Source organism: Poecilia mexicana, unplaced genomic scaffold, assembly GCF_051168715.1.
Source record: "Poecilia mexicana isolate PSO_F unplaced genomic scaffold, ASM5116871v1 scaffold_7, whole genome shotgun sequence".
In the NCBI taxonomy this organism is placed as follows: Eukaryota; Metazoa; Chordata; class Actinopteri; order Cyprinodontiformes; family Poeciliidae; genus Poecilia; species Poecilia mexicana.
In genome coordinates, this window is record NW_028263376.1 from 25550219 (window position 1) to 25837216 (window position 286998).

General features: G+C 39.0%; 16 protein-coding genes, 1 non-coding gene and 1 pseudogene across 23 annotated transcripts; 3 read left to right on the plus strand and 15 right to left on the minus strand.

The window, feature by feature from the left end:
- Nucleotides 1–17364: 17364 nt before the first annotated feature.
- Nucleotides 17365–33253, minus strand: atp6ap1lb (ATPase H+ transporting accessory protein 1 like b). The gene is made up of 7 exons (XM_015009965.2): nt 31059–33253; nt 23093–23130; nt 22432–22514; nt 20385–20623; nt 20158–20208; nt 19800–20043; nt 17365–19464 (listed from the first exon to the last, which is right to left on the minus strand). Exons 1-7 carry the CDS (start codon nt 31190–31192, stop codon nt 19228–19230), a joined length of 1026 nt encoding a protein of 341 aa, XP_014865451.1. The 5' UTR covers nt 31193–33253; the 3' UTR covers nt 17365–19227.
- A 1967-nt stretch (nt 33254–35220) lies between these two features.
- Nucleotides 35221–48151, minus strand: b4galt3 (beta-1,4-galactosyltransferase 3). Its single transcript, XM_015009966.2, has 7 exons — nt 47887–48151; nt 42435–42994; nt 42098–42333; nt 40963–41153; nt 40759–40881; nt 40214–40318; nt 35221–39538 (listed from the first exon to the last, which is right to left on the minus strand). The coding sequence occupies exons 2-7, from the start codon at nt 42715–42717 to the stop codon at nt 39190–39192; spliced, it is 1287 nt and encodes a 428-aa protein (XP_014865452.2). The 5' UTR covers nt 42718–42994; nt 47887–48151; the 3' UTR covers nt 35221–39189.
- A 407-nt stretch (nt 48152–48558) lies between these two features.
- bgnb (biglycan b) lies at nt 48559–66526 on the minus strand. Its single transcript, XM_015009967.2, has 8 exons — nt 66282–66526; nt 60198–60462; nt 54848–54960; nt 54090–54303; nt 53840–53950; nt 53517–53610; nt 51112–51250; nt 48559–51031 (listed from the first exon to the last, which is right to left on the minus strand). The coding sequence occupies exons 2-8, from the start codon at nt 60445–60447 to the stop codon at nt 50834–50836; spliced, it is 1119 nt and encodes a 372-aa protein (XP_014865453.1). The 5' UTR covers nt 60448–60462; nt 66282–66526; the 3' UTR covers nt 48559–50833.
- Nucleotides 66527–71555: 5029 nt separating this feature from the next.
- Nucleotides 71556–86523, minus strand: LOC106931693 (extracellular matrix protein 2). The gene is made up of 10 exons (XM_015009958.2): nt 85311–86523; nt 84095–84243; nt 83732–83965; nt 83437–83647; nt 81972–82087; nt 80202–80334; nt 79943–80100; nt 79447–79586; nt 72008–72334; nt 71556–71915 (listed from the first exon to the last, which is right to left on the minus strand). The coding sequence occupies exons 1-10, from the start codon at nt 85519–85521 to the stop codon at nt 71744–71746; spliced, it is 1851 nt and encodes a 616-aa protein (XP_014865444.2). The 5' UTR covers nt 85522–86523; the 3' UTR covers nt 71556–71743.
- A 1548-nt stretch (nt 86524–88071) lies between these two features.
- On the minus strand, nt 88072–95969 carry tktb (transketolase b). Its single transcript, XM_015009950.2, has 14 exons — nt 95720–95969; nt 92847–92964; nt 92638–92751; nt 92426–92523; nt 91630–91821; nt 91267–91394; nt 90978–91174; nt 90624–90788; nt 90270–90426; nt 89764–89894; nt 89603–89686; nt 89411–89507; nt 89210–89329; nt 88072–88789 (listed from the first exon to the last, which is right to left on the minus strand). Exons 1-14 carry the CDS (start codon nt 95824–95826, stop codon nt 88617–88619), a joined length of 1881 nt encoding a protein of 626 aa, XP_014865436.2. The 5' UTR covers nt 95827–95969; the 3' UTR covers nt 88072–88616.
- A 701-nt stretch (nt 95970–96670) lies between these two features.
- Nucleotides 96671–99932, minus strand: lrrc23 (leucine rich repeat containing 23). The gene is made up of 8 exons (XM_015009959.2): nt 99759–99932; nt 98431–98540; nt 98145–98265; nt 97915–98056; nt 97618–97748; nt 97361–97497; nt 97055–97259; nt 96671–96964 (listed from the first exon to the last, which is right to left on the minus strand). The coding sequence occupies exons 1-8, from the start codon at nt 99852–99854 to the stop codon at nt 96923–96925; spliced, it is 984 nt and encodes a 327-aa protein (XP_014865445.2). The 5' UTR covers nt 99855–99932; the 3' UTR covers nt 96671–96922.
- A 148-nt stretch (nt 99933–100080) lies between these two features.
- On the minus strand, nt 100081–111469 carry rbm10 (RNA binding motif protein 10). Of its 3 annotated transcripts, none has more exons than XM_088007325.1 (23): nt 111158–111469; nt 110695–110792; nt 110096–110603; nt 109839–110009; nt 109568–109637; nt 107173–107246; nt 105179–105265; nt 105022–105082; nt 104776–104934; nt 104493–104653; nt 103931–104028; nt 103650–103737; nt 103359–103548; nt 103177–103262; nt 103013–103094; nt 102827–102918; nt 102536–102715; nt 101910–102083; nt 101750–101806; nt 101428–101625; nt 101220–101264; nt 101078–101133; nt 100081–100948 (listed from the first exon to the last, which is right to left on the minus strand). In XM_088007325.1, exons 2-23 carry the CDS (start codon nt 110709–110711, stop codon nt 100861–100863), a joined length of 2742 nt encoding a protein of 913 aa, XP_087863451.1. In that variant the 5' UTR covers nt 110712–110792; nt 111158–111469; the 3' UTR covers nt 100081–100860. The 3 variants fall into 3 exon arrangements, with proteins under 3 accessions (XP_087863451.1, XP_014865430.2, XP_014865432.2); XM_015009944.2 differs by having other exon boundaries at nt 110695–110758; nt 111158–111468; XM_015009946.2 differs by having other exon boundaries at nt 101428–101622; nt 110695–110758; nt 111158–111463.
- A 1134-nt stretch (nt 111470–112603) lies between these two features.
- LOC106931696 (rho-related GTP-binding protein RhoA-A-like) lies at nt 112604–116320 on the minus strand. The gene is made up of 5 exons (XM_015009964.2): nt 115992–116320; nt 115729–115886; nt 114610–114730; nt 113468–113598; nt 112604–113362 (listed from the first exon to the last, which is right to left on the minus strand). The coding sequence occupies exons 2-5, from the start codon at nt 115882–115884 to the stop codon at nt 113189–113191; spliced, it is 582 nt and encodes a 193-aa protein (XP_014865450.1). The 5' UTR covers nt 115885–115886; nt 115992–116320; the 3' UTR covers nt 112604–113188.
- A 1688-nt stretch (nt 116321–118008) lies between these two features.
- Nucleotides 118009–123654, minus strand: usp21 (ubiquitin specific peptidase 21). Of its 2 annotated transcripts, XM_088007327.1 has the most exons (11): nt 122737–123654; nt 122311–122367; nt 122107–122224; nt 121904–122018; nt 120704–120823; nt 120547–120611; nt 120278–120465; nt 120066–120144; nt 119855–119962; nt 118751–118865; nt 118009–118635 (listed from the first exon to the last, which is right to left on the minus strand). In XM_088007327.1, exons 1-11 carry the CDS (start codon nt 122890–122892, stop codon nt 118542–118544), a joined length of 1215 nt encoding a protein of 404 aa, XP_087863453.1. In that variant the 5' UTR covers nt 122893–123654; the 3' UTR covers nt 118009–118541. The 2 variants fall into 2 exon arrangements, with proteins under 2 accessions (XP_087863453.1, XP_087863452.1); XM_088007326.1 differs by having other exon boundaries at nt 120278–120611.
- Nucleotides 123655–123754: 100 nt separating this feature from the next.
- Nucleotides 123755–129587, minus strand: arhgef3l (Rho guanine nucleotide exchange factor (GEF) 3, like). 2 transcript variants are annotated; one of them, XM_015009953.2, is made up of 13 exons: nt 129363–129587; nt 128995–129040; nt 128850–128897; nt 128272–128328; nt 128047–128154; nt 127807–127965; nt 127373–127435; nt 127181–127277; nt 126794–126870; nt 126402–126659; nt 125312–125482; nt 125010–125205; nt 123755–124298 (listed from the first exon to the last, which is right to left on the minus strand). In XM_015009953.2, exons 1-13 carry the CDS (start codon nt 129398–129400, stop codon nt 124051–124053), a joined length of 1566 nt encoding a protein of 521 aa, XP_014865439.2. In that variant the 5' UTR covers nt 129401–129587; the 3' UTR covers nt 123755–124050. The 2 variants fall into 2 exon arrangements, with proteins under 2 accessions (XP_014865439.2, XP_014865437.2); XM_015009951.2 differs by having other exon boundaries at nt 128850–128900.
- A 510-nt stretch (nt 129588–130097) lies between these two features.
- On the minus strand, nt 130098–146223 carry uba1 (ubiquitin-like modifier activating enzyme 1). 2 transcript variants are annotated; one of them, XM_015009942.2, is made up of 26 exons: nt 146017–146223; nt 142884–143000; nt 142745–142803; nt 142471–142639; nt 140662–140796; nt 140472–140578; nt 140273–140363; nt 140058–140190; nt 139882–139979; nt 139533–139679; nt 139004–139180; nt 138792–138899; nt 138623–138703; nt 138083–138235; nt 137667–137832; nt 137355–137551; nt 135483–135547; nt 135189–135384; nt 133958–134032; nt 133669–133858; nt 133412–133497; nt 132499–132591; nt 132080–132271; nt 131683–131784; nt 131496–131596; nt 130098–131151 (listed from the first exon to the last, which is right to left on the minus strand). In XM_015009942.2, exons 2-26 carry the CDS (start codon nt 142998–143000, stop codon nt 131016–131018), a joined length of 3174 nt encoding a protein of 1057 aa, XP_014865428.1. In that variant the 5' UTR covers nt 146017–146223; the 3' UTR covers nt 130098–131015. The 2 variants fall into 2 exon arrangements, with proteins under 2 accessions (XP_014865428.1, XP_014865429.1); XM_015009943.2 differs by lacking the exon at nt 146017–146223 and adding an exon at nt 144423–144658.
- On the minus strand, nt 131903–131994 carry LOC148158448 (small nucleolar RNA U6-53/MBII-28). The gene has a single exon (XR_015763889.1). It is a non-coding gene; the product is annotated as a small nucleolar RNA U6-53/MBII-28 (small nucleolar RNA).
- Nucleotides 146224–146627: 404 nt separating the features above from the next.
- camkvl (CaM kinase-like vesicle-associated, like) lies at nt 146628–191006 on the minus strand. The gene is made up of 11 exons (XM_088007329.1): nt 190925–191006; nt 160094–160200; nt 158091–158222; nt 156517–156591; nt 155634–155772; nt 154191–154311; nt 153339–153414; nt 151865–152001; nt 151363–151441; nt 151183–151270; nt 146628–149097 (listed from the first exon to the last, which is right to left on the minus strand). Exons 2-11 carry the CDS (start codon nt 160186–160188, stop codon nt 147610–147612), a joined length of 2430 nt encoding a protein of 809 aa, XP_087863455.1. The 5' UTR covers nt 160189–160200; nt 190925–191006; the 3' UTR covers nt 146628–147609.
- A 26728-nt stretch (nt 191007–217734) lies between these two features.
- Nucleotides 217735–218795, plus strand: LOC106925136 (follitropin subunit beta-like). The gene is made up of 2 exons (XM_014999252.2): nt 217735–217920; nt 218511–218795. Exons 1-2 carry the CDS (start codon nt 217735–217737, stop codon nt 218793–218795), a joined length of 471 nt encoding a protein of 156 aa, XP_014854738.1.
- Nucleotides 218796–220338: 1543 nt separating this feature from the next.
- On the plus strand, nt 220339–223588 carry LOC106925588 (mitochondrial glutamate carrier 1-like). The gene is made up of 9 exons (XM_015000035.2): nt 220339–220513; nt 220881–221006; nt 221114–221169; nt 221305–221395; nt 221486–221604; nt 221711–221906; nt 222002–222159; nt 222283–222358; nt 222451–223588. Exons 1-9 carry the CDS (start codon nt 220491–220493, stop codon nt 222608–222610), a joined length of 1005 nt encoding a protein of 334 aa, XP_014855521.1. The 5' UTR covers nt 220339–220490; the 3' UTR covers nt 222611–223588.
- Nucleotides 223589–224086: 498 nt separating this feature from the next.
- Nucleotides 224087–240683, minus strand: LOC106925576 (tetraspanin-2-like). Its single transcript, XM_015000028.2, has 8 exons — nt 240394–240683; nt 231198–231300; nt 228162–228259; nt 228003–228077; nt 227846–227929; nt 227689–227748; nt 227514–227597; nt 224087–227433 (listed from the first exon to the last, which is right to left on the minus strand). The coding sequence occupies exons 1-8, from the start codon at nt 240460–240462 to the stop codon at nt 227368–227370; spliced, it is 639 nt and encodes a 212-aa protein (XP_014855514.1). The 5' UTR covers nt 240463–240683; the 3' UTR covers nt 224087–227367.
- A 4520-nt stretch (nt 240684–245203) lies between these two features.
- On the minus strand, nt 245204–268745 carry ngfa (nerve growth factor a (beta polypeptide)). Of its 2 annotated transcripts, XM_015000010.2 has the most exons (3): nt 268298–268745; nt 248192–248296; nt 245204–246471 (listed from the first exon to the last, which is right to left on the minus strand). In XM_015000010.2, the coding sequence occupies exon 3, from the start codon at nt 246458–246460 to the stop codon at nt 245600–245602; it is 861 nt and encodes a 286-aa protein (XP_014855496.1). In that variant the 5' UTR covers nt 246461–246471; nt 248192–248296; nt 268298–268745; the 3' UTR covers nt 245204–245599. The 2 variants fall into 2 exon arrangements, with proteins under 2 accessions (XP_014855496.1, XP_014855501.1); XM_015000015.2 differs by lacking the exon at nt 248192–248296.
- A 7279-nt stretch (nt 268746–276024) lies between these two features.
- Nucleotides 276025–277138, plus strand: LOC106925134 (sodium/myo-inositol cotransporter-like; annotated as a pseudogene).
- The last annotated feature ends 9860 nt before the right edge of the window (nt 277139–286998 follow it).

Below are 286998 nucleotides of genomic sequence, written 5' to 3' on the forward strand. Positions count from 1 at the left end.
GACAACCCTGTAGTTATTTACAAGGTTGTACAGTCCTTTCGCAGAACTCTAGCAAGACCGAGGAAAATCCATTTCAAAGAAAACTTTCTTCAAAAGGCATGGAGGTGCATCAAACAGGCTGCCTGTTGTGGAGACGATTCGGATGTAGTGGAGAGGAAAGAACCCACTAAGAGTGGACTAAATGTTGTGTCTAGTCCACGCTTAGATAGGCCTCTAAGCTTCGTCTGCTCAGAGATCAGTACTGACTCGGAGGAGTCAGGGCCGGTCTCCGAATCAGGACCGGTCTCCAATTCAGGACAGACCTCTGAGACAGGACCTGCCTCCGAGTCTGGACAGACATCTGAGACAGGACCTGCCTCCGAGTCTGGACAGACATCTGAGGCAGGACCTGCCTCCAAGTCAGGGCCTGCTTGTGAGTCAGGACCTACCTCCGAGACAGGACCTGCATCAGAGTCTGGAGAGATCTCTGAGTCAGGACCTGTCTCCGAGACAGCACCTGCCTCCGAGTCAGGGCCTGCTTGTGAGTCAGGACCTACCTCCGAGACAGGACCTGCATCAGAGTCTGGAGAGATCTCTGAGTCAGGACCTGTCTCCGAGACAGCACCTGCCTCCGAGTCAGGGCCTGCTTGTGAGTCAGGACCTACCTCCGAGACAGGACCTACATCAGAGTCTGGAGAGATCTCTGAGTCAGGACCTGTCTCCGAGACAGCACCTGCCTCCGAGTCAGGGCCTACTTGTGAGTCAGGACCTGCCTCCGAGACAGGACCTGCCTCCGAGTCTGGACAGACATCTGAGACAGGACCTGCCTCCGAGTCTGGACAGACATCTGAGACAGGACCTGCCTCCGAGCCAGGACAGACATCTGAGACAGGACCTGCCTCCGAGTCAGGGCCTGCTTGTGAGTCAGGACCTACCTCCGAGACAGGACCTGCATCAGAGTCTGGAGAGATCTCTGAGTTAGGACCTGTCTCCGAGACAGCACCTGCCTCCGAGTCAGTACCTGCCTCAGAGTTAGGACCTGTCTCTGAGTCAGGACAGACATCTGAGACAGGACCTGTCTCCGAGTCAGGACAGACATCTGAGGCAGGACCTGTCTCTGAGTCAGGACAGACATCTGAGGCAGGACCTGTCTCCGAGTCAAGACAGACATCTGAGACAGGACCTGCCTCCAAGTCAGGACAGACATCTGAGACAGGACCTGCCTCCGAGTCTGGACAGACATCTGAGTCAGGACCTGCCTCCGAGTCTGGACAGATCTCTGAGTCAGGACCTGCCTCCGAGACAGGACCTGCCTCCGAGTCAGGACCTACCTCAGAGTCAGGGCCTGCCTGCGAGTCAGGACCTACCTCCGAGACAGGACCTGCCTCAGAGTGAGGACAGATCTCTGAGACAGGACCTGCCTCAGAGTGAGGACAGATCTCTGAGACAGGACCTGTCTCCGAGTCAGGACTTGCCTACGAGACAGGACCTGCCTCAGAGTTAGGACCTCCCTCCGAGTCAGGACCTGCCTCCGAGACAAGACCTGCCTCAGAGGTAGGACCTGTCTCCGAGTCAGGACCTGCCTCAGAGACAGGACCTGCCTCAGAGGTAGGACCTGCCTCCGAGTCAGGACCTGCCTCAGAGACAGGACCTGCCTCAGAGGTAGGACCTGCCTCCGAGTCAGGACCTGCCTCAGAGACAGGACCTGCCTCAGAGGTAGGACCTGCCTCCGAGTCAGGACCTGCCTCAGAGGTAGAACCTGCCTCAGAGACAGGACCTGCCTCACAGTTAGGACCTGTCCGCGAGTCAGGACAGATCTCTGAGTTAGGACCTGTCTCCGAGTCAGGACCTGCCTCAGAGTTAAGACCTGCCTCCGAGTCAGGACCTGCCTCACAGTTAGGACCTGTCTGCGAGTCAGGACAGATGTCTGAGTTAGGACCTCTCTCCGAGTCAGGACCTGCCTCCGAGTCAGGACAGATCTGTGAGTTAGGACCTGCCTCCGAGACAGGACCTGTCTCCGAGTCAGGACCTAGCTCCTAGTCTGGACAGACCTTTGAGTCCTCATGCCTAACAGTGTTAAAAGGATTTTTTCTTACCAACGGAGTGACACGTTGTCAGAAGCGTCAAAACTGGATGCGTTCTTCACCAGAACTTCAAAACTTACGGGTGTGGATGATTATGGCCTTAAGAGTGCTGACAAGTTTTGGATCCGAGAATACTGGAAACCTTTAGTCATCCGCTGTTAGTCAGAGCAAAGTGGGTAGAGCGTACCGAAGAGTCAGAATGGGGGGCCGAGGGAACGGTGGCGGACTGGGGGGGCTAGAGTATAATTAGAAGGGGTTCGAAGAAGAAGGAGAGAAGGTGGGGGGCTGACTCATCGTTAGAGGGGTGGAGGGTGGGGGGTTAGGGGAACAAAGGAGGGAGCGAAGGAGAGACATTTAGTAAAATGTCACCTGGAGTGGGTGTGGTGGTGGTGGTGGTGGGACATAATTTAACAGTTTGTATATGTTAAATTACAGGGGAAAAAACTTTTAAATTACGGAAAAATTCTGACGGAAATTCTGTAAAAAAAAAAAAAAACTGAAAATATCCTGGCAGAAAGTTAGGACATTTTCTGTATTTTTTCTTTTTTTTCCAGAATTTCCATCAAAATATTTTCCATAATTTAACAGTTTTTTATGTCAAATTTACCAATATTTTGTTAACCCAAAACTAAAGTCTGTACTCTATACCATATATTAATTATAGTGTAAAATATATTAAAGTTAATGTATTTAATATATTCTTCACATAATTTTGAAACAAAACTAAATTCTAAGTCCACAGGAAATGTGGTTGTAGAACACAAAACACTTAGTTTGAAATTAGCTCATCCAAAGTGATATAAAAATTAAAGCATTCGACAAACAATTTGCAGACTTTATTTAGCAATTTAAGACCATAAATTGACATATCATTTAGTCTTTATAACTAACCTTTGCTATTATATATTAAGAGCTAAACATATTCTTGAGCTTGCTAATGTTTATCTTCTGTACATCACAACTAATTTATTGCATTTTACTATACAAATTTTCAACGTATAAATCAAATGTAAAGCAGTCTTGACTCTAGTCTTTGAAGTCAAAAACAATTTTGTTAAGTTATTAATATAAGATGGAACATAAAAAAATTGCTTTTGAACATGAAAATCATAGTTGTAAACAGGACCAACATACTTCAAAATAAATGCCGAAAGTCAACCACTATTTTTTATAAAATACAGGTATAAATATTTTGTTAAAAATCAAATGTTACATAAACCCAGCCGGTAACACTTTATTTGAAGGTTGGTGAATAACACCTGTCATGAACATGAATAAGTCTTCACGAATATTTATGACTGTTGTCATAAAGCGTCATTTGGTAAATCATGACACTTTTAATACAAAGTTGACATTATTGAAAATGTCTTTGTTATGACATCTTGACATTAATCTAGACAAAAATTATTAAGAGAAAGACTTGACGGCACATGGTGTGCGTGCACGCGCGCGTGTGTGTAAAACTTATGCAGATGAAGTGCTACTTCCATGGGAGTTTAGTTACGCCAGGGTCAGAAAAATAACTGAAGAGAGACCGAGTCCATCTGTCCTGTGCCCAGGGGAAACCTGCACACACTCTCAGAAATACACACGCACACAAGTCGTTTCTCTCTTCGAGACCAGCCTCCTCTCCAAGTACAACAGATCATGTCTCTCAGCCTGTCCGCCTGTTTAAAAGCATTTGTAGCCTTAGGTCAGCTGTAGCTCCTCCTCATGCACTACACTAGACTAACATCAACGCAGAGGAAGCCGGGAAGCGTTTTCTAATCTACGCACAGATTTATGCAACTTGCACACGTTAAGAACTGCACATTTGCACCACAACAATTTTGCTGCCAAAGATGCACTTTATTAACAAAGTGGCCCTCTGCCTTTCTTCACTCATTAACCCCCTGGTCCTCATTTGCATTTCATAAGAAGGTCGTCTATCTGTGGGAGGGTTATCTCCTTTTGGGAGCCAGGGAAAGATGAGAGGGGTGAACTGACGTTTTTTTTTTTTTTTTTTCTCTTGTCAAAAAGATAACACCACTCATCTGCTTATCACTTCCTGATGCTCATGCATGTGGGTGACTGTGCTTATGAATATACACTGTATCCACAAGACCATAAAAAGAAAAGTGGGATCTTGAGCCTGTGTGCAGGGCAAATGAAAGTGACAGATGCAGGTTCAGTCGATGCATCAAGTTAAACCTCTTGAGCTGCTCCTTGCCGTCACCAGCACTCTGAACCTTTGACCCTGCGTCTTTGCATGCCCACTTAAAGGTTGGTTTCATTTTGCCCTTTCATCCATTAGCCAGTTTTAACTCAAGCTTCATCAACTGACCCTCCATTAGGCAAATTTGCATTTCATCACACTCAAATCCTGCTTTAATGCCACCAAACAAAGTGGAAAAGCAATGATAAAAGACTGCAAAGAGGTATAAAAAGGTAGATAAGAGGAATGGGGATGGAAACGAAGGAAACACTCTGCTGGATAGCAATAAAATTTGCTCTTTTCCTAAACTAATTTTTGAATGTGCACGAATATGCGTGTGTGTGTGTGTGTGTGTGTGTGTGTGTGTGTGTGTGTGTGTGTGTATTTGAATGGATCAGCCAGAGTGCTTTAGAGCTGACATCTATTTAAATGGCACATGTTTTGAATAAGCTTTTAAATCTGCGCCTACAATGCTGACATGCATTACCCATTCTCAAGTGGCTAAAAAAGGACAGGTCCTTAAATATGAGGTGAAAATCTCAGAAATTGTACAACTCAGATGATTTCTGCTCATAGGTTGGTTGATCATGCTGACATAAGTGAGTTAATAATCCTTTCAAAAATATTGTTACTGAAAGAGTGCTACATAGTCTTACCTTCGCATAGAATAAATGATGAAAATTATAAATACTTTGTGAAATATATGTCACTCAACTCTATTGAACTAGCTGACCTTCCATATCTTTTTTTTTTTTTACAGAAAATGCAGTTTAGAAAAATTAGAGATCCTTTGTATGTGTTTTTGGAACAAGATCTCTTGCTCCCTTCTGAAGACCTTTTTTTCTCTCTGCATTGTCTTTTTTTGTACACCTGGACAGCTAACGTAGGAGGTAAATCAGCTCACCTTTTGCAGAAGCTGGGACCCAGAGTACTTTGCAGAGATGGACTTCATCTCCCCACCAAATGCAGAGGCCCAGAGCTTAACCCTACAGGTGTGCACACACGCAAGAAAGGTTCAGAAATAAAAATAAAAACCAAGATACTGCTGCGAAATATGAACAAAAGAAGCAGTGTCTTAAAAGCACAAGAAACTCCATTTGTTCCTCTCTTTGTCTCATATTGCCGCCTTCTCATAAAATGACACTTCGTACAATTTCTTGTTTTATTTTTATTTTTTTGTATTGATTATAGTTTAAATCCATGTAGCAAATAAACCAAATGAGGCAGCAGCTTTACAGAACTGCAATCCACAATGAAACAAAGCAAAAAACAACAACCCGGAATTAAGTATATTTTGGCAATTCTTTTAAAAGTACAACGGACTACTTACACGGACGGGGGGATGCCCTGGTGGGTGCCTCCAACTCCAGTTGCCCCGATGTTTTGAGTTGAGAAAAGTAAGAGCAGCCACATAGACCAAACGCTGGAAGCCACACGGCACCGACCCACCTGCATCTTTGACACCGACACCCGCCTCCTGCGCGCACAATGCTAGTTTCTGTCTTTTCCTGCCACTCTCAAAGACTTCAGTAACGAGTAGAAATAAAAAATAAAATAAAAAAAGAGGGACACTGGAGTCACCTGTATTGACTGACTGAATAATTCATGACAGTGGGGCAGCTTTATGAGCCGGTGCGGGACGCAGATAAGCGACGCGTCTTTGGCGAACGGCGGGGCTCCCGCTGAGTGACTTATCCACAGCGAAGTGACCGGCGAGGCTTCGCTGACCGGTGTGCCGCACACTGTTAGGATTCCAGACACTAAGTCGACCTCGACTCCTCCCGCAAAACGAGAGTCCTCTTAGTCGCTTTGATTTGCCCACCCCGGTTTCTGGAAAAGCTACTCTGGAGGTTCGGGATGGAGGGGGGGAGAGAAACCGGGGAGAACATCAAACGATGCAGCGTACAAATGCACGCCTTCTCCTCTTGACTGATGGGACTAACCTCCCCTCCCTCACTTTCTCCCACCCTCACAAAACCCCACTTTCTCTCCGTCCTCTCAGAACCTCAGGATATGGGGCTGGTGACGGCTCCGGCATTGTTGTTGAATTACGCCATACTTGGGATTGCCTGACTCATTCTGTCCCCCCCCTCCCCGCCCGCCTGCCTATCTCCATTTCCTCACTCTTGGTCTCTAATATTGCAATAATAGCTGTAGCCTGTAGCTTTCAGGTCAGATCAAGTCATGTACTGTATGGTCAGTTCACCGAAGCAGGAACTGCCTCTAAAGTGCAGGAATAATAGGAGGAGAGAAGCAGGAAAAAGTAACAGACAAAAAAAAAAAAAAAAAAAAGTGGGGGTGTTTAGCTTCTTGGTTGAAGAAGAAGGGAAGGACAAGATAAGTCAGTTCTGCTGCATTAAAGCATGCCAAATGCACTTTGCAGTAGTGATGTGGCACTGGTAGTGTGTGTAGGCATATGGGTTGGGAAAGACGATGAGAGCCCCCAGGCGACGGACCCTATGTGATGGATTGCATTTCACAAAGAAGCAGGGATTCTGACAAAGCACTGGGAGGGGATCAAGTTTGCCTCAATAGCCCAGCATGTGGCTTTGTCTAATGCTTGGATATCCAAATGGACAAATGTGGCTCAAACATCTGCGTAAAACAGCTGGTGTACAGTGTTTCACAAAAGCATTCTTTGCCGTTGCTAAGTTTTTCTTTTCATTTTGTCTCAGTACGGTAAAGAACTTCATTTCTGCGGATTTTTAATTGTTTTTATTTTTTTGCAGTAAAGCAACATGAAGTAGTGCACAAATGTGAAGATTGTACAAATAAAAATCTGAAAAGTGTGGCATGTCTTTTTGGTGTGTGCCCGTCATATCCCGTCTGGTTGTAGACTTCAGCTTGTGTTGTTGTTCCCCCTCCAGCCTATTTATTCTTTCAGTTCATTCAGTACTTGAGTTTTGGATTTGTTTTTCACTTAGTATATCTTCCCAATCGGTTTACTCCTTTTTGTGATTTGCTCAGCCTTGTTCAGTTCAGTCTTATTTTAAATGTCCTATTTAGATCCTTGTGATAGTTATTTGCTTCAGTTTCACTTTCCTAGTTCCTCTGTTCTCCCTCGTCCCCCTTTGCCATTCTCTCTCTCTCCCTCTCTCTCTCTTTCTTTCTCTCTCTAGTCTCATCTCTCAGCTGCAACTCATTACTAATGAGCCACTGGTTCTCCATCCAGTAATCAACTCACCAGTATTTGAGTGCGTAAGCTCCTCATTGGCTGTCAGTCGGTGCTGGATTGCATACCTTCTGCTCTCCACTTTTTAACCTGTGCTCTTGCCTCATTAAACTTACTACCATCACCTCTCGACTGGGTGTCTGCATTTAGGTTGCCACCTTATGCCAAACATGATCTTCAAGAAGTGTTTTGTTCTCTCCAAACCTCAGAGGCTTTCAGAAATTTTATTAAGACAGGGCTTTACTATTTAGTCTGATTTACTGGAAGACTAAATTTGCCATATTTAATGTAGGAGATTAACTCAGTACCGTCAACTTTAACTGCTATAAAAGACATAGCTGCAATTTTTATTAGGGTTTCTGTGATCTGTGTATCTGTAACAATTGCATTCAGAAAATACATCTCAATTTATTCAATTTAGTTCTGTTTACTTGTACTGCACCATTTCACAGCAAAAGTGACACATTAAATTTATATAGAGAAATGTTTTATGAGTCTGATTTTCATTCAGATTTGTATTAAATTGCATTCATTCTAACTTGATTCTACAGATTGCAAAGCACTTAAGTACAGTCTTTTATTCAAACTGATAAAAAAATGTGTTCTATCTTAGGAAACCCGTTTGATTACATCAAGTTACTGACTTTGCAGCAGTCTCTCCTCCTGAACCAGCATGTAGCAACAGTGGACAACTGATTGCAATGAGTTGATAACAAGCAGCAATCTGTCATACTGAGTGTTCATGCAGCGAGGCCCTGCACAAAACTTTAGGTAAGAATAAGAAAAGTCATTTTAAACAGACATTAGTCAACTGTAGGAGTCCAGTCTCACATCATTTCAATTTGCCCGACAGAGCCCTTATTTTCTGTTCTTCGTTTTCTAAAAGCTGTAATCACAGACAATTTTTGGTGAGCAGGCTGTACCAAAAACGCTGTTACCTATTGTGTTCCCAATATCATAGCAAACGAAAGAAAATAAAAAAAATCAATCAATCTATCTAATCTCTACAATGGTACCATTCTTTTATCGACTAGGCTTTATTGATTTCATCTTTGCTGTGTGGAAGGCATGGTAATGCAACAGGAAGATGTCATTATATTTTATTGTGTCAATGCACAACAGCAGGTTTTTTTCTTAACTTTGTAGACACTGTCAACCAATATCTCCAGCAGCTGCAGGGTGAGAACAACAAGATCTGTTTGTCTGTCTGCCTCAACGTTTTGTAGCCACATTAATTAAGTTTACAGCATTGCACTTAAGGCTACATGATAATTTTCAGTGCAGATTTAGTGAAAACAAATATTCAAACATGGAGAAAAAAGGGAAAAATCATTCTTTGAAAAAAGCAGAGGGATTCCTTTGGTGTCAATGTTTTCCTTCAGGCCTTCTTAAAAGACACCAAAGATGAATGAATTTGCCTCGAATAAAATCTCAAGAATCGGAAGAAACAGTGAATGGAATTGTGCTTAAGACCAATTATGAACCAGTTATTTCCATTTCTAACAGATAAGAATCAGGAGATTGGTCCATTTATGAAATGGAAATTAGTTGATGGGCGAGAAGGACTCACAATGATACTGACCCATAACACGGAAGAACCATGCAATAAAGACGTGTTGGCTTTACTGCTTTGTTAAATGTTAATCTAACGGTATATATCTTCATATAAATCATTCAAGCTGCTGATACACATGTGAAAAAGGATCAGATTTAATTTCTACAAGTTAACTGCAAATTTTAAAAATTATTCACCAAATGTCTTGACCATAGACATTCTGTCTAAATGAACGACACAGACAGCCTACACTCAAGAAATGAGGACATGTCTGAAGTCGTTGGAAGCGTGGTGAATTTCTGACTAGTAAGAAGAAAAAAACACTATATAAAACTGTGTGGATAGTGTGACTTGTTATTGAGTCGGCTTGTCAATTTTGTTTTCAATCTTCAAAGAAACTCTGAAATGCCTCGAGCAGCTACCTGATTGCATAGAAAAATGCTTGATTGGATAGGTAGTTTCATTATGTGGAATAACAGGCAGCCAGTCGAGATGTAGTATTTGCATTGTTTTGCACAGCAGACTAAAAATCATACCTGTGTGTTGCATTGCATTCAGAGCATGCTACCGACCGATTTGCCCAGAGCATCCAATTTCATTTTACATTTTCTGGTGACTTCAATTAAAAATGAATAAATAAAATGTAACTTGCTGTTACAAGTCCTTTCTTCCTTCAATTATTCTTCGTCCTCTCTTTATTATTCTCCCTCCTCTTGTCCTCAGCCTTTTTCAGATGTACAATCTCCTTTTTATCTTTTTCCTCTGGTCTCATTGGCCAATTCTAAGCACACCTTATTAAAATGTATGTTTTTAATTTATTCTTCAAAAAGAAAATGTTTTCCTAAAGAACCAAGGCAATGCCCCATGTAACAGGAAATTACAGCACAAGGGAGCATAACTAGATAGGGTCTTCCTGTCAGCTTTCTTTGTTACAAATTGAATATGTTACCCTGAACCACCTGAAAAATAAACTGACCAAGCACTGCTAAAGAAACCTTTTTTATATACGTTTCTATATTGTGAAAATAAGACTCCACAGTCTTCAAGTAAATATATAAAAAATGTTACATCTAAGCAAAAATAACTCTCTGTACAGCAACAAAGTGCTTACATCCAACTAGGACTGTTTATTAGTCTGAGCTCCATAGACTTTGCTGTTTTGTTGATAACCAACTCATTTGCAATGATAACACGCCCAAGAGGCTAAAATGAGGCCATTCACTGAAGCTGTGTAGATACGGGATGAGGAGCTTGGAGGCTATGATTGGCTCTAATGTTATGTTCAATTAATAGTCAACTCACTAAGCTCTTATGTACATCAAAGTACTCCTGTTGGGATGAGTCAGTGATTGACACACCGGGATAATCCCAAGTAGGAAGTGCTGAGTCAGAGCATATTATCTATATTCATTATCTATATTTCAAAGGGGGGAATGCGGGTGTTATGTAACTGTGAACTTTCATGTCAACTTTTTTGAGCTTTATATCATGTTATAATGTTATTGCCTCTTCAAAAATATACCTGGAGTCTACATATGCTTGAAGAATCCTTAAATCTCTTGTGACAGCTTAAAATATTTGCTGTCGCTTAAAATGCTTGCTCTCACCTTTTCCACACAGCTCCACCTCGATGTTGCAGTCTCCCAGCTGATCTTCTGCCTCTCAGAGCACCCTTCCCCCTGCCTCACCACTCAGTTCCTTCAGACTAGCAGGAGCAGCAGCAGCAGCAATTAGCAAACACCAGGTGGAACTGCTTATCTCCTGAGCTCATCATACAGATTACTTCTCAGTGCAATGCTTCTAAGAACAGTTGTAACTGGTTTAATGGAGGAGCATTGTTGTGATGACATGCTGAAGGAGGACTGTTAGAAAGAGCAGGAGCTTCTTAAAAACATAGAGACCAATTTCAAAGCGTCAAATTGCAAAGTCAAATTTATTTACTTATGTTTGATATATGCAACATTTTATAACAACTGAAGGTAACATAGTTACTTAACTGGGTTATAAAGTGGCACCATGTGACTGGAAGCTACATAATACTGAGCCTTTATTAGCAGTAATAGCAGCAAATGATGCAAGTTAAAAGGTGGTAATTTTGTCTGCCATTGCTTGGCATAAGCCTATATAGGAGCTAAAAACACAGAGCCATTTTTTTTTTTTTTCAAAACTTTTATTTTTTAATCAGGTTCAACCTAATGATATTTAAGTTTATGTCTAATGTCGAAAAATATTTATAAAGATAAAAAGCACCTGACAATACAGCAGAAACTGACCAAACGCTTAATATGTTATGTTTGGAGTACTGAGCAATACATAACACACAGTTCACCAAAGATAAAAGCGTCCATATCAAAGTCTCCAGCTCGAATCTGAGGTCATAAAGTTAAGATTTAGATGATGAGGTGGAGGAAGTCAAGAAAAATGTCTTCTGAGAGCAGAAGCTTGGAAACCTCACAAACTCGTAACCTAGAGGTGAGCAGCCCATTGTGGGTTAGGGTTAGGGGTTAGGGTTAGGCAAATTAGTCTGCTTTTAATTTGCCACATTGTAGAAAAAACTGCAATTTGAGACGCTCGAGTTTTGGTCGACGTTAGATGGAGATAATTCTGCTCCAGTTTCCATAAGTATTTTGAAACTGACATGCATAGATCTGTCAGCATGTTCCTCCCAACAACTGAGTCCCCAGTGTAGTCAGGCCGTGGTTGTATAGATCTCACGTTTTCTGACACTATCTGTTCTTGTTCTTCTCATTGATGTTTTTGACTAAATGGCAATGTATTTGTGAAAACACAGCCAACCGCACCACCAAAACTAATTACTAGCTCAAACTAGTTATTGTGGCTATACACATTCAGAAGAATCATTTCACATGATCAATTAACATAATCTGCAGACATCATCTACATGAACTGCAAACTATTGTAGAAGGCCATTATATTGTATCATAATAAACTTTATGCTCACAAACAATAGCTGCAACAATCTCGGTGGATTGACTTTTAGCTCACTGCTATTGATTTTGACTCAAAATATTTTTCTAAGCTTTTAACTATGTGGAGTCATTTTTCCTGCTTCCATTCATTAGTTTTAGCATTCCAATTATCTCAGAGGCAGCGACTGTTTTCAGTTTCTCTTGAATCTTATCCTTGTAAATCCTTCTAAAAATTCCTTCTCTATCCTCTTTCTGTTGCCACTAAGCAGCCACATATCCATTCAACATGGAACTATTACAAAGGTCTTTTAAAATTGCTTATTGGCTTTTGAAATATATCTTTTTTGATTATATATGCTTTGATAACGGTACTGAAAAAGGCAGAAAAAAAAGTGTTTAAAAACAAAAGAAAAAGAGGTCGGTCAAATAGCTGTGCCTGATGCCCTCCGAGTTGCAGCTTTGTAATGAACATATATTTAGTGAATCAGAAAAAGGTCAAACCCAACCCACCCAGTGCCCGTGCACTGCCTTGTGCAGCCTCCGTCAAAAGCCGCCTAGACGATTGGGCCAAGCTGCAAAAGTTTTTTTCTTCAACAAAGGAGTTGTGTGAGGACCCTATGGGCTGTGCTTTCTGACTGGAAGCTTTACATATAAAACAGGCGGGCCTATCTGTCGCTGCACAGGCTGCATCCACAAAGTCTGAATTCCCAGCTTTGAGGACTCTGAGGATCCGAGCTGTAGAGTTCTGCACAGGAAAGAGATTAACAACAAACACGAAACACCACCCCTTCTGTTCTGCCTGAAATGTGACGGTAAAGAAGAAGTATGAATCACTGAAATGTTTGATCCAGTGATGGTTCCAGCTAAACTGAAAATGCAACTTAAAATTGGGTTATATATGAAGGCTATATATGAACATTGCTTAATCTGTGTACCATAGTTTGTACATTGTTTGCTCTTTTTATTAGGATGTTTATGCACTGCCACGGTGTAATATGCACAGATAATTGAAATCATTTAAGCTTTTACTGAACTTACAAGCTGTAGTTACAAACCATCTCAACAGCAAATAAAAGTAATTAAATTCACTAGCTTTTCCACAACAAGATGAGCATGTAACGTAGAATTAATAAATAGGTTGCATCATGTAGAAAGCTGTAAGTTTGGACACATGTGTATACTGACATCTAGAGGATGGAGTATAACATTACATTTCCCAAAAATATTATAAAATGATTCAATGTGTGCATTTCAATGAATTTGACTATTATTGGAAATGTATTTATTTAATCAACTCAGTTTTCAATTTCTCACTAAAGCTAATGAAAACACTACATATAATTGCTTCAAATATTGAACTATTAAATCAAAACAATAAAAACAATAGATTTAATACAGATGAATGGGCAGTGTTGTGTTCAAGACCACCTAACCCGAGACCAAGACAAGACCAAGACCAGAGTGTATCGAGACTGAGACAAGACCAAGACTTTTGGGGTCCAAGACCAAGTCAAGACCAAGACCGAGGGGAGTCGAGACCGAGTCAAGACCAAGACCAGCGGCCCGCGCTACATGACACAATAAAATGTAAAATATGATCGAAATTGCTTCTCAAAATAATCTGAAAGATCCATATTACCATAAAACACCTAGATATTAAATACTTAATACATTTTACCAATATTAAATATTCCATTTATGTGCTAAAAAGTGTGATGATCTCGTGCCAGCCCTAAAAATATAACGCCCTGGGCATTTGCCCATATTGCTCATATAAGAATCCACCACTGTTGCACCATTAAACATAGCAATTGAGGCAATGCCCTGACGGTAAATAACGCTCAACCATGAACACTGACCAAGGAGCAAGAAGCAAGAAGTAACCAAACAGAAGGCGCTCATCGTGACTGTTTTCACTCTCTATCCCAGTACATGAAGCCAGGTAGTCTGACACCATGGCAGACATTACAGCTGCCACTTTGAACAAAAACAATCAAAGAGCAATGTGCATGCTCTGCGTGCTCTTTCGTTCTTGTGTTTTAGTTATTTGTTAATTTAAATATTAACGTACATAATAAAAGAAAATAATGATGCAGTGTACACAGAGCATTATAAGAACAAAGAACGGGTGTTCTGTCAGGTCAGATCACGGTATTCTGTCAGATCAGCATACGTTGTCAGATAGTCGTACGCTTAGCTCAGATATGCATACGCTGTCATTACCATATGATTTTATTTAATCAGCAACATAGAATCATGACGTAGATCATCATACACTTGGTTATTAACAGTTGTATGGCATCCAGCTGCAGCCAGACCTGCTTTAAACACACTTTGAAACCACGACAACGCATGTATATCCATCTAGTTATCACATTATGTCATATTAGAAACAATTTAATTACTTATTTTCGTCATAACTTGTTGCGTATACTGACAACTACACTGACGGTCGGACTTAATGCGCATGCACTGGCATGGTACTCACTGCATGTATGCTATTCTGACAGCGTATGGCTATGTGATAGAACACCGGCTATATCTGTCAGACACGTCATTACCATAAGATTTTATTTAATCAACAACATAGAATCATGACGTAGATCGTCATACACTTTGTTATTAACAGTTGTATGGCATCCTGACTTAGCGGTTAAGTGAGTTTTACACGGGCGTGTGTTGTAGCTGACTCCAGCTGCAGCCAGACCTGCTTTAAATACACTTTGAAACCATGACAACACATGTATATCTATATAGTTATCATTGAAAACAATTTAATGACTTATGTTCATCATAACTTGCTGCGTATGGTGAACTGACAACTCCTCTGACGGTCGGATTTCTTAATGCATGTGTGCTATCTTGACAGCGTATGGCTATCTGATAGAACAACGGCTCTCAGTGAGTGACACTCCAGTCCTATCTAATAAGTAACGAGCCGTGGAGAAGAATCGACTGTTTCTGAATGTCACCTCACTATATTGCAGACTTTTGGACATAGCGTTGTCCCATATATGCGACAAGTCAGTCAACACCTCCGCACAATAATTCAGCACAGTGAGTGATAACATTTTTCATCACAATGCTTATGTGTCTCTATACAGCTAGCTTTGCTAACATCACGTCAACGGAGCTTACCTTCTTTGAGCTACTTTTCTAAGTGACGAAAAAAGTTAAACGTTGTTCCCACCGTCTGTGAAAGCGAAGCGCTGCTGAGTTAGCTGTGGCCATCGGATTTCTTACTATTTATGCAGCGCTATTATATTACTGACGATTGGACAAACATTTTCTGCCGCTGAGAGGAAACCACTGCGCGTCCTGGAGCGCCGCGCGCTAGTGAAAGGTGGGGGGGGGAGGGGGAGTAAAAGGTGGGGAGGGGAGGGGGGAGTAACAGAAACACGTGGTTGCTTGGATTTTAATCGGTGCGTTTTGCATCCACTGAAAACAAAGATGTTAACAAAGTGGACAGAATGCTGTACGTTTAGTGATATTTTCACAGTTGCGGTCTTGACTGGTCTTGAAATAAAATGCCGAGTCCTCAGCGCCCGAGACCGAGACAAGACCGAGGCCAAATGCGGTCGAGTCCGAGACGAGACCGAGACCATCAAAAAATGGTCTTAAGACCGGTCTTAAGACCAAGACCAACTTCGAGTACCACAACACTGTGAATGGGATTAGTGAGAAATATGTTTACTACCTGCTTATAAGTAGTTATTTTCAAAAGATCGTTTTAAACTGATGAATGAAACTCATTGTTATTCCAATTCAATGAGATGTACAACTTATTCAGCCTATGACATTTTCTGCTATTTAATTACTTTCACATAGTAAAATTAGAAAAACAGCGTAATCTTTTATGGTTTTATTAATTAATCTGCTTCAGTCTGCTTGTTTGAAGTTCTTTCTCAGTACCCATCCATCCATACATCCTGAGCTAATTCATAACTTTAAATTATGTTTTCTTCTTCTGTCCTCAATGGAAGCATACACTTAGTATACACCAAAGGATTGAACAGTTTTATTGCTGATCCAAGTTTGATCAACATGGATTTTTCTTTCCTCTGTTTTGCTGCATATCTTTTAACCACCAAGCTAACATTTCTGTTGCTTCTCAAACTGTCTTGACCCGTCAGAATAATAACATAGCTCTTAAAGTGCTTTATTTTCCTGTCTGTCTGTGAAATGTTTGTAGTTCATTCCTTGGATCTCTTGAGTTTCCAGGAGAGGGGTCACTATTGCAGCAGTTTGTTTTTATTTTTGCATTTTTTTTGTGGTGCTTGACCTGCTCCTATTAATAGGTTATTGTATTGACATGGTTACATATGATCATTGGTCACTTTGAGGAGGGCTGTTTCTGTGCTGCGACATGAGTGGAAATTATTCATGCAAATCATTGGAAGTGAGGTGGGATTAGCCAGCTTGAAAGTTTGGGAGACTGAACCAGATCTGAAGGAGGAGTTGATGATGTTCAGTGAGTGGGAGAATAGCTGGGACACAGACAACCATTTACAAGTTTTGGTGGCATGTGATGCAGAAAACAGGTGGAGCTTCTTCCGCGTGCCATGAGTTTGGAAATGTCATCAAATATTTATATGAAATAGGTGAATAAAATGGATATTAACTAGATTGCTCACAAACAATCAGTCACAATATGACTCACCAAAGACATTTTTTTTTCTTAAATGAGCAAAAAACAAACAACAACAACAAAATAGTTTCAAGTTTCACCTTTTCAGACAATGTCATTGGCAGTGATAGTGAACAAATATCACTGCAAGAAGTGAAGTCTGGTGATGGTCTTATTATTTCTACTGGTGCTCCGGTAGAGAATGGATTTTTATACTGATTCCAGTATTACTCCACACCATTAGGTGTCACTATTTTTCAACAAGAAGGATGAGTTTGTTTTGTTAGGGTGTATGCAGAAACAATTTGAAATGTTTTCATTGGTGTAACTGTAGGGCCATTACAACTTTAGTTTTTAGTGTTTATACATTGACAGTTCACTTCCTTTATTCAAGGTTTTTTTTTTTTTTGCCTTGCATATATTTTGACCATAGATTTAAGAGACAAATGCTATTATCACTATACTGTTTAAATTAGTTGAAAATTTCAACCATTTAGAAGCTGATGCTCTGTAAATCTAGCCGTTATTCCATAAGAAATGTACATTTCTTATTGTTCTGTTGTTTTATAACTTGCACTGACAAATTATGTGTATATATTCATATATTTTTTACAATATGAATTTTCTTTGGAAAAGCCCTACTCTTCCCATGCATACATAGTATTACTCTCTTCACTTTTGTGGCATTCATTGAAGTCAAATCCCCTTTATATAGTTTTTCTCACTGAGAAACAAAGCTCTAATAAAATTACATTTACATGGAAACCATTAAGAATAAACAAATAAAGAAAAAAAACTTAAAAATAAACATATGGTCCAGAGAAGCACAGCAGATATATCCCTCAGAATATCATTTTATTGTTCATTTACACCAGTTAGTCCTTGGACAAACTGCCTCCAATCAGTCAGTCGATTGTAGGATACATTTATGACCAAAGAACACATTTCACACCGCTACAAACCGACAGAACTGCCATATCGAATGTTAAGATATCTATTTACTGTCATGCTGAGTGTTTTTTTTTGTCAGTAATAATGACTCACTGATTCTGTAACTGTTGCTAATGAGGCTTCTGGCGTAATAATGGCATCTATAGGTCCCAGTGACTAAACGGCATTCAGTAGTGATGTCCGTCTATGATAGGAATCTTGCTTTATAATTTACAGATAGGTAAAACTGAACCTTATTTTGGCCCAGCTTAAAACAAACACACAGGAAATGTAACATGTTCACCCTTGTAGAAAAAAAATCATATGCATTGATATGTTTACCAATCTCAGTAGAACAATTTTACAATTGTATCGTCTATCAGTTGTGCATTATTTGAAGATAGTAAACAGCTATGATCCTAGAGAGATGTTATATTTACAGCTCTGGATATCCTTTTGGTTATGAGTTTTAGCATAGTCAACCTGTACCTAATAGCTTTTATGATTACACAGAATATAAAAAAAAGACCTCCGCAGAGTGACATTTCTGTACATGAATGCATTTTCTTCTTCTTTTTTTTTCTTTTTTTTTTACATAGCTGTAATGGTTCACTTTCATTTTCACATTGTCTCACTCTTTTTCAGACCATATATTATGGCAACACATTTGTGGCTTCACTTTGGCAGTCAGTTTGAGCAGTCTCAGTTGAGGACCCACAGCCTCCTTTGTTCAAACAAGTGACTCGGATGAGCCATTGCATCCCAAGAACCTGCATTTCTGCTATGCCCAAGGATGGGCCGTCTTTTTGCAGCATAGTTCTTTGTGTAGTCTCTTAAAAGTCTGTTGTTAGTGCTTCTGCTACTAACAAATGTTGTACTAGTTTGTTAAATCCCCTTTGTCTTGTCTGGTCTGTAGAAGGCCATTTCACAGTTAAGTCCCAAGCAGCAGTCTCGTTCAGGGGTGGGTTGAGAGAGGCCAGAGGCTCCGACGGGCCAGTAAAGTTAGTTCATCCATTCCAGCCAGATGTTAGACCAGTGGTTCCTAATAATTCTGTTGTGTTTCCACCAAAAGACTTCCCAATATCATTTTACATTGTGCCATATCCCATTATATGATAAATCTCAAGCAGGAGAACCATCTGGGTCGGTCTTATTAGGAAACACTGTGCTAGCCCGAGAACACCAGCCTATTAGGTCATGCAGCTAATAAGGCTATCTCAGCTAGAAAAGTGGCTGTTCTAAGTTTACCATTTTTGCAGCGGTGTTAGACAAAGTTTACAGCAATGAAAGCTGGAAGGACAATGTTGGTGATGGTTGCTTGCAGTATGACACTTTGGAGCCATGTAATACATACACTTAAGCTGGAGCATTTGAGTTAGCTGTATTGGCTGCAACTGTGAGCCTTTTGTTTTAAGGGCCGGCTGGGACAAAGACCTGTACAAGTCGTTGCCCTTCAGCATCCTGTGACAGACACCGAACCTTGGATTTTAAACCAACAAGCCATCTCTAGGAGAGGCCTGGACTTTCCCAGGAGATGCCAGTCAGTGAGGAGAGAAGGGAAAGTATCCAGCCACACTTTGCATTTACCTAATAAAGTTAAGACTTAGCTTTTGACAAGGACAGGCAAAGTTGTAATTAAGTTGATGAAATTTCAGTTGAAGATACTTTTTCACTCTTGTAGTCACTGCAGCCTTGATTCTTAGCTTCCTCTTCCCCAGTCTCTCCCCACAATCATCCTCAGTCTCATCGTCCTCCTTCACAGGCTGTTTTTGTCCGGTAGCTCTGCCTCAGGACTGCGGGGGAAGTAGACAGTGGCTTTGTGCTCCTCATAGCGGTCAATGTGCTTGAGGTGTACCACCATATGCAGGGCATAGGCTAAGACTAGGAGCAGGATCAACGACGTCACCAGACCCATCAGAATAGCTGGCGTTAAGAAAGTAGCACAGTCACTGGCAGACGCAAACTTCTCTGACTGCACGTTGAAGGCCTGAATCTGGAAGAACAAAGAGTAAGGCGGATAGATAAGATTAGGCTGAAGCAAATAGGACAACTGGCTCTTACTGGGCTTACCAAGCACAGACACACTACACAGATGGACAGGTTGAGACAGTTGAGCAGATGGCTAAATAAATAAAACAGACTGACAAACAGCCAACTGACAGATTGACAGCCAACACACTACACATTAAAAGGATACCAGCTCGCTAACGTACAGACACGTGCACCTCTGTAGCTAAAATGGAAAAACAATGAAACCAAAACGGACCATGCAAACACTATTAAACAAGTTGAGACAACAGAGGTTGTGCCCCTTGTGCAACTGTGTACCTGGAAATCAGTGAAAGTTATGTGCCAGTTAGCGGATGTGTCAGTGTGGGAGCTGGGCACTAGCAGGGTGTCATATTTGTGCAGGCTGCTGACGTGCTGGCAATGGTAGGATGAAGTGGCAGGAGCGTAGACCTCACTGGCGTTGAATGTAGCCTCCTGGGTCCAGTTGTACTGGATGTGAACGCTGTCTAGAGTGAACCAGTTTTGACCAGCTGCCTCATAAAAAGTGTTGGACATCTGAAGCCTTTTGAAGGAGAAAGTGTAGTTAGTTATACTTATGTACTTGCAAGCATTCTAATGTGGTTTCAGGAGATTCATAAAAAATCAAACGTGTTTGAATTAAGCGTTGCCTTTTTACCTGATAACTAGACCTCGTAAGTCCTCAACGTCACCAAATCTTAAAGAAAGTCTGTGGGAGATAAAACCAATAGCAGAATATTTAACTCAACTGACACAAAGCATTATATATTTAAAGACATGTCTGCACTGTAGATATTTGAACACAATAAATATTGATCTTGTTTTGCGATGCACCTTTAAATAGAAATTCTTTTGGCACAGTTGTTGCTTTGGGATGGGACTTACGTTGCTTTGTCCTTGGTGCAGATCGAGCCCTTAGTGTCCACAGGTAAGCTGGGGTTGAAGACCCTCTCAGTCAGATCAATGAACGTGTGGTTCCTGTAGCGGATTGCCAACCGTTTTGCCTTAAACAGAATGCAAGGCTTCCCATTGTAAGACACACTAAGCGGCCCATAAGGCCCCATCAGAGACTGCAGCAACTTCCTTTTACTGAGAGACATCCCAGACTGATGCCATTTAAAAGGCTGCAAAGATACAAACAAACAGTATTAATCAATGACAATAAAACCTGTATCCAGCTTAACAACTGTTTGCCATTAGCTTACTATCTTATTGAAGGCAACCCACTATTCTTTTAATTACTTACAGAGACCTGCACATACAGTCCCTTGCAAATGTGTTCCGGTCCCTTGAACTCTTTCATTTTTTCTCATGTTGCAATCACAAATTTCAGTGCATTTAATGGCTATTTTAGGCGACAGATCAACAGATTCACATATTTTTGAAGTGAAAGCCAAAGGATATTTGTTTTTTGGAATAATTAATTGGAACAGATGGTAAAAGTATTACATGTTTATATTCAACCCCATTTATTCTGATACCTCCAAACAATCTCAAGTACAACAAACTCGATTCAGATGTGCCTAGTTAGAAATCTACGTTTAACTAGTGTAAATACTGTTCTGTGAATATCTCAGGTTTTTTTTTTTCTTTTTTTTTTTTTAGAGAATATTAGTAAAAAGCAACCAACATTTTGAAGTCTGACAGTGTTTCCTAAGATGACAGGCCAATGGGCAAACATGGAGGGCTTTAATCCGAGACCCAGACAAGAAGCTCATGGTAACTCTGGAGGAACTGCAACAGTCCTATAAGACTAAAAGCGCAGGAAACTTTGTTGGTTAAAACCAAAATGCCAAGCTGGCAAATTCATCACATTGAATACACCATACCCACAGTAAAGAAGCCTCATGTATTATGCTGTGGAGACTCTTTTCTTCAACAGAGACAGGAAATATGATGGGAGTTGATAGGAAAATACTAGATCTAGCTAAATACTGGGCAATCTCAGTAGAAAACCTAAAGAAGCCTGCAAACGACCAACAATGGAGGAATAAGTCCACCTTCCAGCAGGGCAGTGACGTTACAGCATTATCTAGAACTATTAATGAATAGGTCTAATCCCACATAGTGTGAACCAGATTGGAACATTCCAGGTGCGACGGAGTCCTTTTTGTGTAAATGGTCCAGTCAAAGTCCAGAACCTAAACAATTCTGTAGCAGGACTGTTCACAGGCGTTCTCCGTCCAATCTAGATAAGCATGAGATGTCTTGAACTGCTTAAATCAGGGCATTCTACATCACACATCCTACAATCCTACAACTCCCAACCAGCACTGCCTTAGTTTTATTCATGCTGTGATATTTAATTTGAATGGCCATTTTCAAAGTTTGCCAGCTTGTCTGATCATAAAATGTGAGCCATGTGTAAAGTTCAGTATTCACCCCACCACCTGAATCTTAAATGGAGAAAGAGCAGCATGTGGAAAGCAGGAGTTCTCTAAATTTGCATATGATGGTGTGGCAGAGAAAGCACTGACATTAGTTGGCAGAGACAAACTGCCCCCTTTAGATATTTTTAATCTGTTTGCACAAAGAGTGCATAAGATAGTTACAGAAAATGTAAGGCGAAGTCAAAATGTTTGTGTTGGGATAAAACTGGGTTTTTATGGCTGAAATCACAAGCACAAGCAAACCGAGTTTAAAAAAAACATTGGTGCTTTGAGCAGGACTCACCAATCTATGACATATTTGCCTGCATGCACAAGCAGACGAGGCATACTGTGGAATATTATTGAATTTTTCAGTCACAGGAGTCCTGTGTGTGGGTGGCAAAGATGTTTTACCTCTGGTGAATATGAGACAAACATTATTCCTTCATCCAAGGTCATTCAGTGTGGCTGAGTGAGCATGCTCAGTTTTGCTTGTGTGTTCCAGTGCGTGTGCATGTGTTTGAACAGCAGACGGGGGAGAGGAGAACGCTGAACACTGTTACCTGCAGTATTCTCCTGAGTGGGTTTTCATCTTCAGGCGTCAAAAACACCTCTTCGCTTTCCAGGCCATACTCTCCATCTGTACCTGAAAGTGAAAACAAACAAACGCATGATTGGAGTTAAGATCGCTGGGCAGGTTAAGCTGATTCGAAGTGCTTTATTGGAGAAAGCTGTATGCTTATAAAAGTTGCGATGACTTCATATAGGCAGTGCACACATAAGCACATGCAAGCAAAGAACAAAGAGACCTTCATGCACCTCACTACTCTGGTTCGTATCTATTTCTAGTAGTTTACGTCATCCCTCTGACTCATCACCGGTTTACTTCAGAATAAGTTCAGTGTTTACAAACACCGTTCATTTTGTTCCAGATACATCTTTACCCGTCATGCCTTTCAAGAAGTGTAAAAAAAAAAAAAAAAGATTCTTCGTGCCTTTGTGTCACAATGCGTAAATATAGCTACACACAAGCCAGCATCGCACTGAGGTGTTCGAGTTGCACACAGGCCCCCACTTGAAAACCTGATCAAATTACAAAGTAGCAGAGATTTCTCGGGGTTTAAAAAGCAAATGCTTTCATCAGATCTGTGCAAGTCAGTGTCAAAAGAACCACAGCAGGTTAGACTGAATCAGGTCTTGTGTCAGAATGGATTAGTTACTTACGTGATGTGACTCTTGTTGCTTGATGGGGGTTCTCTTTGCTGTGGAAAAGACAGAAGATACAATGAAGATAAGATGGGGAGTGTTTTTATTTCATTGTTATTTTTGTTTTTCTGGTAAACACATTTTCTGTACGCAATTCTTCCCCACAGTAGGGTTTCCAAAGTGTGGCCCGGTGGCCGTTGGAGGCCTTTGCAATGATTTTGTCAGCTGCAAAGAATATGACAAACATGACCCACCAGCACATGTGATCAGCGCAACTTTAAAAAGCAAAGGTGATGCCAAGACTTTTTATGACAATCTTCTTAAGTGAAAATGTAAAACACAAAATGTTTCTTTTAATAGCCATGTTTTTATATATACTGCTCAAAAAAATAAAGGGAACATTTCACTTTAATTTTGTGTGTAGCTCCAAATCCAGGCCTCCATTGGTTAATAAATTTGATTTCCATTGATGATTTTTGTGTGATTTTGTTGTCAGCACATTCAACTTTGTACAGAACAAAGTATTCAATGAGAATATTTCATTCATTCAGATCTAGGATGTGTTATTTGAGTGTTCCCTTTATTTTTTTGAGCAGTGCACATTAATTTCACAGTAAATAAGACCATAAGCATCCAGTTCATATGTGACAAAACAAAAGATTTGGACACCGCTGGCTTGGTAACAGCCAGTAGTTTAAAAAAAACTAAATAATTATCTTTTATTAACAAAAAATTGTCCATTTATTATTTTGACATCAATTCAAAACTGATTACATATGGCTTTACATACTGATGCAGTGGCAGTAATTGTATTAATGTACGCATAAAGTGCCAGCAAAGTGAATTAAAAATATTTGTGCGCCTGTGTGCTACGTGCTTTATAAAAGGGATGTAGACTTAATGTTAAACCAAAAATAGTTATATAATCTTAAAATCTAATGTGTTCGATGCCGCGAGTCATGTAAAAAACTGCAGGATTACTTGTTCTTCGAAAGAAAATCTTTAAAGATCAGCCTATTTGTTTAGCTTTGTTCAGCCACTAGAGTAAAGAATGGCACATTTAAAATGTGAGGGGATTTGCACTTATAGAGAACTAAAGGATTAATAAACTTTTTAGAGTAAGACTTCTGAAGTGTTGTGACTGCAGACACTGGCTGTACTGACCTACATGCTGCACATGTGACAGAGGACCAGCCATTTCCTTGTTCTTCACATGTTCGCCCCAGCTGTCCAACTCTCTGTCTGAGACTAAACCCCACAAAGCACGGACCTCTTGAGGCTAAGCCTAATCCTTTTTTAAATGTCTAATCACAAACATATTGTGCCAATGGGCTTACTGGGCGGCTCCGACATGGCCAGTTGTGCTTGTTGTGATGGCCACTCTGATGATCTGACAAGGTGGTCTGTCCTGGCCTGGCCTTTGTGATCATCTGGGCTTGTTCTCTAATCGCCGTACAACAGCCAGTAATAATGAGCTTGTAGGAGGTAAACCTTAATACCTGTGGGACTGGGAATAACAATTACTTTGAGTCACCAGACATCACTTCCATCTGTTACTGTTGGTTTCTACCAAAATTGTAAGTGAAACTGCAGCAAAAAAAAAATAAAAAAGAAATGAATTCAAACATCTTGCATTTGCTGCCTTCAAGTAAATCTTGTTTGAAAGGCCTGAGTACACTAAACAGTCAAGAGCTGCTTATACTGTCACTAAAAGCTGTTCACATATTTCTCTCCCTCATGTACTAAGGCTTTGATTTAAATATTAAAATTAGCAAATTGTTTTGTAGATGTACCTGGAAGTCACAGCTTTACAGTGGTCTGCCAGGGATGTCAGATATCCTCCCACATGGTGCAATATCTACCTGGGCAATAATGTGCAGTTCGGTGCCAGGATTAGTCGTGAGGACACGCCTCGTCCATTGGATCCCAAAAGTGGAGAGACATTTGCCCTGACCAAGGTGAAGGGATTAAATCATGATGTCAGAAGCTACAGCAGTCTGGATAGTTCAAGTGCATCGGTCCTGACCTCTGAAAGTGCTAATGACTGTAGGAAGGTTCAGGAAATGTAGAGCTTGTCTGGGTTCAGCTTAAAGTTCTTTGACCGAAATGCGACATTAAATGTATTTATATATTACAATTTTATCCATTCTGAAAGTTTAGATCATTTAACGTCTTTGTGGTGCTTTGTGTAAAAACTAGAAGGATCAAATTCAAAAAGTAAAACAAGCTGATGGAATGCACCACATACAGTACGTTAAAACTATTTTTAAAAATTTTAATTTAAACTTCTGGAGTCAATAGTTTGTAGGCCCACCATCCAGCGCAATGAAGACTGCAAGTCTTTTGCAGCATCTATGCACATCTAAACCGTCGACTTATTCTTTGCAAAATTGCCTAAGCTCAATCAGCTCTGGACATCAATTTTTAGGTCTCGCACAACGCCTGGGTATGTATTGATTTAATCCATTCTTTTGCAGCTCTGTATGTGTTTAGTGTCAATGCCCTGCTAGAAAATGAACATCTGCCTCAGGCTCAGGTCTGGCAGACTCAGACAGATTTTATTCCAGATTCACTCCATATCTAGCTTCTCATAAACCTGTTCCTTGCTCCTGCTGAACAAAAGTATTTGCACAGCATGTTGCTCCCACCACCGTCTTCCAGCGTGGGGATGGTGTGTTTACGGTAAAGCCCACTGTTCATTTTCCAATACAGTAACCATTTTGCATGTGCGCCAGAAGTTTTATTTTGATACATATGAGAAGATGCTTGTTGTCCCACATGGCTTAAGTGAAACTTAAATTCAACTTTTTACGACTTCATGTAAGCATTGGCTTCATTCTTTGCTCTTTGTGCTTTTTTAAACAGGTTATATTTATCAAGCTGCGATGGCCCTCCTGGCTTCTTCTCTGAATAGCCCAGTTGTGCTGTTTTGATCTTAATTTGAAATGATGAACTGGACATTGTTATGTGAGATGTTCAACGCTTGTGAATGTTGTCTTAAAGGCTGAGCTTGATTGAAACATTTCCGCATCTTCTCCCTGAGCTTTCAGGACTTTACTGTATTGCTCTATCATATAAATGCTAATAAAATACACAGAAGTTTGTGCTTGCAATGTGGAATGATAAGACGTGAACAAGTTCAATTGGTATGAATACTAGTGCAAACTCAGAATTCTTCTCTATTGCATGCCACAAAGCTGTGGAACAATCAAGTTGCTCAGTGGAGGAAATCAAAGCGATCGGAATAAAGCCTAAGCCCATTGGAACAGGTAATGTTAGTCGCACGGTGACGTCTGAAGAATGAGAACCAGTCCGTGACCAAGTGGAAGATGCCGTGTTGTCAGTTGCCACGAATAAGCTCTTCAGCCTACATTCCAACGTGCATCTGCCAACTCCAGCGTCAGCATCATGATTGGCTAAATCCAGTGGGATGTGTGTGTGCGTGTGTGTGGGTGTGTATGCGTGTCTGCCTGTGTGCAGGTTTGGGGAAACATGCTATCCCGCCTGCGTGTTGGTACCTTTCTAAGGAATGTCTGCCGGTGCCATTCTCCGAGTAACAATATAACAGTTTATTTATGTAATAAATGCAAATATTTATATTTTCCACTGGTGAATGCTGGGTAAGCATGGGTCTTTAAAAGAGCTGCCAAGTCCATGAAACCTTTGGCAGCAGGCCCTTGTGTCTGAAACCTCAGCAGCATAGCGGCTAACTTGGACGCTGCGCACTTATTGCCTGCATTGATATTTGAGACGTCAATGATCTCAGGGCTGCAGAGAGGCTTGACACCCCCCACCTCCCCCACCACCACCACATTCACCCACCGTCCACACCGCTGACATGACTCCTAGATTTAATGTGATTGTTGAGCTAAAATAATCACTCCTGTGCACCTATGTGGTCTCAGCTGGTTGGCAGGAGCCTCAGGACTGTGAGAATGCAAGAGCTATGCGAAGCCCAGCCGTTTTGCTCTTGTTCCAGTTTTTGCAGGGTCAGCAACCACGGGCTGTTGTGGGCCCCCCATCATTGGTTCAGTTTGTCACACAGCGGCTGGGTGCTGAGCAGGCCCTTTACATAATCAAAGCCAAGCCAGAGCCACTCCTTGGCTCATCTCCCTGCTGCCACACACATCCATAAGTATGTGTGCACACAACTGAGGAGCAAACATGCCCCTCAGTTGCACGATATCCACAATACTAGCAGCAGAATGACTTTTAACTTGTATTATCACAAATTTTAGAAAAGTGCTGGGTTTTAAATATTAATGACAGGGCTTCTTTTGGCTTCACAATCAATACAATTTCACTGAATGTCCTTCTTCGAGCAGACGGATAGCTGATCTCTTGCTCTTTCTTCTTGTTGTGCACCGTTGAGCAGAAAAAAGGGCTCTTAAAACTTATAAACAACTGCTATCTACATCTGTAACAGTGCTTAGCCATTGAACTCGTCCCCCGTCCTGCATCTTACAGCTAGAGAATATTGCCGAGGACACTTATGGGTTTTGATAAGGGTAATAAGGCTCATCCTAGAGGTTAGTCTGAAAATACAACTTTTCTTAAAATCTGTCAGTTGCACTCTAAGCATGCTTTTGCATTAAAGTAGTGTTTCTCAGTTCTGGACCTGAGGGAGCAAAAGCCCCGCATATTTTTGATTTGTCTTTGTACCAGAACACCTGATTCAAATAATCGCATGACCTCCTCTGCAGCCATCAAGTGCTGAGGAAACCTGTTAATCAACCACTTATTCATCTCAGGTGTGTGGCAGAAGGGAAACACCTAGAACATGCAGGGCAGTGGTTGCTGAGGATACACACTTTATTTGATTCAGAACTTGAGTAAAAGGCTGTGTTACTTTTTTTATTTTATTTATTTTTTGTTGCTAGATTTAGACTGACTTTTGCATTTACCTTTTGTTTAAATCCAGTAATGTCACTATAATGTCCGCTGAATAAAATTAACTTGATTTGAGGTTTTTAATGTTGTTTCTATTGGTATTTGTACTGTTGTTCTCATATTTCCTTTTAGCTTCCCTTCATGAAATTTAAAACCCATCTTAAATATTTCATTTTTTGTGCCGTTGAAGAGCAGGGAGCTCATATTTAGCATCAGTTGTGAGTAATAAATGTGTAAATTAAATATCAGAAGAAATGTAGTTGGTCTAAAAAATGCCTTACAAAAACTCCTCTTAATCCCCCACTCTGCAGGTGCTGTTTTATAAATAGACTTGTTAGCGGAGATTAAGATTTAGGTGTTCGCTGAGATGCCAGTCAGACCTTTGCTGCCAGTTTCAGTGTAGCTTTGATTGCAGTTTCAAATTAGACCTAATGTTAAGCACTTGACTCGTAAATCTTTCTACACCTTGGATGTAAAGCAGATAAAGTTAAGGGACCTGCTCTTGCGGCTTTAATTTTTGACTGTATGCATATATGTTAAGAAGTAGAAATTTTTTTAAATGAGTAAGATTTACAAACCTGTCAGTGCGAGATATGCATGCTTCAGTAAGAATGTGATTAAATATGACTAGAAAAAGCTTGTTGTCTTTTAAACTTTAAATCCTTTTCAGATTAATGATTGCTGATCAATCGTCTCAACAAAACAATGACCTTTCTTCAGTACCTTTATAGAGGCCAGTCTGTCAGAGATCAGACTCTATACTTGTGATCACATCTGCATTGAATCATAGCATTTCCCAAGAGTATTTAGTCTTAAAAGATAGTATTTTTTTATCAGTTGACTGTACAAACAGAGCTAAAATTAACCGCTGGTTGTTTTACCCTTTAATCTTTCTTTAAATAGAGATCAATAAACAATCTGTCACCTTGAACTCCATAGGTTTCCCTTTAATCTGTGTCTATGTTTAAAAGGACTTAACAGTTTTAAGATGCATTTAAGCACTTGTTGACTATGCAATGTGTTGGTCAAAACAGTTGCCAGATATGCTTTGACACACATGCAGATTTATCGTAAAGAGCCGAGGTAGAGCAGGTGTGGCAGTAAGGTAGCCTCCTTGGTACAATTTTGATGAAGTGACACCAAAAAGGCCTTCCATTTAAAAAACATTTAAAATTAAACAGATGTCTTTATGACTGATGTCTATTGATGTCTTATGGTGGTTTAAGGTTGGTTGACAATTGTTCAAATATTTTATTCCTTAAATACGAGATGCCAAAAAGACCTTCTTCAACTGTGGCTCACATAGTCAACTCAGAGTGTTGCAGCAATCTCAATAAGTAGGTCACACTTAAGTGACATGAATGGTTTTTGAAGTGTAAGAGGACATATTGAATCAACTTTGTTACTGAAAATCAAGTTAGCAACATTAATGGCTGGTGTTGGCTTATTGTTTTTATGGGGTTTTTTGTTTCTTTTATTGCTCTCCTACTTTGTTTGTTGAGCCTGTGCATGGTCACTGCCTAAATGTGTGAACAAGTCGCTTACGATATTACAGCTTAGTATCCTTTAATCTGTAGCCACATTTTGACCTTGTTCGTCTTCTTTCAGAACATACTCAGATAAAGTTGTTTTATAACCATTGTGAATGTCACATGTTTGAAGTTGTTTTGTTTCCCTATTTCTTCAAACTTTCTAGAGTAAAATATTGCTTTTATCTCCCAGGTTTAGACAAGACTGAGCACTGCATTATCATCTTGAAAGCACGTCAACAATGCTGTTCATTTACATTGCTAACATTGCGACAACAGACCTTTATAATTCAGCTAATAAAGGTTGATGAATAACAACATTTTATAGTGAACATTTTCGAGAGTTTTAGGAAGCTAAAATATCGTCTATGATCAAATTCTAGTACCACAAGAAAAACTACTACAGGAAATTTGCCTGTTTCTTTCAGCTGCAATCCCTGGTGTCTTCTAAGCCTTTCATCAGTAAGCCTCTAACTCATGTTTTCCTAACACGTATTCAGCTCCCTCCAAGGCATCTCATATTTAAGGAATAAAATATTGCCATTATATAACACCGTCTTTGAGTGAGTCAGAGCTGATATTGGAGTGCTGACCTGTGACTGTTAGCTGTTATGTTAAAGAGTTACGCACAAAGTTTGATAACGGGACATAGGCTCCAAGTCCCAGGAGAAATTATCACATTTTTTTTCTCTCTCTCTCTCTCTTTCTGATAAACTGTGGTAAAAAGTTGTAAAAGCGGTCAGTCGGGATTTAATAAAACCTTAATTAACGTGGAATAAAACCATATCCATGATAGCATGGAAATTGATTGTCATTACTGGTGACCTGGAATTGCAAAAAAAAAAAAAAAAGTGTTGAAGATTTAATTGTGCAATAAATGAGAGCAGGGGAGGCAGCTTGTTTTGGGTTAGAAGCAGAGGACTGTGAGAGCTGTCATGCATGGCATGATTTCAAGAGCCTTTCATGGCTTTGGCACAGTTTGATGGCTCTTTGCTGCGTTGTCTATGTAAGCAAGCAGGAGAGCAGTGCTAAAGGCCCTGAATGTCTTGTGACAGTCCTGTGAGCCCTGCATTTTGGGTCTAGATCAGACTTCCAAGGCGACAAACCAGAATTCCTTCCCGATGGCTGCATTGTTAAGCACACCCCCAAAAGATGCATCGTCTCCGTTATCCTCCATCAGCCTCTTTCTTCACTGTTCCCATCTCTAGGTTTTAAGACCCGCTGCCCAAGCTGTCTTGCCAGACCAGCATTACTGTACAGAGACAACAGCCCCATCTGTGATTGATGAGCACCGTCTGATGCGGTCCCATACACTGAAACAAACAAAGCCTTGAAGCCTATAGCGTTCTCCGACACATACCAACACAGCTTGAATGATTGAATTCACAATCCGAGATGCGTAACTAAGGAAGGTGAGGGTGGCACAAAGCCCTCTTAGAGAAGACGCACACATCAGCATCCCAGCATCCCTGCGTGCATCTCCAGTACCCCTCCCCCCCATATCCCCCCTTCCCCCCCATACCCCTCCACTGCTTCACAGCCGTAGAGAGCGAGGATGGACTCACCTTCTGTCCAGGATCAGAGGCACTTCGTCATAGATGAGTCCCGGCTGGAATTCTTCCTCAGTGAAGGTTAGCCCAGGCCGGCTGAGGGCAGACAGCAAGGCGAGGGAGCAGATGAGGAGCGCGTGTGCAGCCATCGAGACAATGAGAGGAGACTGCTGCTGGACGAGCACCGCTTCATAATCTGCTCTCCTAGCAGAGCCTGAATCCCAGCTCCTCAGACAAGCAGCCGCCGCAGCCAATCAGTAGCCCTTGCACAAGCCGACGAGCGTGCGTCACAGCGCCCCTCACTGCATCCATCCCTCCTCCACCCCTCCGCTTCTTCTCCCTTTCTCACCCTGCTCCCTCCTGTGTTATCCTCTCAGTCTGCTCAACCTCCCACATCCTTTTCCAGTGCTGCTCTGCCCTCCTCTTTCATACACACATAGCTGCAGGCGAGCCCCAAGTGTGGACAGCGGATCGTTCGTTTTCATTAAAAACCCTCGTCATACCTGAGCTTCCAACAAACAAAAGCCCTGCTTGGGAAGGCTTACAGACATGCACCTCCAAGCAAAAAAAAAAAACAAACAAAAAACACAAACATTCGAACAGGCTCGTGCAAGCGCTTACTGGAAAAATCACCTGGTAATGTCAAGGTCAGGTTTAGTGAGAGCCGGATGAGATGAGTGGATGTTGACATGTCTTTAGGTGGCCGCAGGAGGAAAAAAGGAAGAAAGAAACCCAGAGCAATGACTGCATGACCTAGATCTCCCGTGCGCTGCCACCGTGGCAAAATAATTCACTTGATGTGTTGTTGTGAGCACTGAAGGGGCCTGCGGCTGAGGAAATTATCCACTGAGGCAAATATGGATGACAGAAGCAGCTGAGCAGCCGTAGGATAGGGAGACAAAAAGGGTCCAATCCTGATGGGTGATCCCATTTTCTGCTCATTATTCAGTCTGCCCCGAGATCTTGATGTTAACCTCTCATTTCTCTTGTTTCCAGATCCGATGACGTGTGGATTTTCAAAAGAGACAGTTCAGTGTGGTTATATAACTAAATGTTGCAGCCTACTGGCACGGTAGATTTATCAGAATGATCCGTTTCAGTGAAATCTGCTAAAATAGCAACACACAGCATAGCAGTATTATTTCTCCTGAGTTTTCTTTTTGTCAACATGACATTTATTTCAACGTTCAATACTATTTCTGACTTACTGAAACAAAGCAACATGTTTGCACTGAGAGGAAAAGGAATATTTGGTTTGGTTTTACTTACCAGTCATATCAAGCCTTTTTAGTTGTACTAGATTTTACTTGGGGATATTAGATTAAAGAGGATTGAAGTCAAAAGGCCATGTCACTGGATTTTTTTTATTTTATTTTATTTGAAAACGCTGCACCTGTTTCCTTCCCTTTGTGTTGTTGGTATTTCAGACAAATTCTCATAAAAATAATGTACATTTGTCAATGTCATATGAATACAAATCCATTGCTGCAGGGATTTTTAGAGTGTAATTTCTGAAAGAATCTGAATGGATTTGTAAAAATCACAATAAAACTATGACCTACAGAGACTTTCTATGACAGCAGTCTTTGGATTTGGATCTTTGAAGTTGGAGGCCATGATTACCAATAATAAAAAAAGAACTAAAACAGGTGAACTGCTTAAGTTGGCACAGTGAAACAAATCCTCTACCAACATGAACTAAAAGGCCACTCAGATGAGGAAGAAGTCATTCTTCTAAACCACAACATGAGCTACATTGCAGTTTGCAAATGCTCTCACAAAGACTTTTTTTTTATTTAATTTTTTTTTAGTCATGTGGTCTGATAAAACTAAAATAGTTTTGTGGGAACATTTTTTAAGGAAGCAAACAAGAAAACTGACAGATTGGTTTTACACTTTAGATATTTCATTTGAGTTCCTGAAGTAAAAAAGCACACACACACACACACGCACCTACACACACATGCACACACACACAAAAACACAGTTTATAGTAATTAAAACCACTGCAATGTTGTATATGTGGAATTTGGTTGAATTCTTGTGGGAGCCTGAATATGATTAAGGTTCATGTTTTGTTGAGGGAATGTTGTGTTTGTGCTGAGGCTAAACTATAGCCTATAGGAAAGAGGTCAGCCACATGTTTTAGGCCATATGGGTGACTAAAGGCTGCCTCAGCCCTCCACCATATGCTAGTCTACCCCAGTCACTTCAGCATACCAGTGTACCAGTCTATGGAGAAGTAAGTGCAAACTTGGCTGTCGCTGCTGTCATCACAGCCTCACAGAAAACACACAGATGCGATGACCTCAAAAGATATTTTGACTCTGTAAAGACTCATAACATCAGATTACGCAATCACTTTGAATAGTAAAGGTTTTACATAACAGGAACTGTTTTTTTTATTATTATTATTTCTTGTGCTGTATTTTTATCAGGCCAGTGATAATTGTGTATTGCAGCATACATACTGGTAAACAATTTTCTAATGTTTACGTTCCTTCTTCACCAGCGTGCTCAGAGAGTTTCTTTCAACAGAAAAAAAAAACAGCCTCATGATGTACATGATCTCTGAAAGACTGGTATTAGCAACATAATGATCTGCCATGGGTTTTTTTAAGAGTCGTCTACTTTCCTAATATTTTTATAGATATATGTATAGCAGCTTTCTGGATCTACTGCATCTCTCTGCTTGACTTAGCCAGACATGTGAAGCCACTGCTGCAATAATCAATTTGACTAAAGATAAACACATGGATGAGTTTCTCTAGATCTTGTTAGAACATTGGTCCTTGAATTGTAAAACTGTTTTCAGGTGCTAGAAGACTGACTCTGGATTTGTCTTCATGTGTCTCAGAAGGTTTAGGTCTAGGTCCATGATTACACCCAGATTTCAGGCCTGATCACTAGTTTTTAGCTGTAATAACTGAAGCTGAGTGACCATAGATAATTCCTATCTGGGTCCAGATAACTTTAGTTTGGTTTTTGTTCAGCTGGAGAAACTTAAGGCACATCCACACAATGATTTGGTCTCAGCATCTGTTCAGAGCGTGGCTGGTCTCGGAATCACCTGGTGGCATTATAATGCGGAGCTGTGTAATATCGGCATAGTTACTGTAACTAACATTAATACTTGCTTTAATCTGAGCTAGTGGAGCATATAGATATTAACTAGAAAATACGAGGCGCCATTCCATGCTCATATCCCCAGCTGCTGCTGGTCAAGTTCAGGATTCAGAAAAAAAAAATCATTTGGTCATAAAAACAATAGAAATGTTGACTTCATCTTACACTGCTGACCTGGTAATGTTCCCCACAGTCTTCTGACCCTGGTGCTCTTTGACCAAGACTGAAACCACGTGTGAGGTAAAACTTCAGGTCTAAAGTTATGGAACAATCTGACTGAAAAGTATGATAGTTGACAATGTAGAGTGTTTGAAAACACACATGAAAATTTGTTCAGGCATCTGCTTTGTTTTCTATTGTGCTAGATTAAAAGAGCTTTGAAACTTATATTTTTAAATACATCTTTATTGACTTAGAGTTTATCAGGAATTTCAAGTGATAATTTACCAAAGTCACATCCTGAATTGACTATTACTAAGTCAAGCAATGGATGCTGTGAATAAATTCTGTCATCCAAACTGCATCATACCAGCATCTTCTATGTGTCTGAGTACTTTGTTCATGTCTATGTTTGGATAGGATATAATATGCTGTATCGGTTTGCCCATTTCGTAAGTTTTGCCCTCTCTCGGTGAGTCATGCAGCATTTTAGATTATGAAACAGATCGAACGCACAGAGCTGGAGGGAGGGGGGAGCGGGGTAGTACTATCTATTTATAGGGAAGAGCTCATATCCAAGTTTTTAATCCAGCTCTTTATGCCCACATGGAACATCGAGGCCAGCGATACACAGTGTGATGTAACAGGTCTGTGCAGTCGAATCGCTCTGGAGCATGTGGTTCTCCTGCTGCATGATTGCTAATCTATCAGTCTGGTATGAACATCTGATCTCTGCAGCGTTTCAGCTGAATGCTAAGCCACATTCATTAAGATGCTCCGTGTGTTTCAGGAATTGGATCGGTCTAAAGCTGTCGTGCATTTTTGTTATGCCATTAATGTTTCACATTTAGGTTGGTCTGTGAATATTAATAAAGAGGAAATAAAGGGAGACTTGTCTTTTGATTGTGTTTTACTGGTTAATTTATTTGCTTTCTGTCACAATGAAGCCCACACATTTTTCTTTATCCTGTCGCCTTTTTTGCTATAATGTCGTACATACACACACAAAAAAAAGACATTTATCTTCTTCAAGATATGGTCAGTAAATAAGGCAACCTAAAAAAAAGAAAGACTAAATAATTTAAGACCATCTCCAGTGTTTATGTAATAAGTGTTCTTTTTTAATGAATGCATGTCATGAATAACTCAACTATATAGACAGCCGTTCTTTTTTCATCCTTCATAAAAACACATAAATTGAATGATTAAAAAGCATAATTAAACTAATAAAAAATTCCAATTCATCTTAATGATCATGCATTAATTTCTGAATTATATAAGTTCAATACTTTTGAAAAACTATTTATAAAAACTAATGTATTCAATAAATATATAACAATCTCACATGAAGCACACAGTTTGCTGATTAATTTGCTGAGATTATATTTCTTTAAAAGCTTTCACATGTATGTATAATAAAACATTTGTCCCAAGGTATTTAATTACTTAAAGATCACCCTTCATTTATTAAACAGTAGTATTGCATAAATTCTTTTTTTTTTTTTTTATTAATCCGATTTGTGTCTCGAATCTATATTTTATTATAATACTTCATATTTAGCATGGAGTGCTTCTTTAAAATAGTATCCATTCATAAAACTCTTTCCACCGTGTAGTTTATGATTCCACTGGCGAGTACAATTCTGAGCCGCTCTTCTCCTTTAAGCTGACGGGATAGTCATGTGATACTGCGTGAATTTAAAAAAAAAAAAAAAAAAAAATCCTGTCAGGGAAATGCAGTGATTTGATTGGCTCAAAGCCTGTGAATGGCAAACGTTAATGATTAACATTTTTGTCACAACACTGCAGTTTCATTCAGCATCTGGTATTTCTCGCCAGTCTGCGCCACATGGGGGTGCTCACGTCTCACTGTGCAGTGCACGTCCGGTCCCTCAGTCATTACGGGGCTTTTTAAATGATTTTATGAGGCACACAGTTAACAAAATAAATGCAGAGAAAGGTGACAGCTGTAAAAAGGGACATCTATGCAATCTAATGTAGAGAACACTTTCGAGGTTCACCTTAGAAGTCAACATATTTAGCGCTATCAGTGACAATAAATAGTTTAAAAAATGGAATACATTCAGTTCAGACTAACTCATTCATCACCTGTTAGTATATGATAACAAAATCCCACACCAGCCGTTACAGTACTTCATTTGATGCTAGATTCAGTTTTACAGTTTCAGATAGCAGCAAGAAATCATATTGCCAACGAGTGATAAGATTTAAGTCTATTAAGGTAAAGAGCCATGCAGGAGCACCCATACAAGTTGAACCGTTTCATATTTTGTCACATTTCAGTCAGAAACCTCAATTAATTTCATCTTGTAAACCAACACAACACAGTGCATAGTTGAGATATGGAAAGATTTTTTTTTTAAATAGCAATAAACATGTGAGAAGTGTGCCACCATTTGTCCAGCCATCCTTACATTAAGTGAATATGTCTATTTGAGTTTAATTCAGCTTTAGTATAAATGTAGCTAGTCTGTGAAGGTATCAGATGTTTGTTGGAGAATATGGCGTATAAACGTTATAAAACATTATCTACATAACCAAGGTGAATCTATTTTTTTATGGTTGTTCAATATTGCATTGAGGACATTGATTAATAAATATAAACTTGTTTTTTTTTCTTTTCTCTCCTTATACAAGTTTCCATAGCATTTTTGTGTGAGCGTTGGCATCTTACATACTAAACATATACTTAACCTGTCATTCACAGGTTGTCATTCACAATACAGGGGTGTCAAACTCCAGTCCTCAAGGGTCGCTGTCCTGCAGTGTTTAGATGTGCCACAGGTAAAAAACAGTGGAATGAAATGGCTTAATTACCTCCCCCCTGTGTAGATCGGTTCTCCTGAGCCTTGCTAATGACCTAATTATTCTTTTCAGGTGTGGTGCAGCAGAGGCACATCTAAAAGTTGCAGGACAGCGGCCCTTGAGGACTGGAGTTTGACACCCCTGTCACGAGAGGACCCAAATTTGGGTCCTCTCGTGAATAACAGGTTAAGATGTGCATCAAAGGAAGCTGGAGTACACTGAACCGGCTAACGTTAATAGTGGCAAGCAAGGTAGTGAAAGAATCTAAAATGTGCTAGGATGGACCAGTCAAAGTCCAGACTTAAATTCAATTAAGATTCTTACTGTCAAGACTTCAAATTCGATGTTCACAGACAACGTCCATCCAATCTGAAATACTGCAAAATACTGGGAGCTGAAATAGCAACAACAGGTTAGTCTATGAAGTTTTGACTAAAGGGGCTAAATACAAATACACTCCACATTTTTTAGATGTTCCTTTCATTTTGCAAAAATATAAAACAACTCTTCCCTTCGTCTTTACATCTATGCACTGCGATTGTATCTCTCTGAGACACAACTGTGTCTCTCTTTTATCCCAATAAAATGCCCTGAAGTTTATGGTCGCAACGTGCCAAAATGTGAAAAAAGGTTTAAAGTGTATCGATACTTCAGCAAGGCACTGGAAATAAACTCTCCTTACAAAACATAAACTAAGATGGACACTAAAAAGTACATTCAGAATGGCTGATATTTTACAACAACAAAATTAAGCTGCTGCTAGCTTTTACAAGTGGATGATAACCTACATGCATCTCCTGATCAGACAAACCTCCAGTTTTACATAAAGAAAAAAATTATTTTGGGTTAGAAACATCTTGCTTAAGTCACTAAAGCTTCACCGTAGCAAATAAAGACAGACAGAAAAAGGCAAACGTTTGTTCGTAGCTATATCTACGCACAGTGCTTTGTTGTCACCATAACCACTTTAGATACTAGAACACTAGCTTGACATTTTTCTTGATTTGTGCCTTATGTCACTGTCTGCGAGTTTTCTTCTTAATCTCACGCCTGACTAATCTAAAAGGAAACAATTTAAATAAAAAAACACAAGTAATATCAGAAGCACAAATCTATCCGTGTATCAAGAATATAGTCAAACTAGACACAACAGCTATCATGCCACGTCATTTTCGTTATGTGTTTGAATACAGCTTACACTCCCATATAATTTGATTGTCTCTAAACTAAACGTCATAGAGAGAGAGGCACCAGACTGTAATGAAGGACATTAAACTAAAGGAGTACACAAATAAAGATGTATCTCTATATATATAGATATATAAATATAAACTCTAGGATATTTCAAGAACTATGGAGTTGGTCAGTGATTGATCGATGCAAGCAAATATATAAAATCAGCAGTCCTGGAACACGGGGTTTGTTCTGGTCCAGAACCAGCTTTGTCCTCCCAGCTGGCAGGAGAAGCCAAATCTACGCTAGCTTAGCCCCTAAATGCATCCCTACCAGTCTATAAAATGCGCATAAAAGAGAGAAGGCACAGAAACACAAACCCCTCCGTGGAGCAAGGTGGACAGACAGCAGCAGCATATTTTTTTTTTTTTTTTTTTTTAGTAGGAGGGAATCAGAGGTGCAGACTGATTGAAGCCGCCGCTCTGCAGATGTGTTGCCTGCAACTTGCAGTTCCAGTCTGTAGAGATCTACAAATGTCGGCATCTCATTTTCAGCTAGCGTTTTGGATCTTTACAAAAATGCAATTGAGTTTTCTTCTTTGTTATATATTTTGTTTATCTTTCTACTTATGGTCTCTCTGCCAGTCAATACAGTCAGCACCACATTCAGCAGATCATAACCCAACAAAACGGGTTCAGTAGTCCTGAATCCACATCTGTAAACGAAACAGGCTGTGTGTTTGTGATCCAGTGCGTAACTACCCTTAATACAGCAAATCAATGCTGCTTTCCATCATTTTGTCAGATAGATCAAAAATGATGACCACTTTATGCTACAAGTGCAAGATTATTACGTTTCATATTTATTTCATCACTCCTGCCTTTTCCTGTGTAGTCTGATTTGCTGTCTTCGACAGGATGAGTCCTGTCTTTTCACCAGATGGCTTGACCAAAGTGCTATTTTTTGCCACTGCTTCTTCTAGACTTTTCACTTGTTTGGCCAGTCCTTTGTCTTTGCTGGAGCTATGTGGCTGGACAGGCGTTGCTTTCACAGCACTGTGAGCTTTACCCTGGGTCAACCGGGGGTCCTCTCCAATGTTGACGGTCAGGTTGGTGTAGAGCGGCTCCAGCTCCTTGGAAAGCAGCTCGTAAGTCAAAGAGTTGAGGCCGTCAGAGTGCCAGTTGAGTCTGGTCTTTTTCAGGAGGTCGAATCTAGAATGACACACAGCACCTCGGGTTTTTGCACTCTGTGGTTTCTGACTCTAGTTTTAACAACTCTTCCTGGCATTCACATTCATGTTTTCTTTAGCTAGACTTCCTCCTTTTTTTTGTTGTTTGAAATTTCATACTTCATATGTTTTCTGTTTTGACTGTTATAAAATGTAACCCTAACCCTGAACTTTCTTTGTTGCTTTTAAAAATACGCATAATGATCTGTTTAGCATTTTCAGCAACCACACTGTTTCCTCTCAGCCCACAATTTGTGTTTTCTCGGTCCAGTCAATATTCCAAAATGTAACACTCACAAAAAGTCATGGTTCTGAAATGATTACTGACAAAGTTTTTACTGCAGATCTGTCACACTTTTTTTTTTTTTTTTTGTAAAAAAATATCTTTTTAACTTGTCCTTTTCTCCAAAAAGGTCACCAAGCTTTGATGAGGATTTTTAATTGTGATTCAAATGAAATTATTGTGGCTACAACTATCATTTCGGTCTGTGGCTCTACTGCAATGTATTTCATCAGAATTTGTCAGTATTAAAGACAGTTTATTTCCACTTATATTAAATAAACAACAATTGCATTTATTATCACCTTCTTTGAAAATAAGATCCAATGTGTATAAACAGTGTGTATAAATTGTGTGCCAGTTTTATCTATTAAGTACCTGCGTGGATTTTGCTCATTGCCTTTGTCTCCTTTATGCTTGATCATCTTGTAATGGCCAATGGCCACTGGAGGGCGCACAATCTTCATACCAGACAACCGCACTCTGGATTGGCAGCAAGTAACAGGAGTCAACAGTGACAACAGATTCAAGAGTCATAAAATTGACAGAAAAAAAAACATTACAGCATAATTAATGTCTAAGAAAGAAACAGAACAAATAAATACTTATTGTAAACTCTAAATGACCCCAAGCATATCTAGTCCATGCAAACATACCCACTGAGATCACTCCAAGTGACACAAAGAAAAGTGGCAGCAATGGAAAGACATGAGGATGAAAAATGATGTCAGTACACACAAGTAAAAGCAAAAATATGCAGCAGTGAAATAAATGGTAAAAGTGGAAAAAAAATATGAATGAGTAGAGCAAAGCAAAAATGAAATGCAAAACAAGGAGAGAAATGCTTATGAGTTCTCTATCCTTAGCCTGAACTCACAACTCCTATGCAAGCATGCTCTGTTTGCCTCTACAGTGAGCTTCACCTGGCAGCGATGTCATCATCCTCTCCCCCCCAGCCCCAGTATTGGTTTGGGAAGCCATTCATCTTCATATACTGATCTGGGGTCACCGCAGACACACCACCGAAGTACTGTGGGTACGGCAGCCTAAGAGGGTCACATGCCACTGAGTCATTGCAATGCAACAACAATCAAATTCCACAAGCTCCATTCACTGTGCTCTTCTACCTATATCTGAACTTGTCCATGGCCACAGACAGGTGTGTGGGAAACTGCTTGTGGCAGGTGTAAGTGTTATGGTCGTTCTCTGGCAGCAGGTCGACATCGTGAAGGAAAATGCAGCTCCAGTCTTCATCTTTGAGAGCCTCCCGCACCCCTACGTTCAGCAGCTTGGCTCGGTTAAAGGTGCCGTTCCCCCACTGAAGCCAAAAACAAAATCAGAGTGAAATCTTAAAATTGAAGGAACAATCAATAATACTAATAAGAAGAAGAACTTTCTTTCAGCATGTTTAGGAACTCTTGATAAGATATGCTTTGTTGTGTTATGAATATTCATGACACAGTGGCTCATTTCTCTTAACTAATCTTTATAATGGGTAAGAGGCACATGTTGACCATCGTAATTGGTCAGGAAATGGTCAGTTAATCAGGAAATGGCTAAAATTACTGATCTCAGCCACAGAAGGCATCGAAGTGTATCAAAGATGACAATGGCAGAGCAAAAGGTTCAATGAGGCGCATCTTGAGTCTTCATAACAACCTTAAAAGCTGCAGTAAACAACTTTTGAAAAAAATATGTTTGTTCTCTTACATACTTGTCAATCCGTTACTATATACTGACAGTATAATGTGAGATGGATAATCTGCAGGAAAAAAAATCGGGTTCCTCTGTCTTCCCCCTGCGGTGCTGCCATCTGCAGAAATGAACCGCTATTGGTTAGAAATAATCAATAATTAGAGCCAGAAGGAGGGTCTTAGCACTGTCAATCATGCTCATGTACACATTGCACAGCTCATGCAGAGCCTGCTGTGAATGTACAGGCTAGTAAGCATGGCTACCAATGATGGTGGATAAACAGTTTCCTGCAATGTTAGCTTGTTTCTCTGCCATTAGCACAGCTGCAGCAAGCGCCATTATTTTATTTTGCCATTATATTGTAGAAATGATGGCAGTTTTTAATTGGACTTGAAAGAGACTTTTTGTATTTGTCGTTTTCTCAAAAAAGTCAAACTTTGCTGTTGATTTGAATGATTTGCATTGTGCATCTTTCATGCATGTTGGTTTTCCTCAAGGGGAGAGAAAATGTAAACGTTCCACAGCTACACACATATTACAAAAACAAATGAAAACACGTCACTTGACCTGCTGTACAATGTAGATGCTGTAGTGTATCTGCTGTCTTTGCAGGAAAGGGTGCAGGTGGTACAGAAGAGAACGTAGGTGGCTTATGCGATTTCGGAACGGCACCACTATTGCTGTGTGGTGGTGCGGTTCGCAGTCCGGAGGCCGGTACCGTCCACCAGGCAACACTAAAGGGTTCCTCTGTCGGATGTCCTCCAGAGACAGAGGGGAGGAAAGATGGACAGACACTGGTCCAACTGGGGAACAGAAAAAAGGGGGAAAAAAATTAAGTAACATCTTTCACTATGTCACGGTTTACTATGCCTACCAGATTATATTCAACACTTCTCTCTCTCACCCAACAGGGGGGAAGGAATCGGGCAGTCTTTCAGCGGTTGTCCTGAAGCAGGAAGCCCAGTGCCAGAGTTCCGAGGAGGGGGCGGTGGTACCCCAAGGAGACTGAGGTTGGTGTATACGTCATGAGGTCGAGAATAATCAAATTCTGGTTCTGTGGTGTGCACCAGAACAGACACCAGGCCTCTAAAGCCCCCGAGGGAGAAATAGAGCACAAATGCAAACTGAAAGCCTACCAGCAAGGCTAGTGTGCACGGTGAGTCCAGAGAGCGCCCAAAGCAAGCCATCACAAAGAAGAAGACTTTGCAGAGAAGTTCCAGGTTGAGGAGGTAGATGTTATGGCGAGAGGAGAGACCGAGGGAAAGGCAAAAAGCAGCTGGATGAAGAGGGTGGAGGGGGCGGTATGAAATGAGTGAGGAGAGACAGAAGGAGAGGAAGGGACGAAGGCAGTCCAGATTTCAAATGATGTCTTTGTGCAGGAAGCAGGCATCGATCAGGTGGAAGGGGTAGAAGTAGAGGTGAAGCTCTGCCAGCACTGCCATCACCTTCTGGCTACAGATAACACTGTGAGGAAGTAAAAAAAGACTATCAGATATTATGGATTGGTCTATTTTGCAAATTACATTTTCAAACTTCTCAATACTCTCTATATATTAAGCATATCTAGCTACATCTGGTACCAAAGGCAGAGAGGGATCAGGTGGATGTAAACATTAAGACGTCTGTGATCACTCGGTACAAGCTGTAGCCTTGCTACTTGAAGCCTATCCAAAAATGGTAGCACTTTTTGTTAATACTGTTGTGACATCCTTGTTAGTATGGAGGTTAACAATCCATAATCGCCAGCCCTACAAGATATCCCTCCTTGACACTATAGAAACTGGCTGTAGGGAAATTAGATTGTCAGACTGTCAGTTTTATCTCCAGTGGATTGCTATACTGATGATATCATGTATTATACCTGTGGCTTACCTAACCCTTAAAAACAAACCCAGAGATCAGAGTAATGCATTTTCCCATCCCTCTGCACTTTTATTGTTGTTTTTAAGTGTGCATTTGGAATACTCATACTCCTCAAATATATTAGTCAATGTCAGAAGTTCTGTCATTTCCTGTTTTTCACTATTGTATCTTTTGCTGTGTTGTAATTACACTAGAAAATCGATGCTGGAGTTGTAAGATCTGAACTGGATGTAAAGCATCAACAAATCAGAGTGACTATATGACGTAGTGGCCTGTCGGTGGAGCCCTGAAAAGACTGAAGTATTAGTGAAAATGAGTACGGCTGAATCAAAAGGCCTTGATTCAGAAAAATGATCGTTTTTATTAATTCATTAAACTTTTGTTTTAATCCTGTTTTCTGTGGTGTGAATGTGCCGCTGTTGGGTCCTTTTTTTAATCGGTGTAGACACCAGTTAGGGTGAGCAGCAGGTTGTCAAATTGGGCTTGGGTGAGACGAAGATAGCACCGATATCGACCCTAGTCGCTGCCCAGCTAGTTTGTGAGTTTGTGAAACTCACCAAACTCACAACACTTATTAATTATCTAGTGATTTCAAACAATGCTTTCAGTAAGTAAAGCAAAGACACTCCTCGATATTCCAACACGAGTTATTGGACACGTTTTTGACTCGTGAAAAACGTTCGGTCTGAATGTAGCATTACATGCCCATCAGCTGTGCATTTCCCCTACTCTCTGTAATGGCTTATATGCACTCCGTAAACAAGCTCAATTCAAACACAAAGTTTACCACTTTAAAACCTCTGAAGCTGCTATTTAAAGCATGTAGTGGTTTCTCTATAACTTCAACAAGAATATTTTAAAACAAAAGTCAAAGGAAAAATGTTTTTCAGGAATTGGTGTTTTTCATCTTCTGCTTCGGTGACTTGTGTTTTTGTAGGTGTGCTGCTGTGTCAAAAGTTTAACTAAAGTATTTGCGATTGCTCGTTAGAATTTGTCAAATTTCTGTAGCTAGTATTTCAAAACAGCTCAAAGTTCAACGTTGGAAATATGTCAATATGGTGTCCTTCCCTGTTGTAATTCAACAAATTAAAAGTGTCAAATTTATTATAAAAACACTTTCTTGGTTTCATATAGCAAACTTGTTTTGAAAGAAGAAAAATCACAGCTCAAAAAGGAGCTCTTGCTAACTTTCAGGGTTTTTAGGCACCTTAAAAAAAAAAAAAGAAGTGGAAAACAACCTGACAGGACCGTATTAACTTCAAAGGTAGCTGCCAAATAATTCTACGTCAGTGCTGCTCAGTAGTCTTCACTCAGTGTTACTATGTTGGCCACACTTTACCCTATCCTGCAGAAATAGGCCCAATTTTTCCTGCAAGGTCTTTTTTTTGTCAGGTCTGTGTGACAGATGCAAACTCTTCAGCTGGCAGCAAACGCTGTGAGCTCGTCCAACTGCAGAGTCTGGATCAACTGTCCAGAAACCGTTCCAAGTAGCTGGTTTACTTTAGAAAGACTCAAAAACCCTCTGATGCCCTCAAGATGCAAACAAGACACTGCCCTAGGCCAAGAACAATTTAATGTCTGATGAAGGTTCTATAAATCAGAGAAATGTCAGAAGGATGAGTCTAAATGTGATATTTCAATAAAAGGCTTATGTTTGTGTACACTGTCAGGGAGATTAAGGCGTGTTTCAACAATGACTCATAAAGCACAGAGGATAAGAAAAAGTCAGAGTACTTTTTAAGGACACCGTCAAAATTATTGGGAGAAACGAGTGGGAAATATTGCCCACGAACTGTGAAACCAGCAGTGCTGTCAATGAACAACAACCCAAATCATAAATATGAAGCTTGAAACCTGCTGATTCTTTATCTTCCCAGACAATCCATGTTGTCTCAGATGAGTGATTCATTGATTTCGGGCTCTGTTTCAGCTAGCATTGTGTTGTTTTCATTTCCGTTCTTTTTTTTTTTTTGTGGAAACACTTTCACTTTAGAAGCCTCTTTAACATTGAGAGCTGATTATCAACCAGTTCAGAAACAGGAAATTACAGGACTAGCTGTGTTTTCAGCAATGGAGCCAGTATTGGTAACTATCGGTAACCAGAAAGTGCAGAAGAAAGTGAACCTTGTCTGCACCACATCAGCTGGTTGCAGTGAAGTCTTTCTGGTTGCCCTGTCTTCAGTGAAACAATGGTTCATAACATACTAAAGTTTGATGTGCGTGCATGCATAGATCCTTGTGGCAGAGGACGTTTTGGGATTGACTTCACTCATCAGAAAGACGGGTGACAAAGATGACTGAGAGTAAGACAGCAGCAGTGAGCTGTCTGTGTTTTTTAATCTGTAGGGTGTTCTGTCTGGGTTAATTATGAGTGAACCTTCAAATAACATGACGGTAACAGGAAGTCTATTGTCAAAACATGCTTTCCCCTTACTGTTCTCTAATTTTAATATTAATTCACTGACCTTCTGCACCGTGCTTCACGCAGCAAGGCCAGCATGGTGCATTAAAGTGTGCAGTGTACATTACTTTAGCTAAACTGAAATAAATCAACAATAATATCACATTCGAAATCATTAACCACCCATCTCATTCAACACATGCTACAGATTGTTTACCATTGTTTTGTTGCTGTATATTTGTTTTAATAAACACACTGACCAAAACGCCAATCACCTCTAAACAACAAAGTCAAATTGTTAGAAATTTTAACACAGTCTTGATTAATAGCTGAAGTGCAAATGTGAGAAATTGTGAGCATCTTCAATAGCAGCATATCTTAAAATGACTCTTGTAACTAATAAAATGGTCACACTGATTGTCCAGTACCATGGACAGCTTCAACCAGGAAATTAGGTTCAAATTAGACTGGAATACTGCTGATGATCACAGTGGGCAGTAAAACTTAGGCCCACATACTCTGTGAGATCATTTAAAGACATTTTGAAGTCCAATTTACAAAGGAAAACAGTATATTGTGCATAACATAAGAACCAATTCAGCTCCTAACATGGAATATCCAGCCAGTCATGGATATTATTTAGGTAGCTTTGATTAAGAACAAATCTGTTTCACTACGTTGCTGTTTCAGAAGACCATCTTCAAAATTCATTTGCTCAAAGTTACCAATATCAATCAAATTGTAGATAGATAGATAGATAGATAGATAGATAGATAGATAGATAGATAGATAGATAGATAGATAGATAGATAGATAGATAGATAGATAGATAGATAGATAGATAGATAGTCAGTCAGTCATCTAATGAGAGGAGGCCTTGGATGTTTGTTAGAGAACTTCAGAGAAGACCAAGGATTAAAGCAGATTGGACAAAAGTTTTGCTAAAGTAGGATTAGGTAATAAAACAATATCCCAAGTCTTGACCATCTCACAGAGTATCATTCAAACAATCATCAAGGGCAAAAGTAGCACTAATTAGAGATACTGATAAGAGACTCATAAATTGGTAGAAGCCACAGAAACCCTTAGTTAGTTGGAAGAATTTCTAGACAGGCTATATTAATCATGCGCTCCATAAATCGACCCTTTAAAGATGACTGGCAATAAGAACGTCTCATTCGCAGTTTGCGTTTAATCATGCAGGGTGTACAGTAAACATATAGAAGAAGGTGATCTGGCCAAAGGTGACTAAAGCTAAACAGTTTTAGTCCTTTACTTCAGAGAGGAAAGGGAAGTTGCTCAGCGATAAGAAAGGAAACCTGTTTAGACGGTGCAAAAGTCTATGCCAGAGATTTACCTCCCAGCAGAAATGACTATAAACAGCCTCAATTTATTAATTAAAGGTGTTTTAATTGATACATTGTTTTAATTAAACAGCTTAGGTCGAAGCATATTCATGCGTGTGTGACCCAAACAACTTCCAGATTATTTGTAAATAAATAAATGAAATTAAAAAGCATAATTTCCCTTCCACCTCACAAACATGCTCCACTTTATAGGTTGTAAATAATGCTGAACATGTTGAACTTGTGGTAATCAGTAGGTATGAATACTTTTGGAGTAAGATACAGGTGGTGCGGCAGCTCTTTTCTGTCAGTGTGAAGTCAGCTAAAATAAGCTGGCCGATGACAAGCAGCTACAAATGAAAGCCATATTTGCTTCTTTATATAGAAAGGATTATTTTCAGCTGAAACATTTCCATGGCGTGTGTGTCCAGTTGATGCAGACAGTAACATGCCATGTCGTAGCTTGTTAAACTGGGTTTACATTGAAATCATTTCAGGATTTTTGCAAGTAAAATGGACATATAAGGCATCCAGGTGATCACCCCACTTAAATCCATCGCTTGGCCTTTGTGGACATTCGTATGTGCCTTACTTAATAAACCTGTGAAAACAAACTACGCCAGTGGGGATCATTCTCAGTCAGCAGCCCCATATTAGGTCAACAGTAGTAAACAATGACCCTCCCTGAAATTACTAGTTACACCGTTCCAGGCTTCATCCATGTTCCGCAGCTCCAGCGGACTCACCAGTACATCGCTGCGACATGTCAAATCCAGCCCCCGGCTTCCTCCGACTGTCCGCAGGCCGCCGCCATCGAGCACGCTGCCAGATGCCGATGTTATGCTCACAAGCGCTGCAGCCTCGTCTTCCCCCTTGTCTCCCCACCGAGGCGAAATCTCCCCGTTTGCTGTTCAGAGGCCGCTGCTGACGCTTTCATTCGCAAGGGCATCACCGCACATCCGTCCACTTGTCAGTGCAGGCGAGCGCCCCTCTCCTCTGCCTCAGCTAAACGCGTCTGATGGAGCTCAGGCGCACCACGGTGACGCACTGAGCGCCACATTTAAATGTGAAAGGGATTTCGCTCTGACGCTTCAATGAGATAGATAGATAGATAGATAGATAGATAGATAGATAGATAGATAGATAGATAGATAGATAGATAGATAGATAGATAGATAGATAGATAGATAGATCTAAAAAGATTAAAATGATCTTGAGCTCACTTATTTTCAATGATTTTCTGTTCCATAAAGACTGGATTAGTGCATTGAACATATATTACTTGTCATGTTAATAAATTGTGTCTAATGTTTGGATCCCTGCAGCTCCTCCAGAGTTACCATGGACCTCTTGGCTGATTTGAGTGTTGGTACTGTGATAATTTGTGGGTGAATGAAGGACCAAAGTGCAAGCCAGAGTCTGGGTGAGTATGATGAAAACTTTTTTCTTTAATAAAGAATCCAAAAAAATAAAACAAACTTACAAAAAAAAAAAAAAAAAAAAAAAAAAAAAACAGGGAGGCAGAGCAGAACAAAAATTCCTGGAACCAGGAACAAAAAGCCAGCAGACAGAAACGGGGAAGTAACAGGACTAAATGGGAGAAACCAGCGAAAAGGAACGAGAGAGAGGTGATTAGATACTGGGAGTGTGAATACTGGAGCAATGTTTCCAGACTAACTGAGTAACAAATTGCATGTCTGAGGGAACACAGAAAATGGGACAGGGGTCGAGGGAGAGTACACAACTGGAAGTACGAAAAAGGATCTAAGAGTACTATATGAGTAGACACAGGGAATAAATAAACATAATAAACTAGAATCACTAAGAACGGATTGAACTGAAGTGACATAGAAACAAGGCTGATCTACTCAAAATAAGAAATAAAAAACATTATAAACAAACCCCGAAACAACTCAACAACCCAGGACCCTGACAGATACAGCTCTGATCTGTCAGCGTAGGTTGATGTTTATGTCCTTCTAGGCTTTGTGGTTGTGCTGCAATATTGGATTATAGACAGTGAAATCATCAAAACTGTGGAAAATGCTTCGAATTCCCGTATACTCGCGGTACTGTTCACTCATCAATGTTCTCTCACAAACCTCTGAAGCCTTCACATAACAGGTTGATTCTAATTAGGTGACTTCTGAGAACATGGTTGCATGAGATTTTATTTCAGATATTATAGTAAAGAGGGGCAATCAACAATCTATAAAGTAAACCTTTTTTGTTCATTTTATTCTTCCGGTTCACAATTGTGCACGGTGGTGTGGTGAGAACGTTCAAAAAGCATGCAGCCCCCCTTTAAGTCAAGACTGTGTCCAATGAATATCCGGGGACCATAAAATGCAGCTATAAAACACATCAGTGTTCAACTGTGGAGCATTTTTCTTAATATTTATTTATTAACTTTGCAAGGTTTGATTTCATTCATGTTGTATTTTCCATCTCTTTTTTTTATTTTCTTCTTTATTCCAGACACACCATTCAACCCAGGGCCACCAGTTTGTTGGGGGGTTTTCTCGCTGAATGCAGCAGGCTAAAAATGTCTTTATTCACATGCAGCAGTAGGTTGTCAGATTACAGAATAGAGACAGGACATAATACTTATAGCTAAAGTAGTTGCACATAGGGGTACCATTGTAAACATGCTACCTCACCGCCCACCTTCCCCTAAAACCCTTCGCCTACTGCCCCAACTCCTGACTCCTCCATACTGTACCCTGAAGCAAATAAAGCATATAAGGAAATCTGTGCAAAACAATGCTTCATCACTACTACTGTTTCTTGCACTTTGTGAACACACTACCTTCATTGTCTTAAAGCAAGCGGGTGTATTTATTGAGTGTGGGATAGACCCTGACTATATTTAATAAAAGGCACAGAATGAACTCAGTAAGAAATCTGTATAAAATATTTCAGTAAGGTGCATTAAAAGGATTTCCCTTCTAATTATTATTATATATATATATTTTTTTTATCTCTGGTTCTTGGAGATGGAGTAAAACTACTCTGACTTTCTAACTTCATATGTCAGAATCACAGAGTTCATGACCAAAATACATTAAATCAGTGAATTAACTAAAATGGGGACAAACTTTGCTTTTGTTGTTTGTTTTTTAACAAATCAGCACACAGAGGACATAGAGCACCTTCATATATATATATATATATATATATATATATATATATATATATATATATATATATATATATGCACTGCTTATCATTGTTTTACTTATATTTCTTACCAAAGAAAACGACAATAGAACCTCAGTCACAATAACAACTATAGTAAAGATTGATGTGCTGAAATATTTCACAAGGTTTCAGCACTCTTCACACTGACTTAGATGGAAAATAGCTTCAAAACTGCAATCTGAAAATGCAAAGCTGGTTGCAGTTCTGCACAAATTCTGCTCTCCACCTACTTCAAGTTCTGGGATTATGTATTTCACTTTGCTGTCTACTCCATACGTTTATTACCCATCTCCTCCACTACTCGATTTCACCACAAAAGTTACAACTATAAACTCAATAATCTCAGACATAGATTCCTTTCGTGACATCTCAAGTTTTTTTTTTTGTTTTTTTTGTTTTTTTTAGACATTATTTAAATTATGGTTCTTCTATTCGTGTTTTTCCTCAACACTTTGACCTCATTCTTTGTGTTGCCGAGTATTTCCCTTGGTTTTATTTTTTGTAATTTCCGAACTGAATGGCAAACCGGTCGTTCACGCAGCGGAATGTTGCCGGCTGCACCTCCCAGTAGTTCACAGGGTTTTCAAACAGGCTGATGCCGTTATAGTACGTCCTCTTCATCCCGAACCCTCGGGGGCAGAAGTCGTCCACGCCCACCTGGCTGATGTTATTGGAGTGGAGATACACCACCTTAAAAACAAAGCAAGACGATAAGTTAGAACAAAAAAAATTTTTAAATCTGGTAAAAACAAAAAGTTATTCAGGCTAACCTGCAGGTACTTCATGTTCGGGAGGCCTTTGGGAACTCGTGTGAGCCGGTTGTTATCCAGATGCAGCTCCCTCAGCATGGGCAAAAATGACAGGCTGCCATTCTCTATGTTGAGGATATGGTTAAAGCCAAGACCCAATCTAGAAAATGAAAGAAGAGAAAAAAAGTTTTAAATTCAAAAACCAGTGACTTGCTCTTAGAACAAATTCCACTCTTCACTACTTGAGTGTTCATCAAAGCACCAAAGTGCTTCCCCTTAGTTGGGCATAGAAGTGGCCATCTATAAAACAGTAGTTCAATTCTTTTCTTCAGAAAAGAAATTAAAACAAAGGCAACCAATTTGAATTTGTGCATTTCGCATGGGACCTTCTGACATTTAACCACCATTAAGCACACGGGTTGATTATTAAAATAGAGACTTGACATTTTAGAGAAGCAGATCTATTACTAACATTTGTGTTTTTAAGTTTTGCAATATTTATGAGATGAAAAAAAGTTTCTAAAGGTAATTACTAGGAGCCTTTTTTTTAACATCGATTACGCAAAAAAACTGCCGAGACAAACTATTTAAATTGAGACATGCAAATAAGAAAGATTAAAATGACATACGGAACCATTTTGCATTATTAGATAGTTCATTGGAACATATTAAGAAATGCCTCTACTGTGGTTGAGGACACACAATACATTTCAAAGTCTAAAGTCTCCACTAATTCTTATAAAACAACTATTTAGTTATTCCCACGCCCTGAAATCCATCTCAACTCGGAGCTCCCAGTTGTAAAGATTACACCAACCACTAATGGCTTCCACACTGTGAGGAGAATCGCATACTGTTAGTTGTGTTGTTCGGTTTGTTTAGCTAAATGACTCCCGTCCCGTCATACTGGAAGCATTTCAGTCAAAGGGAGGAGCATCAAAGAAGCTGTAGATCATGGGTTAGATTTAATTATCATGTTGAGTTTCCCTTATCTTTATTAGTGCTCCTCTTTGAAGGTTAATGTGAGGCAATTGTGTTTGTTTTGAAGGCTTGGGATTTAATGAACACAGCCCCAGTCATGACCATAGTATTTTTTATTTTTTTTATTTTTATTTTTTATGATACTTGCTGTGAACTCTCTCTACAGTGATTTGCAATGCATACTTTGGGAATTGGAGGGAAAATAATCTGTGGTCTTAATTTTTTTTTCTTTTTTTTTTTTTTTAGAAAATAAAAATCTAAAAAGAGTTACATGCACCAGCCCCAGACTAATTGGTTTTATAACTTTGTGTTTACGCATTTGTCAGACAGTCAACAAATGAGGATATAAAAGTGCAGTTGACATCTAAGCTGACAATAAGCTACTGCTGCTTTGCAGAACCTCCTTCTGCTGCAATTACAAGTGGAAGCCTACCAGCTCTGCACATTTGGAGTCTGAAATTTCTGCCTGTTATTCTTTTCAAAATGTTTGTCATATTTGAAAAATACGCATTAGGTTTCGACCATTCAAAGACATAATTATGCTTGGTTTTAAATACAATAACTGTAGCTCTGGCGGTATGTGAAGGGTGGTTTCACATCAGTTTCAAGTTTCTGAAACTACAACTTTCCTTTCATGTATTTAGAGCCATCCATCTTTCCATGAATTATGATCAGCTTTCAACCCACCTGCAGCATCATATTACTGTAAAAATTAAAATGACAGACCTGCCCAAGAAAACCAATATGCTGTTTATGTGTAATATTTCCCCTCATTCCATCTAAGTTTGTCATAGATGACAAATTACTTTGTACTTTGTGTTGAGAAGAGCATGCTAAGTGACAATGGAAATTCCTGCTTGTTGTTATAACGTTTTTTTGAAAAAAGTACTTCTTTGAAAATATGGACTGTGGACACTGACGTTAGTGTAAGAAACATCTGTGGTAGCTGCAACATGTTGTGGTCTGAGATGGTATTTTAGACTTCTATAGTGTCTTCAATAGGATAATTCTTTTCCATACAGTTTGCACACAAAAATAATATTTTCCAGCGTCCCATTAGATTGCTTTTTGAAGCAAAAATTAACCAAATGTGTGCTAAGAGAAGCGGCTTTTGTTGTTCATCGCTGCTTTTTGTGGATATTGTTTGTGCGTCAAATTTATGGGCGTACTGGAAACATGCGAATGCAAAGGTTCCAGCCTTAACCTTTGTTTGTAAAAAAATAAAATGAGATAAATTGTGTTAAAATGTTTAGCGTGTTTAAAATCTGTGTAATTGATTAATCAAAATTAATGAAATTTGATTAGTTGCAATCAAACCATGCCCCAGTTATTTTAGTCAAGAACTCTTGCTAAGATTTGAAAAGTTAATATTGTGGTTTGTGGCTGGTTTTCAGATGGAGATCAAAAACAGTCAAAACAGTTTGATGTCTAGGTGTGAAAAATACCTGTGGAGGTTTTTGTAGCGGCTCAGGTCCTCCAGTTCCACAGCCTGGATCTGGTTGTGGTCCAGATGAAGCTCATGAAGACTGTCTGGAAGATCTAAAGGTCAAACCCCAAACATTTGAGTTACACGGCATGAAAGTCAAATAAAACTGTTTAATATCTGAAAGGTTAATGCATGCAAAAAGATAAGTAAAATTAAACAAGGCTGAAGGTTTTTGGAGAGCTTAAAATAGCTTCAGGGAAACCCAGAGCCAATCCTTTAAATAGTCCACGAACTTTTGTTTCTAAATTTCTTGGACTTCAATCGAAATATCTGGCTTCCTACCTTTAGGCACTCCAGTAAGCTTGGCCTCTGATATGCGCAGATAATTTAATTTCAGTCCTTTAAAGGCTCCAGGCTCAAAACCACTGTTCTGGATAGGGTTTGCTCCCATTTCTGCAAGATAAAGTCAATATTAAAGCCATGAAATAAACTTTTCTCCCTTTAATTTACCAAGTCCGTGGTGGTGCCACACATACTGTGGCGAGTACCACAGAGTATCGCTGGGATTGTTGAAGTCATCGGCATTTCTAACCTATGCAGTGCATGTTGCCCAGTCCTGAGAAGGATCCAGCTGCCACCTTCTTGATGCGGTTCTCATGAATCCTCAGCTCAACCAGAGAGGCAGGCAGGTTTTTGGGGATGGCGGCCAGCAGATTCTTTGAAAAGTAGAGCTTCTGCATGTGCTTCAAAGGGGCAAAAGTCTTGGGATGGACTTTGGAAATCTTGTTATTCCTCACAGAGAGTGCCTAAAAATAACAACAAATGAAAGCACAAAGACAAAAGCTCTGCATTTCATACGGATAAGATCTTCATTAGGATTCTTTTTTTAAAAAGTGAATGTAGAAAAACATAAAGTTGTATGCAGAGTGCACAAAAGCTCCTTTATTTAGTCTCTGCTTGTACTATAGTGATCTATGCAAGGTATAATCTGGTAAGGCTAAAGCAAATGCGCAAAGATAGTGAGCATTTGCTTTACTCAGGAAGTTCATAAACTGCCAGACTTAATATTTCTTTTGGTCAGGGATCTTGAATGAGGGTCAGTCTTGAGTAAAGCCTTTTTGCTTGGAAGTCCTCCACACTCCAAACTGGTCACGTTTTAACACAGTTAAGGTTTTCTGTGAACTGAGTGAGAAACAGAGGTGAAATAAACTTCTAAATCCCAAAGAAGATGAGGATCAAGCTGAACTTCCACAAAAATAAAGCCAATAAAAAGCTGCAGCTGCAAAAACTTCAAGAGGTCAGTAAGGAGCAGAGCATTATGAACAGATCCCGACTGTGTGTGTCTCTTACATATAAGTTAGTAAGGCCTTTGAAGTCATTTTCTTTTAGCTCAGTGATACGGTTGTTCTGCAAGTCCAGGAACTTGGTGTCTGGAGGAATATTCCTGGGCACCTCTGTCAAACCTGAAGACAAGACCAACAAAAACAGAGAAGAGAGTCATCCTCCATTAAACGCTTCCCATGGTGAGAGTCAACCAACACCCAAAAACCAGTTTGTTTTCAAAAGAAAACCTCAAAGGGTATTTCACGCAGACACACGGTTTTAAAAAATAAATAGGTGCACACATCACAGCCCCGTATAATCTTAAATGACTACTTTTGTGCTATTTTAATAAAAAGGTTGACATTGACGCATACTTGGAGGTCACACATAGACATCTACAGTAGCAAGGGGACAGACTCACAAACACAGTCTCACAGAAACATGAACTCCCCTAATGCCAGATGGGGAAACCAGATGTTTTCCATCTGGTTTCCATTTGACATAAGTCACAAAGGATGGGACCGAAATGCCATAATCTAAGGCACACATCAAATAAAAAGTACGGGTGTAAAATGAACACATAAAATGAAAACACAAGCTGCGTGTGTTAATGTGCAAGTGATGTTAAGAACAAGTGTCTTCATTTTGTCATTTTTGTCCCTGTCCCTGAAAACCAAAAGCAGTTGCACTTCCTGGGGACATATTACAGAGGGAGGTTGAGCTTCTTTTTCATAAAGCTTATAGTTAAGAGTGGCTCAGGTTATATCCTAAGCTATAGTTATATCCTAAAGCTGCTATTAGAGTTACAGACTGCTTTACTTTTCTACACTTCATTTTTGCATTAGTCACAGCTATTGTTGCAATTACTTTTATGTTCTGTCCCTATTTTTCTTTCTATATAAGACATACTTAGTTGCTAAGTGCTCCCTGTTTATCTTTTCCATAGAAAGTAGCCCTGGCCCAGCAATTCTAACTTTTGTCTTTGTCTCTGTTTTTTTTATTTTTATATATATCAGTCTAACCTGTAGTCAGTCACGCCAGAGAGCTACAGATACTGAAACTGGTTCTGTTTTGGGTTTTCAGCCTGTGATTGGAGAGTGGTTTCTCTCCACAGTTGCCACAAGTCGTTCAACTACTAACTAACACATCACCACATATAGTTTATTACTTTTGGCTTGAAGTGTGACTATTTAACTATCCCTAACTGAAATAAATTCATGGTGTTGTACTCCAGTAGCTCTTGTAGCATCTCCACCAATAGGCTGTCTGTTTTTCAGGTTGGAGCTTGCCATCAGATGCACCTGGGCTCTGCTCTTCATTGTGCCTCATCTGCTTATTGGGGAGGTCAAGCCAATTGCTGCTGATTGTTGACGTCCACAATAAAATATGTGGTTTCTCAGAATTCACTGACGCTCATGCGGCTCATGCCGCTCCAATACCTGTCGCTACCAGGTAAGGTGGGGCTCGACTCAGCTTGGCTCTCCTTTCCACGCAGACAGAAAAGATGGTCAAACATGGCGAAAATACTCACTGAAACACAGATGTTCTCCAAAAAAAAAAAAAAATGGGAAAAAAATCCAAAGCTTAGTTCAAGTTTCAGATCTAGCAGAAAAATTTTTCTTCATCGTTTGTCACCACACAATTGACTGGAGACTCAAGAATGTGGAAACGCTCTTTATTCTTCAACGTTTAAAAGAATAACATGGAATTTGGAAAGTAATAAAGCTGACATTCCAGGGTCCTACTAATGAGCTGCTGCTATCTCTTCTTTTTGATGTGCCGACTATTTTCGTTTTGTGTACATTTTCCTTCCATGATTTAGTGGCTGGCAAAAAAAAAAAAAAAAAAAACATGCAAGTTGGCACACCTCTACCTTTTTAAAACTTGTGAGATTGACTGCCCTGTGTCACTTTCTGTTGATGGACTATCAGCCCATCTAATGTGTATTTATCCTGGTCAACAGAATGAAGCTGGAAGAGAATCCGAGTGATTAAAGCTGAGTGCTCGCTAAAAATGGGTTCATTCAAGTGCATGTTTTTGCCATTTAAAACATCTCAGACTTAAGGCTGTAGCAATTTGAGAGAATGCAATATTAATATTTTATATCAATTTCTTTAATTTTTAACGGCTTGTAGTTGTTGACACCATGCTGCTCCCAGGGTCCTCAGAATGACTGAGACTCTGAAAGCAGACCCCATTGCAATGCAAAAGTGGTGAATAACTCCCACTAATATTCTGGGTTTGAACATTTTAAATGACTATAGTTAAATCATAATGTTGTGAGTTGAACTTGATTGCACATAGCTTCTTCAAGGTCCTCGTAACTGTCATCACCCTGACTACTCTCTATTGCAGGTATGATACTGAATGCTCTTAATTACATTGGGCAACCCGAATTCAAAATAATTAAAATAATAATAATAAAAAAAAAAACTAATACACCTGCTTTATTCCTGAAAAAAAAAAAAAGACTCATTGCACAGCATAACCAGTAATCATAGAGACGAGCCACAGAGCCACGTGGACACATGTATCAGATGTGGTCAGAGGACGTGTAAGCACATCTCAACCCTGTTGAAACCTCATCTGGACCAGACCATGATGCAACGAGACCGACTGGTGAGAGCGCGCCAGCTGTCCCGATGGGACTCAACCAGCCTCCAACCACATCTGACCCACAAGACTATGCCCAGAGTTGTCCAACTACAGTTAACTTTAGATATATGGCTTAGGCTGTACTGTGCCACACCCTGAATGACACCACACAGGAACAAACCCTCAGCAGCTTCCTCTGGTAATTACCACACCCACTCAAAGCTCGGAGACCTGCTGCAGTGGCTCCTTCCAGGAAATTATTCCGTTTTTGCCACTGGTGAACCTACAAAAAAGTAATGCAGTGCAGTCCCAAAAATATTTAATATTCTTGGGAAAAAGATATATTTTTTTTATTTATTTTATGTTTAATTATGGTATTAAAATGCATATTTAAGATTCATTCATTTGCTGTTTCAAATGAAGGATGATAGATTTTACTCTTGCACATATTAATTATTACAAAAGAAGAATTCAATAACCAACCTTGTTTAAGCCAACATCGACAACACACTGTAATTTAAACTTTAGAAGTAAATATTGTATGAACTTTCAAAAGTCAGACTGAAGTGTCAATCAGTAGTAATTTAGATAATGGTTCCACATTACCAGCAGAACTAAACCATTCATGAACAAGAATCTACCTACTAAGCAATCTTCAAAATTTTCATAGAGCATATCATTCTAAAGGTAGATTGCTCAAAAAATATGATTTTGTTGGATCTTCAAATAAAGCTCAGACTTTAAGGGTAAGATAAAAGTCTTCCTCTTTCATGGATTATTTTATAAATAAAGTTGGCTGATTATTCCTTTTGGTGTAAAAGACAAATGCCAGCCAACGGTTATAACCAAATTTATTCAAAGCCCTGGTCGATTTAGAGTTAGTTATTTTCATTCAAACAAGAAGTTTGTTTCCTGGGCAAAAAAAAAAAGACATCTCTCAAAAGACCATAAAACAACGTAATGAAATATCGATTTACATTAAAAAATGTTTTCATTTCTCAACAGTCTATAAAAAAGAAAAATCTTCATTGACATTCAAATGCTTTTTTATAAATGCTGGCAATCTTTTGCATGTTTCCTCTGGATTTTACCAATTTACGTTTGGTGATGAGCTACAATTCTCTAAGTCCAACTTCCCATCCCTGCAAAACATCTATATTATTTCCAAGTCAGAAGTAATGTTAGTCAAATTAAAAGATTAAACTTAAAAGCCGAACTTTGCCAGTGGTCTGATTCATTTTGGGCTCAACTGTTAGTTCTGTTAAACGCATCAATATTTTGAAGGCAAGGACTGAATCAGATGGCAGGAACCAATAACATTTCTTTTGTAACTTTTCTTGTTTATGAATTACTGTTTTAAACCAGTGACTTCCATAATGAAGATGCTGTGAACCATGAAAGAAAAGACCTGATATTTTTCTTTCGATAGCCAAGTCCAACTATACTTCCAACTTGTTTTTGTGTTGATAGTGTGTCTACTAACTTACTTGCATCAAGGTGTAAAAAAAATAAATAAATCTAGCATTTTACTCAGCTTTCTGCACGTAACCCTCCAAATTTATTTTGCATTTTGCAAAAAAAAAAAAAAAAAAAAAAAAAAACAACTCACCAAGACCATAATCAAGTGAATCCTTTAAACTTCAAAACCCCACACCGCAACTCTTCACCCATATCAGCCACAAATCCCAAAGCTTAAACACAAACTGACAACCCTTTCACCCGCTAAGCCCCCCAGTCCCTCACCAACCAACACAAATTCTCAACATCATGTTGGGATGCAGGCTGAGAGGAGACAGACGCCACCACCAAAATACATCTGTTCTAAATAAGCACTTGACATCTCGGAAATTATACGCTTCCACTTTTACCCGCTTCAGAAAAGACTGAGGACAGTAAATATACAGAGCTTTTAAAATGATGATTCAACAAAACCATCCCGTCTAAAGACGGATTTCTTATTGGAGCTTAATGGCAAGAATATCACAGAGACACTTTTTTATTTATAGGATAGGACGGCTAGAGGACTTTAACTGCTCCCACAAAGGGAGAACTGTTTGCACTTTGAATATCCACAGGATGCTGAAATATAAACAGAATCCCAAAAAGACTGGTGCGCATAATAAAGCTTTTTTGATGTAATTGAGTGTCATTTATTTGCATAAAAGTAGTATATACTGAGATTCCATCTTGTCTGATCAAGCAGTATTACCAGAAGGGAAATCACAACAGTACAAGATCCTTCATTTAGATCTGGAAAGCCTTCTCATGCTGAACTTTTCATCATTTTGTATCCTGCCCTTCATCTTTAAATCCGTGTTCCCTCCATCTTGGATTTAATCAAATAATTAGCATGTGGTCTGACACACAAAACAAAACAAAAACCCTTCTCCAAAGTCAGTAAGGAAATGACAGACATCCTGTTTTTAGTGCAAAAATAATTCATTTTTCTCCACCACCCCTGATGTTGTTGATCCAGCCTTTTGCTTTTAATTACATTTTTTCTCTTTACTGTCATCTCCCACATAAAAAATCAAAAAAAAAAAAAAAAAAAAAAAACTGGAACACATAATCCCTAAAGGAAATGTTTTTCCCAGTAAAAACATAACAGCATAACCAGGAGGGAGAAACTGCCTCTTTTAGACCCAATTTATGAGTTTGTAAAACTAGATTACTGTGTGCTCCTCAGCCATTAAAGTAGTGCCTTCATGTGTCTGACTTTCAACACTCTCGGGCTTCTTGTGCTGTTTGCCCACTGGGTGTCTTCACATGCACTCTCACTAACCGAGGTCCGAGCACTGGACGACCCGAAGCTGGCAGTGGCATCCGAACGGACACATGGGAACGTCGGGAGTGAGGATCTCCTCCGTGGCTGAGCCTTCGTTCTGATCCCTCATCATCGACATCATCCCGCCGTCCTCCAGACTGTCCAGGGCAAAGTCCCAAAAGCCCCTCTGTTCAAAGGGCAAAGCGGAGGAGCTAGAGAGCAGCTGGGCTGCACACAGCAATAACAAAAGGGAGCAATGTGGCAACATCTTAGACGAAGACACCTGGGAAAACATGGAGAAATGGGAGAGCAGCGTGAGTTTTACTGAATCTGAATGCAGCCACACGGAATGCCTTTTATTCTCAAAACTTCGATTGTGTCCCATAAAGACCCATTCATTAAACTGGAATAACACTAATTTTTAGGAATTGTATCACTAAATGAAACACATTATCCAGATGAATCACACACAGGTGGATGTTTGAAAACCTTTATTTCTGCTAATTATGATTATTTCCCACTTACAACAAATGAAGACATACATTTTTAATCTGACAAACTGACCTCATCTGAATGAGGTCAGTTTGATGAGGTCATCATCTAAGTCTTTTTATTTTATAATTCTGTAGAACAACAAATGTTCTGTAACCCTTGGATTCCTTTGCATGCAATGGAGGTGTTTCATCATTCACACTTTAAAACCAGTTATGAAAAATCTTAATCATGCTTGGAAAACCTTTGGTAAAAAAAAAAACAAAAAAACTGTTAAAATGGATTGAAAATGAGTCAAAGTGATGCATATTTTCTATCATGATGCATAGTTTTGGAAAAGGTTAAATTAACTGCTGCAAATGATCTCAAACTACTTTTTTTTTCTTGACCTCCGTCTGCAGGTGCAGAAGACTGCAAACTTATTGGAAATATACAGGTGATGCATTCAATGTAACATACAGACAGTGCCTCATTTCCAACGCTGTGACCCTCCCAACTGGGAAATCCTGTCACTGACGTGGAGTCAATGAAGTGGTCAAAGGATATTATGAAATGGTCTACTTATCCTTAATTACAAGGGCCCTACTGTTTACACCACACCTCACAAGCAGACTCGGGCTGGAGGCTAAAGAGGAGAAATGCACTCATTCCCCCTGTCCCACTTGCCAGAAAATGACCCAGCTAGGGAAAATGTCTCCTACTACCACACCAAATTTTCACTATCCGTCTGCTGCCCTCCAATGTTCCCGGCAAAGTGAGTCGCTTGCTCACTGTCCAATCAGATAGCAAAGAATGTATTACCTAAAATGATGGAAAGGTTTATTCCTTTAAATTGGGCTTTGCAACAAAGCAGGCCATTCACTTGCGAGGAAGTGTCTGGATATTGTGAAACGCAGTCTCCATGATGTCAGAGTTGTGTGCACACACACGCATACACACACACACACACACACTTGCCACACACTAATCAAGGTCCCCAGAACTTTTAACATGTTTGTGTCTGTTTGTTTGCGACTTGACAAACCAAAAGGTGAACTCAACCTGTAAATCCAGACGAAAAAATATATGTATTTCATGGATGAACCAATATTTTTACTTGGTCAATTGATTTGGACAGCAGGAACTGTGAGCCTTGGGGCTAATCCAATTTAAGTAAAACTGGCTCCCACACGACACACATGGACGACCTGAAAGCCTGTAATCGCCAACCTTGTCGTGCCAGTTCCTCCTCTGACCTTGTCTGTTGTTTATTGTGTGTAGGCTGGAAAGTCTTGTTGTTAATATGTAGGGCACAAACAGTACGTTTGTTGAGGAATCTTACTGTGATGTAACATGATATCTACGTCAAGCTACAGGGGTGTAAGATGGAGTTTATCTTATTGTCAGAGTCAAAAGTCATGGATAACAAAGAAGAATGAAGTAGGAGGAATTTGGGTCATTTACTTCCAGATGTCTAAATGCGCCTTTTTGTTGTTGTAACGGTTTACTGTGCCTCATTTTACTACAAATACATCTAAATGTTTAGTATCCCATTATAAACATGCTTAAACTTAATTCCCCCATATGTTTTATCCAAAGACGTTTATCCATTTACCGTACGTCTGATTGTAGTTTAAATCCGTTCGTGCAATCCTCTCTGCAACTGAAGGGGTTTTAACTCTATTCAAAGAAATACTCGCTACAATTCAAGGCAATGAAACAAAGAGCCCGTGCATGATGTGAACCTGGGCTGAAAGCATGAATAAATGGCTCACTGCAGACTGGTCTTTGTAATAAAAATAGCTGCCAAATTATACCATTTTGTAGAAAAGAAAGAAAACACCACTGGCCTTGGCTTAACCAGAAGAATGCAGCCAAGAGGACACGGGGAGAGCATATAGAGTCAACATCGCATAATCACATGCGACATACAAAGATGCACAAAAGAGCTCGGTTGTACACCAGACTTATTTATAGACCGACAACTTTAGCTGTTTATTCTTTGCATCGTGACTGCAACTACGAATTGTAAATCTCGAAATGTGACACCGGCACTCCAACTCGTGGGGCAGTTTTTGTCTCGGTTTACAGGGCAACAGTAGCAGACAAAGAGTTGCAGAAGGTCTGGGTGTGATTGAGGGAAACAGGCAGATGTGAGCCAGTACAGTCTCTCATCAGCACTTCTGACGTATAGAGTTGCTATAAACACAACATAACGATAAGACTAAACTACATCCCACAATCAAGCTGCCCTAATAACCACTTTTATCTGGCTCTGCTGTTTGTGCACATAAATTCCTCATCTCTCCCTTCAGTTAAGCTGCAAGCTGTCAAACATCCGGCACTGATGAAAACAAACCAAAGGCAGAGATTTTAATTGTTGTTGCTTCAGCTTTCCTTCCACCCAACGGCCGCGAATGGTTTAATGGATGGATGCATGCATAGGCGGCTATTTCTGCCTTGCTATAATGTGTGGGGCTGTGAAGAGTGTGTATGTGAGTTCAGAGGGATGGGCGTAGGGTTAGACGGGAGAATGAAAAATGACCCCCCAAAAAAAACATAAATAAAGTTGGGTTACGAAAGACACAAACAGAAAGTGGGAGTTATATGTCAACAGTCTTATTGCTGCTCTACATGGCCAAAGACAAAAGTTAGCGCTGCATAATACTGTCTGTTCTTTCCTGGACATTGAAAGTTACTTTCTGAAGCACTCAAGCACTTTCTAAGTACTTGAAGGCTACTTTCCAGAATGCACAAGGCACTATACTGAAAATTAGTGGATGAGAAGTATTCGAACTTCAGCATACATTTTAATATTGCCTCCTTCTAATAAATCTTATTTCCTTTAAGCATCCAGTATCTTCCAGGAAAAGTACCAAAATGGGTTTTAAGAAATACATAGCACTACTGGACACCTACTGGCTAAGTACCTTTTTAAGACCCACTTCATAATATAGCCTAGAACCCAGAAATTTATAGCAAGGTAACCACTAATGCCCAAGAAAGTAACCAGTAAGCTCCAGGAAAGTTCCAGTAAAATGACTGGTAAGCTCAAGAAAGGGACCTTGAAGTTGCAGAAAAGTACCTCATGAGTTTCAAGACTGTAATCATAAAGTTCCATGAACACTAAAGGAGAGTACCCATTAATTCCCTAAAGAAAGCCTGGAGAGCACATAGTACGATCCAGAAATGACCTTGGACGTTCTGGAAACATGTCAGGTAAACGTAAGCTCCTAGAAAGTTCAGGAATATACTCTTTCTAAATTCTAGAACATACATGTTAGATGTATTTTCACCTGAAAAGTACATAATACACCCTGTAACATGTAAATCTGTCTGGAACTATGTAGGCATGCACTGAAGCTGACAAGATTCTCCTGTTTCATATTGATATGAAGCTTCCCAAATCAACGATGAATCAGTTAATGGAAGGTGCATCTTTTCTCCTCCTGACTGAAACTCCTCGATGCAGACACGCCAGCCAAGAGAAACTGGAAACCTTTGGTTTTTCTGTACACAGCAGCTAAAACATAATTCACCAGTTAAGTCGTCTAAGTTTCTTTAGTGAGCTTACTCATTTAAACTTCAGGAAGGGTAACAACATTTCAGTAAGTTTGAGATTTTATAAAACCATCAATTCTATTAAAAGTGTTGTCTCTGTGTTCTGGACAGGTCCTAACTACTCATTGGCGCTGCTAGAAATCCCCAAGGGTGGACATGCCTCAATCCTCCACAGTTCTGGTCGACACATACAACACTCCTTTATTTCATCTTTCCCCCCAGTAAATGCTGTTTTTACAGACAAGTTAAGGTGAGCTTGCCAAGCGCCAGCTGGCACCTAATAGCTGCTGTATTGGCAGCTGCCACGTCAACACTGAGTGCTGATTAAAATCACATGGTTGCTTCAGCTGATCTTAGTGCTGACTGAACATGAAATATTAGACACGTATCGGTACACCAATGCAAGGTCTTAATCGGTGTTTTCATTTAGGACAGTGTTGCCGTTCTGAACTTGATCCAAGCTGCAATAAACTCCGGACAAATAAAACGCAAATAGCTAAATGTACACAAGCGCTTTTGCATGTGGTAAACCGGCAACTTTATGGAATATACATAAACACGTGTGGTTCACAAATAATCTGTGAAAAACAATCTGGCTACTTGACTCGACTTCCTTCACTTCATTGTGCCAAGCGCTCCTCTGTGCAATCCCTAATTCTTGTCCTCCTCTGACATGAAGGCAGTTACTGCTAGGCGGGTCCGGTAAGCACACTCGGGTGGAGTTAACGCCACCAGCGGCTGTAATTTGGTGAGTTCTGTGCCTAAAAAAAGGATCTGCTTGGCAGCTACTCTTGTGCCGCCAAGCTTCGATGTGGTGGCAAGTTGTCCGGCATTGCAGAGATGAGGCCCAAGTAAAGCTGAGCGGAGAAAAAGAGTAACACAGATACATGAAAGGAAGGCCAAATTTCTCAGCAGCAGAGAGATTTGGTGAGACCTGAAGGTTCGCACCTGTGGGCAGATGGTTTTTGCTCTAAGAGTACAGATTTTCTGAAGTAAGAATAATAAAGAGAGAGGCCCTCTAAAAGAATTGAAATAAAAAGCCACTGCTTGGATGCAGCGATTTTAAAATTCAGCCTTCAAAAGAATGAAGGAGAGAACTCGGAGAGAATATGACACAATTAAAACAGAGACATGGACATACAGGGAGTTAGAGAGAACACAGACTGGCAGGTACACAGTGGTCAACCCACAGACTGGCTAATAGGCAGGCAGGGAGGAAGGTCAGGAAATACACACATCACACCATCAATTTCCACTGTCTGACCAATTTTCAGAAAGTCTGACGTGGTGCTGTTTGGGCCCATACAGTCTAAGTATTTAGTTTCATGAATACAGGTTTTGTGAACATTAAAATATAAAAAATAAAAAAAAGACTAAGTACTTCATCTATGAGCTGTTTTTTTTCCAATTGGTGTTTGGTTTACTGTAACACACCACAATAAAGCATCAACTAACTATGAGTCCAGGACTGGGTTGTGAAATGAGTTGCACGTTGTACCTTGGAAATATCTTGAATTTGAGTCTTATTGAAAAGTAAAGGTGTATTGATTGAGGGATAAACGTCAGAAAGTGCAATGCAACTTAATTATCACATCCCTTGAGCTGAGTGGAGATTATTTGCGCCATCTAGTGTGCGTGTCGAGAACTGTACAACCAAACTGTAACAGGTTGAGTGGAATAACTGCATACGTTTTTTTCTTATGCAGATATTATTTTCTATCCTCTTCTTTTCTTTTAATTTCCCTTTCTTCTGTTTTCTTTTCTTTTCCTTTCTTTTATTCTATTCTCTTTTCCTCTCTTTTCTTATCTTTTCCTTTCCAACAATAGTTCCGAGTTCAGCACGTTTAAACGTAAAGATTTGTTAATGCAATTGCTTCCTCTCTGTAGCATGAATAGCAACATTAAGACGCAGCCTACATTGAAAATAAAGAAAAAAATATTAATAATTAAAAAAAAATCTTAATGTGAAGCAATAGATAGAATACCAAAACTAAAATAGCCAAAAATAAAATGTCAGGTCTGAATAAAATCAAACTACTTTAGAAAGTATAAAGTAATCAAACTCCCTACCTTTTTTGTGTGTGAAGAAATAAGATATTCACTCCGAAATAAACAGGGTAAAGGAGATTTTTTTCTCTCTCTCCTTGTCCCCCTTCTCCCTGTGAAGACTTAAAGACGAGCTGCTATATTTTCATCACATTTAGGGATAGTCGCGGTGTCTCCCTCTCACATCCAGTCGCAGCTCCTCTCCCGCACTGCGTTCCTCTGCGAAACGTGTCAGACCACCGCGTGTGCGTCGGGGAATGACTGCGTGTCTGGAGAGTCTAGCCCCATAAACTTAGCAAGCCAGCCTACTTTCTGGCTTTCGGGGTGGAGGGAAGAATGGGAAGTTGAAAGTTGAGGAAAATTATTTAGTCAAACGCATAATTAAATAAATCTTCACAATCACCCGTTTAAGGTGGGCATAAATAATGTTCACAGAAAATGTGTCTTCTCCTAGTTATCAGACATTAAAACAGTGGGGGCGGGATAAAAGTTACAACCCCCTTTACTCTGTCAACACCAAATAAAATACAGTGAACCCAATTTCCTTCAGAGCTCAGTCATGTGTAGTTCAGTCTCGGGAATAAATCCTGCTGCTTTGTGAAGACATCTAAGATTTGTTAGGCTGCACAGTGGTGCAGTGAGTTGTTGTTGTTGCCTTGCAACAAGCAGGTCCTGGGTTCGAATCCCAGTATTTTGGTGTTGAGTTTGCATGTTCATCCTGTGTATGTGTGGGTTCTCCCACAATTGGATATATTCGACCTTAGTTTGTCTTGTTAATCAAGAAACAGTTATTAAATTCTTTCTGTCCGTCAGCATTTAAAGTCCATAGCAGAATTTACATTGGGTCCCCATTCCCGCTTTGCACTATCATTTAAAATTATAGCACCTCAAATGATAAGAGACAGTAAATTTTCCATCTTACATGGCAGTTGTGTAAACAATACGGCTCTTTGTCAGTTCATTTGAATTGTAAAAAAAAAACCTTTAAATTTCAAATTTTATAAACAAATCAAGAATCTTTGCCATTCATAACTCTTTTAATCAGAGGCTTATGTTTGACAAGTGGAACCACAAATATGAAGTTTTAATATATAAAATCTGTTGGAGATATCAAGTCCTCTCCAGTGCCCCCTGCTGGCCCAGCCCCAACAGTTTGCTTATGAAGTTGTCTATCTCTAATTAATGAGAAAGAAGCAACCCATTTTAGTTTTTACACCTCAAGGCCACAATTTTATAAAAGTGTTCTTCACAGAGGTACTAACCCCCACCCCCCACCCCCCACCCCGTACTCTCATTATCATAGAAACCTGTTTTTTGCCAAGAATAACGTCTGATTGTATAAAGAGGTGTTTTTACACATATTTGTAAGATGATTACTGCTGTTATAAAACTGGCCTGCAGAAAGTCTTTCACAACATAGTCCCTGGACGATCTTCAAGGGTGATTGCAGAATAAAACTTTTTTCTGTAGGACTGATTCTCAATTTTGAAGTAACTGGTTTTTTTTTTTCTCTTTCACAGTTTGCTATTTAATCCTTTTTTTTCTTTTTTTTTTTTTTTTTTGCTGGATATCGGTCCATTTCTCTCTCACACACACACTCAGTTCCTCTCTCTGTGTACTCCCAATACCTAGAGTGAGAGAGAGGAAGAAATGCCAAGCCATTCCATCTGGGAACTTTTCCATCCTCACGTAAACACTGTCACACGTATGTTTTCTAGACATTTACACACACCACTTGAATCACTGCTACTTGTATACTATAGAGTGAAATCAGTTTGACATTCATTACTATTTATGCAATTAGACATAGGCACACATAGTTGCATTTTGATCTATATGTATGTATTTTCCTTTTCTGTAGATGTATGCAGACCAGATCAATGCCCCCCAGGGGGTTAATGGCAGTAAAAGTCAGATAAACCCTTTTTTGCAGATGATACTCCGTCTTCCTCTCATTCTCTCCTTTGGGAAGAGAATGTGGATGCAAGTCTTTCTCTGTGCTCGTGTGCATCCTGCTGTGGTTCACTTGATTATGGTGTTAGTCTATAGCTAGAGGGCTTGGCATTCAAATTAAACCCGTTTTGCCCTGTAACACTCGAGCAGCTAACGTGTCTTTAGAGATCAGTGCAACCACTCGCTTTGTCTTGAGTCGGCGCTGCCATTTTGTGTTTTCTATTTGAGGCGAGCAGAAGGAATTATCAAGATTTTCATCTTTGATTCATGGTGATTCATTGAGTGCTAATGAAAGAGTGGCTGCTGTTTAGCACTTTTCAGCAAGCAGTTAGCATGCGCTGCAGAAATAGACAAGTTACCCGTTTCTTCTGAATAAAATACATTTTCTCTCTTTTTCAGATATCAACAAAATGAAGGTCTGTGTCGATGAGGGCATTTGTTTCACACCAAAACTTGTTGATATCTGGAACGCAGCACACATGCATCTTCATGCATTTGAGTAGTGGATGCAACAGTTTTCTTCAGTTCACAATTTCTAATATGTTGGCCAAATTGTTTTATGTTTTTTCCCCAGGATGTCACACCAGAAAGTGATGGGGTTGGGGTGTCGCCTTTAAATAAATCCATAACCAACTCCATTCATGAACTACTAAAACCTCGCAAATGGATGCCATAATTATCTGGGCTTTTGCAAGTGGACATGATAATAATACCGGTGATTATTGTGGTGTTTAGCATATCGTGTCTTTGATACTAACTGACCTAAACCAGGAAAAGTAATTTAATGTCAGACTCAACAACAAAACCAAACAGCTATGCCACCTATATATTACATCTATCACTATTTAGTTACAATTGCACTTGAGTGTAGATTAGAATCAAATGCTGAATCTGTAAACTATCCTCCTTACCTTATCTCAAATTATTTGTTTATTCCTTGCAACCGTCCTCATCAGAGAGGGGATTCTTTTGCTGTTTGTTATCCATGTTTTCTCATACTTTTTTTTTTATTATTTTATCAGCTAGCACCCCCTCCAATCCAATAACAAACACAGGAAGCTGCTGTCATGGAGCAGAACAGACAGTATGCTGGAAAGGAGAAGCCTGACACCGCGCTTCGGTCAACCACTTACAAATGGGACCTGGCTTTAGCCCGACATGATGCGAAACAGCTGTTGTGTGCACTTAGCAGTTTGGTAATGTGCGCCACAATGGACAGCGTTCGACATGTCAAACATGTCAGAAATAAAAACTACACCCCGTGCCTGTAGCATCCACTTGAGCAGAAACACCAAAGAAAGTCTCATCTCAACAAGAAGTGTAAAGGAAATGCAGGGTAAGAGCAAATGTGCAATTTCTTAGACAGTAGTGTGCCATTTACAAAATGACTATACAATTATAGAGACTGGAGATTGCACCAAATATACAAGACTACAGCAGAGGCCTAACATGTGATTACATGCCCAAGCACAGAAAAAGACAACATGGCATGCGTTTGTCTGCTCATGTAAAATATTCTAAACATAACATAGTGCATTGTTTACGCCGTCATCTGCCTCCGTCATTGGCTTTTGTTTTGCAACTCAAACGTCTGTAAGAGACCTTCTGGTCTTTATTTAGAGCTCCAGAAACGAAGCTCTGTGATGAAACCTCCTACCTCAGTCGTCGTAGTTTATATTGTAAAAACACCATCTGTAAATCTTTACTTCACTCTCGGAACATGACTCAGTATGTCATTTTTTATTTTTTTTTTATTTATTACTCAAAGTGATATACTGTGCAATGTGTGACCAGAGATTAAACTAATGATTACCCTGGCAATGAGTTTAAGTGTCTCAAGCTTAAATAAGATGTCAAAAATGTTTGATTTACAGGGATTTTTTTGTTTGTTTGTTTTTTGTATTTTTCGGGGGGGTTGCTAAAATTTTTATGATTTTATGAAACACTTATGTAAATCATCCTAACACTCATTGGATGTCTATATGGCATATTTATCCCTGCCTGGCCCCACTGCAAAAATTTCTTATTTTCAAACAGACATATATACTCCATGTAGAAAGGAATAAGGAAAGTTTAAATTTAAAACACGTAAACTAAAAAGAAAAGAAGGAAAAAACAAAGGAGACAATAAGATCTGGAGGAGGGTAATTTAGGGGTTAGTCTGGTATAAGAGCACAGGTGGTTTCCATCTCTCAGTGGGTAAAGAGCTCTCATTGTGACCTAATTCCTGCTTGTTTTACCTTCTTTTAATTTCCTGCTCTTGTCCCATTGTGCTAAAAGTGACACTGTCTGTTACTCACATCTTTCCACTCACCAGGTTTAGAGACTTTCTTAGGACAGTGGTTGATTTGTGGTTTTTCAAACACAATTCAGTCCTTGTTCAAGTTTCCACTCAACTTATTTCAGTTTGTCATTTTGGTAACCATAGCAAGAGTAAATATAGGATGCTATTTTATACGATGATTTCATTTAGTAAGAGAAAAGCTTCCTAAACCAACCTGGCTGTACAGCGATGGGACAAAAGTGTTTGCACCTTTCCTCTTTTCCTTTTTTTTGTTGCGCATGATTGTCACACTTAAGTGTTTCAGAACATCAAACCAGTTTAAATGTTAGTCAAAGACAAAACAAGTAAATACAAAAACATTGTTTTAAATGGTAGTGTTCATTCTCGAGGGAGGAAAAAAATAATCCAAACCTTCATAACCCTGTGTGAAAAAGGGATTGCCCTCTAAACCTAATAACTGTTTGTGCCACTCTTGGCAGCAAAACCTGTTATGAAGTATTTGTTATACTTGACTTTGATCACTGTGGAGGAATTTTGGCACACTCATTTGTTCTAATTCAGCTGCTTTGGATAGGTTTTGAAGCATGACTGTCTTGTTTAAGCTGATGCCAGAGGATCTTCACTAGATTTCAGTCTGACATTTTGTCTGCACTTGAACATTATTGTTGTGTTTTCTTTTTGTTATGGTATTTTTTTTTTGCTTGCTTTCCTGGATGCTCTCACCTCATCTGGAGTTAGAAAACTGATATGATGTTCATATTTGTCCTCTAAGTGAGGCCCTTTAAGGTCACATTGGACTTTTTTTTTTTTTTTTTGGACACCCAAGGTCAGATTGCTTCAGGCTGGTCTGCATCCACACCACACCCCTAGTTTAATTCTACTCAATTAAAGACTCTCCTTGCAAGGACCTCAAAACTACTCTAGAGACATTTTAAACACTCTAAGTAGTAAAATTCCCAAAGAAGCTTGAGGCTAAAGACTTAGTTACCCTGTGATTTTGAGCAACTGTGAATTACAGTCAAATTTATTGTCCAAAAGAGTAAAGAAATCAAGCTACTGTGTGAGGTTCATATTTTCTTTATTGCGTGCCAAAATACTACAATATACTACTTAGAAATGGATTTACTGACTTGGCTAATTTAAGTTGTAAGTGTTTTCTGATACCACGGCGACTATAAAGATGTCAAAAAATGACAGAAGCTGGAGAGAACTGTATTGCTGTTTGTCGTGCTTACGCACAGCATATGTGTCAGTTCATGTACGTTTGCTGTGGGTACAGGACCAGTCCCTGTGTGTCCGTCACACAGGAGAAAGCTTTCGGGGGAATCGCCTCCTCCTCCAGGAGATTATATTCCAGGTGGACAGAAACCAAGGTGGAGACAGAATTAGCAGGGTGGCACACTGCCCACTGCCTCACCTGCCTAAAACCACAGAACACAGATTCAAATTAGATCTAGGTCACGGTTGTTCAGGGAAAACATGAAGATTTTAAACATTTCAAAAGCATCCCTACCTGATCTGATTGTTTTCCAGTCTCAGCACCTGCAGGTTCTTGAACTGCCTGACGCATCTGGGGACGTCCTGCAGCCTGTTGTTGTCAAGCAGGAGCTCGCGCATGGAGCGGTAGGTTCCAACGAAGGAGTGCCGCTCTACACCCTCGGTGCTCAGTTCGTTGTGGGACAGATGAAGGGACTGCAGGCCAGCACGCATGTGACGGAACGTGAAGGCAGGGATGTGACGAACGCTGTTGTGCCGCAGGATCAGTTTACGGAGGAAGCGAGGCAGATTGACAGGGATGGAGGTGAGGCGGTTGTGCGACAGGTCCAAGTCTTCCAGAGACCTGAGAAATAAACAATCAGGACAATGAAAAAAGGAATCCAAGCTGCAGTCGTGTGATTCTGTTTGCCGTATCAAGGAAAACAACACTGCCGTATGCTCAATTTGACACTCGCATCCAAAATGACCTTTCATAGCTATTTAATGAAAAAAAATATTTCCCTCATTCATTATGTTGTTGTACATTTTTAAAGTTTCACACTGAACCTATTGCACAATTTCTTGTAATAGGTTAATGTAAACAGATGATTAGAGATCTGAGGAAATAATCCTGTGTAAAAATAAACTGTAAAGATAAAGTCGATACTTGCTTATCTGGCTAAATCTTTGGTTACAAACCTTGGGATTAGCCTTCAATTCAGGTTGTTCTCTGCAAAATCATGTCAGATCTTTGTCTCATTCCTGAAATAGCCCTATTGGCTCTTGCCCAGAAAGGGCAATATCAGTTCATGCTTTTGTTTCATTTTGTCTAGATTTTTTGCAAAACCTCCCTAAACCGGTTGCAGTCTGTGTAGGATGCTGCAGCTAGACTTCTAACTGGATCATCAACGTCATTGGCTCCTGGCTCATTAAGATATGGTTGACATGGCGATCGCTGCATGGAAAAAGATCAATCTGCATCTCAGAGCTTTTACATGCCATTAGGGCTTTGAAGTCCTGTGACCATGCCTTGTTGACTGTTTCCCCATGCAATAAAAAATACTAAATGAGATTGAAGCTTTTCTTCTGTGGCTCTGGAACGTCCTTCCACCGACTCTCGGATGGGCAGACTCAGTGGCTTCCTTTAAAAGTCAGCTGAAAACATATGTTTTTAAACCTGCTTTTGCTTAAATTTGCTATTCTGTTATTTGAAGCGCTCTGTGATTTTTGTCTTGAAAGTTACAATATGAACGGTGTTTTATATGACAGTATGCAATCTTTTACAGGTCTCAGGACTGAACATTATAATGGATGCCCAACAATCCATCATTGTCCTCCTGTTTTGCATTTACTGGACTCTCATGAGCATTGCAGGGGAGGCCGAAAGCTAAGACTGCAGAGCAATATTGGAGAAGGCCAGGAAAGCTAATACTGCACTCTGGACAGAGGTAGGAGCTGGGGAGTATGGTAGCAGATACAAAGTGATATGGTATGGTGTGCAAATATTATAACAATATAAGTTTTAGTTTGCAGAAAGCAGAGTAGATGTCTGAAGGGACAGAGGGGGGGGATTCTTGGTTCCGAGGCAAAGATGTGTAGAACTGAGAGTTCCATGTTTTTGTTGCATGATCCCACACAGCTGTTGTGAGTTTGATGCAAGAATCACAGCAGGAGACGGACCTCGTTTTCTGTTCTTCCCCAACACGAATAGACAAAAGCACTTAGTTAGCCAGCTAATGCCCATGTGGTCAAGTGATTTGGGTATCATTGAGAAAAGAAAAACAAATAGGTGTGTCACCCCTTTTTAAGTCACAGAGATATGACAAAGAAGGGAGACACACCAAATTTTAAGGCAAATCATGAAAATGTTTATTAACTTAGCATGAGATTTAACCAAGATAAAAAGCTGCAGTGTGATAAGACGCCAACCCAAATCAAAACAGATGAAAACCAGGACACTGTGGTCCTCAATGCGCACTGCCCTGCATGTCATAGATGTCTCCCTGTTGTTTTTTTTTTGTTAATCCTGATTCAGGTGACTGTAGTTCAGCAAGTGACTGTTAATCATTAATCAATTGAAATCAGCTGGGCAGGGCAGTGTGCCTTGAGGACCAGGGTTGGGAAACACTGCACTAACCAACACAAGACCTAACTAAATCCAGCAAAACAACCCAATTAAATATAACCAAAACAACAAACTTAAACAAAATACCAGGACTAAATGCCAAGGGGAACGCATGAGCAGCCCGTTGATGTGAGGAGCTGCCAGGTTTAAATAGGATGGGAACATTGGCCCAGTTGCTCCCAGTCAGGGTCCAAATCCAAGCCACACCCAATTTCACCTGAGAAACAAAGATAGTTAATCAGGGGAAGACGGGAGTCATCGGAGTCTCACATCGATCCAGGCACTCGGTGGGGTCATTAGTTTGAGGAAGTCTCTGTTTACTCTCATCCATTGAACTTGCAAAACTCGGAGGCTTCACTGTTTATTGGGCTTCTTCCTTTGTATGACAGACCTCACAATTTCTGCTGATTTATGATGATTTGCAAGGTTCAGACTAAAATTTAGAGGAAGAATCAGGTCCTTGCAGGATGATTTAAAAACGTGTGCTGGCTCCCTTCAGAGAAACTTATGAATAATATGAGGAATTATCTCACGCCAGCATACAACAAAAAGGCTCTTTGTTTAACCTTCGCTCTGCTCTCTTACTTGTCTAACTATGTTGTTTCTGCTCTTGAAATCCTACGTATCTGTCCCTGCACCAGTTCAGACCAGTTGTGCGCTGCTGACTTGTGTTCGAAATCTTTGCCAGTAAGCACAGTGGCAGTCCGCCACTACTCAGAGCTCCACATGGGATTAATGAGCGGAGACATAGAGCTCTCTTCTCAGGAAGAACTGTAGAACCCTCCACCACCCACGCTCCCCACCCTCTCTCCACCCACAGGCATCTGCACACAAAAACACATACGCACATTCAAACAAATGACGTGAAGCAGATCGACTATCGCACACAGAAATCTCCTCTGCGCTGTTACTTTTGCGACCACAAAAAGGTACACAGCAACAGAAGAAAACTGAGTGTTTTTGTCTTTACAAGTCCGGGTGTCCATGCGTTTAGGCAAACCATGACCAAGTATAACCTCAAAAAGAAAAAAGAAAAAGCACGGTAAACAGTACTTAAAAATGCACACATCTCCATCTGTGTCAGCGTCACACATGGCAGTTGCAGAACACTGGCAGCCAAGCAGGGTAAAGTTAAATCATCCAGAGCGGCTGTGCCAGGTAAGAAAAAAAAAAAAAAAGACTAAGTGCGGACTTGAAAACACACTGATGGATGAAGAATTGCAAGGCAGGACTTTGGCTTTATTAAAGCAACATGTGCACGTCCGTGCAAATCCGAATGTATTAACCCGAACTGATTTCTGGAAGTGTTTTGAAAAATGTGTCAAATCTCTGCAGAACATGTCGACGAATATTTGGATTTGATTACAGCTGAAACTTAATTTGATTTACTGTAGCTGCACTTCTTTTGCTCCGAGCATTTTGTATTTGACAACGTTCGGTAAAAAAAAAAAAAAAAAAAAAAAAGCTACAGTTCAAAATGCAGATGAATCCCTTACGTGAACTGACGCTCATTTAATTAAATCCCTCTCATTTGATGTCAGTGTGGTTTTATCATAGGCGGGGTGTGCAGTGTGCAATGATGTGCACAATTCTGCTTGTGTTCCTGCTTACATAAGCTCATTATGAAACCAATTTGTGCGGGACCAAAGACAAAAAGAGATTTTGGGACGAGCGTATTCAGGCTAAGACTCAACATGGCACCACACACACACACACACACACGCACACACACACACACACGCATGCACACACTTCTGGTTTGATGATCGCTAACCCAATATTGCCATGTACTCACTGACTGTAGTGTTTGGAAATCAACACAGCTCTCCCACAGCTGTCTGCCTGCCAACACCACTATATTAATAAAAGTCAGAAATTCAAAACAGCCACATGTTCACGCACAAAACAAAACACAACAAAGCACTGTTTTGTAAGCGGCTTATCACAAAAAAACAAAAACAAAAACAAAAAAAAACACTAATAAATATGCTTTATGGGGGATCATTCAAAAATGCAACCATTTGAAGTGTTTGTGAGGAGGGGGCTTTATGTAAGAGCAATCAGCGAAAGTAGTGCTCCATTCTTTTTACATGTGAAGTGGTGAGTCAAATGTGTTGGCTGGAAGCAGCGATGCAAGCAAAGAGAAACGATGACTGACATCTTGATCAAGAACCAGGAGCAGATAAACAGGCGTTGTGTTTTTCTTTTTTTTTTTTTTTTTTTTTGCTTGTTTGCTTGTTTAACAGCTGGGAGAATGAGGAGGACGGCTTTTTGTTGCGCCGCTTCAGATTGCTACTGCTGCAGAATTAATGCTAAGCCACTGCACAACCAGTTACGTAACAAGAATACCAAGAATACAAAAGAGGGCACAGAGGTTAACGCGGCTGGAATGGTGTTAAGATGTCATATTTAAATAAACACACAGTATGAAAGCAATAACAAATTAATTCCTTGTAAATACGGGTTTGAAATGAAACAGCTTATTGAAATGAGGATAAATGAGGGGGGGAAGTTTCACTACAGCGTACGATAGGTTGCCAAAAACATGTTCGTTCTCGTTAGCACTTGTGCTGTAGCTTCACTTACCAGAATACAATTAAAATATTTTCATAGTAACAAAATATTAAAATGGAGTGTCGATACACGCTTTGCAGAAAATCATGATTGAGCCCAACCAGTGAAAAACTAGGAGCAAATTTTGTATTTCCATAGGAATTTAACGTAAATAGAAGTCGAGTTATGATGAGCTAATGATCTTTATCATCTGAGGTTTTATAATTTATTTGGTCTGAGAACAGTTTGCTTAAAAATATTTTTTTTTTTTAAATGGAAAATGGGAATAACCATCACTCCAAAAATATATGTAAAGGTTTTAATGTGAGCAAAAAAAAAGGAGTCAGGGTTGAGCAAACTCCTTTCCTCCACTATGCCAACAAGAAGAGCACCAGCAAAGATCTTAGAGAGGTTACATTTTCTGTCTATTAATCATAGAATAGCTATAATAATTTTGTTTATTCAATGTATAATTATATTACACCATAATTATGCAGCAAGGAAGATTATTCACAAGAAGAAACCCTTCAAAGCAGCTGCCAGTTTTCCTGGATTAAGAGCTTCCTGCAAGTTCAGGCCAAGGTCACGTTGTGCAACGCTCAATAAGCAATTTAAATAAACCAAAAGTTACAACGTAAAGTTCATTTTTAAATGTTAAAGTGATAAAAGACGGAGCGCAGTTACGGACCGTTTGGTCGGATTCCGGGGAAAACGCTTCATGTCTCTTAACGAGTGAGCAGCACAGCATACGTTTGTGAACAGACGCAGATCCATGACTTGTGTAGTGATGAACTTTAAAAGAACACAACAAAGATGTAAATGATTGGTCATTATGTAAAGCCCATTTTCTGAAAATCAACAAGATAATGAAAAATCAATAAGATATCAGCACAAGCAATACAAAGATGGTGGTAAAAAATGTGTTGACATAGTCATAAAGACTTCTGTATACCTGTACATCTGAGACCTGAAGATAAAGCCTGAAGCTAAAAATGGGGACTGGGAGGCTAAAAAACAGAAAATCCAGAGGAGGGCGGCTGAAAAACAAATGAATCAAGCCGTTGCAGTAGCCAAATTTCTCGAGTTCACAGAGATAGTGATGCTGTGGCAGCAACTAAAGAGACAACTAACTTCTACAACCTTCAATAACCTTCAATAATTCTCCACAGCCATTTGAGACAATTACTTTAGCTTATTCTGCTATGAATAACCTAAAGCTAAAGCTTTTGAACCATGAAGTACAATTATTATTATTATTGTTATTTTTGTTTGTTTTTTTTACAAACTCCTTGTGTAGCGTCTTATTTTCGGTTTTTTGCTGTTAATTACATTGAAAGATTTGATGTGTGGTTATTCACTTTGGGTTGTAGTGAACTGCTAAGATTCACTGATAATATCGACTTAAGTCAAGCTACCTTCATAGTTAAGAAGCAAATTGTTTTCTGCTTGCCAAAGTTGGACTTCAGTGTTTATATGTTGGTAAAAAAAAAATAAAAATACTTCTTCTCTTTTTCTGAATACTAAACAAATGTGTCCTCATTATGTTTATGACTTTGGGGATTTAAGTCATCTTTGCACTGCGTATTTATCCTAATATTTTCCAGCTACACAGTATTAGGGAGGCAGATAATGATGTAAGATTAAAGCATGGCCCCCAGTCTTCCAAAGACAGATCCCAGATTTTACTTCCAGTCCCAAACTCCCTGTAACTTCCTGTACACTCTAGTTTAAGCCCCAGCAGGATGTAATAAACACATTGACTGCTACACAGTGACCAGAGGCACTCCACTAACTAGAGCCAGCACATTGCATTAAAGTATTTATTTTTAATTTCTCCTGTTTTTTGTTTTTTTTTCCATCTGACTGTTTTGGACAACAACAAGAAAAAGAACCCCACAAGGAATGAGCTTTCTTGCAGACTCAGCATTATTGTCTTAAAATTAACTAGATCCTGGAGACGGTACGGTTAAATATTTCACAATCTGGTACCTATGCAAAGCTATAGAAAGTTGTAGAAGTCTTTTAAAATAGAGCATTTACAATTACCAATAGGACAGTTAACACATTTATCAACAGTGAGAGCAAATGTCAGGCATTATTAAATACACTAGTACTCGTATCTAAAATATTTATTATTTAGGGCATTAAGGGCATTTTATTTATATTGCCTTTGGATTTCACTGCTTTCGTTTTGATAAGAAAATCTCTAAGTCTTTGATTTCATCCCCCTCTCTACCACTTTGCTCTGTGCATAACTTGCGCAATCCCTTTTCAGCTGCCTCTCCTGCACTCCCTTCTTCATTCTCTGTTCCTCTGCGTTACTTGAACTTGCATTGTGGTTCACAAGGATCCAAGGGAGAAAAAGACTAACCCTCCGGAATTCACTATATTTAAACAAACGCACACACGCAGGCACACAGTTACCCTCGAGGCCTAAATCACACCCCTGCTCTTCTAAGTACACAAAGTCGGCTGCCATGACTTGTAGAATATGTAAATATGACTGCATGAGAGAAAGTGAGGGAAAGGAAAGAAAAAAGAACTTTGTGTGCTGAAAATAATTACTGTAATACCATTAAAAAAAAAAAGTTTGTAATTGAGAATAATACCAGCCTGAGGTATTGATTATGACAATAGTATACTATTGCTGGTAGGTAAAAATAAAAAAAAAAAAAAAACAACTTTACTTCTCTTGGGTTACTTCAGACCTTCTTATATTTAACTAAAACTGGTCAGAGCTTCCAAAGGGCAGTTCGCCCTCTTGTGGCAAATTAAGGAACTACACAAATGATACGTACCTAAGACGGGTCCAAGTGTTGCTATTGATGCTTTGATCGTGGATATAGTTGTGTCTCAGATCCAGCACTTTCAGATGAATGCAGTCCCTTAAGGCCTCAGCGGCCACCTCTTCAATCAGGTTTCCATTCATTTTCAGCACCTAGAGAGATGATGATCAACTTTGGGACATTGCTTTAGAACCTCGCTCTGCTTAAAGATTATATACCTGACCTAAACAAGTGAGCTTCTTTGTAAATTATAATTTTATTTATAATTTAGTGGTGTCAGTAGAAACTTGGCTGACTACAAATGCTATTCAGATCTTTATTTCTGAAAAACATTTGAAAACCATGGATCCTTTTCCTTCGACTTCCCAAATGTGCACGACTTTGTGTTGGTTTGTGAAATCATAGCATTATACTGAGAAGTTTGTGGTTGTAACTTAACAAAATGAACACTTGTCACCTCGCTTTAGGGAATATGCCCGTAGGTTCCGACAAATGCATAGGAGCACACCTGAAGAGACGAAGGAAGGCCCAGAGGGAGGGACCGGAAGCGGTTGTTGTCCAGCTGCAGCTCCAGAAGCTTCTGCAGAGGTCGAAAAGCTGCAGGCGACACACTGCCTTCATAAAGGGTGTTCATCCTTAGCTCCAGCTTCAACAAGTTTTTCACACCTAAAAAGAAATTGTAAAAATTTTGTTTTTTTTTTCTGTTTTTTTATTTTAATAAAGTTTTTGTCTTGTGTTTTTCCTTCTACAGCATATGCCGGTTGTACCTTGGAAGCAGTGATCCGTGAGAACAGTCAGTTTGTTCTTATTAATCTTGAGCTCCTCTAGAGATGCTGGCAGCGCTGGAATTCTGATGATCTGGTTGTCGTCCAGATTCAGTTTTCTCAAAAGGGTCAAGTTCTGCATGAGAACCCGATTTCAGAAAGAGATAAAATGGCCAGTGTGATTAAAAAAGACAAAATAGAAGCCTGCCTTAAAGTCCATAATTTTCTATTCCGCTTTGAGTTTACAGAAAAGAACCAAATGAAAGAATTGCTATTCTGTGAATCTCTTCCATGTCATTTTATCATGTTTTATTTTTAGTAAAAACCGCTGTGGGAGGTTTCTCGGTAGAAACGGCTCCGGTGGTTTATATGCGAGGGAAAGCAGAGGACAGGCTCTTTTACAGTGTCCCTCTAGCCAGTCCATCAGCCCTCTGTCATTATGGTGAGGTGAGGAGAAAAAGGAGAGAAAAAAAAAAAAGTACTCTTCCAAAAATAATTTCCTTTTGTTCCTCAACGCATTGGCTTCAGTGTATCAGTGGTGAAGAGTAATGATTGGTCAGAACACAGCGGTTGCCTCGGTGTGGTTGGGATCTGAGTATGGCATGGAATCAATCGAAGGTTTTACTTAGAAAGCATCTGTTAATGCAACTTCAATTATCCTGACTCCTAGCTGTAAAGTGACTCATACGATCTGCTCATTAGAAAAGTGCACATGTTCCACTAAAGACTTACAAACCAGATGAAAGTTGTAGATGAAGTTCAAAATTTGCAATAAAGATTTTCTGTTTGGCGTAAATTTTTATTTGATTCTTTTAGTTTTTGTGGATAAACAAGGCATTGTTGAAGTCAGAGGGAAGTCAGCTATGTTGTGCAGCAGCTACGTTTCCATTAACCGTAGAATTGCGCAAATTGAAATTACGAAAGTAAATTTCACAGCACAGAAAATTTTGGGGGGAAGAAAATACAAGTTTTCCATAAAAGGTTTTTTTTTTTTTTTTTTTTTGCGCTAGAAGGAGGTGGTTTTCATGTTGTATATCAGTGAAAAGCTAAGCGGAAGGAAAAAGTGCGGTAAGAAAAGGTTCAGAAGCATCAGCGACAATGGCAGCCTTGATAAGGTTTAGGAACAAAGCCCATTCAAGTGTTTGAGAGAGATCCAAAGGGCATGTAAATAGAGTAAAAAACCATCACAAATAGATCCAGGGCATAGTCAAAACCCATTTGCATTCTTTATTTTAAGCCTCAAGAGAAAGTGTTTCATTTGGACAAGGAAGAAAAAAGATTGGGTGAGTGGTCTAAAGTTTTTTTTTTTTCTTTTTTTTTTTTCCTTTAAGTTAGAAGTCAAGGTCGCAGAGTCTTGGGGAAGAGAGAAAAGTTATATGATCCAAGTTGGAAAGTTTCTGCAGTCAGAGATGATTTGGGGGAGCCATGTCATCCGCTGGTGTTGGTCCACTCCGTCTTATCAAGTTCAAATTCAGTGCAGACGTCTACCAGGAAACTTTGGAGCCCCTTATGGTTCCCTCTGCTGACAGGCTTTATGGCTTTATGGCTTTATTTAATGACAATGCTATCACAGTGATTGATAGGCCTCACATTCCTCCAACAATGCCGTTTATTAAGGCAGCCACTGAAATAACCTGGACTGCATTGATGCAATACTTTATGCAAGTGTTTGGAGCACTGACTTTTTTTATTTTAAAATATTTATAATTTTCTGGCTGCAGAAGGAGTTGATGGATCTTTCCCTGCCAGTTTCAAGAAAGCAGCCATACTCACCAGCAGGCAGTTCTGGCTAAACGACTCGTCGTCCAGTTGGTTCTGGCTCAGATCCAGTTCATGCAGGTTTCGCAACCCAAACAAACTTTGCGGAGTGATGATTCTGATGTTGTTTTCTTGGAACAGAAAATAATATGTAGTGCAATTAGCATTTCAAATATTGCTTCTGATAATAAAAAAATCATATAAGCAAAAAACTGGTTATTGTGACAATAGAAAAAAAATATTAATACACGTTTTAAGCTCTTAATTACATATTTTGGCATCTCGTCTTAATTTCTTGCCATCTACCTCTTGCATACATCATTCCTGGTTTTTCTTTATTTTTATTTTATTGTCCCACAGGGTTCATCCACTGTGGGACAATAAAGACAGTTGTGTCCTTAACCCTGTATGTGTAGTTGTGGTCAGAAGTTTCCAAACACATATCATGAACATGAATGTCATGTTTAAAGATGTGTGAATTTTGAAGGCTAAATTAATGTACAGTTTCAATGATTTTTTTAAAAACAGGAAATGGATTCAAAAGTTTAAATGTATTGCCTACTGCAATATACTTACATTCCAACTAATATTAGGTTAAAAGTCCCATAGTAAGTTGTACTTCTGATTGAAGACTTTTTGTGTGGCTAAGGCTTGAACATCCACGGTTCAAGCCTTTCATAAACTGGAAACTGTTGGCAGATCAGTGTCTCTGTCTGCAGTGAAGTAACTGTTACATAACCATGAACTTAAGAGGGTTTTGCGAAACTAAACATGTCTACAACAGAATTGTTTTGTTGTCCATGAAGGACAACAAAAAAAGGGGGAAGGACTTATGCCAAAAAGCATGTTTGGAGAGTCATGGAGAAGCTCGGAGAGGCTTTCACACTTAAGAATATGGCGCCAAATAATGGTGGGTTGTGCACGATTTTGATAGCAGCGTCACACTGAAGGGCTGTTTTTGCTCCGGGGGAACAACTGCTGCATCACACAAAGTGCTGGGATAAAATTTCCGCCATTTACAACCACATGGACATTTTTTGACATCATGCCGGGAGACCACCACTCCAAATACCCAGCTCAACTATGTCTGATCCTTGAAAACTGTTAAAAAAGAAACATCGCTTTCTAAGGAATGTTTATAAAGTATTAGTGAGGCTATGTATATATATTTAGGTCGTCATGTATAATTTTGAATCTATGTGGATTCACATAAATAATAAAAATCACTGAAGTTGTATTTTTCAACATCAGATCATTCCAGATAAAGAACGGTTACAGTCAAAGCCCTAATTTAATCTGACATTAATGTAAGTAATAAATGTATATATACTTCAGACTGGAATTTCAAAAAAGAAAAAAAATGTATGGATAACACCAACTTTTAATAAAATAGAATGGTCTTTTTTAAAATATTTTGTATTATTTCATTGGGCTTAAACAAGCTTGTTATTTGTTCTGTCAGTGGTCCTGTCACACACACCTCCCAAGTCAAGCTTTGTCACTTCCAGGTTCTGGAAAACTGGCAGGTGAGTCATCCCGACAGCCCTGCAGCTCATCTCTGCGTCTGCAGTCTGGCATTCAGCTGGAGGTCCAGTAGAGTTGTCCTGTGTTTCTGTTTGATTAGTAGGAGGTTCTGTAGCCTCCTCCTCTTCCTCTGCTTCCTCCTCCTCCTCCTCTTCTTCCTCTTCCTCCTGAAGTGAAATAGAAAAACTTCTTTACATACTGCAGACTAGAAAATAATGTGTACAACAGCAGGATTTTGAATAAAATTAAACCTCTTCTTCATCGTCGTCGTCATCATCATCGTCATCATCATCATCATCATCTTCCTCCTCCTCATCACTGTCCTCTTCTTCTTCCTCCTCCTCCTCTTCCTCGTGTGTTTTTCCATTATCCATCAGTCGTTTCTTTTCTGCATGAAGTTCCTTCAGTGTCGCCATAAGGAGGCTGGTTTCCATCTCTCCCTTGGCACTCTGTCTCCAGCCTTTCAGAGGTTGCCTTAATCCGGCCTGCAGAACGCAGCAGGAAACCAGTGACATCATTAACTCAAGAGTAAAGTAACAGAAATATTGACTTCAGATGACAGAACTGGCTTAATTAGTTGGAAACGATGCAGAAAAATGTGTGAATATATTTACTATTCGATACGCAGCGGCCTCTACCGTAGCAGCGTGTCTTCTCCTGCCCCAAGCACTTCTCCTCCCTCTGACAACCTCTAGCGTTTTACGATCAGCTTTCCTCTGATCCGTCTTTCTTTCCGATTCCAGCTGGGGCTGCACTTCTGTTCCTTCAGTCATTACAGTTCAGTTAAATAGTCAGTGAAACGCAAGTGAAATCAAATATTTACATCCACTGTATCAAAAAGACACAATCATTTCACCCCCTCCCTGCTTGACATCAAGTCTGACCAAATTGTTTCTGGTTTAGGTCAGTTAAGATTAACTTTTTTTCTCTTTGCTATATACTAGAATACTGAATGAGGTTGTTTTTTTCAGATTCATATGTTTATGTATATTTTGTTAGCTATAGATAGATTTTTTTGATTTTTTTTTTCTTTTTTGAAAGACTCGAATCAAACATTCTACTACTACTTGTGGAACTCTGTTCCACAAGCTTGTCAGAAGAGCTTGCAGGAATTTAGGCTTCTTCCTCCTGACAGAACTGGTTTAATTAGTCAGGTTTGGCGGCCATCTTGCTTAGTTACATCTCTTCAGCTCTGTGTGCAATTTCTGATAGGCATAAAGTCAGGACTTAGAGATAGTCAAGCCAGATAATTGTTTTTACTGTCTGGTAAGTCACGTGGTATCTTTAGGTTTATTGTTCATTTGTTAAACTTCCCGGTTCATGTTGAAATGATGCTTCTATAATCCACCTAATATTCTGTCTTATAATCATCACTACTCTCAACAAACTCAAACTCAATAAGTGGTTTACATTCCTGCTACTATTTGCGCATCTTTTATTATATGCAAAAATGTTATATACTCTTGTAGATCGCATTTTTGTTTTTCTCTTATGCACAAATATTCAGGGGTATTGTGTACCCTTTTTTACATTATGGAGACCATGTCTCCAATGTTGTCCTTTAACATCTCAGAATCTCACACAGCCATAACCAACTGACTTTTCCCGCATCGTTTAAAGAAACAGGACTGAATGTATGTACGTCTGAATTTGAAGAAAATTTTTTTAAAATTCTCAAAAATCCCTCTGCCATTTAATATTTGATTTCAAGTGCATACAAGAACATGCCTGTAGAAACAAACTTAGATATTAGCTCCAGATTTGTTAGGTTATTGAACATTTAATTGTGGAAAACAGGCAGATATAAACAGGAATGTTTAATTATCTTACCAGTGATAAGCTGATCCGAAACCCTCTCTCCTGAATCGGTCCCTGATGAACGACTGGTAGCCATTTCTATTTCAGGTGCGTCAGACTTTATTTCCAGGATTGCATTCAGGTCATGCGACAATTCTTGGGTTTCCCCTGAATAAATTGTGCTGCTCACACAAATGATCACAATGCATATTCTCAGAACTTGCATTATTGGATTTTTGCTCATTTACTCTTCAGTTTAGGTCCCAAGCTTCTACCAGCTTTGAGGCAATAAAAGAAAGAAAACAAAACAAAATATGATGTAATTCCAAAGGAAAAAAAAAAAAAAAGCTTTTGTCGAATAGATCCTTTTTCTAAAAATACATGTGCTTGGTATTAGAAGTTCATTGTGTGAATGAGGAGAAAGAAAGAGGACGGAAGGAAAATCTGGGAGGTGGACAGGTTGAAAAATAAACTCTCACTATGCTAATAAAGGTACTCCATCATTATACCAGAAAGCACAGACACGCCTCGCTCCTCCTTGTCTCCTCTCTTTCTCAAAACTGTCTGCAGACTCTGAGCAGAAAGAAGCAATTCTCATGTTTACTATACAGCCTAAAAAAGAAAGAAATCCTAGTATAGAAAGCTTAAAAAAATGAGGAAAAAGTCTCATCTTAAAACATTTTTAATTAACTGATTTAGAAGATGGTGAGGACGGTGTGCACGGGAAAAAGAGTTGATAGAGGGGTCAAGTCAGAGACAACCATGTTTGGCCAGGCTCCACTAGCAGCCACATATTAAAACAAATATGGACTCCGAGGAGAGAACAATACGGGAATCTTTACATTCTCTGCTTACATACTGTTCATGAACTGTGGAGTGTGCGAGTCGTCACACTTGCCCTTTGCACCCAGCTCAAAGTGGAACCAACACGGGATTTTCACTGCGAGGTGGAACATGCTGACGAACTCCCTTTTCTTTTCGAAGAAACCACACAGATGAGCAGTAAATCTACCCAGAGGTGCTTCGACATTGCTGGTTTAGGTCAGTCTACATGACAATGAGACTCATGGATTCATTTGTGCTAACGGAGAGCATGATGATTTTCACACATCGGGCGCAGCTGTTGGGACAGAGGCGATAGACACAGTCCAAATGGCACCGTGGACAACTTCACACTAAACACTGAAACACTCAGGTCCTGATGCGCTCCTCCAAGGTAAACAGCAAACTGTCCACAGATGATTCATTTTAGCCTCGACAGGAACACACAGTAATCCACTGACCACATTCAACACCCCTCTGTAACCTCAGTCTGACAGCACAGCTAAATTACCAGCTTTTACCAGCAGGCACGGTGCTGAGTCTAGATTTTCCTTCAACATACTAAAAGGTTTAGTTTACCAATATGAATTGTTTATATAATGGAGAAAGTACAGACAGAAGACCCATAGTGGAATTATTAATACCTTCAGCTGTTATGATGTTGTTCAGCTAAAAAAAAAAAGAAGACCCTCATGGGAAACAGTGTAGTTTACAAGAACCAAAACAGCTACAAAAAAATCCCCAATTTATCCTGCAAATTAAAAACACAAATCCTGTTAAAGACAATTTACAACTCCAGTTGGTACTGGTTCCACAATCTTCTCTGGTGAGAAATGTAGCGTTGATGCCAAAGGAATTTTAACATAGTAGTAGTAGAAGGCTTGTAAAGATTATTTTAGAATGCCAACGGATTTGCAGTTTCAAAAACAAGATAAAAAAAGTGTCCATTACAACAAAGATATAGTCTGTTGCGTAAGTTATATAGTTATTAAAGATATACACATTTAATGCAGTAAAACAAAAATGCAGTGCAAACATTGATTATGTTGTAACAAAAAAAAACTACCCTAGAGATGCATAGGCACTTGTTGCAATCTCATTGACAAACATTTCAATTTTATTGTACACATTCACAGCATTATATTTGGATTCCATGTAATAGACCACTATACTTTAATACACAATTATAAAGTGGAATAAAAAGTATATATACCAGTTTCAGACATCAAAAAAATAAAAGTGGGGCATTATTTGGATAAATTTTATTTGGTTGAAACCGAGGGGAAACATATTTCTTTAGAGTAAGATTTGTTGATGTCTGGTTTAGGATGAGGATGGCTTAATGGATGCAAGGAATTTTTTAACAGTGTGCTGAAAGATGTTCTACTAGGGTTGGATTATGCATTTTAGAGTACAGTGGAATCACGATTTTCACAAACGCACAAAGAAGCGCTGGTCCAGGAGTACAGGGCATCTCCTCCACCTCCAGCACACTTAGCTCCTTCAAACTAGCAGCAGCAATTAGCAAACACCTGGTGGATCTGCACATCTGCTGAGCTTATTATATAAATCACTTCTCAGTACAGTGCTCCCATGAATGTAAACGCTTAGAGTAATGAGATGACGTGCGCAAGGCAGAATGTAAGAAAGAAAAGTTTCTTAGAGACAGAGGCCAATTTCAAGGCGTTAAATTTTGAAGTCAAATTTCTTTTAAGTCATGTTTGATATATACAGCATTTTTATAACAACTGAAGGTGTCACAATTATTTGATTGTGCTATATAATAAGTGGCTGGAAAACATTCCTTTAAATACACAGACTTGGCATTTCCAGTTGCTGCTGCTTTGAGAGAAACGCAGCTAAACAAACCTGAGCACCAAGCTTGAGGTACAACCAAATTTATCTCAGAGTAGATGAAGTGGAAAAAACACAATGGAATTAGCATCAGGAAGTAAACAACAGACAGCAATAATGGTGTTAAGCCATGAACTTTTAATTTAGCACATCACAGCTACAACAGGTGAGACTTGAGAACCTGCAAACACCAAAAGCATTGTTAGATTTTGTGGGATCAGGAATTGCTATGGAATGTCATTGTGTGACTTAATTCTGCGGTAAAGAAAACATCTGAACTCTGAGCTAAAGGTTTTCACTACATAAGAGATACAGTGCATTGCAAAAACAGCAGTCATAGTGAAAAGCCAGAGTTGAGGAAAAGAAATAAAATAAAGGGAATGATGATAAAAGTCGTGGCCTGAGTTAATTGACAATCAAAATTTGTACCGTCAAACTTTACAGTAGTTTTCAGCTTCAACAAGCATTTGGGAAAAGGAATGTCTGACAAAGGTGGAAGGTAAAAGGGTTATTTGCAAAACACATTACACTCTGCTCTTAAAATGCAATACATGGTTAGTGAACTGCAGTTCTAAAGCCACAAGATGGCAGTAGAGAGGCTAGCAGGTGTGGACGATCGATAGATGGAAGCAGGTTGTGATGAAAGCTCAGAAGATGGAGTCTTTAGTTTGCAAAGGTCTGGCGGACAGCGGTGACGATGTGCTTGGCATTGATGCCAAATATATCCAGGAGCTCCTGGGGCTTCCCACTGCGGGGAACGCCACTCACTGCCAGCCGGGTAACCACGATGCCGGGCTCCCCGCCCACTGCAGACAGCACGGCTTCGCCGAGACCACCTGGACAGAGATGATGCACAATGTAAGCAAAAACCCAAACTGATTTCACGTCACAGCTTAAAGGGAAAACTTTGTTGAAAATCTAAGCAATGGCAGGGCATGTTAAAAATGAGGAGATTTGCATAACCCTTAAAAAGTTCATTGTTTTAAATCCAACAAGTCCAATCAGCCTTCATTTGCTAAAGATCAAATAAGCCACATTTTATTTTAATGCAAGACCTACAAGTGGCAGAAAATTTGTCCTGCAGTCACAAGGCAAAAGTTGTAGCCTGGAAAATATGTTCTTACTACTACAACTTCATTTAATCCAACCAACTCCTAAAAAAGAAAATACATAAAAATCTCCCCCATAAAATTCCAGAAAGCTTTAATGCATCATCAAACTCAATTAGGACAATGGGAGCAAGTAAACAAGCCTACCCTCCTTGTAGTGGTCCTCCACTGTGATGATCTGCCCCCCTGTGGCTCTGGCACAGGACAAAATGGTGGCGGCGTCCAAGGGCTTAATGGTAAATGGGTCGATTACGCAAATGTTTTTTCCTGCAAATTAAGGTTTAGGTTATTCAGGCTGCTATTTGCTTCAGAAAATTGTTATTTATTATTTTTTTTATGCGAGTTTACCTTCACTTTTAAGCGTATCATAAGCAGTCAGAGCTTCATGAAGAGTGACACCAGCTCCAATCACAGTCACCACATCGCTGTCGGACTGGCGCACAACCTGGAGGCCATTCAGTCAATGTCAGCAAACATCAAATGAAGATCGGTTGTGATTCTGCCCCGTTTTCAGATCAATTAATCATCAGCATCGATTACCTTGGCTACACCCACTTCAAACTTCTCATCTGGTGAGTAGATCACTGCAGTGGCTGGTCTGCTAGTACGAATGAAGCAGATTCCCTAAGAACAGAAAGTGGTATGTGACTATAGACCCTGGGAAGAATGTTTGCTGGACAATCTTAAGGCAGGCCTCTGACCTTTGTGTTAGCAGACAGTTCAACAGCCCTCTCCGTTGACACAGCATCGCTCGGGTAAAACACTGTGCACGTCGGTATGGCGCGGAACATGGCCAAGTCCTCGAGAGCCATCTGAGATGGACCATCCTCACCTGAAGGTAGATATGACCGGTGAAGGACAGAGTTCTCCCATTTAATCATAGATAATAACCTCGAGGTTTAGCGTGCAGGTGTACTGAACAAATTCTGTGTTTTAAGCCTGAACACACCCACAAAACGTTTATGTGCAGAACGTAAGAGACTGCAGAAGTCATCACTAAAGTTTGCTATCTGGGAACATTAAGGTTAACTATTTAGCGATTGTGATGGAGAAGTAAGGCAGACCATACCAAAGTTTTACAGCAGGGTTTTCAAAAGCTTTTTTTAAATGCATGAACAGCAACGAAACCTGCTGAACCATGAATTCAAAATAGAGATGCGTGCAAACCAGAACTTTTGATGGCAATCATTTAGAGCCATAATCTTACCAATGGAGACACCACAGTGAGATCCTACTAGGTTGACGTTAGACTGTGAGATCGCTCCCATACGAATCTGATCGTAGGCTCTAGAGAAGAAGGCAGCAAAGGTGCTGGCAAATGCAACTGTGCGGTCACGAGTGGCACAGCCAATGGCTACTCCTACCTGTAATTATAGGCAAAAACAGTTCTACAAGTCAAAATGACAACTGATGAGATAACAGAGATCCAAACATTGAAGGCTCAAAAGAAAAACCTGGCCACAAGTGACCAAAGAGGCTGGAGATAACAGGGCTAAGCATGAATAGCAGCAGATTACACCATATGGAACAATATCAAGAAGAGAGAGTGTGTGTACTTTACCATGTTTTGTTCAGCGATGAAACACTCAATATAGCGATCAGGGTGGGCCTTCTTGAATAATTCTGAGAAAGTGGAGTTTTTGGTGTCTCCATCCAGGGCAACCACCCTCTTGCTTCCCTGACCCAACCTGGCCAGTGCTACACCATAGGCTTGCCTTGTTGCCATCTAAAGGGAAAGATGGGAACAGGGTAAAGCAAAGGCTGATGGGTCATCAATGAAACTGGTCACATAAATGAAAGAAATTTAAGTCTGCAAGACTTATGGAACAAAAATATTGATTATTTGTGTCTTCAGTCACAGCCAAATTACAGCATGAAGGGTTTTTTTTAAAACATAAAAAGTGTATTTTCCTACCTTATCTCCCTTCTTATAGGCTGGGGGTGTAGGTAGGGAGATGGGGCTCAGGTCAGCTGGTGCTGCATCATCATTGGGCAGCTCTGGGCAGAGGGTCTTGTTGGGGACCTGGATCAGAGACTGCAAGTCCTTCAGAAGGCCATCTACCTTGTCCTTGGGGATTGGCTTCCCATGCCAGTTCTCTAGATCCTCAATGTCTGGAGAGCCATGAGTAAACAAGTTTCAGTAAAAAAATTTAGGATTTTGTTTTTAAAGTGAGGAAACGTCTTTAAATTTTGTTTATACATACTTTTGAGTCCTTTTCCTTTGAAGGTCTTCGCAACAATACAAGTGGGTTTGTCCTTAACCTGCTTAGCCAGCCAGAAAGCTTTACACAGTTCCTCCACGTCATGCCCATCCACAACATAAGTATTCCACCTACACACATTTAAACATAATAGAAATCATTACTAAAATAAATCTCAGAAAAGTATGCATCAATATCAGTTAAATTTATAAAATCTTATGGGAGGCTCACAGCAAAAACATCAGAAATGGGAACAGACTAAATGGGCAAAAATCAAATTTTAACCAAAAGTTCATAATATTAAACTCACAAATTTGTCCCGATAGGTTAAAAAGTGAAAGTGTGTTAGTTCGTGTTGTTACCGACCCAAATGCTTCACAGCGTTTGCGGTAGGTCTCCATGTCGTGTTGCAGGGGTGCAGGCTCACTCTGACCGAGACGGTTGACATCCAGGATAGCCACCAGGTTGTCCAGCTTGTAGTAGGACGCGAAGGCCATGGCCTCCCACACAGATCCCTCCGAACACTCACCGTCACCGAGCATGCAGTACACACGGTAGCTGCAATGAATAGAGGAGGAGAAAAAAAAGGAAGTGTTTGTGGCTTCTATACAATTACAAGCTAGTAGGGTCAAAAGGGTCCTGAATTATTGTTTGAGTTTAAAAAGATGCCAAAACTTTAAGTCTGAGAATGTATAAAGTCACTCGCTAGTCAGGCCACCTGCCCCATCATCCAGTCTGTGCAGTACGAATAGTATGACTGAATTTTGCAGTTTGCAAACTATATCACTTATTAAATACCTTGATACTGGTAAACAGTCCAGGCCTACTCTGGACACTACTGTGCAAACTAATGGAATTTAAATTTACCTTTTAGAAAGATAAGGGAGCCAACACTACACTAAAACAGCAAAAGATGCTTAGTTTTGAGACCTTTTGGCCTTCAACACATGACAGCCCAGAGAACACTCAGGTCATTTTGCACAAATAATCCGCTTTCTTAAGCAATGGTGAGATGACACAAAGGATGTTAATATTACAATTTAAATCTAAATGAAACAGTTCTTGAACCTGAAAAAGAGATTAAGAATCCAAAATGGTTTAACTCTAATTGTTCCTCAATTCAGATCTTCAATAAAAACAAAATAAAAAAATAAAGACTGACCTGGCTTTGTCAAAATGTTTGCCAGTATAGGCCATCCCACAAGCAGCTCCAAGACCTTGGCCAAGAGATCCAGTTGCCACATCAACAAATGCTAGTTTCTGTGATATAACAGGGTGAATTGAAAAAGGAAAAGTTACATTTTACATCCATTACATTTTTGCCCAGTCATGTTGAAAGAAAAAAAAAAATTCCAGACAATTTTATAAACTTACAGGTGTGGGGTGCCCCTCCAGGTCACAGTCGATCTTACGCAGGTTGAGCAGATCAGATTCCTTCACGAAACCTGCTTCTGCCCAGGCAGCATACAGGACAGGGGCAGCATGACCCTGATGGGAGTTACAGAACAATTCCCAGGTGTGATCACCAGCCAACTGAATGACAATGAACAACTCTCGGGTAGAAATTTGCATCAAGCACCAACCTTTGAGAGCACAAAGCGGTCATTGCACTGGTTGCGAGGATCATCTGCTTTGTAGCGCATGGCGTTGAAGAAGAGCACAGACATGAGCTCCGCTGCACTGCAGCACGATGTGGGATGGCTTAGGAACCAAAATCAAAAGAAGTCAATTAGTGACAGCTGACAGCACAGACACAATATTAGTATACAAAACCGTCATGCCAGTGCATGCATGTTACATTCAAACTTCGTGTTTAGTCTGAAAAAGTTCAATCATTTCTTGTTTAAAGCACTATGTTAATAGTGACAGAACAACTGTACGAGAACTGCTGTTCAACGAGAGAGCATGACCGCAACACACAAAATTTACACAACTGTATTGTTGACAGATAATGCTTTTGAAGACGACCTATTGAGATCAGAAAACGTCGCCATCAATCAATAACTTGTTAATTTTTAAACACAACTACCTCTGGTTACCACACAAATGTCCTCAAGCTAAAAAAAAAAAAAAAAAAAATCTTGCAAAAAAGCCTTGTGTAACTGTTAGTTGCTTAAAAACGGGGTTGGGATTATTGTAAACATTTCTAGAAACCCAAAGTTGCCCAACAGATTTCAGCTTCCCTTTGTGGTCAAGTTAAAACTGGTACCATTTTGAGCATGCTGGGAACTCGTACAAAATCCAATGCAAATGTACATCATTCACTGTTAAATTTTATATTAAAAAGCAAGATCCAGTTGTTTAATTTACCACTCTTCCACTTGTTGAGACAGAGCCTGCTGAAAATAAAGCAAGGCAGATTCAGAGAAAGACAATAAGAGTGCATTGTTCTGCATTAGTCAGAACGAGGAAACGGTTGCAGTACAAACTTAAGATTTGCTTTGTAACAAGTTGTGCGAGTCTAATTTCAGACAAAGATTTCCTTATTTCCTTCTCTGAAGGAAGAAGTAGGAACCCAAAGAGACTCATCAACTGGCCTTTTATTTCAAGAAAAAGAATTTGCATAAGGGCTTAGTCAAGGGTGCAGCACAAGTATAATCCATGAGTGAATCACTCTTTTGTCAAGAATTTAAAAAGAAAAGAAAAAAAAGGTAGCTGCCAAGTGTTATAAATGACATAAAACTGATGCATGTCAACATTTCCACTAAAATTTCTCCTCAGTAATGACTGGACTAAAATGAGAAAGCAAGAATCTGGTTCAAAACTCCCCCCTGCTTTCCCCTAAATGAATTAGTCAGGCGTAATAATGCATGTGACACCCAGTCCACTATATTTAACAGAGCAGGAGCAAAGTTCAGCTACACCAACTGATAAAGCTGCACCCTTTTCAAGTATTCATGCCTCGACCCGCATCAACCAATGGGGCTATTTTCTGTGTGAAAATAAAAATCTGCACCAATTCTTTAAGGAGCAGAATAGATTTTAATCACTATTCTGTTTTGGTAAAAATAGTTTACCTGGTGTTCATACACAGGAGCCAAAAACCACAAGGTAACCAGTTTTGAATTTTTGCTGTTAAACGGTGCATTTGTTTGAAATCTGGACAAGAACAGTTCACTTAAGTACAAGACTGCAATGGTAACACTACTAGTCATACCTGGACAAGATCATCATACAGTGAATGCAGATTCTTTTAAAAGAAAATGTATCATTACGTTTATAGCAGGGTAGTCGGATTTCACAAAAACATGACTCTACTATGTTATTGTTGAAAAACAACATATCAATTATGAATAATCCACATTTTCCCCCCAACCAGCTCCTCTTTTACATCATCCAAAATTCTCCACCCCTGTCTGATTTTCTATACCAGTTGTGGACATAAAAAAGGGAAGAGAACATCCATCCAGGAGAAGCAATGTTGTTTGAAATTAGCTTAGCGCCTGGAGTTTGAAATTCTATTGTCTACAAAATATGCAATTATAATATTGCACACATTGGATGGCACAATAGATATATTGTGACGTTATTGATTTAAATCCTTTAGTTGATTTAGGATACATTTTTAGGGAATTTGACCATTTTAAATAGAGGTTAATTAAATGAGAAGGGAGTTTTTAGCTTTGCTGTATCCTGCCCTAAAGCAGATCTTGTATATGACAAAAACAAAATGAAAAATACAAATACTAAAGTCTAAAAAGTTAATATCAATTACTGCCTAAGGGAGGGGCAAACACTTCAACACCTGATTAACAAATATGAGACAAAAAATTCTGTGGGGACAAAATAGTACCTCAACGTCATTTGGGGAAATAAGTAGAACCTATACTTCTGTTTCAATATTCAACATTTTGCGTTCACAATGAGAAAATAACTGTTAAAAGTATAGAAATATTTAATTACAGGCACATTGTGTGCAAACAGCTTGCAGATATGCATAACTAGTTTATAAATTAAACCAAAACCTAATTTGTAATGACAAAAAAATTATGAGCATTCCAAATTCTATAAACTGATATTACAAACCCCAGGAGAGAAAACGAGCATGAGACCACAACACAGGAGCATGTGATAGTGGTTACATGGAAGTCAGTATCATAGACTTGACTCACTTTATCTGTGCTCATTAAAAAAAAGTGCCTTGAGGGGGGAACTTAAAATATAACGTTATACCGAAGAGGCTCTGCATGAACCATCTAGTGGGTTTGAATTTCCTTACACTAGACGCTGCTGTGTTCCTGAAAGGAGACAACCCTAGCGGGATTCTCATTAATACGCAGTTAGCTCTGGCTAACTCGCGCCGCATGAACATAATCTACTGCACGTGCAGCCACCAGGCCCCCACAGGTAGCGCGTGCATCGTCTGCACGCTACGACTACGGTAATAATCTTCTATCAGTGATTCCGTGTGATTTCCTTAACCCTTGGCGACTCAGAGTAACTTTGTGTGACTTACCCAGAGTTGGAAGCGCATGTTGCCTTGATGGAGTGGATCCTTAGCTTGTTAGCAATGTCTTTGAGTCCCTGCAGAGTCTTCTCGTCGGGTTTGTGGTAGCTAGCCATGGTCTCTAGGAGGATAACTGGAACGCTTTGTTTGCTTGGAGAATTAATTAAAGTAATGTAACACCGCACACGGCTGCTATCTGGACTTGAAGGCCGCTGCTAGCTGCCCAGCGTATAGAACGACTGAAAGGAGGAGGAGGAACTACTGTCACGGAGGGAGGTTTATGTCTACCAGGCGAGCCAGCCCCCATCCAATCAAATCATTATAGGAAGAGAAGTTGCGTATGTTAAGCAGAGCATGATGCACCTTTCGACAACTTTTCTGAGGTCGTCTTTCTTTTGTAAATCGAAAACTTACAGGACCATATTCGGCACCATTTTACCGCAAAAGCGATTTTTAAACAAATAGAGAAGTCTGCAGGGCTACGTTAAGTATTACGTAAAAACCGTGTGTGACTGACAAAATGTGTGTTCCTGCATTTTATAAAAATGCGTATGCTTGCTTTTAGTATAATATTCATTTGATAAGCTGACATTTTACTGCATTACAACTGTTACAGTGATGTCACTATTCAGTATATCATTATGTCTCCATTTTATTTTTGTTGTAAACATAAAAAAATGGATAACGCCATAACATTCACACTTCCGTCGTCTTGCTTTTTACATACATCATAAATACAGTTTACCACTGGGCTACACAGTGATATAAAACAAATATTAATTAGTAAGGGTGTAATTCCTCCTACCTACATTAGATCATGTTTCTAAATACGTTTTTTGCCTACGCACAGCTAATGTAACTGTTCCTTTAAATTTGGAGCTGGGAGGCTGGCTACAAGGAAGTGTGGGTAGCAGATTCTGCCCTATCATCCTTACTCAGGGAAAAACTGAACATACAATATTCACACACAAAATTCCTTTTTATCTCGCAGCCAAAACACATTTTTTAAATGTCAGTTACTCTGCAATTTTCCATTTCTTGAAAACAACTACATATAATGGTTACAGTTAGCTGTATTTCTATATATGATAAATCTTAATCAGAACATTAATCATGCAAGAGACATGTTTTACAAACACATTTGTAATCAGAGTTGCTGACTCATACACAAGAGGCTCCTCGTTTCAAAAAAGCACCACTTTCCCCATTCTATTAATCTTTTGGTACAGGTGCGGCTTCCCCTTCCTTAAGGTCCTGAAACAACACACACAATTAAAAGCTGAAACATTTCTGAAATAAAAAAAAAAAAACAAAAGAGATATGAAAACAACAACATATTCATACCCTGATTGTCCTCCGAGCTTCTGTTCTCTCTGCAAGGGTGACTGGCTCTTTGTCAATTCGCTCCAGCTGAGGCAGGAGTATTAGTACAGTTTGCCGATAGGGTACTGCGTCCACTACTGGATTTTCCGCAATAACCAAAGTTTTCAGGGAACTTGTCAGAAAGTGGAGGCTTCGTAAGGCGTCTCCTTCAGCGATTGCATTTCCTCTACAGGAGAAAAAGATGGTAGTAAAAAAAATGAGGTTCATAGACTTTGCTGATTCCCCAAAGGTATATTTAGGCACCAGTTTGTTGTTGTACCACAATACCTGATATTGAGGTACTGAAGACTCTTCATTTCAGGACAGAGCCCTTCCAGAGTTACAAGCTGATTGTCTCGAAGATGTAGGGTTGTCAGGCGCTCTAGCTTCTCTAGACCCTCAAGATGTTTGATAAAGTTTTGGGCCTGAGGAAAAACAAGATATGATACATACAGTTACTATTTTACATTAACTTCTACAAAGACTGATTATGTTGACAAAGAAACTGTGACTTATTTTATCCAAGTCACAATGCTTTGTATTACCAGGTATAGTTTCCGCAAGTTTGGAAGGTCAAAGCCACTTGTTGTTTCCAACTGGTTTCCCCTCAGCTCTAGAATAACTAAATTGGCAAAATCGGCATTTCGCAAACCGTTTATTTTCTGAATACTATTACCTGAAAGAAAGTTTCAAAGTGTCACATAATTCTTTTCACAAACATAGGCTTTAAGATTTAATTATTTGAGTTATGAACAATTGAAATGGTTTTAATTATATCCACTAATAGAAACGTTTGTTAATATGTTAGACTTATCATCTGGATAAACGTCAAAAGGAGAAACCTGAAAGTATGAGCGTCTCTATGGACGGTCCAACCAGGCCTTCCATGTCTACAATCTGGTTTGATGCCACACTCAACCATTGTAGAAAGGTAAACTCAGATAAAGGTTGCTCTTTAAATGATTTCATAGAATTTCTGTCAACCTGCAAAAGAGAGATTTGCTTTCAGTATGAGTTTTATTTAATGATTCAGACGTATGCAACTTTCTACATAAAGTCAAGACTTTCTTGCCTTCAGCCAAAGCAAATGAGTCATTGATGCCAAGGGAGAAAGATCAGAGATGTAGTTGTTGGATAAGTCCAGAAAACGTATGTGAATATAACTGCCGATTGCAATTATGTCAGTTAACGCTCTGAGACACAGACACAAGAAAACAGATGAGTTTAAAATCTATCTACATGCAAAGAGTTCAGTCTCTAAATACGGTCTGGATATTTTAATGTCTGAACATGACGCACTTTCCGACCATTAAGGCTGGCACTAAATTAAATTTTTCAGCTGATCTTTGTCTGCTTACCTGTCTTTAAGGTCCAGTTTGATAAAAGCATGTTCCAGTTTTTTTCCTGTCTGACAGAGCAATGAAAGCCCCTCAATGATGATCTCTTTGTTCAATGGGAACACTTGAATCTGAGGAGTACAGAGAAGCCAGTTTTATTGTGAACGTTACTTAAACACAAACACAAAAACATTGGAGGTAAAGGCTCTGGCCAAAGTACCAAAGTTTGAATGTTTTAAAGTCTTTACTATCATTTGTTTGAGGGGCTGCTGTGGGAATGTAGTGTGCTCATATAAGAGCAAACTTGTCAGTGTATAACCAATATTAAGAGCTGTGCCTGCATTCTCTGCAAAACACTGAGTGCTTTCAGGATGGGTTGGAGTCTGCTGCAGACCATTTCTTCCCAAGTCATGATAACATGGAAAACGGCAAGACAGATTACTGCTTCATCTGCAGGAAATGTAATCTCTGTTTAAGGTTGTTGTGGTCAGTCGTCACATTCAACAAATCTTTATTTAAAAAGTCCATTGATTTCAGTAACTTAATTTACTAAGCGAAATACGTTATACAGATTAATTACTCACAGACGGCTATTTAAGCCTTTATTTCTGTTAAATGTGATAAGAATCCGAAAGACAAGGTTTTTCACAAGAGTTTTTTTGGACTTGACTAAACTTACTTTTTTCAGATGTTTTTTTTAACCCGGTCATGTGAATCGAGCGCCATTTTAAAACTCAAATTTCAGTGCCGCTTTATTACAGTAAGCCAGCTGACAGTTGCAATGGCACTGTTCAAAACATTGAATTCCTGATTTTCAAGCAAAACTTAATCAAAAATATACTTTTCTATGTAAACACATTCGAAAGGGTCCAAGATGGAATTTATTGTGATTAATTTAAAAGCTCATCAGAAGTTTTAAGGGTTCGGTTTAAGTAATGTCCATAAAGAGATTTCCATTGATAATTATTTTCATCATACAATTTTTTTCCCCCCACAACTTATGCTCTTTTTACATTTTAAGAAATGAAATGTGAAATTTGATATGAGGAACTTCCTGTTTGAAGTAATTTCAAATTTAACTCTGCCAGTGGTATGAATAATGTCAAGAGTTTACCTGTTCGCACGTTGGCTAGTAGCGGATCCTGCAACATTTTTATTAGTTTCCTATAGTAGCTCATTACAGGTGTAGAAACAGGTTAAACAAGCTTTTTTTGGCAGAAGTAAAACTGAATAAACATTTGAGAACTGTAATAGAAATGTACATATGGCTTTCAAGGACTCAAAACTGACATGAGTAGCTAAATTAAGGAGTTTTAAAACTGTCTTTAGTCTACCGCTATAACACGAACCTTATCGGCTTCTTCCCCTTCTTCGCCTTCTTCAGTAGGCGCATCTTCCCCTAACTGTTCTTCGGGGGACAGGTACACATCATCATTGTCAGACATTGGGGACCAATATTGTCTTAAAGTGGGTACAATTAGCTTGCTTGCGAGCGGCGCCTGAGCAGTTTTCAAAAGAACTAAGTTTGACAACGTTACTATGGAAACCACGCAGGCGCAGCACGAGCAGATTTAGTAAGAGGGTTGCAGTTGCACGAAAACCAAAAATTAGGAACAAACCTCTGCTTTTGTAGAGCCAAAAGAAAAAACAAACAGCTATTACACCACAAAATTCATATCGGCAATTGCAATATATTCCGCTTTCTTTATGTGAACATAACAGAAAGACACAGCTGGTGAAATTTCTAGTTAAAATGTTGAAACCTGAAATACATTCCACCTCCTTTCAAATGCATTCCATCAGTGAAGATTGATTTTTTTTTTAAATGTACATTAGCTTAATCAAACAGTCACATTAATTGACAAATACGTAGACAAAAATAATTTTCTAAAGACAATATTAGTTTCATTGTACATTAAAACAAGGTAAACAGAGACAATTCCTATCTACACATTAATGATAGTGAGACTTTTTTTACAGCTCAGGTAGCCACCATGTTCCCGCCTCAACATCTGTAGAAAATGCTCACTCAAAAATATACACAGTGCATGCCCAGATCAGTCATTCATTGAATGACAAGGCATGCAGCATTAACTTAAAAGAAAAAAAATATCTATGGTGCATAGACTCATTTGCTGGCATAAAGATCTGTAGGCTACAGATACTCAATTTCTGAGCAGCAAATGTTTTTCCAAACTTTTTTATTACAAACAAACCTCAAAGCCAGTGAAAAATGAAAACTGCATTATTCAGGAAGCAAGCGAAAAAGGTGCAATTTGTGCAATATTCCAACATTTACTGCTACAGGATCAGTTCATGAGACTATTACCACTGTTGAGGTAATTATAATATCTATCTACAAGTAAGAGGTTTTTATATAGATAGCAATAATATGTTCACTTTTACAAGTTCATCATTTCCTAGGATGGGTGAAACGGAAAATGCAAGTGGTCACTCCACTTGCATGTTGCGCAACAGAAGCCCCTTCTTCACACCTCCTTGCAGCATCCTTGCACCAAGGCTAGTTCCTGTTCCGTCACTATAAAAAGGTAACACAAAAAGAATGTTGAGTACACGTTCAAGCCTGCAACACATTACAAAATAAATCTTAAAATCTTAAAGCAAAGCTTCAAAACAATCAGAAGTTTTTCACGTCAAAACTGCTTACATTGGACTGAACTTCCTCTTCTTAGCTTCTGGCGGTTCGCCATCATCTGCTAATCTCTGCATCAGAAATGGTGAGAACATTTATAGTGAACGAATTGAACATAAGCGTTGGTGTCCATCCTTCTCTCTGAAGCTCAACTGACCTTGCCACTAGCTTCCAGCTGAGCTTTTCTTTGCTCCAAGTTTTGCTGAAGACGCAGACAAAGGTGAACGGTCACACAAAGTTAAGGAGGAAAATTATTCAAAGGCAATGACAACGTTTCGTCTTAAACGTACACAGACAATCTTACACATGCATTTTATAAATTAGTGAGCTGTTAATGATTATTAAAACTAATATTTTAAAATTACTTTATGGAGTTCAGAGAGCTGCTGGTGCCTGATGAGGGCCTCTTTGCTAGGGAACTGCCTTCTGCAGAGCAGACATGCCAGTTTCACCCAGTCTGTCAGTCTCCCTTCTTTCTCATCTTTGTCAGCTCCTTCGTCTTCACTGTCACTTTCTGCGCTGTAGGCTGGGACCAGACCGGACTGCTGAGGGGGCGAATGCTGCTGGTGTCAAGGCAGAAGATTGGAGAATGAGATGGATATTGTGCTCCATTTATACGTCTCAAATGAAGAAAAATGCTATAAAAACGTATGCATTTTTTTCCACAGCTTGCAGCCATGTTCGTACTTCTGTACTTTGACGGATCTGGTCCAGAAAACTCGGCACCCTTTCAGACAGCGCACCCTGCAGGACAGAAAATTAAGTGGGTTTAAATAGGTGATCAAATCTAAACGCGTCCAAGTTAATCACTCCTCCTGACATTCTGATAAGGCAGATGTATTGGCACCTTTTTCTCCAGAACAGCATAGCCCGCATCGGCACTTGCAGACTCTCTGTAGTCGTCGAAGCGACTGTGACCCGGCCCTCGAGAAGAGCCGACAGCAGGGGACGAAGAGACAGAACGCATGTTTTCTTTTTGCCTGTTGAGACTTTTAGCCCAACGCTCCATATCTTTGGCAATCTGGAAAAGCAAATTTAAAAAAAATACATTTGTAAAATTTCACAGGGATTTAAGATGTTTTTATTCGATATTAAAAAGGGATTTCAAAATGTAAACAAAACCCTCTAAATGAAAGGGGGAACTAAATTTGTCAAGATAAATAACACTGAGTTTGATCAGTACTACATTTTGCTTTTTTTTATTTTCTTAAAACTGTGAGAATAGGAAATATTTCAGAGAAACAGGGCCATACTAAGAAAAATAAATACATTATGAGAACAAAGTCATATTACGACTTTATTCTCGTATTATTTTATCATCATCATTTTATGACTTTAATCTTGTATTTTTTTTATTTTGGCCCTAATATTCCATTGTACAATATACCTACATAACGTAAAATTAAAAGAAAAAATTTAGTTTATTTCAATAAATATGACAACTCTTAAATTTGTATCCAGTTAGTAGAGTACCTGTTGAGCAGTTTTACTCTTTGGCTTCTCTTTTTTCTCTTTGCTTGCTGTGCTGTCCGAAGAGGACGCTCCATCCTTCACTGATGCACCCTCGGCGTTTGATTGGCTGGCAGCAGGAGTGTAGGTCTGCTTCTCTCCATCCCAGTACATGTACTGCTGAGTGTTAGCGTTGTAGTAGTACTGACATGAGAAAGAACCCCAAAAGCAAAAAGAAGTCGTAAGGATGAGCTCGCTTGTATTCAAAATGTTTCTGTTCTGTTCTCTGCAATTTGTTCAGAGTGGACAGTTTACCTGGGAATTTGGGTCATAATAGAGTCCTGTGAATGGGTCATAATAAAAGCCTGAGCTTTCATCATACTGGTAAGTAGACACATCTGGCACAGCTGCAAAAATATACAAGAAAAAAAAAAGTTTTGAATTATAGGAAATTTCACCACCTGCAGTTTTGCAAGAAGTCTAATTGCAGGAAATACTTACGATATTGTTTGAGCTCGTGTTCGGTGCCGGGGATGGCAGGCTGATTAGTAGCAGCTGGCTGTGGTTTTCCTACAATCTCAACCTGTGAAGAGGCAGAACTCTTAAAACAACGAGTTGGGAAGATACAGGAAGAGAATGGAAAACAAAACAAAAAATCTATGTACCTGTGTGGCTGATGTGGAGATTGCTGGGATGAGAGACAGCTGTCCAGCTGCTGGACCAAGTTTTACTGCCTCAGATGAGATAACAGCTACAGACGAGCAAGGAAACATCATGAGCAAATACTGTTCTGCAGAAATATTAAACAGCACTGTTACAGACTACTAGAAGAATCAGTCAGACCAACCTGGGGTTCCTCCTGTATATGCTCCATTTAGTGCTGCTCCTGCACCAACCAGGGGTGCAATCCTGGAGTCCGTCTGGATCCTTAAAGCGACGCCGTCTGCCCCAGAATAGCTCTGTCCTTCTTGGCTGTATGTCACTGCTGCTCCCTGCTGGTAAACTGCTGCATCCTCATTTGATCCATTCTGAGAGTTCTAAAAATAAAACATAAAGCAAAACAAACAGTAGACAAATAAGCATTTCGTTCGGGATGCCTTCATTTCACCTTATTAGTAAGTGAAGCTAGATAAGTTACCTGTGATATAGCCCACTGTGCAGCGGCTATTGCAGTGCTGGCCACTGTAGCCGCGCTCACTCTGCTCCCCTCAGTCACAAAGACATCACTGATGTTGATAAGAGCAACAGAAAATGTCATTATCGATTTTGTAGTGTTGGCTAAAGCAGTCTTTCTTAATCTCACACTTTATCTCATAACTAAACTAGATTTTTTTTTGTCTGTGTTGTACTTTGATCCAGTTTTTTCTCCTCTGAAATTTGCAAGTATATTTAACTGCATTATTTGTTAAAAGAGTTTACCGTTTGGAACCTTTGGCAAACTCCACTACAATGGCTTTCCCATCAATAGACAGGGGGGGCTGCAGAGCCTGAAGAATCTGAAGCAGCTGTGAGGCCTCCTGTTGATTAAAAAAAAATAATAATGACCTACTAATGACCTTTAATATTTAAGATAAGTTTATTTTTAAAAATCACCGCAAAAAGCAAATAGTAAGTTCTTGAATCCTGCTTATTTTCTTGCAGACATTTAAATTCCCTAGAATCGTCATGTACTAGATGACAAGACTCTAAAGAACATGTGATGCGTTCATGTTTTTACCGTGAGGTCAGCTCCAGTATGGCTGCTGTACTGATAAAACAACGAACATTGAAAAGGTATACTATGGTTTAATCTGTATGTTTGCGAGTAATCTCCTTCAATGTTTGAACTGTATGGCTAATTCACAACAACAAACAAATCTCCACAGCTTCATTTGGCTATAAAGTCATTCCCAAATAAATCCAATAATGTCAGACAGGAGGCTCTACTGTTTGACCTGGAACATGCGAGTCAGTAAATCAAACGTATTTTCTCTACCCTTACCACTATAGTAGAAAGCTGCAGAAAAGCAAAGCCTCTGTTTAGGTGTGTGTGCTTGTCCTTGATCAGGCGAACATTGGAAGGGGAGAGGGTGGCGAATGGAGCCAACGCCGACAAAATAGCTTCCACTGTTGTATGGGGCCCGAGGTTTCTAAGAATCAGAGCTGTGGAAATAGAGGATAATAACTGGCGTTTTCTGCTGGCTTTGCAGTCAAATTGAATTGTATCAACGTGATAAACAGCAGAGATTGTCTAGGGCATTGTAAAAGCTCGTCTGGAGGCTTACTGTCATTTGCGACGTCTGCCGGCTGCGGCGCAGGCCCCGGGGGAACACTGGGACCAGCAGGGTGGTACGATACCGGCAGAGGCAGCAAACCTTGGGCTCCCTCCTTCTGAACTCCAACAGGCATTTCCCTCAGCAGCTGTGGCAGCTTTAGCTCAGCCTCTATGGAAAGACAGCACAACACTAATGCATCAAAAGAAGAAGAGAAAACGGGTTGGATATTAATAGCAACTCCTGTTAAAACTTCACCTGATTTGGGCACGCTGCATTTGAAGCACTTCTCTCTCCTTTTGAAGTTCTGGACACCACACTGTTAGAATAACGTGCAACCCATTAGAAGTCCTGCTAGGTGAGCCGCTACATTACGTCTGATATGCACAGACCAGGTAATTCAAGCATGATAAACCTTGTTACAGAGCCAGTCCTCGTTGGCTCGTGGTTTGGGGTCGCTGTAGTGCATGGACACGCGCTGCTCCATTATCATCAGCGTCCCCTGGAGGAAAAAGAAAGAGAAGCAGGAGGGACAAAGAATGAGTTTCAGTGATAATGTCACACACGCCACAAAGAGGCCTCATCTCACAAGAGATGAGATTGAAAGAGAAGAAAAAACAAATTAAGAGGAAGAGAGAGAATCAGAACAGCTGAGGCTTAAAAAAAAAGAAAGAGGAAAAAAAAAAAGGACAGCAGAGAATTGCAACCTTCAGCTTAAGAAAATTCGGACGGACTGAGATGGTGTGTCTGTAGTTTTGTGGATTCCCATTATTTAGGGACAATGTGTGATATCTTTATAAATGTGTTATCCCTCCCCCCTTAAGGGGAAACTTTCCACAGATTCCAACAAAGCCCACACAAGTCCCTTCAAACCCCAAATGACAAAAGCTTTGTCCTAAAATATGCAGTAATGGTTGAAAGAAATGAATAATAAAAAAAACCCAAACATTATGTTGTTTCCGAATCAACATAAAATAGCAGGGATGTTCAGATCAGGGTTGTTTTTAAGCCCACCCCTCCCCACCACCAATACCGATCCGAGTCATTTAACATTAGGCATTTTCCGATACAGAGTCCCAGTCAGAAACCTCATCTAAGTTAATAATCACTGCCATGTATGTGCTTGAAAACTCAGCAGCTGACAAGTGGCACATTTCACCAACACTAGGACTTACTCACCAATAAGGTTCTGGAAGGTGGATCTGCACTTATCCGTTTTCCTTGACAGCTAAAGGTATTTTATTACCAGTGTTTCTGCAGAAAATCCTCCATATGCAGCTCTAACATATATTAACTTGGTGAAAAGAGCGACTATTAAGTTCTTACTACATCCCACCTAAAATAAAAAGTTGCTTTTAAACATGTTTTTGACTTGCCAAAGCTAGCGAATTCAAGAATCTACGTACAAATTCTGCAGAAAATGCTAAGTAAATTTGATTAAGTCCGAGGTTAACACCAGCATGTTTACCCTCCGTTTTGATCTATCTCCATGAGCCTCCATTTTCCTGCTTCATAAACGTCACACTTGAGTTGCGACTGCAGCTTCGCGTCTTTCTATTAGATCAAGCAGCGCATGGGAACATCTGAACCCAGCAGACAAAGTAAGTCACATGACACAGACAGACAGAAAATGGCAGCAGCCAACACAGTCTCTTTCACTGTGAATGTCATTAGAAAGAATGAAAAACTCTTACTAGGACAACAAAGTAATATGCATGGGCTAAAATTCAGCTTAGTGAGCCATGCATGCAGAAGTGTGACAGGACTGTCACAAAATAAACAACTAAAGAAATAAAAATTCAGCCTGGGCTCACTGGTGGTGCAGCTGACAAAAAGAAAAAAAAAAAAAAAAAAAAAAAACAGTACACCAGCAATATTTTTCAGAAGTTACGTTTTGTCAGGGACTCCGATATCGATTATTTAAAAAATGCCATGATGGTAACCCCGATCCAATAGCTGGGTTCGGATCGGTACATCCCTATACAAAATACCTGAGGAGAATTTCCATTTCCACTGGTGTGTACTCTCCAAAGGTGGCAGAGAAAACGGACATAGGACTGATAGACGGTATTACAGAATCAGCCCTCTATTGGAAAAAAGTTATACTGTAGAGATAATGACTGCGAGGATCTATTTTTGAAAACTAGGCAAGTGTTGAGTCTATATTCTTGGCTGTGATGTACATGAATTTGCATCTTACTGGAATTTGTGTGCATGTGGAAAGAAAACATTCTAAAAATACAAAGGCTTACCTGCCTTAGGCACAGGAAATCAATCATTTTCAAGAGTGCATTTTGCAGAAAACCATGACAGTGCACCTGACGGCATGATGTCACTGGATATCATGTTAGCTAATGTCCCACTGACTTAATCTATATGTGTATTTGTGTATGTGTTGGAGAGAGTGACCTGGTTGGTCTCCATCCAGCGGGTGGCCTCCTGTATGAGATTAAACTCGACGAAGGCGAATCCTCGGCTCTGACCTGGACACCGCCCAGCGCCACAGCAACCGAACAACAACAACATAACAACAACGCAGTGTTTGGGTTAGTGCTTCATTTACAGAGGAGAGAAAGAGAGAGAAAAACCCTGTTTGAGCCCCAACAACAACAACAAAAAATATATATATATGACATGTTCTCTCCCACAAATGTTCTGCACAGGATGGGTCTCACTTGGAGTCGGGGATGAGGAGGAATACTACCCACCCATCTGTCTGGGTCTGAGCTCTTTGCAAAATGGAAGTCGAGATACCCAAGCGGCAACAAACACACACATTTCTGATACTTTTAATTCAAACTCCAATCGCAAAGACTAGAGACCTTTACTGTATAACCAGTGACTTGCGTAAGTGTTCATACCCTTTAAATTTTTTCACATTTTGTCCAAATAAAACCACATCAATGTACTTTAGTGGATTTTTTTTTTCTTTTTGTGACAGACAAGACAAAGTAGCACACGGTAATTTAAAAAAGAAAAGATTTTCAAAATCTTTCCACAAAAACAAATCTGAAAAGCTGGACATACATCACTTAGTTTACACTTTGTAGAACCAACTTTTTTGGGAACATCACTACCAGGACCCTGAAACTAGATTGACATGTGAATTTAGGTCAGGACTTTGACTTGGCCATTGTAGAAAAGACTATGGTTAGATAGAAAACAACACTCTGCCTTTCTAGCTATAGGTTTCAGTTCATTATTCTAAGTTACATTAGTTAAAAGTAATTAACTTTTTTTGTTAATGTAAATTACATTAGTAAATGTAATTTATCACAGGGTTAACCCTGTGCTGTGTTGTCAAAGTATTTGTTTGGTATGCAATATTAAACAGAAATGAGAAATACTGTATTGGTTAAATATTACACACCAACTATCAGATCTTGTGCAACAAAAGAATACAGTGGATCTCGCCTAATTGTAGTTCAGTATTCATGGATTCAGCTATTCTCTGATTTTTTTTCCATAGAACTTATGTAAAATATTTTTAAAAAGACCGGACTGAAAAAAGGAATACTGTTGGTATTGATTCCAAAGTAGTGCCAAGATGATTTCCACTCTGCACATTAATGCATTCTAAGGTACATTTAGCATTTGACCTATTAAAGAAGTTATTTAATAGCGTTTTTAGTAGGAGTCCCAAGTGTTCATGGTTGGCTGTGGTGTGTAATCCCCATGAATACTGGGAGTTCACTTTTTTCCATCTGGTCAGTGGAGTGCCATTGCAGTAGACTTAAATCCAAGAGATGGAGTCCAATACAGTCAAGGGAAAAGATAAGATTGAGGAAAAATGTGGTTTCATCACAACATTCCAATAGTTCTATTAAGTATTGTCTTCTAATATTGTGCAGCCCTATATTTAGCTTCTTGTGTCTTCCCTTCCACTCTGATCAGCCTCCAATGGCCCTGTTGACAATGTTTCTTAAGACAAAACAGTAAAAAGTTTAATGGGTAAAAATACTTTAGCAAGGCACTGAATTATTTTACCTGGTGCAAAATACTTAGATTTACAACAACAAGTATGCACAAAAAATAAAAATACAAAGGTTATTCTCCAAAATGTTAGATCACAGCGACTAATCTGAAAAGCAGATAAAGACTGATGTGGGTGTAAAAGAGACAGCAGAGTGTTGGGGAGGGTAAGTGTGCCAGTGTCAGTAAAGCACACCTTACAGACAACCAGGAAGTTAGCAAAGTGCGACACCAAAGACACAATGACCTTAATGGGAAACATTAGGAAAAAAAATATATAGAAAATCAACCATGTAGCTGATCGTTAGCTGCAAGGTTTCATTCTCAGGACACACAATTTATCTATGGAAATAATTGATCTATTTGGAGTTTTAACTTTCAAAATTTGCTCTGCTCAAGCGCATTTAATTTCCGAGGTGGATGGGACAGAACCACAAAACAAGAATAAAAATATATCAGTATATGAAACACAGAGAACAGGAAAATCGAGTTAATGATACTTCTTGGCAGTAGGCCCACATGTTTGCATGAGAGGCGAAATTAGTAGGACATAACTTAAAAGGATGGATGGATTTTGCTCTGTGAGGAACAGCAAAAGGACAGAAACCAGAAGATCAAAGTCACAAAGCAGGAGTCTGAGCCTTCTCTGTACAAACCTGAATATCTAAACATTTGCGCTGTGCTAGAGCTGTCATGTGTCATAACAAGGCTGTGAGAAAGTGAAGGCAATCGATCCTAAGAGGAAAAACAACGAGAGCGGCAACAACAACAGAGCCAGGAGTGGATGAGATTGAGACAAGGAGGGGAAGGTGACCAGCAGACAAACCCTCACCTGAAGATTTGTTCCTCATAAGGCGAACTTCTCTTGGCTGGATCCCCTGTTCCTGAAGTTGTGCCCGAATCTTATAAAAAAAAAATATATGTAGCTTAGAATACAAGCATAAGCTGCACCACTGCTTGGTGCGGCTTACGTACATTGTATTATTGTTTTTAGGTTATTTTTTGTGATGTGTGTAACAGATCTCTCTTGTGAATGAGACAATGACTCTGAAGAGATTTTTTTCCTGTATAAATAAAGGATTATAGCTTGGAACAAATCACACCTCATTGGCTGTGGCACTCATTGGTAGCATGCGAAGCATGATAATGTTACTGGGCCTCTGGTTCTGGTCCAAGTCTGCACGGTAGTCCTGGTCTCTCTGGTCCAGTTCCTCTGCAGACAGGTCTTGTCCAGCGTTTTCACAACCGCCTTCCTCCGCTGCTGCTGGAAAAGTCTTCCAGAGAAGGTCGAATTAAAATAACGAATCACTCCCACTAAAAGAAAGAAAATGTTGCAAATTATGCATTTCTCAGGATTTACCCTCGTCCTCCTTCCGCCTCCACGAGAGACCCTGTCCTCATCTCTTGGTCTGAATTCCATCTGCTCAGAATGGGCAACCCAGTTGCCATCCCTACTTAAACCTCTGTTTTCTGGAAAGCCTCTTCCACCTCTCTGCCTACCCCTTCCTGGCGGGCCAGTCTGTATCTGCTCAAAGTCTTGTCTGAATCCATCCTCCTCCCCTTGGTGGGTGAGATGTGCACAATCAGGGTGTGACTGAGAAAAGGGGGGCCATACAGGGGCATTCCCCTCCAGACCAATGTCACCTCTGGTATTCCCTCTATGGTGAAAATGTGGGGAACCTTGGAATCCTGCTGGGAAGTCATGAGCACCTAGCGCCTCATCAGGCATGTATAGCCCATCATCTTGCATTCTGACTTCATGGACTCCCTCCTCATCCTCTTGCCCATAAGCACGATAGTCCATGTCCCGAAAGTTGTGATCATTGTGAGAGCTACCATAGCGACCGATGCGATCGCCTCGACCACCCCTGATGATGTAGGATATTATGACGTTAAAGTGTCTTCAACGAAAAATATGCCAAATAATTAATATTTAAAAAAAATAAATGATTTACTCACCTCCGCTCATAGTCCATGTCGACTTTGAAATTTCCTCAAAGCGTTTGCTTCTTGACAGTTAAAGCTATTGAATGCAAGATGACAGCAGCAATAAGGAGCTAAGATGAGATGAGATATCGAATTACAGAAAAAAAAATAAAGTCTGGGTGCAGAGTAGTGTTGTGCAATGTGATCGTTCGGATGCATATTTTTACTGTACACACGCTACTCTCACCTTGAGTTCATCTTCTTACCTTTCTGTCCACATTATTAAACAAACTACCAAAACTTTAAACAACAGACATTCTTCTGCAGCTAGCAAAGCACACACAAATATTAACAGAACAGGAACCTAACGTGCAGCGGTCATCTCTGCTAGCAGCTAAGCTAACTAGCAACTCCAGGTTTGACACACCGAACCAAAACGGCTCTCAACTGTTACAAAACCGAGTGCATTTTTAGACAGAACGGATGAAAGACTTACCCTGGAGTTATTTCAATAACAGCCTTTTTATAATACGTCACGTTGAAGCTAAGGTGAGTGCGACGTTTTCTTTTTGTTTTTTTGTTTTTTTAGTTAGCCAAGTGTAAAATGGCCACAGGAAGACATGTCACAGGGGGCGGGACTAAAACTCCAGTTCTCAAGTGTGATTGGTGTCCGTAAACCGACTAAGGTAGAAGAAAGACGTAAAGTTGCAAATACATGGAGAGCTGTGTAACATTTAATCAAATAAAGCAGTATAAGTTTGATGGTTATTTTTATGTTAAACTTAGTTTTTCCTGATAGTCTTTATTGTGTAGATTTGGAAATTAGATTTGTTGTATAGACTTTTGAATATATTTAATTAAAAGTCTATTTACAGTTTTGTTGTTTGAAAATTATGTACTAAAGACCTACATATTCTAATTTTAACCAAAAAACTGACCTTGAGGTAAAACTTTGTTTCTGCCAACAACTAGTTCAGGTCATATTATTTTATATAAATAATAATTTATTTCATTTAATCACAATGCATCATTTTTAGAGTGTATTTTCTTCTAGGGTTTGCAAAAACACAGCCATCTACCATCTATACTTCCTTGACCTTGCAGGGTTACATTCTAGTAGGTATTGAGGACTGTTGCCTTGTGGTGGTTATATCCAGTTGTCATTGGGGGAGAGGTTGCAAGACTATAATAGGACAACACTGAAACAGACCTGTACTTAAGGGTAATTCAGAGAAAACAGTTAACAAGGCAGTCATATTTTTGGATTATTGGATGCTACAGAGTTCTGGAGATAATCCATTCTTTTTGCATGCAGATTTGTACAGGGCTCTTTCTCTGTGGCTAAGATTACAACCTAGAACCCAGGACCTCCTTGCTGTCAGGCAACAGTGCAAACTATTGCTTTACCATCCTCCAAAAACGTCTTTGATAATATACCCACTAAAATCTGATACCCCCTCATTTTTTTTTAGCAAAAAAGAATTAGATCCAGACATCCAGGTCTGCCTTATTTCTTTTTCATTCAATTCACTGAATGAAATACCTTTACAAAAACATTATAACTGCTTGCATTTCCCTGTAAGTACAATACATATTCTTATATTACAGTTTCTGTTGAAGCTGCTGTTCAATAAAGTATTTGAGAAACATAATATCCTTACATTAATGAAAAAGACCACTGTGTTCTACCAATTTTATGACAGTGTAATCTCTTGACAATATGGCAAGTAAATCTGAAATTGGATATGATCCTAGGCTATTTAGTAAAACGTTTGACCAAATATGAAAGCATGAAAGAAATTTTATGAGGCATAAAAATAAACATCAAACTGTTGCAGTAAATGATAACTGAATGCAACAAAAAGTACTCACAAAAAACAAAAATACTTAAAAATAAGATACCACAACCAAAATTTGTTACTAACAAGAAACATTTCACCTGTAACAGAATATTAGTTTATTTTCTATATTCAGAATAATCATGATAATTGAGTTACACAGTTAAAATATGGCTGAAAAACCTGCCACAAAAGATCATAGGTGTACAGGAGATATGAGTATAATGGAGATATGATGACTTAAAAAGAAGACAAAAAACATACAATGCCTCATAAAGATAATACAGTACATATTGGACTCAGTGACAAAATAGGAAGGCTAATTCAGCCGTTTGTGAATTGATCCCCTGGTTAATGAATTTCACAGTGTGGTACAAAAATGTCTCGGCACTTAAAATTTTAATGTGACTGTGCCTCTGTTTATGGTGTTATGGTATCAGGAAAGGTTTATGTTACTATTAGCAATTATTATTTTTAAACCAAATTACAAATTGATTTTGTACAAGGTCATGACTCTTATTATAGTTTTTCCGTAGCGTAGGAATTCCTGTCTTTGTTCTTCTTAAGGTACAGATCAGCCTTGGTTTGAAACGTCTTGGCTTTAAATTCCTCCCTCCGTTTAAGTTCTAAAGATTTGAGATCTGGCCTTCATGAGTGCTTCAGGATAGCGTGCTACTTTTCACCAGAGTTTATAAAAGCACGCAGTGATTCTTCTTCCCACGGCTGTTGTTTGTCAACGCTGCCTTAGCTGCAGCGTCAAAGACTTCCCTCACGCCTTCTTTGTTTTTAGCAGAACACTCCTGGTAGCTGTAGGCGCCAATTTGATTGGACATGTCTTTGCCCTCTTCATATTTAATTGGCTCCTGAAAACAAGTTTCATAGATTTACACATTTTTGATTTTTAAGTAGACAAAAATACATCGCTATTTTGACCTACACAAAAGATATAAACAACTAAATCAACATGCCTCATTCTGTTTGGCAAGCATTTTTCTGGTATTCTCATCGTTGCGAAGATCCGTTTTGTTCCCCACCAGGACTATGGGGACGTGAGGACAGAAGTGTCTCACTTCAGGAGTCCACTTTTCTTTAACATTTGCTGCAAAAAGTGAAGAAAAAATTTGATCAATTAGCAACATAAATCACTTTCCTAATCTATAATATACTAAATAAAACCTAATTACATTATTATTAGTCCCTCTTTTGAATCACCACTTTAATGTGGTGGAGAGCTTTGTGGACCCTATAATCATGAAGGCCATGTTGTCCATTGATTAGGATTCTGGTAGGGTCTTTCAAATTGACAAATTAGCCTCAGGAGCTGGGTCAGACAAGAAGTAATTCAAGGATTAAGATTATTTGGCAGATCACAAGAAGAGATGAGGTTGCCCAGATTTTGGAGCCCATAGCACTCTCCCAAAGTCAGGCAGGAGGGGAACCAGGCAAGTGTCTTATGGTTAAACCTTGGCCTCAGGAGCTTAACCACAGGTGGGCTTTACACAACAAATGAGGGATCACCACCTTCAGCTGAGCAACAGAGTCTGCTCTTCACGTCTTCACGTTGCAACTGTTGTCTGTGCTTATGCACTGAACAGCATTTCAGATTACCCAGTCTGATTGGAGTCTCTGGATGCTGCCATGAAAAGGGTGCCATCTGGGTATGAACTCTGTCCATAGGGTTGTTGGACTCAAACTTAGTGATAGGGTTAGGCGTAGAGGGGATGCTTCTTCACTGATATCAGCATGCCTCCTGTGTGCCAATCTCTTCAGATTTTACATGTCCCACTGGTAGGAGACCTCATGTATGACTATACCAGCTGAAGGGATTATATGTATACCCTTCTGGCCTGGGAATGCCTTGGGATCCCCCATAATGAGCTGGAGAGAGTGACGAGGGAGAGGATGTCTGGGTTTTCCTTCTGGACCTTTTGCTCTTGGTAAGTTGTTAAAAAAAACAGTAGTACATGCTCACACAAGGACCAGCTGCCGGTATTTTACCATAAATTAGAGTATTTTTTTTTTTTTTACAGTGTACCTCAACACATGACCCGATCTTGGATCAACAGATGGATAAACAGATATTACTTTCAACCCAGCCCACAAACAATACCTAAACTGTCCGGGCTGACCACAGAGAAGCACAGAAGGATTACATCAGTGTCTGGATAGGAAAGCGGCCTCAGTCGGTCATAGTCTTCCTGACCTGCTGTGTCCCAAAGTGCCAACTGTATCTGATAAAAGAGCAAATGCATAAGTTTAGAAACTTTCTGTAATCGTTGCAGAAAGTTAGGTCTACACAGTATTTTGATGATCATGGAAATTATGTTGTGTGTTTTAATATTATTTTAAACAAAAAAAAATACTTTTTTTGCCGTCTTTATATAAATCATTTAACAATATTTTGTGTTTTTTTTGGTGTATTTTATAGCATGACAAAACTATGCTGCATGAAATAAAACTGAAAATATAATAATATTAGATAAATGTTGATTTCCACATCATTTTATTGTGGCTTATTTTTTCTCAAGTATATAATCTGTTTTAGAACTTTTGACTCACTTAAAACGGTTTGGTAATATGATATCTTTTATGTCAGCAGTCATTTTTCATTTGATAGATATGCACCTCAAAGACTAAGGGTGTAATTGCTGCAAACGGTGGTTCTACAAATAATTGATTCTGAAGGGCTGAATACAAATGCATGTCTCAATTTTTATATTTTTATTTCTGAAGAAAATTAAAACAGCGCACCCCTTTTATTCCAGTTCTCTGTTATGTTCTAAAGTGTATGTGGTTTCTAATTGAAACGTGAAAAGAAGACACAACTACAAACTATGTGGTGAAGTGCATGAGTTTGAAAATAAAACAAAATGAAAGTAGGATGGTAAACTTTGGATTTTATTCTCAGCAATAAGTACTGAAAAACAATTAAAAAAAAGTGTTTTGATTTTTTTTTTTTGGTCTAATGGGAGAATAAAACATATTCAAATGATTTTATAGAAAATAAAATCATTAGAATATTTTATTTTCTAAAATATACAATTTTAAGACATTGCAATTTACTGATAATGGTATTCATAATTAGTAATGGCAGGTATCATAATTTTAAAACTTCAAAAAGAAATTGCAAAATATTAGGGCCCACCTTCCAAGAAAGATGTGTTTTTGTCTGTTTGCTCACCAACTACGCCAGCAGTCAGACTTCCAGCCAGGTGACATCATCCCTTACCTGTTTCTGATCCACTTCAATGTCTGCCACATAGTTCTCAAATACAGTAGGCACATAGACTTCAGGGAACTGGTCTTTGGTGAAAACCGTGAGCAGACATGTCTTCCCACAAGCACCGTCCCCGACGATCACCAACTTCTTCCTGATAGAGCCCATTTCTGGGAAACACAAACAAAACTAAATTACAATAGAGGAAAACAGCCAAACCACGCCACAGGTGTGAAGTACAAGTCTTTCTTGCTATTAAAATACAGAAAACTTACACTGCTTTTGATGCTTTCAGAACAGCTTGCCTTGGTTGACACTTGTCACAGCTGCTTTTACGAGATCTCAGCTGGAATGGGCTGACTGGCTGTGTTCACACTCCACAGAGATTCCCTTGCTATGCTACCAATCCAGTTGGGTAGGGAAATGCAGACTTGTCAAACCAGTCACCTCCTTGAGGCTAGGCTATCTAAAGTCGTTTAAACTCTGAAATCCAAAGTTTGCCTCACTTATTCTAACATGCCAGCCTTGTACTATCTGTAAAACTGAAGGAACACGATTCCAAGTAGGGGTAGAAGAGCTCAGTGAGTTAATTGTCCTACCAGACAGACTGGAAATCTCAGTCCGCCTCCTTGTGTCATTTATCAGAAGGATGCCGCACCTTACACGTAGCAAAATGTTTTGAACTTTCTGTAAACTGCAGCTGTCTCATTACCCGTCTGACAGCATTGACATCCAAAATGTTCACAGTGAAACAACCCAGTGTGTCTGAAATAGTTTTCTAATTTATTATATATTGTACAAACTACTAACGGAAAATTATTTAAGGTTTTGTTTATATTTCATTAAGAAATTAGCAATTTGCATACCAAACTATGGAAGTTAAGTGGCGTATGGAGACCGTTGCATGATTTCATCAGAATGGAATGGGTCCTGACAGGATTGAGTCTCACTTACTCAACCCTGTCACAGGTCTATTTAGTATCTATCTCCATTAAATTGCCTGTTAGCAATTTATTGTTAGTCACATTGGAGCATCATGGTACATTTAGGCATTTAGATGCAATGAAAATAAGTTTCTGTAGCTCAAGTCAAGCAACGGAATGGGAAAGAGAGGAGATGTAAGTGGTGTTGGATGTGGCACGGCAAAGTTGTTGGTTGCAAACATGCTGCTCAGTGTATCTCACACACAACTCATCTAGAGGGAGTTGTGTGTTTTCACACTCAGCCATCATTTGGGTTGGAAAAAGAAAACAAATATAGGAGAATGGGTAAACTGGTTCAAGGTAACAGAAAGGCACATCGCCCTCCATAAAACGTTCTCTCCTGCAGAGTTTATGACATTACAATAACTGATCATGCACCTGTGATCTTTGAATCTTCTTGCCGAAACTTTCATCATTTTATGTGTCGTCTCAAACTCACCCTTCACCGTCAAGGGGTGGAGCTAACACGGGTCTGTTGAACTCTACTAGTTTAGCCTCATTCTTTGAACGTCATGGCCACTTTCATAGACGATTTTACTTGACTTTCCTGTGAGCTCATTGGTGAGACTTTACAGTTAGCAGACAAGACAGAAGCAGGAGGCTGTTATCCAGACCAGATGAAGTCAAAGAATTGATTGAATGCCAGTTTCGTGGAACAGGGAAGCAAAACGCTGGTACTCAATCAATGGTTTTCAAAGAATGAGGCTAAACCAGTGGAGTTCGACAGATCAGTTTCAGTCCCGCCTCTCGAAATTTGACAGAAAAATGTATTTTATGGTGACGCTTCAGGAACAGGAACCATGAAACTATTGAAAACGCATTGAATTAATTATCTGCATCTGCCATATAAGTTTGCAATTTATTGGTTAAATTGAATATTTAACAAATTGTCAATTAATTACTGAATCACTTAATTCAATAAGGATACAGATTATAATTTTATGATGTATTTATCTATTTAATTTAACTTAAGTTTCCAGAATTGGTTTCCTAATTCTTCAGTTTTTTTTTTTGTTTTGTTTTTTTACTGGGTTTCCAAGATAAATTCAATCAATTATCTCTACTTGCCAATAGATTTTGACCAATTTAGACGGAAGCTAAAAATATACATCTTTGCTCCCTCTTTTTTTTTTTTTTTTTTTTTTTTTTTTTGATGGATGCGTTCAACTTTAAGTCAGTAAAGATTTACATTCGGAGACTTTATCTACATATTCTTGCTGACGTAATGGCTATCTGTCCACCTCTTTACTTTTTTTTTCCCTCAGAATAAATCTCGAGTGAAATCTCTTGGAAAAAAAGAAAAACAAAACGTTTTTCAGAAAGTTTTATTTTAATGTGTGACCACTTGAAGGTTTATAAGAATTTATTTACAAAAATCATCAGGATGCCATTTTATTTCTTACATACGTGTCAAAGTCATGACCTATTTCTAATATATTTTCTTCATTTGTTTGTAAGGGCTCATATCAGTAAGCGTGGTTGATGATGATGTACACGTACAAAGTGCTTTCATCATACATATAATCGCAGAGTAAGAGCTGTTCATAATGAATAAGAGCATCATATTCATCACGCCCTCGCCTCCCTGAGAGCAGCCATGCAGACACTGAAGTGGCTACTGAGATGCTTCTCAAGCACGACTGACATTAAAACCTGTTAACAACAAGCGTGCCTTCTCTCTCCCTGTGCTTTTAGTTCCAGAGAAGGCACACTGAGATCAAGATGGTTTTTTTGTTTTGTTTTTTGTTTTTTGCTGCTGATGTCAGGGTTAAAACTGCTGCTGCTTCTATTTGTTTCTATGGACACCGGAGGTGAGGTGACTGATTGGCCGCATCTTCTAGGCTATTTCCTGACGGTGGCTGTGCTGCTGGTGCGTTGGTAGAACAGGACGTAGGCTTGATTCGTCTGAAGCTGGCTCTCCGTGATCGAGGTCGCGCTGCACATGGAGAAAAAGGAGGGGAACTCTGAGAAGGAAGACGAGGTTTACACAGAAGACATTGGGACACAAAACTGCCTCCGATAATCTGGTGTTAGAACCTCTCAAGTCTCACCTGGAGTCGTTGTAGAAGCACCATCCGCTTTGATCTAGACAGCAGGCCGTGTAGTGGCCCATATTCACAGTCCCAGCGTGGTTACAGATTGCATATAAATCATATAAAACTGGGCCTATGGAGACAAAAACAGACATTTCTCAGAACTGAGGCTTGTCTCTGAAATATTTTTTTGTAAAAAACGGCCAATTATTTCTGCATAAATTAAATGCAAAAGTATTCAAAGACAAGACTAATTAACACAGTCTTTTGTTTATTATAAAAATATCATATTCAAAATGTTGAACAAATATATATATTGCGCATTAAAAATGTTAAATTCCTTTAGTTTGGCAAACATTTTGTCTTATTTTCTAGAATTTGTTTACTCTTGTCATCAACAAGCAAAACCAAACAACCAGAGTTAATATCAGGCCACTTACTTAGCCATTATATATACATAATTAAATACCTTCAAAAATCTTTGCGATCTGACTGAGTTAAGGTTTGGCGTACATCTCTTCAGTACAGCAGAACAGAATTCAGTCAACTTTGACTGAATCTGAACAGATTTCAGCATAAGGATGCTTGATTCGCTTGGGCTTCATCCTCTGACCTCATGTTCCAAATTCAGCAGCTTCGGAGTTAAAAATAATCTTACAAGGGAAAAACCTTTTTTTTGTCTGTGAGAATTTTCTTGGATTTGCACGTGATGGAATAAGGTTTATACTACAACAACAAATGTAATCTTCTCTACAATTAACATTAAAATCTAAAACAGCTGTTTGAATCTATGCTAATATAGCAACATGTTTTCTTGTTTTACGTAGTCTCCATCGAGTTCAGTAGTAAACCATGTCAGTTTTCATTTTCTAAATAAGTTTCCCCCTCCCCCATTACTTGAGTGAAATTTGATTATGGTTCCAATAGCAATCAATTTTTCAACTTTAAGCTTTTTCTTCATATTTTAAGTAATTTTTCCTGGTGCATATGTTTCAATTTACATCGATATCTCCAATTTATCTCCCACTTTTCTCATAGGCTATTTTAAAAACATATGGTCAAGCAGCTGCCCATGATTAGTACGTAAAACATGTACATAGGTAAATGAAAACTGTTTGTTACCACAGTCAACGGGTCCGTAAGGTCCGAGGTCCAGGTTTTTGAGGGGAAAAGACACATACACTGTGCTTTTACTGATAGACCACCTGGATGTTGTGAAGCGGTTCAAATCTGTTGGAGACTGTTAAGTACAAGCGCACAATGTGTTTTTTGCACACCGACACGATTCCTCACTTTTCAAATTAATTAGAGCAGAAGTTGCTGCCAAGGATACGGATTACAATAACCTGAGGAAACCTCTGGATGGAAAGCCGCTTGGTGCACTCTGTACGCCTGCTACATCTCTCGCACATCTGGAAGACGTGGAAATCAACATAAAAAAAAATTAAATAATAATAATAATGACCACATCTGTTGTTTCAAGTGAATCTGGTTGTTTAAACTGAGCCGTGTTCAGTTCAAAACCTGTGAAATTTTCTTTCTTACCGGTGAGTTTTCCTTGTCAAGTTTCTCCTCCTGAGAGAAGAGGTCCAGACACTCCTGCAGGGTGACCTCCCCTGCAGAGCTCCTTTTAGGGATGGGCAGCGACAGATCACAGAACACATCAAACGTGTTGGAGTAGTGCGAACAAACCGAGCAGTGCAGTGAACTCCGCAGCTGACCCGAGAAAAGATCTGTCAAGAGCGGGGCAAAATGTAATGTCCTCTTCTGCTTCTGAATCCAGTTGAAGACAAAGACAAGATTGACCTCCTCACCTGCTATTATGCTGTCATCTCTCTCCAAATGCTTCTTCCACATGGCATTCGCCTCTTCTGAAATTCTACGTCAGATCAGAAGTAGGAAGCATAAGTTGTGCATTCACATGGGATAGATCCAGGATTCAAGCACAGATTTGTCTCTTTCTGTTCCTACCTAAATCTGACGTATTGTTGCTGAGGCTCCTTCCCTGTCCTTTTGACATAAGGCCTGCGATTTATTTCCGTATGCAGCTTGTCCAGTAGGAACCTGAGAAACTCCTGAGCATCTTGCTGACTGGGTTAAATTCAAACATAGAAACATTTTTAAATCTCAAGGACAACTCTAGAAATTCTTTCATAATAAAAGTATCACATGCGGTGAATATTAGACGTCATTTGGAGGACCGCAAATAACGATCACAGTCCTAATAGCTGATGTTGGGCAGGAGTGTCTGGCGGAGCTATGATTTGGTTTGTGACACATTTTTCATTTAGGATTTCTGTTGCCAAATTAAACTTCAGATCATGTTCAATTACCGTCAAGCCTGGAGTTCAACAGAGCTATGTTCCTGGTCCAATTTTTTTCATTTTCTTCCATTTAATAACTTTTAAGGATGACAGTTGTCATGAAGTGTCATTCAGTAAATAATGACTCTTTTAATGCAAAGTTGCTTTAAAAGTTGCATTAAAAGTCCATTAAAAGCGTCAACTTTGCATTATTTTGTAAATAATGACACTCTAACGGTGTATTTTATTTTATTTTTTTTTGACAAACCCTCATGCATATTTAATATTCTCCAGCCACAAATCACTACTAGAAACCTGGCAGCTGAATTTGCCTTATGTTCTTAAGATATTGGTAAAACCAACAAAGCTTTTGTTGTTGCAGCCCGCGTTGAAGCCTCTTTTCTATCAACTAAACAGTCTTGCTAAAAGGCAAGTAAAGATGACGTGTGTAGCTGATTTTACTTGATGGTACTTTAGCTTTTTCCCACTTTTCTTTTAACTTGAAACATTCAACTTTATTGTTCTGCTGTAAAAAATCTTGGGATTTTTTTTTTTTACCTTGAAAGGAGCTAATTAGATAGAACCTACACATTTTTAATCACTGTATTAATGTACATGTAAATTTGTATTCTGATGTGTAAAAATGTATTATTTTTGTGAAAGCCAACAAATGTCAGATATGAATTTTGAATCAGCTGTGAACAGACGCTAATAAAATTAAGATTGAATTTTATCCTTCATTTTCATACTGATAGTTTTTCAATCTTCTGGAAAAACAAAAAGGTTTTACTCCTTCAGATAGATTTATGAACATCAAATAGCCCAACTCCACTAAATTGTAATGGAAAAATATAATTGTTTTTCTTACCTGTAACCGCTGAAGTAAGGCACTACTGCTTTAAAAACGCTGTAAAACTGTCGAGGATTTACAACAATGTCTCCTTCCCTAACATCCCAAAGACCTGAGAGCACCTGAGAGAAACCTGGCAAAAGAACAATGGAAAAAAGAAGGTCTGATTAAAAAAAAAAAGTATGGAGGACATAAAAAAGGTAGAAAATGAGGAAACCCACTGTCCATGAGCTTTGCCTCCTCTTTTGAAAACTTCTCATGCTTGTAAGACTTCAGAAGACAATAGTTGCGCAGGACACAAGTGTGAGACAAACACTGGACCACTGCGTTCAGGAAGCACTGTTGTCCAAACAGAAGGAAAAGAGACGTGAGCCTGTTGCTGCAAAACTTACGGGAGATTTGCATGCCATCTCTTTGACACTTACTGTATTCCCAATGTTTCTAAGGCCAACTCTTCCACTTCCAACAGTGAGCGCCTCTTTCTACGAATAAGAAGGTAAGATAGAAGCTTATATATAAATCTAAAGTGGTGCTGCTGTAGCTGCAGACAGATTATTGTTGTGTGGTTACTGGTATGCCAGGTTCTATGCTCTATGTAACTAGCTGTCTGCGTTGACCCTGCCATGTTGGCCTGTGTGTAACTTTGGCAGGACAGATTTAGCCTTCTTATCTCATTAGCATAACAAGCGAGGCTAAAAAAAGGGGGTCAGTCTGAGGCTTTATCCTATTAGAGAGTGCAAGGAGTGCTGACAGGTGCGTAAACACGTGTGTGTTGATTAGCATTAATGACATGTTCAGTACAATTTGAGGAGAATGTAAAGGTTTAATGCTTCCTCCGCCCCCCCCCCCACCTCATTGTCAGCAACCAGCAGCAGGCCCATCAGGGATGTGTAGAGGACAGACTGGGAGATGTCTGCTGTGTCTCTCTGCAGACCGTTCTGAGAAACCAGGGTCCGACACAGGGCCCCGCAAGAGCCCTCCACGTTCACGCCGCTGGAACCAGGCATTCTGTTCTGCCAGTCAGTCTCCGCTTGAAGATGTGCCGAGGTATCTTATCCCTGATGCGCGTCTGATTAAAGGTCAGCAAGATGTTGAGGGGCGACCCTTCTGATCAGGGAGCAAAGCACAGAGGAGTACACCCCCTGCCTTACCTTGAGAACGACAAGTAACATTTACAGCTGAAAAGACAAAAACGAAAAAAAAAACAAAAAAACTAAAGTTTGCTTTGACAATCCTTCAGAGTGCAATTCTGCATTAAACACATGGAGTGAAATAAGTTCCTAAAAGATTGTTTTTTTTTTTTTTTTGTACAAGTAAAACCAAGAATTTCTAAATTCAGCCGATTCCCAATGTTAAAATACATAAAAAAAAAGAAAAAAGATTTGGTTATGTAACAGGGATCCAGCAGTACGGTACGGATCAACCCAACAGCCAATCAATGCGCACCACTTACCGTTTTGTGCAGATAAAGATAGCATCTACGGCAAACAGTTACTTCTACAGAAATGTAACGTGTATAAAAAGAGAGAGCACTTTGGACTCACCTGATCACTTCGGTCTGTATCTTTGAACAAAGAGTCCCAACCAAACTGTTCCCATCATCTGCTGAGCTGTTAAAAATGCATAAAGGGGACGTCTACGGTTTCACCGTGTGTTTGTGGGATAGAACTGAAAGTCTACCTCTCTGCCCTGTCCTGCCACGAGTGTCAGAGAAAGAAAGAAAGAAAGAAAGAGCGAGAGCCAAAGAGAGAGAGAGAGTGAAAAAACAGACACAGGGAGGGAGGATAATCATCTCTAATCTTTTCACTGCAGATCGTGTTGGCTATACATAGACATGTCAATGTGTCCACCCATGAACACCTCAGCAAGTTTGGTTTTGTTTTTGTTGTTTTTTTTTACTGTCAGTTTTTATTAAAATACAGCCGGTTAAACATTTTGTTGGCGTTTAACATTCACATTCGGTAACAGTAACTCTGTTCACAGTCAGCACACTTTATGACAATCACAAAAATAAGGAAAAATAAAAATAAAGAGAAACTTTTTTTTTTCTTTTGCAATTCTTTGAGTCTTTTAATTAAAACTGTTCATAAAAATAGTCCATCAGGTTTCTTTCGCTCTCCAGAAACCCCCTTTCTGCCCTCCAGAAGGGCAACCGGGTGAACGGGTCAGCGACAGGTGTGGTCTGCCATGTCCGTGTCCGAGCTGAGGCTGAGATCCGCTATGTGACACAGAGCGGGGTCGGGGGGGAGAGAGAGCGGCGACTGGCTGGTGTGAGCGGTCCGGTCCCGTGACTGGACGATGGCCTGGCGCAGGCAAGTGATCCACTGCTGCTTGCTGAACGAGTCGTTGGCCTGCAAGCAGTAAGGGTTGACTTTGGAGCGCCCTCTGCTGCTCACACGGAAACAGTTCTTCACTAGAAGGTGACGGAAAGAGGAAGGAAGGAAATTGAGTGAAAACAGTTGTAGGTTTCAGTTCAACTAACAAGAGGGCCAGAACTACTCTGACATTAAGGTCTGCTTACAGCCTGTGATTCTTCTTTTTCATATATATAAAAAAGCAGACACATGAATATTATAACATGATTTTAATTACTAATTTTTGATCATTTCTGAGGTGATCAATTAAATCGAGATAAATAAGTGTCACCTCTTCTAGTGGTAAACAAAATATTTTGATCTCGGTTATGTATGCACACGTTTTCTCTGTCCTACTGATTGCTTGTCTTATTGTTTTTGAAAACCTGTTTGAAATAAAAAAAAAATTATTAATTAATTAGGAACTGAAAATCTGTGTTAAATTCTGATTATTTGATGCATATTTTTTTTAATGTTTTAATTATTTCATAAATATGAAATGCCAACAGCTTTGTAACCTTTATGGTATTTAATTACCATTTTTATGAAAATGAAATTTTAAACAAAGAAGTTTAGATTCAGGGAGAAAAGATAGCCAAAATATACATATTTATGCTAAGAACTAAATTGACGTATTCAGAATAGTTTGGCAAGATTGTGAGATTCCACAATTTTTTTTATTTGTTTATTTAATTACTGCCATGATCACAACTAAAAAAAAAAAAACTGTAGTTTTATTTCCAGTCAAATATTAAAAAAAAGCAAATGACCTTTGTCGTTTCCTCCGGTGAACGCTCCTCTGAAGGTTCCTCCCCCTCCGGCCTCACTGTCTGGGATCTCCTCTAAATTGATCAACGTGTTGGGCAGAGGCTGCCGGTACACGTTAAACATTTGTCCTCTAATGTCTCTGTCGTCCCCCGGTCTGGTCAGCACCAACGCCAGTTCAAACAGGAATACATGCAGCTTCTGTTGCACGGAAAAGACAGAAGAAATGAAGCGGTTGTGGATAGATGTTACGACGTAGAAATAAAGGCGCCTTCATGTGAGCTAGCATCAGGGACGCTGCACGCACCTGCCCCTTGTTGGTCTTGAGCTCTCCGTGGCAGTAGAGGAAGCGGGACTGGTGGATCTCAGGTATTCTCTGGCTCTCTTCGAGGTAGATCAGCCCCCGCCGGTAGAACTGACACTCGGCCTCGCCGGTCTTCTTGTTCACCTCGGCCACGATGCTCTGAATCAGCTCCAGCTGTGGTCGACAAAGGACAGAGTAAACGTTTTGCTGGGGCCATTTGTGTCATCAGCAAAGTTTCTCGTCAGGCGCATTTGTGATTATTTTAAGACAAAAAGTAAGAAAAACCCTAAAAAGAGGAAAGATATAATTTGGGTAAATAACAGTGTTGTTCATATCCCAATTTTCTGTCTTTTTTTTTTTTTTTTTTTTTTATTAATTTCATGTACCGATAGACTCACTAAGATTTTACTTTCAAATCTCAAATGAGGCCACACAGGGTTATTCTTAATTAAATGAGCGGCTTATAATGTTATATTTTAAGCATTAAGTTGATCTTTTTAAATACTGCTGATAACCAAAACACCTACATCTCTTCCTAACTCATACATAACAGAACTGACAATGGTGAGAAGAGATTAGATAAGATAACTTCCTCTGCATTATTCTTTTTTCTTTTGTTTGTTCTCGATGGAAATATAATTCATTTATATGCTCCCTCAATAACAAATAAATCATAAATACATACATCCATGTAATTCTTAATTTGACTACTTTACAAAAAAATCAGTAACAGGGCCAGTTAAGATCAAGTTTAGACATTTTTTCCACCCAAATGTCGATCCCCCCCCTCCTTTTTTTAATTCAAATGCTGTAACTGCTTTGGGACAGAAAAATAAATGTAAAAACTAATACAGGTTGAAAAAACCCATTCAAAAAACAAAGAACTTGTTTTGGGCACGACATCCAACAAATAGTGAGGGTTTCGTAGAGGAAGCGGGACCTGGTGGATCTCAGGTATTCTCTGGCGTACAGACGTTTCAGAACGTCTGTACATTATGAAATCATAACGTACAGTCAGATCTCAAGCCAGCACTCCAGATTTTCTAAATCCACTCAGTTCAGCACTCTAAGGCCACAGGTCAGAGCAACTCACAGCATCAGGCAGCGTGTCCTCGTCTGGGTGGTCTGGAGGCGTGCACTTCTGTATCTCCTTCAACAGCAGAGGGTATTTGACCAGGCGGCTTCTGGGAAGGTCCAGAAAGTTCCACAAGTCCAATTTCCTACTAAACGAAGACTCCTGACACAGGCGCAGGAAATGCTCGACTCTTTTCTCCTGCTTCTTCTGGTCGAGCAGAGCTTTGGCTCCCACCTGGTTGCAGCAGTATGTGACGTAGGCTTCCAGGCAGGGGAACTGCAGGGGCGGGGGGGAGGGAACGAGACGGAGTGTGAAGCGGGGAAAAAAAAGAATGTGTTGCAGAACGCCGGCTGTTGTGCCCCCTTCGTCTTTCTTCTCTTGCAGCAGTGGGTTGCTGTGAAAACACTCACCCAGTCATGCAGAGTCGGCCCCACTTCTCCCACCGTCTTCTCTGAGCCCCTCAGTCGCTCAAGACGAGCCAAAAGATCTGGTGTGAAATAGACAAAAAAACATGTTCAACATAAAAGGACACAACTTAAAAAACACACACAAAAAAAAAACATCCTGAAGGCCAAAATGGAAAATTTTATCTGCTATGATAAAAAAAAAAAAAAAAATTAATACATCCATCAGTATTATACAGAAATAATGGGCTAAAAGAAGCACATTTGCTGCCTCTTATTTACTTGGAACCAACAACTTTTACTGTATGTAGATGATCAGGAAATGATGCGTGCTGAAATATTTTTAGTCACCGAGATTAAGCTACAAATAGGCAAAGAGTTCCTATCATTTACCCTCATGCAGTGGAATCAGGGAGTCTAAAGTCCCGAAGATTTGTCCGAGCTCACTTTCTGTCAATATATCCAACTTCAACATGGGCTCGTAGTACACCTAAAAGCATAAGAACGCATTGAAACTGAGAAAAAGCCAGCAAGTGTAGATTGTTTTTTTTTTTTCCTGCACTCTTTTCCGTGCCAACAAGTTACCTTCTTGACCAAACTGAGGTCTTCTATGAGTTGCCTCTCTCCCTGCGTCAGCTCGTAGATCACCTGCAGAGGACAAAGACGTTGCACACAGCAACTTTAGACGTGTCAATGGAAATAAAGACAATTTCCGCACAATGCTGCATGGGATGTAAACTAAGCGGAAACCCTGCATGAGCTCTCACAGCTGATTGTTTAATAACGGAAGTTGAGCCGCTTAGTGCCAGCTCACATCCTCTTTCCTAATACCCGTGCAGGGCAGCTTCAGAGAAACAGTGCAAGCTAGTCATCCCACCCACACTGCGACCGCAGCCTCACAGCCCGTCCACAGAAACCCCGCCTCCCCGAGTAGGAAAAAAAAAAAAAAACATCTTAATGATGACAAAAAAATAAATAAATAAAATAAAAATGTTGTAATAAAACCATAAAATTCACACCTCTTGGCGTTTGATTTCCTTTGCAGTCAGGTCATGGCTCTCCACAGTGTCACTCCAACACTGGCTGTTGCGCCTGCGTGGAAACGACGAGGCTTTGGAGCGAGGGCGCAGGGGTCCCGGGGGCAAAGGTCGGGCGTCGGTGCGAAAGCTGATGGAGCGCTGCGAAGAGAGAGGACATCAGGTCACATTATGGTCATTACGAGGTACAAAAATATTCCAGAGGACGTGTGTGTGTGTTACCGAAATAGACTGCCCGATGCGTTTAAGAGCAGCAGTCTTCACTGGTGTTATGACACCTGTCAGGCTGTTGGACTTTGTCACGGGTTTGACCTTTTTGTTACTGGGCTCCTGAAAGGGATCAATGGTAGAAGTTAAAGAGCAAAATACACAACATTTTTTTAAAAACTTGTAGGGTTAGTCAAGAAACAGTTCAAAAAGAGAAGAAAAAAAAAACTTCAGTCAAACCTCTGAATCCTTGTGATCAGACATCATTTCCCCTTCTTCCTCTTCCTCCTCCTCATCCTGATGGCCAGAAAAAAAATTTTAGAGAGGTGAAGGCGACATGAAAGAGAGAAAGACGTTAAAAAGCGCTGAGATGTTGCACGGTGCACATCTCTCATTTCCTGTGCAAGGTTTTCAAAGAGGAAGAAAGTTGAAACTGTGCCTCAATAGTGAAGCACAACATGTCTGCCTTTTTTTTTTTTTCTTTTTACCCCACTAACCACAGCTGCTGCAAATTTATTGTGGCAATAATTGAATTAAAGTTGAAATGAAAACAGAATGCAAATACATGACATCCATTAAATGAAAGCAAGCACACCAGCAACTTTCTGAAATCCCAGTAGACTCAATACAAGATCTTATGGGGGGGGGGGGAACCCAAGAAACTACCCTTAAAATCAGCATCTCGCATAATGTTCACCTCTTTTTGTCAGTTCTGCACTCAGCATTGTGGTCACAAAGGTAAAGGCTGACAGGCTTCCGCCAGTTACTGAGAAAAGCAAGAGATATGACAGCGCGCAGCATTTCAGATTATTACTCACCTCCATGATTCTGATGACTGGTTCAGGAATCAGGTCTTGTTTTCGCTTCTTCTAAAGGCAGACATTTTGGAGAAAATTAATGTGCACTGCATTTCAGACTTTGGGTGATAAATGCGTGCTTCATTGAGGGGATAGGATTGCTTACCCCAGCATGGTCACAGAGGACAGAGCGAGTGTCTCCTGACCCCGACCTAAAAAGAGGGGGGCGGGGGGGGGGAATCTTAGTCACAAATCATTCAGATGGATTTTAATGTACTCTAAACACAGTGCTTATTGCTTTACAAAATTTAAGCTGCAGGTTATGCACCACTGCATTATGACATGGAGGGATTTCAGTTGTCGGTGTGGTGAACGGAAACATGAAGCATAACTTTAGTCAGTGTTCAAAACAAGAAAAAGATAACTTTTTCTTTTAAATCCTCCAACGAATCTGATGATCAGTCTCACATTTAAAACAAACAAAAAAAACAACCAAAGCAGAGTCAGAACAGTGCATTTCTAAAGCTACCATACCAGGAAGTCCTCATTTCACCAGTCTCCTCCACTTCCATCTTCTTCCTTCTCTCAGTGCATCTTCACAGAAATTAACAGCTCCGCTCTCAAAGTGAGAAATAATCCAGCCTGCGACGGTCTCCTCCGTTCGGCCAGCCACCGAGCAGTTTGCGTCGAGCTGGTTTAAAGTTCGGCGTACTCCTTCCTCCTCACCTTCTTCCTCATCTCGCAGCAGACCACATCCTTTACTGTTGCGCATAATCACGTATCCGCTCTTCTCAGGGAGGAGCGTTCAGAGCTTCACGTTAAAACCTCTCGGTCCAACCTGAACGTTGGGCTGTTTCTAGATTTTATTTAAAAGCTGCTTTGCGGTAGACTAAAATACTACTTTAGAAACTATTTGAGCCAAAAGGGGAAGTGAGATTACATTTTTTTTCCTGCTCTAAATTGACTAGTTTACTTACATATAGGAAAAGAAAAAGATTACAAAGAACAGTTGTTATATATTTGATAAAACTCAATCTGTCTTGGGATTTTCCTCTGAATTTAGAGGTTGGTGATAAGCTGATGGAGGCAGAGTTTCCCAGAAATGCTGCTCTGTAATGAAACCTGATCACCCCAAACCAGGTCAGACAGGAAAACACATGAATCTGAATCTGTGACACTCATGTGCTTCAAAATCCTCCAACACCAACAACACTCAAGACACACAAGCACAATTTTGTCACACAAAAATAAAAACCACTCACTCTAATGCATGTTTTACATGTTTATTCACTATCACACTAAGTGCTCCCATATCAAGATACATCTCATTGCCTTGCTCTTATTTCGGTTTTTATCATTTGGAGTTAACAAAATAGAAACGAGTGTTATGAACTACCAGATGTGTGCCAAATCTTTTTTTTTTTTATATCCCCTTCCCCAAAAATAAAATACAACAAAAACACAAGAAATAATGAGAAATAATGGGGAAAAAAATATATATGTCATGTGCAAGAGCCCCTCGGAGAGTGCTGTGGTGAGGGAGGTAGGGGTGCCTCGGACTGGGAAGAGCATTCTGCCAGTGTGATACCATTGGGTTTCCAGTCAGAAAATATCTACATGGTCGTTCTTTGTTTTCTCGGGTAGCTTGGTTTTAATTAATGAAATGGAAATCATAAAAAAAGGTACTTTGAAATTTAACTTGTGATGTGTACAAGGTAAGACGAGACGAGGGTTTCGATGACTAAAGAGAGCGAGTAGAGTGGAGGGAAGGTAGCCGGGTTGGATTAAAATGACCCTCAGTTACTGTGAGGATGTTCGTTTACGCAGGGACTCGTGTGGGGCTTATTGATCTGTAGAGGTACTACAACTGAGGAGCATCAGGATGTCCAGTATACGTGCTCCCTTCCTTCAATTACACCACCGTCCCCCACATAGAGTGGCAACTGGATCCCCAACACTTACTAGTCTCCTTTAGTCAGCTTACTGGGGCTATGTACAGTCAGGCATAGGTTTACGCAAAAACCCCAGGCCCACAAAAAAGAAAAAGAGAAAACAGAAAAAAAAAAAAAAAACCTGATTGATCCAGTAGAGCAGACTTGGATCAAGCTACCCACTTCAGAATAGTCCCCTTTTTGCTCCCCTCCCCCCACATCTGCCTCCCTCTGGTGGGTGGGCTCAGTTTGGAGCTCAGCGGATGGTGTATCTGACATAGGGCACTTCCACGTCTTCATCAGACAGGTCGTTACAGCACAGCTCAAACACCAGGGCCTTCACGTGTTTGCCCAGCTTCTTTTTGGACACCTTCGTCACAATCTCAGTCATTCTGCAAAATACAGAGGAGAAACGAGACTCAGCCAATAAATTAAAAAGAAAACCGCTACTAAATATCAATGCATTACTATGTGTACAGCACTCTGAACAACCATTATTATGGTGTATTATTTTGTTACTGTGCTGCTGCAACAAGTGAATTTTTTCTACTCTATTCTAACCCTCGGGTTGGTATTATCCTTATGATTGTACATACCACAACATTTTAGTATTAGACATTCTAGACCAATTGTCTTATGTAGCGTTCCGAAGCAGAACAACCCTTAAAATAAGATCGTCGCTGTGTTAAGTATTTGTACTCGTTACTGTATTTGTACACTCAAAGTTTATACTCACGGTAGGTCCAGTCTCTCTTTAAGTTTGGCAGCAGGCATGAAAAATGAATACAGCATGGACACTCCCTGAGATAGCATGGTGATCTCCAACTTATGCTCATTCTGACAAACAAAACAGGGAAAAAAAAAAAGCAGGGATTAATTATAGGCAACAAAAAACAAACATGGATAAAAGGAGCTGAACCTACTTTAAAGTAGTCAAGGAATTGTCGGAGTGTCATTTCTTCCCCGTTGGACTGCAGCCCTTTGACCTCGAAGCGATCCCAGAGAGTCCAGTCGATCTCGTAGTACTGCAAATGAACCAGCAAGAGTAAAAGCTGTGTCAGTTATCTGCTGCATGCATCTCTACCTGCAGTGTGTGAACAGGTTTGTCCAGATAAAGAAACATTTCTCCTCAGCACACACTGATACCGTCAGCGTGAGAAGGTAAGTTGAACTCACTTACATCCAAGCAGACTGCCTAATGTATCAGTATTAGCATGGCTGGATCATCATTGGAGCTTCACAGTGCGATGGCAGGCAATCGCTAGGCTTACAATACATTTTGTGTGTGTTGAGACTCAGACAGAATACACACGCGCTTACCTTGTGCCTGGGAGCGGCGATGGGCTCAGAGAAGGCAAAGAAAGGTAGGGCTAAGTTCATGAAGCCATTTTTGAACGAATCCAGTTTTTTATGCCCTTGGATGATCTTGAAGAGCTCCAAGCACACCAAGCCAACCACTGCAGCTGTAGTCGTGGCGATAGCAGGAATGATCTTGCCAGCAATCAGTTTGCTCTAGATTGGACAGAAACAAATGTACGCATTAAAAAAAAAAAAAAAAAAAGAGAGAGAGGGAAATCTTATACAATTACACAGAAGCCCAGGAATTTGTAACCCAGAAAAGAAAACAGTTGACAAAAGTGTGAAACACTGATCCATCATCAACACAAGCAAGTACGATTTGATCTAAGAGACGAGGAGGTAATCAAAGCAACAATAATCCAAGGACCAACGTTTCCCACCTTGTGCCTGTCGGCAGGTGGAATGTCGTAGTTCTCCGCTCTCAGATTGGAGGCTGCCACGATGAAATCCATGTGAAAGTTTGCATCGTCATCCTGTGGACAGACAAAAACAAATCTGGTTACTGAAGGTAAATGGCACCGATTTGTAAACCTGTCACAATAAATGACTCTATGGTTACTTAAAATGATCTAGAAAATTTCCATCTTATTTTTGGAAGGGCAATTTTTAAAAAAAAAACAGATTTCATAATCTTTTAAGGTTTCTGTTGTGTTTTCTTTTTAACTTCTTTTTTATTTACAGTTTATGGTCATTGTGTTTTAGATATTTAAAATGTCCAATTCCAGTGAGGAGTATCATTTACAAAATGTAAGGTTGTGTTTGAGAGGCAAACTTGCATTATTGAACCATTATCAATATATTACTTAAATGGTCACAAAAACGACAATATTATGGTTTATCAGAATAATTTATGGGACATTTTATCCTCCAGTAAAGTTTGTCATTGTGGCAGGTCTAGTGGTTCATATTCATTAAAACTTGTTGTGCTCTGCAGTCCCAACAATGAGATGTTTTTCCACTTTACAACCTTTCAGTTAATAGAACTGAGATAAAAACTTGGCACTTTCTGTAGTATTCCAAAAAGCTTAAAAGAGAAAACTAACTCATCTTATTTGCCAAAATTTCCATAGACTATATTTTTAAACAACTTGTGCACCCAATCCGTCACAGCTGGAACAGCCACCAATGGACCATTCTTAATTTCCATATTTTAAAAGAGCATTTTCCTTTAATCCCATAGCTTCTCCTATTAATCTAGCCCGTGATATATAAGATATTAAACATGAAATTGCTAAATTGCAAACTTCTTCACAGGCAGTTTATTCGGACAGAACAGATCCCAGGATGAAGTACCTTTTCAAAGTCGATGGGGCTGAGTTTGAACCGGAACGACTCTGGCGTAGGCAGCTGAGACTTCAGTTCTTCCAGTTTGGAGTCATCTGTGTCAAGAGATTTCACTCAGAACTCCGAAAGCATTCAGAGATGCATGACATGTCTTTAAATTATTGTTAAAAAAAACAACAACAAAAAAACAACTTTTATTTGAAACTACATTAGCTTAAAATAAAGACTGACTGAAGCCGGTCTTTAATCAAGTTTGCACAGCTTACCAACAGAGGAATTGCTATTTTGCAGCTCCTGATCAGAGACGTGGATTTTAACCCCGGAGCGAGGGGTAAAAGTTGGCACTTTGACATCCTGCAAGATCTTGACCACACCTGCTCGGTCAGTGCTGCCTGGCAGGCCATACGTCTGGGCGAACAGGTTTGCAGCTGCCAATACATAATCCACGTGGAGGTCCTTTAAAAAAAAAAAAAAAAAAGAAATTAATACCTTCTTCGCAAAGAAAAATTTTAATCTTATGATCTAAGAAGCAGAGATCCTGAAAATCCTCCTTACATTGCTCGTGCTGAAATCTAAGGGGTGAGGACATCTCTTTGGACCAGACCAGAAGGGGGCGCCTGAGCTGGTGAGCTGAGACGGACGAGGAGCAGAATGAATACAAACAGAACACTCATTTACAGATACATCTCGGAATTATTATATTGTGGAAAAGTTAAATATTTTTGTCACTTATTTCAGAAAGTTAAACTTTATTATACAAATCCAAGTATTTATTGCAAGTTTGATGGCTCTGGCTTATGGATGAGGGAAACTCGAAATTCTGTCTCAGAAAATATTGGGAACATTGTGAAAAAGTCAAAACGCTGGAAACTCATGGAGTCGCACCTAATCAGCAAATTAACTCAAAACACCTGCAAAGGACTCTAAATGGTCTCACTCTGTGACAAGGCGACAGTCAGTGGGCAGACTGCTGTCAACAGAATCGGAGAGGAGGGTAAGCTACAACAGGTCATTACTAAAGAATCTGGAGGCTCTCCCACAGAGGTGCACAAATATAATCACAAAACGGAAGGAAAAAAGTGCAGTAGAAGAAACTACAAAAGCCACAGGAATAACCTGTAGAGGATTGACCTGACGTGTCAAGAGACACGAGAAGCAAAAATGAAGATGACATGACAGCCACTATCAAAACAATCTGGGCTTCTTGAACAATTCAGCAGAACCACAGACAGATCGCCTCCGTGCCTCGCTGCACTGATGCAGTAAATCATGCAAACGGAGGCCCGACCGAATAAAGAGGACGAAGAAATGAGAACAGGAAATCTATTTTGGAAATCTTATGAGAAATTCTAGTTTTCTGAGTTTTGCTTTTATAATCATCCAGAAGCCATAGTTATCAAAATTACAAGAAATAAAGGCTTGAAGTATTCCACACCAACTAATGAATCATTTGTGATTCCTTTCACTTTGTAACAAGAGTAAGAATATTGGAAATGTGCCACAATGTCCACATTTTTGAAGATGTATCAATACAAAAAATGACATTCTGACAACAGAAAAGACTCCACTAACCTAAAGTCTCATTCTGTCATGACATTCTAGAGATAAAATATGTCAGAAACTAATCCGAAGCCAATTAAAACTCCGTACCAGAGAATAATCAGTTAATGAATATACATGTGTGAACCGTTGTGTTACGGTAGTTGACTGATCTGTAACTTCCACCATGTTGTGTAAGCAATATAGTTTTTTTTTTTTAATCCAGTGTAGACAGACTTGTTTTTACCTGATCTGGGGGGAAGTTGTGCAATAACTGACGGATGTTGTTGCTGTACTGGCACTGCCAGTGATTGCGAGCCCAGGCCACGCAGTCAGCCCAGCTGTGCGGGCAGTCTGTAACAACACTCTTGTACACGGCGTCCAGCACCTCGACAGGCTGAGCTCCTGGAAGCTTCAGAGTTCGCTCCATGAACTTAGAATCTCTACGAGATTGGAGAGATCAGAAGACATGTCAAACACTGGCTACGGTTTGATCGTTTAGCGTCGACATTTGCCGATGTCGGAAGTGCGTCCAACTCACGTGAGGTACTGCATGGCATTTTCTGGTGCCTGTTTGAAGAGCCCCTCAAACTCGTCTCGGGCCCACTAGCAGGAAGATCAGAAATAAGCTGAGTTCAATAAAACAAGTGTGCAGTTTAAAAAATAAAAATAAAAAAAAACGTGTGGAAGTACAGCAGCATGTACTTTTGAATAACACCATGACAACTGATGGTGAACGCCAACTACCTCACAGTCATTGCAGCCGTTGGAGGGTGAGGAAAATTCAGGCAGCGAGTGAACATTTGTCTCAAGGTTGTCATGTTGGAAGGACAAGTTTAAGACAAGACCCAAATTATACGGTCTGATCCAACATAGGAACAAATTTTGGTTTAAAATGCTGAAATAGTTGAAGATGGTTCAAAGCAAAATGTCAAATATACACAGTAATAGTTTTGTAATAAAATATATTTTAATGTGCAAGTAGCTAAAAGTATGTTCAGAGGGTATTTTGGTAAATACTCCAGGTTTTGCATTGGATTCCAAAGCATCCAATACAATTTAAGGCTTTTTTGACAGATTTGTTCCCCAAAAATCTTGATTTCTAAAAAAATAAAATAAATGTTCTAAATTAAAGCAAAATTAAGACATATTTGTGTTCTGCTGCACATTACTAAATAAATAAAAAAACAACCTATTACTATGACTTTTTATTTGTATTTTTCCAAATAAGTAGTCGTAGGACAGTAACCAGGGTTACCTTTCTTCCCAAAAGGTTATCAAATGACCCATCCCTGAATATCACAGGACATCTGAAGGAACGTCTGTCATACGTGTTGCTTATTTTATATGTGAACTTTAGCGATAATACAATTAGTTATACTGTAGCGACAAAATGGTTAAACTACCGTACTATAAGGGCAACCAGCAAACTGAAAACAGTATGGGGATGTAGAATTAATTATAAGAGGAAAAGAAAAAATACCCAAGATTCACTAGGCAATATTTTGACCAAGCAGATTTATCTGCATTTAGGATCGTTTTGGTTTGCCATGACACTGGAAGTGGGTAAAAACACAAACCTGGAAAAGCCACTGCCCTTGTGCCTTCAGTTTACCCAAACCGCTAATTATGCCAAGTCAAATGAAAGGGGTGAGTCAGAGTACCAAGAGTGTATGTGACTAATCGCTGGATACAGAGCATTGGTTGTGTAAGTGCTCCAGTGAGTTTCCCTACTGTGGCAAAGTTAGCCAGGAAACATCTGTGTAATCCATGGAGCAGTGAGCTAAACTGACAGAGCCTTCAGTACACAGAGGAACGCCAGTCTGAATTCAACAAGAGGCAAAGGGTGGGCTAGTGTCCCACCGTAAGGTTTGTGACATCTTGGCAAACTGAACTCAACAAAAAGCAAAATAGGAATGGTGATTTTTAAGGTCACAGGTGAAAACATTTGGCATAAAATTGAAAGTGGACCGCATTTTGCTCCGAGAAACAAAAGCAATCTAGACTTTTCCTCAAGTTTCAGTGTGTTCAATTTAAGATTTAAGAGTTGAAAATTAAATTAAAGCAAAATTAAGACACATTCATACTCCATTTACTCAGGAACTTGGGTATTTAAAAGATAACGTTATCTCTGGCATGTGAAATCAAAAATCATATTTTTTTTCACGTTACAGAAATGGATAAATATAAGATGACAAAAAGGTCAATGGATGCAAGAACTGGAGACATTTAAGGCCTAAAATTACAGCATTAACAACATTAAGCCACGTTGATGCACAGCAGCAATCTCTCAGCAAAACAAAGGCAATACTGTCACATCCATTGAAATTGGCAAATATCCTGAAAATCAGCAACAGATTTTTCATCCCATTGCGTTTCTGTCCAACCTGAGCACATTAGTAGGTGTACATACCTGCAGTGTGTGTTCAATTGCATTTGGAAAGTTCTTCAGGGTACAGATAGGGATGGACTTCTCAGGCGGGTCTTGGCTGGAGCTGTACGACTCTGTGACAAAGGGGATCACGACCTGGATGTTTCCTTTCGTGCCCAAAGTACCCGACTCCAGCAGGGGTTTCCGATAGTAAACACACCGCCGATCCATGTACATACCTAAGCATTGGGAAAACGAGACAACTTACTGGGCAGAAATCTTTAAGGCTCAATTAGATTTTCTCACCAGGATGTGAAAAACTCGCCACCTAACATTTAAATGTCACCAACTTACGTGCATCGACATTGTCCAGTGCATTAGCGACCCCATTTAGACTTTCGAAGAAGTCGTCATCGTAGACCCTCTCTGTCTCTGGACCAACTCTGTTCTGATGAGCCGTGATCTTGAAGGAGGGGTTCATCTGCTTCACTGCAGCAGCAGCTGTGTCACTCTTCATTTTCTGTAATGGTGATTTTTGAGTAAGTGGAGGAGGCCATGATGTTCTAAAAGAGTGTCCTATTCTAATAATCAATCAATGCTTTTAAACAACAAAAAACAAGATTGGTATAAAGCAGCGGAAACACCTGCACAGTACTTCTAACTCGTCTTTATCATACAGAACTTCACTCAAGCACTATTCAGAAGTGTATCCAAGACAAATGAACAACATGTGCTTGTTTCGTCCAACAATCAAAGCGGATGAGACTGACCGTGACATCAGAGGGTCTGAAGAGGAACTGTCTGTTGAGGTTGGATTTCTCTATGGTGTCCATGTCAGTCACGATAACCTCACCCTCCTCACTGGCCAGACCAATCATGGCAAAGTTTTTCAACAATTCGCAGCCGATGGCTCCGGCTCCAACCTGGAAGGATTTCATGTTATGCATGGAATGAAGCTGAAGGACTGGATCTGGTTTTATAACGGACACTTCCCACATACAAGCCCCGTCTGACAAAGTAACAATTAAGCCAGAAATTGTTGACAATGTTTGGTACCAATATTTTTAGAGACTGTGACAGTAATGTGAACAATTATACTTTGTAAAAACAATCAAAACATATTCAATTGTTGCTGATTAAATCCTGGTTTGGTATTCTGCTAGATTTGTCATTTTTTTAACGCCATGATTAGCTATTTCTAATCATTCTATGCATATATAAAATAAAATGCAAACAGATTTAAATCCTAGGCCTCTTAAAAACATGATGATTTGGAAAGAAGTTAGGAGTTCTGTCACTCATTTACTCACCAGGAAGTAGCGCTGGTCGGCAAGGATTTTCTGCAGTTTACTGCCGAACACTGCAATCTGCCCGTCGTACCGACAATTCCTCTGCGAGATGCACAAAATAATATTATTTATTCATATGTTTTCGCTCTACAAAGATGACATTTGTGTTTGATCTGCTCTGGAAACCTACAGGGCTGCACTCTTCCTCTGTGAGCATAACCTCTTCTCCTTCAGAAAGGCACTCCAGCGCATCAAAGTACAACCACTGCATTACAGGCATAAATTTCCCTGTGGATGCCTGATGAGAGAAAATAAATAAATAAATCCAAACTGTTAATCTTAAAAAGAAAAAAAAAACACTTCAGACAAACGTTTTCAGTTTACATGAGACATTCCACTGACCTTCATCACTTCCTGTGCAGCCACTCCACCAATGAAGGCATTGATGGGAGAAAGATCACCAGCAGCAAGATAAGACATCTTTTTGATAAGAGCCTCATCCAGCTGCTCCACTTTGGCTGACCCTGTCTGGGCAGAGTTCAGCTCTTTGGCCAGAGTCAACAGCTCCTCACCATCAGCCTGGAGAAAACACAAAACTCAGCACTTTCAATAAGTTGCTTTGCTATGCTATTTTATGTGTAAATCTGCCCTATTTAGATATTTTGATTCCGACTGTCTACATTTGGGATCAGATTAACCTGGGTGTCACTGAAACTAACCTGACTGGATTGTACTGGTAAAACTTACATTTTGTGCATCTGAAATTCAAAATAAACTAGACTCGTTTCTTTTCTCATTGCCTTTACATGGCATCTATTATGTCTTTGAATGCCATTAAGATTCAAGCCTTTAGACTAAGCATAAGAGCAAGTACGAACATAACGTTCAAGTAAACAGGTCTAACAGGAAAATGAAAATGATTGATGCACACCTGGCTCCAAGGTGTAGGGAGGCGATTGTGCTTCTGCTTGAAAGCATGGATGGCCTGAAAGCCTATGTGTAGTTGTCCGGGACGATCGAACTTGGCAAAATCTGTCATCATGAAGTCTGGTTCTGCCATGGAGGACGACAAGGATTTCTGTATGGGAATGACATGAATATTAGTGATACAAGCTTCATTTATTATGATTTTTCAGTAGGGGGAGGATAGTAGCTGCAGAATTCTGTTTTAAGAAGTTCTGTTGATCACTTGGCATAATAAAACAAGACAACCAAGGGACGTAAAATATTTTGACATAGTTTTCCTTTTAAGTCAGTTTTTTTAAGGAGAAATAACTTACAAAACTGATCTTCTTGGGCATCTTAACCTGAGAGACGATTCCTCCTCTGACATAATCTGAAAAGCCGGTTGTGTCGCAGATACTGAAAGTGTACGGGCCTAGGAGAAAAGCAAACCCTGTCAACTTTGGAAAAGTCAAACAGACCATCACTATAAATGACCATTAAAAACTCTCACCGAGAACTTTAATCTCCACGGGCTGACAGCCATTTAGATCCGTCATGCCCTGAATCTCAGTGAAGGTCACATAATCTCCACTTTCAAAGCCATGGCGAGCCTCATCAAGGCAAGTTACCACACCTGGATTGTCCTGAAGGGGAGAAAAAAACAACAATACATTTCAGTATATTTTAAACATTGAGAACTTACCTCAATGTTACAAGCAAACAAACCTTGGTGATCATGGAAATCATTGCACTCAGTGGCTGCTCTCCGTTGGTGTCGTACACTATCATCTCCTCTCCAAAGTCACAGAAAAGTTGGCTACAAAAAAAAAAAAAATAAATAAAAATTGAGTGTTCATGCGTTGAAAGATTAAAAAGGTCAGGTTGTTCACTTGGGAGTGACCCCTAAAGTACATGTCAATCTTACCCAAACAGACCACGTGTGTCTGCAACAACCAGCTTGACTCCTTTGCTGTGGCACAAGTCTCCCAAATGCTTCTGCTCATCTAGGTTGGAGTTAGTAAGCACCACCACCTGGATTCAAACACAAATTAATACAAACTTTTCTCTTGGGGCAAAACAGGCGACAAAAAGGCTTGGTTTAAGGCTGTTCATACCTGGAACTTGGTAAGGTAGTCCTCGGTGAGCGCTCCAGTATACGCCGTCACAGGAACGTAGTTGTTGAGTTCAGCCAAACGAGGCTGACTCACCTCGGCTCTGTTCTTTCCCAGGTCCTCTTCACGAAGGTAAAACTAACCAGAAGAATAAAATATTAGATCAAAAAAAAAAAAAAAAAAAAAAACAACTCAGGGACAACTGGTGAACCTAAAAAAGTTTACAACTTTTAAACTCTTGGACACGTTTTACCCAATCAATAGCAGATTACAACTCAAACATGCCCAGCAAAGCACATATTAAGAGTAAGTTCATGAAGAGTAGATGCAGTTCCTGTATGCAAAATGTTTACAAAATTAAACATTTGTAACTGTTGAGACAGGTATCGGTTAATGATGATTCCACTAATATATAAAGCTGTCTAATGTCTAATCCATCATCACAAAGTTCACATTACTCTCACATTTTGGTCATAATCCTGAAAATTATGGAAAACCACAATCAAATTAGCTGAACATAGCTTTGCACAAAAAACTTCTGACTAAAAAGAAAATATCCTGTAAATCCTCCACAGATGGAGAAACAGGATCCTTCCTCCTTTTGGGAGAGTTGCTGTAAACCCAAGTCCAACATGGGAAAGATAGATAAACTACATTGACATATTGATAAATCTGAGGTGTTTGTTTATAAATCAAAGTAGTAACAAAATTCAACCAAGAGATTAACGCACATCAGGTAGCAGGGGAAAGATAGCACTCACTGGATCCAATTTGATTATTGTGACAAACATCCCTATTACCATACTACAGAAATAAAAATCTAACTGCTGCAGCCTAATTTTTTCACCCATCAATTTGGTTAAGAAGCTTGAAAGCATAATTTGTCTTAACTGAAACTGTAATATTTTTGTACAACCCATTAAAAAAATGAACAGAAAATATCTAAGAGTGAGGAAGAATGCAGCAGCATACAGACTAAAACTGCCTGCAGGAAATTTGTGGTAAAACCAGCTGTAGCTTCAGTTGTCTGATAAACAGACATCATTTCATTAAACTTGTCAGTTTCATTTTAGAAATGTGTTATTTTGTCAAATTGTGACAACAGGATATCTTCTGCATACTATAAAGTCTGTTTTAAAAGGACATCTGAAACAGTTTTAGTTGGAGGTCAACTGAAATGTTCTTAACAAAAAATACAGTAAAATTAAAAGCTTTAAGAAAGTTAAATAAAAAAAAAATATAGATGCACATTGATTTTCAAGTTAAACGATTTCTCATTACAATAATTGTATTATTGTAAATTCATAACCTTAAGGAAGGATGTATGAGAAGTGGGACTGTTTTTTAATATACTTCAATGTAGAAAAGAATGTTTTTTAAATTCATGTCCTAATCAAGTATTATTATATGAACCATTCAAATATATACAACCTAAATACAAGCAAGTTCATGTCATTGACACAAGGAAAACACGTCTCATATTGCTGAATGTATTTCTACAGCCTGTTCAATTAGCCAGCCAACAGCTGCTGGATCAATACAATTAGAGGCTTTGCCTGTACGCTGGTTATAACACAGACAGAGACTGTAATAAATCTGCGTCAGCAAATGGGTTGCTAAAGTGGAGGCCGTTATAGTTGGAAGGCAACCACAAAACAACCGACTCAAAAACACACAAGCTGTCCTCCAGAGGTTGGCCATTAAATAAATCTGACTAAGATGCAAATATACCAATTTAAAAAGTAACTAGCGATTTCATACATTAGTGAAATTAAACAACAGTACAAAAATATCTGTGCATTCTCCACATACCTGGGAAGAGAGATCTCGCCATTCTGCATCTCCTTGGTCATGCACAGTGACACTTCGAACTCCTCCCAAGATGACATTCTTTGCGATCTCTACTCCAAGTCCTCTCATTCCAGAAATGAGGACATTGGAGTTCTGCATGCGCTTCATTGCTTCATGGCCCAGCACATATCTGGAGGAGGAGTCCGACGGCATTTAGTAAATCAGAACAAAAGCCAAAGCAAAAATAAAATAAAATAAAAAATACAAACTATGCATGTATAGCAGGATGACTTACAGTTGTCTGGAGTACAGGCCTTCATCAATCTCAGCATCATTGCCATTCTTAGCCATGCCCTGTGAAGAGACAGCAGCGATCAAATTCAGTATATGTGAAAATGAAGAGTCGACTGAAAGGTTAATTTATTTGCACTTACGTTTGCAGGTGTATGGGACAGATCAGTTCTGACAGAGTTAGAGGAGGAGCAGTGGGATTCCGTCTTCGTCTCTGTTCCTGACAAGCGACGCTTCTTGGACAGCGGCGAGCTGGACATCTGTGTCAAAGTGCAAATACTATTCACTCCCAAATATCTCTTACAGCAAGAGCAGCTGAAATTGTAACTTATGACATTAATATCTGATAAGCAACATTATTTTTTCTATTTTTAAACTGAACAAAACTTCATTTGAAATCTTAACATTAAACCCATTATACTCGAGTTGCAATACTGCCATCAAAACACAATAAAAGCAAAGGAATATATATATATATATATATATATATATATATATATATATATATATATATATATATATATATATATAACAATATTCATAATTTATAATGACGGTTTCTTTGTTGTGCGTTTAAGTTGAGGAAAGAGGAAATTTAGCCTCAAGAGCAGCTGGGCTGGCTGCAGGCCAAGCAACAAACTGATGGAAAAAACGAACTGAGCCCAAGAAGACACATGAATAGCAGCATTATGTGTTCTTTCATGCAGGGAAAGAACACCGATTTGTTTATGTGCCTCTATTGTTCATTATGTGGCTTTTTTAAGGACTGCTAGCATCACCACAACAAAAACAGCTGAATCATTAAAAGTTCACTGCAGTAAAAAAAAGGAAAAGAAAAAAAGGAGCAATCCACACTTATTCACCAGTAATGTCCTGCACCAAATGCATTCAGATAACAGTCCTCACAGCTATAACATTTAAAAGCAATAGTAAAGCTATTTTGATAAATGAAATAATCCAGAAACAAATCTGCCACATGGGACATAAAAAAGGCCGCAGTATCTAACACAGTGACCTCACACTCAACATTATCAGCCACTATTTCCGCATTAAATGCAGCCGTCTTACCTTCGCCCCCCTGAGTCAGACTAAACGCCTTGGTTACTTCTATCAAACTTTGGAATAATCAGGCTGCCAAAAATCACCAAACAGTTATGAAATATTTATTTTGTAACCTAAAAGTGAAAGCTACTGGCATGATACAGCAGAACCACCCGGCTAATACAGTAGTTTCAGACCCTCATACAAGAAAAGAGCTTAGCTACTAGCAATCGATTTAAAGCTCCAAAAAATATATAATCGAGTGCGAGTAGACACCACCAAAATACGAGTGATTAGGTAAGTTCAGAGTCACTAATCAGTTAAGTGGTTTGGCAGGTGGACAAAGACGTAACATTAATAACTTAGAAGCAAGAAAACACCAGCCTCCCTGCCCATCCATTAGCCGCTCGGCCTAGGCCTGCACTCTCCACAGTGCGGAACACAACTTTACCAGCTAGCAGCTGCGGCTACGATATTAACCGACGAACGGGTTTATTTGACAGCCAACTACCAAAGCTCATTTTCTGTTGAGGCGCAATGCAAGTTGACATTCTCTTTACAGCTCTCAATTAAAAAGAGAAATCACACGAACGGAAAAACAAGCCACTAGACTCGTGCTTCATTGATTTATCTGCTCTTACCAATATTTCTTCCCGTTCCCTTCCCTACGCGAACCCGCTCCTCTCCCGCAATGTGTAGATGTCAGCGATAACGATGAATGCAAATTCGACGGTCGGTACCAAAAAAGAAAGGGTGGTGTGGGAAAAGGATGGTCGGCGCTATATTGTCGAGTCACTATGCCGTTGAGCCGAAAGTCTCTTCCTATGCAATTGCGTTGCTGGCTTTGCGACTGCAGACGGGAACAAAACCAAAATGGCAGATGGGGAGAAAGGGGCGGAGGAGCTGTGACGGAAAGGGTGGCTGTTAGCGCACGGCTCCGTCAGGCTCTCATCCGATTGGCTGCTGATGCAGATTAGCCCGCCCTTGTTATTAGAGGACGCATGCCATGTATAACAGTGTACAATGAACAGCTAAACGTCAAGCCATGTAAGAAATACGAAAACATGCCACTATGTTAAATAGACGGATATGCAAAAAAATCATCTAATTTAAGATATTCCTAAAGTAATGCACCTGGTCAATGCTGATGAACATCTAACAACACCTTTTGTTTCAGTTGCTCTCTAATGAGAGGTCAATTTATTGTAAAACTGAATGCTCTCAATGCTTTCACTGGACGTGACCTAATCAAGTGTAAAAGGAAAATATTAACATACAAATAAAACGAAATTAATGTTATTATTATTACATCTTTTGCTGCATAAATGCTAGAAAAGGCAATGCATCATTCTTAGTCCGACTTAAGCAATTATTACCAAGTCTCACAATGCTCAGTGCAGCAATGAATGAAACAGGTACGTAAGGTACGCCACTTGCATGCAAAGTGATGCTGATCGGCTGGGCACCTAAGATGAGTTTAGTGGGTGAGCATTCCTTGGAGATGAGTATTGGGGGAGGGGGTGCCCAAGCAAATGACAAAGGCCCATGAAAAAGACTGGGCCGCGTATTCTAGGGTACACGTGTCGGAGGGGATCCCTTAGTTTTCATGCTCCCATTTCGAAATGATCAACACTGTCTCCATCGTTCTTTTGCACTCGAAACAATAAGGTCACAACAACAGCCTGCCCAACATGACACGCTGAACTGACCACTATCACGTTACTGTGGTAACACCGAGAACCGAGCATCTTAACATTATCCTGAAAAAGCACATATGGCTAAAATAATTATCTTCATGAGGTTTTATGTTCCTCGAGGCAAGTTTCTCTGACTTTGGCTCCCGAAATAGCCTGCATCTAATGTTTGCAGCAACTATAGCTCTACAGCTACTATTTGACACATTATGATCCTAGACAATTGTGCTGTCCACAAAAACGTGCAAATGCTAGTTTAACATCATCTGTTCCGTGACACTGCCTTATTAGCATCGGTTAGCAGAGTAAGTAGACGAAAATATTCAATTAGCTAACGGTAAGTAACGTTAACAACTATCAGTAACGCAGATCAAAAGACTGCGTAGTTGTTAGCTTGTGTGAAGCTAGCACTTCGGCTATCTAGCCACCCAACGACTTTTTCCCTTCTTGTGCCGCTATGTTAGCTGCCCAGCTAACGTTAGCCAAGTAGCTGGGGCTAACGTTACCGAGGCGAGAGATTACACAAGTGTGCAGAACTTACCACATCCGATATTACTCGGCCTGATTTGGAATATTAAAAAATGCGGCTTCTATTTGAGCGAGAAACCAAACAAACAATGTGACAAGTCAACACAGCCGCTGACGGCCAACTGAAAAGTGTGTCAGGCTGGCGGGCTCTGTGTGAGTTTTTTCCACTGGACGTCTCCCTGGCCGGCTGCTCCCGAGCCGTTTCCCCTCACTCTATTTCAGTTGAAAGCAAAGCAAAGCAGCAACATGTGCACGTTACAGGCGGGACCAACACTCTGACCTAAAGGACTCAACGAAATGTGGCGACTGTAGATTTTATTCCTTGCATAAAACTTAATCAATTTTTAAGTGAATCGCACGATACTTAAGAATGCTACTCGTATTTATCTCACACTACCGAGAGTTTGTACAATATTTAAGAAATAAGCGCCCAATACTATTTGACACCCCTATGCTTTCGTTAGTGTGGACCATCCCAAACCATACGCAATGTCGTATGGGACTTGTAGTGTGTTTGTTAACAGAGTTGACAAGAGAAACACTGTCTTATTGGAACACATGATTGAAACTGTTTTGAATACTTGTATTCATGCATGAAACACAATAATTACGCACCCTAACAGATGTTTTTATTAGTTTTATTGAAAGACTTGCAAACAGAGCACATTTTACAGTTTACATGGGTTATGAATAATGGTAGTAAGAGTGGGGAAAATACCACAGAACCTGAAAATAGCACATACAGCCAAAAGCATAGTGAAATATAGTTTACACTACACAGGAGTGAAAATAGGAAGGACTGTGTGTGACAATAACAAAGTATCCATGATGACCAAACAAGAAAAAAGATACGATTTTGGTGGACACGATTTTTGAAAAACTTTAATGAAAGAAATTGTTTTATGCGTGATTGCAAAGCCTTTTTACAGTGTGTTGCGTCTGGATAATGTCAGTTGGTTAGAAACTCACAAGACTTTGGTCACAGTTCAAGTTTATCTATGTTGCACAAATCAAGAAATTGTGTGATCAGATCAGCCTTTCATATCTGTGTGTCACAATGTGACTCTAAGCTCCAACAAAAGCTGAAGAGCTACAAAAATAAAGGGAATAAAAGAATAAATGGGAAAAGCTGCTTTGAAAAAAGCTATGCTAGCTATGAAGGGAACTGGTTTACATTCTGGGAGCAAAGTGATAATCAGGAATCTAATTTTCTCTATTTATTTACAATATGTAATAATACAAATGTGCCTGTCATCTCTTATTGGTAGTTTATTGTATTTTTCATACCTTTGTAGTCTGATAGTTAAACTTTGCAGAGTGCTGCTTGTATATGCTAGCAATACATTTGTTGTGTGGCAGATATTCAGGCACACAGTAAAGAGTTTAGAATTAAACAAGCTTTGGAAATATTGGATATTGAGCTCAATTTTAACCAACATTTTTCTCAAACAGACATTTTATATGAATCATAAAAATCAGCAATATATAGTAGCTTTCCAAAGTCCAGTTAATCATTCTTCTTTACAGTCTTCAAACTCTCACCACCATATAATCAATTCAAAATTTCAAATATTTTGCGGTGTGCATTGCTTTATTCACTCCTGCCTCATAGTCCTCTACCCATCCCAGCCCTGGGCGATTGGCTAGACTGAGCTGCGCCTCTCTGTCCATCCTTGTCTTCCTGCTCCCTGACAGCCTGGGGTGAGGTTTGCATGGGTGGAGATGGTGGAGGATATGACGGAGGAGGAATACCGAGGTGGGGGAGTGTCGGTAGTGTTGGTCTTGGAGAGGTGGGAAGTGGTGGAGGAGTTGTTGAGGTTGAAGTTGAGGAGTGTTGAGTTGGACGAGAGCGAGAAACAGAAGGCGAGGCATGTGTGCTCCTGGCCCGTGCTGGCTCACTAGGACAGTCACTGATTTGCTCAAGCAGCGACGGCATGTCTCCCTCAATCTTCTCAAGTACGGCAACCATTTGCTTTTCTATCTGTTCAATGACACTGTCCATTTGCCAGTCAGTTGTGGTACTACTCCCACCTCCTCCATGGTGTAGACCAGTCCCATACATGCCTACTCCTCCTCCTCTGCTTGTATAGAGGGAACTGTAAGGACTCCCAAAGCTCCCAGCCATTCCCATCCCTACAGAGATACCCTCTGGGTTGTATGGTGCAGCATGTCGACCCAAACTAGCGGAGCTGCCAGCTACATAGCAACCTTGCGAGGCTGCAGCAGGGGTCCTGGCTATGCTAAACTCTGCACTGTGTCGGTCTGTTTTTCTGGTATTTCTATCCCTTCCTCCCACAGGACTGCCATCACCTCTCAACCTAACACCTAGTGCTGCATCAACCCCACTTATACCTACTGAAGGTGTAACTGGTGCTACCACTGACCTCTCTGCAACCGCTTCAGGCACTTGTGTCTGACACCAGCTTCTGTCAGTCTCATCCTTGTGTGTGCTATGGGTGGCTGATTGCTTCTCTGGTGAGGCTGACACAGTGGGAGGAGCGGTGGAGCCATGAAATGTTGCAGGCATTTTACGTTTACTGGTGGGCTCAGGGGAAGCAGATGTGTGCTGCTTGCCCAGATTTGCACCTGGAGAACTTTCTAACAGCTTTGATGGTTCAGGAATCACCGGCAAAGTCTGCTTAATGTCTGGAACAACTTTAGTTTGACCCAAATTGGCAGCAATTTTCCTGGTTCCATCTGAAGCTCCCTTCTTCACCCCAGTCATAGTAAGCTCCTCCTGTGTTAGTTTAGGACCTGAACTTGATTGTCCAAGAGGGTCCTTCCCATCTGATGGTGTCGTTCCAACTGATGGACCCCTTGAGGTGTTTATTTCATCTGGACTTTCTTCTATCTTAACGGAACCTTCATCTTGTTCCATACCAGCTTGTGTATTTTCAACAGTAACCTCTAAAGAAACACTGCTTGATGTAATCCCTTCATCTGTTGTCCCTTTATCTCCCTCATCACTTGTCCCCTGGGAAACACCCCCTTCGCCATCTCCTATCCGTTCCCTACTTTTAACTTCAACTGAACTGTCATTCAGTGCTTCAGAGTTCTTCAGCCGCTGCATGAAGGTTGTCACACGAATTGCTTTCTGCAAATAGGAGGTAAAGAAAAACAGGGTAAAGAGGGCTTTGTTAAACAAGATTACCTTCACAAAATTTGTCACAGACAAGTTTTTGACAGAATGTCTGTTGAAACAGAATGATTTAGCGTCAACATCCCCATTGATGTCATTTCTGTGGAGTGAAGAAATATTAGTGTCAGTTCTTTTACCTCCAAGAAGCTGTGACACATTATAACCTGGTTTAAATCAATCTCACCACTCACACTTTCCGAGAAACTCCTTGACTGTTTGCTTAGAGTAAGATATTTGTGTACACCTCACTTTACAATTGATGTGTTTACTCAACTGGTATCTTTTGACCCACAAACACTAAAGGTGTTTGGGACAATGTGTGAGTTTAGTAGTTGCTTGTAAACCAGGAAGCAGAATTCCCTTGAATTCATTGAAAATGAAAAGCCGCTGAATCAAAGGTGACTTACCTAAACAGCATCTGTATGTACACTGATCAGGCATTACATTATGACCACCAACCTAAAATTGGCATGTTCCCCTTCCTCCTATTGAGGCCCAGACTCCTCAGGCCCTTTAAAACATTCTATGGCAGGGTTTCCCCCAGTGTAAGCCTGGCGGAACACCAGACTTTTCTTGTGCCCCCACCAGGCTAAGAATTGCTTATTTGTTTAAGTCTTTTTAAAATGTTTGCATTTTTAAGACTTCATAGTTGATGTTCAGGTACTAATCTTCAATCTTTCAATAATGTATAATTATCAAGTGATATTTTCAAATTATATTTTCAACTTTAAACATTTTTAACTCAAAAACACAACGGGCTGCTGGATGAATGACTGCCCTGGCAAGTTTTTAGCATTGGAGCAGCTTATACACCAAATGACAATGCATTCTGACAAGTTAGCATTAGCCTCTTGAGCAATTTCAGCTTTAGGTACTTGTCATTTGAATCACAAGTCAGTGTCTCCCATCCTGTGCATAAATTAGACTTTTGGTGACCATCATCAGCTCACCACTTTTCTTACCTTTTACCAGCTCTGACTTACTCCTCTACATGTCACAACTGAGCCCTTGATAAACTCATTCAGGTCATTATGGTTCACATTTTTTTTCTGGTTCTATCTTTAGATGATACAATATTTACTTGCGGCCTAATACATCCCACACACTCACAGGTGTGATAATTAACATATAACCAGCTTTATTTGCCTCACCTGTTAGTGGTCATGATGTTATGCATGACTGGTGTGTGTTTTGGATGTACCAACAGTATGGGGCAATGAGCCAGGATTTGTGTAAGAGGAACACCAGAGGGCCTTACAATTCAAATCACTGTAGTTCAGTTGTCAACAGTGGCCCACATCCTTTATTTCCTTTTCATTTTGCCAACTCCTTATCTACATAATAAAAAAAGAATACAATAAAGAACAAAACTCTGTTCCCTTTGGTAATCAGTACCTTTTTAACCGCTATGCTTAGGCAAACTAGCGCAGATGAGGAGTAGGAAAGGTACAGAGTGAGCCACTTTGAACATTTGAATATTCTCCAGTGAAGAAAAGTGGAGCAGAGTGGATGGATCTCATTTGGGACAGGCAGAGTGACAGTAGGAAGGAGCAGAGCTTGAGAAAAACTTTGAAACCCTAAACATAATTACGGCATTATCCAGAGATTTTACAAATATTGACTCCAATGTATATATCTGCAAGCTAACACTCATTAAAATTAAAAAAATAAAACAATATTCCATTGTCAAATGATGTTTTATTGAATCACTTCATATGAGTTTCTCCTCACACTCTGTCCTTCTACTCTCAATCATAGTGGAAAACAATACCTTTATCTCCTGGGAACACATGGTGAAAGAAAAAAAGAAATTTATACCTGTTACTCATGCTGTTAGGTCAGCACCGCCATCTTCTCCCTTCTTCCTCCTCAGCAATCCCATCTTATATTTTTACAAATTTAAAATACATCTCTGTGTAGTGAGCTCAAAGTACTTTAGGCCACAGGATTCAGCCTATTCTTCCATTTAGTCAGCTGGTCATTCTGTTATATTATCTATGTCGCAGATGCTACAAGCAGAGCAATAGAGTGTGCTCATACCCGCCATTTGGCCTTTGCGAAGTTCTTCTCAAACTGGGCACATACACCATCCTTCAAGTTCTTCTCTGAAGCACCATTTCCTGCAATCCTGATACAAAACACATGCAGTACAACAGTTAAACAACTGCACCATAGATGCAAAAGGAAATAAAATCTCAGTGCTTTCACCATCACACTTACCATTCGTGCTGGAGAGCATCCTCTGCTGTGATTCTCAGCATCTGGTCCACTTCCATAAGTCTACACACAAGCCCCTTTGCTGAGGTAGGAAAAGCAGCAGAAATATATTTTACATCATCACTAATGACAACTTAAATGCAGGCAGTGCCTTGCAAAAAAGTTTACATCATCTATGTGTGTGTGTGTGTATATATATATATATATATATATATATATATATATATATATATATATATATATATATATATATATATATATATATATATATATAAAATCTCGCAAACTTCTGTCTTTGTGATTGTGCACCTCTTGATGTTGGTCTATATCACTAAAATTACATTCAGATTTGTTATTGTAGTGTGACAAAATATTAAAATATATGAGAAGAATTCATATTTTTACACTGTGTTGTCACTCTTGGTGGTTTGAAACTGAGCTCAGAACTGTAGTTGTGTTTAGAGGAAGTGGGTGTTTAGTGCCATCGTGTGGTTGAGGCAAACACCTGCAGGTGAAATCTCATCCCAGTAAGGAGTATCAAACTCAAAGTCCCCAGCAACGATGCGACAGAAGATGATGCGATTATGTAGATCTGTGTTTTCTTCCTCTGTTTCATCATAGAAAGGAGGGTTGCCCGATAAGCTGCCGGAAAAGTAGTTACATTAAAAATGGAACAAATAATATTTATAGCAAAACCAGATGTTTGAATACACTGTATAAGAATGTAGATATTCTTTTTGTCACTATCAAGGAAAAAATCTAACTGCATTTTTTGATGAATTAGGATTACCAAGATTACAAGATTACATTATATATATATATATATATATATATATATATATATATATATATATATATATATATATATATATATATATATATATATATATATATATATATATATATATATATATATATATTAAAGCATGTTTTCATAACCTTCTTCAAATAGAACAATCTACCTATGTTTCCTTTTAACCTGCAAGACTTGACTCAACTCTTATGATTATCCTGATGGGTTAGAACTATACAGCAACCTTTTCACAAAGGTTTTCTGGATTTTTGCCTCATTGCTCTTGAGAGAACTGGTGTAATAGAGATAAGTTCCTTAGCCACCTTGGTCAGATACCATTTTAGAGCTGCCCAGACAGAGATCAAAGTTTAATGCAAACTAATCCGAAATGACATTTTCTTTTATCCCGTTTGTGCCCAAAAACTGAGGTCTTTTTGTCCTTGAGTGCATTTGAAACTCTAATGTTGCTCTTTTTATGTGGTTTATGGAATAATGGCTTCTTCCTCTTTGAGCCCATTTCTACACTTTGTTTTTCAAGTTGTGGACAATGATGCTCTCTTATCTCCAGTATCTCCGGTATCTTCTTTTATTTTAGTTCTTGGAGTGATATACACATTTTGCACCCAAATACATTCGACTCTGGGACACAGAGATGGTCTTGTTCCTGAACAGTGCAATGGGTTGATATTCCTATGCTGTTAAAAATTATAATTATTTAGTTGATCAGACCACAAAACATGGTGCCTTCAGGCTGTAGTTCAAACCAAGAATGAACCAGATTTGTGGAGGGGCACAATTCTCTTCCTGATATGTTGGGCGATTTCTTTTGATTTTCCCATGATGTCAGATAATAATGCATTGTGTTTAAGGTGTTGCCAGTATCTCTCTAATTAAGTCTTGTGAATGAACCCATCAGAAGATTACAAAGTCTTGTTAACATCACCTGGGCTTTCCTAAATTCTTTAAAGTCATAGTAATCTTAGTGTGTGTCAATTTCTGAGTTGGAAGAAACATTTAGTCTGAATTAGTATTGGATAGAGAGAGAAAAATGTTTGGTGTCTTTTGTACAATGTATGCAAACCTCTGGTTTCATCAGATGGTAAATACTATTTTTGGTTAAAACAAAACCCTGTTAAAGTTTTGGTTTGCACGTTTGCACGGTTTCGAGTTAGCAATAGAGACTCACAGTATGAACATTATCACCCCCACCGCCCAGCAGTCCACAGGACGGCCATATCGATGACGAGCAACCACTTCGGGAGCTGAAAGCACAGGAGCAAATGCAGAGTTTGTGTGTGAGGCAAATAGATTTCCGGGTTTTAATTTATCCTCCTCCACCTCATCAGTTTCTCCAGATGCACAAACAGCTTTTCTCCAAGCCTGTCTCTCCCACTATTCAGTTTTTCATATCCTTCTTCCCACTGGCACCTACATTCTCTTTTCTTATTTACTGATTTCATTACTTGACTTATCAATATGAATAACTGCCCTGGCCTTTAACTGCAGAGAAGACCAAAGCACAGCTTAGCACTTTCAGGTTGCCCTCACATAAACATCGGCAAGATGGAGAGGAGTGAGACCGACCGCACGCAGAATCAAAAAGCAGATAAAAGGAGAAGCTAAATGGGAGGAGGAGAGCAAGGGCTGCACACTTTCAATCTCATTTATATTTTTCTGGGATGTAATGTTTCAGAGTGAGCATTTATCCTTGATAGATTTTTTTTTCTTCTTTCAAAGCGCTAAAGGTTCACAGAGAATTCAATAAGGTGAAGGACAACATCAATCTTCTGCTATGGTATGGCACTTTATCTCAAAAAAGGTAAAATAGATGGATATATATATATATATATATATATATATATATATATATATATATATATATATATATATATATATATATATATATATATATATATATATATATATATATATATATATATATATATATATATATATATATATATATATATATATGTGAGAAAAGATAAGCAAAAAGGATAATCATAAATGAAGGAACATAAAAAAAAGAGTGACCCACCAAGGTATTCAGGTGTTCCGCATGGCTCTGTAATTGGTCCATTCTCAAATCTGGAGAGGTAAAAATCTCGCAGAACTACTTTGTTGTGGTTGTTTTCTGTGTAGTACATTAGGTTTTCCAGCTGTGAATTAAACAACAGATTAGAGAAGAATTGCTTAAGCAGCAATAACAACTTATAGGTTTGACAGAATGTAATGTTTATTGATTGTTTCATAAATAGTGACTATGATGTTTTTATGACGTAAAGCACTTTGAACTGGCTTGTTACTAAAAATGTTCCATACAAATACATTTGACTTTACTTGATTACCTGATATTCCTTATTTCTCCTAAATTATTCAAACAAATAAACTTAGGAAATTTAAATCTGAGCTTTTCTTAACCAAACAATGAAAAAAAAAAAACATATTGCTCACACCTTCAAATGGTCAATTGATGTGGGTTCTTGCTTAAGAAATGCTACATTTGTAAACTTCCCAGAATGATCCACTCAGACATTTTGAATTGAATAAAGAGCCACTTTTTGGAGCACTGATGTAAAAAGATGGAGCACCATTATGCAAAATGCTTGTGAGAGGTTATTTCTGGTGGTTCCACGTCCACAAGTTGAAGACTCCTGTTCTAGTCAAACAAATAGGGAAAAGTGAAAACTGCTAAAATGGCACTTACATGTTTATACAATTCATGTTCAAGTCTGTGTTTGTTTCCAATCATATTGCAAAGAGAGTAATCACGCACAGCATATTTGTATTTTATTTGCAGTGCAATCTTGACAGAGAGGGGAGATGAAATGACTTCTGATTTTATAGGTCAAGCATGATTTAATAACGATATCAAGCCAAGCAGAGGCTGTAAGCATGACCTATTTTAATTTGAATATGTCACTGTGATTCAACTTGATGACAAAATGTAGGAGTCCAAACCTACTGGATTGAAGAGATATACCCACTTTCTACCAGTAGGTGGAGTCTGTAGATAGATAACTCTGTTGTTTCATTTTAATGGCGTCTTATTAAAAGTTAGAGACATGGATCTGTATGCTCTGTGAGTGTCACCAGACAGTCGTTTGAGCCATAAAGAAATTGTTTACTCCCACAGTGAAAATGAAATGTTAAGTATGTTATGAACTGAGAAGACAGAGAGATGCTTTCATCTGTCTCTTCAGAGAAATCTGTCAAATGCAGAGTGTTGCATCCTGGGATGTAATGGTGAAGAAGTCAGCTTATGCTATAAAGTTATTATCTTCTTACATCCACAGGCACATCAACTCGTCTATAGATAGTTGATGTCTAAACTATCTGAGGTAGCTGTAAAACTAATCATACCTCTTGTTTTTGTTATAGCATTTATTTTGACATTGAAACAACAAACTTCAGCGTGCTACATTTTGATTTTGTTGGATAGCACTAAATAAAATCTCAGATAGAAACAAAGTGACTGTACCTTCAAATTCCTATGAACAATGTTGAGGGAGTGTAGGTACGCCACAGCCTCCAGGACTTGTCTGATAACATTCGAAGCATCTCTCTCTGTGTAATTCCCTTGGTCCAGAATCCAGTCAAATACATCCCCCCCTGTGGCACTGCAGAGAGTTAGACACACACAAAAAAATATTTGCCACTTTGCACAGTGCCACATATATTGGCTAATACACCTGCTGACTTTTTTTAACAATGCAGATTAATCCTTGTATTGCTGTTAATGTGTTTTTACATAGTGCTTTGCGTTAGCTGGCCTGGAGCTATCGCTACTGAGCAATTAAAGCAAGGCTCCTGGTTATTACTCTAAAGGACTTAAGTTATCTTTGGAGATAAATGATGAGAGTGATTATCACATATTGCTCTCAGCAGGACAACTATAGCCCAGACTGAAAAGTGAGCTCCGAAGTAGCTTAATGAACACAGTGACAAATGCAGTCGCTTAAACTAGTTCACTTCTCTGTGTTTTATTAGTGACAAAAACTTCGTCCTGTTTGTTTTAATATATGTTATGACATTTAAACCAAGTTACAAATGTTGGATTGCACAAGACGCAATTTACGCATATTTGGTTGTGTCCCGGATTAATCGGTTCCGCTCTCCCTGTACAGACTTGTTTGTTCCAAAGCAATGCTTCAGGCCCACCGAGTAATGAGTGTTACAGATACTTAACATCTCATCAAATCTAACATCTTCCTCTGTTGCACAGGGGAGTTGGAGTACACAGTAATAACGGGAAATATTAAACATCTACCTCTCAACTGAAAGGCTTCTGTGTGCTAAGATGCAATTAACACATCGAATATAGGGAGCGTGGACAGGAAACGTAAATTGAAAGGAGTACTCACAGTTCCTGGATGATGAAGTATTCTTTTCGAGTTTCAAATGTATCTATCAGCTGAAGGATGTTTGGGTGATTGACCCTGGAAAACCCAAAATATGTTAGAGGCTGCAGGGGTCTAGGTTTGCAGTGACAAGGTTTTCATAAAATTGACAACAAAAAAAAATGGTTTCAGTCTATTCATGTACTTGCCTGCACTGGTACAAATCTGAAAACTGATACAAAATCTTGAGCCACAAACACATATAGCAGAGAAAATGACAATAAACCCGATTCCAGTTTCAAAAATGTATGTAGACCTCATTTAGATTTAGGGATTTTTATTTTATTTTTTTTCATATTTGTGATTTTACCTGTACATTTTCTCAAGGTTGAAATCAAGCAAAACTGCTTGGTCAAAAATTGGTTTAGGCTCGGAGATAAAATTAAAAAGTCAGTAAGCAATACAAAAGTGCAGTAATAGCACTTTTGTGCTGAAACTCAAAGATCGCTCAATTTGATTTTGTGTTATATAAATAATTGAAACCCCTTTTATAACTCTGACATTGCAATGTTATAATATTTTACAGCAGTAGATATTACAGGTGTATTTAAAGTTTTATTTAACAAATTGCACATGATGTGCAAGACACTTTCTAACTAGAGAACATGTTGAGTTTGTTCCACAGGGAAAATGTCAGCCGTACAGCAAGAGTCATTATTTCTAGGCAGAACTTTTAAATACAGCTGGACTGTGACCAAGTTCTTCAGAAGACAGAGAGGATGCAGCGCAAAGTGCTGCCAAGTCATATGAGTAATGGAGCATTAAAAAAATGAATGGTATCCCAACATTAATAAAAGCATGAATAATACACGATGAAAGGTCCTGAACTTATTATATGCATGAATGTAATATTTCTGACAAACAGCTCAGCTGAAAAAGCATATTCCTTCAAATCAAAGGGACACGATTCGGAGCTGGATCTTTTCTCTCTTTTATGTTTTTTTTGAGATGAGTTTAAAGATGAGTGCTCGTTCTTTATGGACATGAGTTTGTCTCGACTAAAACGATATTATAACTTTCTAATAATCATCTGAAATCAACTCTAGATGTGAAAAAAAAAACAACATTCACTTTTATACCAAAAAAAGTGAATAACTGATAACTGAAATTTACTGAATACCTGGAAAGACCAAGATGTTCTCACCTCCAAACTTGTGTTTGAATTATGTTTTCTGCTCCAACCAACCAGCTGAGAGTCTTATTTCCACTAATATAGACCAATATTGTATTCTACAGAAGAGGAGATTTCAACATCCTTTCACTTTATTTACAGAGGACTTAATTAATAGGTTAATTTACTGATTGTTTGCGTATGTGTGGCTTACTTGGGTCATCAGCCACTGCGGTAAATTTATGGTTGTTAAACCCATCATTAAATTTACTCAGATAAACATTGATAGGTTTGAAACGTATCTTCGCTGTTGCAAACTTAATTCAGGTTTCATTATGGGTCAAGTTTAATTAAAACATCTCATAAGTTAATTGCTTTTTTCGCTAGCACATACGCTGCTATTTCTATTTGCGAACTGATTACATACAATTTTAAGATCATGATCTCATTTTTGGCGGCCTTGCGGACTTTCCTCCCGTCCTTCTTGAAGAATTTCTTGCAGACAAACACCTTTTCTGTTTGTCTGTCCTTTGCCAGGCACAGCTCACAAAACTCCTTCCTACACCGAGAAGAAAACAGGCAGACAGAAGGGAACCAAACGTAAATACAATGTCAAAGAAAAGACTAAACGAAGCATCTGTTCATTTTTTTTAAGAGCCTCGTTTTGCTACAAGTTTCCAGAGTAAACGAGATGTGGTATTCAAATTGGAATAAAGCAAACGCTGGCTGTGTTGTGAAATACCCAGAAATAATTTAGTTGGGAGGTGAGCCACTGGCTTAAATAAAAGGGGCTATAAGTAAGAGATTTTGCAAAGGATCTATTGCTGCCATCGTCTGGGAATCATTAGGTTTTTATCCTTCGAGGGCTTATAGGGCTTCATGCAAATGAATTTTAAGAAGCAATATGATGAAAAATAAAACTATAAAAAAGTGCATAATGAAGCTTTAATATTAGGTTTTAATCTGTGGTTCTGTTTAATTCTTTTTCTGAAAAAAATATTTTTTTTTCTTCTTTGCTCATTTCCCTCCAATTAGAGGTGGATTCAAAATATAAATTAACAACAAAAAAGGCTTTTTGAAAATGCACATACACTGTTATTTTTCAGTGCAGTTTTATTATCTTTATGAACATTTATATACCCATTTTTAACAAAGAAATGTGTCATTCAGCCTGCTTTCTCACTGCTAATATGATTGTGTGTATTTGTATGCGTGTGTTATGCAAAATCTGAGCAGGAATTTCTGAAGCCAGATGCTGATGTCGCCATATGGCCTCTTTCACCAATTGGTATTCATGCATATGGTTAGAGTGCACATATGTGTGGAGTGTGCTGAAGAAGAAAATGAAAGGTTCTTGAGCAGCAGGGTCATTTTTTGTAGACCTGGGGATGAAAATTAGAAAAATGTGCCACAGAACGAGCTAAATGTAGAATAGTGATATAAAGAACTTGAGAATAATCAGATGACAGTTCTTCTAAGATCCACCAAACTCTAGATTTATGCTTTACTAAAGTTAAACCCTTAGTTAAACGTGTTCAGACTAAAGCTAAACAATTTATGCACTGGTGGTTCCTGCATGAAAGGTAATGTTGGTGAGCCGCTTCTTCTACCAAAATACAGTAAAGTCATCTTAAATTCTTGGTTAGGAAAAATGCACAGCACAGAACCCTATTGTCATTAAGCAGGGGGCTTCAGCTCCCTATTAGCTAGATGGGAATGAAACAAATGCAACATTTTTTTTTTTACATACTACTGTAAGAGAACTTTCTTAATCTCATTATGTTGACTCCCCATCCCTCAGTGAACTCTTCCTCTTCCGTAATAATTACCAGTTGTGCACAAACGTCCGCAGCGGTAAATAAATTCCTGAAGCAGTTAAAAAAACTATCACTAATCATATGAAAGCTCAATTTGCAGCTCATATTTTTGGCTTGTAAAACAAGTGAAACACTTTATACCAATGTATTACCAATATACTTCCATCTACAAGGCACATTAATTCAGTCAATTATAAGATAACTAGCTTATTACTACTACTAATTAATATTAAGTTAACTCACTAAGCTACACCTAGTTGTGTTTTCAATTAGTCTGACAGCTGTATCGGTTTGCCCAATTAGCTGATAATGTCTCTAGCCAGATACTTTCTAAATAACTACAAAACCTGAAAAAGCACACAAACAAATCATCTTTGATAACACTGCACACATGGAAGCCTATCACAAAATCTGAGTTTACTTCATTCAAGCAGCCTCTGAGGATTTGTGTGCATTTCCACCAACTTACTACAACATGGCCTCCATCTGCTGCAAGTACAGAAACTAATAATGACGTCCCAGAATCTTATTTAAAAAATAAGAACTACCCTAAGGCACTTAGAAAAGGTTAACAGTTTCCAAAAGTCCACCCATAAAACTTCATGGTACTTACGCTCGAAGGACTTGACCAAACTCATATTTGTCCGTGACATCAGATATGCTGTCATAAATCCGCCCATCTCTCAGGGCAAGGCATCCAAATGGCATCACGGCATTCACCTAGTAAATAAAGAAATGAATTAAGATTGTATTATTATTATAACTATCAGGCGAGTTAAATAATTACAGCTTTACAGAAAAAAAAAAAGAAAGTACGATCTGCATTAGTCAAAGACACTAGGCAACTGTCGATACAAAGATTCTTGATGTGGTTTTCAGTGTTATTGACTTGTAGAGACAAACAAATCAGTTTCCCATCAAATCTGGAAGCTAATGCCTCTGGCAGCCTGGTTGCGTGCCAGACTTGTCAACAGATACTAAGCTTCCTGCTAAGCTCCTCTGTACACTACTAATGTCTGCAGATTGCATGCAGCGCCTGTTAAGTTTTCACATTAAACTTTAATAATCAAGGGCAATGCCCGAAAATAAAAACAAAAAGAGATGCAAGCAGCTGAGTTATTTAAGAGCCATGTGTAATTCTGTTGCACAGCACAACATGCATTTGGTTTTACTGGGGGAAAAAATGAATAAATAAACATAACATCCATATTTAAGCTTTTGCTTGTGTCTTGAGTTATATCGCTACTACAGCATATACAGTTTGCAGCAACACACAGATTGATACTTGTCTTCCACCTTACAGTAACTCCCTCTAGCAATGTTGCACATGTCATCATATATATAAATAAGTTTGTGTGTGTGTGTAGTACTTTGGTAGATAAATAGTACCCAGAACATAATATGAGGCCTTGAACACCCAGGTAAAACAACAGGGATCAAGACAGTGAATCAGCAATCAATATACCATCTCCGTCCTCCGGCAGTCCTCACCCACATCCTTTATACGCTCCATCTAGTGTAGAAAACATATTACTTGGAAGGTCCAGTCATCCATCCCCATGGTCCATCTCCTCCTCTAAATACCTGACTTCATCCATCTCTGTTAAACGCTTCATTTCGGTTCTGTCTTTAAAATAGCGCAGTTTATCTTCTCCCTGTGTGGTACCCGTCTCTGCATTTGGCCGACTTAAGATCTGAGCATGATAGTATCAAATGTAAACTTCAAGAGCGTACTCGCATTAGAGAGAATGTTTAATTGGACATAATTTGGGGGAGGGGAAGAAAACGGGCAATACAAACACAATGAATCTGACAGGCAGATGAAGGAGAAATAGACAGGGGAAATAGCACTTTTTAAGACTGAATATTTTTTAAAAATATATCACTGATGCAAAATTCTGGCTGATGTTTTATGAAACGTCACCACTGGAGATGATCGGGCCAGAGGTGCTTTGGGCCTTTGGTGGAGGAGGGGCTGGAAGAGTTCTATGTAATCCAACCGCTGGCCCTAATCTCTAATCTGTACCCCTAATCCAGCGTGCTGGTATACGCTGTGTCTGTGCATATGTGTGCACAAGTGAAAGTGAGTGACTAAATAAGTGCAAAGGTTACTTGAATATGGCACATGGTAAGGCAGAGCAAAAAGGTGAACAAAATTGTGGACTTGTGCATCCGAATGTGTGTCCCTAAAGGAAGGAAATGACAGCAAGCGAATTGAGTGGCAGATTGAATAGACCTTGTGTTTTGATTTTTGTTTTGTTTTGTTTTTTAGAAGATTACATAAACACTACAACATTTCCACAACAAGGGCCAGGACAGTAAAAGCGAAGATGGTATTACATAAAACAAGCCCAACCATCAAAAGTCTTCTTCTTCACTCACAAAGCCCTCAATAACTAGTTCCCATAATATCATAGAGTCTAGTTTGTCAGATTAAAAGTATCTTTTTTGAAACTAACAACCTTTAAGCAGGTATTAAACATACTTTTCATCAAACTCGTGTTTCTGTTTCTGTAAAAATAGACTTTTATTGTTCTGATGTAATATTTACGTATGTTTTCTGCAAGTGGAAAAGTCAATAAAGGCGTTTAAATATCAATTTGTGTGAAATTAGTCTACATAAATAGTTTTAAGTCATAATTCAAAGTCAATTTTGAAGTCTTTATTTCTTTGCGTTGACGGGAATCTCATCTAGTCCTCGATGGAATGTCAGTTTAGTCGATATATCCACCAAATTTCAGGAAATAATGTTAGTTTGTGTCTTGCAACCTTCAAGGATGATCATATTCACATGATACCACCAAAAATGTGTTGTTTCAAAGACTAAAGCTATCCAAAAAGGAAAGAAAAACTACAACAAATGAGCGTGGGGAGTGTAAAAAGGCATCTAGCAGAACATACCGCCTAAAAACAGAAACAACCTGATCCACTGCAGTTTTTGGTCAAAATAAAAATGCTTATTTTGTAAATATGATCTGATGTGTTTACATGTTCCCAATAAGCCTATCTCTCTATTGCATTAAGCATAAGTCCAAGATCTCCACTTTAGTCTGATAGATGGCAAAACAACCCTCTTCTGCTGATTTGTTTTCTTAAATTTCATCTTCAAATAAAATTCAGATTGATTTTATAACTGAGAAATCCAACATCCTTACTCAATAACAAGAAAAGTATACCCACAGAATACTATGTCAGTACAGACCTTAGAGTTTGAAAAGAGTATTAGTGGGAAGATGTATGAAAGAAATTTGGAAAAATAAAAAATAAAAAGGGGAGAGAAGGAATGAAAATAATGAACTGTGAGGTAAGAAGAGAATTACAGAAACAGAAAAAAACAGGGAGAAATGTGGACTGTGCCTGAGTGGAAAGGTGTTTGGAGGAAACTACACAAAAATAACAGTGTTAAAGAAGATAACTGCAGAGGCAGATTGAGAGCACCTGTCAACCTCGCAGCTCTCACGCGGCTGTGAGAATTTCTGCAAAGGTGAGCTTGCATATTGCACATGTTGGTTTCATGTGAATATGTGCTAACAAGCTTCATGTGATCATTTCATGTATGACACATGACATGCTTCTTCGTGATGATATGAAAGGCTGTCCCTGACGTTGGAAAGCACATGAAGACGCTGCGATCATCCTTCACAAAGACCAGTTCAGTTCAAGAAGAGAAACCCCTCAACTTTTGAAGTTATTTTGATTCAATTCCCACAGGGCCAAATGTTGGAAGAACTTATTTTGTGTGATCATGGGCTACAGTATACAGTTTCTAAGATTATTTCAGACAAAAAAATAAATAAAAAAAAGCTTTAATGCAGAAATATGGACCGAATTGAACTGCATCTTTATGCATTGTGGGAGTACATGAGCTCACTACTTGGCTGAGGCTCATTCTGCATAGATTTCTGTATCAATACAGCATAGCATATACTATTTCACTTTTTTCTTCCACTCAGCTTTCTATTAATGTGCCTGGAATCAAGTCTCAGAAAAGCCAGCTTGTTTAGCATTGATCTTTTATAACATACCCTCCTAGCAGACGGTGTAAGTTACTGTCTACTGTACAATGGTCCAGTCTTTCCAGTGATTTCAGCCATAACATTTCTGCATATCATTCCGTTTTTATTGCACATATGTTATATTTCTTTTTTTTTTCTTTTTTTTTTTTTGATAAACTAAAATTTGAGATTTTGTTAGTTGCAAGTCCTAATTGTTACTTTTTAACACAAGTAAACCCTTGAATTGCATTGTGTGTATTTAATTACATCATATATGGCTTTCACATGCTGGGAAGAATTACTAAACTAAATTAAACTTTCAGTGGTATTCTAATTTACTGGGAGGCAACAGATAAACAAAACAGGTGAAATGCTCAACTGTAGCATGAAATGGAGCGTGGCTAAAGATGTCCCAAAAGCAAAGGTTAACATGTGGAAAATAAGTTGGATAAAGGGCAAGACTTTTTCAAGGATAGCCAACTTCACTTCTTCTGGGAAAGCAGATCCCAGGAATTAAACATTTTCTCTTTAACCAGCACTGGTGGAAGATGAGAAGCAAATACTAGAAAGAGCAGGCGTCTTCTGACAAGCAATGTCTACATATTTTATTCTCTGTCCTCATCCTATGTATCTATTTATTTAATCATGTGACATACCGTGAAACAATTTCCAGATGCTTAAAGGTGAAAAGTTATCTGTTCAAAAGTTATATGCCAGTATAAAAACCATGGTGAGTGTGAAATTCTTATGCGCTTCAAGGAGAAAAGTACTTTTTTTCTTTTTATGTGTTTTGGTGCCAATCAACCCCAGAAGAAAATGAAGAGATTTTGTGAAGATGCTAACGAAAGCTGATAATGAAGTGCCAAAATCCATAGTGAAACTACTGTATTGATATGACCTAAAAGAAAAATTTGTTTCTACAAAAACAAAATAAAAAGCCAAATACATTTTCACAAAAGCTCAAAAGCATGTTATTTTTGGAGACATGTTTTGCAGTCTATTGAAGCTGAAATGTTTTTATTTTTATTTTTATGAATGTTTGGGAAAAACTGGTGAAGCTTGGAAGCCTGAGAGCACTATTCCCACTACGAAGTAGGGAAGTGCAGACTAGATATTGTGAAGAGGAAGAACAATAAGTCAAAACATTGAAGCAACATCCCATTACCTTATGCTTGATTTTTTTACAATGTCGCTTAGAGATGATAAACTGAATGTTTTAATGTGGCTATTGCAAAGGCCTGATCTCTGAAGTTTTGAGAGCAAAGCTGAAAAAGTGCAAACGAGCAAAGAAAAGAAACGTTTATGCTTTTCTTTATGACAAAATGGATCTAAATAGACAACTGCGGAATGGAAAAGCATGCCTAAACAAGGAGGGATGTTACCAACGTTGGATCAAAAAGGTATAACCTGCTGCAACAAAGCAGTGTACTTGTTATTGTCTTACTTTCTGTTACATATTTTACAAAACAATCTGCTTACATTGCAATAAGCAAGAATATAACAATCCCGCAAAGCACTGATATGCAAAAGCTGTGACATGGGAATAGGTTGCATCCTGATTGTGCTGTTCGAACACAAGCCCCATTAACACATGCAGCCACAAATAAGCTAAGACTCTACGCTGCCTCGAGCCATCCGCAAAATCACACTTTATCTTCAGCACCTTAAGTGAAATAAGGTTGTGCATGTTTCTGCGTCTGTGGGTGTCTGAGTGCTTGTTCGCAGGTGTTATGTATAGACCGAAGCAGGGCTCAAAAAATGAATCAAATGGAATGAGGAATTTTTTCATCAGCTAAGAACTGAAATGTTTCTTCTTCTGAGAGTCTTGGCGCCAAGGTCAATCAAAAATCGTCTATTTATCGGTGTGAAAAATATATGGTACAAGCTTCTGTCAAATTTTAATTAATCGAGTTTGATGGATTAAAATGCCACGCCCAAATCAAAATCGATGTTATCGCACACAAACATCCGTTTATTTGCGTCATAAAATGCTTATCGCACACAAACACCTGTTAAATCTGCGTCATCAAATGCTTATCGTATAAAACGACCGTTAAATCTGCGTCATAAAATGCTTATCGTATAAAAACATATGTTTTGATTTAAATTAAGTTCTTATCAATAATAAAACAGGCATCATTCTGGAACATTCTCATTCTGGAACATTCTCTGTTGCATCACAATAAATTAAGTTCTTATCAATGTAAAGCAGGCAGCATTCTGGAACATTCTCTTTTGCATAATATAAATTAAGTTGATATCAATGTAAAGCAGACATGATTCTGGAACATTCTCTCTCTCTTGCATCATATAATTTCTTATCAAAATAATACAGGCAACATTCTGGAACCTTCTCATTCTGGAACATTCTCTCTTGCATCATATAAAATTAAGTTGATATCAATGTAAAGCAGACAATGTTCTGGAACCTTCTCTTTTGCATCATATAAACAAGTTCTTATCAAAATAATACAGGCAACATTCTGGAACCTTCTCTTTTGCATCATATAAATCAAGTTCTTATCAAAATAAAACAGACAGCATTCTGGAATATTCTCATTCTGGAACCTTCTCTTTTGCATCATATAAATTAAGTTCTTATCAAAATAAAACAGACAACATTCTGGAACCTTCTCTTTTATATCAAATGGTTAATAAGGGGTCAGGCCCTCTTTGTGACTTTTGACCCAGTTATACCAATGCAGCTCCTCCTCACGCAGATAGACTCCACCCCCAACTGCTTTTATCTTCCTGCTCCTGGCAGATTCCCCAGCCCCACTTTTATGAATGAGCCAATAGAGATAAAGGGGTGGGATTTCTGTTTTTCTGCTTTAAATAATTTTCGGAGGCCCTGTCATTCTACTTGTTGCATTTGTTAGAGGAAGATCCACTTTGATCTCACAGAAAACAAACAAACAAACAAAAAAAAATAATGGTTCGCATTAAAAGAGAAAAGCCTCCAAAGAGAAGACATCAGGAAACCAATCGACTGCCATGTGGCTCATCTGCAGATGGACAAACCATCACGAGACCCTGCTTCATCACTGATGCTTCATCCTCTACACTCCTGGATAGAAATCTGATCCTACCTCCATCAGCATTCGAATCCTCAATTCAGCACGAGATTCCCACCTTCCAGGACTCCAAGCATCCCCCTACGCCTGATTCCTCTGGATCACCCCCTGCGTCTTCTGAAACTCCTTCATCCGGCGTGGGGAAAAAACGACACCGCACAGTGTTACCCAGTGGGACATCGCTCCTTTGTGAGACACCAGTCTCTGTTTATGAGAACCCAGACCGCACATTGGGTGCGCCACGCAAGGCTACCTTTTTTCTGTGCCGAGTGCAGAATCCATCATGCCATGTCCTGCAACAGGAGTGGTCATTGAAACCTTATGGAATGTCTGGAAAATGGGGATACCTTTTTCGTTATGAAACAGGAGAACTCTCTGTGTATCAGCTCGAGGAAGAAAAAGAACAACTAACAGCCTCATCAGTGACATGCAATCTGACCTACAACGACTGGGCAGTGTTAAGGTTGGCAGTTCCTCGCAAGAGAAAATCAACCCCACAACCAGAGGATGATAAAGAAAGGCAAGAAGAAGGAGGAGAAGAAGGTGAGGAAGGAGAAATTAAAGTTTCCCCTCCACCTTTCAAGCAAGCTAAACTGCAACCCTTTCCCTCTGATCCTGAACTTGCTAAAGGTAAGATTATCTTTAGCGCTGTCTGGGAAAGCAAAACTACTCCATCTGGGCACTGGTTTTTACGCGCCAGCATCCGTGAGATGAACTCGGACACTACCTGTGACCTGTTTGTGCTGGAAACTTTCAATTCAGACACAGGAATATTCAGGACCATGCTGGCTGTCCCGTTTCAGGTATGGTCAGATAAAATCTGGCAAGTTGGAGATCTGATCTCCAACTTGTTTCGAAGCTCCCGCACTTGGATGGATATTTTAACTGTCAAGAAAAGATTGAGATTTTTAGCTCCGCCTCCAGAGCCAACCTCCTCTGAGGACCCGCCCCCTCACCACTCTATATAATGAGAGGATTTCAGAGGGGGAGGCCTGCCACAGACCGTCTTCTGCTCATCAGGGGAGCTGGACTTCAGATCTTCATTACCATGAAAGAAAGAAAAAAAAAAAAAGGCAACCAGCGGACTTTGGATGCATACTGGGACCCTATCAAAAAGGTCTCACAAGGAGTCTTCAACATGGAACCCTATCACCCACCCTCTCCAGTCTTCTACTCATCCTCTTCCTCATCCTCATCTCCGGCTATTTCTCCATCCCAGTTTTTAGAAGAGCAAACTCAAACTGAAAACTGGATGGTAGGTGGAACTCTTGAGACCATCCCTGAGGAGCCAGAGGAACAGCAAGAGTACAATTCTCAATCTTCAAAAAGTATTGACCCTACTCCACCCACTCCTCCTCCATCTCCCCCTCCTCCTACATCTCCGGAGCAAGGTAATGTTCAAGATGGTGAAGCAAGAACTGATGGATGGATTGCTACTAAGTTGATTGGAACTGTGAGAACCGCTGTGCTTCATCTATTACACCTCACTGCTGCAAAGCTCCTACAAGAAAAGTGCCATGGATGCCGAACCGGACACCCTAGCCAGAGACAGCATGAATGTCTGGAGCCTGTTCAGGAGCGATTCTACCAGGACAACTACCACAACATTATCCCTCTACTATTTGTACCTCAGTTCATTCCAGCAATTCAACTTTTTCTGACCAAACACAAAATTCAAGCAAGTGACCTGACAGTCAAGATAGTTGCAGAGACAATTTTACACGAACTAATGTGTGATGATCACTTTCATGCTGCAATTTCTGACATGTATGAGAACATGAGCTCTGATCTGCTCAAACAGCTGTGGTGGGTTTCAGAATGCTTCAGTCCAGTGAAGAAGAAGAAGTGATCCGCAATGTTTGTCTTTTTCATTTTTATAAAAGTGTGACAAGTTTAGCTAATATATATTTTTTACAAAAACTATCACAATTTTTTTGAAACTATTCTGCTTGCAATGTTTTTTTTATTGGAGTGAAATCTTTAAAATAAAAAATAATAAAAAAAAGATATAAATAAAGACAAAAAATCTGAAATTCTTAAATTCTCTGTGTTGTTTTTTGATTCTCTCATTACTCAACAAGTGCTCAGAAGAGTGTCAAGGGAATGGCTGAAGAGTTGCTAATGAAAAAGGTCTATTTTGACCCATCTAATCCCGGTAGCTTTGGAGGTGTTCAAAGATTGAAACAGAATCTTGAAAATGAAACTGGGGAAAAAGTAAATGTTGACAAAATAAAAGACTTTCTTTCAGAGCAAGATGCATACACCTTACACAAACCTGCCAGGCTGCATTTTCAGAGAAACCGTGTGTTTGCATCTGCACCTTTAAAACAATTTCAAGCAGACCTTTGTGACATGCAATCCCTGGCTGAGTATAATGATGGGTACAATTATCTGCTGACTGTCATTGATATATTTTCAAAAAAAGCTTATGCTCGAGTTTTAAAAAGAAAAACAGCTGGAGAAGTGGTGAAAGCTTTTGAGTCTGTATTTAGAGAGAGCCAAATACCAAAGAAGATTCAGACAGATCTGGGGCGAGAATTTTTTAACAAGAGCTTCAAAGCCTTAATGAAAAAACATGGAGTTGTTCACTTTGCTACAGCCAGTGACCTCAAGGCCTCCATTGTGGAAAGATTCAATCGTACCCTCAAGAGTAGAATGTGGAGATATTTTACCGCAAATAATACACGCAGATATGTTGATGTTTTACAAGATCTGGTTACGAGTTACAATCACAGCTTTCATTCCAGCATAAAAATGAAACCTGTGGAGGTCACTGCAGAGAATTCCCTTCAAGTCCTGCGAAATCTCTATGGTACTAAACCCCAAAGAAAAAACAACAAAAACAAAAAAAAAAAAACACAAGCCAAGTTCAAACCTGGAGATTTAGTCAGACTTTCAAAAGTCAGAGGGGTTTTTCAGAAAGGTTATGAACAGACCTTTACGGATGAGGTGTTTAAAGTCACAGATGTTATCCCACGCATTCCTACTGTTTATAAAATTCAAGATTATGATGGAGAAGCTATAGAAGGATCTTTCTACCAGGAGGAGTTACAGAAAGTAAAGATGGGTCAAGAGAGAGTTTATCACGTTGATAAGATCTTGAAGCACAGGACTGTGAGGGGAGAAAAGCAAGTGTTTGTCAAATGGAAAAACTGGCCTTCAAAATTTAATAGCTGGGTCCGACTCAGCGACCTCTCAGATGTGTAAAGAAGGCCTACAGTGTACAACAACATGTCAGCAGGAGGAGAAGACAGAGAACAAGAAGGTTTCTATGTGACCCTGCCTTCTAATGCTTGCAAACAGCTCTTTAAAGACAATACAAGCTCAAACTTTAAAACAGAGTTGGCCAAAGCTATTGATTTAAAAGGTCATTGGGTTGTAGGTCTGTGTGAAGTTATAATACCACATACCTGGTACAACCTGCCTACTCACTCGGCCTACTTTGAGCTCCGTAGAGTCTTAATTCAACCATCAGACAAGACTGAAGGCCAGGATGGAATTGACATCTACAGCCAGAAATTTGGTGCTGGAGGCTATTATGACAGACCACAAGACATACTGGAACATTTTGTGCCTGCACTGAAAAAGTACAGCAATACTTTAGATGTGTCTTACAATAATGTGACAAAGCGCTTCGAATTTAAAGGAAATGGACAATTTCAAATCAAAGTGGGGGCTCCACTCGCCTACATTCTCGGCCTGAAAGTGAACGAATGGTTTACAGTGTCCAACAGGAGCGCAACATACCCCTCAGGGGCCGGCATGCTCGCAAATTTGTTTATATACTCTGACATTGTGCACCACCAAATAGTTGGAGACAGCTTCTCGCCGCTGCTGGGTGTTGTGACAGTGAGAGGGAAATTCGGTGATATAATTAGCATAAGATACAACACTACGCATTATATACCCGTGTCAAAAAGTTACATCAAAACAATTTCCATTCAGATCAAAACAGATCGAAATAGATTTGTGGATTTTGTTTATGGGAAATCGATAATAAAACTGCATTTTAAACCTGTGTCACCCCCACGATCCATTTAGCAAGATTCAAATGGCATTTTTTCCGCAGTCACACATGGTCAATGACCCAAACAGATTTGTTCACTATTATGTCAGTCAAACTGGAGGCGACCTTTCGTTTTTCCAGGGCGCGCCTGTCATGTATGGCAGGGGCCTTGGATCGTTGTTTTCCAGGCTTTTCCGATTTGTGTCCCCACTTGTTAGAAAAGGGTTTTCTATAGCTAAACCCCACCTGAAAACTGCAGCTTCAAACATCGCATCTGATGTCATAAGTAAAGCTGTTAGTAAAATGACCCGTTCTGCACAGAACACAGCTGAGCAAGAAGGCTCAGGAATAATGATGCTCTCTAAACGGGGGAAAACCAGGCCCCCAGGTAAACGTGTCTGGGTGGCTAAAAAACAAGCTGCAAAGAAGAAAAAGAAATCAGATGCCGCGAGAAGGCAACGAGGAAAGAAGCGCTCCGGAGGAACTTCTGACATATTTTCATAATGTCTCTCCTACACAACAAATCTGCAGAATGCACACTGACTGAACTGGATTTATTTTCAGCTCCAATGACTCAGCTCTCCATCGAAGATAAGATCTACACAGAAATCCACCCTCTGTCTGCCATCAGTGACTCCTCACCCATTGAATTTTACATCAGCAGTGAAGGTGACTCATACGTGGATCTTAATGACAGTTTATTGTATCTCAGAGTTAAGATTACTAATGCAGATGGCTCCAACATTGCTAATGATGCTGCCGTGGGACTTATTAACTACCCACTTAACACAATTTTTGGTCAAGTTGATGTTATACTTGGTGATCGTCTGATATCTCAATCCAGTGCAACACATCCGTACCGGGCAATCATTGAGACACTCCTGAACTATTCCGAGGACTCATTGAAATCCCAATTTAGTACGGGACTGTTTTATAAGGATACAGCTGGCGAGATGGATTCCATTGTCACCGATGATGGGCCTAACCTGGGTCTTAATCAGAGAGCAAACTTTACAGGAGAGTCCACCCCATGTTCCCTGCTTGGAGTGTTGCATTTTGACCTGGCATTTTCTGAAAAGCTAATCATAAACGCGGTGGATCTGAAAATTAAGCTTACACGCGCAGACGATGCATTTTGTCTCATGTGTGCCAGAGACTCAACTTTCAAGCTCAAGATTTTATCTGCGTCTCTGTTTATCAAGAAAGTGACTGTGTCCCCAGCTGTGCGGATCGGACACGCCTCAGCGTTGCTCAGAGGAAATGCTTTGTACAACCTCTCCCGAGTTAATGTCAAGACTTTTTCAATTCCAGAGCGATCTAGAATTTGCACACAAGAAAATCTGTTCCTGGGTTTGATTCCAAAATATGTGGTACTTGGAATGGTGGATCATGCGGCCTTCACTGGTGCTCGAGAATTAAACCCCTTCAACTTTAAACACTATGACCTCGAATTTCTGGCTCTGTGTAAAAACGGAAGGCAGATTCCAGCCAAAGCCTTACAGCCAAACTTTGAGCAAGGTGATACTGTGAGGGAATACTATAATCTGGTAACAGCAACAGGAAGACATCTTAAGGACTTACCCCGTATATCCCGTACAGAGTTTTGCCGAGGTTATTCACTCTTTGCATTTAATTTAAATCCTGCAGGAGACACGGATGCTCTGTCTCCACAGTCAAGCGGCTCCCTGAGACTGGAACTAAGATTTCGGAGACCTCTTCCAACCACAGTCACCTTGATCATCTATGCATGTTATGACTCGATCCTAGAAGTGGACTCGAAGCGGAGAATTTTGGTAGATTATTATTGAGTCTAATTTTGTTTTTCTCTATCAAAAAAAAAAAAATAAGAAGAATGAACAACCAGGAAATTGAAATGTTACTGGATCACCTGCTGGGGAATGCATTTGGTGGGGTTTTTCCTTGTGACTATCTCTCATATTTACCTGTCACCTTTCCAAGACCAAAATTCCTGATTGTCAATACGGATCCATCAAATCTTCCTGGACAACACTGGTTAGCCATTGCACTGCAAAAACATGACAGGGCAGTTTTCTTTGACCCCTATGGTTTTAGCCCTGAATTTTTATATTACCCAGAAAGTATCTTGGATTTTATGAAGGCCCGAGCTTCTCACATAGAATTCCACACTTGTCAACTTCAGAGCATGGAATCTATGGTTTGTGGACAGCATTGTGTGTTTTTTGTGACCCACAGTGCTTGTGGTATGAGCTTGAAGCAAATTTTATCAAAGTACTCTGATGATGTGGATAAAAATGATAAGATGGTTTATAATTTTGTCAAAAAATATCAGAAATGTATCACTGGTGACAGTCTGTGTTTTTTCACTCACTCAGCTTGTTCTTTGCAGATGTTTAAAGAAATGTATGGAATTAAAAAATAAATGTGTTTTTTTTGTTGTTGCTTTCCCCCCTATTTAAAAAAATAATTAAAAAAGAGCAATGATTTTTTTGTTTGTAAGAATGACCAAAAACAAAGAAAAATGTTTGATCAATAAAACATTTTATTGAACAATCACAATACATGTCATGTCATTTTTTTTTTGTTCTTTTGCTATTGGGAAAATGTGATCCATTTTGGAGGATGTCTTATTTTCCTTATTGGCTTGCCGTCTTTTTCATCATTACCGGCAGTTGCTGTCCAGCTAGGAGACAAAATATAATCTTTCTTTTCCTTCTTGAAAGGACCAGAAAGTGGACTCTTTTCAGAAGTAGAAGTCTCCCCGTGTAGTTTCTTGTACTGCTCACGAGCATGTGGGTTTTTCACAAAAGATGAGGGAATATTTATTTCCCTTAAAGAATCTAGAAAACTTGTCCAACCCATAGGTGGTGTGGCTAGGCTTTGTTTTTTAAAAGGAAGCAAGAGATGTTTCACTAAGTCTAAGATGTGTGAGCCACGGATGACATTCCCTTTATAGATCAATTCACCTTTTGCTGTCCATCCGTCACTGTTTTGACTCAGTTTTGTTAATATATACTCTGCATTCCTGTGTGATTGTTTAGGCATGGCTATCAATACCTCTGACACCTTATCTTGACTTGCAGCCAACGGCCCTGAGGCCTCAAGTTGCTGCTGCTGCTGCTGCTGCTGCTGCAGAGTCTCTCCTTGCTGTGTTTCTGCTGACTCATCTGTGGCCTGCTTTCGGAGTGAAAACGTGACCCGTTCTTCTTCGGCCTGGCCTTGTTTCATTAAAGTCAAATAGCGCTGTAAAAGTGCATCATATTTTTTTATCTTTTCATAAGAGGACATGGTGGGATGTTCTAAAATCAGCCTCATTTCTTGATCCAGGTTCCATTCTGCGTTGTCTCTTATTGTAGTGTTTTTTGATTGACTCAGATGTTGATTGAGTTGGTCAGGAGAGATCAAGTACATTTTTTGTGCCATGTTTTATTTTCTAATTATGCCAGACAAAATTTCACCAAGAATGGGAACAACCGCAGCAATTAATGGAAGGAATCCTCCACTCTGAGAGCTCAGAATTTTTCTTTTTCTTTTGATTCCAACCTTTTTATCCGCTAAAATTCTGATATACTTTTTTTGTTTCTTCAAGGCGTTGAAATGTGAAGTGGAAAGGTGAATGTTGCCTTTAAGAACATTTAACGCGACTTCACACAGGGTTTGAATAAAGTCTGCAGAGCAGGTTTTCAAAAAATCCTTTCTTTGTTTAGGGCTGGATTGAGAGAGAGCTTTAAGAAAATGGGCATTGCGTTTTATACGTGCAGACATTGCAAAAGCATCAGTAGCTTTTCTTCTTCTTTTGTGGCAAATAAATAGTGGTTAACTGCCCTGGAAGTAGTCCAGTGCGTAACCTGTACTCATCTGGGCAGTCTGGTGTGAAATCAACAATTATATATCCGTACGGAACGCTGGTGGCGTCTCGAAAGCTCTCCAGGAAGTAAGATTTTTTACTGGGAAACATTTGGTGAGCTAAAATACTGATTTGCAATTTATCCCTCGGATTTTTGAATAGAACAAAGTAGGTACAATTCAAACTAATTGTTCTGGTATGTTTTCCTTTAAGGAAAAGATTCTGGGTCAAGAAAAATGCACTGATTCTTTTATGATGCCGGTACTGTGTAAAAACTTTTACTACATCCGGATGCTCTGCAGCCTCAAAAATCAAGTCGTCAATTATAACTAAGTGAGAGGAGGCCTCTGGAGGAAAGAGGGTACTGTCATTTATAAAATCATCTGGAAGACCTTGTATGAGTTTTAAATTTTTATTTGTTTTTTTCAGCTGCATAGAGGCAAAAAAGTACACAACATTTTCTGGTTTTTCACTCATAGTAGACAAACAATTTTCAAGAACATTGAATACAAAGTTTGTTTTCCCAGAACCGCTGGGTCCGGTAATGAGACATGAAAAAGGGCACTGCAATTTTGGATCAAAGTTTTTCACCTCTTGAAAATCCATCATTTGAGACATTTTATTTTATTTTCTGTGTCACTCTCTCTCTCTCTCTCTCTCTGCCTTTTAGTATCCAAAAGGGAGGGTTTTTCCATCAGCCAAGAGTCTGCGCTTGTCATACACTACTCTGAAAGTTTTTAAGAATGACTGGTATTTCAAATGGAAGAGAAGTCCAGCTCCCCTGATGAGCAGAAGATGGTCTGTGGCAGGCCTCCCCCCTCTGAAATCCTCTCATTATATAGAGTGGTGAGGGGGCGGGTCCTCAGAGGAGGTTGGCTCTGGAGGCGGAGCTAAAAATCTCAATCTTTTCTTGACAGTTAAAATATCCATCCAAGTGCGGGAGCTTCGAAACAAGTTGGAGATCAGATCTCCAACTTGCCAGATTTTATCTGACCATACCTGAAACGGGACAGCCAGCATGGTCCTGAATATTCCTGTGTCTGAATTGAAAGTTTCCAGCACAAACAGGTCACAGGTAGTGTCCGAGTTGATCTCACGGATGCTGGCGCGTAAAAACCAGCGCCCAGATGGAGTAGTTTTGCTTTCCCAGACCGCACTAAAGATAATCTTACCTTTAGCAAGTTCAGGATCAGAGGGAAAGGGTTGCAGTTTAGCTTGCTTGAAAGGTGGAGGGGAATCTTTAATTTCTCCTTCCTCACCTTCTTCTCCTCCTTCTTCTTGCCTTTCTTTATAGTCCTCTGGTTGTGGGGTTAATTTTCTCTTGCGAGGAACTGCCAACCTTAACACTGCCCAGTCGTTGTAGGTCAGATTGCATGTCACTGATGAGGCTGTTAGTTGTTCTTTTTCTTCCTCGAGCTGATACACAGAGAGTTCTCCTGTTTCATAACGAAAAAGGTATCCCCATTTTCCAGACATTCCATAAGCTTTCAATGACCACTCCTGTTGCAGGACATGGCATGATGGATTCTGCACTCGGCACAGAAAAAAGGTAGCCTTGCGTGGTGCACCCAATGTGCGGTCTGGGTTCTCACAAAGGAGCGATGTCCCACTGGGTAACACTGTGCGGTGTCGTTTTTTTCCCACGCCGGATGAAGGAGTTTCAGAAGACGCAGGGGGTGCTCCAGAGGAATCAGGCGTAGGGGGATGCTTGGAGTCCTGGAAGGTGGGAATCTCGTGCTGAATTGAGGATTCGAATGCTGATGGAGGTAGGATCAGATTTCTATCCAGGAGTGTAGAGGATGAAGCATCAGTGATGAAGCAGGGTCTCGTGATGGTTTGTCCATCTGCAGATGAGCCACATGGCAGTCGATTGGTTTCCTGATGTCTTCTCTTTTGAGGCTTTTCTCTTTTAATGCGAACCATTATTTTTTTGTTTGTTTGTTTGTTTTCTGTGAGATCAAAGTGGATCTTCCTCTAACAAATGCAACAAGTAGAATGACAGGGCCTCCGAAAATTATTTAAAGCAGAAAAATAGAAATCCCACCCCTTTATCTCTATTGGCTCATTCATAAAAGTGGGCTGGGGAATCTGCCAGGAGCAGGAAGATAAAAGCAGTTGGGGGTGGAGTCTATCTGCGTGAGGAGGAGCTGCATTGGTATAACTGGGTCAAAAGTCACAAAGAGGGCCTGACCCCTTATTAACCATTTGATATAAAAGAGAAGGTTCCAGAATGCTGCCTGCTTTACATTGATAAGAACTTGATTTATATGATGCAAAAGAGAAGGTTCCAGAATGAGAAGGTTCCAGAATGTTGTCTGTTTTATTTTGATAAGAACTTGATTTATATGATGCAAAAGAGAAGGTTCCAGAATGTTGCCTGTATTATTTTGATAAGAACTTAATTTATTGTGATGCAAGAGAGAGAATATTCCAGAACATTGTCTGCTTTACATTGATATCAACTTAATTTTATATGATGCAAGAGAGAATGTTCCAGAATGAAAAGGTTCCAGAATGTTCCCTGTATTATTTTGATAAGAAATTATATGATGCAAGAGAGAGAGAATGTTCCAGAATCATGTCTGCTTTACATTGATATCAACTTAATTTATATTATGCAAAAGAGAATGTTCCAGAATGCTGCCTGCTTTACATTGATAAGAACTTAGATTTATATGTTGAAAGAGGCTCCTTGACCCTTATTCTCTGCTTGAGGAGGAGCTGCATTGGTATAACTGGGTCAAAAGTCACAAAGAGGTCCTGACCCCTTATTAACCATTTGATATAAAAGAGAAGGTTCCAGAATGCTGCCTGCTTTACATTGATAAGAACTTAATTTATTGTGATGCAAGAGAGAATGTTCCAGAATGAGAAGGTTCCAGAATGTTGTCTGTTTTATTTTGATAAGAATTTAATATGATGCAAGAGAGAGAATATTCCAGAATGCTGCCTGTTTTACATTGATAAGAGCTTAATTTAAATCAAACCATATGTTTTTATACGATAAGCATTTTATGACGCAGATTTAACGGTCGTTTTATACGATAAGCATTTGATGACGCAGATTTAACAGGTGTTTGTGTGCGATAAGCATTTTATGACGTAAATAAACAGATGTTTGTGTGGGATAACATCGATTTTGATTTGGGCGTGGCATTTTAATCCATCAAACTCGATTAATTAAAATTTGACAGAAGCTAGTACCATATATTTTTGGTGTGCACTCTTTATATGTCTTATCCTATTAAAACTGCTCTCACTACGCACTCTTTTGAAAGATGAAGAAGATCTTCTATCTCATCTGTGCTCCCAAGTTTTGCACAGATATATATGTGTTAAATAGTAGCTTGTTCTTTGGGTGTATGATGGTTTTATATTCACTTTAGCTTTTAACATGCTTACGACTTTGGCAAGCCGTAAGTAATTGCAAATATGGGTTATGTAAATATTTTACTTCCTGCCACATGGAATTGCTTTTGCAGAGTCTATTCATGCTGTCAGGCAAGTGCTTCGTTGAGGCAGCGTGTCCTTGCTGCTCTCAGACAGACGCTCCACAGCGAGTCGTGTAGGTGAACATTAACATAACCTGCATCGCAGCAATAAAACCCCTGATCTCTCCACAATACGATTAGTGGACCTCGTAGTGTATTAGTTTCGAGGGCACACTGGTTCTTTTGGGGTAATGCCTGAGCGTGTGTCGATTCAGTTTATTGTCATGTACGTCAATGTTTGTTTTAGGATATGAGCTATTCTGGCCTTTCTCCCCCATGAGAGAACAGGAGATGACAGGCCTGGCACGTCAGGCTTCGTGTCGGCGCTAACAACCGTTGTGTATCCACACACTCATGCACACACACACACACACACACACACACACACACACACACACACACAACTCACTGAAGCTCACTTCCTCTGTCCTTTAGAAACTGACTATATCTACCCCTCATTAGTGTTTCACCTGCCACTCTGTCTGTATCAGGTGTGTCATTCTGCAACCAGATGGCAGGACCATTTCTATACAAAAGCTTTCTGTCCGTACCTACCTCACTTGCTGTCTTTTCTTACTCATTCACCTTTCCCTGCCCCCAACACCTCTTTCATCTTCATGCTTTGCTCAAAGTAAAGCCCTGCCTTAGCAGACCTTTACGAATTAATCATGGAACCTCCTGACAGAGGCTGAGGAGAGGAGCTTCAAGGCGCTCTGCGGATGTGAGAACCCAGCAGTATGTTCTAACTTTAATGCATGCACGTATTAAACGATATTCCTTCACCAATTTACTTGGTTCACCTGCTGAATTGCTTGTTAAGACAAAGAGATAATTGGCTAATCACATAGCTGTCACTCAATTCAGTAAAATCCTGAACTCTATTGACGTGCATGGACTGTACCTGAAAGTCGCATCTCTGACAAAAAAAACAAAACAAAAAAACTACAAATTTTATATGGCCAAAGTGAAAGCTTGCTCAGGGACAAGTAGCTTGAGGAAAGCATCCACAACAATTGAAAGGTGTTCATCTGAGTTTAAAAAAAAAACATATCAAAGTACTATATTGTACAATCAATCCATCACAAAACAGAAATAATAGACTAAATCACTTGAAAGCCCGAAACTGATCTAACTCATGGACACGATGATTGTACTCAAAACTCTGATCATCACTTTAATTTTACCCTTCTCTGTACTAACCCATTTCTATTTTACTGTGTTTGTATGTGAGAAAAATAATTAAACAACGGAACATGCACACGTCTGCCACGTTATAGAAGGAAATTGTCTGCGTCCCAAAAGCCCTCAAAACGGTAATTAAGCACCCCATTACTATCCGGTTTCACACTTTTAATAGGATTTTCGAGATGCCTTCACCTTGGTGTTGGTTGCGTGCGAATCAGTGTGCGCCTCTTCAGCTGTGTAAAACGAGGTGTGACAGTTGCTGCCCGTTCCTTATCGATCACTAAAGACCCCCCCGCCTCCCATGACTTTCTTCACTCATGACTGAAGCGGTTTCTGTTTCTAAGACCAGGATGCCTCGGGTTTGAAATCTCTCTGAGGAGATTTCGTTTTATTAGATTCACGGCATTACATAAGAAATGCATCATGCGTAATTAGGAAATAATAACACAATGAATTTCCTAGACAACGCTGAAAGCACCTCCGTGTTGTCGTTATTCTCAATTTGGCCCCACAAATCAAATCTCCGGTGACAATGTAATGGCATTAAACAGGAAAAACAAAAACAAACAAACAAAAAAAAAAGTTACTTATTCTCACTGAGCTCATTGTCTCAGCAGGTCAAAGTGGTGAGCCTCACACTTGAGCGCATGCAACAAGTGGCAGCTTGAGGTCGGTCCCAGGCCTTATCAGGATGCTGAAGCATGAAAGTGGGACAAATAAAAGAGTTGTGAGGACATGGCAGGGCAACACAAGAGGGAAACAAATTAAGGAGATGAAAGCACAACACATGAAGGACCAATTAACAGCATTATTGCACTTGATTAAAATCGAGAGCACCAAAAGATGTGAGTGAACAGATGATCATTGGAAACATGCATATGCAATGAGTGTGTGATGAAAGCTGGAAACAATCGATATCGTGTGTGTGTTGCTTCTATTTAAAAAAAAAAATCCTTCTTCAGTAGTGTTAACAGAACGGGGTCTTCTTCAAGCTCAGTATCAACACTAATTCCCTCATTGCTCTCAGAGTGGCTCTCATCTAAGGCCTGCATGCATGTGTGCGTGTGTGTGTGTGTGTGTGTATAGTCGCTGTTCATGTGCGTGTTTGTGTGTGCGCGCGTGTGTGTGTGTGTGTGTGTGTGTGTGTGTGTGTGTGTGTGGGTGTGTGTGTGTGTGTGTGTGTGTGTGTGTGTGTGTGTGTGACTGCAGGGCATACACATGGTCAGAGACAGGCTTGAAAAGGAAACCGTCTAATAAAAATTCATCACATCTGCCCAGAGAGAGGAAGAGGAACTGAAACCCATTTCGACAAGCGAAATCCTCCAAATTCATGTGGTCGTTACAGTTCTCCTATAAAAGCAAAGTGGCTGACTCTGAACAATGGGATTCACCTGTCTCTAAAACACGGCGGAAATATAAGAAACTTTCCCCGCTCACCTTTTTACTCCCCACTTTCTTGCTCTGTCCCCCAGTCCCCTCATTAGAGGGTGAACATGTGCAGGTCTAACACAGTAAGTGCATCCGTAGGGAAAAGGGCCACAGAGTACATTTTCACTTAAAACCCTGTGTATGTGTGTGTGTGTGTGTGTATGTGTAGAAAGACACACTGCATGTGCGTTTGTGTAAGAGAGAGAGAGAGAGAGAGAGAGTGATGATGTGTTTGCCTGTAGCTTACTTGGAACGATGCAGTTTCTGTCTGCTGGGGCTGCTCTTTCAGACACTATAAATGCCTGAGGCAGGACTTGCAGGCAAAGACACACTTACTGCATGCTCACACTGACTCAGGGATGGAAAGTGATATTCTACCTTTTTTTTTTGGAAGTGTGTGTTTCAATAACTAACTTTTCCTATTCACTGAGAAACAAGAGGTAGATTTTACACACACACACACACACACACACACACACACACACACACACACACACACACGCCAATGTTAAGATAATAATAATAAAAAAATCACACACATTGAAATTCAAGGCAAAATTAAATGACATTAAATAGCACATATATAGTTTATGCATATTTTGGAAAGCTCTTCTGCCCTAATCAACTTGTAACAGTTTTTCTGCACTTTTTTTAACGTCCTACCTAAGGATTGGAGCTATTCTGGCACAAGAGGAACAATTTGTAACACAGCTAGTCAGTGAATGAAGTGTTACTGCACACATAATGGTCCTGATGACTAAAGTGTGCAATGTTTGGAAGATTGTGTGAGCCCTGGACAGAAGAATTGCTATGACAAAAATACCATATACACACATATAAAAACGTAGCTGCATAAAACAAGATTATTTAAAATCTCGATAACAAATGAAGAATTAGATTGACGCCGTTAATTTTTCTTTTTGTTGTCACATTACAACCAGAAATGTATGTGGATTTTATAGAGATTTTATTCAACAGACAAATGCAAAGTAGTGTATTTTATTATAAGGTGATATTAAGATGTTACATGGTTTTAAAATCGTGTCAAATTAAAATCTAACATGGATGATATCAGTTCAGAATAACCTTCCTGAATCAATACTTTGTAGAATCTGCTGTCAGCTACCCATCCTGTGAGATACGTTTTCACTGGTTTTGCACATCCACAGACCTGTTTCTCAATTTTCTTTAATAAATAGTTAACTTACAAGCGTTGCCTAAGTAGGAATCCAAGTGAACAAGAGAAAGCCCCGACTTTGCTGTAAGTGAGGTGTGAATCAAGTGGAATAGTGCAGAAATGCAATGGCCAGTCTAACAAATAAAACTTCCAACCTCAAAGATTCGGTAAAAAGGGGAAACATTGGAAATGCTGGTAAGTTATTATAAGGGGTTGATAAACTGCAAGAGTGATATTCAAAAAGGAAATCATACTCTTACTGTTCTGAATAACCTTTCTGAATAAAGATTTAAAAAAATCTACATTTTTTTGGTGATATGTATAAAATTGAACTTAAAAAATATATATTTTAACAACTTAATTTCTGCCTCTCTTGCAAAAATTCTAGATTTATGGCCTGCGTGACTGATCAGATTCTCCCACCTGAGTTGTGGATCTCTGCTGTCTGTGAGATTTTTTGTTTTTAATGTGCCATGTGGGTCGTTGTATTACAAAGTGAGAGGTGGACAAATACCTGATACCAAATGTAACTCAGAGGCAGTCAATTGTGTCTTGCCGGACTGCAATCAAGTTTATCCCACCAAAGAATTTAGATAATTTCCTGCATTTTAATTACACTGAGATTTATGGCTGTAGTGTGAAAACCTTTAAGGGGTATTGCATACTTTTTTCAACTCACTATTGAGCTGATTTTTCAACAAAATCTAACAGCAACAACAACAACCCTTCACCTCAGCATTTGTCTTTGCGGTGTGAATGTAACCAGAGAAAAAGTAAGTTAAATATTTTTCTTTGCCCAGTTCACATGGCCCTTGGGAGCCCTTACAACGGCTTGGTCCAACTGCAGCTAGCAACAGACAGAAAGTGAACCATTGGGAAGTAAGGAGAAAAAGTGCAGCAATCATAAAGACATTACAAAGAAATATTGAATAAAACATGAAGCCACAGACACAAGTTTACTGCATTTCTATCTCATTAGAGAAGAACTGTAAAATGTTTTTTTATGGAGACAAACAGAGGCCCTTTTCTCTCTTGATACATCTGCTAGGATGTTTTGTTGTATTTCTTTGTCAGCGTTCATACGCAAGAAATCGTGCAGAATTCAGAAGCGAAAGCAACTGGAAGGGGACATTACTGTGATAGAAACAAGGTAAAAGCAAGGGTTCTTGTTGTGATCATACATACATACATACATTAGGCATATCACAGTCATTTATGTATAAACAATAACATATAATCATCTACCAGAATTATCCCTAGTCGATGAAGCAACCCTGACTTTTTTTCCTAATGCACTTGGATATTGTCATATTCATATTGTCAATATGATCCAGTGGAAGTGGGAGTTTGGAGGGTAATAGCGTGTAAAATGTGTAATAGACACATGTTACAATGGAAATACAGTAGCAATCTCTCCCTTAGTAGATTTGATTTACTTCATGACTTGCAATAAAATATATTTTTTAATGTACCAAAAGGAATTATGTTCTGTGCTGCTTTACATAAATGATAAATACCTAAATTTTCTTGCTGCAACCTCTCTCAGCCTTATGACACTTATAATGCGATTTATTAATTTATCTGTGATTCAGTGTTTTACTGTTTCTTTCTTGGGTGCCTGTGAGAGAGGCTTGTTGCCAATAACCATGAGCTATTATTGTTGTTTTTTCCTTTCCGTAACACAACCCTTCTATGATTTTCTTGGCTGACTTGTGTAGTTTATACTTCCCGTCTAAATGAGGCTGGTTCTGCTGTAGGTTTCCTCTGCTAAAAAAAAGAGGAAACCTACCTTCACTGTTGGTAAATATTGATCATCGGCACTTCAAATTTAGTTCACATTCAATACAATAGAGTGTTGCCCTCCTATGACCAAGTAGAGTGCCGGCTCTGTGTTTTTATGGCAGTTTTGAGGAGGAGTTATGATGTAATAATAAAAGTGTTTGACACATGCTAAAATCTTTTGTTAGTTGTTGCTATGCAACTCTGCAGACATGCCTTAAAGCAGCCTCTTTCTATCCGCACTTTTTTTTTTTTTTTGTCTCAGCAGCATCTTTCAGTGTGACCAGAACAATGCTGCTTTCAGGGCCCTTCATAATTATTTTATTTAGCAACACACTCACAAGTCAAACATCAACGACCACAAACACAAACTGTATCTGTGGCTTCACTCATGCATGCCAGGTAAGGGAGACAGACTTCATGTAGAAGGTCTGTGGTGCAGAAAAAAATTGCCATGCCAAGCAGATACAAAAGTGCCCACACACAGATCTCAATTTAAACATGAAATCACTGAATTAAATGGTTGTTTTCCATTAGGCCACATGCTCGGCTTGCAGAGGGGTTTTCTGCAGATTAGCTGAAAAGGACAAAGAACTTTCTGACTTTGTTTTGTTAATGATGCATAAGTTTATCGTACAATAGAAGAGGCAGCAAATTCAGAATTTGAGCATAAACGGTGGAGCATTTGAATACAGCAGAGTCTACATATCGCTGCTAAAAAAGCCTCATTTCTGGGTGTAAAAAAATTATGCCATGATGAATCTTTCCCTTCCTTGCACAAATTTGCACAACTAAATTGATTTCTAGAGGGACTGAGGGGGAAATGAAAAATCTTTTGCAGTTGCATAAACATGCATATCCTTTCAGTAACAGCTTGTTCGGGCACCCTTTGATTTTACAGCAGAACTCAGTCTCCTTGGGTAGAGTACATCTCGACTTGCCCATATTTGTCCAGTCTTGTTTGCACAAAATGCTCTAAGTCTGTTCGATTGTGGCAGCCTCTCCCGGGAGGACAGCCCTTTTTAGATCACCCCACAGATTTTCGGTCTGATTTATGTCTGAGTTCTGGCTAGAGGTTTTGTGAATTTCAATATCATTCTGTAGAATATATTCTTATGTCAATTTGGATGTAAGCTTTGGGATGTATGCTTTGAGCAGACCAGGTTCTTCTCTGGTATTATGAGCATTTCATAACTCCTTCCATGTTGATAAAGGTCCTACATCTATCGAAAAAAAAAGCTTCAAAACAAGACACTGAAACCTCCTTTGTCTCACTGTGAGTTTGGTGCTCCTCTGGCAATCTGCAGTTGTTGTGCTCAAAACACAACTTTTAGAATTATGGAGAAAAGTTTCATCTTTGCTTCATCAGGGCATAGCACAATTTGCAAAATGTTTTTTATAAGATCTAACCTGAAGTGTATGTTCACACTCACATCCCCAGTCGAGGAGGAAATACATATGAAACCAAATCTACATACAATATACTATATATATGTGTAAATACAAATCGAAGGTGCAAAAAGTTCTGAAATAATTTAATCTTGAGCTCGTTTTTGTACTTTACAGAGACCTCCCACTTTACTTAGGCATGCAGACCTTTTATATCCATTGCATGGAGGCAGAGTAAAACCACTTACTGCTCCATAATGTATCAATGACTTGAAATTCAAGTTCCTTCAGGGACCAGAAATGGATGCTACTTTTACCAGCCAACTCAATTTCTTTATGTGTTTAGGAGCACTTTTGTTTCCACTTAATCCACTTGTGATGAAAGCTTTAGGTTTCTGTTGTAAACACACACGCGCACGCAAACACATCACACACACACACATTTTCCTGCTTAATTCTCTGTCAACACATCCAGGCCCAGCTCTGCACCAGCTCACAAGCCACCTTTACACACTTGCTCCACACAAACACAAACACGCATGAGCACATTTTCGGACACATGACAAATCTTTGTTATTCTCAGTGGAATGAATTAAATCTTATTTCCAAATGTTCATTTGCATATGTGGGCGTGTGTGCACAAGCAAATGCATTTGTGTCTATCTCCATTGATCACGACTCCATTAATTCATTCCTTTTGTGGACGAACATGGCCTTCAGACACACCGCACAGAGTGCCTCTCCAGAAATCCCAGACTTCAATGGAGAGGCTCAATCCACACCTCACTTTGTATGCACACACACACACACACTTACATAAACCAAGTAAGACAAAGTGAAACACACAGTCAACTCCTCTAATTTCTTGCTTCTGAATCATTGCAACTCAAACTCCTTTCTTTGCTTTGAAGAAGCAGGGCAAACTTGTTCATCTCCTCACTTTTGCACCATTTCTTCACTCTCTCCTCAAAACAAGGCCTTGTTCTCCTTTTTCTTGCATGTTAAATGTTAATGACTGAGATGGCGCATATTGCTCACAGCTCAAACGTGATGCACCTGAATGACAGGGGTTTCCTAAGTGAGCGGTGATTTCTATTCACGATAACAACGGTCAATAAAAGGTTAATTTGGGGAATAACGATCCATTATGATGAGGGATAACTTCTCCATCAGCCAAAGAAAGAAAAACTTGAACAACTTAGACAGAGCTTCACTGTAAGAACTTTTTCTACGTTTAACTTTGTTGTTAATAAAAGTATAGATTATCAGGTGCTTGAGAGCTTTTAAAACACTGCGTGGCTTCAACATGCCTGTAAATGTGTGATTTCTGTGTGACTTATTTAATAGAAAGACTTGAGTTTACACAATGCTGAAATACACTATGAGTAATATAGCACTCCCCTCAGCCCCTGCCACACACACACACACACACACACACACAAAAAAAGCACACTCCATTGCCCTCCAGTAGCAAACTGCTGGTCAGCTGGCTGAAATAATGCTCCTGTTATTTCCCTTTGCTTACAATAAAAGGTGATTTACATCATGAACTTGAAAACTTGTAAACTACTGCTAAATACCAGCTAAATTTATCTGGTATTTAACAAAAACAACAATAATAAATACTTTTCATAGATAATAAAAAGACAGCAATAGTCAACATGTTTTAAAATGTTAAAACAGAAGAGATGATTGTGGTGGTTCTGCTTTCGGTAAGTTTAAAATCACAATATCTTCAACAAGAAGATGAATATACAGTAAGAATCTCATACTGTACCATTCAGCTTTTAAAAGTGTAGTTCAAAAGTTAACTCCACCCAATGAAGGTATTAAAGTTGCAATATTTTAGCTTTTCCCAAACAAAAGGAATAATGTGCATTCATATTCAGCCCACGCGAGTGAACGCTTTGCAGCATCAGCTTCCACTAAAAATTTAAATTGCAAGATTTGTGGCCACAAACTTTTAAAATTTTCATCTGTTAAACATTTTCATATTTTATTATGTTTTCAGATGTTTTCATTTTGTGATTGAATATAAATATATTCATCACTTTGATGCCCCCAAGAAAACTAGCAAACAAAACCAGCAAACAAAAAATACAACAACATTGCAATAATGCTGATTAATCTTATCATTTTGTTCCTGCTTCCCAATTCTGACACCAGTTTGTTCTTATTTATTTTTTAAAATCCCAATTCGATGCATTTAGGTTTGTGATTGTAATGTAGCAAAAATGTGGGTACAGTCAACAGGTAGGAATGTTTCTGCAAGGCTCTCTAAATCTAGTACATCATGGCATTAATTCAATAAATTAATTGTACTTACAATTTTCTTCTATTTCCTGCAGGTGTCTCGCACATATATAATGATTCCAGTGTGAAGTCAAAGATCATATTTTTTTTAAGATAGCAACCATTCTCATTAGTGTAAGTGCAGTAAGACCTAACTCAATCTCAGATAAATACAATAATGAGCATGACCTCAGGGACATGAACCTCTTAATACCGTGTGCATGTGCTGCGTTAAATCATGTGGTGGCATTGTGGGAGAAAAGGCCAACGGAAAATGAAAATTAGCAGCAACGGTTGAGATATCTGTTTTTGCTCTTTCAATAAAGGCTTACCTGAATTTAGGTTGTTAAAAACACAATATCCTTTAAAATTTAGAATGACTGCTCAATAAACACATTGAGAACACTACAGGGACAAGTTTGTCACTTTTTCCAAGTGTTGACATTGTTTTACCTGCAGAAAAACACTGACCAGCACATCCACAATTAAAAAAAAAAAGTATAGAATTGATGCCAGATTTAGCAACACACTCACAAGTCACCAACATTTCACAAACAAAAATGTATTGTTTTTTGGGTTTTTTTGTAAAGGTTTTTATTTTTCTTTTAAAAAGTAGAAATACAATTTACTCTTTAATAAGTGGCAAAAAATTCTTATGGCAGACATTTATCAAAAAAATTTGAACGAATAAAATTTATTAAAATGTTTGTGGGACTTACGTTTCATTTAGCTGAACTGAGTGCTAAAATGGAAAATGGCTTCCTGGATTGTAAATGAATGAATGAATGAATGTATGTATGTAATGATGTATGGATGTATGTATGGATGTATGGATGGATGGATGGATGGATGGATGGATGGATGGATGGATGGATGGATGGATGGATGGATGGATGGATGGATGTATGTATGGATGTATGGATGTATGGATGGATGGATGGATGGATGGATGGATGGATGGATGGATGGATGGATGGAACTTTGATCCTTAAAAAAACACATCAGTAGTTTAAGTAACGCCACAATATAGAAGCAGCCCCATGTCACATTTGAATCAAATGGCATATTTACTTGGATGAATGCTCATAAAAGCTTTAACATAAACCTACTCATTTCTAAATGAATAGTTATCACCACTCTTTTATGTTGCTGGTTCCAACCAGTTTACATAACTGTCTAAAATTGGCTTTAGAGTCCTTCAAAGCACTACCTGCATCCCATCACTTGTGGATATTTCTGAATGAAGCCGTCTGGAAAATGACCAAAAGGTTGAGCATAGTTTTAAAGAGACCAACAGAACAGCAACAAACTGAAGATGTTTTACTCAAAGGAGAGTAAGGCATCTGAATACTTATGAAGAAGAGAAAAACTGATGAGGGAGATGGAAATGAGGCAAGTGGCGTCTGGCTGCTGGACGGGATTGAGTCTGGACAGCAGAAACATGCAACATACCAGAACACAAAGGTGTCTTTAACACATATACATGGATAATGTACAGTGGCTCTCAAAGCTGCACATACATATGTTAATATTATATTTTTGTGATGTAAAAAAATGAAACCACAATAAAATATGGTTATCTGTTGCGAGGCAGTTCATATCACTAATTAAATGTGACTGAAATCAAGGTTGCCATTGTTCTGTGTGAACAGTTTACCGCCACAAAGCAACCAAGGGGCAAATGGTCACACAGCAGCAAGCAGTAATACAGAAGTACTAATGGATGTCGCTGTCTATGGATCGATTTTGAAGTTGTAGAGCAATGGGAACCAACAGCATTGTCACAAGACCATAGCAAGACAAAGGAAGTCAGGATAAAAGAAAGCACAACTTCAGCCATTGTTTGTGTCGAGATTTACCGAGTCTGGCTTCTCCGGTCTGGTGCAGAGTTATGATGCATGTCTCGCTTCAATGAAATAAAAGTTGTTGACATGTGAGATGACCGTTTTGACTGCAGGCGCTTTGAAAACTATTGGATAAGATCTGATTTAGTACCAGGTGGAAATGGCACAAATCTGATTTCTTTTTAGGGGGCGTGAAGAGATCTGATTTGGGCCATTCAGATGAAAAAGTCGTATATGTGATGAATACGGGCAAAGAAATTAGATTTGGTTCGCATATTCCTGCTGTTGCCTATGATGATTCGTCATGATCTTTTTGTTTTAGCACCACAAAATCTGGTACTTTCTGCACTTTTTGGATCCCGTGTTTAGCATGTTTACACAAAAGAATATGTGCCAAAAAAGTAAATAAACAAAAAATAATAGTAGCTACTTTACCTTTGAGATGGGCAAGTATATCTCCCTTACCCAATAATTTGTTTGAGTTTCACTGTTTTTATTTTGTCCAGTGCGATGAGAGTTACAATCTGTTCTGATTAGTTCAGGCTTCTTCAGTCATCTTCACACTCTTGGGTACTTAATGGCAACCTTTAAATTATTTACAACATTCTATAATTGGACTTTACCTGAAATATCCTGCTCTGCATCTTATTCCCAATACTATGTGACTTGCACCACAGCCTTTCACAATCAGACAGAGATGATGTAAGGAAAGGCAAAAGGGGGAAGTGAAAGGCAAGTTATTTTGATGAGAGTCACACCTGTTTTTCTGTGTGAGATGTTTCCAAGAGCATTTTGGAGAATTTTGAGCAGTTATTGCACCAGAGTCTCAGATGCACACAGGCAATCAGCAAGCTTTGACAAAAAATCAAGATGAAGAATCTAATTTTTGAGACCAAAAGCAAATTCTTAAGGCTCTAGGGTATGTAGATATGGGGCAAACAGAAAGATTATTAAAAAAGGGAAGGCTTATCTTGCATTCTAATTCAATATGTCACACATCTCCCTCATCAAACATGTTGAAGGTAGTTCTTTATATAGGACAACTGGCATTAGCTAAGGAAATATCACATAGATCTTAAATAATTTGGCCATCTATCTTGTGAAAAAGCTTCTTTTCTGGTGTTTCACGTTGTCCTATGAGGCTTCAAGTCATCCTTAATGCTGAGAAAGTTAAATGTATGCACAGTTGCTGAACAAATTCTGCAAAGTGCTTTAAAAAGGTAAAGTAAAAAAAGCAGCAAAGAATAAAAGGAGAAAGAGTATTTAGTACAGAGGAATTAAACCCTAAAAGAAACTACTGGGCGAGCCATGAAAGCATTTAAATGTGTGTTAAAGGTAAGAGAGGAACAAGCAAAGTGAAATGGCTTGGAGCAAAAATTTAAAAGTGAGAGAGAGAGAGAGAGACAGAGAGAGAGAGAGAGAGAGAGAGAACACTTGTGCCAAACAAAAAGAAACATTCAAAAAAGAAAACTGAATTGAGATGATGATGATGACGCAAAATTAAAAAAAAAGAAATAAAAGAGCAAGGAACTAAGACAAAGCATGAAAGAGTGAAGATGTGAAGACTGTGAGACAAAAAAAAAAACTAAGTGAAGAGATTTCCGTGAGAAAGCCAGGAGTCTGTGTGTGTGTGTGTGTGTGTGTGTGTGTGTGTGTGTGTGTGTGTGTGTGTGTGTGTGAGATAGGAGGGAATAAAAAGAGCTGCTTTTGTGAAATATTCAGTGTGATAGAAGACTTAGAGAAGCAAAATCCCTTCCCTGGAGAGATGGAAAAGAGAGGAGGAGCTGAGAAGAGGAGGAAAAGGGATCTGCGATTGAAGTTTTGGATAAGAGTCATAAGGCTGGAGACCGTTTCAACAGAGAGGTCTGCTGTGAGGCTTTGTGTAGGACTGTGAGGTCTCTCTCTATTTTTAAACAGTGTGTGGGTATACTGCTCACACCTTATAGCACTGAACATACCTGTAGAGCCTATTGGAGGTGCACTCATGTGGGTATTTCTCCTTAGATACCTTGCCAACGAAGAAGAAACCAGACTGCAGCTGTTAAAAAAAACAAACACTTTTTGGATTTTGTAAAGGGAATAATTTGTAAGTCGGATCAGTAACGGAGGCAGCTCAGCATATGGGATAGATGGTTTTAGTTGTTTGCCACTGACAACGTCTAATTCCTAAACTCTTAGTTTGTAATGGTAAAGTGAAAATCCTCCTGCTGACTTAAAGGGTGAGAGGCATGGTTGACTCATACCCTGCTCTCTCTAAATGCAGGCTTCGCTTGTTGCTATTTCTGAGATTACAGAAAGAGAGAGGAACGTAACACTTCTGTTATGTGGACAAAGGCATGCCATGAATTTAGAAGCACATCCATCCTTCATGTCATCGGGAAACACAACATAGTGCAGATCTGGCTAATGCTGCACTCTAACCTATCCCCATGAACTGGAGCACCGGTAATGACATCCACTGATGGAAGCAGCCTCTTTCAGCAGGATAATGCATCCTGCCAAACTGGAAAGGATGCTATAGGATGTGTTGGACGAACTAGTGCAATCTAGTGCATGATGAGACTCCCTCAGAGGTTCTGCATATACGTCTCAGAGGGTATGAGCTCGTATTGGTAACACTGGGGAGACTTAAAACTTCTGTCAAGCTGCTCTGTGTGTGTGTTTTTGTTGTTGTTGTTGAAGTTTTACAATTAGATACGGCAGTGGTTGACAATAATTTTATTGCACCTTCCTCATACCCAAATTTATTTTTTTTATTCCCCAGTTCTGACAGTATGCTGCAAACTACATGTCTTTTTCTTCCAGATGTGTTTGGCATAACAAAGTAAACAGAAAGCTAGAAGACAAAGGTTTCTCATTGGTATCAATCTGAAAATTCAATATTACTGCTGAAAGTTAAAAACATAATAACTTGATTAATAAATAGGTTATTCAGACTTTTGAAATCTCTGGTTTAGGTATTGGATACATAAAACATAGAGGCATACAATGCTATTTACCTTGTAAATAGAGTAAATGATGTCAAAATAGCCTCCATTTAAGGCTCAAGTATCACCAGTGGTACTTTTTATTTTCTTTTTCTTTTTTTTTAGTTTTAGAACCATTGAAATATGGCACAAGGGAGATTACAACCATTTACATGTTTAGATCCAACATGACTTTTAGCATGTTTTTATGGGAAATTTCTTGTTTATATATATATATATATATATATATATATATATATATATATATATATATATATATATAAGTTTTCAGTTTTGTGCACATGGAGCAAGATTTTTGTGAAACTTAAAGTTCTTCTGTATTAAGACAACAAAAACATAAATTCTGTAAGAAAATGCTGAAAACAAGATATAATGGCTCGATATTCTGGTTGTCTTCAGATAAATGTTTAGTTCTTTGTCTTATGATTAATGAAATTGTGACTAAGATAAAAAATGTTGGCCATGTCGCATTCAATATTAGATCTATTTTTATCTTTACTCAGAATAAAATGTGCAGCAAAGACAGTTTTTTTTTTTTTTTGCTTCTGAAGCAGTTTTTGAGAGCCAAGGTTGTTAAAATGTGTGAAGTGACCTCTCTCTAAATAAGTATTTTTTTTAAATAGCTATAGGAAGATTTAATGACGATGAATATTTTTTTATTGCCAGTCCTTTTAAAAAAAAAAAAATAAATAAAATAAAATAAAAACCTCCAGCCCGGCTAAATTAATTCAAGAATAGGGTTTCTTTTCATCATGCAACAAGACAAATTGTTTCAAAGAATAAGAGAGGATTTGAAAAATAAAAAAAATGAAGAAATGGACACTGCCCAAAGGCAAGGAAAGGCAAGGAAAGGCAAGCTGCGGCTCAACAGGCAGAGGATGCAAAAATGTTGAGATTGATTATTATCGCTCAAATTACAAAATAAAAGGGAACCGACTTTTTACTTTCTCAGTATTAAACTCATCCATCCTTTGCAGAGAGACCAAAGGAAGGAGGAGTAAGGAGCAGACCTGCAGTATGTGCATCTGTGGAGCGGTCATATTTCACCTGTAGCCAACAGAGACCCTGACTTGCATAATGTAATGGGAACATAAAGCCTCATTTATGACCAGCTGAGCCAATAAATCCTGATCAGTTCTGACCTCTCAGCACTTCCTCACTCCTGTTGTCATCTTTGCTGGAGCAAGCAACAAATGACTGAAATCTCCACATCCCTGGAAAAGATTGACTCTGTCTTTGCTTCTGGTTTTGTGAGGTTTAGCAGCTGTTGCCAAGGCAGATTTGGCATAAATTTGCAACTGTCTGTATTTACTTATCAAGTGCGGAGCTAAATCTGTGCCTGAAAGGTGTGGACACAGTGCTCCTTGCACTTTCAGTGTTGCATGCTTATTTATAGGAGTTTCCCTTTGAGAGTGTAAAATATGGGAAGGAGAATATTTAAATGAATCACGCCAACTTGTTTACTAGGCTTTGCGCCTTGCACATTGCCAACTGTGCCATTATTTACTGCCAAAAACCATGTTTTAGCTATTGTGTCTAATGTGATGCTTTGGGGGAGATGCGCAGATGTTCCCAACAATAAAAAAGAGAATTTGCAAAGTAAAGATGTTTCTTTTCAAATAAATTTAGTTGGAATTCCAGAAAAAGTTACTAAGCCAAAGCTGAGTCGAGCTGTGGATTTTTAATCCTTCTCTCTAAGCCAATACTTGTATCTCCTCTCACTGCAATTAGAGCAACAAGATTTTTTTGTGTTCTGTCTCGGCTGAACATCTAAGAAACCACTATATTTATGGCTCACTTGAGTAGGTTTGAACGGATAACATTGAACAGATAATGTCTGCGAACAACAATTTCCAAATTTTGCTAATTAGATTTGGGTAAAAATTTTTTACTAAACCATTTTAACATGTGAAAATACTTTGGACTACATTGTTCCGTTGCAGCTTTTGCTCAATATTTAATGCTGCCAGACCCAGTCAGGAAATAGTTATTATGACTAGAGTGACAGCATGGTGATATTTCTGGAATATAGAGAAGTCACCATTTGTCTAGATATTTAAAAATAAATCAAAGCTGTTCAGTCCAATATATTCTTGGTTGACAAATGTTGTATGACTCACATCACACATCTCTTATGTCTCATAAAGTTTGCCTCTGATTACTGCTTTGGGAAGTCTCCTCACCATGACACCCAACTTGTGGAGGGAGGAGAAACTGCAAATAATGTCCATCAATAAGGTTCCTTGAGATCTAGTTGTAAGGCAGTGTTGAGGTCAGCACTTAGGTCTCCCAGACTCTGGTTTGAATATCAATGGATAGATATGTGGGATTTATTTTGGTACTCCAATCCAAAAATATTGATCTTAGGTTATGAACCGACTTTAAGAGTAGGCATATGTCCTGCATATATTAAATAGTAAATTTACAGTAGCACCTTGTTTAAAACCCCTTAAGCCCGACAATCCCTCGTGATGGATCTGTTTTTGCTTGTTTTTTTTTTTTCTTTTTCCATCCATTAAAGAAGGCTTTCATCATTCGAAAACTATCCCGCATACAAGTTTTGCCCAACATGTTATGGTTTTACAGCTATTCCAAAACAGCTGACGAGATTGACAGGTCCTCGGAAATTTCGTAGTTTTCAAAAAACTCTCTTCGAAAACAACCCTTTTAGATGAGCAGAGCTCCATTGACAGGCATCACATGACAGGAAAGGGAGTGACCTGTGACGATATCATATGATCGGCTATGTAAATTTACTATCGGGTCAGAATTTTTCCTGCGTAATAGGACCCCCTCTCGTGCGCTCTCCGTGCGCTCTACACGTGGTCTCCACACGCAGACTTGTTTCATGAATACGGACTGCAAATGTAGCGAGTTTTACCTTTCACGTACCTTCGTGTCAGGGGTGGGGGGATTTAGAGCGAACGTATGTTGTAATCAGTGATTCTTGAGAATAGGGACAAAACAGGTCCTATGGATAAAGCATGAAATTTGAATAAAATATACACAAAATATATTTTTTTCAAATATCTAACTAAACTAACCTGGGTCATGTGAGCACAACAATGTATATTTTTCTTTTTTTTGCTGAATATTTTTTTAATTTAAACATTGTAGTCGGTGGATGATGCCTGTAAAAGCCCTTGTCCAGGAGCAGAACTCAACACATTCTTATAGTTTAAAACAATTAAAGAAATACTAAAATTATATATTATGACAATTAAGTATAAGTAGTCATATAAATAATTATAAAAGTATCGATAAATTGAATTAAAAATAATTTTTAGATATTTTTCAACTCCGTTGAAATTTGTCCTTAGTTTTTGTCAACACCGTCAGAAATGAAAAGAATGTAAAAAAATCAGGCATTATTGGGGGGCACCAGAACTTCTGAGGACCCCATGACGTTGTCTTTTCTCTTCCTGTGCTAGGGGGGCTAGTTAGCTCCGGTTAGCTTAAGTTATTCTTTAGTTTTTTCTTCTGTTTTATTCCTAAATTGTTTGTCACAACCATGATGTGTCAACTCCATAACTGACAATTTACAAAACTTTGATGAAATTTTGCGAAATAAAAGCTTAATTTTGGTAAACTGTAAAGATTTCATGGACCTGACGAGCTACAATATAGGCTCATTCAGAATAGCATCATATAAATTGAGGTAGTTTGGCATTTCGTCAACTCCGTCAGATGTCAACTCCGTCAGAGTTTTTCTGACTCTTTCAGTGAAATTGTTGTCAAATCTCACTTAATTGTGCAACTAATTCATTTTAATGTATTTTACATGAATTGCATTACTTCACATGTACCAAGTTTTTCATTTTACTCACTAGTTTGTCACCACCTTCAGTTCTGTGTCAACTCTGTCATGCACTGTCAACTCCATCAGATGGACTTTTTCTTGTTTTTTGTTTTAAATAATATTTATATTATTTCTTGAGAAGCATTTGTCTGTAAATTGAGTAAAAATATCACTAATGGGGTATTTTAAAAATCATTTTAGATTTATTTTTGTCAGATGGTGATGACAAAGTTCTGGGTCAGGTCGATTAAAAATGTAATTTTTTAAAAAAAATTCGCAACTGGGAGCCTGTACCTTAGCATCTTCATATTTTCTAAACATTATTTGTCATATTTGCATACATAAGGTTGAGAAATAATAAAAAAAAAAATATGGGAAAATTAAAACCCATTTTGTCCCTATTCTCAAGAATCATACGTTTCCACCTGAGAAATGTAAAGCGTGTACTCCATAGGTGTGCTCTTTCAACTTCCTTCACCGAAGGAAGTGACGTGAGGAAGTTCACGTCACTTCCTCCGGGGGTGAGGAGGTGCGCCGATTTTTGTGTTCGCATCCACCTGAATAATATGTAGTTGCGACGGTGATGTGTAAGTTTTTTTCCCCGCAACTTCACACGAAAAATTCGATGTTTTGGTTTTATTAATTAATTAATTAATTAATTAATTAATTAATTTAAAACACTCATAATTTTCTATTTATTTAAAACACTCTATTTTATTACTATTATTATTCTTTGTTTGCTATACTTCAAAATGTTATTTTTTACTGTTTTACTGCGTTTCAATAAAAGTTTTCCAGTTGGAGTAAAAGTAATAGTATTCAGTTCATTATTATATATATATTATACTGTGCACAATGGTACATTTTGCATATAAATGGGGTAAATGTCATGACCAATGGTTATATTATGTGTACTAAGTGTCATTCAATGGTAATCAGCGATTTAATTTAAAGAAATTCCCAGTATTGATGTGAAAAACAGATTTGGCACAGTTTGGAGACATTTTTGGATAAATGTCTCCAAATGACCTCTCCGCCTGGGACATTTCTCAGTAAAACATTTATAAAAACTATATTTTTCAACTGACTGAGTCCAAATTTGATGAACTTTTACCCAACATGTAGATTTAAAAGTCTAAACTGCATTTTTGTGTGAAAAATAATATTTTAGTAATGTTTTCCAATATTTATTTATAACAACATTTTGGTGAGGTTATAAAAATTCTAAATTCATTGTATTTAACTCAGGCAGGGTAACAGCTACAATAGTACTGACACCAGGAAACCATTCTTTGATGTCTTACCTTTACAGAGGTACCAAAAGTTTCCACTTTAATCTGATAACTTTGGCATTCTTTTGCCTGCGGCCATTTACCTTTCCACCCTTATGGCTTAAAGGGTTAACAATTATACCTGGGATAATAGCTGTTAACCCATTTTAACATTGATACCCATGTGGTTAGAAAAAAATAAGAAGAGCAAATGTAGAGTTTATCAAATTAAATCTGATGACTATTAGCATAAGCCGGTAAAACATAGGTACTTCATTAGCAAAGTGTTTCTTTGTTAGCGACCACACAGCTCCTGGAACACAGCTGTGGTCATTAGTTTTAAATGAGCTGCTTGTGTCTTGTGTTCACAATCAGATCCGGACACTCCCACCGGTACCATTTCTGAACTGCAACCAGATGCTAAACTGCCCCTGATAGTACGCAACTCCCCCCCTCCATCCCCCAAGTATTCCCATCTCAAATCCATCCGTGCGTTCGGCAACACCGGTACAAAAAGGAGACGCTAGATATTCTCCATCTGGAATACTGGTAATGGCATTTTCCGAGGATATGTAATTGCTTGTATCTGTGTGCCTTCACCCAAACCATTTCCTCAAGCACAATGGCTCTGTCATAATTGTTTTCAATTAAAACGTAGCGCGCTGCAGCTGCTGTTCAGGGGTAAAGGCTAGCAGAAGGTGGAAACTTTGGCAGCCGCGGTTATGATTGGAAGGAGAGCCACAGTTGAAGGAGTGATGAAGCAGTAGCTTTGTGGGATCCATCTTTTAACAACAGCTTGGGGTGTTATATAAGGAGAAATGCAACTGGGGCTGGTGGAGAAAGAACAACCGATGACTCCTGATGATAAATATAACAGGGAAGCAATAAGTGGCAGATTCTTGCCATGGAGTTTATGCCTAATTATATTTTTGCCTCTTGTTTTTTTTATTTTTTTTTATTTCATCATCTCATCTTTCGTCAGTAAAGCTATTACGTGCGGTAACGTGTGAGGAATTTTGTCAGTGTCAGTTGTGCCCTTTATGTCATTTTCCTGATCTGTAACCTAGCTTCTGTGTGCTGGCCCAGATTCTAGCCCACTTATGGCACTTTTCTGCTGAACTCAATGAAACTTCAAGCCAACTGTACCACAATTTGGCTCTGTTGTGTCTGCATAGCTATGAGGAAATGCCCCAACTAACAGGTGAGGAGACTTGCGTATAAAATTAGGCCAGGCTGTGTATGTCAGGACAGGGCTGCTTGGCCTCCAGAGGGCTGTTTGAAAGAAGAGGAAAAAGAAGAAGAAAACAGCCATTCTTGCTTCATTCTCTTCCCTGTCTGCTTCAAAAGGACACTGCAGCTGTCTAATGACAGAGATAAATAAGAAGTGGGAGAGAAGGGCACAACTGAGACACGGGGGTGAGAGATGCCCAAAGACGAAAGGAGGAGATGGAACCAAGAGTTGTAAAAAGGGAGATTTTTTTTTAGCAAGGTATACAAGAGGAAAAAATAATTCACAGATGTGGGCAAAGACACAAGGAGTGGTAATGAATGCCGTTTTAATGAAGTACTCTTTCTCCCTCCTTTCTCCTCTGCCTCTGATCTGTCTTTTCTTTCTGTCCCCTCTTTTTCTTTTGTGTCTTCCCTCTCTTTTCTATAACGCAGGAAGACCCTGGGGATGGGATAGCTCATTAGTAATTTACACCCTCTCCCCACAGATGTATTCTCAATGTCTTGAATGCTGCTTAATTAAGCATCCTACAACAAAGTGCATAAAACAATTTTCTTATATGTGAATGAGAAAGAGGCCTCAAAGATCCTTGCTTTGGTGGAATATTGGGGGGCCCCCCACCTCCCAATATTCCACTTTTTCAGACTTCTGAGCCGAGGTCAAACCTCACTGAGTCAAAGAGAGCAGACAATGGCTGTGCTCTCTTGTTTGTAGATGAGATATGGAGCTATCGCCAAAAGTGAAATTAATACAAAACGAATACGTGAGATAAGAATACCTTTGAGCACACAGCCCAGAACTGACTGTTTTATCAAAACTTTTGCAGACTGTGTGGATCACAGTCTTTGGTCCATTTTGCACAATGTGGAACAAAGTGGAAATTATGATTTTAGTTCTTATTTTTAAAATTCCTTTGTCTTAACTTTTGTTTTTCACAATTATTTATTATTACTTATTTTCAAATAGTAATTTTTAACCAATATCCTTCTGCCTCTTCTGCATTTAGGTCTTATTCAAACTGTTCTGAGGCAGAAATATCCTTGATTCGTCAGTGGGGGTTTTTTTGTTGGTTTTTTTTTATAAACAACACATTGTGACCTTTCTTTTCTATAATTATTTTCTCTTCTAAATAAAACATTTGTTTGCATGGAAATGCTGGAGGAAGAAAAGCGTTTTTCCACAACACCACCCGGCACAGCTCACTTTAAATTGCCATAAAATGTTGAATTTATTATGACTCACACCAATGAGCATGTAATGATTTGTGCAGAACCTTTCCACCGTGGGCCAGTGACTTTATGAAGATTTCATGAGTTTAATTTCTCTTCCTGTTGTGTTGCCGCTTGCATTGGTTTGCATGCTAGTTTGAGTGTTTTTAGTTCTATAGTTTCATAATTTGTCAACAGTTTCTTGCAAAGTATAGTTTGAAGTGAAGGGCGGGAAAATGCAAAGCTGGTTAACATTCACTCCTTGAACAGCTACTCACATCACTGTTTGTGTTCAGCCAATAATCTCTGTAAAGCATGTCTACATAAGCATGTACTTCCAGGTTAGGTTTCTGTTACTGAACGAAGCTGAAATCGTTGCTCAAGTATTGAACAGTGGCTGTCACAGTGCAGCGCCATAGCAGAACTTCTGCACAGTGGCTGAAGGTGACACCAATCATTCAAATTCTGAATCAGAACAAGATGAAGTGAAAAAAAAAATTGAAAATAGCGACTACATTACAAAACATTTCAAGTTTCCAGTCAAAGTTAGCTGAAGATGAAGAATGCTTTGGACTTGTGCCAAAAGAGCCGTAACACAACATATCAGAAGCTATCAACACTACAACGTCGGAAGGAGATAAAAACAGTTACGTGGAGAAAATCCACTACTTTCCCTGCAAATGCGACAAGTGGAGAAAGGATAGGTTTCCACCTGGGACACAGTCATGCAGCTGCAAGAGCTGCAGAGTTCACATACAACATATGGAACACTTTGTCATGTAAGTGTGAATGCAAGTATTATGTATGTATAATTAAGCAAGAGGAAAATCTTTGAACTGATTCTGATTTCTGGTCGTGCAGCTCTAGTAATTTGTCCTTCAACATATGAAAGTATACGATAAAACAGCCAGCTAAAGATTTTGCTGAACAGCTGTAATCTTCAAGCACCTTGCATTTTCATCTCAGCAAGTTATCTACTGTCACCGAGGCCCATCTTTATGCCCATCAAAAAGCAGAATAAGAATAAAATTGATACGGTAGTCCGTCAAGCAGAAACTTAACCTAGAAATCCTAGAGCAAGAGAGCTTGGTCCAAATGAGTGTCCAGCCAGTCTTGTACCTTTCATACTTTTACCCAATGTCTTTGAAACAAAACACAGCCCCTTGCTGCTGAACATTTTATAAGGGCATTTGTAATAATCCGTTTCACAGATATTTCGTATTCACTACTGCAACCGATATGAGGTGATAGTATTATATTTCTGCAGCTAATAATATTTACATCCGGGAGGACCCTCATACACATTTAGTTTTAATTAGAGTCAACAGGCCCAAAGAGTGACTGGGACCAGAATTATTTGAAATATGAAAATCATTTACAACTAAATTTAATTATGGGAGATTTGATTTTTTTTAAATTATATTTGTCTCTAATTCAGGAATACCTAATTTTAGTGGAAATAAATGCATGTTGATTATTGAGAACATAAAATAACTGTTTTCACAAAGAGGGAAGGATAATGGCTAAAAGGGCAAAGACATACACCAGCACAATCTATTGTTTTGCTCAAAGCATAATTACTGTTTTGCTATTTTCAATTCAACTCCATCATTTAGCTTCTATCAGAAGCTAACTGACAGCCTTTAAGTACACTTCTGAGAAAAACTGATTTAATGGACCCAAGACATGATGTCTGAATGTCTGGATGTGGCTCGTAATGTAAAGTGCTCTGAGTGGTCAACAAGTCTAAAAGTGAGCTTTACGAATGTTTTCCTTTAGAAACGAGGCCCATTAGCAGTCGCCAGCACAACCACTTTCATTTGCAATGCTGATACTGACGATTTGAATCGCAGTAAAAATGTGACATTCCTTATTATTTTCTGAGCCATCACACACACACACCCGCACACACGCACACACGCACACACACACACGCACGCACACACGCAAACTGATACCAACTATTATCAAATTCTGTCTGATATTCATGTACATTCTATAAATATTAATAACACGAAGGGCATGTGTGAGAATTGGGAAATTAAATTGAAACAATCTCAATGCTGGCAGGAGATAGAGATGTAAAGGTGTAAAGTGTGTAAAGGATGCATGTTTGCATGTGGAAGCCAGAGGGATCTGTTGACATCCTTGTGCTCACATTCATACTATTTTTAGGTCAACTGCATTATAGCGTCCTACTTAGATGCTTTCTCTAGTTTACACTTCAGCCAAATCAAACAGCTATAATGAACTGATTTGTCAGCTGTCTATTCAAAATAGAAGAGGAGGAGCGGTCCAAGCAACTGCTCATCAAGGAAGCAACTGTGTTTTTTGGGACCAGAGGGTCCTTGAGTGAAACGTTTTCCAGCGTCTGGTGCCTCACATGGTTTTCCTCCACGGATTTCTACATACACTCACCCCCAAAGTTATTGGATTCACCTGTTCAATTGCATGTTGACGTGAATAGTGAATCAATGAATCAATGAATCAATGAATCAATGAATCATATGGCACCAGTAAGGGGAGTTTGTCAAAGTATCAATGCATAGATTGGTTTAGCATGATAGAAGGCCAACAGAAACCCAAAAAACACTCATTACAACCAATGTGTACCGGATTGGAGCTTTCATTGCAGAACACATCAAACCTTGTAATAGATGAGCTACAGCAGCAGAACACCACACAAGAAACCGAGGCGAGTAACAGAACCTCATCAAAACTGGACGAGAACATGGTAGAAAAACAAACCGTTCATGGGTCTCTGAGGAATGTTCCCAACACTTGATTGAATCTAATTAAGGCATAAAATTGGGTCCAACACAAAACGAGCAAATGTTGGTACCTAATCATGGGTCTGTTCAGTCTATAGCAGACTGAACAAAGCTGTTTATCACAAAGATTGCACGGTCATTCAAACATTCAAAAACACTTGGAAGCATAAACTGGACCTTAGAATGCCAGTGACCACGTAACATATGGCAAAGGGAGAGAGAATCAAAATCTGAGTCAGAGCCACACATGGAGAGCATGGTTTTCTGTACAAATATAAAGTAAAAAAATGAGAAAAAAGATCCAAATATATAGTCCGATCGTCAATAATGAAGTATGGTGAAATAGGATAAAGTTTTGTTCAGAAAGGAAGTTATTTGGTTTAGAAAATCAGTTAAACAGCTACATCATTAGCTCGATTGCAGCCTGCTGGCCAGCCAGTCAGCTGGCTACTGTGATGTCCGAACACACAAGAGCACTTTTTGGGATGCGTGGAATACAGGTCAAGACCTGATGAAGATGTAAATATAAAACATATGGAGGTGGCAATATGTTTACGTTGGGAAATATATGTTGGTCAGAGACCTAGAAAATGGACACTCTCTGGAGATCGGCCGGACGTCTCGATGATTGAGCCAAGATTTCCTCGTGATTCAGTTGTGCTGACTTAGGCTGCAGTCTGCAATACAATCTTGGCTGTTCAACCAAAGTCCAGCCTGCAGGGGTTTTAGTCCTGAAGCGTCACCACATCAGCATCTTGAATACACCACACTACCTACCCAGGTAAAGAAATAGATGGATGGGCAAACAGAAAAATGGATGGATAGAAAAAGAGAGTAAGGACTGTAAATGACACGGGGCTCAGCTGGAGGATTGAGGGAGCAGCTGACTTGAGTGTGCCTGGGTGCAGGAAGGCAGCAGATGAGCAAGGAGGGCAGGACATGAGATACCTCTGGCACCAAGCTCAGTTATGAGGAAAAAGGAAAACAAAAACATATGCTATGTGTGCACTTTGTCCAGAAGCTTGTTGTTATATAACTGTAGCATGCGTGTGTGTGTGTGTGTGTGTGAGTGTGGAAAAAAAGGCAAATTCTGGCTGTTATGTGTTGGCATTTCTTGTCCAGCTAAACCAGTTTTGTCTCCCACACTGATAAATTGTTTTTTTTTTTTTTTTTTTTTAAAAAGAAGAAGATAAAAGTGTTTCCTCTATGCTATCTGTTCTACATTAAGATCATTGCAGGCCACCAAATGTGGGGACGCTGAGCAAACACTGCGTCACTTTACACAGATGTTTCAAAAAGTCACGCTGATGGATAGAGGCACCTCCTAATCTCCTACAACCATCTGTAACCTGTGCTGGCGGCTGCTGCGATGGTAAATCACTGTAACTGCGAACGTGTTGGTTGCAGACTGGAGCAAGCCCGGGACTCGGCAGCGCAATGACATTAGAAAACGTTTACACAAGAATAAAACCAGGATTATTGACTCTATCATTTCCATTTATCATACCGTGCCTTGCCGTGCCATTTAAACGCATTACACCTGTTGGCACACAGATGATTTGAATCTTGTTTTATGATGATACATGTAATATATCAAAGTGACAACAAATTCTGAATGGCTGGATGCAGTAGCACAAGAACGTAGGGTGGAATGAGATCTTCACGGTGTAACAACCATGAGTAAAAACGCCACTTTGTCATGATTATTATGTTTAAATGTAAAACAAAAATGCGCAACATGATTTAACTCAAAATAGAGGGTAACAGTTAATAATTTTGAAGCTAAAAAAATGTTATTATAGTTATGTTGTCATCCATATAATGTATTTATTATTTTATTAATTAACACATAGACTTTGACTGAAATAATAATAATAATAATATCAACATTTGCTGGTTCATTAGTTGCCCTCTGTGTTGAGGTAATAGTGTACTTTTTGTGGCTTGACTACAGAGTTCAACTAGTGTTACCTAGTGAGAGCGATAGGTGGCGCTCCTTTAGCTTCCACACCGTGTCTGCCCATCTTTTCCACAATGTGAAATATTTCCATTTTGCAGGAGGTACACTTTCTATGGCATTTTCGTAATTTTACACTGTAAGATGACGTAATGGAAAAATTTGATCTCACATCTTCCATATTTTTTTATATTGACAACTGGACAATGTCAAAGAAGGAGGTTATCAAGTAAACCTATTAAATTAGAGTTTACCTCCAAATATCACAAACATTGTGTTTTAGTCATTAAGTTAACAATGGCTTAAAATCAGGACTAGGTAAGGAGCTCACTTAGAATAATATTTTAAAATGGTCTAGGTGTCCATTACCTTTTGTAATAACCAAACTAAAAGATCTGTTTCAACATTAGTACCTGCAAAAGTTTCTACAGTGTTTAAGTGTCACCTGAAAATCAGCATGTTATGACAGAATCTGCATCTTTGGTCTTCTAATAATATCAATCTGGTTACTGCACAACGCCTGACTTATTTCAAATAAAATATTATATAAACTTTAGGTTATGTGCATTGTGTTTTACTTTGGTAGTTATGAAACCGGTGAAACTGAAAATGGAGATTCGATCGTAAGGTATAAAGGAGTAATCTTTTTGTCCTTTAGATGCCTGGTCTTCTATAAGCAGTGGCTGAAAGAGGACTTTAGACGTAAACAGACAGACTGGCAGACAAACAGGCTGATAGATATTACATAAATTGCGCATGACCAGTCCTAAACATCTTACAGTAATGTTATGTCATTATTATCCCACTGTAAGATGATTTGACTTTTTAATATTACTCTACATGCATCTGACTGGTAGGTTACGATCCATTATAATCTCCCAACCCAGTCTCTTTTCTTAACGTAAGCACTGGCATGAAGAACGAATCGACTGATCTGTGTCTCTACAGATATTTCTAGTTTTTAAATGCTAATTTACCTTATTCAAAGTTACCGTTATGTGTAACAGTTGATTGCACATTCAGGAAATGTGGATATTCTGTGTTGTAGAAGCACAGCACCAAGAAGAATGTCGAATTTTAAGTTGCATCTTAAATACTGGTGTGTTTGAAAGGTGGATGAAAAGCAGAAACACAGAATAAGTTTTCAACCTCGGGGTTTGATTGGAGGTTGTTTGCATCTCGTAACATTGAATTCAATGAATAAACTGACTAGAAATAGAATAGAGACACACATTTGAATTTACAAAACATGCTTTCGCCATGCATCTTTATTTGCTTTTCTAGCTCAGCAACCTCTTACATTGTCTCAGAGGTGCAGTTCTGTTGAAGCTTCAACCAGACTTACTCTGATGCATTCTCTTTTTCTCCTCTTTCATATCAAAGCAAGTCTAATGAGGCCAACAGGGGCTGTATTCTGCTTTCATTGCAAAAATAAAATATGATGTAATATCACCATTATGGAATTAATAGGAAGGAGTTTATCAGTTCTGATAAGTTTAATTATTCAATCGATACCTTTCTGGCACCTCTTCTAGTAAAGCTGCACTAAGCACCAGGGAGTTAATCTCAATAATTTCTGCCGCCTGTTTCTCGGAATGTAATCTATATAATGTTTCTTAATCCCTTTGACATTGACCTTGATTTCAGGAAGAACTTGAGGCAGTGGATGGGCCAGAATGGAACAAAAACACAATACATTGCATCTGTTCTGTTAATGGGAAGTTAATAAATAATTAATTGAAGCTTAAGATGGAAACAGCTTCAACACACAGACGCAATTCAATGTATTGAAACGTTGAAAGATTTTTTTTTTCAGTAATTAATCTGAAGTTGTAGAATAAGTTCATTGCATAGATTAACTACACACAGAGTGTCTATATTCCATCTGTTTCTTTCAGTAAAATGAGAAGATTTTGGCTCAGAGATGAAAACATTCAGCTTTTCAGAAAATCTAAATATTACATACTGTGAGTCCACTGTAAGTTTTCTACTTCACATCATTTGCACTCAATACTTGGTCAGGTCTCCTTTTGCATTATTCCCCCAGATCCTCAGATTTCCAGCTGACATGTAAAATTAACTTTGACCTGAATAGAGGATTTTGGACAAAGAGCAAATGTCCACATCTTCTTCTCCTTAGTCCAGATAAGACATTTCTCTAGGTCAGGAGTTGCTTAACACAAGAAATGTGACCATTTCAGCTTCGACACTGGCATTTTGTTAAGTTACCTTCAAACATTTGAGTCAGGTTTGCCATATAATCCTCTCCAGACTGCTGTTATTCCTATTGCATGAGCACTTTGTTTTCGACCACATTTTTTCCTTCCACTTAACTTTGCATTATTATGTTTGGATGCAGCACTCTGTGAAGAGTTTTGCACACCTTGTGGAGGGTAACTCTGTCTGTAGACCATAAGAAATTTCAAGTACAAATATAATTTTAATCTATCATGTAATTAAGTTGTTTTTTTTTTTTAAGTAGATTTCCTGGTTTTTGTTAATTGTAAGCCGCTATTATCTGCAATGATATAAATAAAAATTGGAAATAAGTAATTTTATGTAAATGTATAACTTATGAGTTTCTTATTTGAACTGAATTAAATAAATACACTTTTCCAGAAAAGACGCCTTGAAGTGAAATTATTACGTAACCCTACAAATGGATCTACTATAACGTGCTTTTAAAAGTGAAGAACATCTGAAGAATAGATAAGTGAATGAATGTAAGTACCACAACAAAGGCTCAGTCTGGCCAGAGAAAGAGACTATTGTTGAGATTCCTTAAGAGAGAAATGCAAGAGCAGCAGGATTCCTAACAGTAAAATGCCAAATACCCCAAATATGGACAGTCATCTGTCAGGCTTTTAACACTTTGCAACAGCCAAAAAAACAAAACAAAACAAAAAAAAAAACAACAGCTGAAGCAACTGTCATGCTGTATTGACTGTGATTTCACATTGGGTTAATAATAGAAATATCAAACTACTGGCACTTTCCAGTTGTTTTCATTTGGAGATTTACACTGCACCTGTTTTACGTGTGCTGGTTGAGCAGCTCTCCAGAAAAAAAATCTCTTGATCCTGGATCGTTTGCTTTTTTTTTTAACATTTTTTACTTAATGTTTTGTTTTGTTTTGATTCCTTACTGTTTTTGCAAACAGGCCATGCAAAAAAAAAAAAAAAAAAAAAAAAAAAAAATTAAAAAATTAAACAGATTTCAACTTCGATGCATTGGCTTACCTAAAGTTGTCGCTGCTTAGGAGAAGTGCAGGTCTGCAGTCTCTTTATCCCCAAAAGGAAACTCTGGTCCGCCGTGGTAACAAGTGCTCGCAGAATAAAAAGAGATGTTACTAATAAGGTCTCTTTGTTAATAGACCTGCAGCGTCGGAGAGGTGAACTGAGCGCAGCTCCCACTCTGGCACGACTGTCTGCTCATCGGTGAAAATTAGTTTGCGTGCTTCTGACTGCCGCCCTCCCTCCCACTCACTCACTCTCTCTCCCTCGCTGTCTCCCACCCATGAGAAATAAATAATCTTTAATCTCTCGGTCTCTTTCCCTCTTTCCCTCCATCTCACTCTCTGCCCAGCAGGAGGGGGCATTTTTGAGTAAAATGAGCCTTTTAAAAAAAAAAAAAAAAAAAAAAAAGTCTCATAAAGGCAACAAGAAATATTCTCCACAGAAACCTTCCATACTTCTTCTCCATATTTTACCACCCCTCCGCCCCCCCAAAAATAAAAACCTGCCTCTCCCCTGTCATGATTGTTTCTTGGGCTGTCCTGTTGGTGCAGGAGTGGTCGGGATTAAACCGTGGGATTATACCTCGGCATTCATTTCATCCCACACATGGAAGCACACTGGTGGACAATGACATCAGCCTTTGGCAGATTCAGACAAACAGACAGTTTCACGTGGGTAGAGATGGAGATGGAGAGAGAGACAAAAAAAAAAAACAAGGAGAAGAGAGAAACAGACGAAGGGATACGACAAAGAACTGTCCAGACCGCCAGATTATCCGGTGCTTTATGTTTTAAATTAATCCAACCAAGTTGCAACACAGAAAAGGTCAGCGGGGTGAGAGACTTCTTTGGTGAATTGAACAATTATTGTATCTAGACGCAGCGTGGCATCTCCTTGTGTGAGTTTTAATTCAGTCGATCCATACGCAAGGCCTTCATGCTGACAGATGGCCACTGTAGTGACGCAGGAACTAAATACTGGGTTTCTATTTGCCTCTGTGTTGTTCTCCCTGTGTGTCTCTGTCTGTGTGCATGTGAGTGGGAAAGTCGGTTTCTTTGCTCAGTTTCATGCAGAAGCTACCAATTCATATTACTTTTCTGTTTTAGCAGTCTTCAGGTACGCGCTGACTCTGGCCCACAGTCGCGAACATTCTGTCACACTTTACAGTTTTGCCTTTTTGTCTAGGTTTCTCACAGCCTTTCTCCGCAGTTATTCACAAGAGACCTTCAGATATGTGGCCACTTGTATTTGCTGAAAAATACAGCTGCGCGAAGAAGACGGCTGTGCGGTTTGACAGCTCGGGTCAGAACAGGAGGGATGAGGGAAAATATCACCTGAAAGGCTGCAAGAAACCTTGGGATGACAAAAGAAATGTGGTTGGCTTTTTGTTTAGTTAGGGATTCAAGGCCATTTTCGTGTTCCTGTGAACAAACAACTGCAGTAAGACTGAAAAAGCTCGCATTACTGCAGGTTGTCTAAGCAGAGAAAATTCAGCTTGACAACAGAAAATTTTAGACAAAAGCAAGTTAAATTAGCTAAGAATAAACAGAAACAATTTGAATATTGCTTTATTGTGTATTTCGCCATTGTTGCCCTGAAGTATGCATATCATATTGTGATATTATTATATATATTATTCACTGGGTTATTTCATGATTATTCGTACATGTTCTTGAGCTCTTCATCCCTGCTATGCACACACTTATACACAATCTAGAGAGTCCAATTACAATTGCATTCATGCTTCTAGTCTGTGAAAGAAGAGCCAGAGTATCCAGAGAAATTCGTTGCATGCACAAGGAGAACATACAAACTCCATTCAGCAAGACACCAGGCTGGGATTCAAACCCAAGATCTTCTTTATGCAACTGCACAGTGCCAACAAGTGCACCATCGTGCAGCTCGGGTAGTTTTTATACTTATTTCTGGATGGATGGATGGATGGATGGATGGATGGATGGATGGATGGATGGATGGATGGATGGATGGATGGATGGATGGATGGATGGATGGATGGATGAGTTCAAGTATTGACTGACATGTTTGCAAACCAAAAAAAAAAAAAAAAAAAAAGAAAGTCTCATATCAAATCTGAAGCAGAGTACATTGTAAAAATGGAGAAGCTATTTCTTGAACCCAAATACTTGGTTTTCAGCTTTTGGGGCAAATGTTGAACCATTTTATTCAAACATTGGGTCAAAAACTCTGACCCAGTGAGTTTATTTAGAGGAGAGAGCAGAATGCATTGGCTTACATGCATCATTTTCATGCTGCTGGAAATATACAACAACCTAATTAGACCACACTGGATCTCCACCACAAGATGAAACAGGAAATAGAGAGATGGCATGTTAATGTTTATTAGAATATTGCATTTTATTTCACTTAATATAATATTTGAATGTTTTCTAATAAGTTATTAGCACATCTGTTGCTAGCTAAGTTCAAAATTCATGTTTTCACAAAAAAAAACATGGTTGTAAAGTTAGTAAAGATAATCAGTTTTTAAAACTGTATGATTTACTAAAGGTGAAATTCAGTTGTCTGTTAATGCCAGTGTTATTAGGCATGATATTGTTTTTATTTGAGAGTTATTTGGAGTTGAGATATTAAAAAAAAAAAAAAAAAAATATATATATATATATATATATATATATATAAATATATATATATATATATATATTTCTGGCACCACACTTATCAATCATCTTCTGTAATAATGTTGACATATTTGCCTGAAAGTCAGACAGTCTTAGGTTCAAATCTCAACAGGCTTTTTTTTTTGTGCAGCATTTGCTCGTTCTTTATGTTCATGTCTTTGTTCTGTCTCAGCGCTTCAGCTTTCTCCCACTGTCCAAAAATAATGCTGGTTAAAAGCTCTATCTAAACTAGTCTGAGTAGGGTTCCAGATGACTATGGTAAATACAAAATGTAGTTTTCAATGATTAATGGTCTGTTTAAGGTCCCTCTGCTACACCTTCGCCATCTGATTTTAGTAAAAACTTTGACTTGACCACTTCAAACTTCATTTTGGTTTCGTTGATCTATTTAAAAAAGGACTTGTTGATATGCTTTGTATCAAATCCCAAGTGTGCTTTGGCCAAAACTGATGGACATTCTCCTTCGGGATTTTCTGGTGGAGATCAGCATTCATGGTTCTATTAATTACTGCATGTTGTCCAAGTCTTGAAGCAGGAAAGTAGCCAAGACCATCACACTAACTATTCACATCCCCTTTATTTGTGTTGCACACTTTAACGAATAACACTTACATTTTGTTTTTTTGCTGATGTTTCAACAGTCATATAATATACTGTGAATAGTGTTTTTTTATGTTAAAGAGCAAATCCAAAAAATATGTGATCTAACCAATATGTTTAAATGTGCATCATCACTGTGACTCATCCTATTTGCTGCGTTAAACACTCACCTTCACCTCAACAAGTGCAGCAAAACTGAGGGAGACTCCAGAGTTACATTATGGACTGATGGTCAGAGGAAAACGAGGAGGTCAGCCAAATTAGGCCGCTAAATAACAAAAAGGTAGTAAAGTGGACGGGTTTAAAGCAAGATGCATTACAGCTCTGAGAAATCCAAGCAAACATACAGCTGCCAAATGTGCCATTCGGCGCTGGCAGCCTTCAAGGCCGGGAGCCATCTAGACAGAGAGCTCAGAGCTCTGGCTGTCCTTCAATCACAGTGTCACTTTGGGGGGTTTTCCCCCCCCTTTCTCTCCAGACTCTGTCAGTTTTAGCTTCATTCCTTTTGCTTCTATTTGCACATTTCACCCTAACCTACGAGATGGAAATCAAAATTGTATTCCAAACTTCAAAAAGTAACTGATTTATCTTAATATTTACGTTCTAACTAGAGCACACTCCAATGTACATGAATTCTCGTCTCATACTTTTCTAGTTTATTGGCCTTAGTTTATCTACGCTGTCGTAATAATGGTATAACGGCTCACTGTAGACCTAACTTAGATTTATACACTGAGCAACTTTAATCTTGGTACTCAGTAATACAATGCTACTGGGGTTGTGATTATTGCACTCCCTTGCCACACTGTTGCTCACAAAGGAGGGACTGAAAGCATACACAGATGCACTCACTCACTATGTGTTTTATTGGAATGTCTCCCACTTCCTTTCATCGGAAGCTCACCCTCCTCTTCTCCCTCTGCCAACCTGCTCGCCCCTCATCCTTTCATCCAGCCTCTCCTCTCCTCCATCTATCTGTCACACACACCACAATCCCTCTCCACCATTCCGTCTTAGGATTTATTTATTTTTTTTAATTATGTTGCTCCTTCGTTATCATCTCTAACATTTGTCTGTTTCTTGTTTGTCGTGTTTTCCTGCTTCTTCTTCTCTATTTGTAGTCCTCTGCAAACCCTCCATGTTGGGCTTTCGGCCAGTGTGAGTCAGAGACAGGTTGTAATTACTTTACTCCTCCTCTGACAGCCATGGCAAAAGAAAACAAGTAAAAAAAAAAAAAAAAAATTAGGAGGATATTTGTGTAAAAAAATTAAAAAAGACAAAACAGCGTACTAAATGACGGTTTATTCCATCTGTCAGATTAATATAAACATTTCTTTTCAATACTAATGAAAATTTTATTTATGCAAAGCACTTACCACTCGCACAGTTACTGTCTGTTCTATTTGAGAACAGTTTACACAGTCCAACATCTTGCAATGAATAAAACAGAAGGATTTCTCCCACACGCTTAATGCAGCATTTCAGTGCTGGCCTCAATTCGTGCATCTATATTTGAGTTTCAATGTAGGGCGGGCACAGCCTCCTTGACTTCTGCATTGGTTTGGGACAAATTTGCAAACCTTTTAAAACCTGTCGCTGTCTAAAAATCAGCATACATTAGAATAAGTTGAAATAATATCAAAAAGTGGGATTCCAGACATCTCTTTGCCTTTTAGATCTAACCTGGCTTGTTTTGTAGGGGTTTTTTTGTTTGTTTTTTTCCCCAGTCCTCTCGTCTCGGTGTCCTCCCTAAATGGCAGGAGAGCTCATTAGCTAAAGGTTGTAACAGACTGAAATAGGGATTGTTTGAAGATCGCCAGCCTGATGCATCTCAGAGAATGGTGCAGTTAATTATCCAATCCAGGAAGGAGGAGACGGTCTCACCGATGACCACAGGCCAGCATCAAGATGCTATTCTTGTCTTGGGAGATCGATCACATTTTTCCAGCTGCTTTAGGTTCACATCTCAGTGAGGCAGAGGTCACCAATTATGTTCAAGGTACACCTTTTATTTCCATTCTTCTTTTTTTTTTTTTTTGTAAATAAGCAATTTTACAGCCATGCTTAAAGTCACTTGCAGAGGTAGGTATTATTACCCAATTAATATTTGGAAGTTTTATCATCACAAGTCAGTGTATTTCTTTGCAATCTTATGTGATAGACAAACAAACCCATGACTAACCCATGAAGACAAACTTCATGACTAATGAAGTGATCTAGATCAAGGCAAGTCAAGTTTTTTTGTATAACACATTTCAGCAACAGATCACTTGAAAGTGCTTTTAACAATGGCAACAAGTGGAAGCATACTTATGTCTTGTATTTTTACAAATAAAGAACAAACTTTTTACTGTATATTAGAACTTGTGGCATTTTCAGTCTTCAGGTCTGCAAAGCTGGTAGATTTATGTCCTAAAAGACTGACCACTGTAATTGCAGCAAATGGTAGTTATTGACAAATGCAAACTACATTTTCCCATTTTTGTTGTGAAGAACATCAGACAACAATCCATCCCTTTCTTCCTGCTCCACAATTGTATACCAACTATGCTTCTGCACATTGCATAACATAGAAATAAAACTCACAAATGTTTGTGCATGTAATATAACAAAATGTGTAAATGGATTGCCGTAAATATTTTTGCATGGAGCTGCATCTGATTCAACTTGTGCTTCTATGATCACAACATGAAAATGTCTCCAGTAGGTCTGGTTAATTTGATGTAAATCTATGACTCTGAAATATGTTTTAAGGATTCTGCAAATCAAACAAAGCCAAAAGAGAGAGAGAGAAAAAAAGGCTGGCAATTCAGATATTAAAAATAGAGAATAAGATTAGAGTCAAAGTAGGGAAGGAATACTCCTCTACTGTACATGTCACTGGTAAGCCCTCTCCCTCAACTAGGTTGATTATTTTAAGCGCTGCTAGATTGATTTTGAGGCCCTGTGGGGGCCTTGTGGTTACGTGCGAGTGCAAGTGAAGGTGCATGCAGACCAAAAAAGGATAAAACTTAGGACATCACACTGGATTGGAGCCTTGCAGGCAAGGGAGGAGAGTTGGAACGAGGACTAGAGGTGGCCTCCAGATTCCTGATGTTATTAATAAGTGACTATCTTCAAGGACATCTGTGATGATTTGGGTCAAACTATTCCCTCTTCCTCCTGCGGTGTGCCAAAGTCCCCTAAAAATGGCACCAGAAATATCTCCCACTCCCAACCTTTAAAGGATTGTCCTTGTGTTTTCAGTGAGCAAAGAACAAGGGAATACTCAAAATGATCAACCGTTTGATTTTTCTACAGTGCTTTTGATTGATGTGATTTTGTGAGATGCTGCCCATTGAATTCAGTGTAATCAAAACAGATGTAAGAAGGTCTGTCAGGGAGGCAAATTGTTGAAACTAGAAATATTCCACAGCAAATAAACTAAACACTGTCACTGAACGAAGCTTTTTGCATTAAACACACACTTTCAAACGTATCATCCATTTCAAAGCTGTGTTAAATTATGCAAAGAGGACTTTGAAGCACCTATTACCTGTAAGATCAAGGAAGCAGAATGACATGCTCACAAAAATCTCTACTGTTTAATTGTAACAGTCTGAATGCCTTCATTTGAAAATATCACAAATACTTCAATCTGTCCTCAGAACCGGTTCTAAGACGTGGTCAGAATATTTTGCAAATACTCCTCTAAGGCTCTCATCATTAAAAGGTGAATAAATAAAGGTAAAAACAAAATAATAATAATAGTTACAGTACATAACACTTTCACATTCCACATCTTCCCAAGGAGGAAGCTTGTGCTGATTTGTTAAACTCATAAAGATCAATCTTTGATATATTTTCATCCTGGTTGAGGAGGAAACAGGAGATTGGTTTTGTCTGCCATCTAGTGGTCAGATTAAGCAACTAGCTTGTAAAAGCTCGATCAAACTTTTTTACAAAACATAACAAAACAGTCTTAATTATAACGTGCATCAGATTTCTTATACATTGGATTAGAAAATGAGTTTATGGGTGTTTATGAGCTGCGAAAGTCATTTACTTATTCAGGTAGTTATTTATATTAATATGCCTTCTATTGTTAGTTTATTGCTACTTTTGATGCCGCCTATCCCTACGCACAGCAAATATATGAAAGACGACGGTTTTGATCAGAGACCAGAGACCAAAATTGAACTATCTGAACAATAAGTAAAACTCATACTGTGCCTTACCCTGAAAACTTGTTGACTGTAGGACATGGTCAGGGCATGCCTCCACCAAACAGAAAGTGTCCCTTGATCTGTCTGACCCAGTTTCAGGGCATTATCTTAGAGTGTAGAGTTACTCATATGATCTGCAACAGAGAGCCAAACAACCTGCTCCCATTGCAGGTGTCACTGTGATAACAAAGAGAAAACAAAAAGGGTGAGCAGGGGGGCAATCAGATGACCTGTCCTTCACAGCACAGTTCCACTGGCCCTTTCTGGAACCGTCTGACCTCATGGCTGAGAAATACAGGCAACAAAGCAAAACAGATCTGCCTGATATCAGCTAGTGAATGTTAAGTGTTTTTGGAAAGAGGCATGAAGGTAGATTGAGTAGAAGATCAAAAATATTATGATTTTTCTGTCAACATCCCTGTTTATATTATCTCTTAACATGACATTGGGGGCACCAGGTAGCTCAGTGCACCTTACACACGTAAGGCCACTGTTTGAAGCCACAGTCTCAAACCCACATGCACCTTACACATGTACACCTTACACAAGTAAGGTGCATGCACATAAGGTGCATGCACCTTATGTGCATGCACCTTATGTGTGTAAGGTGCATGTGGGTTTGAGACTGAGACCTTACTGAGACCTTACGTAAGGTGTAAGGTGCACGTGTGTAAGGTGCATGTGGGTTTGAGAATGTGGCCTCAAACCCAGAGGACTGTGGCCTCTGGGTTTGATTCTCAGCTCACGGACATTTAATGCATGCTTTCCTCTTTACAAATATATATATATATATATATATATATTATTTTTTACATATTTGTTAAAGGTGTTACTGTGCCGTGACAGTATATGACAGCTAATTTGTGAAAAAAAATTGAGCTTCCCCATCTCCCGAGCTACTATTGCCATCTGAAGAAATGCATCACTGTCAAGTTGTCCACACCATAAACAATCAGAGCCAGGGGAGGTGCCTTATCACTGTCAATCAATCTCATGTACGCACTGCTAAATGTGCTAATGCTGGAAAGAACAACTGACTGTCATACGAAAGCCATTTAGATGTGGGCAAATATTTTAAATGGTCTGAACTTAAATAGCGTTTTTCCAATCATTTTGACCACTCAGAGCGTTTTACACTAGAGTCACGTTCACCCATTCACACTCACAAACGCTCACAGATTTATACACCGACACGCAGACAGGCAATTTGGGGTTAAGTACCTTGCCCAGAGGCATACCGACATGTGGTATAACCTTCCGATTACTACTCTATCCACAGATCCACAGTCGCCCTTAAATTATTTGTTAATGGATGGAGGACAATATTGAAGAGTGATATACTTTGTTGATATCACTCTCGCCAAGACAGATTTGTCCTGATTTCTTCTCTCTTTTTTCTTTACTAATCCAGAAAGAATAGAATAGCTTCTCAATCATTTTTAAATCAAAAACAATAAAACATGTAACTAAACAAATGTTATTAATATGTCTTATTTTCTTATAGCACTGACACACTCTAGCTGCTTGTGGACATACACAGCTGCTTTTGTGCATTGCTGGTTTGGTTTTTTCATAAACCTCTTGTCACCCAAATTATGAAAAACCTTCATATGTATGTCAAGGAAGATAATTGCTAAACTGTTTATGACCCAGTTTATTGTATTCATCTGATAGCTTTGTTACATAGTTCTGACCCATCATTGGAAATGTAGAGCGTCACACAGTTGCATGATCAACTTCCTCGCCATAGTGTTTGTCATATTGACAGTAAAATTGTCGTTAATCAAGATTAAGCCCTCATAAGATATGCACACAGCTGCAGTCATTTAAAACTACACTGCTCATTTTTCATGAAATTACTCATTGTTTGACCATTCTTTCCTTATTTACCTATGAAAACAAGCAATTTGAAGGAAATTTAATATATAAAAACCATGTGTTTCATCAGCAATGTTTTCAGGCTATAATTTGAGTTTATCTAAAACTGTTTAGATAAGTTTGACAGCCAGCGACATCCTTTTTCTCAGGTGGGACTAACAGCAAAGATGCTTGATTTTCACAAACAGATTTAATATTAATGATTTAATTTGCGACTGACTTCTCGATGAAAAACTTAGATTGTTTTATTTCCTCATTATAACTGTCTTATCGCTTGATTTTCTTTTATTTTAACAACATTGACTTAAAATGTGCCATAAGTTTAGAAAATAAATCATTTTTTATGAAAATCTGGATTTGTTCAGTTTCCAGAAACCCAAGTAAACAGTTTCAATGACCACTTCTGGCTGGCACATGTACTAGTTTTCTGACCGCCATCTGAACCTGCTGGGACTCAAATTTATATAAGCATGACACCTCCTCCCCTCTGTGCATCAAATAGTGTGACCTGTGAAAATGAATATTCATGTGAGCATGCACACACCTGCAGTCAGCTGACATAATGTCTGGGAGGATATCATAGACTGAAGTTTAGTGGGGCAGCCAAGATGGATTAAGGTTTGTATAAAAGACGCCGAACAGACACAGTATTTTCAAATCTTAACAGAGGAGAAAAGCAGAGAAGAGTTAGAGAGCTTAGATGACATTAAGTAGAAAAACAGCAGTGCAAAACTTTGTATTTTTTATTTTTTCTAGACATGAAAGATTGCACATCCAGAGGGACAAATTTTTTTTTCTCTGCATGTCATTGGTAACAACGATAGCTCAATTCACCAAGATTAAACAAACAGGTCTGTATGCATTTCAAAGAAATTCTGTTCAGATGAAGTGCTCTGCGTCTTTCAAATGTTTTATCTTTATGTTCGTGCTTTGCATTTTCCGAGTGATTGCGTCTTGATTGCTCATTTATGTCTGTATGTGCATTTTCTAGCATGCCTCTGTTTATTTTGAGACGGACTCTGCTTTTTGCGTTAATGGTTGGAGCCGTCTACACCTGTACCCTGATGAATCACACCATATGGCTGGAGAAGAAAAACTGTACCCAGTGTGTGGCAGTCAACACGACCATATGCAGTGGCTACTGCTACACGAGAGTGAGTGAGAACAGACTGTTTCTGTTTTTTTGCAAAGGTATTTTTTAAGTGTATTTGAAGTGTGGCTGTATGGTGGCGGCACAGTTGTCATCACCGTCAGATTGCAGTCAGAAGGTCCTGGGATTGAATTCCAGCCCAGGGTCATTTTCCAGTAAGGTCCTCCCCATAGGTGTCCTTCAGCGTGTTGCGGTTACACACACACGATTCCACCCATAGTCGAAATATCTGACTCTTCGGTTTTTTAGTTACTCTAAAAGAACTATTAAGTGCGAGTGTGCGAGTGTGTGTGTGTGTGTGCGTGTGTGTGTGTGTGTGTGTGTGTTTTTATCCTGCGTGTCTCTGTGTTGCCCTGTGTTTGACGAGTAGCCTGTCCATGTCGTGCCCCGTCTCTCTCCCGATGAGAGCAATAGATACTCACCAGCCTCCTTATGATCTTCAGAGATAACCAAGTATAGATAGTGGTTGGATGGATGGATAATTAAAAGAAAGAATTCAAAGAATAGATTCTGAAATATTAGTCTTTTTAAACATTTTTGAAGCTCTGGTCAAAAACTGCTCTGTTCCTCTCATCCTTCCTTCCTGTCCTCCAGGATACCAATCTGAAGGGCAGCTTTGGCAGGGCTTTCCTGATTCAGCGAAGCTGTGTGCCCATCTCCCTTGTGTACCGGGCTGTCTTCATTCCTGGCTGTCCTCAGGATGTCGGCTCACAGTTGTATTATCCCGCGGCCCGCTGCTGCAGCTGCAGGCGCTGTGACACGCGCACGCACCACTGTGTCAAACCCAGACCGTACTCTTACGACCAGTGCTCTGTGAAACTTGGTGGTGTGGAGAAACAGAATCTGAAATGTTTTGGAAACCTGACAACCTGCTCATAAAAGCAATGCACCTACATGTCAAATGGCAGTTAACCAGCTGACTGAGTAGTATTTGTACTAGATGGCTGTAGTGTTTTCTGTAGTCCTATTGGAAACTGATTCAGCAACGAAGCCCTGTGTTGAACGTGTGCTGCATCAATAAATTAGATCGTGTATGCACATTAATAAATAATTATAAACGGGCATTACAATTTCTGGACACTTTTATTGTATCATTTTGCTTCTGTTGGACTTCATGCTCACTGCACTCACAAAAACTTTAACACTTTGTTAAGTTTAGGGGGACACAAATTTGCATATTTCATATCAGCACTACAGCAAAGGGTTTCACTGCCCATGATCTACTTAGATACAGTGTGAGATGCATGCTTATTGAGATAAATCAACAAGGTTACTAACCCTTCTAGTCCAAAATAAAGTTCATGGCTTAAAGACACCAACATACCCACATTTATTAGTGCACTTAGGCGAGGGGCAGTGTACATCCTGGACAGTTTGCCAGTCCATCACAGGGCAACACAAAAAAGACATGGGACAGATAACCAGGTACACAAACATATTCATGCAGAAGCGGGGGCAGACTTGTTGGGCTTGGAACCCAGTCATATTTTCTGCTTAGTTATTATACTAGTTAAATTATACAGTTTAATTTTGGTGTGACTGTTTTACACTTGATCCAAAGAGTCGCAAAAAGAAGAAGAAATTTGTGTCATTGGAATAAATGATCAGTAGATGTGAATAGATTTAACAACTTAAATCTATTGTGACGAGTATTAGCTAAAAACCAACATGTAGTTTTGGTTGAGTGGTTGTTCCATGAACTTTTGGTAACATTTTTTGCAAAAAATACCAAAAATAAAAACACAAACAAACGATGTCCTTTGAACTCTAAACATCCGGTCTTGGAAGGTCCGGCTTTGGCGTTGGAGGGTTCGTTCTCTGTCTTGGAAGAAGCAGCCTTGACTTCATGCATGAATGATATCTTTTTGTGCAGGGACTCTGTGCTCTTCTCAATTTTGTCAGAAGAGCACAGAGGCAGTCTCGAAGTCTCAAGAGGCAATACCATGATCCTGATAGTCTGACAACACATATGCAGAGGTGAAGAGTTTCAGCCTATAATCAGACAGTAGAATATATAGAGAAGAAGGGTTGCCTGTGTGTGGACAGGTCTTGGGAACTTGTCTTTCTCATTTTTCTGGCATTTAACAAATATATGATATCTAGTAATTCTAAATGACCTCAAAGAGGAAGAGTTTAGTGTGATCTGTTGCTATACAGTGAGAAAGAAATGCGCATGTGTATCTTTATAAAACTTATGTCTGCATCTAGTTTCAACTGTGAGTAGTATTTCGGTTGTTTATTATGTGGGTTTGTTTTAATCTGGATCAGGGAAACCAGTTACTATAAATTCAGTGAATTCTAACACAGTTGGTCTGTGTGTCGTCAGAAGGGAATTTTGCTGAGGTTACAAGCAACTCTGGCTCAGTTTCCTGGCTGCAGGGGATGTGGGCGGAGCCAGATGCGAAATTGATCCTAAATCCAGCGGGGCTAAGTTTCCCTTCCCTATATATAACTCTGCTCTTCTTTTCCACTCTTGCCTTGCTCCATGTCTCTCAGGGACTCCCAGCCTCGTCTCCATCTGCGGCCTGCTTTGTCACCCTGACCAATTTTTGCACTTGCCAAAAACAAGAAACCATGGCCCAGCAACAGCAGATTAGGTATGAACCTTACCAGCATGATACGTAGAATGCATGTAGACACAAATATGACTTTGTTATTTAAGATGAGTAACTCCTGTAAATAAAAAGTCCAGGCCTTGAGACGGCCTTTTGCCCGTGTGTAGGATGTGTCAAGTTATTTTTGGGTGCCCGGGTTCCCAGAAGCATGGTTGAAATAAACCCTGACACAACCCATAGATACCACTTAAGAAGTGTAAAGAAAAATCTCCCCACAATCCATCTTTCTGTTATTGCAAAAATCTTTCAGTCCAGTATTAGAAGTTTGTCATTATCCTCCCTCATTCAGTTGTAGAATCACCAGTAGAACGACAATGCCAGGTCTTACACCCTTTGTGTTTTTGTACAGCTTACCTGCCAAACTAATCAATGGAGGGATTGCAGGCATGGTAGGAGTCACCTGTGTGTTTCCAATAGACCTGGCCAAGACCCGCCTGCAGAACCAGCGCAGTGGGCAGCAAATGTATAAGAACATGTAAGAAGTAACTGTGCAGAGAAAGACGGCAGTCTCTTTGTGTTGACGTGACATAAAAAGAAAACGTCTGACAACCTTCACTCATCGGGTTCTCATGTTTCATTCAGGATGGACTGCCTCATTAAAACCGTTAAATCTGAAGGGTACTTTGGCATGTACAGAGGTGAGTATCAGCAGACCTTGAATGAAAATGTTTTATTTTTTTCCTGTTTCCTGGGTCATTTAGGAGAATAATGATAAAGAATAGCTGCATCTAAAATATATATTTCAGTTTGTAATTACTCCTGCCCTTGCCCAGGTGCTGCGGTAAATCTTACCTTGGTAACACCAGAGAAGGCCATAAAACTAGCTGCTAATGACTTTTTCCGCCACCAGTTGAGTAATGACACGTGAGTGATAATAAAAACTATTTCAGATTTTCCTCTTTTTTCATTATTGTACACTCTTGGGTTATTTTAACCCTATGCCATTACCCTCAGTGGCAGGCTTACAGTTTTCAAAGAGATGCTGGCAGGATGTTGTGCGGGAATGTGCCAAGTCATCATCACCACACCAATGGAAATGCTCAAGATCCAGCTGCAAGATGCAGGCAGGATAGGTAAAAAATAAATCTTTACCTCCATCTTTGTGCAATCGGCTTTGAATTACCTCTTTAAAATGTTGCTCTCTTAAGACAAAGATGCTTTGCTTGGTATTTCTCCCAGTGGCTCAGCAGAGGGTAATGCCAAGTGTTGTAACTACGCTGAAGATGGGGGGGACCAGTGCTGTTCTCAGTCGTTCCTACAACACCGCCCCTACACCTCAGGTTATTCGTATGTCTGCCATAGAGATAACTAGGGAGCTGCTGAGGACCAAAGGGGTTGCAGGTTTATACAGGGGCCTTGGGGCCACACTGATGAGGTGACTGGAGTTTTCTGTGCATTTTCTTTTATTTTTATAGGTTATTATAGTAATTAATTGGATTACTAACTTATTTTATTGCTTTCTTTTTTTAGGGACATCCCATTCTCTGTTGTGTACTTTCCTCTTTTTGCCCATTTGCAGCAGTTTGGTCAGCATTCATCAGAAGATCTATCCGTGCCTTTCTATTGGTCCTTTATGTCCGGATGTTTGGCTGGATCCGTTGCCGCTGTAGCCGTCAGCCCTTGTGACGGTGAGATGCATGCATACATATTTTGGGAAAGTAGCAAGCAACGATTAGATTTACAGACATTTTTTGGATCATGCAGAAATCATATATCCCTGCAACAAAATGTGTTTTGCATGTATTCCACAGTGGTGAAGACGAGGTTGCAATCGCTCAAGAAAGGATCCAATGAGGAGACCTACAATGGAGTTGTGGACTGCATCAGGCACTTATTTCTTTATTAGAGGGCTTTCTATAGCACATCAAAATTGGGATGAGTTACATTCTAATAATCCTGGCTTTTTCTTCCCATTGCAGAAAAATCCTGAGAAAAGAGGGTCCCAGAGCTTTCCTTAAAGGAGCCAGTTGCCGGGCGTTGGTCATTGCCCCACTCTTTGGCATTGCCCAGGTGGTGTATTGTGTTGGAGTGGGCGAATTTCTGCTGGAGTACACTCCATACAATATCTACTCTGCATAAACAGTCTGTCCCTGGACGTTTACGGAGGCTTATTAAACTGCCAGTGCTATGCTCTGGGCAATGGACCCAGCTCTCTACAGCTGTCTAGACTCTTTATTCGTAGAGTTCTAGAGGTCAACGCTAAAGGGACCACAAATATTCTATTCAACATGCCTTTAGCTTGATTAACTATTATAGCTTAAGTCTTAAAAGGACTAAAGCTGGTACTTCCTTGTCTATGGGCTTCAGTGGAGCTTACTGCTTCCCTCACTGAGGGACTATGTTGTTTGATGAATGTTTTGCACAGACCTCTCCCCCCTGTTTAAACTTTAGCCTTACCCTTAAATATACCCCCACAACACTTGACCCTTACTGTAAGCCTAACCTGGATATCATATCAGCTGCAGTCTCTTGGGAATCATAGTTTGATGCTTCAAAAGACCACAGGCATAAAACTGAAACACACGTGCAGCTAAGGTCTCTTGCTTGATACTGGCCTTTGTATATATTGTATATTTGTTTTTAAAGATGAGTAACTTTTTCATACAAGTGCCACAAGATAATTCTGCGATGATGCCCTTTCTGTAACCTGACAAGGAGGGATGAGGAAAACAGACTGTTTAAGGGGTCAAGGCGTGCAAAGAAATAAACATTTGGGCTGTCTGTTCACCAGATTACTTTTAAGGGCTCTAAGGGGCTTTCAAATAGAACTTTGTCCAAAATGTTTTCCTTTACTAAATCACACAGGGAACATTTTTGGTTGTCTTAAGTTCAAGAAGAGTCACAGCTTAGTACTTTCACTGTGCACCGAGGACCTCAGCCTGAAAAGTTATGTTTATTTCATGTGCAGATATAATGTATTGTCGGTTAAATGTCAAAGATGAGAGCAGTGACTTGTGTCCTGTATTTTTACTACTCAAAATCTGTGCAACTGAAAGTGAAACATGCATTTTTCAAGGTCATTAAGGCGATAAATAAAAAGTCTACATGCCAAACAGATTGTTATGAATCCAGTGTTTGTTTTCTACAGTAAAGCATTGCATAATATACAAGAGGCTAAATGTAGATTCCCTTTTTTCGGATGCAAGCCTGATAGGTGTTACACTAACCCTCTAAGCATGCACCACACGCATACTTTAGCTTTTGGCAGCGAAAGTGCTCATGTTGCAGCGTTGGGAAATTCTATCTTGGGTAGTCCTACAGCCTCGGATGCATTACACGCATAACTATCCCTTCAACTAAGTTTTCAGCTGTTCTTGAAACTCAGGTGTAGAGAGGTGAGCCATCGACATGAAGAGACAAGCTATGTTATTACAGGAGACGGGACTTTAGCAATTCATTGTGTTTACTTAAAAACGTCCCATTGCAAGTCTGGAGGAGCTGCATGGATCCAGAGCTAAGGCTGTTAACAGGACATGTGCTAGTCCTGCTGAAAGGAGATAACTTGTTCCACTGAATGGTTGAACATTAACTGCAGCTATAGAGAAGACTACCTAATTATACTTTAAAGAATCAATTCCCTTTAATATAATTTTGCATCAATTACAAAAATCATTACACAGGTATACATTGTTTGTCTGGGACCCTTAATTGCATACATCATAGAAAAAATGAGCAGTCTAATAAAAATTGTATCACAATTTAACATTTCAGTTTATTATATTTGAACGAATTATTTTAAATTAAGAGTCAATTATTTAACAAAGAGTAATCATGCAAATAAATTTCAATGATTAAGGACAGAAACATGAATGTAATGCAAACATGCATAAAATATGACTACTCAAGGAGTAGTCATGGTTAGCTGAATGAAGATTTAACTTTTGACAAATTTTTATCAATGCATTTTCTCTCAAATAGATAAACTCAAGGATTTTGTGCATAATTTGGACTTCTTAATACCTGGGTTTGGTTGGGGTAATGCTAAAAACTATTTATAAATACACTATATTATAAATAGTTTTTAACAGACCTTTACATAAAAATAGGTAGATAGCTTTAATAATGTATAGATCACACAAAACCAGATTTTAAAGATTTAAATTAGACAAACTGGCAGTGAGAAGACGTAAGAGATTGTGTAAAACCTTTATTAAACCTCAGACAACTGCATTCCTGAGAAGCCTGACATTTGACTAAAATGGACTACCATCTATGAGCTTGTGCATAGTTTTACTTTTAAAGGTTCACATTTTGTCACAACTCCAAATTTACACAGCGACAGCTTTTGGAGTGAATTGCAGTAAACACTAAAAGTCTGCTGAACCAAATGGCACTTTAGTGGCTCTCTTATGTGTTGCCTGAATCGTACTGCCAACAGGCAGCCTGCAGTAGTGCGTAAGCCTTTTAGTTCTTATATTTGACTCATTCTTCACTGACATAACAAAAGCAAAACCCACAGTAGATCAGTGCTTTTGACGAACAACAGGTGTATTTGACCTTAATCAACCAACTATAAGCAGATTATTCTGGGTGAGAAGACTTACTTGTGGGTAAAAAAACGGGTTTATTATGGCTATAAGGAAAGGTTTCAATTTTGAAACCTTAACCAGTTTAAGTGAGGAAAGATTCAGGAGCACAACATTTGAACCACTTCTCAAATCGAACCTACTACTACTGTATTGGCAGTCCATCTCTACAAACGTATGCACACATTGCTACATTTATTTGCTCTTTAAACACATGATGCTTGCGATCAAACAAAGGCACATTAATAAGTTCTGTATGAGTTAATTCTCTTTCCGAATTGTTAAAACTGACATTACTTTGTCACTGTACATCTAGACCAAACATGAATCGACATAGAACATGTTAAATAATAACTACCACATCTGCCACAAATAATTTACAACTAATAAAAAAAAAAAAAAAAAAAAAAAAACATATTTACAAGTTGGAATCCTGACACTCAAATGACTGCGACAGCAGATTCAGCGACTTGGTTCAACCTACATAAATGTAAACAAATTCACATTGGTCAAGATGATCCCATCCAGTACTTGGTTTAATGAATTAGAAGGGACACATCGACTTTTTAAAATTTATTTTTTATGTTTTGGGACATGTATTTTTAAGGCACAAAAGATTAAACTGAGATGAGATATAGATTTTAAACTGACAATGAAAGTTCTCAGTTAATCACCTGGGACACTCTGTTCAACTTTCTGGGTAAAACATTTTGACAAAAGAAGCATTTTCATTTATTTTAAGCATCTATATTCATAAGCTTTGTGTTCTAAATATATCTCAGAAAAAGTAGTTTTATTCTGCTGTATATTTAGGAAGGACGATCACATGAGTATTTCACCTGTATTTTCGGGTGTTTTTCTGAGTGTTAGGTTCCCTTCACAATGGACCGAGACTGTGGCTGGATCAAGACAAAACTGAACCTCCTCACTATTCCAACACAAGCAACAAAGACTGTCTTCACAATCTATCGATTTTCTCTATGCATAAGAGTGTAAGGGGTATCTGCACCTCCAGGATATTTTTGACACTAAGTCTTCTGAGCTAATAGAAAACACTGAGAATTTAATCATATTACTTTGTTTCTGGATAAAAAAAAAATTATCTGAGAAGATTACTGATTGACAAGATCTTGAAAGTTATATCGAGTTTTCTTGCTTTCATACAAAAGATTCACGGTCTTTGTGTGTTAGGTTGCTTATTCTACCGCCGCCCAGAATGCAAAGCTAATCTGGGAAGAGGAAGGAGTACGACTCAATCTTGCTGTGTAAACTTGGTGTCTGTGTCAGATTGAGGTCTGATGACGTTCACACCATAAATAACTCACCCTAGAGTTTATTTGGCACCACACCAAGACCACCTCCTCCAAACGGTCTCGTTGCGGTTGCCTTGGTCTGCAAACTAGTGCAATAGTTGTGTTCATATTTATAGAAACGAACCGCAACAACGGGGGAAAAAAAAAACTGGAGGTTGTTTTAAATGAACTGAACATTTCAAGTTTGCGAACAGCCTTAAACACAAAGACAGCTTGCCCAAATGAGAATAAATTAACAAGAGGTGGTCTATTTTCTCACAGAGATCAGTGCTCTAGCAGTAATTTGTGTTGATTTTGCAAGACACTAAAATCCCTTCAGAAAATGTGTAGCGGCACTTTTGTTTTCTTTGTTTAGATCCGTTTTTGAGCTTCAAATTCAGAGGAAAGGGTTGGTTCGAGCAACAATGGTTTCAATAAAGATTTTATGAAAAACCAAATGAATTAAATTTACAATTTCTACAATTAAGAGTTGTTTTGTTGAAGAAAAACTCCCATGTGAGCAGTACACAGAGTCTGTGTACAGTATGTGCCTCCGCCTTTTTTGAGACACTACTAGTCAGGACTTAAGGTCAGTTTTTTTTCCCTAAGGTTATGGTCTCACATAGCATGGCATTAGTGTGTTAGTATGTGTGTGCTTCTGTGTCACACATAAGCAGACTCAGCTGTTTTCACCTCAAATTGCACTCCAAGGCTCCAGTTTCCCACAGCCGAGGGGTCAGTGTCAGGATTGTGTGAAAAAGCACTGACACTGCTGTGACAGTATGTGGGTTAACATTTCCAAATGGTTGAGAGAAAAAAAGCTGTTTAGGAGATTGTAAGGTCAAAATAAACTGTCCTAACAGATGTTTACAAAAGCTATTATTCTATTTGGTTGTGACTACGAATAATGATAATAATAATAATAAAAAAACAGATCAAAAAAATGGAAGCAGAGCACCGAGTTGAAAAGGAATTTCTGAAACTTATGGAAATGGCGAGCGTAGATTTAACATGGGTCTCAGATAACCTCCCTGCTGTTGCGAATGGCACAGCACAGCACCATGCTGAAAATCATCCCAATGATCTGTGGACCAGAGAGCAAAAAATCTGGTCATATCTGAAGCTTGTAAAACTATTTTTGACATATCTTGTGTTGTGACTCACCATGACTCCAGCGATGCCAATGCCCACATAACCAATGATGAAGAGTTTACTGTCGAAAAAGTCTTTGATTTTTGTCTCACAATCCTGCAGAGCACAGATAAGGGCAGTAAAGTAGTGTTACTTTACTCATTAGTGACTCATTGATTCATTAGTGACTGTGAAGCCGATGACATGCCTTGTTTTCAGACTCGGGTTCAGCATCACAGGGGTTCGATTTGGTTCCACAACAGTTCAACTAAAAAAATAAGACGTATAACACAAGAGAGACACTTTTAAACTTCCAATGAAGTAATGAAAACGTAACTTAAACACATGGTTGTTTGAAAACTTACCACTTTCTGGTAGGACAAGATCATTGTGCTGTTGCTGTTTTCAAGGTAAGCTTCTGAGTAGAAGCTCTGCACATCTTCAATTATCTATATGAGAGAAGAGAAGGGTTATACAGATTGAAAACCTCAAAGAAGTGACCAAGGCTGTAGGAAATGGTACCTTATCTTTATTCAAGAATCCAAACACTCCTGCTGCCACCTCAGCTCCAAAAATGATCAGCAAGCAAGCAAAAAACTAAAAGAAAAGACAAATCCTTAAATAATGGTTTTCCTAACACAAACATGTGATAAACAATAATAATTATGGATTTGCACTCACTGAACCCAGCAGGCACTGAGACTCTCTAACAGCTCCACAACAACCAAAGAATCCAACAAGCATTATCAGACTGCCGGCACCAATTAGTATGTACACACCTGCAAAGACAGGGAAATAAGGAATGGTAATGCTAGGAACACATAAACAAGACTTTTAGTTTTGAAGAATAAAACTATTTCAACACCACTTTATTATATGAATGGCATATATCAATATACACTCACTGGCTATTTTAGTTGGGCACAAGCAAGCAATGACATAGCATCAACTCAATGTCTATAGACATGTGATGAAGAAGACTTGCTGAAGCTCAAACCAATCATCAGAATGAGGAAGAAACAATGCGACTTAAAGTGTTCAAGCTTTTTCTTTTACTACAACATAAATACACATGACCAAGAGCAAATAACATGACAATATATCTAAAATATAGGCATAGCATAAACAATTATTTAGTTAGATTTTTGAGCTGGATGGAGAAAGTGCTAACCCCTAACATATACGACACTAACTAGTCAAGATGCAAAAGACATAATTTGCTGGCCAGGTGTGATTTGTTTGCTTCCTTGTTCACACTCACAAGAATGTTCCATGCATATTTACAGGCATAAAACAAATTGTGCTGTTAACATCAGACTAAATATTAAGCTAGAAGGGATAAAGTAGCAATGCTACAATCAGCCATATCAGCTGGAAAAAACTGTTTTGTTGCTAGATGCACTGGCTAATGGCTATGTTATCCAGTAAGTTTGTTTACATTTAACTCAGTCTCCAAATAATAAATGACTAAGATCAAAAATAATTCTCAGCTCATCGCCATTAGACTTTCGATGGTTTTAATCACCTACCAAACTTTAGCTACATATTCAACAATCTTCCACCTCATTCATGTAGTAGCTGCATTTACCAGCATAAACAGCAGATGGCAGCAGACAGCTAAGGATCTGAGCTAATGCTGTCAGTACTTCTGTTTCCAAGATCTGAACCAGACTTTGAAGCTGTCATTTACTATTAATGTTGCTGCTCTCCAAGTTGCCTTTTTAGGATTTGTTCAATTGGAGCACTCTTTCCGTGTCCTTACATATGTTATAATTTGTTGGAAGTTTAACCTGGGAGGTTTCCCTTTGATGCCATGATTTTGAAGGATCTACTATTACAAAAAGGAAACAAAAAAAAACAATATATAAACATCATAGATATGTATGCATGGAGAAACCCAACAAGATTAGTTTAGTCTGTTGTGAGGCAAACAGAAAATAGGCTGAGTCCTTTCTTGACTTCCTCTGTCTAATCAGAAATGATTCAGCCTTTTTCTCAACGTACAGAAAAACACCAAAGTAATTTAGCTTTTTTCACATTTTTAAAAATCGATTTCCATTGTAACTTTATGGCATGAGAAAGAAGAAGAGCCCATGGGGAGTTTAACGGTGATGCAATGAGGCATGGCAACAGTTGCGCGCTCTCATCTGTACCAGCGAGAACAGCCCACTCCCTGTCCAAACTGGATTAAGCACTACAATCTAGGAAAACATAATCACAGCCATGCATCTTACACTGAATTGCTTAGGCTTTTCTCAAGGGCACACCTTTACCATTTTGTACAAACGTATTTCTCACTAAGTCACTGGTCTACGACTAACAAATGTAAAGTATGAGTCAAGAAAAGAAGAATCTATTCTTTTTAGACTGCTGAAATTACTGATATTTTTGAGAGTTTATGCAAAATGTAAATTAAATTTGAGTTATTTTTTCTAATCTATAACTAATCTAAACAAGCCACCTATTTCTCTATTACTTTTTTGGACTTTTTCATTACATTTCTGTCTTCGTTTCTTACTTCCTCCAGCTTTGCTTTGCTTCAAAGATTTTTTCCATGGGTATTTTACAGTGGCTGTTCTGCCGTCTGTCTCCTTCTTTCCGTCTGGGCAGAGACAACTTGAAAGGTGGTGTGCAGGCCTGTGGTTTCCCTCATGGATTCTCAGTCAGTGTGTGTAGCTCTCTCTCTCTCTCTCTCTCTCTGGTTACACACTCATCTTTTGCATAAAAGTTTAATATTCTAAAATGTTGGAAAGCATGTTGGTGCATGGAAAAAACAGATTGTGATGACCAATGAAAAAAAGAAAACTTATTTGGAAAGTTGTAGGTGTGATTTGATGAGTTGGGTGTGGAATGATGCAATAGAAAGCCTGGCAGAAGCATTTATCCAATTAGCTTCTCCACACTTTGACATGCTACAACCACAAATGTCAATCTTTAAGAATTTTATGTGACAGACACGCATAACTCGAATAAAAGAATGTGAATAAATTCAAGGTCGGAGGAAAGTAATTGCCCCATTGTCTTAGATTTTCTTTTATTTACAAATAAAAATATGAAGAATCTGTTAGAGCTGCAAAAGTTTAACTGTACTTTTGCAGCTGTAAGAAAAGTTTTATTGCTGCAAAAGTGTGACATTTGTACAGATTTTTTTTAGTATCAAATCTAAACTGTGTGTTTATCCCAGATTTTCAACAAGGGCTACTCTGGGTCTGGGATGTTTTAGCATATGAATAAGCTTCATAATCATTAATTTTTTTTATCTGGCTATATGTTTAGGGTCACTATCTTGAGGAAAGGGTAACTTCCACCACATTCTGAATTCTTTTCCAGTCCCTACCGAGTTTTCTTCCAAAATTGTCCTGTATTTAAATCCAGTTTTTTACCCAACACCCCTGATAAGCTTCCCCACAGCATGATACTGCCACTACCAAGTTTCATCTTGGACATGGTACGTTAAGGGCCACGGGTGATCTTAGCTTGAGGTTTGCATTTAGGCCAAAAAGTTTAAATTTTGGTTTCATCTGACCACTGTATTTCTGTATTTCATACATGGCAAGTGGCATGTATGTATACATGCAATGCATGTATACATACATGCCACTTGCCATGTATTTCATATTAGGGTGACATTAAACAATAAATTGTATATTTTTTTTTTTATAAATTACCCTTTATTACAAGGTGTCTAGATAAGCTGGGGTTTAGTCTGGCACTTACCAAGGAAAAAGGTATCTGGAGCCTTGCTGCCACTAAGAAGAGAAACAGTCTCTGGGTCAAAACGCAGCCAAAGTCCCACTGCCAGAACAAATGATCCCATTAACTGAAAGACAAAATGAAACACAAAGACATCTATTGCAACTGCAGAAAAAGATTGACACAGAGTCATGCTATAGATAATATCTAAATATGTTGTATTACATTTTAAATATATCCTCATAAAAAAAGAGGTTTTCCATGTGTTCTTTAAGCATAACATTGTGTTATGGTAGCACACTTGAAATTAAAGTTAAAAACTAATTGCCACTCATAAATAAATGGGTTTATATTCATATGAAGCACATCCATGAGTATACGTGTTATTTTTGTATCATTAGCCCTGCAAAGACCTTTTTTCCTACTTCTCTTAAAATTGTTTTTTCACTAGTCCACTTGGTCTAGTCATTATATTTTATAGGAACAGAGTTATGACTGAATGGAGAGTAGGCGAGAACAGGTTACAGGTAATAAGGTACACCGAAAGCCAGTTTTAAAACCTCTAACATTTTCCACCACACCTTTCCCAGGTTTTAAACTCTAAATTAAGATGCCAGGGAAAGTCCCGAGGTGACCAGAGTTTATGCCGAAAGAATCAAAGAGTAGCGCTGGACTCTTGACTGCTTGCTGCCGCACACTGCTCGTCAGCTGGCCCAAAGGAAGGCTGTGTTTAATTCTGCATTTTGTCTTACTTCTATTATTAAAGTGCAAATAGGTATACACACATCAATAATTCATGTTTTAAAGAGCAATTAGATTACATTATTCATATTAGCTTAAATATTTATGTAAATTGTATGCTATTCTGAAACTGTGGTATTTTATTCTTGCTGTGAGACTCTATGAGCTCATGGCCAAGTGAGAGTTTTAATGTGTTTAAATATAATTGAGAATTGGATAAATCTGGTTTATGTAGATACATAAAGAAAGTAAATAGATGAATAAATGAGAAGGGTATTTTTTTCACTGACCCCAGGCTGTTCATAAAAAATACAGGCAAATTAAGATGTCCATAATCAGTAAAGCCCAAACTGTTCAACTTTTGTTAGCCTTGCTATTTGCATTCGATAATAAATGAGACCACAAACATCCAGCAACAAAAACACTCAACCATTTTTATGTTTAAGATATTTATAGACCCATTTTCTACAGAACAACTACTTTTCTGTTAAAAATATTGTTTATTCACTTTATTAAATGATGTTTTTGTATTAAAGTGTTCCACAGATACTTTCAACTTAAAAGTTTTAACAAAATGTTTTGACACTTGTATTGTAGATGTACAACTCTGACAACGCTGGCAACCACAGGCAGCAGGAAGAACATGTCATATCAATGAAACAATCAACTACATAGATTGAATTATGAAAAAGAAATAGAATTACCAAATTAACACAATATTTTAAACACAAAAAAGACAAGTTTAAATCAGGTTGTCAAACTTTTAAAAATTAAAGTCAATCAGTTTAGTAAGAGTTTTCAAAAATACTTTTTAAAGCATTTATGTGCATCACAGAATGGCTTCAGACACTACAAAACTCCAGCCCTGATTTGTTTATGCTTATTTTGTGTTGAGTTCAAGAGGATCTGAATCATAGACCTGATTCCTCTTGAAGAAGTGTGTTTAGTGAAAGATCCTTTAAATAAACAGGGACCAGCCCAAGTGGAATCATGTAAACAGCAAACTCCAAAAACAGTAATCTCCAGTTTCCTAATATAGAGAAGATGATTTCATTGGTGTCTCACCAGAAGCCCATTACAGACTATCCAGCTTACCTAGAAATGTATCTTATATTTTCCTTGATCAAATTCTCCATCGAATACTGCTCACTCCATAGTGTGACTGATCGGAAATGTACTTGCAGTACATTATCCAATTGTCAAAGGATGTTTTCATCAATCTGAGAAATTTCCAGCAGCCTCTTTAGATGCACTTCTGACAGATCATTATCGTGAGGTTTTAGTAATGACTTAATCAATGTACCCAGAGGATAATTCAGTCTAAAAAGAAAAAAGCCTTCAAGCTAAACGTCCTAACAACACGCTGCCTTTTTTGTGCACAGTGAGATAACTTGCTTACAAAATTACTGTAAATGGAGAGTATTCAGAAGCGGCTCTCACATGATAAGTCTGTGTCCCAGACACAGAATTTAGGTAAACCGCTGTTTGTGTGATGGCTGGCTTGGCAGTCTTCCAGCTCTGTTAATATATTTAGGAGAAACAAAGTCAAGAAAACCTCTACCAAATTTATTTTACTTTGAAATCTCTTGTTTACTCAGTATAACCTATCTTGGTTGGGTCCTGCAATTTAAGTTTGTCTTTGTTTTGTCTCATGTCTTTCATCTTTTTCTGTCTACAATTCTTTCCCTGCTGCTAGTCCAGACCCACAGGTTATATTTCACAGCATTTTTCTGAAGTAAAGCCAGTAGCTTAGTTGTAAAGCATCAGAATAGGACAGGTGTTGGGAAGCCGGTCCTCCCAAACTGAGGATTTAGTGTCATGCAGGGTGATGTATGAGTAGGCTGAGCTCTTGGGGCTTCAGGATTATCAGGTCCAAAGTGATAAAGCACAGTGAAGCAAATACTGAGGATCTGTAGATTTACTGAGCATGTTGGATTAGTCTACAGATAGAGTCTGGTTTGCACAATAACACCTGACATCGATGAAGTGTTCCAAAGATATTGCAGATTGTCGTTTTTTTTATTTAGGGGAAGTGGTCGGTGCATGCTTAGTGAAAACACCGAACACAAGCTGATGTAATTGCAATTACTGTTAAAAGCTTTTTCAACAGCAGAAGAAGTGATTTACTAAAAGCATCCCCAACTCTGGCACTCAGGAGCCCGAGTATCCCAGAGGTCCCATTAACACCCGATCTGCTATCAGGCCTCTCTACTCCACTCCACTTTGACCTCGCGTACCCCTCCCTCCAGCCCCTGACAACACCGTGAATCCCCCTTCGTCTACCCCACCTCACTTCAGCCCCTCCCTCCCAATCTCCCCAGAGGACAAAGACCCACTGTCTCGCTCTCTGACTGCACGCTTTAGTGCACAATGGGAGCGAAAGAGAAAGACACAATGAAAGAGAATATATGAAAATGGAAGGGAAGATAGAAAAAAAAAACAGAAAGTCATTACAGAGCCCATCATCCTTTTTTTTTCTTTGCCTGCAGACACAAGCACTTTTCTGTACCAAAACCCCATTGTATGTCGGAATATTACAAGGAGGAGATAAAAATCTCTCTGTCGAAGCTTTATTGAAGTTTTCTTCACGACTTAAAGAACTGGTTTTAATGTGGCAGCTAGAGATTGTTTTGTTGTGAGGGGAATTTCCATGAGAACATGGGTGGGGGTTGAGACAGGACTGTGGTCTTGGTCAGAAACAATCTGTGGCACAAAGTCTGGAAAAAAAAAAGAAGGAAAAGAAACAAGCTTTACTGTATATTAAAGCAACATGACTGTAAACATCTTTTCAAAATCTAGCAGTAATTAGTGAGCGATTTAAGCTTGTCAAAAATAGTCCTATGTCTCACACATGTCTGGGGAAACCAACATAGCGGCATATTAAAAAATGATGGGCAGATGGAGAATGTAAATAGAGGAGATAATTATGGGGGTGGGAGTAAATCCAATTGTACCCGGTGACAGGCAGGGCAAAGGCTCACACTGGTTTCCACCATGTAGCCGTGCCTGTTTGGAGGACTGCATTTGTCTTCAGCAATAATTATAATGTCAGTGAGTGCACACAGTCGGCAATCCAATTTATGTTAATTTGATGGGCCAAGTTCATGCTGTCACTATTGCGACAGCATCAACTGCAATCGGCAAACAAAACATAATTTCAGAATGAAAAACAGCAGGAGAGTCAGATGTTCTAGCATAAACCTTTTAGCTGTTTATTAACTTGGTGCCAGGTTTAACTTTGCACAGTTCTGAATCAAACGGGAAGTGGACGATTTCATAATGTCCTATTACACGTTTTTCAATGATTGAGACTTCAGTTGTGTTCAAAATAAGTGTTGTAAAAAAAAAAAAGCAAATAATACTAAAAATACTATAGGCAGCTTTTATTTCCACACAATATGTGCATTTATCCAAAAGCAAACATTAAAAAAAAATCTATTTTGTTATCATTCAACAGCAAATGAAGAAACTTCTGACACCTGTAAACAGGTATTCCTACTCAGTAACTGTGTTGCACAATTCCTCTGTAATCCAGGGTTTAGACAAGCCTCTCCATAATGTTAATTGTATTAGTCTAGAACCAAGACACTTCCTGGTGCGTTTGGGGTCGCTGTCTTGTTAAAATACTAATTTCAACCGCATTTCATCTTCAGCATTAGGCAACTTAGCCTCTTGAGATGTATTCATACCGAGTTGTGATTGCTGGTAGGCAGCATAAAACCTGAGACCAGAGAATGAGAAACATCCCCACAGCAGGAGACCTGAGCCACCATCCTTTACAGTGATTATGGCTGCTGTCATTTTGTGTTTTTCCCCCTTGAATAAACCTTTACTCAGATTTCCTTGGAGGAATGAATTTTAACCAGAAGATACAATGCTTCCTTTGTCCTTAAGGTGGTCTGGCCAGACTGATGTAAAATCAACTTTTTTTAGTTTTACATCATGTTATAATGTTATCCCGTCATCAAAAACATACAAGGAGTGTTGCTTTGATTGTTTTCATGCATGTTTGTGAAATCTTTCAATCTCCCATGGCTGTCATTTGGGGGTGCCTAAACACTTGCTCATACAAAGTGCCACCTATTCGCCCGAAGCTCCTCGTTGGAGCTACAGTCTCCAGCTTCCATCCTACAGATAATCCTGCTCCATGCCTTCACCACTCAGCTCCATCAGGCTAGTGGCAGCACTAATTAGCAAACACCTCGTGGAAACTCAAGTCTCCAAAGAATGGTTGTAAATGGCATAATGGAGCATTGGTGTGAAGACATGCTGAAGGCACAATTATTTAAAGACAAACGGGCCAATCGTCAAGGTATCAAATCGTGAAGTTAGATTTATTTTAAGTCATGTTTGATATACACAGTTTATAACAACTAAAGGTAACATAGCAACTTGATTGTAATTTATAACATTACACATCGTTCGTATAGCAATGCCACTGAGAAGGAGATTTTAGTACACAGCTGTTGCTCACATTTGCCCTTTATCGCTGTCTAAACAGAGCGAGAATGGCATCATCTCACTGTAAGCTTTCTCACATCAATGAACTTTGCAGAATCAAACACTCGGTGTGTTAGTGTCCAGAGTGACACGTTTCATTGTTTCTGGACTTACAAACACACACAAACCATATCTTTCACTTTGAATAACTCTGTAGTTTGACCAGAGGCAACAATGTCAAGCCACACCAGTCTCTCTCTGCTTCACATATAGCATACTGAGGGACAATAGCTAAATTAGTAGCAAAAAAAAAAATAGCTCAATGAAAAAAATTTAGTTTTCATTATGAATTAAATTATGGATAATTTAATGATGCATGTGTTCCTTAAGAGGAATGCATGTTTTTCCTGATATTTTCCCCAATTACTTTCTGAGTTATTTAATTAATTCCACAGGTGCAAGATGAATGAAAAATATATGTATGTATACTTAAAAAACAGTTGACATTCACATTAGAAATCACACTGACGATTTACTGTGGGTTAATTTGGAGAAAGCTTCTTCTGCAGCTTTTGAGCATAATGAACAGATGAGATGTCCTTGACTTGTTAATCACACAGGTTTAATTTTTGACTAAGGGAATCAATAAAAAGGTGAGCAGTCATAGCAAGGCGTAAAACCAAAACAGTCCAACTAGAAAACAGATCTGGTTTGTTTTGCAATTTTTATTGCCGCTCTTAAGAGAAATCTCACAACACCACAGCAGTGTGATTTTTATAAGGTCATAGCAGCAACGTTAGAGGTTCTGTGAAGGTAATCATTGACCAAACACTGGCGACCTTCACCTCTGAGTTGCCCTTGTTTTGAATGTTTGATTAGTTAACAGCTTTCCGAATAACAGCTTGTCTGACTTTTACTTTCCACGAGCTCTCGCAAGGAAGTTTGAGAAAAATCAGAATTTCCCTTCAACTCGCATCACAAACATCTTATCACCTCCCCAACCAGAAACGGTGTAGCTGCAGATAAATGGGGGCACTGTACATGCTTCAGTCATGTGCAGGTGGGAAAACGTAAACTAAGTGAAAACAGTGGTGGAATTAAAACACACAAGATAGCAGAAGAGATTATTTTAGACGATTTGTGGCTTATGCAGATATTTATTGTATTCTCAGTTTTCTTCAGTCACCCAAATCCCTTTTGATAAACACAAAAAATTATGCCGACTGCGACTTTTCTGGACAATAAAGTTTTTAAAGGCGTAGTTGCAAATTTTCAATGCGAGTTTCTTTTACAAAGTTTTATAAAAGGTTCATATCTTATTTGTAGCAGAAACTGTTCTTGATATCACAAATCACGAATAGTAGGCTGAAGCTAACAGGAGAGGGGTCAAGACCAAATTTGACTTTGTTGTCTTGCTGATGATGATTAACACAGAAATTGGAGGAAGGACATGATTTTCCACCAGGGGTCATCTTGTGTGAATTTCTTTTATTTTTACCCCTAAAAATCAATAACCTATCCATCCATTCAAACTCCGTCTGTCTCAGTTTTGGACAAGATGCTTCACTTGCCTTACCAGCTGGTGATGGTCAGAGGGCCTGGTAGCACTGGTGCACGTCAGCCTCGCCTCTGTCTGACTGCCCCAGGGCAGCTGTGGCTAGCTTACCACCATCAGCCAGAAAAACAAAACAAAACAAAACAAAAAAAACATCGCCGCCTCCAAAGTAAACACAAAAGCGTTGTCTGGAGGTACTTTCCTTACAAGGCGCACAGAGTGAAAAATTAAAATGCCATTCGACATCACATGCTAGCTGTAACAACCCTAGCACACTGATGTTTGAAAACAACATAAACATGTCAGCAGAGCTCCCGTATAAAATAGTGAACTTTCCGGGCGACATAAGCTAAAGAACAGAATATTGTGCAGAATTACAATTAAAGAAGTTGTGCAGAGCTGAAGCTGGAAACATGTGCATGGACCGCATTCTTGTTTATAGTATAAAACCTATGTTTAGTGTGCGCCAGATCCATGTTTGAATTAATCCAAGAATAGAGTCATGCTTTATTTTGTCTCGTTGTAGTCAAATTCACTGGGAAGAAAAAACAATTCTATATATATTTTTGAGGAAACTCACTTCAAAAATGCTAACTGAGGCGCTGATGACATAGCAATTTTTTACTTCCTGATAAGATGGATTAAGCTATAAATGACAATCAGGACCCATTGTTGGGCAACAGTACAAATTATCTTGTTGAAAAACAGTTTTTTTGTTTTTTTTTTGAAGAATATTCTGCCAACAATATTGAAAAAGTTAACGATGTCAATGGTCAATCACTAGTAATAAAACACAACATGCCTCTATGGAATGTAACTCTGTTATCATACTGATCTGTTTTATCTGTATCTGGGTCAAATTCCGGCCAACTGTCCGTGTTATCTCTGTGAGCGCACAAACACCCACATAAAAATCCCTCTCAATCTCCTATTGACCTTCTTTTTCCCCCTCTCTCCTTCACTGTTCTTATCCCTGTGAATATGCATTGCTACGAATCCTACTTTTTACATCTGACATTAGTTTGTTTTCTATTTCTCCCAGCAGGCTGCTGCCGACATCCACACTCAGACATGATAAACCAAAGATAGCTCTGCATGGCGATAAGAGAAGTCAGTGGAACGACAGCTGGGACCCTAAAGACTGCTGCATTCATGTCTCTGACAGGTGCTGCTGCTTAGCAGAGCTGACGCATCCCATTGAAATTATGCTATTGTCCTTTTGTCACAATGGATTCATTCAGAGTGCTTTCAGCCCTTCAACCACTCAGCAGATGCACATTAGAGGACTTCTCCACACAAACACAAAAAGATATCTCTTGATCAGGAGGAAACAGCAGTACACACAAACATCACCAAACATAAATAAGGAAGTATTTGCAGCAATACCTTTCATGCATTTTTTTCCACTGGTATTTTGATGATTTATGTTTGGTGATGAGCTCAGATTCAAGTCAGGACTCTAGACAGGCAAATTCTGAAAGATAGTATTGAGTCCACTAAGAAGAAACATATCGATGTAAATAAAACCAGAAGTAGATTTAGGTAAAGTAGAAGTACCACTCATTTCTTCTGATTCGAGTCGACTCCGCATCCCCAGAGTCAGAACAAAACATGGTGAAGTATAGAAGCAATAGCTTATATGTTCCTCTAATCTGGAACAAACTTACCAACATCCTACAGAAAAAAATGTAAAAATGCTGAAACCTTTTAAATTAATGCTGTATTTGTTGCCTTTGATTCATGTAAAGAGAAACAGGCTAATAGTCTGTATTGTAGCTTCCTATTTCTTGTCTTTTACTTGTGCAATGTTTGTCTATTATGTGTTTTTAACATTTAAAACACTGAATGTCTTTATTGCTGAAATGAAATGTGATATAAATGAACGTCAATGCAGGACATTACTAACGACAGACTGAACATTTTAATATTATCTGAGAGGACGACCATGCGACCTTGTCTTTATTTAAGAAACGCACCTGTTTTTGATAACGTAATTAAGTGCGCCCTCCACCTGAGAGCCCAAGAACTGTTGTTTCCAAAACATTGAAAAGGGCAAGTGTTGCGGTGGCACAGTCACTTCATTGGACCTTCGCGGAGTTTGTTAATGAAGCAACGTGGCGCGGAAGCCCAGCAGTTTGTTTTCCATGCCCTGTCAGTCTCTCTCTCCCTCTCTCTGGCTTTTCATTCAGCCTTCCTTTCAAAAACACGCTTCCCGGGGAAAAGGAGGGCGGGTTTTTTCTTTTCCTCTGTGGAAAATCTGATTTGTGCCCGGTGAGCCAAAACCAAAAAAAAAAAAAAAAAAAACCTCTAGACTGTCACCCTTCCTGCGCCGCGCAGGGCAATTTCACAAAGCATAAGCTAGGCAAAGCCAAAACTCTGACTATCGGATGCTTAAGGGGAGCAGCTACTATTCTGCACTGTTGCACTTGCTCAACTCGCATCTCTTTCATCCCGCAGCACAGCAAATAAGCGATAGGCACTCACCCAGAATATAAAGTTGAAGACGAACAAAAGGTACTTCACACATTTCATTCCTCCTTCTACCTTCCCCATGTCGGCTGGTTGATGGTATTTGTCCGTGTAAAATGCTCACACTGATGAAACAAACTCACAATAAGCTAACGGTCTAACCGAAAGCACTTAGAAGCGCGCTCTCTCTCTCTCTCTCTCTCTCTTCCTCTCTCTCTCTCTCTCTTCCTCTCTCGTACACTTACGCAGTACGCACACACACACACACGCACATAGCCTACTACACAACACCGCAGGAGCCGCTTAATCTTTCCAGACCGCCCCTTTCAATACAGCCGAGGGTGGCTCAAGGGGGGGTTGAAGCTACTCGATGGAAATGTTGTTGGTTGCTCAAGAGAGATATTTTCCATAGAAAGTATTGCTTATACATAGTCTCTTATGTTCCAACCTCCTTTTGATTCAAAGTTTCTAACCGTCTGTAGGCTAAACTAAAGTGAATTGCAGAAACTCATTTCACATCATTGTTTCTGTTCTGTTTTTACGCCACTACCTTTGCCATATAAAAGTGACAGTAAACTGTTAATATGTAATAAAGATTAACCATTGAACACTCAATGTATTTGTTTAAGATTGGAAGGTTAACTAGAAGAAGGAAATATAAACACAACTCATCTGTTTTCTTCAGCCCAACTTTAGTGGCGCATGAGACGCTAAAGTGTTTATGAATATCTCATTGTGCATTACTGTATTTTACTCATAGTTTTATTCTGCATGATATATTTTATTCCTTGTTTGGCAGAAGTGTAAACATTTAGGTTATTTTGGTTGTTTTTAAATGTGCTATGCAACTCAATTTGACCACGGTGTTGAGAAAACAAGAAAACTCCTGGAAAGAGTAATTTCTGCAACCCCCGTTAATCCAGGAATGTTTTTTTTTGCAACAACATTACTAAATATACAATGCGTTTTGTTTCCTTTTTCAGCTAACATTTTTTAGTTGCTTTTCCAAAATGTCACAGTGAAATTGTGCTTCTGCTCAAAAGTTTCTTCTTATACTTCTTAAAAATTGTGGCAGCCAGATAGATAGAAACAACTTTCCATCAAAATGCTCAGAGTAGTGAACACCTGAGGAGGAATCTGTTTTAACACTGATGTAACTGTTTCACTGTGTACTTTCTTGGCTCATTTTCAGTTTTTGGATGTTGAGTTAAGCCAATCCATTACTCCGCCTGAGCTGGATTTGACCTTTTTCCATGTCAGTGTTAATGAATTTTCCAACTTACCCCAACATAGAAGTTGCTAAGCACAAAGAAGATACAAACTAAATTTACTACTGCAAACATAAAAAAAATAAAAAATAAGCAGGGACTTTGATGGAGCAACTGAGAGTGCTCCATCAAAGTAAATGCATATTTTCCACAATGCCACAGAGAACAATGGAATGGACATCCAAAGAGCACTGCTGCTTTATTAGTGGCAATTAGGCCATCATAAGGAAATGTCCTTCTTGAGAAACAAAGCACTCTGCCATGCTGATTGATGGAGGGTGGAGGTGATTAGACAGGAATGGCGTGATGGAGAGGGGACAGGCAGCGAGTCTTGCACAAACAGGCCGCTTGATGTTGTATTGAAAGATTAATTATCCATGATACTTTTACTCTGTTCTGCCCCAGAACTATATTAGCTGCAAGTTTGCAAGCCTGTGCTTTCAGATCCAGTGGAAGAACGATGAAGTGTGGTTAGAGAACAGAAAAGTTTAGATTGGAAACTGTCCAGAGTAAAAGGACATGCTGATAAGACCAAGAAGTCCCAGCCTGTTTGTTGTGCCAGTGGTGGTTCAGTTGCTATGTTAATGTGGGAAGAAACAATGTGTGTAAGTCATGGTCTTAATGGGAACAGTTAGATGTAAATAGATCACCAGACCATTTATAGCACATATGTTGTGTTGACTTAGGAGTTAGAAATAGACAGTTCATGGAAATATATTGAGATCATATTTATGTAATAACTGTTCTTGTTCCACCCATATCTACTTCAGCTTCTCTGCCATTTCTGACGTATTTGAGAAAGTCATTATTCAATAAACCAACAGCAGAACTTTGGGATGTTTTGAATTTGAAGGACACTTTCCTTCTGTGGCAGTGCACCGCCCTCTGGTGGCAATTTCAAAGCTTCACATTAAGGTGCCGATAGTTCTCTGTTTTGTTCAGTATCAGCTTTATTCTCCAAGTTTGTGCGCACAATTAGTTTGATTTCAGTTATGTTATTGTCCTTTTGCTTTTTCTCTCAATGAAGATATCTGATATGCCGTAGTATGTATTCTTGTACATTTAAATATATACAGTATTTTTTTTTTTTACAAAACAAGAAAAGCTTTAATTTGTGCAAATATGCACAATATTCATCTGGGGACTTTAATTGTTTATGAATATACTCTGAGTTAAGGAAATGTCCATGTGGTATCTTACCTTTGCAAAAAGCAGTAGTGCCAGCAACTCCTGTGGCCAGTTAGTTGCCACATAAGGCGCCTTCTCAGACGGGCCTTCTTCCAGGTGTGAGGACCATGTCAGGTAGTTCGTAGGAACCAGAAGTAATTCACTGTAGACACAGTGTTGCTGAGGAGGCTAAGAGGAGGGAGTGTTTGGGGCATTCTCTGGAAGTCTGCCACCATCTCTACTTGTGTCTTGTGTGGGTTAAGCTTCAGCTGGTTCTGACCACACCAGTAGACCAGCTCATCCACCTCCTGTCTCTGCAGACTCGTCAGTGTCCTGGATTAGACCAAATAACAGTTTTGTCATCTGCAAAGGTGGCACCACTGTTAAAGGTTTTCAGGGACACATATATACCTTTTTTGGCACCAACTGCAATCAAGCAATTTGAATAAATGGCTCTAAGACTTTCATGTTGCCGTTGAGGAATTTTCATTCTGCTTCCTTACAGAAGTGTTTTATTTCAACCACGTTGGTGGTTTTTGAGCACCAACGTTATGTTAAAGCCACTTCACATTATCTCAACTGGTTCTAAGTCCTTTTGACTAGGTTACTCCAAAACCCTTTTATTTTTCTTTCATTTTATCTTTTCAGTTAGTCAGTAAACTTCTTATCCACCAATCTGTTTCACAAGGCAATTTTGGACTAAGTTGTAAAAGTGGTAAGTGGTATACAAAAACATAATCTAGAATCCTTTGCATATTTTCTGTGATTTATGCTTCACTTACATACTGTTATGCACATTAATACCTTGTATAACTTCACAGCTGCTGTTTCAGGATCAAAAGGAGGCAGTGGTCTGTTAGTAAGTCTCAACGCATGTCAGTAGCTTCTGCCAAATAGAGTTTATCTACAGTCAGTTTCTGAAAAAAATAAAAAGAAGAAGAAAAAAAAACCTTTGATCACACAGGCTTGGCCTAATGATGTTTCCTGGAAACACACTGTGTACTTGTTATACTGGAAGAGTTATGTGTGAGGGAGCAGTATTAATGATGGTGAGAGAACAGCCAGGCACCTGGTGATGTGAGGAGAGGTGGGGAATCAATGTGACAGCAGGGAGGGAACACTGTTCCGTTTTTCACCACAAGAGGGCGGCATTGTCCGGTAAAATATAACGATTTGCCTGAATGAACGAACAATGTTTACCTAATAGTGATAACAGGAATAAATGGAATGAAATGTGCTTTACTTTAGTAATTTCATTCAAAGTGGGATTCATATATGGCTTCAGTAGACACAGTGTAATAAATGTTAAATTTTGCTCCAGCAAACCTCTTAACTTTGAAAAGAAGAAAAAAAAAATACTTGTCTATAAACCATAGGAGTCCATGTTTTGACATGGATTCCTGTATAGTCAAAAAGTTATATACACAGAACCAGTCTGACAACAAAAACTAAGCTACATTGTCTCAAAAACCTCGATCTTACGAGAGACTCAAACTCATTGAGATCTGCCAGTCTGGAGAGCTACAAGGCAACTTCTCAGGCTTTGGGACTCCACCGAATCACAGGGAAAGAAATTACCCAACAAACTGAGAAAAAAAAAAAAAGGTAAATTACTCCAAGAGTGTATTAACTGATCCTGGATGTCACCAAAAACTCAGCACAGCGTTTGAAACTGCAGGCCTCTCTTTCCTCAGTTACAGTCAGCGTTCATCGGAATGAGACTGGGCAAAAATGGCATCCATGCGAGTTCCATGGGGAGAACCACTGCTGTCCCTGGAGGTCACAAAGGCCCGTCTTAAATCTGCCAAAACACATCACAATTCCAAAGACTCTTGGGAAATTATTCTGGTCTCTGATTAGAAAAAAATATAAATTTTTAGAATTTTATCTAATTTAAAAGTACAATATTTAAGAATAGAAACATCTGACAATCAAACACTGATGATAGTGTAATGGTCTATTGTTGCCTTGCTTCTCAGAACCTGAATGATTTTCTGTAAATGAAATTCTGCTCTCTACTAGAAAGTCTTTAAGGAGAATGTCGAACCACCAGTTGAATTTAAGCTGAAGTATCTAATTTTAAACAATTATGCAAGGAGGAGTCGACCAAAATCCCTATGTGGTGATGTAAAAGTTTCATTGTCAATTATCTCAAACTTTTGATGGAAACCATTGTCCTCAAGCGCGATTCACTCAATTGCTTAGATTAGCTATTTATATCCAATCACCAAAGGTATAATCGTTAAAAACTAATTTTTATTGACCACCACACGTTTTTTTTTCTAGTGTAATTTCTTTTCAGTGTGGCAAAAAAGCAAGAAAGGGGAGGAGCAAACACATTTCCACAGCATTTTAAGGGTGTCTAAGTGGGATAAAAACAGCACAACCAGGCAGGCAAGCACTGAGGTGTTTAATAAATAACAGCATGGACAACACGACAACAATAAGAACATTAACATTTAAAAAGTTGAAATAATTTTGTATATGTACACATACTGTATATACTTTTATATTTGTCTGTATAAACCATAAATATAACATGCAGTCCTCATAACTTAAAACTACTAGGACTTCTTTGACTGAGGTAGGGTCAGGGAACAAGGGACTGAATGAAGAAATGTGTTTGTGTGTGTGCGTGTTTGTGTGTGTGTTTGTGTGTGTATGTTTATTGACTGCTGTCATCAGTGGGTGTATGATAGGAGCATTGGCATAGAAGCTGCAGTGGCTGTTTCGTAGAAATGTGTGTTTGCTTTCATAGTCCAGTGGTCAAGAGCGGTCCACCTCAGTCAGTGTCCCGGTTTTCTTGACCAAGAATTCCGGCTGAGAACACACACGCACGCAGCGTTGATGCGGATGAAACGCCACGCTGTCTGTTCCTTGAAGACGGTCAGGGCGCTTACATATATGTCTGTGTTGGTGCAGTGGGAGTTCCAGTAGCGGCTGTCAATGCCTCGACAGCCCGAGTTGCCTGACTTGGAGCCTTGCTTTCCACCTCGTACTCCAGATCGTCCTCCGATTACGGTTCCAGAACTCCTGTGCGTCGGGGACCTACAGGTGGTCTCATAAAAAAGCTGTTTCTTTACCTTGTTGTTGACTGTAACGTGGGAGAGTACTGTCACTTCATTTCCAGACATGTCTGTCGCTCGCGTCTTGTTCACCCAGGTATTTATGCTGTCACACACGGAGTACTCTCCTCGATGCATGGTGTGTGATCCTGCTTTGCGTCTCACCCTCAGCCCCCTCACCCTTTCAAAGTCATAACCCTCACCATCCAGAACGTCATGCGAAGGGATTACCTCGCTAAAGACGACACGAGGTGAGGGGCGGTAATGTCTCTTAGAGAAGAGCTTCGGGTCCACCACCGGGCTGGAGGGGTCTGGAGAGGAACCTGCTGGAGAGTCCCCAATGACAGGGCTTCTGTTGTGCATGTTTGAGGCTGCACTGTGTGTCCTCTTGGTTCTAAGATGGGTGGTCCTGTGTTGCTGATATGAAGTTTGGTCCTGAGAAAGCTGTTCCCTGGCTGCTGCTGTCTCCTGCTGCCCTGCTCTGTGATTGGCTGCTCCAGGGTTCCGGGCCAAACCACCTCCCATGTTCAGTACAGCCTGGACACCGATCAGGAGGAGCAGAACCAGTAGTGATGACCTCATGGGCACACGTCCTGGGTCAAAGACAGAAACATCATCTTAATTAGCACTATTACCACTGTAATGTATTTCATTGATAATTTTTTGATAGACTTTGATAACCCTAAAAAAAGTCAAGTTCAAAGAACATCCTTCACAAGTTACTCATTTAATAAATATAACTAACTTTATCGTCAGTACTAAAACAGGTGTTCTGTGAAGGCATCGTTGTATTTGGGTTCTAGTTGGACCAAAATGCAGGCAGAACCAGAGGCAAAAGTTTGGAGAGTTTCTTGAATGATAAAAATAGAGACTTATAGAGTAGTCACTAAGGGAACAGCACATGGAACTGGCATGAGTGTGACGGACTGTCTAAGGAAAGAATCCAGCAAGAAACAAACAAAAACCAGTAGCTTGAATGTTGAGGAAATGACAAAGAAGCTAATCAGAGAAAATGTGGTACAGCTGTGGCAGGGAGAAAAATGGAAACTGAGGAAGAGAGGAAGACGAACACAAAGGGAGTTGAACTAAACGGTAAATGGCACCCTCTGACCACCAGCAGGCCGGGCGGGTGTAGCGTCTTGCCGATGGACACAATTACTGAGACCGTCTGGGGTGACGGTGGTAGGAGTCATCCCAGACGGTCTCGGTAGATGGTAGTGACTAAAACTCAAACGAACTATAAACAAAGGGGGAAAAATTAAGACAAGTCTAAAATAACTAAATCCAAACGCACAAAGAGGAGAACACAAAAATAAACTAAATATCAAACAATAATCATGGGGAGGGCCATTCATTTGAGTGTTTTAAATCTAGAATCAGTGAATTAAAATGACCCACTCACAAGATCGGTTTTGGATCACACGGTTTGTACAAAGGGAAACAACTCCCCCTCCAGCACGATACACAATCGATACACAATGACTCAGGACGTGAGCCATTCACACTATGACAGGACCATTCCAGCACCTGTTCCGCTCATGTTGTGATGTAATGCTTTGCTTCAGTTTGTGTACTCGAATCATGGAAACCTGGCCCAACTTCTAAAACATCAATAAAACACCAGAAAATATTTAAAAAATACAAAAGCCAAATCCCAAACAAGCAAGTACCCTGACACCCATAGGATTGTTAAATAACTTTAAACACCAAGGAACACACTAGACATGTCGGAGATAAAATTATTTAAATTGAGAAGAGTTTGACAGATTCACACCGACAAAGACATTAGCATCCACTTAAACTGACCGGTCAGGCAAGGAGCCAAGAGGCCCAATGTAATTCTGGAGGACGTCCAGAGAACGACGGCTTATGGAAGAATCTGCAGACAGGAGAACTATTAGTTTTGCGCTCCACATACAAGATCTTCATGTGAAATAACTCTGAAAGAGCAGTCCTGTTTGGAGTTTGTCAGAAGCCATTTAGAGGAAGTAGCTGATGAATCCTTCTAAAAGTTCCACACTTTTCAGACTTTGTCTTGTAAAAACAAATTGGAAAAACATTATTTTCCCTCTTCATAGTGGTGCAGCTCTTCGTGTTCATCTATCATGAGAAATAAAATAAAGTTTGTGGTTGTAACATGAAAAATATACTGTATATATAAAAAAAGATCCAGGGGTGTGTATGCTTTTGCAAGGCACTTATCTAGAATATTTATATAAACACATAACTCAGAAAAGGACTGACCACAACAGTTCCGGTCTTGCCTTTCTTGCGCGTCTTTTTTGTTGTTGCTTTGCAAAGATCTATATGTACCTGTGAAATGTGTCCAATTGAAGAAGCTCCTGTGGACTCTAGAGCCAAACTCCAACGAAGACTGGGGCCCTCATGCCCGCCACCTGGACCCTTTGAACCGTATCTCTGTGATACACACACACACACACACACACACACACACAAAATAAAGGCTAGAAGAAATATAATTTTACTAAAACAAGTAGCTATCAGTAATCTTTTAGGTTGATATTGTATTTATTTATTTTTTCCTTTGGAAGCCAAATTTACCATTGGATAAATAAAGTTATTGGTTTTTAATGTCTCAAAATATCAAGCTGTCATCTATTAGCCTGATACAATGTAGATTGTATAAAAAGTTAAATTAAAGGTATAGCTTTCACAGTCTAAATGCATACACTCACCATTTAAAACTTTCAAAGTTAAGACTTGTGACTCATTGGTATTTGGGGGCATCTCACACATCGTTAAAAGCTATGCACTATATTTAATATACAGCCGTCAAACATGCACCACTCAAAGGATGTGAATACGTGCATAGAAATGTTGCCATACCAACTTCAAAATACATCCCATCCATGTGCATGAATGCATACGAGTGTGTTTGTAAGAATAATTTGCATATTTAGATGCCTTAATGTATAAGAATATATGTCTTTCAATAGTGCAAATATTCAAGAGGCCACTAAGGTGAGTTAAACCTGACCAGTTACTACTCATCAACAGTGCTTTGCTGCATCCATCTCACTGTTATAGTCTCAGTGTTGAAATACCACAAAGTTTATGGGTGCTGCAAATATTTACCTCTTCAAGTTTGTTATTGCCTTGTGAAGTTTGCAGCCTTCTGGTTGGACATAGCAAAGCTCAGAAAGCAGTTAGTGGTCGATGGTATATTTCTTAACAAAAACACAGTGGCTTCTGTTTTTAATTTTACCTTCTGAGGCACAGAGGTCCTCTGAAATTTTTTCTTCTACAACATAGCAAGATCCATTATGTGTCAGTACTGCCTGCTTTGTATCCACCAGCTTACAAAGACAGGCAGCTGAGGCTTATCAAAAATATCATTGGCTCAGTTCCCTTTGGAAATCTTAACTGGACTACGGAGGAGAAATTTGGCATTTTAATTCCATGCTCAGGTATTTTCCCACAAGCTAATATTGTAAGAGGCTATAATTATATTTTTTCTTCAAACTACAATTTCCACATTTGGCAATGTGCAAGGCAGTTAGACACAGCTTCCAAAAGTATCAATGCAACTTGGACCAGATATTGTCACATTACAACCACAAATGCATGTAGAACTGCAAGCAGTTGCCTATGGGTTCCAAGACTTACCCAGGAAGTTTGACCTTTGCCCCAACCCTCTCACACACACACACTATTCCCCACATCCTGTCAGTGTGGCATCACTGTATCTCTTAGCATGTGGACCGAGTTTGAAGCGTTCAGGACAGTGCTTACTCCTTAAAGGTGTTGAAAAGTGATTAGCATGCACAACTGCAAAAGTTTAAAACATAATGATGTGTGCCCTTTCAAAAGCCCCACTATAACTCAACCTTTACACAGATCTGGGAGAAAACACTCAAAATAAATCTGCACAAAGTTGGGACAGATTTTAATGTGATAGACAGCTAAAAGGCCGACTGTAGCCCATGCAAAGTAAAAAATTTATATTGAAGATTGTGAACAGTAAACACAATGTGTGATTTAACCCTTTTGTATACTTCAGATGTCTTTACTTTTAGTTGGATTTTTTAATTTGTTTTGTAGCACTCTGCTCTTCTCATTTTATAGAAGCGGATGCTTCTTTATGGCTGTCCTATATAAATAAACATTTGATATAATTATTATTTTTTCATTGGTAATTTATTTCAAACATACTTTTTATGCAATAAAATCTGAGGAGATATTTGGGCGTCCAAAGAACCGGCTTTTTAAGTTAATTTGTAAAAACTAACTAATTTGAAAACCATGTATGATTTTCCTTCCTCTTCATAATTGTCTGTTGTTGTGCATTGGTCTTTTACGTAAAACCCCAATAAAATACATTTGAAGCTTTTGACTGCAACTTGGAAAATTGTGCTATTTACTGTATATAGCTACCTATGAATAGCGAACTGTGTAAAACAACAGGACAAATATGAACTATGCTTGACTTTTAGTTCATTTCTTGCCTTACTTACATGATGAAGGGAAATGCGCTTCTTAGTCCAATATAATAATAATTAGTGGTGAAAACTTTTTACGGTGGTTTCAGTCTTTTACTTCTTGTTGCTCTCCTTTGGTGATGTTCTGTTGTGTTTTACTTAAGAACAACTATAAAATGTGAGGATTCTACATCCAAATTCTTTCCCACTCTTTCACTGCCTTAAGCAGCTTGAATGTATACGGAAACTCTGGTGGAAGGTCAGTTCGCATTGCATCTCCAAAACAAGCACGTAATCTTTGGCCATGCAGATAGCTATTGTTTTGACAAACTGATAGAACAGGGATATCTTTTGACTTCAATAAACACAATCAAACACACTTGGCTTCGCATATACACATCCGGAGGTGGTCCAAACATGGGGCAAGCTGACTGATCCAGGTTGACGGGCAGCCGGGCCCGAGGTGAGCCTGTAGGATCTTAATGTTGAAAATATGTGGCTTTTGTTTAATACTGGTGGAGGCAGAGTAAACACTTGTTCCCAGGAGCACAGGGGTCAGAGAGTTTTAGAGAACACTTCTGAGTTATAGGATTACCTTAGCATTTGCCTCAAAATCTCTAAGAATGCTGGTTTAAGAAGAGACTATTCTTGTTTTTAATTTAAAGTGTCTAATTAATTTGTTGTAAGGGCTAATCTCTGCATACATGAAATGTTTATTTATTTTTTTTTAGCGTAGGAAAACATTCAGGTGAGTTCCTGTGCAATTACGCGTTTGTGGAAACATTTGTTTTCCACGAACGGTGAACGGACGTCAACTATTTCTTCACTTGATCCACTACGCTCTGCGTACTCAAGTAATCAGTCTGGCTGTTGAAAACGGGTCACTTAGCAGCATAAACATCCAGAGCACAGCAAACGAAATAAAACCATGTGTCGCATTGGCCAAAAAGAGTTAAGATTTGCATCTGATTCAAATTTTGTGGTCAGACCTTAAGAGCAACATGTACAAACAAAAGCCTCCAAGCTTTTGTCAGCTGACGCAACTATCTAACATAAAGAGTAGTCTTCTAAACATTTAAAATGTTTAGAAGGTGAAACAGATGATGAGTGCTTATGGTCTCTCCTGCTAATGCTCAGACCGATGCATATGACGGTTCATCTGAGATTGTGTCCGCTGTTGTCAGGGTTCACATCGGTTTTCCAAAAGCGACAGATTTACACACTATAGCAATGTGGAGGAAAACGTTTTGCAGAGTCCAACATCACCTTCCCGTAGCCACAAGTAAACCTATTTTTATTTGGTGCATAGGCATCACTCTTTAATACTCTACACAATGAGATATGTCTCGAAAGAGTTGGACCGCTGGAAGGAGATGATTTTGTGTCCAAATAATGACGAAGGAATTCCAAAACCCTCACAGCAACAGGAACAACAGACAGAGTGTGATTCACGTTTTCACACAGTCATGTAAACAAAGCAATTGTTTAATAAGTTGTTGTGAATCATACAATAAGCAGGACCCTCCAAAGAGAATTGGTATGTGGCAGAAGAAGCCCTGCGTAGTTTACTGGAAAGAGAGGAGGTTCCCTTTTTTCCCAATTAATCAGAACCGTTTTCTGTTGTGGAGTTTCTCCCCATCGTATCAGGTGACAGCATGAGCATGGCAAGGCACCCCATGGAGGAAGAAGCGATTGTTTAGGCAGAGAGAGGTTGTTTGAATGAACAACATGTGTATAAGCAGAGAAAAATCACAGATTACTCAGCTGCAAGGCTATTATTATAATAAAAAAAAAAAAGTCCTGTAGGAGACGGAAACACTTCTGACGGAGACATTTCTCTTAGCCGGTGCCAGTGGAGCCATACGGTTACTGGTACTCACAACAGATTCTTGTAGCATAGCTTTGTTTTGTCAGCCAGTCAACAAAAAAAAATGATCTACTTATATAATGTGCCAGTGACATGCCACGTAATTACATTTGGCTGAGGCGAACAGCAAAGGAAACGCAGGTGGCCCTCACCATGAAAGGCGAGCGTTGCTTTCCATCAGTGCGAGGTTAGTTTACAGTAAGTGACAGATTTGTCCTATCTGCGGCGTGGATTAGTCATTAGTAACAAGTCCCTGTTAAAAGACGAGCAGGAGCGTCGCTTCAGCAGTTTGGTCAAACAAACACACACATCTGTCAGCACGATGACAGCGGCATCAGATTATGAGCGGGTGAGAGGGAGAGCGTGACAGCAGCAGAGGAGGAGGGAGGAAGAGCAAAGAGGATGGCGACGGGACAGCAGAGAAAAAAAAAACTGAGAAAGGTAAACAGTTTTCCTGAGTCTTTCAACAGCTCAGTGTAGTGCATTTCCTCTCGCTGTCAACCACTGGAAATAATCATCGAGTGGGATGGCTGCCAGGTCAACTTGCTTCCCATAAGCGGGATTGACATTTGGGGTTTGTTTGATTAGAAATGAAAGTCCCTAGTTCAAATTAAAAGTTATTATTGTAATCATTATTTATTCAGTGTTTGCACAATAAACAAAGTCTCAGTTGGATAAGCAGGCAATCACAAAATCTTTCAAGCACCAAGGTGCTGCCATAAATTTAGTTTTTTGTCACGTAAAATGATGTCATATTGTTTCCAAAAGCATCTTTAGGTGCTTTGTGAGAAGTAGTCATGGAAACGCGCAATATCAAAATAAATGTGTTCTTAAGTGATGTCAGGATGGGGTCAGCCACCTCAAATAACTCCAAAAGATGTAATTCACATACAGTATATACAAGGATATATTTTATTTAAATAAAATCTGCCGTTTTAACCAAACAGCTTTAAAAAATATTGACATTCCATAAAATGTGTTTTCTATATGTTTATTTATAATTTACACAAGGAACTCAGCAATCTGATGGTATCTGTTCACTTTAAAACAAGCTGCACGTTTTAAACTCAAGTTATGCCACGGATGTTTAAACTTTTATACCCTATATCTGTCTTCAGATGGTGATTATTTTAAGTCAACTTTAATTTAATGCCAATAAAAAGGTAAGCTAATTTGTAATCTCTAATTAATAAGTGTTTTTTTTTATCAAATTTCTTGAAATTCAGAAAGTTTTGCAAGCTATCCACAATGTTAGAAAACACTTCTGATGCCTTGTATTTCATCAGATAGTGCTGTAGAAATGTTTTGTTGAAATATCACATTTAAATGTATGAACCTCAACAGTAAATCTCCCTGTTCTTTGAAACAGCACTGAAACACATTTCAGTGACACTTTGAACAGCATAAGCATGTTTTGAAGAATAACTAAACTTATATAAAGCTCTAAATAACCATAAGGTGCCACTCTTCAAGTGCAGGAAGTGAATCTGAAAAAAAATACAACTACTTTAGGTCCTATTTAGGATGCACATAGTGCCATTTTAGAGCATAATTAAGAAAAAAAAAACACTGAATATATCAAACGTGACTTGAAACATAATTTGACGATGCAATTAAATGCCTTGAAATTGGGCCTTGACTCTTTAAGAAGCTCCTGCTTTATCTAACCCTGCCTTCAGGACATCATCACAACATTTCTCCATTAGGTTTTGAGTTGCACTGAGAAGTAATTCCTACAAAGAGCTCAGGAGACGCATCCTACTCCGATTAGAGCAAGGATGTAGAACACCCTCAGGAAAATGCCTGGGTGTTTTGTTTTTTTTGTTTGTTTGTTTTCTGAGTGCTTGAATTGTTTCTAAGAGCAGTAGAGACCCAAATGGAAAAACAAAAATTAGTATTGTTGTAGAAAATATATACTGAGGTGAGACATATTTGCTCAGGATCTTATAATTTTTGGCTTCTGGACTGAGTTAAGAACAGCTATTTCAATTAACTTTTGATATGCCTTATTTTAAAATGTGCATCTCCATGTTTTTATGTTTAAAAGCATATGGTTTGAGACCCAAGTGAGCTGTCGTGAATCAGAAATACTGGAAACATTACATTTTCTGCCCTGAAGTCCAGGATACTGGAAGAATGAGTCAACCAGTGCCAATGTGACAGACATACATTTCCTGCTAAAGCACTTCATTCCCCCAATAAAATGTCAAATGATGTAACACACAGTACAAAAAACATTTGCAAAGGCTTGCAGAGTCAAAATGCTCCAAAGGGGGAAAAAGGTGACGCCGCTTCTTCACATCAAATTGTATTAACTTGATGGATTTATTGAGTGGGGCTCTACAACATTCCTAAACTTTGTAGCCCACAGGCACAGAATTTTAAACACTTGAATGGAGATTTCAATTAAATGTAAAACAAAACAAAACAACAACAAAAAAATGAATCGGGTAGGTATGCTGGTGTGAGATTTTATCTGAGTGCTTCATAATTCAGCTTTATTATGCAAATAAACTTCTGGAGCAAATTAAATTCTTCATGAACCAATTTTAAACAAAAATAAAAGAAAGTAAGTAAGTTTGTAATAAACACAGACTATCAGTTCCCACAGATGTTTCGATTACTAGCTGTGGAAAAACATGAACTAAAGTATATTTGAGGGACATCCTGAGAGAATCAGAACAGACATGGTGTGGAAAATCAAAAGGAGGGATTGTAAAAAAGTCATCATCCAACTCGGTTTTTTTCTGATGGTCTTTCATTTATCTGTATCCCCACTTTTTGCCTGGCTCACAGTTATAAGTCAGAGGTTACTTCCTGAGTAGCAGATTCTATGTCTAACAGAGAACAGATTTCAGAACCATGCAAGTTCATACGTGCAGGTGGAGAGCACTGGGATGAGTTAACGCTGTCTTGTCCCTGAGGAAAATTACACAATCATTGTTTTAAAAATCCATGGGTCTTTTTGGTCAAGGTTAGATTACATGTCTCCTTCCCATTAGGAACTTAACTGAAATTGGATGAAAATGACCATACTGTGCCATAGCAGCTAAACAGTGACCTATTGGAAGAGCATCGTATATATGAGATAAGACTTCACATCCTATATAGTATGTTCCCGATAACTTCAGTTAAGACAGTTGTGTGGTTGAAAACACACTTGTGTCTACAAGCGCCTTTACTCCTCTTTTAATGCACATAAATATGTGCTAAGGAAATTACCTTTTTCCATATGAACCAAAAATAAACATGACTTTTTTGAGTTTGAAACAACAGCAGATGATGATGCAGATAATGATTCTTTTTGACCCATTAGCTTTCTGCAGTAAATCTACATCTCTGTGTGGTGCGTGTTGTGTTAATTTAAAAACTTATTGCCATAAATATCATGTGTCTGAGTTGTTTACTGTCATATGGTACAACTGTGTTAGGGCTGCACAGTGTCAGGAAAGCATGTGATATGCAATGATATTAGTGAATGTTGCAATAGTGACTTGACTTGCAATAAACAATACAAAAAATATATTGTTTCTTCTTTTGGTTCATAAAAAACAGCATTTATTGGTTCTAGCTTCTAGAAAACTAAACATTAATAAAAAGAGCTTTTGGGTATCGTTATTTTAGCAATTAAACTACTTTAAAGTAGTTTCATATTGACTAGAACAACTTGCTACCAGTTGCCTTCTAAAATGTTTATGCTGTGTTTAACATGTTTCACCAAAGATAGTATAGGCATAATGAAGGTTAATACTTAACTCTCTTGCTATCTTAAGAGACGGGGTCCCCACAAGGATTTTTTATTCTGTCTGGTAGGTTCGCTCTGACCCCGTGTGCACTTTTGCGAGTTTGTTTTGTTGTGTATGTCTGGTTTCTGAAACTGATGACATGATGGGAAAACTCCCCCAGCATCCCTGCTGTCTGGCCGTGACATTTGCTGCATTCCTCCTGAGCTTCAAGTTAGGACCAGGGGAAGGTTCAATAATTAGCTAACACTGAAAACATGCACATTGCATCTGGTCATTTTGTGATAATGATACATTTGTGACAGATTTTGCAGCTTCATGTTGTCATATAATTTCACAGCTGGGCTGGTGTCAGATTATCACAATATAACTTTGAATAAAAGCTCAAACAATAACAAAATAATAGAACATTTTAGGAGTTTAAAACTAACTTTTTAAAACCTTGGAAGACCTCGATACCAAGTCACCTGTCTACAGTTAATCGCATGGATTATATTGAAGAGCATCATAAGTGTTGTGGTTCATGTTACAACAGGAGGAGATTATTTTATTTTAAAAAAAACTCCCAGGATTCCCTGTATGTCTGTGCCTTGACGATCTTTTCTAATCTGGTTTTGATCTACAGTTTAATGCAAACAATCCTAGATATCATTTCTTGAAATGATGTCTCCATTTCAGAGCTGTGGGTTTTTAAACAGCAACACTGACTTAAAGTGGACACACCAAAACAATACCTCAAGGCACTTGCACTACGTTGAAGTATGAATCACTAACAGTAAGATTGAGTCATTGTGATATTCCTGAAGGGAATTCCAAACAGACACAGCACTATCACTTTGTGGCATCTATGAGTAACTCCAAAACAAACATTTTCTTCTGACTTTCATTTCAGCAGTAATTGCATTTGAATATAATAAAACGAAAGACATTTTCTTCTTTTTTTCCTGAAGTGTTTCTTTTTCATTCAAGTCAAAAAATTGTTATAATCTAATAAAGATTTGATTTACTTTTTTGCGTTGCAAGAAATTAATTCATTTAAAGCTATAGGTTTAGTAAAATAGTTTGGGTAGAAACAACCCCCCGAAAAGATAATAGTTGTATCCAGTGTTGTGGTACTCGAGATCGGTCTTGGTCTCGAGTCCGGTCTTAAGACCGTTTTCTGATGGTCTCGGTCTCGTCTCGGACTCGACCGCATTTGGTCTCAGTCTTGTCTCGGTCTCGGGCTCTGAGGACTCGGCATTTTATTTCAAGACCAGTCGAGACCGCAGCTGTGAAAATATCACTAAACGTGCAGCATACTGTCCAGTTTATTTGTTAACATCTTTGTTTTCAGTGGATGCAAAACATTAAAATCCAAGCAACTACGTGTTTCTCCCCCTCCCCACCTTTCACTCGCATGCGCGGCGCTACTCCCCCCTCCCCCTCCCCTCCCCACCTTTCACTCGCACGCGGCGCTCCAGGACATGCGCAGTGGTTTTCTCTCAGCGGCAGAAAATGTTTGTCTAATTGTCAGTAATATAATAGCGCTGCATAAATAGTAAGAAATCCGATGGCCAGAGCTAACTCAGCAGCGCTTCGCTTTCAGAGACGATGGGGACAACGTCTAACTATTTTCGTCACTTAGAAAAGTAGCTCAAAGAAGGTAAGCTACGTTAACGTGATGTTAGCAAAGCTAGCTGTACAGAGACACATAAGAATTTGTGATGAAAAAAAGTCACTCACTGCCTGAATTATTGTGCGGAGGTGTAGACTGACTTGTCGCATATATAGGACAACGCTATGTCCAAAAGTCTGGAATATAGTGATGTGACATTCAGAAACAGTCGATTCTTCTTCACGGCTCTTTATTTATTAGATAGGACTGGAGTGTCACTCACTGAGAGCCGTTGTTCTATCAGATTACCATACACTGTCAGAATAGCATACGTGCAGAGTACCATGCTTGCGCATGTTCGACCGTCAGAGGAGTTGTCAGTTCACCATATGCAGCAAGTTATGACGAAAATAAGTCATTAAATTGTTTTCAATGATAACTATATAGATATACATGTGTTGTCATGGTTGCAAAGTGTATTTAAAGCAGGTCTGGCTGCAGCTGGAGTCAGCTACAACACACGCCCGTGTAAAACTCACTTAACCGCTAAGTCAGGATGCCATACAACTGTTAATAACAGATCTACGTCATGATTCTATGTTCCTAGCATACATGCAGTGAGTACCATGCCAGCGCATGCGCCTTAAGAAGTCCGACCGTCAGTGGAGTTGTCAGTTCAGCATATGCAACAAGTTATGACGAAAATAAGTCATTAAATTGTTTATAATATGACATAAAATGATAACTAGATAGATATACATGCGTTGTCGTGGTTTCAAAGTGTATTTAAACTAGGTCTGGCTGCAGCTGGATGCCATACAACTGTTAATAACCAAGTGTATGATGATCTACGTCATGATTCTATGTTGCTGATTAAATAAAATCATATGGTAATGACAGCGTATGGATGTCTGAGCTAAGCGTACGACTATCTGACAACGTATGCTGATCTGACAGAACACCGTGAGTTTGTGTTAAGCGTATGACGATCTGACCTGACAGAACACCCGTTCTTTGTTCTAGTAATGCTCTGTGTACACTGCATCATTATTTAATTATGTACGTTGATATTTAAATTAACAAATAACTAAAACACAAGAACGAAAGAGCACGCAGAGCATGCACATTGCTCTTTGTTTTTGTTCAAAGTGGCAACTGTAATGTCTGCCATGGTGTCAGACTACCTGGCTTCATGTACTGGGATAGAGAGTGAAAACAGTCACGATGAGCACCTTCTGTTTGGTTACTTCTTGCTTGTTGCTCCTTGGTCAGTGTTCATAGTTGAGCTTTATTTACCGTCAGGGCATTGCCTCAATTGCTATGTTTAATGGTGCAACAGTGGTGGATTCTTATATGAGCAATATGGGCAAATTCCCAGGGTGTTATGTTTTTAGGGATGGCACGAGACCATCACACATTGTAACACAGAAATGGAATATTTAATATTGGTAAAATGTATTAAGTATTTAATATCTAGGTGTTTTTATGGGAATATGGATCTTTCAGATTATTCTGAGAAGCAATTTCGATCATATTTTACATTTTATTGTGTCATGTAGCACGGCCGCTGGTCTTGGTCTTGACTCGGTCTCGACTTTCCTCGGTCTTGGTCTTGACTTGGTCTCGGACCCTAAAAGTCTTGGTCTTGTCTCGGTCTCGATACACTCTGGTCTTGGTCTTGTCTTGGTCTCGGGTTAGGTGGTCTTGAACACAGCACTGGTTGTATCACTTGGGGTAGGAAATGTAAATATGAACAATTGAGTAACTAAAGGTTGTCCATATTCCAGAACCGGAGTACTCCAAAATTGTACTCAAGTCAGAGTAGCGCTACTTCGCTACATTCTTACTCAAGTAAAAGTAAAAAGAGTAAAAAAAGTATTTGTTTAAAAGGCTACTCAAGTAAAATCACAGCATCTGATTTAACATATAAAGGGATATCATCTGACAGAAATAAAATAAAGTCAGGTGCAAATTGAGTTGCAATACTTCAGAATAAATTTACTTTGTTAAAGATCCACAATATTGGGCTACTGCAACTACACTAGTTGTACTCAAATAAATGAAACTAAGTAAATGCTACTAGCTGACACCAACCTCTGGAGGCAGAGCATCCCAGTTGTATTGGGGAAAGGCTTTGCTCTCTCTCCTGACTCTCCTCGCTATAATTGGGTCCAGCCCCAGTAAAACCCACCCTCTCCCTGAAGTGGACCAGTGGACGTGGGAGTCCAGTCTTTAAGGCCTTGAAGGCAGAATGAACAAAATGATTAACATGTTTTCCAGAACCCTAGCTTTTATGACCTTGACATTCAGCAATCTTCTCATGACAAGTGGTTAATCTTTTAGCATAGCTACGGCTGAAACTCCCCCTTCCTGGAGAGAATCTAAAATCCCACAGCATTGACTAGAGAGGAGGGCCAGATGCAAGAATGCTTGTTTGGCCACGGACAAGGACAAAGGCAAAGATGGAAAAACGGAGAGAAAGGAGTCGGATACATGAAGGGTTGGGGAGAACCGAGTTGTTAGGGAGGCTAGAGAAGGGGAATGTAATATTGTGTTGGGAGTATAAATAAAGTAGATTAAAGTATGAGGAAGCAAAAAACAATGGACAAAATTTTAGGTTAACTTGAATCCAAGAGCTGAGCTAATGGTCCTTCTGGGGAGTTAAAAATCACTCATGGATAGAGGCCAGGTAGAGGTTCAGCACAACGTTTCTTCTCAAGAAACTATTGACAGATTTTTTTTTCTTTTGTGTTCCGCTCTAATTATTTCTGAGTTTATTACTGTAAGAAAATGTTTGTTTTTTTATGTTTATTTCCATTAGGGCTATGACATATTAGTTAATTCCTCTGTAGTTAGCCACCTGGTTTATCCTGTTCTTTTCTTTGTGCTTTTGCCCCATGGTTTGCATTTTTTTCCATGTGTCTAGTTCAGCTTCCTCTGTGTTAATTATTCATCTTCCCCTCAGTCTGCCTGTTTGCTGTCTTTCACAGCTGTTCCTAATCCCCTGATTAACTCACCTGCATTCAATGTCATTCTCCAGTCATCACTCGGTACATCAGATGACCGTTTTTCATTGTTCTTTGTTGGCTTAGCTGTTGTACTCTACTTGAAACTACCCCAGTGTGCCCTGTGTAATTCTTCCCTCCATATTTCTACTTTGTTTTGGGATTTATTTAATGTCTTTATTTTGTGTTTGAAATTTTGAAGCTTGGACTTTGGTTTTGTAAGATGTCTTTTTTTTTTCTCCACTTCTGCCTCCCTTTGCTCACATTCGGGTGCCTCCCCCCCCACCCCCCCACACACACACACACCTCGAAACCATCAACCTTTTTTGTGACATTAGTAGATAAATACTTTGATTTAAGTCTAGCTTAATATCAGAATCACTACAGTGTGGAAGAGGTTGGTACATTATTAATTCCAATGGAGAAACTGAACAACAGCAACTACATGAAATAAATCTTAGCTGTGTTTCGAATATAAATCGCTGACTAAGGGTGAGTCACACGGTTAACCAGCCTGAATCGACCTTGACTCATTTTCCTACGAATCTGCGCTTTAATGACCTCGCCACCGTCGACATGCAAGCACATACATTTCTATGGCACCTGTGATTGTGCGGGATAGTAAACAAAACAGAGAATCAATCAGAAGCAAGTTGTCGGGTAAAATTTGCATGTTTTCAGACGTGGGCGTAAAGATACTGATGTGCTTGCTCAGCCGCCAAAAATTTTCCATCGTGCCCTTTTCCAGCTGCGCTGCTGTCCTGGTGCCACAAGCATGGGTGTGGCCCTGTAGACAAAAAATATGTATATGTTGCATCAGAAATAAGGATATGCAAACTGTGCATTGTTTGAATGGTCCTTCTGGTTTTATATAAACCTGTTTGCAATTTCAACTAAATGGTAAAACCAATAATCTTTAAATTTTTGGTTGGAGTCTTACTAAAAAAGTATCTATTGAAATTAATTATTGCCACTTAGTGATATTCAGTCTCTCGCCCTTTATTTCACTCAATTTAGAAAGCATTTTTAAATATCTTTAAATTTAAAATATCATTGCCACGTCAGTAAATTATTTGTCGATGATTAATGGCACTGGGTTATATTATTAGAATTTCAAAATGTGTTTTTTGAATCGCAAGGGACTACTCTCGTAGCAAATAAAAATAAATAACGTGAATCTAATAACTCTAAACCATGTATGTTTTTGTTAGTATCACACGTTTTTTTTGTGTGTTTTTTTTAACCAGATATTTTATTACGTTTAAAACGACACCCTTCTAAATGTTATTGGAGAACAAGATAAAGCATAAATTTACCTCTACTTGCTGGTATTACGAGTTTCACATGCAAGACTGCTGCGCATTCTGTAGACAACAAACCGAGCTAGGAAAAAAAAAAAAGTCTAATGTTACTCCCGGTGTTTGTCAGTTTGCCGTCATGCTTACTAAAGACTTGACCCCACCATTTTCTGTTCTGTGTGGTCTACATCACTCTGTCATCACTCTCTCTCTCTGTGCTTCTGTGTCTCTCTGCCCTCGCTCCCTCCCTCCGCTCCAGCTGATGTCAACCACCTGTCTGTGTGGGACCTCCCAGGCCCATCCTCTGTCTGCAAGCAGCATGCCATGTTAAGTGTGTGAGCAGATCTCTGGTGAAAGAGATAAAGTGCCTGCTTTCCAGTTCAGCTGCTTGTGTTTTCTGGTTGTGCGCGTAATCTCTGATAAAATCAAGTCTCCTCAAAATACCTCAGTGTTCGGTGAAAAATCTGAATCAAACGGCACGAATACTCGAATTTTAGATCACAGTCCTATTAGAAAATTTGAAGACGAAGGCCAAGAAAAGCAGTTATAAAGTCCTTGAAGTCATAGTGATTTAGGGATCCTCTCTGGCTAACACAGATGTAAGCAAGGACGGCATTTTAATTCTGTCTGCTGGCTGAGAGCAGTCTGTAGCAACTAGCCAGTGGCTCATCCCTCTGCATTCTGTGCATTCTCCCATCGGAACAATCCAAATAAGTGCACAGTGAGTGGCTTCGCTTTGGTCCTTGGGGCTAAGGTGTGTGCATGCATTTAATACACATCCAACACAAGTAAACGTGTGTGTATATGTGTGTATATGTGTGTGTGTGAGTGTGCTAAAAAAATAACATGCCTGTTTCATTTGACTTCTGACAGGAAATGAATAAGAACGGAAGTTTATGAATTCATCTCACTGTAGAGCATGTTTTTAAAAGCCTAAAATGTTGCTTGCTTCTTAATCAACACCATAAAATAATGAAATATTTTACCATGATGATGGCAACAAGGTAGAGGTTTTTGTCATGTCCAGACAAGCTGCAGCCAAACTACCATTTAGGATAAAGGGCAAGGAAGAGGGAGAAGAAAAACGGTGTCATCAAAACAATCCAAATGTACACACACACAGACGCGCAGATATCAAAAGAGTTGCAGCGAAACAATTCAAAACAGAAGACGTGCACTAAGTCAACAGATTAGCACCATGACAAAGTTATTCTTGCTCTGAAAAAGGTCTCAGCGATTTGGTGATTTATCAGCTACTGTGTTTGCACATGCATGAAGAGACAGCGACTCGTAGCTAAGCACCAGAGAGGCATTTAATGCAGAATGTGCAGACATGTCTGCACACTTAGGTGTCACTTTTTGAAGCATATATACTGTGCTCACAAACACAAGAAAAGTATCGCACGGAGGAAGACCGAAAACCTAAACGCAGCACCTGTCAAAAATAAGAGTGCCAATAGTCAAACGCTGACTCACACAGCAACAGCCCTGGGTTCAATTTTCTGTTTGGAAAAATCCAAACATGGGAGTATGATGGTTTGACCTATCATATAGTAGGAAGAGGCAGAAAAACAGGTCCGGATGAAGAAACGACACATGTGAGACAACTCGTCTGTCTAAACTCAGGAAGATCTAAATGTCAAACAACATCGGGTGCTGTTCTTAAGCAACCTCGCTTTTAGACTTTGTGAGAAAATGTAAAATGAAGCCACTTTAACAACAATTACAATAGAAGAAACAACAACAACAACAAAAAATTTCACATAGCACAATAGATAATGAAGCACAACTTGCTTGTACATAACAAGTGAAAAGAACATATTAAAAATGCACAAAACAATCACAGGAAGAACCACTTCTCAAGCTTTAAGGCTGGCCACATTTCCCATTTTCTGCCCTAGTCTCTGCTCTAAGCTCCTGTGTTTATGGTTTTAAATTCTGACCTTCCATGACTACCAGATGCCTATTTTCCTCCATAGGCTCAGACGTGAAATCCCAAGGATGAACTCTGACCTTTTGCCCTCCCACTGATTCCAGACAGATCTTACAATTGGCTGCTTTCCACCAGATGCCTTTAAACCCTAGTGCTGAATGAAATGAGAACCATGCTCAATTTACATTATGAGCCATGAATGATCACCTCCTTACCTCTTGTAAATAGATGCTTTCCTGTATATGTTCAAACATCTTTTTTTTTTCTTCTTCTTTTTTTCCCTACAGGAAGGGTGATGGAGATATTCCACTTGCTTAATTGCATGTTTTGCTTGCAGAGTAAACTTTTGTGCAATCTGAGTTTGGTCAGTGTGAAAATGTTTTGCTTGCAAGATGTCATTTACCTAACATCATCATCATCTTAAAATAAAAGAAGTGAAGGGAAGACAAAACAATGAAATATATATATATATATATATATATATATATATATATATATATATATATATATATATATATATATTTTTTTTTTTTTTTTTAAATAAAACAAACATCTTTTATGCATTTGGAGAATTTGTATGTTTTGTTTCAGATGGAAATTGCTGAGGGAGAATGCAGCTGCAACGGATTGCTTGCCGTTTTGTTTTCTGTTATATTTTAAGTGACAGGCATTCACACCAGGTGTGCCAATGATATCTGTCAGCAGCTTTACTCTAACTCTCCTCGACTCCAACAGCAGATTAAAGTTTTTGCTTTATGAGATTCTTAAGCTAACAGAAAACAATGAGAAGATTATAATGAAGGACATTAAAGAAAATGGCAAGGAGTGTGCTTTTGCTTTTCAATTGGCTTAGATTTTGGCTTGTGTTTGTGGTCAATTTCTTGTGTTCTGTTTTTGTGTATTGCTTTAGATATTTATTTTAGTGTTAGTTTTTTAGCTTTTGGTTCATAAGATCCTTTGATCGCTTGCTTGGCTCCATCTATTGTTAGTTTCTGTGTTAATTTATCTCCTTCCCTCAGTTTCCCTGCTCAGGTTTCTTCCCAGTTACTCTGCCTTCCACAAAGTTTTCACACCTGCTTCTCAAGTCACTCGTTCACCGTCCCAGTAGCTAAATCAGTTTCATTGCCTCTGATCAGTGGAAAAAGTGTCACGTCCAGCATAAGGAAGTCTTGTGTTTTCGGTATCAGTGAGTTGTGTTAAAATAAAGTTTAAGTGCCTTAAAAGGAAACAGTCAACTGTCTATGAAGCGTGGAAATACTTTGGTGGTTATTTCAGATTGAGAGGAAGCGCAAGACATTAAGCAAATGTTAGGAAGGCAGAATTATGTATAGATCCGTTTTTGTTTTGTTTGGCATGTAAGAAGGGTTTTCTACTGCCACCATATGAATGAAATTTACAGAATGGTAGATAACTTTTAAAACACGACCTCAGGTCTTTCCCTCTCTGTCGTGCCCTGACAGCTTTGGCCAGGAAGGCTACACAAATACGTGGATGTCTGTCTTTATATTTTCTTATACTACATTTATTAAAGAGAAATCAAAATCTGCAAAAAATATATCATCAGCTTAAGACACAAAATCTTGGTAATTCCAATTCAATCTCTTTAAAGTTATTAATTTACTATTATTGCATAGCCACTGCTGAAGCAATAATTTTTAACGTGAGGTTAAAATTAAGCAGTTATTTCAGTTTTTCTAAAACTTGCATTATAGGTAGCAAAAACAAGCAGAAGGAAACTGCTCTTAGACTGACAACACCACTTGTTTTTCCAAATGTGAAAAAAAGTCAGTCAGGATATGATTGAAAACACAGATGAGATTCCTGCAAGTCTTTGAATCACAATTTCAGTTGAATTTTAAAAAGAAATGCACTCATATGTGGAAAAGAATTACGCCTTTACCTGCTGACATGTCGTTTATTTATTTAGTTGGTTATTTATTACCCATAGTTACAACAATTACAAATGTATTGTAATATATTTACTTAAAGTCCAATATTAAGCTACAAATGACAACTGGAAAAATACATTAGTAGTTAAAATTATAACTAACATTTTCATCAATAACATTTCAGATGCATTTGTTGCGGAATGGTAATATGCATGGTATGGTATGCAGATAATAACTACATATGTATTTTTCCATTCAGGTGATTAAAAAAACAAATCCATGTATCTATTCTTTCCTGTTTACCATAAAGTATTTGTATATATGTTTCAGATTTTAGATTATTTTTGTAGAATGTGAAAATGAAAGGTTGGGAACATTGACAGATGACATATGTAGATTGTAACAACACAGTTGTCACTGTTTTGTTCAATCAATATTTGGATGAAAACACAACCAGCGTAAAAGATGAAGGAATCTCCAACTCCAGTTCTCAAGACAAAGTGTCCTTTCCCTAATCAGATTTGTGAGTTTTCTGTGTCAGGTTTCAACATGATAAAGCTATTATATTATGTTATATTAGCAATATTATGCTTTTTATCTAGTCAAGTCATCATCATTATGCCTGTTTTATATCTTACCGTCCTCCAAGTAACACATATCGCTTCATAACAGTTCAAATTTAAAAATGGTCCAACTTAAAACTGATGAACACCCGATATGACCGTTAATAACAAGTGGTTATTTTCCGCAAACGTGTAAATAGTGTAGCATGTTTCAACCTCTGGCTAACCCGACATACATCATAGTTTGCGCTAACATGCAAGACATTCAGAATGGTGTACAAGTCTCTTCAGAGTTCTCTGTGGCTCTTGCTCCCTCTTCAACATATAGTCCACACTCACACAAATTGCACAGAAATACACACATAAACAATGCACACAGGAATACACTGGTGCTAACAGAGAGAAAGCAGTAACTCAACTTCAAAGGGAAACCTGAGAGGGTCATGAATAATCACAGACATCTTTGTCTGAAGGGGAAAACAGCACTGTCCATCTGCCCTCCATACACATAGAAACATGAGTTCATATGCCTTAAGCTGTTTTTAGCACCAGGTTCACTTCTTAGTCCGTGACAAATTGGTGCAAATCTGTTGTAAAGTCAAACAATTTGAAAGAATAAATTTCATACTTATTCATAAATGAAACATAGTTTTATGCCAGCAGGCCACAGCCATGACACACAGTTAACAGACTGATTCGAGCACATGTATGGAATCAGTGAAGATCTAGGAGATTTTTGGTTCACCTCTTTTCACTAAGCAACATATTTGACAGAATAACAAACTTTTTCTCAAGCAGAAATTATCTCTTTTTATTTTTATTTCACAGAGCAAGAAAACGAATTAGGACTCTTTAGAAAGTTAATTTTGAATGTGCAGTTGCAACAACAAAAGCAACAGGAACCCGAGGGGAGGTTTGATGAACCACACCATGGGATTTTTGCCTTTTGTGTCCTAAAAAGAAGTCATTGAAAACTTGTCAGCTTCCATGTTGGTTCACACCAGCCACAAAAATCACTTAAGATTTTTTTTTTTTTTTTACCTTCCACAGTTTTATCTTTGATACGCATGTTTGATGCATAATTACCCAGGGAAATAGCAGCACAGATACATTGATGTTAGTGCAAAAATAAGTGATGAAATCACAATTTTTTTTTTTTTTTTTTATTTTTAGTCTCACATTTGTTTTTTTGATGTTGATATTTAATTCAAAACAAAATCAACTTGACCTTTCGGGATACGGCTAAATCGATGTCTAATGTTGGTTTGTGTGAGTAAATGTTTGTTCGTCATGACATTCCTGCTTTGTCAAAGCCCGGAAAGAATTCCATGTAGGAGTGGCAGGCGTAGAGTCTGTGTTAAATTCACAAAACTTGCCTTGAAACTTAAAAATACAACTCTGGATATAGAAAAACTGTAGAATAATAATAATAAAAAAGTTCAAAGGCACGCCCATACAAGCACCAGGCTCCTCCCTCAGATAACCTCCGTAACTTCATGTTAGACACTGGAGCTCATCAGAATCTACAAGTCTTTTGAGGGTTGTGTAACATGAGTGGGAAAGAAAGACAGATAGAAAAAAAAGAGGTAGAGAGGGGTGGGGGGACAAGGTAACCTGATGTCCCAGGAGTTTACTGAGCAGTAAATGACTTCCCATTGAAGTTTGGAGAACCCCGTTTTTTTTTCTTTTTCTTTTCTAATCTTCATTTCTGTTCTCTCTGCTCTGCTGAAGCTCGACCCGGTCCTCCCCTCTCGCTCTCTAAATAAACCCAGAAAATGATTGTGTGTGACGCAAAATTGCTGACAGCACATGGCACCACAAACATTAGCAGTGTTATCTTGTAAAACTTTTTTGTTTGTTTTTTTATGGCACCTCCTGTGTGCTGTTTCCAGCTGGAATTTTCTCCCCAGCAAGCAGGACTAACTGCCTGCTGCTTAACCTCAGCCTTACCAAGAGGGCTTCACTCTCAGTAAGAAGCAGGTAAAGGAGGAAAAGAAAAAAAAAAAGGAGAAGAGTCTTTAAAAAATAAACGCCATGCACGCTCCTCAGGTTTTACCTCAGCTCCCAAATCAGAAGAACAAAACTCACCACGTCAATAATGATCCTTCTCCTCTCTCCACTGTTGGATAAAAGTTGAAAAGTAAGTCAGCTATATTCCTCTTCACTTTTTTTCCCCCCCAGAGCTGCAGAAGAATTATCCCAAAATCAAAATCCCGCTTCTGCATCCAGGTCTTGGGCCATCCACTTCAGTCTGTGTGTGCCTCCCACAGTCTGCGGTGATCTTTAGTGAGAGTCTCCTCCCTGCAGGTCCTAGTGCTGGTGTCATTCATGTATTCCTTTCATTTCACTCCTTCCTCTGTGCGACTCTTTCTGACGCGCAAATGCTTTTAACCAGTCCTGTCGCTATAGGGTCCCGTCTGACAACTTCCTTGACATAACCTTCTGCAAAAGTTTGAATATAAGTAATTAACCACTAACATTTCGAAGGAGTGAAAGTCAATAAAACCCATTCTCAAACACTTTGATAAAATTCCCACGCCGTTTAACTCCCGAGAGTTGAATTTGTAAAATTACGCGTGCCTAAAAACAAGTTTATTTTCACACGCAAGCACGTACAAGAAAAGAAGTTTGATGGTCTGGTGGAGTCAGGAATTTATTTAGTTCTGCTACTTGTCATCGGCGGACAATGTGAAGAAAGCAAAGAAAAATGTCAAAACGGGCGACTGTGATATCCCATCACCCTAGTAGCTGCCAGCCACACCCTGCATTCAGCAGACTCCCTCTGCTCTGGTATCGCAACACTTCTCTGACTTTCTTGTTTACGAATGTATAAGTCTTATCATAATGTCTTGGACGTGTTTCTGCACAGTCTTTCTGGTTTTGTGCGCGTCTTCCCTTTCATGGCTTCCCCTCGACCTGAACCGTATCATTGTCAGAGCCCCTAGCGCTGAACACTCAGATATCCCAACCATGCCAACCAACAGAAGAAAAAAAAAAAAAGAAAGAAAGAGAAAGGAGGGATTGTGTGTCATTGTCACCGCTTTTTATTCTTGCTGGGAAGATTAAATGTATTGTTTCATCTGAAAAATTAAGATATATCGAGTTGAACAATCGAAAACTTTATGGGTTTCAAATTAGCCTTGAAAGGAAAACCAGTAAAAAACATGAGAAGGCTCTCTTACCGCTAAAGAGTTTTGACCCCATGGGGTTGACTTCAAACCCGAGCGAACATTGTTCCCTTTCAGACGTCCACCAGCATGCATGGGTGCTTGTGTGTGTTTGGCCGTGCGTACAAGACGGTCACTGTCAAAACCGCCTCTGTCCTTGTTATCAAGCCTCTGAAAGGGGAAACCCCAGATATTGAACTATGGCCCTGCACCCCGCTCAGTGGTTGGTTAAGGGGCGAGAAAGGCTGAAGAGGGTTGAGTACTTTGACTGGGAGGGTGGAGAAGAGGTCAAGAGTGCAACCATATTCTCATATTTAAGGCATTTTAAACACAGGGGCTTCTGCAGATGTCATTTGTGTATAAATTTGAATGTGTTTTAGGCAAAATTTTTGGATAGAATCTATACATTATTTTTTCTCAGCTGCATTTATTAGAGTACTTTAAAACACCTTTAAAGATGTTTATAATCCAGAGACAATAAGTTGTCTGCAAGAGGCAGTTATCTTAAGGTGCAGTATTTTTTTGTGCTTGTGCCCAGGATTTCAAGCAGTTAATGGGGAATTTCTCATTGTAACAATGAATAAAGGAATACCACATAGATGAAGCGGCATGCAATCTAGACAACACATAAAAAAAAACTCTTTGTTTGACAGACAACACCTTTTAGTCTGTCAATAATTTTCTGAATGACATAGCAGTCAAGTGGTTGGACAAGTTTTTCCATGGCACAAAATGTTGTTTCAAGACAGAGAGTGTCCACACACTCATAACTATTACGTCAAGCGACACAAGCTGTTCACAATATTCTAAGTATTCTTACTTCTCTGAACTTCAGAATCATGTATCTGTTGTTTGTCTTTAAGAGAACTCCATTTCCCAGAATGTAAAAACTGGTTAGAGCTCAAATTGGACAGCGTTTGCTCATGTAGTTGCAGGACTAACCCCAATTCCTGCCGTCTACTCTGGCGTATGTGAATATCATAGAACTGCTACTTGACTATTTTTCTCAGAAATGGTAAAAGTTTATCTTTTCAAGAAGAAATCAACACTGCAATACAGAGGAAATGTCTTGAATGAGCAGTTTCCAAAATATTTTAACTTTTTTCTTTATTCAAGGTACAATGCAAAATCATTTTATCTAATAAGATGTGAAACACCAGATGGACAAAGGTGCTTGTGAAGCCCCTTTTTTACTGTCAGTCTCATTAACTAATAAAAATGTTCTTGTCCAAGAATAAAATCTATCATCTATTATATATTGCTTTACCTTTTACATTCTGTTTAAAATCCTCTGCAATCTGTGCAGAACAATTTTTGCAAGGGATTTAAAGAAACAAATGCTGGATTTTGTCAGATTTCTCCCTTTTTGATGCACAATAAGTTGTTAAAAAATTGGACAGGTATGGACTGCATGCAGGCTTGTCAACAGCAAGCACATTTCATCTAAGACAGCCTGCTGCAATTCGTGCAAAACAGAATAAACACAAACCTCTGGAGATCTAACCTTGACAGTTGCATGGTTCCCTCACTCTGGTTTCCGGTCTTGGTTTTTACACTCTTGGATTTTCCCAGACTTCTCAAACATTTTCCTAATGTCTTACTCTGCAAATGGTGAAAGACGTACATTAAGACCTTGTTTGTTCCCAATGGGTAATTCTCAATTATCTCGATGGATAATTGGGAAATTACGATTTGATCTCGTAAGTTCCCAATTATCCATTATTGTTTGATGGGACAAATTCCCTTTCATCTGAAGCCAGACACACCCTCTTACCAACAGTTGATTTAGTAATTGAGGACTCTTCCTGAATTATGAATCCTGTCTTGTTTATTAAATTTGTCTGTGTTACACTTTTAATGTGTGTGTTTAAGGCTTTAAATATGTCATATCTATAAATGTTCTGTATGCAAGGAACTTGGTCAATGAAGACATAGCCCAGAATCTATTAAGTTAATGTTTGAACATACAAAAGTTTGGATGAAATATAAATTATATTAATATACGTGACACGTTTTGCATTGACAGCAAATAATTATGACATGTTACAACATCATCAGCGGTGCTTTGTAATGCTTGCAAAAAAAAAAAAAACAGTATGAATCACAGGCAGTCTATTAATTAGGTGAGCATCAGGGAGATTCTTTTGACATATTCAAAACATTATTTCATCTGCCCCCCCGAGTCACAGTGAAAACCTTCACAAAGATCACCGATTGTGGCCGTCTGCCTGGGTGTCCATATGTGACATAGAAAATAAATTAGTTTCTTAATATCATCTGCACTTTTGTTAAAGTTAGTCACATCCATGCATGCATGCTGTCCTGTGAGGTAACTGAATAGCCGTTGCTCTGCCCATTAGATAGTTCATCCTCCTACACCCTCATCATGGCCTTGTGCTGACGCACCCCAGAAGCCTCTTCACTCATTGACTCTTCTGTCTCCTTCCACCCACGGTCTCGCTATACAGAATTCAGCTATTGTCCCACTAGGGACGGACACAGAGGAGAAAACAGCCCGGTTTGGTTTCAGACACATCACGCTCAGTATGCACAGATGGATCTGGAATCACTGCAAAACATATTCTGCACGGAGAAAAACCCCCCCAAAAAAACGTGTATATCCTGGTGTATGATCTCCAACATGATTTCACAATTTAAATACCTTTCTAGCTGTTCCCACACTTGTCCTCCAAGCCCAATCTTCTCTCAGTGGAAATCAAGAACTTTATTAAACCCAACCCCCTTGTGTGTGTTTATGTGTTCCTGTGTCTCTTACTGTGTTTCTACATACTGGGAAAGTGAGTTTAGTAACCTTTAGCCTCTCTCACCATTGTGTCCGAGATATGCCCCACTGCTACTGAAACATATTCCCAGAGATCTCTGCGAAATTTTTAAATCTACCAACATCTTGTGTTAATTTCACATCTGGGTCTTTGCCAAAGTGAAGGGATGAGAGTCAGTATTGAGATTAGGGGCAATAGAATCTTTCAAATACTCTTTCAATCTTCAGCAGTATCTGCTTTAGATGTTAAAAACTTTTTATTTTCAGTGGTTCAGGTTGTTTTGTTCTTTTTAATTTGACACTAAATTTTTAGGCATTTATTTGAACTTTATATTTCTGTCATTTTTATAAGTGTTAAGTCTTGTTTGATGACTGGCTGTTCTACACACAAAATGTCCCATGATGTAACTCCAGCATGAGAATCTGCTGATTTACAGGCCTCCTCTCAAAACATTTTACTGTCTGTAGTTACAAAATCAATATGGAATACTTGTACAAGAACACACAATGTCAAAGAACCAGAGCTAGTAATGATTTTAGCAAAGTAACAAAAGATATGTTCAAAGACATTAATGATGAGCAGGAAATCACTTAACACTTGCCCTCACCAAAATTGAGAAATCTTGCTGTGGTTAAGCCAAAGACAGAACGAGAAAACCTTATCAATCTCACAATCTAACCCTTAATCTAATTTCCACATGGCATTTCCGGCATTTTTGTGGTTTGACTTTTGTCGGTTCTAGAAAAGCAAAAGTCACAAGGAGTATTTCTCGTTTTACAGAGATTATATGAGATACACAGTTTCAACGGTCATTCCCCTCCATTGATTGTGACAGTGATGTGACTCACCCGACTGCAGCACATGTAAGAGCATATTCTCAACATGTTACAAAGCTCTTGAAGATCATTCTTGTCAATTTGTTAAAGATTTTTTTTTTTTTTCGCTTTCACTTGTCATTAACCCTGCATAGCTGAGCAATAAGCAAGCACAAGCAGGTATCTGTTGATTTGTGGTGTTGCCAACAAACACTTGGTATCCTACACAATTAAACATCAAAACACATCACAGCTTCTTGTGGATATCTTTATTGAACCCAGCCACTCCATCTGTTAGCACAGAATAATGAAAATAAAAATAAAATAAGTTACATAAGTAATATTTTGCTGCACAACAAGCATTACTTGTTTACATCTGCACAAATTAAGAAATTTAAATAAAAAACATTTTGTATTTAAATAAAATATTTTTTATATGTACATATTCTATGACTGCTGACCTAATTCTGTTTTTGCCATCTTACATCAAGCACACTGAAAATAAATATGAGAAATATGTTCATTTTAGTTCCCAGTTTACATCTAAGTTGGCGTAATTCAATTTACCACATGCGCCATTGTTTCTTTTGTTAAGTAAAATCTCAACGTGGATCTAGTAGAATTCCACAGAAACTTGCAAACAGGTTGCATCAACTTGTCATCAGCTGATGCAATCTGTTTTTTTCCTCCCAGTCATGCCAACATCATCCTAGCGATGTTTTCCAATGAAACCTAACTGTAAAGTCTTGAGATGGGCTTATTAAATCTGGATTTATTGGAAACATGTTCTTTTTAAACTGGGGATTGCACTCAGCATTTTCCAGACAGTGACCAGAACGTGAATTCATCTTGTAGAAAAAAAAAAATAATAAAGAAGAAGCATGTCTTCTTCTCACCGTTTTTGACTGGGATGATGCTGAAGGGATAGACCGTGCTGCACAGGCTACCTGCTTTGTCAGGCGATTGTTCCTGGCAGTCATGGCAGATAAGGCATCAGATGAGCTGATTTACATCATTTTTCTACGAATACTAGTTTCAAGATAATCAACTGGTATAGAGCAACATGCAAAAACATAAGCTCTGAAAGGTCCAACCTTGAACTTATACCTTGAAGTGAGTCATGCAGTAATGACAGGTAACATCATTACTTGACAGGAAAAGTCTGATTTTTACGAGCCTATGACCAGCAATTTTTTAAATTACGTAAGCCTGATTCAGTTGCACATTATTACTGTGCAATCAGAAAACAATGGGCGATTTGATGATATGTGATAAATTTTAAATTTTTAGACAAGGAGAGGCTTCAGATGCTGGATTCAAGATGTTCTTTTGCTCTAGGGACCTTCGCTACTTGGAGAAATGAGTCAGGCAAATAACAGACCTGTTTCAACATTGCACATTTGCCAAAATGAGCACACTATTAAACCAATGCTCCATTTTGGGTTTTGTTTTCTCAGTTACAAGACCTTGAGGCAAAACCTGTCAACATTAAGAGATGGAGGCAATTCTGTTTCCTGTTGACTACATCTTTGGCTTCATCCAGGTAAATAAGACAGCAACCCAACCTGTTTTCCAAGGCCACACTGCTATTTGCAAGTTTCTACTAATTCTCTTGAAGAAAGTATTTGCCTGTCGTTCAAAAGCACGCACTAATGATTTAACTAAGGAAGGAAAATTGTAAGTTTGTTAGTATTTTAGAGGAATTTCAAAATTCAACCACATATAGACAGAATGTTTGGGTGAGAAGAGGTGAAGAAATGTGAGTTAGTTTTGAGGGGTGAGTTAAAAAAAAGACACCTGGTATCTGAACAAAGCTGCAGCTGTTTTGGCTTTACTCTTTGAAAACCCCACAGAGTGTCTTTGAAAAGGGTTAAACTGGGTCAACATGCGCACTCGTGCACATACCCCCTCACATACCAATAGGAAGGCATTTATACACATATGGCTCACACAGGTCCAAACACAACTTGTCATATGAGAAGCTGTGTTTCCTTAGGTTGAAATGAAAAAGGTTTAATGTTTCTGTATCAGTGCATGTTTATGTGGAGATGCTCAAGTGACAGCATTAAGTGTATTAATATAAAACTGTAATCCTGCTACATGGCAGTCTGTCAATTTTGGCTATTAATTGTTGCAGGGATGCTTTCTCTGACAGCGTTATAAGTTTAAGCCCAACAAATATACATCTATTTTTTTCACCTTATGACGCTTAAGAGATCCCAGGGTGTTTCCAGTTGTGACTAATCTGAATAGTTTAGTAACCAGGTGAAGGCATGCAAGAACCCTGAAGGTGATTACAGTATATGATTGGAATGCATGGGAGTTGAATTTCGATGGTACTGTATATGTAGTAAGGTTGTATTTTCAGGAAAACCTCAATTACCACATTACAAACATGATAATTTAGACCTCACACCCACATATCACTAACAAACAATCCAAACACAGTTTTGCCTGTTGCTATTGTAGTAACTGTTTGAAAGTTAAATGCACAACAGCAAGGTTGCAAACACTCTAATATATGCTCTTTTGGAGTAGATGCACTTGAAGAAGCTCCTACTCTTTCTGACACTTTGCTTTCCCAATAATGCCTTGCCGTTATGCTGTTTTCAGTCATTCTTAGATGCATTGGACTGAGGAGTAGCTTGTATAATACTCAAATTTTCACCAGGTGCTTGTTAGTTGCTGCCACCTCTACTCTGGAGGAGTTGTGTAAGAAAGGTGCGTAGGAGGGGTGCTCTGTGAGGCGGAAGATCGGCGGGGGATCAGCGGCTCAGAGGAGGAGCTTTGTGAAAATAAGCAATGCTTCATGAGAGCAAGCGTTTAGGCATCCCCAAATGGCTGCCACCAGAGTTTCGAGAATTCTTCAAACATGAGCTTTACAACATTATAACATGATGTAAAGCTCAATAAGGTCATTTATACACAGTGTTACTGATTTCCAAATGTTTTAAATGTAGACTAAAACGTAGTGTCAATAAGAAGCTAGCTAAGGGGTCATATGTCTTCAACTATGGCTCCCCAATATCACCAATCACCACATTATTGTCCTAATCTTCTTTCTCTTAGTGCTTGGAATTGGCTTCCTGGCAATGCAACAAGCCAACAGAGGCACAGTGAGGGGCTACTTCAAGGCAGGTTGATCCATGAACTGGGGTGCTTTGGAAGCATCTCTCCTTGTCAGCACCAGAGGAAGTGAGCATTTCATTGGACTTGTTGGGTTTAGTGTGGCTGCGTGGGAATTCAACACTACCGTTGCCTCAGTTGCTGTGTATATTCAGTGTTGGAGTTTACACAGTGACAGAGTACCTGTCCAAACAATAGGGAGGACGGTGCCTGAAGGTGTGTTTTCTGCTTTATCTCTCATGCTTTACATCTACGCCATGCTGTCTGTGAACCTCTATTCAGGAGCCCCTTTCATTCAGGAATCCTTAGGGTGGAACCTTTATCTTTCCATCATCCCCCCTCATCATAATGACAGCTGTGCCAAAAGTCGCAGGAGGTCTGGTTGCTGTCATCTACTCAGTCGCAGTCCAAGCATTCATGATAATCTCTGAAGTCATCCATCTTATAATGATCATCTTTATCCAAATTGAAGGCCTTGGCAGGATAAGATTCAAAGACATGGAGGTCAATCTAAACATCACTTCCTTTTTTTCTGTCTTCTCCAAATCTGACATTTTCTGTATCCTGCAAGCAGTATCTCAGATGCTCAACAAGACACTGAAAGTCCTGCAAGGTCCAAAAGATCCCGACACTCCCTTGTCCTGATGTCTTGCTGGGTCAGACCCCTGCCTCAATCTAGTGGTGTGCAGATTAGGTGATTGTACAGTGAGTTGTGGCTGCAAAGAACATCGCTGATGCCAAAGACTCTAACATCAGGGCTTCCTCAAAATTCTTCCTATTTTCATATTAGGGATGATTTCCAGGGTCTCCTTTGTTGACGAGCTGGCATGCATTAGTCCAAAACACTGTATGGTGGTGTGCTGTTCTGGGGATGGCTGCAGCAATGCGACATACCCTGAGCTTTTCATGTCGGTGATGTCTATCAGTTTCCATGACTTCATGATGGCGGTCCTCATGAACGGACTTCATGATGGCTTTGATCTTCAACTCTACAAGCACCATATTAACTGTGAAAGGATGCTGTGTCCAAGGAATTAGTGATAAATTGCAGGATTTTTGTTGCTTTAGTGCTGGTTATCATTAAAATAGAAGTAGCACTGATACCATATCAGAGAGGTATGAGATTTCTTAATTGTTCTCCTTCTCCCCTGATGGCAGTAGTATTCCTGCTTGGTATTCTGTGGTAGTGCTGTAACATGACTGGTGCTTTTTGGGGTTGGAGTGGTTGGCTTTATTCTTGGACCTGGGTGGATAATTTTAGGCTTTGTTCACATAGAACTGCATTGCGACCAGCCTGATGAGTGACCATCCTTCATCAAAGATGTCCAGTTCATGTATGTGGCAGCTTTCTTGTTTTGGTTATCAGCTTTACTGATTGTCATTGAGAGTCTCCACTCTTCCATTGGAAAGAGAACAACTCAGAACAACCACTCTGTGAGAGTTAATGTAGAGAAGGAAGCTAAAAAGGCAAAGAACATATCAAGAAGGTGAAAAAGTTAACAATTTTAGGCTTCTGGATCAGATAACGGTGATGTTTGTTAAGAAACTTTCCATAACCCCCAAAACAAGCTCAGCAGCAAGATGAAAACGTAGTTAAAAAAGGGCAATATCATCCCAACCCACTCAGAACTCCAGAATGGCAGCTATAATCTGATATCTGAGCCGAGATAGGAGAGTGACGGAAAAAAGAGACAAGTGAAGGATGTAGAGAACAAAGAGGGGTGCTGATTTTGGGAAGGAGGAGAATAAATGGTAAATGTGTGAGTGTTTTTGAGGATGTTCATGGGCCCCAGGAAGAATCTTCCCAGAAGTGAGTATTTATTATGCTTTGCTTCAGAAGCTTTTAAATCTGCACTAAAAAAGCTCTTGGTTGCGTTTTGTGGTCACACAGATCTGTTTAATTGGTCAAGCAAGGCTGAATTTCCAACACTGGAAGGGCCGGTAAGCATGGGTAAAAAGAAAGAAGTAAATATTTTATGCTTGACAAAGAGTGCTTAAAGTAATAAAACTTAGTACAGCATGTCACTTGTACATTATGCGGCAGTAGAATTAAATGTAAAAGTGTGCTAACGTTTTAAGAGCTTAATTGCCAGTAACAAAAGCATAGTAAAGGTAAAATTGCCATGAGTCACATGACAAGCATTCAACAAGATCAAACCTTTGAGACTTGAAATGACTTTAATCACTTGCACATAAAACTATTGTTTGATCCAAGACTTTTATGAGCTTTTAGGCATATAATCTGAGCTATTCTCAGGTACACCCGAATAAATCAGACTGAACTAGCAAATTAATCCTTGGGGGAAAGAAAGGGAAACAAAAAAGCATGACATGAAATATAGATAAACTTACAAGCTTGCTCTGGAGTTGCCATGGGCTTAGAAGGCAATATTTTACACTAGCACAAATAAATACAAGCAACACACACACACACACACGCACACACACACGCACACACGCATACACGAGTGTTTCCAAGAATCTTTAAGCCTTTATCAAAACACTGAGTTCACTGGTAGAGGCCTGGACGGAACTAATGATTCAGATCAATGGACATTTTGATGAACTCGCTGGTTACATGCAGGTGCTATTTAAAATAAAAGTTAAATAAATTAAGTTAAATAAAAACTTTTTTTTTCTCTGCCGAAAAATTGGGATGTTTATATTACTTTTTTACTGTCAGTTTAGACTATCTCAGTGTTGTTCTTGGGGTAGGAAGCATAATATACTTTGCATTGTTTTAAAAGGAAATTCATAATTAATGGCTTTTGCAAGTTTGAGGCTGGTAAAAACTTGCAACTTTTCTGCAGTTTTGCTCCTTTTTGCACATATTTTCTATATTTAAGTTGTGGCCACATAAAGATTAAAAAGAGCTGCTCATATTACACAACTCTTTAAAAAGTTATTTGCCTTTATGAGGATTTGTGGTTTTGCTATGTTTTTTTTAGGATGCCCAAACAGTTTTAAAAGGGATAGTATTATGAATTTTCCAGGCACAAGGTGCCATTTCATCGCACAGTAACTATGTTACCTTCAGTTTTAGTAAAAATGTTTTATATATCAAAGGCGTAAAAGAACACTTTGCGATTAAATATCTTGAAATTGGGCCTTTGTCTCTTTAAGAAGATCCTGCTTTTTCTGATCCTCAGCACGTCATCGCAATAATAATCCTCCATATTCCAATTTACTTTGTAACATTCTTTGCAGCATTTCACTGACAAGTAGTTCCTATGATATCCTCAGAAGTTCCACCAGGTATTTCCTAATTGCTGCTGCTGCTGCTGCTAGTTTGGAGGAGTTTGGAGTGTTGAAGTTGTGAGAGAGGGAACTCTGACAGTCTTTGCTCATGTTGCATAAATCCCCTTTTTATCACATTTGAAAAAACTTTTGCACTTCTTATAATCACGATAACATAATTCCTGCATACATTACCTGAAACGTCTACAAGACATTTCCAGGCTCCACAATAAAAGACTAATAATGTGGTGCTGAAGTCAATATAATATTGACGAGTGAAAAATAAATATTGAAATGAGCTAAGTGATAAGTCAATCATGTCCTTACAAAGCATCTGGCGATGAATATGACGTTTTTGAATCACATGGAAAAAGAAAAAAAGAAAAAAATCACCACAATGTAATGAAGTTACTAATTAGTCCTGAATGACTGGAAATGATGAGAAGTCCAGACTCACTATGACCCATTGCCGTTTCAGGTATGACTTCCCAAAAATCACAAGAACAGTCTGAAGCTGCAGCTTCAAAGAGCTATTGTTGCTCGAGTATGTGCATATGCGTGGATGGATGTATGCATGTCTGCTCCGCTGTTCCTGGGTGGTTAGAGCTTGGCAAGACACACCCAGCCTCCGTGCCAGATACTTCTGTAATCAACACAGGTCAATGAAGCGAGATAGCTGCACCCTAAGCCTTCCTAACTGGGAAAAGATGTTGTGGCTTCACTCTTCTTTCTGTTCAGAGCTGCAACATTTCTTTCGAAGTTTGGGACTGTTCCATAATCATTTCATGATGGAGCCGAAAGTGATTTCAAATATCCTGGGTCTGCACAACGAACTTGGAACCGCTTACCGTGTTACACAATTTGTTCAAGTAAATTTCATCTTGCGTTTAATGGCCGATTTTATTTCCACAATCAAATTTGTTGTGTTTTTAAAGATCTTTGGACATTAATAGTCTTCAGTATTTTTTAAAACTCTTTCTTTAAAACCAGTTTTTCTGCAAGCTCCCTAAGGTTATAGCACTTCTATTGAGACGGCCTACCTGAATCTGCAGGCAAATTGCGAGGTAAACCTATTACAAATTGGAAGTCCCTTGTGGGGCCAAGAAGGGCATAAGCAAGTCAAACAGCAGTCATGCACACTCTGGCTTTTGGTCAGTTTGGATGTACTAGATAAAGTATCATATATGTTTTTGAACTGCAGGAGAATGTAAGAGTATACCCAGAAAACATGCAAACTCTACTCATAAATTTTCCAGCTGAAATTTGAACAAGAAACCATCTTGCTGTGATGCAAAACCATTAAAACAGCATGGAGTCCAAGTAACCAGCCATGCAATAATGTAGCATGTACATCTAACAGAATCACATATTTTTTTAGATATGTAAACATACTCTGAAATTGACCAAACCACATCTCAAATGTCACAAAAATGACCCAACTGTCATGATTTGGGGTGTTGAATGTGGACCCAAAAACAGAGGTGAGGCAGCAACTGAATTTGATGATTTAATGAAAATAACAGGCATGTACAAAAGTCCAGGCAGCACAGGTGAGCAAAAACTAGGAGCTCAATCACTGATTGCACTGGTGCAGAACTAAATCAGTGACACAAACGAATGGCAGCAACCACAAGGATCCGATGGGGAAACACCGACACAGGTGGGATTAAGAGGTAATTAGGAAACACGAGACACAGCTGGGAGAAATCAGGGCAGACAAGACGAGACAACACAGGAACTAAATTGACACACAGAAAAACCAAATCCTCACACCATATTCCAAAACCTTAGGAGAATTATGCAGATACTTGGTTTCTACCTATTCAAAATTAATGCTTGGACCTGGAACATGATATATTTTCTTATAAATTATGTTACTTTTTTTGGCTACTTGGGGCAACCTATAAAAAAAAAAAAACTACTTTTTTGAGCTTTACAAAATGTTATGTTATTCTCTCACAGAAACATATTTGGAGTATTATCTTGATTCTTTCATACATTGAGAAATCCTTTAATCTCCCATAGCAACCATTCAGCTGTGCACAAAGCTTGCGTGGACCGAGCACCACTTTCAAGGCACAGTCTTCCTCAAAGCTGTAGTTCCCAGTCTGCTGAGTTTGGGAACTACAAGCTCAGGTAGTTCCCCCCTCCCCTCCACACACACGCACACACACACACACACACACACACCCCCACGCACACACACACACACACACAGCTCCTTCAGACTAGCCAGAACGAATTAGCAAACACTTGGAGAAATTGTGCATCTGCTGAGCTCATGATATGAAATACTTCTCAGTGCAACACTGGCAAAAACATAATTAAAGGATTAATAGAGAAGTGATGTGAGGATTTTCTAAAGGAGTTTCAGAAAGAGCAGGAGTTTTTAAATAGACAGAGGTCCTTTTTCAAGGGGTTAAAATACAAAGTCAAATTCCCCTTAAGTCATATGATGTATATAGCATTTGCATAACAACTGGAGGTAACATAGTTACTTAGTTGTGCTTTAAAATTGCACTATGTGCCTGGAAAATAAATAACACTGCCCCAATAAGCTTTTAAATGGTTTCATCAACAAATGAAATTTTCCAAGTTCAAAGCTTCCTTGCTAGAACTGGAACATATGTAAACAAGATTTACAAAAAAATTATTGTTTTTGGGTTCTGAGCTCATCTATGGAAGCAGAGGGAAAGTTAAAAAATAAATCCAGTGTTTGAGAAATCAAAATGTGTAACCAGTTTTTAACTTTTTCCTTTTTCTTTTCTTTTTTTTGTTTTTTTTGCAAAAATAGAAAGTTAGACACAAATTATACTGTGTAGAAAACTGCACAATAGGGCTTGTCTTGACTTACCCTTCACACAAGTTCCATCAGTACATTTTGGGTGTTTGATTTATTCTGCCCATCTGTGGGGTAGAACAAACTCATGTCAGTCCATGAAGAATGTAGCTATTTCATGTACCTAAGTGATGACATCAAATCCCAGTTTGGGGTGTACCCATATGGAGTCAATCTAAGCTTTATCCAAAGTGTGACAAATTTAAAAGAAATATTGTTGTTTAAAGCGCCTGGAAAAGGACAGCTTGACAGATACCCAATCACTTCTGGGTCTGTTTACTCTGTCCAAAATACACAGAACTAGGTTTGAACCCATGTTAAATCAAAGTTTAATCAGCTATTATTTTATTAGTTTAGCTATGTGATTTGTTAATTGCTTATAAAACAATCTTCTATCACCATAATAAGTTAGAAAATTGTGACCAGAACATTTGTCATTCCTGGAGAACGCTACTGGATGAATGCCTAGTTCCTTTCAAAGGTGGACATCCATTCAAGCAGGACAGAAATGTGTTCCACGTGTTTAGATAAAGTCAAGATAGTAATCGGTTTCTAATTAGGAGTGAAAAATTACTCTTAGTTCTTTAGCTAGTAAAGCATGTCAAACAACAGCAGGAGAAACTAAACGTGGCTGAATAAATAGGGTTGTATAAGTTAGAATGTGTGGTTCAGTTTGTAAAAGAGAAAACAGAACCAAAGTATAGTCATATTTAAGTATAATGTGTTCTAATTGTAAACATTGTAAAAAAAAAAAAAAGGAGTAAAATTAGCAATGTTGAAAGAATAACACACATAAAAAACAGTACAAGATAAATGAATGAATTGCATTTTGTCATGCTACTTTGTTTTACTTATATCTTATGGTCTTAATGTGCAGCAAAGGGCCTTCATAACAAACCCAGCATGGTGTGCAGTACAATAAGCTCCCTTTGCAGATGTTATTCTTTGGTAACAGCTGCTTATTTTAGTAATTGTTGTAGCAACAGGTTTTTGTTTCGTGTTGTCATTTGACCCAGGTCTGGTTTACATCCTGAATGGGTAACAGAACGAACATAAGAAAAGAAATACAGGCAGAGAGTGATGTTGGAAAGGTACAGGCAAAGAGAGAAACATGTATGGAAAGTGTGACATGGCACTGAGAGTTACTGTGTCCTGTTTTCAGTCAAAGTCAATTTTTAATACACACAGGGTCGGCCCAAGGCATAAGCAAACTAAGCAGCCGCTTAGGGCCCCAGGGCCACTAAGGGGCCCCCTCAGTGGAACTTTTTTTTTTTTAAAGTAATAATTTCTATATTATTATAGTATTAAAAAAACACAATTTCAATATGAAGTGATTTGTTTTTACAATAATATATATTTGATAATGTATGTAGAAATCATTATTTTATGGATAAAAAGAAAAAAAATAAATTGCTCTTGGGGCCCCCTGGTGGCCGCGGTAGGTACCGCACGCTTCGCCGGTATCATGAGCTGCCGTGCAATGAGCAGAGGGCATCTAAACGTCTAAAGCTCCGGTCAGAAGTTCAGTAAGCAAAACAATGGAAGGGAGAAAAGATAGAGGAAGAGTAGAAAAAAGCCAAGATAAAGGTTTGTTTTAATGTGCCTTGGTAATCTAATGTAATGTAAAAGATTTGTAAAGCTGCTAGCTTGATAGCGACCTGGAACGGTCCAGTTCAACAGCCAAACATTTATGTCTTTGTGTGAAAATGAGTTTAAACTTTAAATGAGTTGATTCTCATGATTGGCTCTGTATATTTCTGAGGTATTTTGGTTTCAAAACGCAGTGTTTGATAACGTTTGATAACAATAATTAAAACTTCTCTATCTTTGACATTGTCTAGCAAAAGGTTTTTACTTCAGGCTACATAGCTGCTGCATCGATGAGCTGCTCTATGCTGTAGTTGGGGATATGTTGTTTGCTGCTGAGCAGAATCATTTTGTAGCTAAAACAAACATTATTTTTCCATTAACTTCTAAGTTATGTGAAACGTCTGCTAAAATCATTTGGCTCCGAATCAGTCCAGTACCTGTACCGGTCCACATTCTCAGGGGAGAAAGACTCACCTGGTATGAATTAAAATTTTAGCTATTGGAGTTAAGATAAATTTATTTAATGAAAAAATCTCATGAATATGTGTGTAGAGCTTAATCGATTGCAGTTTTCTGACCGATCCCTGGTTACCGATCTTTAAAAAGCTTGACCTGCCGATTTAGATTTTAGCTAATATACATTTTTTTTTGTCTGAAATGTCGCTGAATATATCAAGAAAGTCACTGAGTTGCAACAGTGGGGTGAATATTCATCCCAATATTTTTGGGGGTGAAAAACGTGCAGACCTGACCTGTTGGGTCGGTCTGTCAATCAAACCTCTCACAGAAGAGAGGATTGACTCACAGAAGAGGACAGAGGCTGATCTTTAAACTTTTGCTGATGAATATAAGATTAGGAGATAAGATGGGCTTTGTAGTGATTTGGGTTTTTTGTGTGTTTATTTAGGATTCTGTGTTCTGTTGAGTCTTCTTGTTGTCCCGTCTACCCTCTGATTGTCCCCAGCTTTCCCTTGTTTCTCCTGATTGTCTCCCTGTGTATTTAAACCCACCTATGTTTCTTGTTGGGTCCTTGTCTTGTTGCGTCTAGTCTGCCGTCAAGTCTGTCTTTAGTTTTGTCACGAAAAACCTGTTAGTTTTCTAACGAAAAAAAGTAACTATCTGAGCCTTAGCAGAAGGCTTAGCTCTTTTGAGCCTTAGCTTTCTGCTCTTTCTGTGCTGCCTGGATTATTGTTAGCATTACAATGAAGTCATTGAATTGTTCCTTTATCTCTCCTGGCTCCTAGTAAAGAAGACACATGTGCCTGTTGTCCAGTCTGCTGTCTGTCCTGCAACCAAGTAGATTATCAAACTGTGCAATCAGAATGAACCTCTACTTGTGAAACTGTAAGCTGTGTTCTGCTCAGGACTCTTTCTCCTGACTGCGTTCAGTGAACGTTCGAACGCTGTTGAGCCTTCGAATAAATACTGATTAAGAATATATTCTTTGTCTGGTTCTTGAAACAGTTTTGCCTCACTCTTTGTTGAAAGAAAATTTCCACAACAGTTTGGCATCAGGAACAGGACCAGCGAGTTGGAGAGGTCAAGGGCGACGAGAGATCGGATGCATTGGCCAATCTGAGGAGTTTGTCTTCAGTTCACCTCCAAACTGAACGGGGGGAGTCTGAGGTCTCGTCTCTGCGACTGCTGACCGACCGGATCCATACGAACCTCAATAAATTTATCGGGTGAGGACTGTTTCTATTGTTTTTGTTTGTTTTTTTTCTTTTGTTCTGTGTTTTGCTGGGACAGGCTCCAACTTGCTGGTGAACTAAGGAGTAGATGGTGGGTATTTTTAATCTTTTTCCACCTTTAAGGGAAGAAAGTAGCCATCTAAGAGGCAGATGGTGGGTATTTAAACATTTTTTTTCACCTCCAAGAGAAAGTAAAGAAAGTAACTATTAGAAGATAGTGGTGTTTTTGTTCTTTTTTCTCGCCTAAAGATACAAAGTAACTATCCAAGGTTAGATGGTGGGTGTTTTTTAGCATTTCTACACTTTGAAGGAAAGAAAGCCAGTAGAGAGACATCTCACTGAAAATATGAGTTTCATATCCTCAAAGAAATGTTTGGAGTGGTCTGATTCTGGGCCTAGCAGTTATGGGCTGGGCCTTATGACCTAATGGCAAAAAAAAAAAAAAATGGGAACGAATGTTTTGCATCCTGAAAACAGAATGATGACTTTCCTAAAGGGGGAAGCTTGGGTGTAAATCAATTGAAACAAGTGCAAACACAGCTTGATGAAAAATGTATATTAAAAAAACAAAGCGGGCCATAATAACAATGTGGGTGCCCTTTCCCCTTTAAGACAAAGGGATACTTGCTGCAAAATCTTCACTTCTGGATGCTGCTGCAGCAGAATCTTTGCCTCCCGCCACCGCTGCAGCCATTCCGCCTTTCGCTGCTGCTGCTGACTCTTTGCCTCTCGCTGTGAGCCCGCTTTCACCCGCCGCTGTCTCCTCTGTCCCCATGGTCATGGGGTTCCAGGCGCCCAGGCCGGTACCTGGGTGGCAGGCGGCATTGGTGGCGTGGCCCGTAAGTGGGTTCTCCGCCCCTCCCAGTGACTCCTCGTTGCCTCCTCCTCCCTGTTGTCCCCCCCAAGTCTCCTCTTCCCAGTGCTCCCAGTGGCTCTTCGTCGCCTTCTCCCTTTGGCCCTCCTGAGCCCTCTGCCGGGTCCCTGCGGCCTTCTCGACACCCACAGAGGCCCGAGCTCCTCCGTCGACGCCTGCCGGACCCACCTCCAAGGGTGCACTTCCTACGCCGTTCCCAGTGAGTCCAGCTTCTTGACATTGGTCACCAAGGTCACTCAAAAGCTGTCCTTAAATTCAAATTTTAAAAGGATGGAGATGAAAAGTCCAGGTGTCTCCACTTAACATTAGGTGCACGGATAGACAGATGTACAAATACAGAAGGGCTAGAAAAAGAATTGTCATAGTTTACTTGGCACATGGAAGTAAAGACATGCAATGTGATATAAAGAACAATACAGACCTTATTGCTTAATATAACAAGAACTGCAGGAAAAGGAAAACACGCTCATCTTTGGCTTTAAAAGCTTGTAGATTTTACCTGCAGATTGACATCTGAACCTTAACAATGGGCTTAAACTTGTGTGCTATTTTAAATCCAGTTTTGTCCACCTTGTGTTCCATGGCTTTTGAATTAACTTTATCTTAAAAGTTGGCTTGAACAATAACCCCAGTGAATCTAAACTAGCTAAGCTTTTCTCACTTTATG

Coding starts and splice junctions, on each gene's coding strand:
- atp6ap1lb (XM_015009965.2), bottom strand. CDS start 31,192: ATGGCTGCACACGCGCTCCTCATCTGCTCCCTCGCCTTGCTGTCTGCC. Junction 20,044..20,157: donor TTACGAGGTCTAGTTATCAG/GTAAAAAGGCAA, acceptor CTCCTTCAAAAG/GCTTCAGATGTCCAACACTT. Junction 19,465..19,799: donor TAACTTTCACTGATTTCCAG/GTACACAGTTGC, acceptor TTGTTCTTCCAG/ATTCAGGCCTTCAACGTGCA.
- b4galt3 (XM_015009966.2), bottom strand. CDS start 42,717: ATGGCTTGCTTTGGGCGCTCTCTGGACTCACCGTGCACACTAGCCTTG. Junction 40,882..40,962: donor ATGGACAAGTTCAGATATAG/GTAGAAGAGCAC, acceptor TGACCCTCTTAG/GCTGCCGTACCCACAGTACT. Junction 40,319..40,758: donor GATGATGACATCGCTGCCAG/GTGAAGCTCACT, acceptor CTGCCAATCCAG/AGTGCGGTTGTCTGGTATGA.
- bgnb (XM_015009967.2), bottom strand. CDS start 60,447: ATGTTGCCACATTGCTCCCTTTTGTTATTGCTGTGTGCAGCCCAGCTG. Junction 53,951..54,089: donor GGGCAACATGCACTGCATAG/GTTAGAAATGCC, acceptor TTTATCTTGCAG/AAATGGGAGCAAACCCTATC. Junction 53,611..53,839: donor GCTTACTGGAGTGCCTAAAG/GTAGGAAGCCAG, acceptor TTTGACCTTTAG/ATCTTCCAGACAGTCTTCAT.
- LOC106931693 (XM_015009958.2), bottom strand. CDS start 85,521: ATGAGCAAAAATCCAATAATGCAAGTTCTGAGAATATGCATTGTGATC. Junction 83,966..84,094: donor AGGCCGCTGCGTATCGAATA/GTAAATATATTC, acceptor TGCGTTCTGCAG/GCCGGATTAAGGCAACCTCT. Junction 71,916..72,007: donor CTGGAAAACAATCAGATCAG/GTAGGGATGCTT, acceptor CTGTGGTTTTAG/GCAGGTGAGGCAGTGGGCAG.
- tktb (XM_015009950.2), bottom strand. CDS start 95,826: ATGGCTAGCTACCACAAACCCGACGAGAAGACTCTGCAGGGACTCAAA. Junction 92,524..92,637: donor TGGAGGGGCACCCCACACCT/GTAAGTTTATAA, acceptor GTTATATCACAG/AAACTAGCATTTGTTGATGT. Junction 89,330..89,410: donor TGATACGCTTAAAAGTGAAG/GTAAACTCGCAT, acceptor CTTAATTTGCAG/GAAAAAACATTTGCGTAATC.
- lrrc23 (XM_015009959.2), bottom strand. CDS start 99,854: ATGTCTGACAATGATGATGTGTACCTGTCCCCCGAAGAACAGTTAGGG. Junction 98,057..98,144: donor CTCATTTGCTTTGGCTGAAG/GCAAGAAAGTCT, acceptor TCTCTTTTGCAG/GTTGACAGAAATTCTATGAA. Junction 97,498..97,617: donor ACTTGCGGAAACTATACCTG/GTAATACAAAGC, acceptor GTTTTTCCTCAG/GCCCAAAACTTTATCAAACA.
- rbm10 (XM_088007325.1), bottom strand. Junction 104,935..105,021: donor ATGCAGCGTGCCCAAATCAG/GTGAAGTTTTAA, acceptor GTCTTTCCATAG/AGGCTGAGCTAAAGCTGCCA. Junction 100,949..101,077: donor AAGAGGAAGTTCAGTCCAAT/GTAAGCAGTTTT, acceptor ACCTTTTTATAG/TGACGGAACAGGAACTAGCC.
- LOC106931696 (XM_015009964.2), bottom strand. CDS start 115,884: ATGGGCTCTATCAGGAAGAAGTTGGTGATCGTCGGGGACGGTGCTTGT. Junction 113,599..114,609: donor GGTCAGCCCGGACAGTTTAG/GTATTGTTTGTG, acceptor CACTTTTTGCAG/CAAATGTTAAAGAAAAGTGG. Junction 113,363..113,467: donor TGCTTGCCAAACAGAATGAG/GCATGTTGATTT, acceptor ACTTGTTTTCAG/GAGCCAATTAAATATGAAGA.
- usp21 (XM_088007326.1), bottom strand. CDS start 122,892: ATGCCTGGTTCCAGCGGCGTGAACGTGGAGGGCTCTTGCGGGGCCCTG. Junction 120,612..120,703: donor CAACAATACGTCAGATTTAG/GTAGGAACAGAA, acceptor GATCTGACGTAG/AATTTCAGAAGAGGCGAATG. Junction 119,963..120,065: donor TCCTCAGGTTATTGTAATCC/GTATCCTTGGCA, acceptor AGTCTCCAACAG/ATTTGAACCGCTTCACAACA.
- arhgef3l (XM_015009951.2), bottom strand. CDS start 129,400: ATGGAAGTGGAGGAGACTGGTGAAATGAGGACTTCCTG. Junction 128,901..128,994: donor TCCTCTGTGACCATGCTGGG/GTAAGCAATCCT, acceptor GTCTGCCTTTAG/AAGAAGCGAAAACAAGACCT. Junction 127,436..127,806: donor AGGAAATCAAACGCCAAGAG/GTGTGAATTTTA, acceptor TGTCCTCTGCAG/GTGATCTACGAGCTGACGCA.
- uba1 (XM_015009942.2), bottom strand. CDS start 143,000: ATGTCCAGCTCGCCGCTGTCCAAGAAGCGTCGCTTGTCAGGAACAGAG. Junction 140,364..140,471: donor GACACACGTGGTCTGTTTGG/GTAAGATTGACA, acceptor TTTTTTTTGTAG/CCAACTTTTCTGTGACTTTG. Junction 134,033..135,188: donor ACAACTTCCCCCCAGATCAG/GTAAAAACAAGT, acceptor CGTCCGTCTCAG/CTCACCAGCTCAGGCGCCCC.
- camkvl (XM_088007329.1), bottom strand. CDS start 160,188: ATGCCATTTGGATGCCTTGCCCTGAGAGATGGGCGGATTTATGACAGC. Junction 153,415..154,190: donor CGGAACACCTGAATACCTTG/GTGGGTCACTCT, acceptor CTGTGCTTTCAG/CTCCCGAAGTGGTTGCTCGT. Junction 149,098..151,182: donor TCGCAAAGGCCAAATGGCGG/GTATGAGCACAC, acceptor TCCTATTTGCAG/AAAGCAATTCGTGTGACAAC.
- LOC106925136 (XM_014999252.2), top strand. CDS start 217,735: ATGTCTGTATGTGCATTTTCTAGCATGCCTCTGTTTATTTTGAGACGG. Junction 217,921..218,510: donor GTGGCTACTGCTACACGAGA/GTGAGTGAGAAC, acceptor CCTGTCCTCCAG/GATACCAATCTGAAGGGCAG.
- LOC106925588 (XM_015000035.2), top strand. CDS start 220,491: ATGGCCCAGCAACAGCAGATTAG. Junction 221,007..221,113: donor CAGCAAATGTATAAGAACAT/GTAAGAAGTAAC, acceptor TGTTTCATTCAG/GATGGACTGCCTCATTAAAA. Junction 221,170..221,304: donor GTACTTTGGCATGTACAGAG/GTGAGTATCAGC, acceptor GCCCTTGCCCAG/GTGCTGCGGTAAATCTTACC.
- LOC106925576 (XM_015000028.2), bottom strand. CDS start 240,462: ATGGGGAAGGTAGAAGGAGGAATGAAATGTGTGAAGTACCTTTTGTTC. Junction 231,301..240,393: donor TCTTCAACTTTATATTCTGG/GTGAGTGCCTAT, acceptor TTTGTCTTTCAG/TTAATGGGATCATTTGTTCT. Junction 227,598..227,688: donor AACCCGAGTCTGAAAACAAG/GCATGTCATCGG, acceptor TGTGCTCTGCAG/GATTGTGAGACAAAAATCAA.
- ngfa (XM_015000015.2), bottom strand. CDS start 246,460: ATGAGGTCATCACTACTGGTTCTGCTCCTCCTGATCGGTGTCCAGGCT.